The sequence below is a fragment of the Astatotilapia calliptera genome, chromosome 5 (genome assembly GCF_900246225.1).
Source record: "Astatotilapia calliptera chromosome 5, fAstCal1.2, whole genome shotgun sequence".
Lineage (NCBI taxonomy): Eukaryota > Metazoa > Chordata > Actinopteri > Cichliformes > Cichlidae > Astatotilapia > Astatotilapia calliptera.
Window position 1 is genome coordinate 17,806,326 of NC_039306.1, and position 288,358 is coordinate 18,094,683.

Below are 288,358 nucleotides of genomic sequence, written 5' to 3' on the forward strand. Positions count from 1 at the left end.
ATGTTCATCATCAAAGTACTTGTGTATCTTAACAGGGCTCTCCTACGCTGTCGTGATTATTATAAAGTGGAAAAGACTTGTCATTTTTCAGGCTTAGGAGGGGTGCAAGCTGCTCAAAAATCAACGCAGCTTTTAGTGAGGAAATTGAAACCCTCACAGTTAACGTTATGACAGAAGAAATCGGCCAAACTGGCTTGATTTGTCCCTCCATGCTCGTATGTATGGGATGACAAATGAACTAAATGTTTAGATTATAACATTTAATCTCCCATCTCTCCCTCCAGCAGGTTGGGATGAGCACCAAGACAAACAGGATTTGGCTAGTATAGGCTTGCTTGGTGAGTTAGCCGCCCACATAAATGTCCCTTTGAGCAACGTGATGGAGACGTTCCCACAGATCTCTGTTGACTGGTTGCCCCATGGACCAAGAGCCAAAAGCAAAGTGTGTTTCCTCTGTCTTCACTGTGCATACTGTATACATGTTATCAGCGCTGGCAGACTTTGTTGAAGAACTGGTTCTGTTTTTAATTTTAAAAAGAGCGATCTTAATAAATCGTTTATTCTTGACATTACCTTGAAACCCTTTGCGATGTAGATGAAGCATCTGTTTATGTCAGATTTTTTTATGCTGCATACAGTAAACACACTGTCTGCATCTTTACACAACAGAGAGGGGAAAAAAAAGTTCAGTTTCACGCAAAAGTATTGTGGTTTATGTTAAAGGCTAAAGTGGCACATGTAAAAAGGGCCCTTCCGCCACTCGCCTTCTTAAAGCGTGACAAAAGCGTGACATTAAAGGCAGGATATGAAAGAAGAACAGGATGAGGAAAATATGACAAAGAACTTTTTTTTTAAAAGTGTCATTAATATGTGTTTTTACACACGTCTGTATGTATAAGTAATGTTTTTAGAGAAATATTTAGAGATGTTTTAGAGATATTTATATGTAAGGTATTTTTAAAGAGTGTAATAAATAATTATAAAATGCTAATCTTGAGAAATGGCAAGTACACAATTGACAGCACTTCCACATATACACAGTGCCATCTGCTGCCTCACATGAGAAAATTCAACCCAGTACCTCTTAAATAAAACACCACAAGACATCAATAATTCACACTTCGCTCGCTTAAATTTATGTGATGGTGCTGGCAAATGATCATTTTTCTACTTTTAAGTGTTCCTAAAATGTAAATATTGTGCTGCCTGTGTAAGATATAACGCTCTACAATGTTTTGATATACAGTAAGCCTTCTGGCATTGCTAGATTTGTTAGGGAGACTCTGTTGTGGATGTCTTAGTATTTTTCATCTAAAGGAAAATAAATATATATGCTGAGAGCAAAATGACATACCAACAAATTAAACAATGTATCTCAGTAAAGGTTTTGAGTGTGAATATTTCTAAGAGTGTGATGAATGAATGTGGGACCCTGTGCCACGTGTGCTTTTTAAAAAAAAAAAATTATCTGGTAAATTAGGGTGTAGTTCTTCACACTGGGGCAAATCTGTTGAGTTCACAATTCAACAGATGCTTTTAACAGTCATGTGTCTTAAAGCTTAAAGTCCTTTTAATCACTTTAATCAAAGCTTTGTCTTGTGATATGTGGTATGTCTCAAATTTCCTGCTAGACAAGCCATGCCAGTGCATACAGCTCTTCAGACTCTTCAGACGTCCATGTGACACAATCACATGGACGTCGGTGACACCTAAGTCAAAATCTTGTCTTAGCAGTTGCATATTTTGTTTTTAACTTACTCACAGCGGTTTCAATGTTGCAGTATTTTAGGATTGGTGACATGGTAATGGAGACAGCTGATGAGCTGTGGCAATCCTTAAAGGGAGGAAGCGAAAGAAGAAGAAACGTACTTTTTTCAGGTTTGTAGTTTGAAATCAGAAGAAGCAGTGGCTGTGGCGAACTTGGTTTTAGTCTGCTCAACAGCAGCTTTTTAATTAGACTTTCCCTGACTGGTGAATATCCACATCTATCCCAGGCCATATATGCTTACACAGATGCACCACACTTCTTTATGAGTGTGAAATAGATGTGCCCATGTGAAGAAAACACTCAAAGAAAAGACACAGCCACTGGCATGACTCTCAGTGAATCAGTGGGATGATGGAACCACATCTTTATTAACTTTTATCTGTACAGAAAAAAAAACCAGTCACCAGATCATGCAAAGCAGGATTGCATTACAAATAAAAACACAATATAAAACAAACATTTTATACTTTACCATAAATATGGAACCTCAAAAATAAATAAATATATTACAAAAAAATAAATAAACTTCTGACAAATACAATATGTCAAAGTTTACTTGCAACATAGTCATGGAAATGGATAAGCCGACAGGTTGATATGCAGGTCGTAGGATTTGTTTTTACGCGTACGTTCTTGAAATGCAACAACTGAACCAAAAATGACCGGTGAAGGTAGAGGGTTCAATCCAGGCTGCGTAAAATTCATTGCACCTATACATACAAGGCTAAGGACGAAACACCAACAGTTGTGATAGTACTCAGATCAGATGCTGACTGCACGTAAAGAGCAACCTGGAGAGTCACCATGGAAAGAAATCTTAAAGGGAATGTAAGAGTAAGGTATTCAACACATACACAGATCCCGTATGTATGATAATATAATAGGGTGACAGCACTCAACAGTCATGTCGAGGTGTTATTGCACTACTGTCTCAATGTCTTTTCATGAGAATAATCAGCAAAGTACAATACTGTTGATAGATCTACACAGAGGTGAAACAAGAAATCACCAGTCACAACTACAGACATGAGTTACCACGTGAAATGCATTCATTTACTCGCCAGCCGTGCTCCTCCTAAACAGCAGCGGCACGCTGATTCCAATGCTCAAAGCTTCATAGTGAATGAATGCATTTTAATATGCAATTGACCCAGGTCTGCACAGCTAACACACATAGCTGTGAATTGAAAACATGTTCACAATAAGGCTACAACATCTAGAGAGAGAGAGAGAGAGAGAGAGGCAACGGAGGGCAAAGTCTAACACTGATAGAGCTCTCACTTGCTCCAAAAAGTCACACACTTGGAGGAGCCATGCACAACAAGTGAACACAAATGAACATACAGATATCCCCCCCCCCCCCCTAAAACACACGCACACATAAATGAACTTCAAGGCTTATAGACAAAAAGGGGCAGCAATGACGAGCCCAGTAGTCGGTAGCCAAGGACCAGAGAGACACAACGGCTGGATTTACACAGACAGGAACAAATCTTTTAAAGAAGTATCTCTTTTTTTTTCTTCTTCCCTTTTTACTGACTTGCTGACCAACAATGATTCACTGGAAACCATCAAATGTAGGAGAAACCAAATGTCATATCTGAACATTAACATTTGTATAAATCCAGCTACTGAATGAAAGAGTTATGTCACTGACTGCAAAGCTAATCAAAAAGTGCTGCTGATTTCTTTTTTTATTATTATTGGCTTCTCTCCCATTATAGTTGTGTTTATACTGCATTTATATACTGTATATAAACTTATGTACATTCCATCTGTAGTCTTTAATATTATACTTTCATTATACCTTAGACTCTGTTCCTTTGTGTGCGCTGGGAAAAAATAATTTTTTATTCTATTCTTTCTACTATATCATAATATATTCTATATCAATGACTTAACTCCTTCAGACCTATTAGTCTGGGTTCATTCACGGAACATCCTACCCAGCAGGCCTCACTGTTACTCACACAGGAAAGCTAAAAGTGGTGCAGAAGAGGGACCGGGACAGAGGGAATACAGTACAGTTAACACACAAACTTTAATCTCAGACTGGTTCACATTTAATGTCAATCAAGTCATCACTGGCCAATGGTAAATGGAGGGTGTGTCTAGTCAGAGAAAAGGCTGGCGAAAGACTTTCGAAGGTTACGAATGGTCTCGGCCTTTGCCTCCTCCTGGCCTTCGCCTCCGGAGCTTGAGACCCCGCGGAAGAAAGAAGAGTCGCTGAAGGCGTTGAAGGCATTGGTCAGGGACTGGGATTTACTGGGAAGAGAATGGAGAAAAGGAGGGGGAAATCGAGAAAAGACAGATAAAGGAGAATTTGTATTCAAATGAATGAATGAATGTCTTTAAATAAGCGTGTTGATAATTCAGCTCTTACTTCAGAAGAGGGTGAGTCTTTTGCTGCGATTGTTCTTCCACTGTTGCCTCGGCCTCAGCTGGTGCTGCGGCTGCTTCAGCTGGGACTGGCTCAGGGTTCGGGGAAGCAGCAGCTGGCTTAACTTGAACTGGAGCCTTAGCTGGAGACTGGATGTTATGTTGGACCTGACTGGCTTTGGCTGGGGACGGAACCTGTGCTGGGGCAGAGACCGAGGCTGTATCTGAAGACTGAGCTGGTGCTTGGGCAGTGGGCTGGGGTGTGGGCGAAGCTTTCGGAGGAGGTGCGGTTTGTGGCTTAGGCTGGAGCTGTGGTTTGGAATTTCTGCGCATAGGAGGAATGGGTTTTGCAGGTGGTGTGGGTTTGGGGGGAAGATCTTTTGGTTTGCCAGGTGCTGGGGATGGGGAGCCTTGAGGCTGGGGCTTGGGCTGCTCTGTGGTTGGAGGAGAGGCTGGGGGAGAAGCCTGAGCTGCAGCTGAGGCTGCAGCGGGGCCAGAAACTGCGGCTGCTGCTTTGGTTGGTGGAGAGCCTGGAGCTGCAGCTGCCGGTACTTTTGCAGGGGATGATGGTGAAGCTTTGGCTGGGGCTGAAGTGGAAGCAGAATCTGGGGTTGGCTTTGTGACAGACGGGGCTCTCATCATTGGTGGAGGCCTCGGTACTGGTGGTTTTGTGACTGAGGCAGCTTTCTGCACTGGGCTTGGTTTCTGAGCCTGAACTGGTTTCTGAGCTGGACCTGGACCAGGTCTCTGAGCCTGGCTGGGCTTTGGTACTGGTTCAGATGCTCTCTTAGCTGATTCTGATGATGTGTCCACACTCTGCGCTTTCACTGGTGCACCTAAAAGATGAAATATAGTTATATGAACTTGTACTTCCACTGCTATACAACACCCAAATGCAAAAAGGGGGTTAATAATAGAACATACAAGCATCAGTATTTAAACTCTAGAGACTGTTAGTGCAGCGTTAGACAACCAGGCATTTGTAACACTCACCAAAAACCAAAGCAGAACATGATATAGAAAATGAGCTTGAATCTAAACATGCCCATTCACAAAATGATTCCAGACATTCATAGAAATCCTATCTAACTAATCTATCAAGAATAGACTGGGGCAAAGCAGGCTCTGAATGTTTTGGCTGTAATGACCAGCAGGGGGAGGCAGAACAGCAGTTAAAAGAAGGTGCGGTGATTCGCCTATCATGCCAAGTGTTATGCACAGTAAGTCACGTGACCAGCACTAGTGCGCTAATTAAAACAGGCAGTGGCAGGAAAGAATCAGACTGACGGTGAGGAGAAAGACAGTAAACAACAAAAGGTCAGGAGCTAACGGAGAAATACCGGTTTAGAACAAGTGATCCAAACACAAGCAGCAACGTGGCGGGACATGCAACACAAAAGAACCAAGTGATTACACAAGCTGAGCTAGAAGCGGCAGGGCAGGGATGAGTTTCCAGCAGTTCAGAATTCATTTTCTCCAAAACAGAATTACTGAATGTAAATTACATTATAAAGCCTCTTTGAACACAGCTTGAAAAATGTAAACAGAATCCTGTTTATGGACTTGTGAATTTATATATATTTTTTCTCATTACAAAAACTTCATGAAAATTCATCCCATGTGTTCTCAGAGAGTCACTGCTGTCAAGCAGCTAATTGGCCACGAGTCTTACGTTTGATCAGATTGTCATAAAGCATCCCAATGGTTGCTTGGGACTCACGACGCATAAAAACCAAAGAAAATACAATTTGTACAAACATAATTCATAAAGGGAGACACAATAACAATTTGCTTGGCTACAAACCCAGAATTAGGGAACATTGTGTTTAGAGATTTGCTTAATATTTTGTTGACCGCTATTATAATTGATTTTCGCCACATCAGTCAAGCAAGTACAGAAAGTGGCAAACGATTTTAGCTATATTATTAAAAATATTATTTAATCTCTTTATTTAGAAAAGGTTTAAAAATCAAAATCTTCATCAAATCTATAGCCAGATGTTCAAATATTAGCAATTCAATGGTCTGGATCCAAGCAAATGAGGAATGATCATGCAGACAAAGAAAAGTATGCTAATTTTTTTTTTAACTTAATTTAATCAGGTGTTGTAATTGTGAGAGAAAAAAAACATCATATTTTGCACTTTATGAAGCCAGATTGCCTGTTTCAAGTATTATAACACAAAACAGTTGAGGCTTATTTACAACCAAACACAAACTCTAATCAGCTACTCACAAAAAAAGTCAAGATCTTGTTGCTCAGCCAGAAGGAAATCAATTTATTTAGCATAAAAATGCAATTTAAAGATTATAAAAATGATTTAAGCAGAAACCACAGAAACCCAATTGAGCTGGCCAAAATTTAACAAGCAGAGTGATGGTAATCTCTGTAAGTTATTTTTCTTTTCACTAAAGAACACATAAAAATAAAACATTAATCCACCAATAAGTGCACATGTTTTCACAGTGTTAAATTAGTATCACATATGGCATTGTTATTAATGCATAATTCATATATAGTGAAGTCCGATTTGCACATCTTAACACTCAATAGGCACATATTTATCTCTATCAATTCACATAAGACACAAAAAGCTATTTCTACAACATCTTAACCACCACATGGAGTACAGGCATTTGCCACACCCATGCAAAAAATGAGAAACCACAATGAACAAACATGCAAACCCAAATTCACACAAAGACAAACACAACAACTCCAACATTAATGGCTTTGTTAATGTAACACTTTGGGTAGCGTTTTACCACTGCGTTTAGTAGGCACACTTAGTTTTAAAACATCAGCCCTGAGCACAAACACCACCACACACACTCTCTCTCTCACACACACACACACACACACACACGTTTGAAAACTTACATTACATCTGCAATTAAACTTAACATGCTGGCTAAGTGCATTTTAATATACATTTGCTTGTTAATTCAAGTGAATGCCACAAGTTAAAAACAGACAACACTGGCTTGTTAATATAAATGAATGCCGCAAGTTAAAAAGAGGCAAGGCATAGCTTTGACAGATAGAAGAGGCTTCTTGCTGTTCTTGGACCCAGACTAGTGCACCAATCATTTCTGTCAACACCGAAGTGAAGCCATGATGTCAATATACTAGTTTGAGGCAGTAATGAAGGAAACTGTTGAGTTCAAGGAACAAGGATCAGTATGCTTACAAAATACAAGCTGCTTCTACTCTTCTGCACTCCTTCATTTTCTTGCCAAGAGTTAGATGAGAAGATGAATATGCCTCTTGTACCTATACGGTAAACATGAAGCTACACTCAGTAGGTAATTAGGTAGGCTAAAAACAAAGCCTGGAAACAGGGGAAACAGCCAGCATGGCTCTTTCCAAAGAAACCATAGCAGATCAAAGTTTCCCATTTTGACAAGATGTGTGTCATAATTTTGATGAATACAAAACCTGTGAAAGCCACAGAGCAACACATGACGTCAAAGTGCAAATCAGTGAGTTCTAAAGGTGTTTATTGGTGGATCGGGTTGCCAGGTAAGCTGTTTTTCCCAGTTTCCATGCCCAGGCAAAGCTAATGGTAGCTGCATATCTACAGTACAGAGAAGACATTACTGTTGGTCTTCTTGTCTAATTCTTGGCAGAAAAAAACAAACAGGTCTATTAACAGATCGCTGGTAAACTGGATGATCGGGCATCTATGTGTTACAGTATCAAGTCCCAATACAACGATGTGAAAGCACTGAATACTTATTTCCCACCTGTTTACTTTCTGATGGCAGTACTTTGTTTGATAAGGAAGATGTTCAAGTTAACAGCTAGTGGATACTTCATCTCAGAAAGTGATGTTAGCAAGGGGACTGTTCAATGATGAATTTAGTTAGTGTTTTCTAGACATGCTACAGCAGCAGCCCTTTTACATTGGTGAATAGTGTTCAGAAACCTTGAGGTTGAGGACGTTGGCTTGAAGTCCTGTTAGGATCAGCCAGTCCTTCCTTAGGGGCAGCAGTCTAGTAGACAGAGAGGAGACAAGGGATCAATGAAAAAAAAGAGTTGGCAAGGCAATAAAAAACGAGAAAGGGAAATTAAATTATATACAATTAAATTTCACAACAACAGTGGCCTCAAAACAAAACAGCAAGCTTTTTCATTATTTGTCACATTCAGTATCATAAAGAGTACAAGTTGCAGTGAAAACTTTTGTGTCCGTGCTGCAGCCGCACCATTCCAGGGCTTTGTGGTTTTTAGCATGAAGGGTCTAGCCAGGACCCTTCATGCGTGGGACTCGAACTTGCAACTCCCACTCCAAAGGTGAGTTGTGCTACCACTACACTACCTAGCTCCGGTATATACAGCAATAGTACAGCTGCAAGACGCTTTATATTGTAAGATAAAGACCCTAAAATAATACAGAGAAAACCCCAACAATCAGACGACCCCCTATAAGCAAGCACCTGGCAAAGCTGGGAAGGAAAAACTCCCTTTTAACAGGAAGAAACCTCCGTCAGAACCAGGCTCAGTGAGGGGCAACTATCTACCCCAAATGGTTGGGGATAAAGGAAAACGAAGGTAAGGATGCACTAGTGAGTTGTGAAGGACTACAGTAGGTGCTTCCTGTGCACCTTGGAAACACTTGCTACTTTTAGATCACATTGTGGATTTCCTGATTCCGCCATATTTATGATTGCTATGCTTTCAATGTTTGCTCTCTAAGATATAAACATCAGCCATCTCTGTAAAGCTGATCCAGTTTTAATGTTAAAATATTATCGTTGGTAATGAAAATGAATTCTCTAGCTCAAACCCAGAGACCAAATAGCAACCTTTATAGGAGTCCATCAGTTGGGAGCATAACCAGAAGCATCTATGTACTTTTCTAAAGAGGCTTACAGTATCTTTAAACCTGAAGTTATTCATCAGGATCCTTTGTAGATGCACAATTTTAAGTGGTCAGGACATGATTTCCACAGGGAGATTTTAAAACAGCAGCCACACTGGAAGAGGTCTAGCGGTGCAAATTTTTTTGTATTTGTAGAACAAATGCTACACAATGCAACATATTAAAGGCTTCACCTGTTGGGGCTGCACAGTAGCTGGCTTTTGGCTTTGAGGGGAGCGCGTTGGTGAGCGGGAAACGCTAGATGACCTGGAGGCCAGTGCTTGGTTCATCTTAGCCAGCACCACCTCTGAAATGAGCTGGCGGTCCTCTGCCTGGTGATCGCCAATCAGCTGCATAGATGAACCCACAACCTGGATAACAGGAGACAACAATGTGAGAGATGAGAAGATGTATGAACTATGACTGGCTAACAAAGTCAGGACATTGAAGAAAAAAGGAGGTTAAACAGCACAGCGGTCTGAACAGAGTATCTAGGTGATTCTGTTATATTTCTCCAATTGCAGGGAAAGTGTAGTTTGAAATCATAAAAAAAGACAACATAAAAAAATAAAACAGAAACAAAACACACCCACACCATTACAGGATTTTGTCTTTTAATGAGCAAAAACTGCCCTCAGTTTTACATCATTATAAAAAGTGACTCATGGGAACTGTGGAGGTATGTTTTTGTTATTTGTTTCCTATTTTTTCAGTTTCAGTATGAAATCTGCTTTCAGTTTAAATAGTACACAGTTTTATGACTGTCAAGTTTTTTCAAAGCTTAAATGGGATGGATGACAAGCCTTTTGTGTCATGTCGGCTCCAGGATAATTTCCCTGTGCTCTCTCTGATGCATGGTCTCTTTTTTATCATTTTTAGTCATACAGTTATTTCCACAAACACATCTTGTCTGAATCATCACTACATAATCCTGTTATTTTAAAACTGTCACCATATCTCCCCCTCCATCTGTCTAATCTGTTTATCACAAACACACTCTTAGCTGTTAGACTACTTCAGCTTTTGTTCTACTCTTTCTATAAGTTGATTAGCTGCCGTCTAGAAACATCGAGTTGGTTTGTCTGTTCTGGCTTCTTTATTGACTTTCACAAAGCAGGCTGTGTTTTACCATATCTGAAGTGTGCTTACCATATTGTTCCATCTTTTCGTGGCCAGTTATCACAATTTTGATAAGAACTGACCCATAAATGAGCAAGCTGCAATGACCTACATAATTAAGATGCTCTGTACTTACTGCTAAAATTATTCCACGGAGAAGCAGCTCTTTCTAGAGCACTTTAGTTTCTGCCCTACAAACCCAAGCTTGTCAAGCTGCTGGTCACTAAACATTTCATCTTTGGCCTTGTACTCCTGAATTCTACCTTTTTTTCAACAGCTTGGTAGTAGTGTTGCTGCGATAGTCTGAGTCCCTCCAATTATTTGCAGCTCATACTTTTTCTTTTTGTGTCAGTTCTCTGCCTTTGGGTTCAAACATACTCCCATCAGTTTCTGAAGCTTAACCTGCCACACTGAAGTGCCCTAACTACCCAACTTTAAGAGAACCAATACAGCCAGAAAACCAATTTTCAAAGCTCCTCATACTTTATTGTAACCTCTTTCTATGTCAGCTTCTCTTGATCATGGCTCTATCTCAGCCTGAACATTGAGAATCTGGTGCAGTCATCCTGCCAGACGCCTCCAATCTGTCCAATCTGGACTAAATCTAAGCTCTTATACTTTATAGCCTTTAAAAACTTTAAAAAGAGTGTTAATGGTTTTGGTTTATGTAAATGTTTTCTACATAAAAGGTAGCATTAAGCAGAAGAAATTTATACTTCTACTTTGCTGTCATCACGACTAAAGGCTGCAAAACATAAAAACCAGTTTGCGATAAAAAAAAAAAATACTGGAAAGGCAGAGGTGAAAGAGAAATAGAGAGATAGTAAAGTTTTGAAACACAAAGACAGAGCAATCTGGTGTAAAAGATGAACATAAAGTGACACAAATTGTGTAATGTATGCACGTCAGAGTGTCACCAGACATCAGCTATTAAACCCTTAATGTGCATTCAGGTTACCTGAATCAGTTTATTCCCAGCCAGACAATCTCTGCTCCCAGCAATGTAAATTGGGCCAGACATGCTAAATTTAATATGCTTATGCAACACAGCTCCCACAGGCTGATGTCAACGTGGTGAAAGTTTCCAAACAAAACACAAGAGTCAATAAATACAGTGATGCAGGAAAAAGTCTAAAAACCTTTTGAGTTCTTTAGTTTTACTCCTCCCTTCCCTTCCTTTCCTTCTCACCTCTGTAATGTAGTCGTTTCCATCCTTGCCACATATGGCTTTGACAGCACAGATATCCAGTCCTCCAAAGATCTCTGAGCAGGTATCGACCCACAGTTTAAACCTGTCACAAAGAAAAGCGTGACAAATTAGTCCTATTAACAGCTGTCAAAGGTGACTATAGGTGACAATGTGCAACAAGATTAGGTAGTTAACTTGTTTTCTTTGCTGTATCAAAACGAGGTGGGAGATGATGGTGAACCTTTCCTGCCTTATTGTTAATGAAAAGTCTTGCACACTAATTAAGCAGTGGTATTGATTTATCACTTCAGCACAGCGTGTAGCAGAAATGTTGTTTGGGCTTAGATCCCAACGGCAAACCCGTTCTTGAGCCCCTTTAGCTCCAGGCTGTAACCTATGAAGGTGCTGTTTTTTTCCTTGCTTTACTCCTTCCAGTCAATCTAGGGTCAAAACAGACGGATCAATACTCACCTGAAGGATAATGTACTCTAATCCAGTGTTCTAGCCCTGGTAGCTTGCATAAAACTGAGCTAAAAGTTGTTTGACAACTGCAACTCTATAAATAATATTTGAATAATAATGTTTGTTCCAGGGCTGCTGTACACAGATAACGGTGCTGAAAGTGCACTAGATACTGTTTACAGTTTGACTTACTATACCTGTGCTCTCAATACTGTGCTGAAATGCATGCTTCACCCATGAGCAGATGATGTGAAAACAGTTGTGGTACAAAATGTCAACGGCTTTCAGCTGAATTAATCTGAGTACACTGACTAACTGTGGTAAAACACAAGAGAGATGTGTGTGACATCAGGGCAGCCTGAGCATCACTAATGTGGAAGCGGTGCTCACTTGTCAGTCATGGCTACTTGTTCCAACATGGCAGATCCAGTGTTGCTTTTCCAATTACCAGAGATAGATGTTCGCCTGGAAAAGGAGAGGAAATTGTGCATTAAATTATTATGTAAAAGCCTCATTACAGAGTCAGCCCTTCAGTATAGATATTATAAATGCAGGCAATAAAAGACAGAGAGAAGTAAGCATCCTTGCAGCAGGAGGTTTGTGGCTTCAGCTACTAACTGCAGTCAGACAGAGAGCAGAGCTGTAGGTTCTCTGTCTGAATGGCAGTTTCATAACCATATGCTAGCATATGCTCTTTGTTTTTTTCTAAACTAAAGGCACATGAGACATGGAGATGTGGTATGGTAAACTTCAAGATTTATATTTCTGTCTGCTGGTACATGAGCGCGCACGCACAATATATCATCCCTAAATCCAAATGACGCACAAGGACAGCACACTTACATGTAGGCTTTGTAGTCCGTGCCAATTTTCTGGACCCTGATGTCGTACTTGGCGTCTACGAATGGCTCTGTAGTACAGTAAGTCTGAGTGATGGCCACCACACTTGCAATGTCCTGGAAGTCGCTCACATTGTCCACCTTAACCTACAGTGGAGTAAAACATATAAATACTTAATTTATTTATTCAAATAAAGAAAGACTCTCAAAATGCACCCAGTCTTACAATTTGTCACGCAAATGCCACCAATGTACATTTCACCCCCTGCTGGTAAATAGAAAAAGTGCAGGTTAAAGCGCTTCTCCATTGGCTTTACTTTTAAGACCGGAAGGACAGTGATGGTACGTGTGGGTAGAACATTTTCAAGGATGAGTGGTTGTTGAGCTCCTGTAACTCGGTTGTAATACACAAATAATACCTTCTTGTGTCACAATAAATTATATTTAATGAATAAGGGTAACCCAGCACAGAGTGGCACTACATGGATCACAATGTCAGGAGAGTCAGGTCAGGACAGTGCTTTAAGTTGCCGTTTCTCAAATGTAGAACACAAGCTTGTTTAAAAACAAATGCATCATCACTACTGGACATACTCATGAAGTTGACTGGCTGTGTTCAAAGCCGATTGACAATGCAGTTGCTGCAAACTGTCTGGACAATGTTTGACTTGCTTGATTCTAACATTGGTTCAACTGGCCATCAAACATTGGTTAACAGTGTTAAATCGATCAATCAATCTAATGTCCAATCTGACCGGTTAAGACGTTTGCTTTCTCACATAAAGCTTCTCCATTTAATGTGCAGTGCATGTGTGAAAATGGCTTATTGAACCTGAGCAGTTCAGGGGAATGATGTGTGGTGGATCGATCAGGAGCGGTAGAAACGCTCCACTCTGATTTCAGCCAGAAAATATTAACACAGTTGTCAATCAATAACAGCACAATGTTTGGACAAAATGTAAAAGGGAAGAGAGAATAAAAATGATGAACTGATAGGAGGAAAGGGATAAAGAAAGACATCTAAGATGGAAGCAGAGGATGGGAGAAGGCTATTAAGTGCACGCGTATGCCAGCAAAAGCACTAACAAGTATAATAAATGTGATTCTAGATGTAGTGGTGCTTTATGGTTACCATTTAACCATCTAAGCTAACTACTATAATAGCCACATGATTTGTCCTCCATTCACAGAGCCAAAACTATTTCCTGGCTGTAATAGTCGATCCCCACATATCTTTGAATGGCAGCTAAAGTTTAAGTAAAGCAGGTGTGGTTAAATGGTTAATCTAACTGTATATATGTCAGTTGGTAAATAAATAAACCAATTACCTTTCCCATTCCAGAGTGAGCATGTCCAATCTTCACCACCACTGGGAAGCTTGGTGTTGTAATCTGCAAATAAACAGTATAACTGATGGATAAATAATGATGAAGAAGCATAATGACAACTTATGTTAGTTATAATAACAAACTGGAAAATCCTGCAGTGAAAAATAAGAGGCCCCTTTAGCAGTGGTCGTTATTAGTAAGGCAGTAAAACTGCTGCAATAAACAAAAACTCAAATCAAAGTCAGTAAAATTCATCCTCAAATAATGCCAATAAACATCTTATGAAAGTCACATGAACACTGTGCAAAAATAACAAAGAAATGTGTCTTTATTTCAGCAAAATCCTAACATGTGATGCTCATGGTGGTGCTAGAGGACAAGTCAGGGAACCACCAAAATCAGCGGGACTCATCCTCCGGGAATCGTGTATGTACACAGATCCACTGCAGCTCTGTAAACAAAATCCAAAAACCAAACCTAATCTCCCAAGTGGATGTGATTACATGAAACATGAAACTATGACTAAGTGAATGAGGCCTATGCCAGCCTATGGGAGGAGAGTGAGGACATCAAAAGAGGGCAGAAGAAGAGCCAAAGGATGGTAGTTTTTCTTCTTGCGTTAGAGGAGGCTGTCCCTAAATTGTTGAGCACATAAGAGGCTCCCTGTGTGCGACCCTCTCAGCATTCAAGACCAGAGTGTGAGGGGATCCAACTATTGTAAGTTCCTCTGCGTATTGTCTACAGAGAGGGAGAGAGGAGAAGAGAAAAGAGAGCAGTGGCAGCAGCAGCAACAGTAGCAGCAGCCTTCCCTTCCCTTCACTGCAGCTTGAATTCATAGGTTTACTTTAAACTTATGAAAACATTTCTATCCACAGCTGCCTTTCGGCTCAGCAGAGCTCATCTTACCACTTCGACCCCACCGTCTTATCTATCACCCTGCCCTCTTGCTGACTGCCCACCCGACTTTCTTCCAGGGGAACTTAACAGGATCACAAGAGGTTGCCGAGCTTTCATCAAGTGGTGGAGCGGTCAGAGGTAGCCAGAGTCATCATGGCCGTGTCCCAGGAGCGGAGTGTGTGTCTGGGGCTTTGGGTGCTCATTTTGCTTGGTGCAGGCTTGGAGGAAGTTGTGGAGGGATGCAGCTGCCACCCAGCACACCCACAACAGCTCTTTTGCAGTGCTGAGATTGGTAAGTTATTGAAATTTAGAATAACCAAGGTTATATGTGTGAAAATAGGTGCATGCTTTATTTATTTATTTTAATCTGGACAATGTCCTTACATATTGACAAACCAATTAATTATTTGGATTACTGATCAGATTAATTACATGCTTTTAGGGGGAAAAAATCAATCCACAGTGCAAAATTAGTTTTACAAGAACTAATCAATAGAGGTTCATGGCTAAGCTACTGTGGCCTTTTTGATTATTATGATTATTATTCATAGAAAACGTGAGTTATCTGAACATAATTTCATGGTTGATATTTATAGCAGTATTTCAATAAGTTGATTTGGATGCAGTTTTTCTCTTAACATGAACTTTTCCTTGTGTGCTATCTGTTTTAAGAAATTAGCGCCTTCCTTTTGTCACTCACGTAAAAACAACCCCTAAAAAAAAAAAAAAAGTCCTGGCCTACTTTCTGTCCGTCCGTCTGTCTGTGTGCCTGTCTCTCTGCCCGACGCCCCCGTCATCCAGTTCTTTCTTGTCTAAGCACAAGCCAAAACCAACACTCTGCTCTGACTTTGAGTACTTGGCTCCAGAGTGTGGAAAGCTGGAGTATGTGCTTTGGTCAAAGGTTACACTCCAGCAGAGGAGAGAGGGAGACAGAGAGAGAGAAGAGGAAATTGCTTTTATTTTAGTCATGTTTTCTAGTTGGTCTGCAAATCCCTTTAGGTTTAAAGGGTCAACTTCTCTACAGTGCTTTTAAAACAAAGGCCGGGTTAAATGAAAGGCAATACCTGTATTCAAAATCTCCAGGTGAACAGCCAATTTAGATCTTGGTTATCTCAATGCAAGGTTTTTAGGACAGCATTTTACATGTGACACATGCCATTGATGGCTGAGATTACATTTCTGCAAGTATGAATATTTGGCTCTTTGAGCTTTCTTCAAAGCCTGAAACTATAAAGGAAAACTAGTAGAGGACCTGAACTAACCAGAATAACATCTCAAGCTGGAATGTTCTGGTTTTCAGCTGCATGGTGCTGTGCCCTGTTTTTTAATCATTGGTTATAGAGAGCAGGTTTCTTACTGCTAAGTTGTCACACATTTATTTGCTTGTCCAGGTATGCTTATTCAATAAGCCACAGAATGTAAACAGAAGATGGACATCAGCCACTGATTAGCGAAGTCACACTGAGACACCTTGAACCGAGCATTATTGCTGTTGCTATCTTTATATTTTGAACCTGGACTTGTTGAGCATGTTGCAGATCTGACAGAGCAACTGAAGGACACCAATTACTCACATAGTGGAGACTTGTCAGACATAATGTAGGCCTTTTATTAAAAAAACAAAAACAAAATACTCCTGTTGTAGTCGATTAGACATGAAACTATCCAGCAAAACCTTTGAAAAATAGTTCTAAGATGAAAACTGTGACAAAACCTCACCATCTGCAGGGTGTTTAGATTGGACTCTGTAGAAAGGGGCAGTTTGTAGACAAGAATATTTTTACCTTATCCTTTTACTGATTACAACAAAACTGAAACGAACAAAAATCTACTGAGAAAAAAGTACACAGTTTTAAATAAATATACAATTCAGTGAAAGATAATTTGGTTGCTTTGGGGATTTTTTGGTTGTTTTTTTTTTTTGCATTGTTTTGTCATTTAAATGTTTTAGATAATCAAATTTTAATATACACAAAGATAACCCAAATAATGACAAAATCTAGTTTTTACATGGTGATTTTGTTTATTGTGGGGAAAATTGCTATCCAAGCTATTAAAGTCTGGACTTAAATCAGATTGAGATGCGTTGGCATGACCTTTAACAGTGACGGCTGAATTAAATTAGTTCTGCAAGGAAGAGTGGGCCAAAATATTTCCACAGTGATGTGAAAGATTGCCATCATTGTCAGTTATCACAAACACTTTGATGGCACAATCTTGCTATTAAGTTTAGGGGGGCAATTACTTTTTTCACACAGAGCCAGGTAGAATAGCTTTCCCCCCTTGAAATGATCATTTAAAAACTGTATTTTGTATTTACTTGGGTTCACTTTGTCTATTATTAAGACAATGATCTGATCCATTTAAGTGTGACAATTTAAAAAAAAGGGAAAAAAAATCAGGAAAGGTAAAAGTACTTTTTCCCAGCACTGCACCTCGTGAGGGGAGCTTAGCTTTGATCTGGACACTTATTTGACAAAAACATTGGGGCAGAGGTCAAAGGTCATTTTTCCATTGGCTTCTATATAAAAACAAGTTACTTTTGGCTGCTTATTCACAAGGGGTCACCGCAGTGTCACGTGGTTTTCTTTTTTTTTTTTTTTTAAGGCTGATGCCCTTTTTGACTCTGTACCAAAGGGATTTTTGTCTCCTCCAGGATCAAACCAGGAATTTTTCACTTAACTACACTGTGGAGCCACCCAGGCAAAACTCCAACTGTCTCCCCCTGCTGGTAGTTACATCGATTTTTAACATACAGTGAATAATCTAACCATGGGTCAGAACAGAAACAAAACAAAATTGATCAATACAAATTCTAGATTTAGAGCGGTGAAAAAAGGCTAAATGGCATATGTCCCCAAAGAGATCGTCCGCACCTTGGTACCATAGCACCATAGCTATATTTTAAAGTCATGTAATATTTAGTGGCATTGACAATGGGTGTATAATGTAAACAGTAAGTAAAAATAAATGATAAAAATGAGCCCAGATGAAACTCCAACTCAGCACACACTTATTGCGTGAACTCTTACAAAGGTTGTATCACATGAAAAACCTTTTACATAAGTTGTGCATAAATTCAGAAGAATTACTAAAGATAATTGAAAATTCTTTTGAACTGTGGCAAGTTTTTAGTTCCAAAAGTATGTGCCTGTCTCTTAATGGATATGGATACTGGGCCTTTTTCAGATAGGATATAATTTTCTGGACCGATGCATAACAAAAAAGGAGACTCAAAATCGAAATAAAAAAACGTGTTTCACTTGGTGGCACCTGAGGCCATCCTTGGTTGCTTTCTAAGAGTAGGCTGGTGGTGTCCTTTAGCTGACCTGACAGTGCTGTCAGAGTCGATGAGCTCTTTGAATAAAGCTCAACATCTGAGTAATATCCCATCTGGACAAACCTTGGACGGTTCCCTGGCCATGTTTGTGTATTTGACATTGTGTGCATGCGAGTGTCTGTTTGTTGGACAGAGGCCAAGCCATGCCAACTCAGCCTACTCCATCTCTCTCGCTCTCTCTCTTTCCCCAGTCTCTCCCCACTTCATTTCCATGTCTATAGGCTTGGTCTAATGGTCTGCATACTAACAATATCAGTGTGAAAGCCCACTGACAGTCCAGCTTTGTGAGCATGACAAGGGTGCCGATTCATCTTGGAGGGGGAAGTTACTTACTACAGATAGGTTCTCATGGTACAAGTTTGCAATATTTCTCTTTGGTTATGAAACTGTGGGGCAGATGCACAGCTACTTTCACTCAGCAGGCGTGCCTGTCCTTATTCCCGTTCATAACACAGCTGCAGTAACTGAAATTAGCTGGTAACCCAGCGTGTACACTTCAAAGACGGGGTGGGGGTGTGGGGGTAAACATTTCAGATAATCTAGGCCAAGACAACTGTTTTGGAAGGTTTTGCAATTCACTTATTATTATAGACAATTTCTTAAGTATATCTCATGGAATGCACTTTCCAAAAAATGTTATGGCTTCTTGCAAATCCAATAGAATTTTTCTTTTCCTTACCCAACCAATAGTTCCTCAATTAAAGATCAAAATCACCAACCTGGCTGGTTAGCTATAGATTCTATTTTGGCACTGACACACGACCAAAGCCAAGACTGCAAATTCTTTGATCTTTCCACAGAACATATCTATTCCGTGGTATACTGCTGACCATTAATACGGCACACAGAGTGACAGCTAATTTTCCAAAGTACTTTGTCTATCTTGAGACATGTTTCTTTGTGTGTGTGTGTGTGTGTGTGTGTGTGTGTGTGTGTACCACCATGCACACACTTTACATCACAATAGAGCAGGACTGAGAAATCCTTGAAAGATTCTTATGAAAATAAATTCATGCAAGAATATATACATATATACACCGGCTCCTGTGCGGTAACCAGAATTTAAAAAAAATCCTTAATCTATAATGATTTAGCTTCACATACCTAAGCTAAATTATTAACTAAATACATAAAATATTAACTAAATAATACTGTAATCTTGCATACAGATATTTGAGCTGAAATACAAAAATATCAGCTTCAAAATGTATTTTAGTATCAAAAGTAACAGGTCTCCTAATACCCCGTGAGCTCGGTTATAATGTATCCTTTCAGAATGTTAAACACATCAAACTTTTTACATTAACCTTTCGTACAACCTATTATTTTACTAGTGCCATATTCAATGTACTAACTTGATATTATGAAAAAAAAGAACAACTTTGATCAAATATAATAGATAGAAAGTGAAAAGATTCAGTAGTAGCTGTAGATGTAGTCGTCTACAGCTCAAGCTTTGACAGTGCCTACTTAAACAAATACAGCTAATTAATCAAACCAAACTCTGCTGACATTTTTTGAGGTTGCAGCTGCATGTGTGTATACACAGTAGGTGGGTTAATGGGCAGGTGTGTCTTTGTAGGGGTCAGACTGTAAGGTAAGGTACTACAGAGAACGTGGTCACTGTAAAGTTTTGGATAATGCCAAGATGATCAAGTTATCAACTACAGCAGCTATTCCCAAGAAAACTACTGCATGGCTGCAAGTCTAATGCTTTCAAATGTATTACCACACCGAATCTGAGCCTCCGGTTATGAATTATGCAGTGTAACAATGAAGAATATCAAATAGCATAGAGGCATCTACAGTCATGCTCCCTGACATTTTCTATAAGGTAATGTATGAAGGTTCCTTGATCAGCTCTTTTGCTGCAAGCAGTGTAACGATTAAAGCGTTATACGGATTCGCACATATTTGTCTGCCTGCCCATCTTTCCACTTGTGTGTTTGATGAACAAAAAAAAAGTCTTTATTTCTCCTGAGCCAATTTCACAGAACATGCTGAGCTCCTCCTCCTCTTACCAGCACACAAAACCGTGGCACAGTTATGTGTCGAGCGAAAAGAAAAAACAAGCGAGGACGTTTGCTTAGCTGTGTGCGAGAGTGAGGTTCACACTTTCACTCCCTCTCCCTAACACTGTTACTTTTCTCTCTCTTTCATGATTTCACAAAGGTTACTCAATTCACTTCTGGCTCCTTTCCCCCCTCTCTTTCACCATTGCACTACAAGGGACTGTACTCCTGCTTTTACAGAGAATAGATGTGGGCGATGAATTTACAGGGAATTCATTAAAGGATATTTTATATTATATCCTCATTATATAGGATATTATCCATCATGCAGAATATCTTCACAGAGAAAAAGCACAAATGCTTTTAGGACAAGAAATACCCAGTGTATTTGGTCAATATTATTCTGTCTGATAAAACAACACAACTCTTTACATACTGGTGTAGTGGGTACGCCTTTATCACTCATACATTCAGGGCAAGATTGTTATAGTTAATGAAAACTAAACTAAAAACTAAAACGAGAAGTGAAAAATAACAATTTAGTTACCGAAAATAAAATAAAAATACAGAGGAAATATCCTTAGTTTTATCATGTTAGTTTGGTAAAGATTTTTTATTACAAGTTGCTTGATGAGGCATTGATGGACATGTTTATCGAGACTTTGCATGTGTATAAAACTGTGACCCAACTGCTTTCAAAAAGAAGTGTTTTTACTGTAATACCTGCACTGATTTTCCCTCTGATATGGCTATATATACGGCATTTAGCCACACAAGCTACATAGTTCGGCTTATGAAAGGCTTATTCGTGACCAGGGTTAAAATTCACCCTTTTGAAATGTTACAACGCCAAACTTGTTACAGCAAATTAAGTGGATTTTAGTGCTATTACAGAGCACATTTACCTTCAAACATGAAGGGAATTCCAAACAAAAAGTCCATCATACTGCGCTGCATGTTGAAAAAAACCCATTACAATGTGTTGAGGGTGAGAATTAGCTCATATAGACGCCTCATTCTGCTGGAGATTCATTAGTCACTGACAGGCCAGTTTTTAATGTAATGTGAAATGCAACCATAACATATTACAAACTTTAACACTGTGTTACTAATGTAAGCAGTAATCTAGTAATCTGAACGTGGTAGCACTTGTCGATTATGGTAAAAGAAAAGAAACACTCCATGCATGTTTTTAACTCACTTTCTTATAAGTAGCTGTCACATACATTTTTCTGTGATGCCACTGCTTTTCACTTTTCATTAAATTGAACCTCAGATGTATAATAATAAAGTCAGTTCTCTTTGATTGATTGCCTTACCAGTATGTTATCAGTCTGAAAAAGAAACATCTAACAGTGAAATTAATTTGTCAGTCATCATTACAGCCCTTGCCTATGTCTAAAAATGTAGATTCAATGTGCTTGGTGGAAGAGAAAAATAGCTCAGTATACATAAAGCCTCTAATATTCGGGTCAGGTTGCTTAAAGTAATCAGTGTTAATAATGTTTTGATTATGATTAATATTCTCAGAGGTTGTAACATTAAAATGTGCTGTGTGTGTATGCACAGTGAAGTATATACTCATACTTCACATACAGTATGTGCTTGTGGAGAGGACTTGGTAGTTAATGGGAGTGATCAAGCAGAGAGCTACTTGTTATTCCATGTGGGTTTTGATTTCCCTCCCAGAGGAGAGGAGGACACATCCTGTATCACTACTGAGAGGACATGCATCCATCTATCTATCTATCTATCTATCTATCTATCTATCTATCTATCTATCTATCTATCTATCTATCTATCTATCTATCTATCTATCTATCTATCTGCACAGGTTTTTCATTGTTTCTTGTATGCAAACAATGTTCTTATCTTATCTTGGATTTACTTGCAGGATCCTAATCCTTGTTTTTTTCTGTGTTTCCCAAACAGTGATAAGAGCCAAGATATCTGGAGAGAAGATTGTGTCGCCTAGCAACAGCTCCTCACCTTACATGAAGATGATCCAATACGAAATAAAAATGATCAAGGTGAGAGCCCTGGTCATGCACACATATCCATTTCCCCCCCCCTCCCTTTTTAAACTGTGTGGTTTATGTGGAGCTACATATAGCCTGCCCCCTATAAAGTAAAATGTATCATGCATGTTAAATGTCTCAATGGCACACACATAACAGTATAACATCCACCGTTTGATTTCCCACCTTTGTTTGACATCAAACTCCCCTCTGTCTTTAAGTGCTTCCTGTCCCTGTGTTAACTGTCAAATAAAGGCAAAATGTCCAAATATTTTTAGAGCAATGAGAAAAAAAATCAAGCTGAAATGTTCCAAATGTCTATCTCCACATGACCTCATGGTGTTAATAATGACTACTGAACAGGATTAACATTTGCTCTTCATAAAAATGTCTGCTCATTATAAATATGCAACACTTTCATTTGCACATTTGGATTTTAAGCACTAGGATGTTCTCTGCTGCTGTAATTTGGAAACCTAGAGTTCTTTTATTATTCCTCCTGCACGACACTGTTGCTGCACATACTGTACTGCATTAAATTTACATTATGCCAAGCCCATTCTTAAAAAGTACAAAACGTTTCTGCTCTTTTCCTCTCATCTGTATCTAGATGTTCAAAGGTTTTGACAAGGCTAAGGATATCCAGTATGTGTACACTCCAGTTTTCTCATCGCTGTGTGGAGTCAAGCTGGACTCCAACAATAAGGCAGGGTATCTGCTCTCAGGTACAGTATGCAATGAAACTTTTTTATATTGTGCTTTGAAAGAAAAAACAAGTTGGTACATTGGTGCTGTGACCAGTAAAGAGAGAAATTTTCCTAAATGGCTTTTCTTTTGGGAGTGAAACTATTCATTTTCACTGAGACTGATTCCTGTCTGCCGGGGACAGCGCTAAACAAATTCATTAGACCACCACCCAGTGTAAGGTTTATTCCACAAGGTGAGACAATCATCAACCAAAACACTAGGTTAAAGCTGTATACCAATGAAGCTCTTAAAAATTTGGTTTATCATTAGGAGTATTAAGATTCTTATGGAGGCCTTTGGACACAGCAATAGTTATTTAATCTATTCTACTGAATGCAAGGCTAAATGCTGATGTCACCAAACAGGGAGCATGTGGAGTGATGGGAGGATTTCTATTGGCCAGTGTGATCTGGTAGAGTCTTGGGACAACTTATCAGTGTCGCAAAAGAAGAATCTCAACTATAGATACCAGATGGGCTGTGAATGCAGAGTGAGTAAGGACTGTCAATTCTCTATGCATACATATTTATCATTCTCACACTCATCTGTCTGTGTCAGAGACGTCTTCATGAGCTTAGACTAAAGAAACAGTGTAACAGCTGTTACAGCAGAAAGGCCACTCTTCTCATCTGTTCCTGCTGCTTTGCCTCTTTTCAGTCTCTCTATATTCAAAAAAAAATTGTTTGTTTTTATTTTGTCTAAAATGTGTGAACATTGTTTTCTCTTCCAACCTTTGCATAACTGTAATCCATAATACACGGGAGACCTACTTCACTAATAAATGATGAGATGAGAGATGAGATGACGAATCGATTATTCTTCTCTTCTTCTTAGATCAACACCTGTTACACAGTGCCGTGTGCATCTACAGGAGAAAACGAGTGCTTGTGGACTGACTGGCTGCTGGATAACAGCCTAAACGGCGAGCAGGCTCGGCAGTACGCTTGCATCCGCCGCTCTGACACAAGCTGTAGCTGGTACCGGGGTGGGCCTCCATCTGAGAAAGACTTCTTTGACATGACTGACCCTTGACCTGTAATTCTGAGATTCATTTTACTCAATATGTTTCCCAATATGCCTCATGAAAAAAACAAAAAACGAAAAAACAAAACCCTGCTTTGGCTTATGTAGATCAGATCTGGGGTTGAAAACAGCAACTGATTTCATTAAAAAAAATTTGGGCGAATATTAAATCTGAGGGAGCATAATGTAACCGTGAGCTTTGAGTGGTTGTTACAGTAAATCTTGGAAAATCTGTCCAAACTGCAGCACTCCAGTGAATCATCTTCTTTCTCTCACGCCAGATTAGACTCATCATTTGATCTAGACCGTTTTTTTACCTGAAGGCAAATGAATAAAATTATACAAGGCCTTACATTTGTTTATGCATGAAGTATGAAGCATAAAGGTGTTCATTTGCTGCAAAAATAAGACAAAGTTATATCAGGAAACAAAAATGGTAAATAAATAATAGAAGGAAGCTGTCGCAACCTTTTCTGAACCAATTCCAGACCCACTGCAGCAGCTTTCCTTTCCCCTCTTTTTCCTTCACACCTCCTGGGAGTGAATATCTTTAAATAGTATCTGCTAACTGTCAATACAAATAAAAGTACACAGTATATACAAATCTGTGTGGAAGGTTTAGGCACTAAAAAACTGAAAGTCTCTTTCAAAAGTCTACAATAAAAAATTATTTTTATTTTTACATTTTTATGAATTGATCCATATCTGGTGTGGGCAATGTTTCCGCATGTAAATCCAAGGCAAAGGGTGCCTGTATGTTAGTGTACTTTTCAGTGGTAACCTCAGTACAGTTCTAAGCGTTTCTGAGTATTTTTCCAATGTTCTGCTGGATTTAGCCTGTCTCCATTGCTTTTGTCACTTAATGTAAACCCATTCAGACTCCATGATTCAGACTCCAAGGCTCTATGGGGACCATACCATCTGTTGCAGGACTCTTTGTTCTTCTAACGATTGTTCTTTGAGATGCTTCTTTATTTTGTTTCATGCTGCATACTGAATTTGGGCCCCATAAAAATGGCATTGTGTAATGCATAATAAATCAAAGTGCCTAAAACCTTTTCATAGTACGGTATACAGGCCGCAAAGCACCACTGACATTCTCGAATTAATTATATTTTTACTAAATCTGATGCAGGAATTATATATACACTACGAGTCTCGTTCACCTTAATCACAGTTTTTCCCCCTCAAATTTATGAGACTGTAAATATTGTATTTTGTGACAATTAACATTTTAAATGCTAACAATATTTGTTCTTATAGCATATAGATTCTTCTCTTGTGTTTTTGTGTGTTTAGTTTCATTGGTTGTACTATTTCCTGTGCCAAAAAATCTAATCCAGCGCTTTAACAACTGCACTGCCGTCTGTAGAAGCCAAGCCTGCCCCCCTCTGCATAGAGGAAATGATTTAACAAGACAAGGCTCAATTCACCTAAAACAAAAGTAAAAAAGTAAGAGGAAGTGGATTCATCTCAAAATTGACAAAACCAGCAAAAAAGAGAAATAGCTGACAACCTTGAATGAACAATAATTAACAGTTAAAATTACTCAATATAATAACTCAGTAAGAAGTGTGAGTTGACCCCTGTCTTGTTCATGACTAAAGTCATACAGATTAAAATGCATTGTGAACATCAACATCAAGAATGTCTCGACATCGTATTATGGTCACATTTAACAATAACTACTTACATTTAACCTGCACTACGCAGTCATTTGTACATTGGATTCTGTCAATTTGAACATAGTAAAATGATAGTAATGCATCCTAACTGTATGGCTTTAGTGAAGCATTAAGCAGTTTCATGTCTGTTTTATACTGTAAGACCTGTTCGGGTTTGTATTTATGTGTTTCTGTCCGAATAGTCTTTTTTATTTCCATGTACCAAAAAAGATTGTATATAAAATGTCTCAGATGACCTGTGTGTCATGTGCTTTTTTTTTTTTTTTTTTTAGAAATTCTCCTCAGCTACCAAACATCAAAGAAAATAAACCTTGCAGGACTTCAGCAAGAGCTCAGATAGATTAATCGCGACTTTTACTTAATGACACTTTTTAAAAAAGTCAATGTGTCTTAAATCCTACCTCTATATTATACCACATGAATGCTTTACTAAATCTGGTAAGTAAAATGCAAGAGGGAAATAGGCACCATCTCCTTTCTTATACGTATAATAAAAACCCATGGATTTTCACTGTACTGTACAACAGTTTTTAGCCCATCTTTGTTTAAAAAACAAAAATACTTACCTTTCTCATATTGTTATTATGTTCTCATAAGCTCAGATGCATATATACAGCAAGGATTTGTGCAATGGTGTTGTAGTGTTTCTGCTAAAAATACGTCAAAACTGAAAAAAACTTGACAGGCATCCCGAAACTTAATTGATGCGCTACACTGTTTTGTCCTTTCAGAGACTGTCGCTCGCTGAAACAGGCAATTACTGTAAATTAGTAAATACAATATATTATATAATAATCTGCACATCACATTGCCACATGCCAGCTCCAGATCGCAGTGAGGTGTGAGTGTTCTTCAAATTGAAACACAACACAGTTTACAGTGTGCAGTAAGCAGAAAATAGCATTACCATGTCTCTGTAGTTGGGGTAGAAGGTCTGATCAATGAGCGGGAACTTATCTGAACCCAACCTCTTCTGATTGTTGATCAGCTGGGAAAACTAGAAGATAAGAAAAAAAGAGAGAAGCAGCAATATGGTGCATACGTAAGAAATATATGCAGATTAATCATATAGTAATAATGTTATAATGTTTGCACTCTGTTAGGTGTTTATTCTACATGAGTCTCCTAACTGACAACTTAAAAAAAATCGTACAATTATGATGTAGAGTGATTAAAATACTCTTTAGATAATTACAGCTGTAAATTTGTGTTGTTGAAATTGCTTACAGCCCAAGGTTTGTCACAGAGGTTGTAGATGGAGTCCAGAGAGTTGACTGAGGGAATGCCAGCATACTGAAGACCAATGATTAAGTTCCTAAAATCCTCGTTTTGGGCCATGCTGAAGGCATGCTGGCGCACCAACACAAAGTCAGGCCTGAATGACCTGGAATGCAAAAATGAAGGCAGGTGAATAAAGAATAAATGGATACGTTTGGTTTCTTGGCGTTCTGTGCTTATATTCACGAGTTCTTGTGTGATCAAAGCCACAGAAAAGCGACATGAGGGTGTTGCTGTTTTTATTAAAATAAAACTGGAGGGCATAAGGTGCACTTTTGGATGGAAAATGACAAAGATTATGAAAAAGTAAGTAAACTCGCACAGCTACAAAACAAATAAGCTTAGGTTTATCCATGAACAAAAAATGAAGCGCAAAAATACAAATACAAACTTAGATCTCTCCTCAAAGAGTAGATTCTCATCTTTGAAGCACTCTTATGAGAGAATCTTTCTTTGAATAATACATGAAGATAAAATAAGTCTCATGTACTTAATTGAAATTAAATGTATCACATTATGTGTACAGTAAAATGACACAGCCCACTGATAAGCATTACCAGCAACTCAAAACATCACAGTTATCTTCTGTGTCCACACGGAGAGTGAGAAAGGTTTGTTTTGCTTTGTGTGGAGTCTCTACTTGGATGTTTCAAACAGTCAGTTTGGATGAAAACTTGTGGTCGAAATGACCTTTCATGTTTGAATACATTACCTAAAGCATGAGCAGATTATAAAAGGGGGCAGAAGATAGTTAACTAAACACATACCCATTAAATTACTGTATATAAAAGTTTCTCTCAGAAAGGATCTTAGAATTAGTTTAAACACTATAATTAGTCGTTTAATAATAATTCGAGTCTTGTTTTGAGCATTTAATCAATCAACAAAAAAAAATCTGCTTTTACTTCTTTGCCACTGCTAAACAGAGATTAACACGGACACAATTGTATCGATACCTGTGCAATTGTTAGTTCTGCTTAGAGTTCTGATTCTTTATTGATTGTCTGATTGATTTCTGTGTGGAAAAAATGCAAACTGCTTTCTACTGCAGAAACAGAATAGGGAAAAAAGGTCTCCATTTAAAAGCTACACTGCAATAAACCTGACATCTTTGTTTTGCTGTCAGAAAAAAAAGTCCCAGCATTGATAAAGGGAAACATTACGTTTGAAACATTAAACAATATATTTGCCAATAAAAACATATTCAAAAGTAACCAATCAACAATGTAGTAACTCTAAATTATGACATATTTCTCTTATATTCCTCCCCTTCATAAAATTTTGGACAACCCAAATACTTTGCTACTTAAATTAGCTGCTAGAAAACAGTGCGTTTTACTACTTGTATGTCTCACCTTGCTTTTTCTTGGTATAACATTGAAACCTCAAGTTATTTTACTACCCCAAGCCGGAGATAAAACTGGGGTGGGCAAGAAGCTGTTTGAGCCTTGCACACATTCTGTCCTGCTGGGAAATCCCATCATGGCAGGTGAAAATGAAGGTGGTGAAAATACTACTGTCAGAGAGGTGGCTGTGCACAGTTAACATTGATGAGGACTGCAGTGCAGTAAAATCTAACTACTGAGAGGTAATGAGGGATTGTTATGCACAAGTGAAAAGAAATAAATGCTAAATTGCAGAGAGTAATATATTCCCAGTGGGGCTTTTATTGATTTAAAGTCTTTTTTGTTGATTTTCTGTAATATTCTACATTTGAAACTGTGTAGGTCTCCATACAAAAACACCCACAGCACTGAAGCTCAGAGAAGCAATTTATGACCAGAGGGTTAAGGTCAGAAACAATATTCAGTGCAGTTCAACTCACTGAACGGCTGACGCTGACAGGACATGACTCCTGTTATTTTTTCTTTTGTCCCTGCATGCACGTATGACAGCGAGGGAATGTGAGGAAAAGCAGAGAGAGAGGTGTGAGAAAGAATACAGTGAAGAAAGAGATGTAGAGAGGAGTGAAAGAAGACAGACAGAGAGTGAAAACTCTGCCGCAGTGTGACCACCACCAGCTCTTCATGCACTGAGAATACTAATCAGACACTCCAACAAACTAAAAGACTCTGGTGGAGAGGACAGAGCAATTAATGTGACTGTAGCCTCTTCATTACTGGCAGTAAGGCTCATCAGTACTACCCTCATTCGATGTTGCCAAGAAAGCCACAGCCATCCAAACAACCTTTCAGTATGAAATGAAACAAAAGCGATGGTTGTCACATGTATAAACGATGTATTCACATAGATGCAACATGCACAATTTGAAAACGAATCTGCAGACGTTAGGCATACTCTGGCCATGCATGCACTGGGTTTTTGGAGCAAGCCAATCCCACTCAGGTAAAGTGGAGATGAGACAGAGCTTACATTTCTTATTATCTTTTTATTTTTTCTGTCTACAAACCCACCCGCTAGTAATTTATGCATAAATTCCAACTCACATACATCCTTGTAGTGTACTGCTTTGTATTGAGTCAGTCACTTTTACCACTATCCCTAATATTAGTACTGTTCGTATATCTTTATTTATAGATTGTTTTGTCACTGCCAGGATCATTGACCCAAGCCCTTTCAGGTTATCCTTAGTTTCTTTTGTTTGAGATTCCATAAGTGAACCACACCAACCCAAAGTTCATTTTCTGTGCTTTAGAAACTTCTTCCAGGATATTGTCTTGGCAGTTTGTCCAATAATTAAATAGAAGAGCAATTTTGTAAATGACGAAATTAAGGCGTGTGCCCATTTATTTGTGGCTAAATATGGGAGTGGAAATGAGGCTTAAACGACTGAGAACAATGACTGAGATTTATAAAAGAGGGCCTTTTAAATATAGCACTTTTTAGCCTTTGAGCACATTTATTTGTGACTCTAAATATAAATTATTTTAACTCAAAAAGATGATTATTTAGAAATAAATAGTAATTTCTTCAATAAAGCAGACAAAAGTAAGACAAAACACTTCTGGAAGAACCTTCACAGACATAAGACAAAACACAAAACTAAAACATTTTTAATGGCCTCTTGAAGACTTCTCATCAAATAGCATGATTCCTTTAGCGGAGCCTTTTCCTGTTTAGCCTGAAATCCTATGTGTGTGGCTAAGCATATGGATGCTCTCCATGTACGCACCACAACAATTAGCAAAAGAGATTCAGTTTTTCCTGGATAAGCAGACCCAAAATGGTTCAGATCACAAACAATCAATGAGTAAATGCAACAGTGTTGCATTTACTGAAATTGCTGTTATAGACTTTGCCACGTTAGCTGTTTTTCGGGGAGTTTCACATACTGATGCTATGAATACTGACTATGGCCAACGTGCATTAACATACATTAAAAACTAAGCAATTAAATCCAAATTTTGGTTTGTGTGTCTGAGTATGTGGAGGCTAGCTATGCATACATGCACTGAAGAGCTTGCCAAATGCTCTGTGAGTACTGCTAAAATACCACCCAAATGCAAAATGTGCAACGTGTTTCAACGTAAATAATGAGAAAACAAAACTTTTTGTTATTGCTTCATTTTTCATACATAACAATTAAAAACAAAACAAAACAAAAAACAAACCAGAAATTGTTCAGTAAAGACAGTATAGATGTAGATTGTGCAGTGGTAAAGTCTAGACATAAAAGATCTTCGGGGATCGAGGTTACTTAGCAACGCAGTATCTGAGCAGTTAGGAACTCCCCGCTTTGACTTGAAATCAATGAACACGCTGTAATTACAGAATCAATTGTAGGTGCATTCAGGTCGAAAAACTGTGCATCACACGGGCAGACAGCAAGACACACTGAGGTTTATGTTGGAAACTCGTTCATCGCCTCCACACAAAGAATAAGACTTCCGTAGACATGACACAGCTGGGACAGACGAGTGTGAATCATTCTGCCCGCAGTAATTTAAAGTCTGTCTTACTCCACATGATCTTCAGCATTTGGCCCTGGTCATTGTGTGAGCATGTGCAGGCCAGCCCATCATAAAACTAATGCTACACCCTTCATTTCCTGTTGGTTTTTTGCTTGTTTTACACCAGTAGGAGCTACCGTCTTGCTTAATAAGTCCCAGTCTTCAGCCAGGATACTGGTGTCTCTGTCAGTGTGGTTTGTGGTGTGTGAGCATGTCTACAGTATAGGCAAATCTACTGTACCACCCTGCGGGTGATGGTTGTGGTCAAACGCCTCTGCTCTTTTTCCACTGATCAGAGCTTTCAGTAAACAATGTTCATTCTTTCCAAATGCACTCTGAAGCTTTTCTGTCTTACAGAAACGACGCTAACTGATGCATAAATGTGGTAAATCAGGGCTAAAACTGTAAGTTTGCTCTTGCCCTTTCACAAGGATTCAAAGTGGTGGTAATTTTCCAAGGACTTAATTGTGTTAAGTGGCTGTAATTTAAGAGGAGAATCATTTGTGTCACGTGGAGCGTTGTGCCTTGTGCTCCTTTGTGTGCCCTTGCAACAGCAGTAAAACTACAAAGTTTGGTGATTTTGTGAAGATGGTGTAGGTTTGGCTTCATGGCATTACTGTAGGAAAAGTTAGTTAATGGTTACAGCTGCATTGTGTTTGCCATCAAAAGCTCTTGTTGCTTACTGGTGCACTTCATGTGCGTTTACTATTTTCTGAGAGAACCAAAGTGAAATTATCTCACAAAGATCTCACAAATGTCATTTACACTGTTTATGAATTTGTGTTGTTTCTGATGAACACCATACCGCACAATGGCCTTCTACTGTCTCTCTTTATGTTTTGTTTCACTTTCAGCAACATCAGGAAAAGATGAATGACACCGAAAGCTAAAGCGCTGCTGACAGGTGTCTTGCTGGTAAGTTACAGAGTGGGTAGAAGTCAAGTTGGGGTTTTTTCGTATGCACTGTCGTCATTTACACTGTTTGTGAATTTGTGTTGTTTCTCTTTCCAGTTTGGGATTATTCCTGTTCAATTTTACTCATTAGGATAATGATGTTTTAACAATTACTCTATGTGTGTGACAATGTCTGTGTACGTGTGATGCTGACCTGACAACTTTGGTCCCGCCCCTGATGACCTGCATGTCCACATTACAGGTCCCGTTTGAATGTGAGACGAGGTTGATCTCTGAGAACTCAGCCTACGTGGCGAAGGAGAAAAGAAGATAATTTAATCAGTTATGCAATGTTGATACAATCTGATGCTTATGATTGGTTATTTGTGCTTTTAATAAATGACATTGTTTCATTGTTGAAGGTTTTTGTGCAGGAAATTCTGTCCAATGTGCTATTTCTCTCTCTCATAAAGCTACTTTCACAGCATGCACATTATTCATTATTAATCATTTGAATGAATGAGTCACGGGGCAATCAAAACAAACAATTAAACGACACTTTTCAACCTCACAGACTTTTCCTGCTGTTATTTACTTACGCAGTCACGCTGTGTTATGCAGCGTAAATAAACCGTGTGCTTGTGCAGCAAAACAATGTACATGGCTGCTCTTTGGTGTGGTCGAAAAAACAGCGAAGATCTGTCTGTGACTCATAGCTGCCGACTTCTGTCTCCACTGGTGTCTATTTCACATCTGTGGTGAGGCTTGAGGTTGTAATTTAACTGTCAACATCTATTAGGTGTGAAACTGTTTGGTGTGAAACCCCAGAGAATAGTCATCTCAAATGCAGTAACCGAGCACTGCAAAAGGATTTTCTGGTTAGTTGGCTGAACCAATATGAAACCACTGCGACAGTCAAATCCTACATCTGAAACAACGTGAGCAAAAATAACTGTACAGCCTAATACACAGGTCCTGTATAATTTTACTGTATTTTTTTTGTTTTACAAGTCTAGCCAACTGTTCATGCGTGGACACTCACTTTACTGGACAAAGGAGAAGACAGATGAGGACAATAAAATTTTATGATGTTTAAAAAACAAAGTAAATCAATGTAAAGCCAGACGTATACAAAAAAGTTGATTATTTTTCCATTTTTCCGCACCAAAACACCTCAAAAAAGTATTACTGTACGTGAAGGTTACGTAAGAAAATGTGGCCAAATCAAACAGCTTCGTTTACAAGGCCATCAGCAACATTAGATTTCAACATTAAAGAGACGTCATGTCTTGACAGCAGCTGTATGTGTTAATATTAAGGTTTAGTTTGCTATGAGGTGACACTATGAGAATCCTGGGGGTAAATTTTGACACCATCAACCTCATATGTTGTTTGACGATGCTATCACTATGGTGTGAAGCAGGTAACATTTACCAGGTTCACACAATCTTGTGTTTAGCCTGTTAGCATTCTAAAATGTTTATCAGCATAATATGACCTAGTGTCTTAAAATACTACTGATGTTTACAGTAATATTTCTAGTTTTCCAAGAGATTTAAGCTAAACTAAAGAGAAAACTTAAATTCCTCTCAGATCATTACAGCTGCGAAAAGCATCTTCTGTTGTTATTATTAATGATACTCAATAGAATATCAGTTCACTTTGATGACTGGCATCTCTTTTCTGTAGCATCACATATTTATTAAATCCAGCATGATACCTGCTCCACTTTGATGTCATATTCCCCAAGGACCTTCTTTCCTCGAAACACTTTGCCCCTGCAAAAGAAGAGAAGTGTTTTAGTTTGCTATTGCACACACCAAACCTCTCAGTTGTCTATGCTGCCCTCTACTGGACAATATAGCTGCTGTGGCACAAATGGGAGACAGAAAATGGAGGCCTTTGTTTGTGCACTTCTAATGGCCAAACTTTCTCATATTTGTATGATGAAGCATATTTTAATGAGCCTTTGTGAACATATTACAAAAGATACAGTAGATAAGAAGGCCGTGCTGAAACTGCAGTTGGTCTCATCACACATGGTGGTGACGTTAAGTTTTGATCCAAGCTGTAAAACATTTTGCAGTTTGAATGATAAATGCTTCCAATAAGTGTGTTGTTCGATGTTTACGTACTAATATCTCGGCCGCCAATCGCTCAAGAGTGACGTAGAAATAGATTGCAAGTAAACACAAACAGGGAGACAGATGGAGAGCAGGCAGGAAAAGACAGACAGGCACAGAGAATGAGAAGAGCAATAGAGGCACACAGACCGTCAGCCAAAACACAAGCAGGATGTTTTTATTATACACAGGCATCACAAATGGATCGCAGAGTGTTTACTGCACATCCATCATCAAACCGTACACTGACTCTTAAAAAAAAAAAGCAATAACCAAGAACATGAATCAAAAACAGCAGACATGTTTTGGAAGTCGCATCTGATAGCTTTTCTTTATGAGTCTTCACCAAATTTATTATGAAATACTTTGTGAGATGTCTTTTCAGGAAACTCCAGGAGACGAGATGCGTCTAAAAAGATGGAGAAGTGAGTTCTCCAAACACATTTGGATCCCGGGTAAAGCGACTCCCTCTCTAATCTCACTCCTAATTGAACCTCCTTCAATTATTCATTCAAACAGCCATCCTCGGCAAATATTATGCCAGCTCATGTACCACAATTTATCATGACATCAGATTGCACACACACACATGGTTCCTCTCTGTGCTGTCAATTAAAAATATTTGCAGGGTTTTTTTCCACATAACCTCACAGGGACCTCGTGTAATGCGGCACGCAGGCATCTGGCTCGTTAGTGTGGTTCATTAGGATTAGACCATCTGTGAGAGAAACACTTTGAGGATATGATGCCTTAACTTCTGACAATCAATAACCACACCAACAAAATTGGTGACCTTATAACTGCAGCAATATATCTTTATTAGCCCTACTAGAAAGTGATCGTTTTAGTGTGTGTGTGTGTGTGTGTGTGTGTGTGTGTGTGTGTGTGTGTCTCAGCACAGGCAGCTGATTAAACACACTGCACTGGTGACACCCATGAATTCACCACTGAAGCCTTTACTGCATCGTGAAAAATGACCACCCCATGCCACGCATCATACTTATGAATGAAAAATGTCATCACCTCCCACAGCATTGACTCAACAAGTTACACCACAGTGCCTCCAAACAGAGTATTGAGAGTCAAACATAGCTGGTGCCTCTGCTGCTGAATGGGTTTAGGAGCAAATGAGGGTTCAGTATGTGTTCAGTATCTGGTGCATGAAGCAAACAATACACAGAGATATGCAATACCAGGGCAACACACTAATGGACAATTATAGAGCTCTACTGAAAGACAGCTGATGGAGCCTCTTTGTTTAATTCCATTAAAAAGAATAATGCTGCTGTCACATAGCAAAATGCAGGACATGCACATAAATATCCTCAACTGAGCTGTAAGTGAATTTCTGGGAATGAACTTTTACTGGATAGGAACAAAGATGACCTGTACATTCAATGTGTGTGTGATGACAAAATGTTGTTGTATCAGATGTCCACAAAGCTGTATTACTGCGATTTATTCTCAGTAAAAATTGACCACTGACACTGTCACACTTCAGTAGCAAAAGTAAATGCAAACAGGCGACTTTTTACATATCCAGCACACAAGCAGCGACCTTAGCCTGCATCTAGTTATGTGTTCGTGCAACTCGATATATCCTGTATTCACTTGGGCTTTTTGCCACTACTTAAAGGAAATGTCTAATTATTTAGCAGCTAAATCCTCCACAGTGTAATTCAATGGGTAAACTATGTTATAACTACATCTGTACTACATCTTTGCTGCTTGCTATGGCTGAAAATTAGTTTTGCAGGCTAGTAAATATATCTATAACATAGCTTTAAATATTGCACAGTGCAAATGCTTAGCTGGAACATACAGTTCAATGGTTTGCATTATCTGAAGCTAAAACTACTTGGTTCTCAAATAATGCAACAATCATGCATGTTACACAGCTTAGAGTAGCTTAAAACCACGTTGAAAAGAGGTAAGGTTTTTGCCTTACCTAGTGGAAAAAAGGCAGTTTCACTTGCAAGTCAAAGTAAACCACTGTAGGTCAGTAGGAGGAAGTTACCCTTTACACACGACCCAGTTTCCAGCAAACCCAGAATAGTATACAATAAGATAGAAGGTATAAAGGTAGAAACAATGCTTTGCCAGCACAGACTTACAGTGGCTTGCAAAAGTATTCGGCCCCCTTGAACTTTTCCACATTTTGTCACATTACAGCCACAAACATGAATCAATTTTATTCGAATTCCACGTGAAAGACCAATACAAAGTGGTGTACACGTGAGAAGTGGAACGAAAATCATACATGATTCCAAACATTTTTTACAAATAAATAACTGAAAAGTGGGGTGTGTGTAATTATTCAAGAAGTATGGAACAACTGTAAACCTAGCAAGACAAGGCCGTCCATACTTCTTTCATTTCTGAATGATCCCTTGAACAGTGCTCCGTGGGATGTTCAAGGCTTGGGAAATCTTTTTGTAGCCTAAGCCTGCTTTAAATTTCTCAATAACTTTATCCCTGACCTGTCTGGTGTCTAAATCCAATCGAGAATCTTTGGCAAGATCTGAAAACTGCTGTTCACAAACGCTGTCCATCTAATCTGACTGAGCTGGAGCTGTTTTGCAAAGAAGAATGGGCAAGAATTTCAGTCTCTAGATGTGCAAAGCTGGCAGAGACATACCCTAAAAGACTGGCAGCTGTAATTGCAGCAAAAGGTGGTTCTACAAAGTATTCAGGGGGGCTAAATAATAATAATAATAATAATAATAATAATAATAATAATAATAATAATAATAATAATAATAAATTTTATTTATGAGCATCTTTCAAGTCACCCAAGGTCACTTAGTAAAACAATGGCAGAATAAGAACAATAAAACAAAAGCACAAGATAAAATTAACAAACAGTGGATTCACAGTGAATATGCAGATTTGAACAGATGAGTTTTGAGTTGGGATTTAAACTGGGGGAGAGAACCAATGTTTCTTATTTCTGGGGGCAGAGAGTTCCACTCCACAGCCTGGGAGCAGAGCAGCTGAAAGCTCTGCTTCCCATGGTGGTGAGGCGGAAGGAAGGTACAGCAAGCTGGATAGAAGAAGAAGATCGAAGTGAACGGGCAGAACAGGTAGTGGTTAACAGGTCAGAAAGGTAAGGAGGAGCCAGGTTATGAATGGCCTTGAAGGTGAGCAGAAGAAGTTTGAAAATTATCCGGAATTTCACAGGGAGCCAGTGAAGTTCCTGAAGAACAGGGGTGATGTGCTGGTAGGAGGGGGTTCTGGTGATAATGCGAGCAGCAGAGTTCTGAACCAGTTGGAGCTTATGGAGGGATTTTTGGGGGAGACCATGCAGAAGAGAATTGCAGTAGTCAATACAGGTAACAAGACTATGGACAAAAATGGACGTAGACTGGGTGGAAAGAGAAGGAAGCAATCTGTTAATGTTACGTAGATGGAAGTAGGCAGAACGGGTGAGCTTATTGATGTGAGATTTATAGGAAAGTGAACTGTCTAGGATGACACCAAGGCTCTTAACCTGAGGAGAAGGGAAAACTGTGGAGTTATCGATGGTGAGTGAGAAATGGTTTGCCTTCATAAGGTTGGATTTGGTGCCAATAAGGAGGCTCTCAGTTTTATCCTCACTGAGCTTTAGAAAATTAGAGGTAAACCAGGATTTTGACTCGGATAGACATTCTGACAGGGAGGAAGGTGGGAGGGAGGAATCAGGTTTGCAAGAGAGATATAACTGGGTGTCATCAGCAAAACAGTGAAACTGAAGATCAAATTTGTGGAAAATGGTACCTAGAGGGAGGATGTATATTATGAAGAGAAGAGGGCCTAAAACTGAGCCTTGAGGTACACCAGAGGTGACAAGGAATAGACGAGAGCGGAATGATCTTAGTTGAATAAAATGGGAACGGTCGAGGAGATATGATTGAAACCAGGCGAGGGGTGTGTCAGAGATGCCAAGAGAAGAAAGTCTGCTTAGAAGTACAAAGTGAGAGATGATGTCGAAGGCTGAACTCAGATCTAAAAGGAAGAGAATGGTGAGAAGACCAGAGTCAGCTCCGATTAGAAGATCGTTAGTGACTTTAAGTAAAGCAGTTTCTGTACTGTGACATGAGCGAAAACCAGATTGAAATCTCTCGTAGATGTTATTATTAACCAGGTGTAACTGAAGTTGAGCTGCAACCACTTTTTCGAGTATCTTAGAAATGAGGGGTAAATTGGAAATCGGACGGAGGTTGTTAAAGTTGTTAGGATCTAAAGAAGGTTTTTTCAGTATAGGAGTGACTAGAGCAGTCTTGAATAAGGAGGGAACGATACCGGTGGTGAGAGAAAAGTGAATGATAGCAGAGATGAGTGGGAGTAAAGAAGAGAGGCAGGATTTCACAAGCCCTGTGGGCATGGGGTCAAGATGACATGTGGCAGGCTTTGATTTACATATGAACTCGGAAATATCGGATAAATCAGGAAGATGAAAAGTGGAAAACGGCTCAAAAAGGAGAAAGGGTTCTGGAGAGGGCGCAGACACAACATTTGATCTGAGTTGCTGGTGGATGTTATTGATTTTCGTAGTCCAGAACACCATCAAGGAGTTACAGGTTTCAGAGGAATAGAAGTGTGGTGGTAAAGTGTTGGGGGGTTGAATTAGTTTGTTGAGAACTGAAAACAGAGTCCTTGCATTACCCTCATAAGAACCGATAATACCAGAGTAGAAGCTTTGTTTTGCCTTGCTGATGGAGTCTTTATACTGAAGTACGTGGTATTTATAGATTTCTGAATCAACAGTTAAACCAGATTTCTTATATTTACGCTCTAGCTGCCGAGCTTTGGCCTTCAGAGCTCGGAGGTCAGGGGTAAACCAGGGAACAGAGCGAGCGAAGGAAACAGAGTGGGCTTTTACAGGAGCCAGAGGATCAAGGACAGTGCGTAGACAATTATTATAAATTAACAACAAATCATCAGGAGTAGAATAGAAGTCTGGAATCTGAACATTGTCCAAACTGGTAGTGAGAATGTCCATATCAATGTTCTTGATGTTGCGGAACGAGATGAGACGGGTTGGCTTGGTAGAAGAGCAGCAGAGAGTGCGGTTAAATGAAAGGAGGAAGTGGTCAGTTATGGGGATTTCAGTAGCAGAAAGATTTGAGGGAGTAAGACCAGAACAGCAGACCAAGTCCAGGGTGTGTCCTTTAGAGTGAGTGGGATTCAGAGCCTTCGAGACAGGAGGAAAAGTCTCTGGTGAGCGCAAGGTCATTGTTGTCCATGTGAATGTTGAAATCTCCCACCAAGATCACATTTGGGGAGAGAGATGAAAGATGGGTTAGTAGATTAGCAAAGTCACTGAGGAAGACAGGGTTAGGTTTGGGGCTATACAGTAGCTATGATGGTGGGAATGGGTCCAGTCAGCTCACATGCAAGGACCTCTAGAGAACTAAAGGTATCAACATTAACTGGCAGGACTTTCAAGTGCTGGTGAAAAAAGATCGCGAGACCACCCCCACGACCTGAGCAGCGGGGTTTAGAAAAGTAAACAAACCCCAGAGGAGTAGATTCATTTAGCTGAGAAAAGTCATCAGGTTGTTGCCAGGTTTCAGTTAAGCAGAAATAGTCAAACTTACAGTCAGATAGGAGGTCTTGGATGAGAGGTCCCTTTACTTGTCAATGAACGAATGTTTAGAAGACCGAAGTTGAGTGGAGTATTTTCTTTTTTGCTAATCGCGGTGGGTGCCCTGGGCAGGTGGGCTAGAGATCGATGGTTGACAGCCCGATCAGGGTTCCTGCGAGGGTGGCGAGCAGCAGACCAGAATAATTTAGTTCCATTGGAGTTATTGAAAATCCTGAGGGACCCGCGATGGATGTATCTCCGGCGAGGCTGGAAAGTGATGCCCGGGTGGTAGCGGAGCTCCGCCAGCGACAGGAGCGATAGCTGCCCGCGATGGCACAGGAGCTCAGCGGCACCCCACTTTTCAGTTATTTATTTGTAAAAATGTTTGGAATCATGCATGATTTTCGTTCCACTTCTCACATGTACACCACTTTGTATTGGTCTTTCACGTGGAATTCCAATAAAATTGATTCATGTTTGTGGCTGTAATGCGACAAAATGTGGAAAAGTTCAAGGGGGCCGAATACTTTTGCAAGCCACTGTATGCACCCTCAGGCAAAGACTGTTATACTGAAAGCTTTCTCTCTGTTACATCCATTCAAGCCTCTGTTTCCTTCAGCATAATGAGCACTCTCAGGGGGCAGATAGTGTGACTAGTTCTTTTAGGCTAAAGGATGCCATACATCCCAAGGCTGCCAAAAACAAATCATCTCTGACAGGTTATTCCTAAGTTTTCATGTATTTATTACATAGCATCCACTAATGTCTTAAAAAATAAACATATAGTTGAGCAGAGTTTAATAGTGTTGCCCAGAGACACACACCCACTGCTGCTTTGTTATTCTAGAGAAAACCAAAAAGTGTGTTCAATCCATCAGCAGTGACGGACTACACGGCATTAAAGTGCACTGCAGCAGAGATCAACATTATGAGGAAATATGTACAGAGCAATTCCCCAAAAGTCTATTAGCTTGTGTTAAAGCAACAATTCAATGTAAATGAAATTTTACATTGAACTCCAACATCAAACTGTGTAAACAACATTTGTTGTTAATATCGATCTCTCTCTCTCTCTCTAAATATATATATATATATATATATATATATATATATATATATATATATATATATATATATATATATATATATACATATATATATATATATATATATATATATATATATATATATATATATATATATATATATATATATATATAGATAGATAGATAGATAGATAGATATAGATATAGATATATAGATATAGATATATATATAGATCGATATATATATATATATATATCTATATATATATATATAGATATATATATATAGATAGATATATATAGATAGATATGCATTAAGACTGTGGTAGACATTATCAAAATGAGCCTAACAGACAAAAATAGAAGACCAAATTACAAAAAAATGGGTTGTTTTGTAAAATGTAAATAAAAACAGAATGCATTGATTTGCAGATTTGCAGATCTCATAAACCCATATTTTAGTCACAATGTATTAAATGTTTATGGAAAACATGAGCTCATTTTCAATTTTATGGCAGCAACATGTCTCATGGGGGAAGCAAAAGGCTTTAAAGGTAAGTGGCACTGAAAAGAAACAGTTGGAGGAACATTTAGGAACTAATTAGGTTAATTGGTAGCAGGTCAGTGACATGATTGGATATAAAAAGAGTTGTGGCAAGGCAAACGCAGGCTGTATGTGTGTCATGCTGGGGTCTGTAAACACATGCAAGCGTTACAAAGAACTTCTTAGAATGGCAGTTTCTCAGTAGTAAAGATGGGCTGTCACGTTTGGAGAATGAAGATGTTCGGACCCAGATGCAAGGACGAAAGAAAACAGCATTCCAATAACATACAGCTGTTTATTTAGGCTGATTAAATTCCAGGAGAAACAAAAACTGTATAAGGCACACAGATTAAACAGTACAACATGACAAAGAACAGAAGCAAAGTGAGGGTCTGAAGACACAAGAACCAATTGGAAAATTGGAAACATAAGGTAACCAGACACAGCTAAAACTGATCAAGAATGACAAGACAAAGGATGTAAACCCAGGAACAAGCCACAGAAGAAAACAGCTACCAAAATACAACAGGGGAATATCGAACAGCGAGATGGAGACTTAAAAAGACACGGGGGAAGAAAAATGAGGCAGCATATAATTGAAACCCAAGAAATGAGTTTACAGCTCAGAAACTAGATTGCAAAATGTGGCTCAAACTAAGGTGAGATTCAGATACTGAAGCTTTTTACTGCTACATAAAAAGCTCAAAGCACCATAAATGCAAGAATCCAAATGTGACTAGAAATAAAGCAAAACTAACAACGAAAGCCATCAACATTATCGTCATCATTAGACGCTTATGATCTCAGGCAGCACTGCGTTAAAAACCTTCGTGGTTCCATCATGGAAATCATAGCATGGGTTCATGAACACTTGCAGAAATTTGTGAACACAGTTCACTGTGTCATCCATAAATGCGGAGATTGAGGCAAAAGGAAACTATTCTTTGGTCATACAAAATGAAATGTGAAATTATGTTTGGAAACATATATGCTGCCTGCTCCAGTCTAAAGAACAGAGAGACCATGCTGCTTGTTATCAGTACTCAGTTCAAAAGCCTACATCTGTTCCAGCATGCATCAGAGCCTATAGAATTAGCAGCTTGCACATCTGGAAAGGCACCATCATGCCTTTTTCAGGGAAGACCTTTTATATTATAGCACGAAAATGCTAAACTGTTTACTACATCTATCACAACAGCAGGGCTTCGCAGAAGACTCCAGGTGGCCTCACCAATTGAAAACATTTGAAGAATACAATGTCCCAAAATTGCTGAGCAGCTAAAATCCTACGTCGGGCAGAAATGGGACAACATTCCTCTCCCAAAGGTCCAGCAGCTGGTTTCCTCAGTTCCCAGACATTTACTGCTGTTAAAAATTGAATGGATGCGACACATTTGGCACATTTTGTTAGTTTAAACATTTGATATGTTTTCTATATCACAGATAAAATATGAATTTATGAGATCTGCAAATCATTGCATTCTGTTCTTATTTACATTTTACACAGCATCTCCAAATTTGGGGAATTGTCTTTGTAAAAGTAAATGTAAGCTTCAACTCATGAACATCGGCCAAATGCACCTGAAGTAAGTTTCTAATGGATTGAGTTGATAAGAGTTAGGGATAAAAGAAATGTCTGCATGGTTACATAATAGTCAAATGGCTTCAATTTAGTAAAAAGAGAAGCGATACACAGTAGCAATTACTAATGGTTCTGTGTTAAGTGGATGTGTTACTGAAATTGTGAATTTCTGGAACAGATGCAGATATTGCTATGATGTTTTTAACTGTAGAAATTACTCTGTGGGAACCTCATATTCAGCTCAGCACACCATTTGTCACATTTGTCTGTAAAGTTTAGCAATGCAGTCCATTATAAAATGTTACTATCTCAAATGACATAGATGGTTTAGATGCATATTTTGTGAACTACAGCAACAGCAGGCCAAATTATCGAGGACTTCTTACTGGTCTAAATGTAACGGTTGAGCTCATTTTTCTACGATCATTTAATATGATTCCACTTTTGCTATTGATTGGTGGAGTCCATGAGTCTGCGGCAGCCTGTGGAAATTAAGCCTTTCAAATCAATGCATAGTAATGGCAGAGAGACAGCAATAAGGAGAGGAAAAGATGACAAAGACAGATGAGAGCAAAAGGCAAAGAAATGAGTGCCAGCAGTATTGCAGATGGGGATACAACGAGTAGATTTAAAATAAAGATAACATGTAATAGCTCTAGCATCACGCTCTGCATAATTCTGCTAAAAAGTCAGATAGTAGTAGATTTTTCAGTTCTTAAAGTTTTTACTCTGCTCCTAGGCTCCTAGGCACAGAAGAGAGAAACTTCACATCAAAAGCCACACACTTCACGTCTGGCTGCTAAACGGTCATGAAATAGACAGGACCATTTCAACAAATATCTACCCTGAAAGATGTATACATGGCCTAAAGTCCTGTATTATATAATGAAATTTACTTGGCAAGTATACTGTCAATAATCATGGTATAATGACTGTATCTGCTGCCTATTATATCCTATTACACATACATATATAAACATTATGATAGAAAGTGTTCCTTGGCACTCTATTTCTCCACTCTTTTCTCTCCTATTTTAGCTGTTGTTTACCTTTCAGAGGCATTTTTCCACCTCTCACTCAGTAGTTTTGATAATTGATTCAGTGTGTAGGTGCATCCAAAAGATGCAAGAAAACAAAAGAGTTGTGCACAAGTGATCATGCAAGGTACTTTGTGTTAATTGTGGAAATGTTATATTGCTGACATATTTGCCTACCAGTAGAGAAGACAGAGAAAAATGTAAGTTGTCAAGTTATGCAAACACTTTGAAAAGAACAAAGCTGTGATTTTAATAAATGAAAGCTGATCTACTGTAGTTTCATATGATCAAGAATGCTTTAATTTTTACAACATGACTGCTGTCCCTTCTTTTGTTGTGGCAATCTGAGCCAGTATTCGCCTTTGCCTCTACTGGATCTACACTTGAGATTGTGGAAATCAAGATTCTGGCTGCTGGGGTAGAAGGGCATTATAAGTGTCTGCTCAAGTGTAGTGAGAGACAGCTGGTGCAAACAGACAATGTAGGTGCATGAAAATGAAACACAGGGATCGGTGAACTTTGCAGGCTGTACATCAAGAATTCATTTCCAGTCTCTATGCAAACTTTCGGAAGTTATTGTGTCATATGGTGGAAAGATGAATAAATAGCATCATCTGAAATCACTGGCTAAGGTGTTTATGTTGGACTACCAAGGAAAGGTGTGAGAAAACAGAAATCCTTAACAGGATATAAGTGGAGTATGTATTTATACACTCTTGTTCAAAAAGGGATACCTGCTATTTTGTCATGTTAAACTGTAGATTTCATACAGTGGTGTTTACGACTCCTATTACAGAGCAATGCAAACTGGCTCTAACCACAATATAATGAAACCCTGGTGTATAACTGAGCATGAGGACAGTTCCTCTGAGCCAAAAAGACTGTCTTCAAAAAGACACCGCACAGGTCCTCACAGGCAGCCTCATTAAACACCAGTGAACGATAGACTGTGCTCACTATTGATGGGGAGCATTAATTATTGTTGGATGAAATAAAATCCTCAAAGGTACACTATATTTCACGTTAAAAAAAAAAACAGTCTGCTTTCCTTTAAATGCACTAAAATTCAAAACAATATATGACAAACATTGAATGAATACAGACATACAGTTTAGTGAAAAATACTTAATGGAACTCTATGAAGTACTGGGAAAACTGGGAAAAAGTACACGTCTACTTCTTCCATATGAATTAAGAGAGTAAATCACCTGATCATCAGCAAGTGTGACCACACCTATAAAAGCAGAAGTTGTGGTTGTTTGCTGGTCTGGAGCACTCAGGCGTGTGTGTTAACACAGAAAGAAGAGAAAAGAGAAAGCCTTCTCTAAAAACCTAACATGGCAACATGGCTTCGGCCTTCAAAGTTTTGGAACAATTTTCTTTCGACAGATGAGACCAAAGTGGAGATGTGTGCCCATGATACACTGCACCGTGTTTGGTGTAAACCAAACACAGCACAGTAGTGGAGGGATGATGATTTGGGATTGTTTCACAGCCACAGAACCTGAGCATCTTGCAGACATTGAGTCGACAATGACCTCCTCTGTGTATTCTAGAGTTAAATGTAAGGATGTGACAGATAAAGCTTAGTAGAAACTGAGTGATGATACAGGACAAAGATCTTAAGCACAGCAACAATTCTACAAAAAAATAAGTGAAAAAGAAAAGGAGCAAAATTTTGTGATGGCCTAATCATAGTCCAGACCTTAACCTGACTTAAATGCAGTCCCAAGACTTTAAGAGAGCTGTGCATAAACGAATATCCACAAACTCCAGTGAACTGAAGCAACATTGTAAAGTGTGATATTAGAGTCTGATCAAGTCATACAAAAAAGAATTACTTCAAGTTGTTGCTGCTAAAAGTGGCTCTGCAGGGTACAGAATCATGAAATGAACTTGGTTATACAAAAGAGTTCTTAGAGACCTGTGAAAACCTTTTTTTTTACATTACTGTATATGATATTAGGATTTATTTTTCATTTTTTACAAGTATACTTGTCTATTTGATCTTTAATTTTTCTTTGACACTGCTCACACTGATTTATTATAATCCATCAATTTAGTTTCCAAGCTTTGTCTGACCATGTTGTGACAAGCAGCTTTCTGATGACTCATGCTAGTTGAGAAGGCCACAGTAAATCACTAAGAAACTCACAGACACTGACAGATCAAGGCATGAATAGGCAAACATAATTTACTCTCCTGCCTTTCTCTCACTAAGCAGGGTATCAGTCTTTTTTACTGACACTCCGTGCTCTTGCTCAATGTTAAAATTGGTCAGGAGAGCCAGACTTTTGATAGGCTGTGCTGATGGAACAGACACAGCATAGAAACCTTTGAATCAGTGGTATTGACTTGTACATTCTTGCCTTGAGGTGTAGATGTCGCTTGAATTATTTAGCCGCAGACAAGGGGGGCTGTAACTCCTCCTGCTATCATCCTCCTTCAGTGAGCCCTACAGGAAAACAGGTATCCCAGAGACTGAAGCTCATTTGTGTGTCTAGAAACCACTGCATGTTGTGGAAAGCAGGTCATATGATAAATTATGGCTCCTCTGATTTCAATTAAATACAGAATATTGAAAGTATTAGAATTTACAGGAAAATGGTTTAAATATGTTTGCTGTTCAGGTTTTAATTTAAAATGGAGAAATAAATTTTAGATACATTTTTCTTTTGAAGTTTTTTGGGACGGCAGTGAAATAACTGTCAGTGAGTGATAACTGTTTCGCTGCTGATGGAAGCAACAACATGACGAATGTAGAGGCACACGTGAGCTTTCTGTTTGTTCCAACTCTGTGCATTAGAACTAGCTACCATTAACAGCAAATATACAACCAAAGCCAGAGTAATCAAATAGCTTCTTAGGAGTGGATTGCCTGGGCTAGCTGACCCTTAATCTGATTGCGTAGCAGCCCACTTCAAGACCAGGCTGAAGGAGACTCCACGACACTGCATGGAGAGGGCCGATGTGACGTTGATTTCTGTACATAAATTTGATAAAATATATAAGTTTGACTTGACTTGTCCAATTACTTCTGAAGTCCCAAACATTGTATAAACTAAAAATACACTTTATTCAGTTCTAATGCAAACCAACACAAAATAAATCTTATATTTCTTTTTAAAATTGTATGCACTTAAGCACAGAACATGAAAAAATACATATAACCAAATATTTATGGTCCGCTCCACGCTTGTACATTTCCTTCAGCAGTGTGATAAATGGGGCTGGAGATGTGTTTATGTCCATGCAGCAGAAGAGGACTTATCTGTGTGGTTTTGCCTGCGTGGTTGCATTACATTACTGTGACCAACACAGACCTGTGGGGCAGACTGCCCTCTCGTGTAGATGCCGAAGCATGCTTCTAAGTTTGCATGTATGACAGCACCCAAATACAGCACAGTGTGTGTCCTGATGAAAAAGGACTCATCTAGGGAGCATTTTGAAACTAACAGCCTTAGATGATTGCTTTCTTGAGGTTTCGCTTAACCCCACATGCAGATGATTTGTCGTTGGGCTGTGTGTGCCGAGTGTGGCTTTGGTTTTGTGTCTAAGTGTGTGATTATTATGGTTGGTATCCTTGTAAAGAAGGAGGGAGTGACAGCAATTTGTTTTATGTCATTCCTTTAATTTGACGAGTTTGTTTTTATTTTGTTTTGCAGCTTTCTTTGTTTTTCTCTCATAACTTCTCTTGTTTCTTGCCAACCCTCTACCAGCTTACAGTTATTCATCGGGTCTCCTGTGAGGTTTTCTTCACTCAAGTTTTGTAAAGAACAAATCTGCCATTGTTTATATTGTCAACAACTGTATTTCTTCGGGACTATTTTCAGCTACAGATTAACACATATTCAGTGTTTATTTCTTTCATATCAAGTGTTATGAAAGAAATATCAAGTATTTTGTCTAGTGTGAAATTATATCGTCAGTTATATCGTTATCACAAATTTTCAAATGTATATCATGATAGATATTTTTGGTCATATCGCCCAGCTCTAGCAGGCAGTAACCAAAGCAGAGCTACTAACAGCAGACAGGAACAGAGACACAGAGAGGGAAACAGAGGATGCACTTAGAGGGCGTAAGGGCAAAGATGAGGGAAAAAACTACAAAACCAAACACAACATTAAAACCAAAACAATAACAAAACCCCCAAAGCATTACAGCCATAGTGTGACCAATACAGCCAGTCGGGTCTGTTTCCGCTCACATTGAATGCTGTGGTATTTGTACTTCACTAATTAGTGGGATGACAAAGCCAGACAATTATCACAAATATGTGGCAAGACTGCTTCTCCGGGTAGAAGCACACTAACCTCCTCATTACTGCAAATTGGTGGCTGAGTCAGAAAAGCCTCTATGGCTGTGGTAAAACTCTGACTGTTTGAGACTGTTGTATTTATGTTTTCCAATGGACACCAGAGTAAAACTAAACAAAAATAAAAACATATTTAACTTAATAAGTTGTTAGTAAAGCAAAGTTGAATAGGGCAACAGCTAATTGTAGATGAATATATTTCCAGCAATACCAAAGTCAAAAACTCCCAGTTACACACCCGAAGAGTGGCACACATTGCTCTAATTGCCCTGATTTATTCTAGAATGCTTTCTAAAGTCTCTCTCTATACTGCACTGTTCCAAAAAATAGTAATGTCAAATGATTTTACTGTGTATTTTACAGATGTGTACTGTTTTTCTAGAATATCATTACATTTACATAAGTAGACTGTGATCTGACACGTCAAATGTAAAATAACGTAACGTCACTGTAAATGTAATAAAACACAATTTACTTATTTGTTAAATATATTTTGTTGTACATATGCATATTTAGATCGTAAAAAGACATCCAGAAATGTCTCCCATCATGCCTTGGGACATGTGCTGCTGTTTAGATGTTCTTGTTTTATTGTTTATGGTTACGTTACTTTTAACTGTTATCTTGAATGTTGTGCAGCGTCACTGACAGTTGTTGTTTTGTAGAGAGAGTGCTGTACCATGAGTGACTTCTGTTGTGCTGTTGTTGAACCTTGAGGCACATTGTAACACCACAAGTGTTTTATTAAGGAGCTCCCCTACCAGCTTGGGGTTAAATAACAAGCTCAATCTTTCTCTGTGCGCTTCTTTGTTAAGATTTCTCTGCATGCCATAATGTAAAACATTGCACGGGCACGCTGTGCTAATTATATATTTTTGAAAAAGAAATGTAGAGGTAGGAGTTGCAATAAATATAAATAACATGACGCAAAGCATCGGCCAATGAATGTGAACTAACAACAAGGTCGCGGGTATGGCTGCGATCGTAGGAAAAACCCTAATATGAAGGTATTTTACTGTGCATTTTACAGTAATGTTCTGTTCTTCTAGAATATCATTAAAGTTACGTAAATAGACTTTGACTTCACATTTTAAATGTAAATTAACGTTAAATCACTGTAATGTAATACAACATAATTGTCATGATTATTAAATGTATCTGTCTGTAGCTACATATGCATATTTATATTGTTAAAATACATTCACAAATGTATCATGATTTCACAAATATCTGTCCGTTATTTGAAAGATTGAACTGTTGAATTCAAATGTAATGCTATGGAAAAGTATATAACATGATCCCTATAAGTATTGTTATCGTTGTTTGTTAGGGCGTTCGTGGCTCAAGAGTTGGCAGTTCGCCTTGTGATCAGAAGATTGCCGGTTCGCGCCCCGGCTCGGACACTCTCCGTTGTTGTGTCCGTGGTCAAGACTCTTCACCTACCGCCTACTAGTGATGGCCAAAGGGGCTGATGGTGCAATATGGCAGCCTCGCCTCTGTCCCAGGGCATGCAATCAATTATTACTTAAACCAACTGTTAACTGTATATTTCTGTACATTTACGTATTATGATTCATATTTCCACATTCAGTGACCTTGTTTATAAGTAATTTCATTGTTTGATCGCGTAAAAATGTTCCTAATTTGATGTCTAAAAGCACTTGGAAAAGGCAGAATCCCATGTCAAATTAGCGCAACAAACTCTATTTTCATTACTGAAAATAACCGTATTTTTATGGGACAGTTCTGTTATTTTACGGTCGTATTTTTGGCGCCCCAGCTGCCGGAATATTACCGTTTTTTTTAAGATGTTTTTTATTCCTATTTATAGATGGTTTCATTGTTTAATCACATTAACATGTTCCTGATTTAATGTTTAGCGGCACTTGAAAAAGGCGAGATCCCATGTCAAATTAGCGCAACTAATTGTATTTTCATTACTGGAAATAACCATATTTTTATGGGACAGTTATTTTCTGTTCTTTCACGGTCGTATTTTGGCGCCCCAGCTGCCGGAATATTACCGTTGTTTTAGGATGTTTTTTTTAACAGTGTGTGTCTTGGCAGGAAAAGGAGCTGAAATGGTCAAACAGTAGCTAAGACAGCAGGCAATTAATTCCGCATTTAAGTGATCTGTCTGTGCACGGATTATCTGCACACACTCCTTGAAATGGGTTGTGGGTTGCCAGGTTGTTCTGACAGATGGGTTGAAATTGTATTCAGTGCATGGACTGCGTGTGTGTGTGGACTGTCTTTTAATAGACAACTTGAAAACTTGGGTACCATTATGATGGTACTAATGCATCCAGATTATTCAAAATGAAGTTTGTACCACATGCTAACATTAGCATCATAATAAATGTGATAAAAGATGCACTCAACTTTCTGGGGTGGTTTATCTGCAAATGTTTTCTGTCATGCAATTAATCCTCTTGGTTGGGCTTTCTATATATTATCATTTCTGTTTAATTTTTTAAATCCCACTGTTGCATATAGCCAAAATGTGTTCACCCATTAAGGAGCACTTCATCAGTGAGTGCTGTTATTTTTGTTTTTGTTTTTTAGTATGTGTGTAACATCCTGAAATAGTTCTAGCATTGGATTACCAGGATTTTAGCAAATATGTTAATTTCAGCGAGAGCCAATGCCAACACAACAGAATAAAACAGTCCTGACTTAAATAAAACGCCATCAACTTAGTAACTTAGTCAACAGAAAGCTTACAAACCGACACCTCAACCCCTCATCAACCAAGAACAGGGCCCTATTTCAGGAAGCCGGTTTAGAAAACTTAGAGTGAAAAACGATACTCAGGGTTGAGTAACCCCGAACTGTCCAACTCGGAATATTCGGTTTCAGAAAGGCTGATAACAATTAGTTCAATCAACGCGGAGTTGCTTTAACCCCAAGTGAAGCGCGCGCACGAGGATACATAAAGCCCTGATAAGCGGAGCACAGAGTAAGCGAGTCACCATGGAGACGGAGGGAAAGAAGGCGCGGTCAATGTATTTTACAGCACTTGAGGCCGAAATTCTGATGGCAGCATATGCCGATAACATGCATATTTTGCAGAAAAAAAAGTAACACAGCCTCAGCTGCAAAAGAAAGGGAGCATGCATGGCAAAACAAAGCCGACAGAGTCAATGCGTGAGTGTTAATATAAACATTGATCTAGGGATTTCCACCCATTTAACACGTTATTTTATCATATGTTATTTTATTTGTTATTTTATACATTTTATGTTGTGATGTGATGTGAGCGCAGGTGCAACCCAACAGGCCCCAAACGTTCCTGGCAGCAAGTAAAAATGAAATATAAAAATATAGTCCAAACAGGTAAGGTGTAATTGTATTATGAGCCATAGTGCTTGGTCTGTTTGTCCCATGTAAATCAATTGCAGTTAGAGGCTACATTAATTTTCTTTCTGTAAGCACTTATTGAAATTATCTGAGCACATTACAAGTACATATTTGCTTACTCTGTATGCTCAAATGTGGCCCGTTATAGCCAACAGAAAAAAAGCGGAGGCCCGAAAAACAGGTGGGGGTCCACAGAGGCTGAGCAGTTGGCCCTCAGCCAAAACAGTGGGCGCCCTGTGGCTGAAGGCATCTCTGCGGGGACATCCTCTGAGTCAATAACCCCGCAAGACACAAGTGCCTACATAAATTCAAAATAATACATGATGTGCATACATCCTTTCTTCACAGTCACCTTTGCAGTGCTGCTCATTCATTTGATAAACTCTTTACCATAATGGATTATTTTGTAGTGAAGTTATTTTCCTACTGATTTTGCCTTCCCTCAGTCTTGGTTGTCTTTGAGAGCATAATGACAATGAAGTGTAAGCTGAGTGCTATATGTTTGTTAATTGCCATTTGGTCCCTTGTAAGTTATAAGTGACCTGTATAAACCTCATATTCTATCAGTTGATGGTGGTGGTGTACTGCATCTGGTGCAGCCTCCTGTTGAGCCAGACCAACATGCAGTTGTGAGTACTCTTAATACTCCACAGATTATATGAGTTTACAGTAGAACAGCAATGTTGTTTATTTCTTTACTACAGGAAAATAATGAAGAAACATTGACAGCTGTTACAGAGGAGGAAGCAACAGAGACACTTTATGAGGTTTACATCTTTTAATACGTTGTGTACAGGAAACACAGGCGACCAATAAAGCCAGTTGAACAGAAAATCTGTTTATTCGTCTTTCAACATGTTGAGGTGATGGGTCAAAAGAAATGATTGTGACATATGGTGTCTCTGACTGCTCTTCCATCTTGTATGTCCGTGGGAGGGTCAGGATGTTCATGGTTTGGATCACTGCTGATGTTTGGTTCAGAAGGACAGTGTTCTCCTCTAATTGTGGCAATGTTGTGAAGAATCACACATGCCACAATAATGTCACATGCCCTTTCTGGGGTGACCCTGAGTCTTTGCAGGCACTGGAACCGGGCCTTAAGCATTCCGATAGTCATTTCAATTCTGGCTCTTGTCCTGCAATTAGCCAGATTATATCGCTGCTGTGGGCCCGGTTCAGGGTCAGGGTAAGGGGTAAGCAAATAGGGTAAACATGGATACCCCCTATCACCAAGCAAGTAGCCAGTGAACTCTCCTAAGACAGAAGGATACACTTCAGTTCAAATGTCCCTGAAGCAATTGGTCTTTATATATTTTAAAGTATTCTCAACTCACCATGTCCAAATTTTGTGCTCAGTGTACATTCACGGAATATTTGTGAGTCATGGACAGAGCCTGGCCACTTGGCTTCCACATTTGTGATAATGTTGGCAGCATCATATATGATCTTCACAGTGCAGAGAACACAAATTAGCATCCATTACTATAATGAAATAATTTGTTAGTTTGAAATGCTACAGGGAACTATGTACCTGTACATTAATGCTGTGGAAAGACTTCCTGTTCACATAGTCTCCTTCATTTACTGAAGGAGCAATGATTGGAATGTGAGTGCCATCTGTACAGCCAATCACGCCTGGGAACCGTGAAAATAAATGTAAAATTTAAGTAGTAGTCCAAGTATCACCACATCATAAATTAAGTTTTGGTCATCCTGATACCTGCAATTTTGTGGAATCCCTCTTTGATAAATCTTGTGGGTCTATGACCGGGGAACACCACAAACGAGTGCAGGAGACGTTTCAGTGCAACTGTAACATTCCTGACCGACAGACGGTAGCCTTGGAAACGTGCTCAGCGTCACCAATATTATACAGAAAGCTCCCGTTTGCAAAGAAACGGAGTGCGGTACAAAGAATATGTAATGGACTGAGCGCATGTCCGCGATGTGTCACATGCGTAATATATGGCCTGAGGATGTTATTCAAATAACTTATTGATTGTGCTGAGAAACGGTAACGTTCGCACAGGAAATCATCAGGTAATGATAAAATGTCCAAACGCGCTCTGATCACTCTCTCCCGGCGGAGAGCTCTACGGAGTATTTGGGCTTCAAGATCTACTGGCTCTTCAAGGAAGTGGCACGCCATGTCTGACACTTCCTACTGTCAGGTTTCCGACAAAGAGGCGGGGACAGTCAGGGTTAGTTGTAGTAAACCTGCTAGGGGGCAGGTTAGCTTCACGGAGTGTGTCGTCATAGTGACTCACTCAGGCTTCAGCTGAACTCGCTTTGTGAAACCGAAAAACCAGAGTTTTCGTTAACTCAGGGTATACTTAGTCAGACTTTGCACTAAACCGGCTTCCTGAAATAGGGCCCAGGACAAAACAGTGAATAACACAGAAAATTACAGCTCTCCCCTAAAAACATCCCCTGGCCACTGTAATAGAGAGAAACAAAGGCTAATTCTATCAGATCTTAGACGCCATAAAGAAACCTAAGAAAACAAGAAAGCAGCCACCGCCGCCAACAACAACAACAACATCAACCCTGAAGTGTATAGCTTTGGTCAACTTATATAGGCCCTGGAGATTATCCATTGGCTTCAGGGCCCTGTTTCAGGAAGCCGGTTTAGTGGAAAAACTGAGTAAGTATACCCTGAGTTAACGAAAACTCTGGGTTTTCGGTTTCACAAAGCGAGTTCAGCTGAAGCCTGAGTGAGTCACTATGACGACACACGCTGTGAAGCTAACCTGCCCCCTAGCAGGTTTACTACAACTAACCCTGACTGTCTCCGCCCCTTTGTCGGAAACCTGACAGTAGGAAGTGTCAGACATGGCGTGTCCCTTCCTTGAAGAGCCAGTAGATGTTGAAGCCCAAATTCTCTGCAGGGCTCTCCGCCGGGAGAGAGTGATTAGAGCGCGTTTGGACATTTTATCATTTCCTGATGATTTTCTGTGCGAACGTTACCGTTTCTCAGCACAATCTATAAGTTATTTGGATAACATCCTCAGGCCATATATTACGCATGTGACACATCGCGGACATGCTCTCAGTTCATTACATATTATTTGTATTGCACTTCGTTTTTTTGCAAACGGGAGCTTTCTGTATAATATTGGTGACGCTGAGCACGTTTCCAAGGCTACCGTCTGTCGGGCAGTCAGGAATGTTACAGTTGCACTGAAACGTCTCCTGTACTCGTTTGTGGTGTTCCCCGGTCATAGACCCACAAGATTCATCAAAGAGGGATGCCACAAAATTGCAGGTATCAGGATGACCAAAACTTAATTTATGATGTGGTGATACTTGGACTACTACTTAAATTTTACATTTATTTTCACGGTTCCCAGGCGTGATTGGCTGTACAGATGGCACTCACATTCCAATCATTGCTCCTTCAGTAAATGAAGGAGACTATGTGAACAGGAAGTCTTTCCACAGCATTAATGTACAGGTACATAGTTCCCTGTAGCATTTCAAACTAACAAATTATTTCATCATAGTAATGGATGCTAATTTGTGTTCTCTGCACTGTGAAGATCATATATGATGCTGCCAACATTATCACAAATGTGGAAGCCAAGTGGCCAGGCTCTGTCCATGACTCACAAATATTCCGTGAATGTACACTGAGCACAAAATTTGGACATGGTGAGTTGAGAATACTTTAAAATATATAAAGACCAATTGCTTCAGGGACATTTGAACTGAAGTGTATCCTTCTGTCTTAGGAGAGTTCACTGGCTACTTGCTTGGTGATAGGGGGTATCCATGTTTACCCTATTTGCTTACCCCTTACCCTGACCCTGAACCGGGCCCACAGCAGCGATATAATCTGGCTAATTGCAGGACAAGAGCCAGAATTGAAATGACTATCGGAATGCTTAAGGCCCGGTTCCAGTGCCTGCAAAGACTCAGGGTCACCCCAGAAAGGGCATGTGACATTATTGTGGCATGTGTGATTCTTCACAACATTGCCACAATTAGAGGAGAACACTGTCCTTCTGAACCAAACATCAGCAGTGATCCAAACCATGAACATCCTGACCCTCCCACGGACATACAAGATGGAAGCGCAGTCAGAGACACCATATGTCACAATCATTTCTTTTGACCCATCACCTCAACATGTTGAAAGACGAATAAACAGATTTTTTGTTCAACTGGCTTTATTGGTCACCTGTGTTTCCTGTACACAAAGTATTAAAAGATGTAAACCTCATAAGGTGTCTCTGTTGCTTCCTCCTCTGTAACAGCTGTCAATGTTTCTTCATTATTTTCCTGTAGTAAAGAAATAAACAACATTGCTGTTCTACTGTAAACTCATATAATCTGTGGAGTATTACTCACAACTGCATGTTGGTCTGGCTCAACAGGAGGCTGCACCAGATGCAGTACACCACCACCATCAACTGATAGAATATGAGGTTTATACAGGTCACTTATAACTTACAAGGGACCAAATGGCAATTAACAAACATACCAATCACCTTACACTTCATTGTCATTATGCTCTCAAAGACAACCAAGACTGAGGGAAGGCAAAATCAGTAGGAAAATAACTTCACTACAAAATAATCCATTATGGTAAAGAGTTTATCAAATGAATGAGTAGCACTGCAAAGGTGACTGTGAAGAAAGGATGTATGCACATCATGTATTATTTTGGATTTACCCCCTATGTAGGCACTTGTGTCTTGCGGGGTTATTGACTCAGAGGATGTCCCCGCAGAGATGCCTTCGGCCACAGGGCGCCCACTGTTTTGGCTGAGGGCCAACTGCTCAGCCTCTGTGAGTGGTGGTGGTGGAGGACCCCCACCTGTTTTTCGGGCCTCCGCTTTTTTTCTGTTGGCTATAACGGGTCACATTTGAGCATACAGAGTAAGCAAATATGTACTTGTAATGTGCTCAGATAATTTCAATAAGTGCTTACAGAAAGGAAATTAATGTAGCCTCTAACTGCAATTGATTTACATCGGACAAACAGACCAAGCACTATGGCTCATAATACAATTACACCTTACCTGTTTGGACTATATTTTTATATTTCATTTTTACTTGCTGCCAGGAACGTTTGGGGCCTGTTGGGTTGCACCTGCGCTCACATCACATCACAAAATAAAATGTATAAAATAACAAATAAAATAACATATGATAAAATAACGTGTTAAATGGGTGGAAATCCCTGGATCAATGTTTATATTAACACTCACGCATTGACTCTGTCGGCTATGTTTTGCCATGCATGCTCCCTTTCTTTCGCAGCTGTGGCTGTGTTACTTTTTTCCGCGGAATTTGCGTGTTATCGGCATATACTGCCATCAGAATTTCGGCCTCAAGCGCTGTAAAATACATTGACCACGCCTTCTTTCCCTCCGTCTCCATGGTGACTCGCTTAATCTGTGCTCCGCTTATCAGGGCTTTATGTATCCTCGTGCGCGCGCTTCACTTGGGGTTAAAGCAACTCCGCGTTGACTGAACTAATTGTTATCAGCCTTTCTGAAACCGAATATTCCGAGTTGGACAGTTCGGGGTTACTCAACCCTGCGTATCGTTTTTCACTCTGAGTTTTCTAAACCGGCTTCCTGAAACAGGGCCCAGGTCTCAGACTTTAGCCAATGACATGAAAAGCAGGATGATCAGGAGCCAGTATTAGGGAAGTAGGAAAGTAGGGTAGAATCTAAAGGTTTAGGACCAGGAAGCAACATAGTAAACATTAACCTCCTGTATACTCTTTGTGTTCTTTTAAGTGAATGTAACAACTTGCTAAACATCAGCACATTGTTCTGTGGTCACGAAGAGTCTAATTACCAATTTAAGAGGAGCCTTTGTGAGTCTGCAGTGCTATTTTGAGCTAAATGCTAAGATTAGCATGTGAACCTTGTCACAAGGACAATGCCTTGATATTTAGCAGGTACAGATGCACTCACTGACTACTCCATTAGATACACCAGTGTAATCAGCAAATCACATGGCAGCAACTCCATTATGTCATGGTGACATTCTCCAGACAACTTGCTGAAGTTCAAACAGAGCATCAGAATGGGGGAAAAAGTGATCTAAGAGAATCCAAACATTGTATGTTTATTGTTAACAGATGGGCTGATCCCAGTATTTCAGAACAGAACATTACAGTAACTACCAATGACACTTAATACAACCGATGTATGCAGAAGAGCATTTCTAAATGCAAAAACCCCTGAAACCTTGAAGCAGATGGGCTAGAGCAGCAGAAGACCATACTGGTTGCCACTCTTGTCAGCTAAGAACAAGAAACTGAGGCTAGGATTGGACAGTAGAAAATTGGAAAAATGCCACCTGATATTATGAGTATCAGTCTCTACTGCAACAATCAGATGGCAGGGTCAGGATTTGGTGTGTACAACTCAAGTTGATGTAACATGGAGATGTTTTCTTCACACATTTTGGCCCCTTTTACCGTTGTTTTAACACCGCAATCTGAGTATAATTCCTGACAACAGTGTAGCTATCTTCTGATGAATGCTTCCAGCAGGATAATGGACCATGTCAAGGTTCAAATAATCTCAAACTGGTTTCTTGACCATGACATTGAATTCACTGTACTCAAACGACCTCCACACTCCACCATCTTTGGGATGTGTTGGAACAGGAAACTCCAATCATAGATGTACAGCCGACAGATCTGCAGCAACTGTGTGATTCTCTCATCACACCATGGACCAAAATCTCTGAGAAACTTTTCCAGCACCTTGTTGAATCTGTGCCATGGAGCATTAAGGCAGTTCTGAAAGAAAAAAGGATGTCCAACCCGGTACAAGCACAAAGTAACAAAGTGTGATGTTAGTGCATCTATGTTATCTTCAGCATTTTAGTTTCTTCTGTAAGTTTGATAAATCAGTGAATAAACAAATCATTTTGACTCTAGCAGGTGGAGTTTTAGAACAACGAACACACACAGCAGGTTAAATGCAGGTGCCACAACCTTTAGCACTTCATCACCTCTGTGGGGAGGGTTTTCAAATTCATGTGAAAAATTTAACATTTACTTCCCTGGGTGTTGACATTTCTGCCTTTCAGGGCTCAATTTCTGCCTAACACTTACACTGGCTGAGATCTGTTTCTTCTTAATTTGACATTTCTGTTTAATTTCTGCTCCAACTAGTCAGATTTCTCCATTTAATTGTAAGATTACTTCCTGTTACAGCTTGCTGTGACTGTGTTCTGGGTATGTGCTGGGATGAGAACACAGGGGAAAAAATGATTTGACAAGCGTGTTTGTTACTCCCCTCGAGTCGTAATAAAGCTCAACTTGTTCCTTGTGTTTTAACTGACATTTATTTCGGACAGGAGGATTCTTCGACATGCCTTAACTTGTAATGATGTCCAACCACAGCCGATACAATGCCGTCAGAACTAAAAAGAAATACAAACTTAAATGAATATTCTTAATAAAGCCCCTAAGCATTATATATGACGAAACATTCCAACAAAACAATCAATAAAATACACATTACACCTCACACTGCGGTAATTGCACTAGAATATCACGCAACACTAGCATATTTACATACAACGAAAATAAACAAAAGAAAACATTTACCTCATTGGCCTCACTCAAAGGGAATAAAACTTTAATCCTTACATCGTGGGGAGGTCCAAAAAAGGCACTCTTTTATTTATCTTACTATTTACTATCTTACTGTGGACGTGCAAACCTCGTGGCTCGTCTCAATTAGCTTGCTGAGTGTGCCAGCCAAAAATACCCTCTTAGCAACAACAGACGGAACTATAGAAAAGGTTCCTATCTAATTGCACAATTAGTAAAAATAACACATTTAAACATATAAATCCAATGAACAAAACATGAATTACTATTGATTTATTTCTTAATATTTCAACTACTAATTGTTTCAACCTTACATATCTAATAAAATGAACTTAAATGCGAGAGTTGCCTATGACGGCAGCTACACTCCCACCAAATCACTTGTGATTTCCACCTATGAACTTATGAAATGTAAACTAATCTGCTTCTAATAGCGTCACAGTCTTGTGTATAGGTCTGTCAAGTAGAACTGGTTTACTCAGTCTCTTTCCATGGTCATCTAACAATGAGTCACTCATTAACAGTTGTACTTTGCGTATACATCCATCTTCACTCGGGTGTATGGCAACAACTTTGGCCAACTTCCAGTCGTTTCTTGATGCTTGGTCATCTTGTACGATCACTATGTCATTGATCTTTGCATTTCTGTTTGTTTTGTGCCACTTTTGTCTTTGTTGTAGGCTCAACAAGTACTCTTTCTTCCATCTGTGCCAAAAGTCATTGGCCAAGTACTGGACTCTACGCCATCTTTTGCGAAGATACAAATCTTCCTTTACAAAGTCTCCTGGTGGTGGCAGTATTACTGACGACTTCATGGTCAACAGAAGATTAGGTGTAAGTGGCTGAGGTCCAGTAGGATCGTTGAGTAAATGTGGGGTGATAGGTCTGCTGTTAACTATCGCCATCACTTCATAAAGATAGGTTCTTAGAGATGAACTGTCTAATGATCTGGATGACTGATCCAGAATGGTTGTCAATACACTTCGGATCGTACGAATTTGCCTTTCCCAGGCTCCACCCATATGACTGGCAGAGGGAGGATTCATCACAAACTCACAGCCTAGCTGTTTCAAACTTTCCTGATCCATTTCCTTTACTGCTTCCAGAAACTCACGTCTGGCTCCAACAAAATTGGTGCCTTGATCTGATTGCAACTGACGTACATTCCCACGCAAAGCGATGAAAGAACGCAGTGAGTTTAGAAAAGCGTCGGTTGACATATCATCAAGCAGCTCTATGTGCACCGCACGAGAGCATAGACAGGTAAACAGAAGCCCGTAACGCTTCAGTTCTTTTCTTCCTTCTTTAATGTAGAATGGGCCGAAACAATCCATCCCACAATACGTGAAGGGAGGGGTGGTCTCCATTCTCTCACTTGGTAGGTTTGCCATCTTTTGCTCTTCTCCTCGACGTCTGAATTTCCTGCACTTAATACAGTTGTAGATAAAGGATGATACTGCTTGACTGCATCCTAGTATCCATATTCCGTTCGATCTCAGCTCATTTATCGTCATGCCCCGTCCTTGATGTTTCACCCGCTGATGATAGTGATCAATCAGTAACTTTGCGATATGGCAAGTCTTTGGTAAGATGACCGGGTGCTTGACGTGTGGCTGCAATGTAGAACGCTCTAATCTACCTCCCACTCTAAGAACACCCTTCTCATCCAGGAAGGGATCGAGTCGATAGAGTCTATTTGTTCTGTCCTTGGGTAGATCCTTTCGCGTTTGAAGTGCCTTGATTTCCTTGCAGAAGATTGATCTTTGTACAATGGATATGACTTTAAGCTCGGCTTCTGTCCTTTCTTCAAGGTTAGTGGCTTTATTGCTTCTCCTTTCCAAGCCCTTAAACTCTTTCACAAATCTGAGAAGTCTTGCCATAGCTTTGACCAACCTTGACCAACTGGAGAATTTCAGAAAACGTTCTGCCAAAGAATTTGTTTCTGTAGTTGTATGGAGTACAACAACTTTGCGTACTTCTGGATCCTCTGCATCAAGTTTCCCCACCGTGACTTCTTCGTGGGGAAGTTTCTCTTGCCAAAGAAAACTTGGACCACTAAACCAGTTGGAGGTAATGAGGTCTTTGGCCTTCAGTCCACGCGAGGCATGATCTGCTGGATTGAGATCTGATACCACAAACTTCCATTGCATCGGTTGAGTGCTTTCCTTAATACGCTGAATGCGATTTGCAACGAAAACATGGAAACGTCTCGCATCGTTGTTGATATATCCCAAGACAACTTGAGAATCTGTCCAGAAGAATTCTTGAGCATCTTCTAGCTCCAACTCTGCTTTGAGCATGTCACTAATCCGCACTGCTACAACTGCTGCAGACAGCTCCAATCGTGGCACCGTAGTAACCTTCGTGGGTGCTACTCTGGACTTGGCAAAGACAAGAGCGCAGTGGACTTGTCCTGCTTCACTGACAGCTCTCAGGTACGTACAAACACCATACCCTGAAACACTTGCGTCTGAGAAATGGTGAAGCTCGTACTTCTGAACTGTTTGAAAATCTTTTGGCACGTAACATCTGTCAATTTTGACATCTGCTAGATTTTTTAGATCCAACAACCAGGACTCCCACCGTGACTTCAGATCGCTTGTGAGTGGTTCGTCCCAATCTGCTTTCTTTCGACACATTTGCTGTAGTATCTGCTTCCCAAGTAGAACAAAAGGTGCCACAAAGCCAAGTGGATCGTAAATAGAGGCTACTGTGGACAACACTCCTCTTCTGGAAAGTGGCTGCTCGTTCACAACTACTCGAAACTGGAAATAATCCGAGTCGATGCACCATTTGACACCTAGGGCTCTTTCAATTTGTTGCTCGCCCAGTGACAAGTCCTTTCTTACTGTTTCTGCACAATCTTCTTCCGGTAGCGAATTAAGCACTTGCTTACTGTTTGAAACAAACTTGTGAAGTCGCAAGCCTCCTGTGCTGCAAAGTTCCTTTGCTTCCTTCACCAAACGAATTGCCTCTTCTTCTGAGTGGAAACTGATAAGACCATCGTCCACATAAAAATTTCGCTCAATGAATCTTATGGTAGCTTCACTGAACTTGCCTTGACCTTGTGCAGCAATATACTTGAGACCAAAGTTCGCACAGGCAGGGGAAGAAGCAGCTCCAAACAAGTGTACGCGCATGCGATAGACAGATGGAGTAGAGTTGAAGTCTCCATTGTCCCACCACAAGAAGCGAAAGTAATTTTGATCTTCTTCTCTGACTCTGAATTGATGAAACATGCGCTCAATGTCGCACATCACTGCAACTGGACCTTTTCGAAATCGGCACAGGACCCCCACTAGAGAGTTGGTTAACTCTGGCCCTGTAAGCAGGTAGTCGTTCAAGGACACCCCTCCGTACTTTGCTGAACAATCAAACACCACTCTTATTTTGCCAGGCTTTTGAGGATGATACACTCCATGGTGTGGAATGTACCAGGCAGGGCCTTTGTCCAGGTCTACAGAGGGAACTCTTTCTGCATCACCACGCTCTATAGTCTCTCTCATGAACTCTGTGTAGTCTTTGTGGTATTGCTTGTCCTTCTCAAATCTTCTCTTCAAATTTTTGAGTCTGTGTTCTGCACAGCTCCGGTTGTTTGCCAGACTTGGTCTGTCTTCCTTAAATGGCAAAGGTAACTCACAGTGTCCATCTGCTTTCATCTTCACTCCTTCTTCCATTATGGAGATGAACCTTAAATCTTCTTGTGAGAAGTGTGAATCTTCCACCTTTCTTTCATTGAAGTCGGACTCGAGCACTTTAATTACATCTGCAGATGTGACCACCTCTTTGACTTGTGTGCGACAGACGTATTGCACTTCTTTGACCAACTGCTCAGCTGACTGATTGGGTGTCACTTCCTTGACAATGATCTTGTGGCTACATCCTATGGCATCCCCATAGTCAACACATGGATTAGCTCCTCCAACTATTGTCCAGCCAAGGTCTGTTCTTTGGGCAAAAGGTTCATTATCTTTTCCCGCCACAACTTCTCTGGGTACCAACACTTGTGAACAATTGTAACCAATGAGCAGGCCTACGTCACATTCAATCAGTGGAGCGATTTCTTCAGCCAGGTGCTCTAAGTGTGGCCACGCTCTTGCTGTCCTTTGTGTGGGAATATGACTCAAATTCGCAGGAATAAACTCTCTTGTGTATGTCACAGGAAGAGGAATTCTCCTTGAAGAAGAGAAACCTCTGACCTGTAACCCAGACAGCCTTTGACTTGGTACTAAAGTGTCTTTAGAAGACATTGTCGAGAGCTTTAACTGCACACATTCCTTCTCTGCATCCAGAGCATCTGCCTTTTCCTTCAAGACGAATGTCGTGTCACTTTGGCTATCAAGAAGAGCATAGAGAAGAATCTCATGTTCAGGATTGCTTGTTGTGGATAACCAAACTGGAATGATTGTAGATGTGAGATTACTTCTGTCACTTTGAATCACACGGTTTGATATTGCTTCACTTGGTGCTTCCTTGGGTTTGGTTTCTCTACTCTCTTTATTGCCTTCCATCTCTTTCATTTGTGGTTCCTTGTCACTTTCCTTTTCTTTCCTTTTCTTTGAGGTTTTGTCTCGTTCCTCATGCAAACATGTCGGGTGTTTCCCTTTACATGTGTCACACATCTTTCTCCTTTCACATTTCTTTGATTGGTGTCCAAAGCCTAGACATCCAAAGCACAGTCCCTTAGTTTGCACAAATTTGACTCTTTCACTCAAGACCTTGTCCATAAACTTCCTACATGTGTGAATGCTATGATTTGAGTTTTCACAAAACACACATTTTTTTGTGTTGGACGTCTCTTCTGCAGCACTCACTAGCACCTTTGCTCCAACACTTCTTGTCTTGAAAGATTTCATTTTCTCTGAGTCACCTGCTTTGAGTGCATGAAGCGATGTTACTGGATTGCACGCAATCTTGGCTTCTCTCGCAATGAAGTCAACAAAGTGGCTAAATGTTGGAAAGGAACCATCTTGTTCTTCAATTTCAATGACCTTTCGATTCCATCTTGCTGACAACCAATCAGGTAGCTTGCTTAGCATTCTCTGATTCTCATTGCAGTCATTCAAAACTTCAAGACCTTTAACCTGAAGCATGGCCGCTTCACATCCTCTGAGAAAATCTGAAAATTCTCGAAGTTCAATGCTATCCTTGTTCCCAATCCTTGGCCATGATGTCAACTTATCTCTGAAAGCTTTGGTGATTACAAATGAACTTCCATATCTTTCCTCCAAAATGTTCCATGCTGAGTAATAAGCACGCTCTGTTCCCAACAGAAAATAACTCTCAACAGCCTTTCTCGCCGGTCCTCCAACATACTTGTGAAGATAGTAAATCTTTTCATTCACTGGGATGTTCTTTCTGTCTATCAGCATTTGAAACGACATTTTCCAATCCTTGTACTTGAGAGGATCTCCGTTGAAGACTGTAGGTTCTGGTACTGGTAGGCGACTTATGTGAATGGACTCAGCTAGAGCTTGGGCCAATGTTGTGGTACTATCTTCCTGTTTGCTTTCTCTTGGTTGTGACCTTAAGTTGGCTTGTGGCATATCAAACGGCTCTGCATTTGCATTAAGTTGCGAACGTGCAAACTGATTCATCGGTTTAGCTGTGACATTTCTCCGTTTGCTCCTTTCGTGCAGAAGGTCTGATATTTCTTCATCTGAGCTTCCTTCGTCATTGTACACTTTCAAACGTGCTTTAGCAGCATTCATTCTCTTTACTGTTTCTAGCCTTTCAAGCTCTCTTCGCTTTTGCTCTAAGGCCTTCTGTTTCTCAGCATTCTCTGCTTCAAGGATTTCAAGTGCCTTTCTTTCACTTTCCAATTCCTCCATAATCTTCAGAGTTGCTTCAGTAGCCGCAAGCTCTGCAGCTGCTTCTTGCCTCTTTACAGACAACTTACTTGAGCTTCTTGATTGCCTGCTATTCGAACCTTTGGATCTTTGAGAGGCGGCAGAATTGAATGCTGATCCTATATCACTCCAGTGAACCAATCTCTCAGAAAGTTCTTCGTCTTCTTCTGCTGCTAATTTTTCTTGAGCTAGCTTTATCATCTTTTGAGAAACCGCATCACAGGTGTCCACTCTGCGGCGAGTGTCTGCATCAGGAGTTTCATGATTGCGCAGTTCATCATAAACTTGTTTCACTTCTGCCGAGGTATGTTCAACTCGGCCGATAAGCTCTTTAAGTTTTGCACTAACAGGTTCTTCAAGTGCCTTTTTGCCTTGTTTTGCAACAACTTTCCACATTTCATAACTGACTTTGAAGCGAGCTTGAAGCTTGTTCACCTTTTCATCATGTAGTGCTTGGCCCCTTTCAGTGAACTTCTTAACTCTTTGACTTTTCCTCAAACTTCCTTCTTTAGTAGCTTTACTTGTGCATGGTTCTGGCAAACTTTCTTGCTCTTCAAAAGCTTCTTGCTGCTCCACAGCTTCAGTGTCACAGCCTTCTTGCTCCATGTCACAGACAGTCAAAGGTATTGTACTACACTCAAGTCACCTAGGTCAACTTAAATACGTGAATAGTCACCTTATGAAGCACCTAGGACCTTAAATTGCTTTACTTTAAAGAGTCAACTTAAACATATGTCACAAACTCTTAAACCAAAATAGTAAATTGCTCTTCACTTGTAGTAAAACAGAAAATAACCTTCAATGTCAAACAAAATACTATAATGTGACCTTTAAATATCTAATGCAGTCTTAAAATAAGCAAACCCTTATAATCAACTTAAACGTACCTTAATTACAGTTACTTAGCATAAACAACAATAACATGAGCTTAAACTTTTACTCCAAACCACCACACTTCACTTTCATTGCTTGACAGAGTCCCTTTAAGATGAGCTAAAGAAATCTACTCTCCACATTTAACTTGTATAAACGTGTTACTTCTTTGTAGCTTAACCAAGCTGCACCACTGGACTCTGGTTGCTTTATGAGATGTCTGTGTGTGTGTTTGAGCGTCTTTGATGCTTGACAGAGACGCGAGCTTAATCACGTGACCCGGCGCGCTGTCGGCTCGGCTCGGCTCCGCTCCCACTCGGCTCAGCTCCGCTCCCGCTCGGCTCCGCTGCGGCAGACCTCTTTCTCCTTCTCTCTCCTCCAGCACGAAGCAGGCTGAGTTCTGACTGTTACTCCCCTCGAGTCGTAATAAAGCTCAACTTGTTCCTTGTGTTTTAACTGACATTTATTTCGGACAGGAGGATTCTTCGACATGCCTTAACTTGTAATGATGTCCAACCACAGCCGATACAATGCCGTCAGAACTAAAAAGAAATACAAACTTAAATGAATATTCTTAATAAAGCCCCTAAGCATTATATATGACGAAACATTCCAACAAAACAATCAATAAAATACACATTACACCTCACACTGCGGTAATTGCACTAGAATATCACGCAACACTAGCATATTTACATACAACGAAAATAAACAAAAGAAAACATTTACCTCATTGGCCTCACTCAAAGGGAATAAAACTTTAATCCTTACATCGTGGGGAGGTCCAAAAAAGGCACTCTTTTATTTATCTTACTATTTACTATCTTACTGTGGACGTGCAAACCTCGTGGCTCGTCTCAATTAGCTTGCTGAGTGTGCCAGCCAAAAATACCCTCTTAGCAACAACAGACGGAACTATAGAAAAGGTTCCTATCTAATTGCACAATTAGTAAAAATAACACATTTAAACATATAAATCCAATGAACAAAACATGAATTACTATTGATTTATTTCTTAATATTTCAACTACTAATTGTTTCAACCTTACATATCTAATAAAATGAACTTAAATGCGAGAGTTGCCTATGACGGCAGCTACAGTGTTCATTTAGGCTAAGAGCTCAAGAGGAAGCTAAAAATTCACGGTTTATACTTAAATTGAACTTAAAATCTGCCTGTCTTCCATTTTTCCCCTTTTCTCCTCCATGTGCCCGGCCAGGATATACACCATCCACACCTTACTTAAGATTATGAGAATGTTTTCTCAGTTTCAAAGATTGGGTTTTCCACTCCTGTTCAATGCTTTATTTACTGAGTGAAGGCTTAAATTTAGGGATTAGGCAGACACCCACTGATTCATTTCACAGCGTGGTGAAGCTCAGGTGAGTATTCTTCCCGGTTTAATGTTGGGTTGAGACAGAGTGCCTGTCTGATCACATAAATCATCAGAGATGATGCAGCGGCAGCTCGGCACAAATGACACTTTTTATGCCCTTCATCCAGATCTCTGTTTCTGACCTGCTGTGCCGGCACACCTGTGAGCACACATGATGTGAAAGGCGCACACATATGCTCAGATACAAATAGAGAAAAAAGTCATGAGGGCTATTTCAAGGCTGGCTGACGTTTTAATATCAGGTTCATATCTGCTGTAGGCTCTTTGTGGTGAATTTCCTTGTTACTTAAGTAAGAACGGGTTTCAGTCTTGGCACAGGATTCATATTTAATGTTGTTTCTGAAGGTTATGATATGGACAAGTTGACTCTCCCTTCAGACACTGTAGGAGGAGCATTGGCTATGTCTTCATATGTGTAGAGACAAAGAGTTCGCAGTGTTTGCGGCACCATTCAAGAGAAAATGTATTTCTGTTCAGTTGCTAAATTGCTAAATTATCTTTGACTGCATTTAGTTTTTATAATCACCTCTTGCTGTGGTAATTCTTACTGGTCATCAAAAATGTATGTGACTACTAATGTAAACTAAAGACTTCTTACTCCTGCAAATTCAAACTGAAAGCATCAGATGATAAAATACAACAGGTTTTTATTGCTAAGCAGCCATGAGAAATGCAAGGTACCAACAGGGACTGTTGTAAGCTGAGCTGAACTCAGTTTTGCTTAGTTGTATCTCTTTGTAAGTTTCTCATGTGGCCCTGTGGGAAAATGAACTGCCTAACCATGCTGGAGCATCAAAAATAAGACATTTGCAACATATTTTGACTGGAGCAAGAAGGTCGGGCCCTACAGGCACCATGAAATAAAGCACAGGTCATTTTCATCTCTTTTTACCTAGATTTTGGGGAAAGACAGGTTTTGTATTAAAATAGAGGAACCTCATTGTCATTACTGCTCTGATAAGCAAGTGGTCAAGTTTATAGGATAGTGGAATGGAAACCATAGGCTGTTTTCAGCCTTTGATGATGACTAGGCCATCACTTATCACCTCAGCAAATTCATATCACTTAACTGGATGCCTCAACTGCAGCATTAAGCATTAAATAGCAGGTGTCTGTGCACTCATAGAGCTTAGTAACCAATCTCGTTAGCATTAGCCGATAACTTAGCACTTTATATTCCAGCTGCTATGTCTATTTTTTTAAATATTATAAGAATGTAGTATATATGATGAGCTCCTCTTTCCTCTGGGAGGACAATCTCATAGATTTGCAAAATGGACATCTGAGAAATGACTATGTTCAACTGTTCTATCAATCTAACTACAGAATAATGACAGAAAATTGTCATGGTAGATTATACAACAACCGCCAAGTGGGGTGAAGCACCCACACCCCCTTACTCTCACATATATATCGACACTTATAATTTAATACAGCATACACCTACAAAAAGCTCCCCACACACTGTGTCACTGCCACAATGTTCCTGTTTGAAAAGCCATCATTGTTCTGTTTTGTCGAGGGCTATGGTGAGCAGCTTCATGTGTGTGTACATGTGGTTTTTTTTGTTGTTTTTTTTCACCACCCACATTGTCGTGACAATGCTTGGAGCATGGAGTTTAAATTTAGAGAGAGACAGAGAGACACACACACACAGAGAAAGAGGACATTGCCAATTCACCTGCTGGCACTGAACAGGAAGAGTGACAAACAAAAAGTTCCAGGTTATCAAAGCCAGCACACTGGACATTTAGTAAATGATGCAGCAAATACTACGTCACCTGTTAGAGGGGAAATATGGCAATAATGTGTGCCAGAAAAAATGTTGTGTTCAACCAGTTAAAGATGTGTCATCAAGGCTATACTTCGTGCAGATCTGCTCATTATTTCAAAGTGTTGACTTGTGTTGATTAGCGTTATTAGCGTTATGCTCAATCTCACTCCTCACAGCAACTTTGCACAACATGACAAATCCACCTGCCTGCCCAGCAAAAAAAGAAAAACAAGAAAAAAGACAGACATAACAGAATTAGTCTTGTTAAGTAGCTTAACTAGCTCATTAAAGTAGTTAAGCATTTGGCAGCTAAATCGATACTTCCTTCTGGAGCTGGTGGACAGGTAAACAGGGATAAAAGATGATTATTCTACTCATATTCATTGCATTCATCCCCCAAAACAAGACTCCAAATAAAGCCGTTTTGTTTTATGTCTTGCGAGTGTTTGTTAGGAGCCAAACAAACAAAACAATTACAGAAATTTTAATTCTCTCCTTTATGAATGAGTGCGAACTGCTGCTCGGCAGAATTATGGATGTTCTGGTTGCTATGCTTCTGAAATGTTGAGGAAAAAAGTACTTTTGCGGCACAAATTTTGTAATTTTTGCTAAATGTGAATAGAGTGACATAATGGTGGTGCAATATGGTGCAATCTAAAAATTGGCTGGAGGAAGATGATTACGCTATCAGCAGGGGGAACTGGAGCGGCTATTAGCGATGCCTGATGACATCTCTTTAAACGCAGCATACCCTACCCCCGTGGACTGATTGGGGAGGCGGGGTGGCTTTCTTTCAGAGAAATTTGTTAGAGGCGTAGAGTTTTATAGGACTCATACTTCCAAGGACAAATGATGATCCCCTTTAAAGCATAAAATTCCCTATCATCAGTTTTATCTAGGAACTGTCAAGAAAGATAGCAGGTGCAGTAAATCTTTCAGTAGATGTAGATGAAAACTACAAAATAAAGATATATTTATTGTATAAATCATGGATGGAAAGGTGGGGAAACAGGTAGGGAGGGAATATCATCCAGTCCTGAAGGCGATCCTCTCACAGGGAGTATTTGAAATATTTAACAGTTTGTCTTTGCACAACAGATAAGTTGATTTTTGCATTCTTCACACTCCACCAGACTGACCTTCTGGCTTTTGAGCACATACATAGATGCCAGGTAAAGTGATGGCAGGGCAGAGGTCCTGATGTCATCTAATTCTATGCTACAGAAACGAACCAGTGCGATGTATGGCTTTTCGGGACCTGATCAAGTAAGGAGAGGTTGACTAGTTTGTTTAAGCTTTTCCAATGAAAATATAATGTCACAAAAAAAGAAAATAAGACAAACTGTCTTGACTTAAACTCAACTTTGAATTAGTCAGTATTCACACCTCTGCATGCTAACTAAACCCACTAAAATAGCAGAGTTTGTTTTTATGACAAAAAGTGGTTTAAATGGGTGTTTAAAATCCCATAATCACGTTTCACTTCAAAATGAGTATCAAAACAGCCGCACAGCTTGGTCAACACTGAGCTGACTCATTGCACCTGGAACTTCACACAACTGCATTTGTGTGCAGCTACACAAAAACATTAACCAAATGTAAATGGACACCATTCATTAATTTGCACTGCCAGCTTTGCATCTTATTTCACTTTTTGTTGTCCAGAAGCATTTAAAAACAAGCAATCAAGCAAAAATGGTTTTGCTGCTCAGTCAAACAATATACTGTTAAGTAAAAGATACTAATATACACCAGGACCACTGATACTGGTACTAAAAGAAAATATGGTGATTAAAGCCTGGGTAATTTAATGCACTGCTGCACAACAGAGGTACCAATCCTACAGGGGTATTGGCAGTTTTCCAGCCCTTTAACTGGCCTGTTCATTTTCTAGTCAATTTCCCCTTTGTGTTTTCTAGGTATGACACTGAAACCTGTAGAAATGTAAACCATTCCCATGTCAGCAGACCCACCAGAGGGGTCTTCAAATTACTGCTTATTGAGACAGTTAAATATAAACAGCTTCAAAGGCTGAATGTCTTGTAAACAAGTTTTCAAGGCAAGCAAGGTTTGCACAAAATGTGAAATCAAAATGAGGTAACTGAAAAATGTTATTAAAAAAGTGTTTGTTGTGCACTGCACAACCCTGAGGTGCTTTGACGATTCCTCTGTAAGCAAAAGGCTCAACATAACGCTTTGTCTCATATTACTGGTCAGTGAATCTTGTCGTCCCACGTGTTTTTATGTTTCTGTAAGTTACTTTGGTGAGTTGAATCTCAAGTTTTTTGCAGCTAAAGAATTTAAATCTTCACATTAAAAAGCAAAACCAGAGAAAAACACAAGTTAGAATATGTCCTTTCAGAACTTTCAACCCCTGAAAGGGCAGCCATTCCTTTAGAACCTTGGTGGGAGTTCTGCTCCCTGCTTCTCCAGGGTAATTTGAATAAAACATTTAGCAGAGACAGGGAAGAAATGACTTTCATACTGTGCCGTTAAAGACTGGTGTGCCATAAAGAAAAGCAACAGCTGCAGTACTCTTGATTCTAGGATTCTGCCTTCTTTAGCGACGTGATATTCATAATAATTTTAGTGCAATGCCCTTATTTAAGCCATACTGGCTTCAGAGTACTTCCAATGGGAGGAACCCGGGTTGCTTCTATACCGCTGAGCACTGGACAGGACTGAAAATACACCCTTGGGTGTTGTGCTTACTTATTTTGCTATCCTAAAAGTTTTCCCCACAATCTAAGTTTGCAGGAGCTCAGATAGCGTCTTTGTTTTAGTTAATGTGCCAGCTGTCTGTAGAAAGCAATTTGCATGGCTAAGCAGTCTGTCCTCTACGTGCCACAGCTAAGTGAACTGCCTGATTACTCCTTGAGGCTACAGATACATTTCAGGATGGCAAGGCAATGAAGGTGAAACGCTGCAGTGAAAAAACTTTGCCTCTACCTGAAACGAGTCTTCCCTGAGTTTGATTTCTATTTTTGTATTTCTAATGCAAACTTTAAAAAACATACTGCAGGCATAAAGTAGATAAACTGATTACGTTGTATATATATACTGCTCTTTGGTCTTTTGTAATTTACTGTTGATATTAATATATTTTTTCTACTGATCCATGACTAAGCCTGCAATGAAGTATACTGCTGGTTCTAGCTTAACTCCTCCATTTACCTGGGGTTATGATGACTCAGTTGGCAAATAAGCCAAAGGGGTCATTATGACCCTATGACAGAAAAAGTAATATCTCTCCTTTTGTGGCATTTAGATTTTTCTTAATATTATAAAATGTTGTAACTCAAAGACATGTGCAGCAGCTGACTGTAGTAACACTGTGTAGCCCCTTTTTAACTCTCAGGCTGTACAGCAGAGAGTGTAAGTGGAAGCCAAAGATGACAAGAGGCATACGAGAAGGCATTAGCAGTGAAAGGGAAGAGTGAGAAAGAGGATGAAAAGAAACTGAGAAAGGGCCTGTTTCTAGTGGATTAATTAGCTGAACTGGTGAAAGGTGGAAGTAACAAGCATTGGGGTTAATAGAGATTAGGCTGACAGAGGAAGTTACCATTTATCATCACAAGTTAATTGAAATACTACACACTCATGGACACAGCTGCAAAGAGGCACGAGCATTATGACGCTGCTTATATTCAGATGGCATTTGTTTCTATTCAGACTTCAAGGACTTCAGGATTCTTCAGTGATAAAACCAAATTTAGGCTAAAACACAACATAGTCTAAGTTAATCAGCCTCTCCAGCTTGTTTGCAGCAAAAACATAGAATGCTTTTATCAAAAATGAAGCCGTTTTTGTGTTTACAATGCCGAAGACAAATGATTTATCCATTTCTGCAGTTTTCCTTATTTTATTCGATCTGGCAGTGCTTCTGGGTGGGAAGACTGAAGGAGTAAACCCTGCCAGTTTATAAGGTGCCTGTTCAGAGTGGTGTGGGAGTGTAATGATCCGACTACAGGACTGAGGGAGGTTGTGGTTGGAGGCTACGAGTCATATACAACTACATAACTTACTACAGCTTTGTGTCATACTATATTTGCTAAGCCACTTTTTAGTGAGTCAATAAAACACAGAGACAGACTACTAGAGCCAAGCAGAAGACAGGAATACCACCCTCATAGTCATATCACTTAAGCAACACATCTAGTTACTGAAGATGCTCTAAAATCTGTAGATCACAAATAGATCAGTGGACATGAAACCATGGTTTTACTTGTGTGGTTGAAGTCACAAATAGCTGCCGTTACAAAAGGAATTGGTTCCCACGTTCTTGTTTATAGATGACTGTCACTGCACACTGGCTCTGTGTAATTCAAATTATATTCAGGTAAAACAGTGTAGACCAGGTTGTTCCGATCCATTGTGCAAAGACACACAAGACTCTCTTAAATGAATTAACAATGTATAGTGATAGACAGGCAGCATGTCTGTTTGTCATCATTTAAACTAAGGCTCAGAGCCATAGACTTCCAAGGGCTATTCTGCTCTGGATACTGTGCAAGCATACAGTCATTTAATGTGGTTTTCCTCTGTCACTGCTCTGCATAATAACTTGTCACACAATGGAAATATCAAGGACCTCTGCTTCTTTTTGCCTCAGTGCAACTCATTAGTTATAAAGTACCCAGGATTGTAGTGTGTGTGTCTGTGAGTGTGTGTCAAAGACATATGTAGAAAAAGTCATTATCATATTGCTTGTGTCTCTCCTTCCTTCTCCTGGATTTTTAAAAAAACAGATTTAAAACAAAGACATTATTTCTATGTCCAGATTCTAGGCTTGAGCTATAATCAGTCAAGTTTGGGACATGGAATCAGACAGAGTGCACGTACACAGCGATAAAAAAGATTTTTATAAATTCTAAACAACCAAAGTGAAGCTGAATTTAAGCTACTGATATACTGACATGATAGGATCACACAGCAGAATCGTTGGCTGTACCTCCATGATGTAAATCTTCCCTTCCGCCGCATCCCAAAGGTGATCTGTTGAATTACGATCTGGTCATTTGAATACAGTGGATTCACTGTCATCTTAAAGTGAAATTACACTTTGTGACATGTGCATTATTCTATTATCCAATCCCAATCATCATAGATGGGCACACTGTAATCATAAAGGGGTGGACATGGTCAGGAACAACACTCAAATACATGGTGCTGTTTAAATGATTCTCACTTGATCCCCAACCACGTTATACCACCACCACCACCACTGCCCTGAACTGTTCATGTGAGGCAGGATGAATCCATACTTTCATGTTGTTTAAACCAAATTTTGACCGTACCATTTGAATGTAATGTTGTTTTCCAATCTTTTACTGTCCAGCTTTGGTGAGCCTATATGAATTCTAGTCTTATTTTCTTAGTGGACAAGTGTGGCACCTGGTGTGGTCTTCTTCTTCACCCATCTGCTTCAAGTTTCAATCTGTGCCCCATTCAAATTCATTTCAAGCACCTTTTTTTTTATCCCTCATTCTGATGCTCAGTTTAAACTTCAGCAGGTCATCTTGACCATTTCTAGAGGTCTAAATGTATTGAGTTGTTGTGATTGTCTAATTACATATGATCCTTAATGAGCAGCTAAAGAGGTGTACCTAACAAAGTGGGCAGAGTACCTTTCAAGCTCCATGTATTGTGAATATAAATGAAAAAACAAAACAAAACATGAAAACAGTTCAAGCATAAATCTGAAATGGTGCTCAGAGACCTGTTGTTCCAAGGTGGCAGCATAGCAAACGCTTTTTATTACCCGATCATTCACTTTAAACTTGAACTTTAGAAAGCTTAAAATTCACACTGGCAGACCTGGGGGATCTGAATGGCCTTGCAAGGCAAGATTGGTCAGAAGATTGATTATAATCTCCAGACCAGGCAAGGCCTGGTTTCAAATGAATACTAAAAGAGTTTAGCAGGCAGAGCCATGAGGCCAAGACTGTCACGGACCCGGCTCTGGGGACTCGGGGTCCGTGGGCAGTGGGGACTGTGACTATTATTGTTGTTGTTGTTGTTGTTGTTATTGTTATTATTATTATTATTATTTGGTGTGTTGTCTGCACTGCCCCTATGCACATCTGTATGTAGGCAGGTATGTGTGTGTGTGTGTTTTGCCTTTCTGCTGTGGCCAAGTTACAGGCACCTTCAGCCCTGGGGGCGTGGTCTAACTTGAGGGCTGGCCACACCCGAAGTCCTGGCCGCACACCTGCTCCTCATCTGGGCTCGTCGGGGGAGCTATTTAGATGAGCGATGGAGCTTCCACCGACGCTGGATTATTGCGTTTGACTACACGGCAGTCTTCAAACAAGTCAAGTGTGAGTGTATGCCTGCTGGGATAAGTGTTAACGGCTGCCTCTATTGTTTTCCCCTCAGGAGGAGTGTGGGACGAGAAGGAGCAGTGAGCACGGGGAGTGCAGGGACACTGGGGCAGAGAGCACTACACGGGGACTTTTGGGAAGAAGACACTACACGGGAGTCTGGGAAACTGGGGATTTATTGTTGTTTACTTCACCACCTTGTAAATAAACACTGTTGCACTGAAGAGTCCGGCGTTTGGGTCCTATTTCCCCATCTCCCCACGGTCTGCCAGCCAGACCGTGACAAAGACTGATGTGAAAACCATGACTCAGCTCTAATTGTTAGAATATTGTTATGCTAAAGGCCCCAGAAGGATCAAAGATGCAATTGTTTGATAGGTAATAGGGTTAACTGTCTTACATCATACAGTAACCACGTACTAACATTTACAGGGTATTAGTTTATGGATTCAGTTTTCTTAATAGAACAAAAAGAAAAAAAGAAAAAAGAAATAAACAAAAAGTAGAAAACCAATAAAAATAAATAAAAATAAATACTGAGGATCCAGACTACTATCCAGTGTTTTCCAACGACTCTCAGTGCACAGCTCATGTATTCTCATTACTAAAGACTCTCCAGTCACGCTGTGTTAAATGAACTTCAGTTATTCAGATATCTGTGCTCACCTATGCACAAATAACAGCAGACTCAAGGGAATACAGCTGCAACATTTGAACCATACAATATTTTGCTCTCTGATTTTACAGATTCATTTGGAGCTCGGTATCTGAATCTGAAGTTCTCCCACACGAGCCTTATCTTACCACTTAAATCAACATCTCTTCACACCTCAATTTCCATTTCCTTCACCGTCCATCCCGCTCTCTTGTCCTCCTGTCGGTTCTCCTGTTTCGTGTGTCTGTTTCTGTTTGTGCTGAGCTCGTTTAGCCACGACATGGCTGAGTGTAGCAGCCCTAGGGGCAGTCATGTGCCATGGCGCTCACTCGGACGTCGCAGAAACGTGTTGCAGAGATTTCCATTCAGAGACAAACTGTTTCTGTAAACCTCACCCACACGTACATATGATTATTCTTTTTTGTTGCCTTTCCATCATCTTTCTTCCTTCATCTCCTTGTATGTCTGTCTTTCTGTCACAGTTTTCTTTTTTAACGCCTCAGTCCTCTACTCTGATCCTTTGGGAAATAAAAGCATGCACTGGCAATTATTTTGTCCTCCATTCACTTCCAATCATGCTCTACACTCCTGTGTTAACAACACCTAGTGACATCACAGGCTGAGGGTCAAGCCTGATTCTCCTCAGTTCATTCTAGATCTGCCACATTCATCTCTCTTTCCTAAAAGCAGAAATACAATCGTTCTCTTTCCATATTTACCAGCTAGAAGACTAGAAAACACATCAAAATGCTAAATAATCTGTGTTCTCTGTGATTTAGAAGCCAGTGGCCCCAGCAAGTAATTTTCTCCTTCTCGTTTTCTCATCCTAGCATCTGTTTCCTTGGAGCTCACTTATGGAAAATCATCATGTCATAACAAAACCGTGAATTATATTTCTCACACGCTGAAGCAAATTAATTGCACTTTCATTTCTAAAAATACAGATTTGTCAAAAATCACACTTCTGTGTGTTATTACTGAAAATACATGAACATTTGGGGGAAACTGACTCTAGACACCTGCGATGGTTTCATGTCTTTATTTTCCCCCACTAACCGAGGACTGTTCCTGATTTAACATTAATGCTTTACATGGATAAAACAGGGGGAATTATACAAAAACAAGAGTAAAAGGTAGATATGTAGATTTTAACAAGAGACTAAGAAATAAGACTTTAAAGCTCAAAGTTGTTAGAATACAAATATATACTGTGTATATTTATTGGACATTGTTCTGTTCAAATCTTCATTATGTACAATTCTGTGAAAAAGATTTTCCATAGGATTCTGTGCAGTACACCCTTACTGAATTTGCAGTAGGACATGACATGCTGGTCTTTAGAATTCAGGCAACCAGGTAAAGACATTTAGGTAAACACAATACCGAAGCATCGCAGCAAATTCACCCCAAGGTCAAACCAGTCAATGCTCAGAGAAACTACAAAAAAACTCAAGGGCGACATCTCAGACTGTAGCTATTGTGCGTGTCTAATGTTAAAGTTCATGACAGTGCAATTAGAAAAACATGTCCTGTTTAAAAGAGTTACCAGAAGAAAGCCTCTTCATTTGTGTCGTTCTACATACTATCGAGATGATAATATCTTTAAACCAGGAAGAAAGAAATTTATAGCATGCTTTGGGATAATGTGAATTTTTACAAATTAATGGAAGAATGAAAATAATAATCATGCAATCGTTTACTTAACATGACAATTTTGGCCCCTTGAGGTGCCGAGGTAGAATAGCTAATAGTGTAACAGGTTGCAGAGGAGCCTCCAGTATCCTTTGCTGAACTAACACTAATAAACCACAGTTATGTAAAGTGTCTCAGTGGAGCCAAGCAGGATTAATTTTCCATGGCCTTTGCTACTTGTAGCTCTTTTACTTGTCGTGGCAGTCGTCAGTGATTTAAGTCTAATTTGTGGAAGGTGTGTTTATTTGATTGAGCTAATGTTTCCTAGAGTGCCTCATTTTCATGCCAAATTTACCATGTTGAAAAGCGCACTTCAAAAAGGCAGAGTCACACTGAGATATTATTATTGTTGTTGCTGTTGTTATAATAATAATAACAACAGTAATATTCTCACTGTAATGATCGTATTCTGCAATACGGGTGAAACTGACTACCGGTATTTAAAAAATCTAGGGTATCAGGTTTATCAACATTTTTATAGCTTTTGGGAATTGTTTTTATAACATTCAAATCCTTACAAATTATATGCATTAAGAGAGCTGATGTCAAAAGAAACGGCGACATTACACATGCGTTCTTTACATTACATATATGTTTTGTGATTTGGTTTAAATCGATTGGCTGCAGGGATGGATCTTTTATCAGAGAACACAATCCTTACCCTCTGGGCTGCCTCGTGTCTTTTTATATTACAGCTCTTTGTCACAAAAAGATGAATGAGGATAGTAAGCACATAGCCACACATGATGGACGATTAAAAAAAGATCACAGTAGATAGGTTTGTTAGAGAACCAGAAGAGAGAGTTGATATAAGACACGGTATCCACGTTTTGTTTACTGGCCAAAAATGTGTTGAGTGAAATGTGGATGAGGCGGGTTATTGATCTGACCCTAAGGGACCACCTGCTACCAGTCTGATCTATGATAAACTGCTCCCTGTTGCACTACAGGGTTAAAGCAGCAGGGGTTAAAGCCAGCATCCACAGCAGCTGCACCACCTGTGAGAAACAAGCTGAAACTAGATGATGGGTCTGATCAAGCCTCATCACTCCTGGCTTAAGACTTGGTGTTTTGCCAGTTGGAAGTTGATGTTTTAAGGATTCCTGTGGTTTTAGAGGGAGTGAGCTGCTATTTCACTAGAGCTTCTTTTCTGTCCTATACTCCTGTCACATCTAACACTAAGGCAAACAAATGTATACACAGCACAGCATATACTGCAGCTCCACACTGGCAGCAGCAAAACCTCAATGTGGGTGTTTGAGACGAGCTCAGGAGGGAGGATATTTTCTGGTCACGACTCAAAAGCCAGCACGGTCTTCACATGCAGAAACACATGCGCAAATACACACAGAGACACACACAGACGCACATGCTTAGCTCAGTGTTGATGTATTCCTGCCATAATTCCTGGAGCTATTTTAGAAAAGTGCTCGCTTAGAGGAGTCATGTGACTTCCCCTGTGTGTGCATGTGTGAAATCCAAGTGTGTGAATGGCTACAGTAGGGAAGGAAGGCATGACACGACAGCACGCGCCGTCAGTCGCTCTATTTCCACTCACACAAAGCCACACCTAGCGCGCGTGCATAAAAGACACACATGCTTATCTGCAGAGAACAGAAAACAGCCTGCACAATTAGTTTTCCATTAAATAAAAAAAAACGTTGACACGTCAATTTTTCTTTCCTAATCTCTTTAGCGTAGCTTCAATTATTCCTTCAGGAGATTGTTTAGATGTAATGACATCTGCTTCTAGCTGTCGCATACAGTGGTTCAATTACTAACAACGGATTTATAAGGGTAACTATAAAGAATGAATATCTGTCAGCTGCAGGGAGACATGGCCTCAACTGTCAATTACAAAAATTGCAAATAACAAATTGTCTCAGGGAGAGACACTGGAGGGTAAAAAAACGATAAACACTTGATTACATAAAGCAATACAATTTTTGATATTGCCTTTTAACCCTTACGTATTGTTTATATTTCAGGCCTTCACAGTATATTCTAGTTCTCTTTCAGTATTTACATGTAAATGACCACACTTCCAGAAAAGATAAAGCTTGAAAAGGGTAAAGATTCAAAATTCTTATGATTTTTTTCAATATAAGGGGAAAAACTATTTACAGAAGGAATTTGGATTACTGTTTTTAAACTCCATCAACTCAATTTTTTTTTCTTTTTAAAAGCTAAACTCAGATGTAGGATGTTGTTAGGGTACCTGGGTCATTGACCCGTTGTTTTGTGTTTTCGGTTCTTTGATTCTTGTTTATTTCATTATGTTCTCTTTATTTAGTACTTCTAGTTTTGGTTGTCTTAATATTTGGTCCTGTTCATGTTTGGTTTTGGCTGTGTCATGTTGTGTGGGTCTTGCCCCTGTGTGTTTCCTCCCCAGCATTTCCTGCCTTGTCTTCATGTTTATCTAGTTGCCTGTTTTTCCCAGTCATGTCTCTGTGTGTCTGTCTGCGTCTCTGCATGCGTGTTCCCTTTACTTCCTGTTTTACTTTGGTAGTCTCCTGTCTGTTTGTGTTCTTCTCATCTCTCACTGTGTTTTCTGCATGCCCAACCACCTGGTCTATTCTGTATTCCCAGTTTAGCTAGTGTTGGTTTTCCTAGTGTTCAGCAATAAAGCTTTTTTTGAGTTTACTTTTCGCCTCCTGGAGTCTGCATTTCGGGTGCTCCATTTCCTGCCGGCCGCACACAGTACATGACAGATGCAGATTCTTTTGTTTTCAGTTGGTGTCAGTGAGAACGAGGATGAGGGTTTACTCCACTGAGAGAGTTTTCATACTTCAGACAACTACGGTTTTCATCCCTTCATTCAAATAAGGTGCTTTCTATGTTTTGCCTACAGCTCCTCCTTTCAACCTTCATATGCCTGTGAACAATATAAACCAAAGCAAGAGAAAGACCACAAGGCCACCAAGAAAGACGAGCATCACAAAAAGACTTTGAGGATGAAAACTACAGTGAATGTTAAAGTGCATAGTGCCTACCAGTAACAGGAGAGAGGACATACATTCAGGGGAAAAATGAGCAGAAAAAATAAACAAAAAGTCCAGACTGTTAGAAAAATCCAAAGGTGTCAATAAGACAAGTGGGAATACTTGGGAATTGGTGGGAAAACAAAGATAAGGAATTAAGGCACAGGCGATGCACAGAAAATAATATAAATAAAATCAAAAACAACAAATACAAAATGGGACCGAGACACAGAGAACTTAGAATTGGCCCTTTGGGTCACTTCCAACAGAAACCCCTAACCAATCTTCAAAATTCAGAAAACAGTTGTTTTGGATCGGTGACGTTTGCATACTTCATAAAGATATAATTAGTCGAATAACTTTGCATTGCAGTGTAGTTGATAAATGATGTATCTTGCCAGTTTTCATTTGTGCTTCTGTGTTTTAACGGGATCTTACCGTGTGCATTTTGTTTGTGTGCATTTAAAAAAACAAATACAAACTGAGAACAGTCGGCAGTCTCTCACTTGGCCTTTGCAGTTTCTACTGTCTCCATATTGACAGTTTGGCACTTACACCTACTACGGAGCACCGCATCATGGCAGAGCTATGTGATGTGTATGTATATGAGGATCAGGGAGCCAGGGATAAAGACAGAAAATATCAAAGGCATATTTGGTGTGTGTGTGTGTGGTTAAGGCCCAAAGAGTAAGCACATATTGAGAAAGTGACATTTTAATTTCTTCAAAGGGTTGAAATAGTTTGTAAATAAATGATTTTGGTGAAGCAGTGGTCATGTGAGGAAATAAACTGCAGCGTTTGTGAGTCAACTTAGTTGTTTTTTTTACTGTGCAAATTTGCCCAACTGCAGACCATTTTGACAGTGCTTACCTTTGATTGTGCTGAAGTCATCAGTGTGTGTTTATGTGTTATATTTTAAAGTAAAGAGTATCACAAAAATATAAAAAAAAAAAAACCCCTTCACTGAATTAGGGGCAAAAGCAGGAAAAACTATAATTTAAAATAATAATGATAATTATTTATCTATCATTTCAAAACAAATGACACAAACAAATGTGTCAACTTTATCGCATTTATTGTTACATATTTTTTAAACATGTTTTTTTTTCTGATTTCTGATCAGAAAATCACACAATTTGTGTTTCTTTTCCCATTTATTTTAAATGAGTTTTTTTTTTTTATCTTATCTCAGTTTCAGTTACTGGACATCATTCCTTCAGTTCTTGGTAATGTCTGTGTTAAATCAAATTATCCTGAAAAAATAAATCCATTATCATTCCATAAGTTGTCTTCCTGAAAAAAACCCCTCATTTGAATCTCACAGACCACCTGCTGTTGTCTTGGAAGAGCATTTATCTTTGTGCATATTTTGTTCAGACATGTTAAATGGGTAGTTTAAGTCCCTGATTATCCAAAACAGTAGAATTTGCAGCGAGACATGTCGTTTAAAGTCAAGAACAGAAGTACACACACACGTCTCTCTGTGCGTCCTGCCAAAATGCACCACTGCACCTCACACCATATGGCCAGCCGTGCTCTTTAAGACCTTGGAGAATTTTTGCTTGATACTACTCTGCAGCTGTCAAAAAAACCCAATCAGCACCTCATTGAATTTACAGTCACAGCTGCATTCAACTGTGTCCACTCTCCAGTGCCCTGAACATGAATTTAGGCTTTTACATCAGAAGATGCAACATTTTGGCTGAACAAATTAGTAGATGGATGCGGGTGCAGCTGCTGTACTGTATACCAGCACACAAGATGTGTAGGGTCTGCACTTTCCCTGTTATTATGTGGTGATTCTATTGATAGCGTGCAGACACTGCTGCAGCAAGCAATAACAGACCACTAAAGAATCAAAGTCAGAGCTCATCTCATCATCTAAATCGTTCACCAAGTCTCATTAATATAACAAAATATCTGTAAAACCTCACCTTTCAAATATTTTGAATTTTAACATTTCATCCTAGGTTTGACAGATATAAATCTCCATTACAAGACTCAGTCTGCAGAGACTTTTAATGATGACACTGGATTTACTGATTTTTATACTATTATAACTCCATCCACCCATCCATCTAATCCATCCATCAAGTCCTTTAACTGCTTATCCATTTCAGGCTTGCAGGGAATATGGAGCATGTCCCACCTGACTTTAGGTGAAAGGCAGTGTGCACCATGGACAGATTAAAGTCCTGTTTGTGGCACATTAGTATATGAAAGGGGGCAAACTCCTCAACATGGGTGGTTTCAAATATTTTTAATTTAAATTTTGAATGTCTGAAAATTACGGAGCCCCGCAGGGGACATGGGAGAAAAAAAAATTAAGACGGACTTTTGCGAGATCTCGCAAAACTAACTTGGGATCTCGCAAAAGTTTTGCGAGATCTCGCAAAACTAACTCGGGATCTCGCAAAACTTTTGCGAGATCTCGCAAAAGTTTTAGCCGCATTCTTCCCATTAGCTCGAAGCTAACGGGAGGTTGAGACCTACTACAGCCGGGAGGAACACTGCTTTCCCGGCACATCGTGCCTCGACCTCCCGGCTTCGAGCCGGCGTCCGAAGAATGCGGCTAAAAGTTTTGCGAGATCTCGCAAAAGTTTTGCGAGATCCCGGGTTTGTTTTGCGAGATCTCACAAAAGTCCGTCTTAATTTTTTTTCTCCCATGTCCCCTGCGGGGCTCCATAGAAAATGGGGTGCCATGTATAAAATGACCAGATTTCATGAACAGCTGTATTGCAGACTGCATTTGATCAATTAATTTCAAATCCACCGTGGTGGATTGAAAATCTTTGTCCATAAAATGACTCCCTACTCAAAGATAAAGTGTGTTCGCAATAGCAACTTAATGTTTTTTAAAAAAAATTAGGATCTCCTTTTCCCCTTGGGTCCTATTTTAATGAGGGATATGTGAACACTGTAAATTAAATGTGTTTGTATGTGTCAACTAATCTAAGCTGCCATTTTGGCAAGCTCTCTTTATCTACAAGAGATATTATATCTCAGGGGATTGAAAAATACATATTAGCCACATTAAATCGGTTGTTCTGTAATTCCTTTGTTTGCTGTACAACAAAGTCTTACTCAGCAACTTATACGCAGGCAAAACCAAAAGCCTGTAGTGAGCTGAGCACCCAGAGGCTCAGAGTGGCTTTAGGCCTATCTGATGCTTTGATGGATTGGAGCCTCTCATTATATGGTTTCAGGACAGCGAGTGAAAGCAATAAAAGGAAGGAGTAATAGACACTAAGAGAAAGTTAGCAGGGGGAGAAAATCCAAGAGCCCATTTTGATACATTTCCAATACTTCATCAGTATCTGATAGCTATAGCTGGAACATGGGGATTGTCATTTTCTCCCCAATCTTCGCTTGCTTTCATTACTGTCTGTGCTTTCCATTCATCTTTCTCTGTCATGACCGCTGTTATGTTGATTTCTCTTTTTTCTCCACTTCTTTTACTTCCACTGTCTGTCAGATATTCTGACTCCCTATTGACTCCAAAACTAACAGGGCTTCACATGAACCCCATTTTAATGCAGGAAACAAAGGCAGGCTGAACGTAGCTGAGCAGAGCATAGACCACAGGGAATTCACAGAATTAATTTAGAAAGCCCTGAGCCTTTGTTTGATCACAGAGCAGACTTACTGTACAGTATATGATACTTTGGTAGGACTTTCTTTCCTAGAATCTATACAGAGCTTTCAGCCCTTCTAGGAATCACTCAAGGGGGGGGGAGGGGTCCTTGATTCTGGCTGGGTGAGGCTTATTGTGCAGTGCTTATTGTTAAACACATTCTGTATCTGATCAGAACAAGTAGAGTATCCTAAACTGCATAAATTGGTAAACACAGATCATTAGATTTCATGTAGGAGCATCACTTTTTTGTGTGTTTGGTACAAATAAAATTCCTGAGATGTGCAGGCCAATCGTATATGACTAATATTTTTAAAAAGAACAAATAGACTTGATGTTATAATCTCATATTTTAATCTTGATTAATTGTGAGCTTAACCATATGAATTAAACAAGCACTATATTTTGTAAAGGCAAAGCCAAAAGTTATGTATTTTGAATGCACAGTGTTAGTCTAAATTAGACGTCACAGGGCTGACTATGATGCCAAAGCAACCCAACATAAAATACATGACAGAGACAATTATTAAAATAAATGGAAAATAATTATCCTGCTCACCAGATTCTCTTCCTGTCAGGGGCTGGGTCTGTGACCCAGCGTTTTCAGTTTCTTTTGAGTTCTTATGTTATATTTTGAGATAATGTTGATTTATAGGATTATTATTTGTTTGCCTTGAGTTTAGTTTAGGATGTTTCACCCAGGTGGTCTGTGTTAGTCTCATGTATTTGTTGTCTGTGTGTTTCATTTTGTCAAGCCTGTGTTGTCATGTCTACGTCTCTCCATGTTTCCTCTTTTATTTTGAAAGTCTTGTGTACTTTGTTCAGTGTGTTTAGTTTTTTCACTCTTCTCCTGTGATGTCGTTATGTTCATTTGTGTGAGCTGTTTCCCCATGTGTTCCCACTTCCCCTGTTCACCTCCTGTGTGTATTTAAGTCCTCTGTCTTCCTTTGTCTAGTTCCTCGTTCTTCATGATTCAGCTCAGGTCATATTCATTTCTCATGTTCTTGTTTCTTCATAGTTTTCCACATGTTCCTGGTCTGAATCATGTTCATGTCAGTTATCACAGCTTCGTCATAGTTATCATTGTTTAGTGTAGGTTTTAGTTTAGTTTACGCCTTGTATCCATGTTCAACTAGTCTATAATAAACAGCTCGCTTTTTGTTTAAAACTACAGTTCGTCTCTCTAGTGTCTGCTTTGCAGCTGTGACACTTCCTCCTGATAATCTTCTTCACTATACTATACTGTGATACCATCGTATTTACTAAGGCTACGTTCACACTGCAGGTCTTAATGCTCAATTCCGATTTTTTGATCAAATCCGATTTTTTTGTCTGCTTGTTCACACTACAAATAAAATGCGACAGCAAATGCACTCGCTCAAAGCGGCCCGCATGCACAAAAGAAGATGTCACACACAACGCGCTCTGTTTAGACCCAGAGCAAACAATATTGTTTGACTGATGGCCCTTAATGTAAAGACTTCGGACTTTATGTTTCCCAATTTTTGCTTTAAGTTATTTTGTTATTTACATAATAATGTAGATAACCTAATAATGATCCTTATTGCTGTTTTAGAGGAGCGGTTGCAGATTTCTGTCAGAATCTGCAGATTATACAGTACAAATAAAATGTTCATTGTTGTCTTCCCAACAGTTTCACTAACATCTACACTGGATGGCCAGGCAGCGTTCGCGATGTCTTCTCAGGCACTGATAATTGGCGTCTGTCTTGTGTCAGTGACGTAAAAGACGGATTTAATGCGACATGACCGTTCAAACAGCAGTCGCTTTCTAAAACATCGGATATGTATCAGATTCAGTACCACATATGAAAGTGACCCAGATCAGATTTGAAAATATCGGATTCGTGCCTTTCACACTGTCACACCATGATCGTATATGGGTCGCATAGGGTCAAAAAAATCGGATTTGATGCGCTTTCGCCTGCAGTGTGAACGTAGCCTAAATGGTAAAATGGTAAATGGCCTGTATTTGGATAGCGCTTTTACTAGTCCCGCCTAGGGACCCCAAAGCGCTTTACACACCCAGTCATCCACCCATTCACACACACATTCACACACTGGTGGAGGCAAGCTACAGTTGTAGCCACAGCCGTACTCCCAACTCTTGAGCCACGGTCGCCCTAAGAGGGTATATTTCTGTACAACAGCTTCTATGGCTCTCGGTTCCCTGTTAACTTTCTTCGGGTCTTCATATAGGGTACTTTCCACTATCACTCTCTGTCAAATCCGCAATGGCAAACTGACTGCTGGGAGCACTGGTACAAATGTTATTTTGACCAGCTGTGAATATGAACACTAATATTATAAAGAAAAACGAGGAAAATTTCAGTTCACCAAAGTCTCAGAACATCTACATATTACATCTACATCAGACATGACTTTCATGCTTGCTTATAGATTGTTCTCAGCAGATCATCCAAAGCACACAGTAGAACATCCCAAAGACGCACACTGATGCATGCATTCAGGCCGTTTCTCTCTCTCTACCTGTTCCTCTGCATTTCACTTTAGACAAGACACTTGGTGTAATAACTGATTAGGAAAGGTACAGAGAGAATGTTAAATAGTTTTACATGCACTGAAGCTACTGATTTAATTATAGATAGAAAAAAAAGTTTGGGGTGATGGACTCCCTTCATCTACATTATGATGGTTTGGTCCACTGCCTCCTCTAAATGCAAACAAAGGATGTGTGACCAGACTGTATTTTATTAGTTCCATTATTTTACTGCTAAATCTTGTGCTTCATTGTGTCCACTAAATTGTTAGAGGTCAATTATTTTAATCACACAGAGAAATTTGAATAACACAAAAGGCTAACCTAAGGGGCAAGGGATGGAGACAAATTTGAGACAAACCTGAATTGTTTTAGTCTTCTTCACCTGCTTGACAGTGTAATATCACCTATAGGCTATAATATGCTCTTCTTATATCACCAAGACTGTCAAGTCCACTTTTTTCCGCCATTATAATAGAAAGACTTGTTTAGCATCTTTCTTCAAGTCAAAGCATTGCAGTTTCACATGTGTGAGTAGATGTCTTTTTTTTTTAAATGTCAGATGAATCTATCTTCAAATACACAAGCAAGCCTAACAGAAATAAAAGTAGGAGAGTTTTAAGATTAAAAAAAGAAAAACATTTCCGTGCGATACCGTTTGATTTGACTTCTGTGAGCACAGACTGACAAGAACTCCTGTATTAATACATGCACAGAGTGGGAAGTGGTAGGACATTTAAAAAATCAAACTGTTATATTTCTCTGCTAATCCTCTGAGAACAGTCAAGAACTGATTTGGATTCGGGGGGAAATAAGTTGCACCATTAACACTTATAATAGGTGGCAACTTTACACCAGTGACCACAACAGTTCAGCACATATTTTTGTGCCGACCCCCACTATCCAAAACTTTCTAATTAGCATGTTTCCACAGCATGTTTCCACAGCAACTAGGACAGCAGAAGTACACCAACTGTGTCTTTGTGTTTGTTTGAGCCGAGATAAATCATTGATGTAAAGTCACCATCGCATGTTTTGTTTTGTGGGGGTGGAAAAAAACTATCTAGTAGTTGCTATACTGAAAACACAGTCCCTTATGACCTGTGGTCAGTTAGGATTCATTAACATGCCAAATAATAGCATCAAATATTGTGTTTCTTCACTTGGATCAAAATCTACCAAACAATAGGAGAACAAAAACAGCATTTCTGTGACGTCAGTGAGTTAGTGACAAGCCCAATCCTGGGAAAATTAGACAAAACAATGGCATTAATCAGACCATGCCGCCATGTCTTTAAGCCTGGGAAGAGTTATTAAGCAATCATGCATCTTATAATGCAAATCCAGTTATGTAGAAAAAATGATTAAAGCATCAATATTTAAATGGTGCATTACATTGTATCTTGTGTGACAATGGATATGTCAGCTGTAACTGTAAAATCACTCAGGGGGAAATATTCTTCTGGGAAACCTGGGGTCCTGGTATTCATAGGGATGAGAACATAAAGCACCTACCTGAACACTGTTGCAGACAAATCTGCTTCATACTGTCGTAATCACGATACCCATTTAACTGTATACAGTTAGGTTGTTATATATCTGGACACTGACCCAAGTTTTTTTGTTGTTTTTTTACCTGTTTACTGAAACGTATTCCAATTACAGTTATGGACAGGGACATAATGTGTAGACTCTCAGCTTTAATTTGAGGATATCCATATTCAAACTGGATGAAGGGTTTAGTAGTTTCAGCCCCTTAACATGTGCCGCCCTCTTTTTAAAGGAACTAAAAGTAATTGGACAATTGAATCAGAGGCTATTTCATGGGCAGGTGTGGGCATTTCCATTGTCATGTCATGATAAATTAAGCTGATAAAAGTCCTGGAATTGATCTGAGGTGATTTCTGAGAAGATTTTGCTGTGAAAAGACAACATGCGGTCAAAAGAGCTCTGCATGCAGGTAAAACAAGCCACCCTGAAGCTGCAAAAACAGAAGGAAAAAAAACATTTGAGAGATTCGTACAACAGGAGTGGCCATATCTACAGTTTGGTACATCATAAGAGAAAAAATGCAAAGATGAACTCAACAATCCAAAAAGACCCGAACATCCACAGAAGAAAACAGCGGTGGATGATAATTTCTACGGTGAAGAGAAACCCCTTCACAACAGACAACCAAGGTAACAGCACTCTCCAGGAGGTAGGTGTATCACTATCCAAGTCTACCAAAAAGAGAAGACTGCATGAAAGTGAAGACAGAGGGATCACTGCAAGGTGCAAATCACTCATAAGTCTCAAGAACAGAAAGGCTAGATCAGACTTTGCTAAAAAAACAACAACAAAAAAACATCTAAAAAAGCCAGCACAGTTCTTGAACAACATGGACAGATGAAATGAACATCAACCGCTACCAGAATGATGGCAAGAAAAAAGTATGGAGAAGGTGTGGAACAGCTCATGATCCAAAACATACCAGGTATTAAAAAGAAGGAAACACAGAATCTGGTGAATTCTAGACTCCACACTATCATTGCCAGTAAAGTAAAAATGAGTAAATGAAAAAACAAACAAACAAAAAAACAAACGCCATCGGCCCCTCTGGTGTTGGCCAGAGGGGCCGATGGCGCGATATGGCAGCCTCGCTTCTGTCAGTCTGCCCCAGGGCAGCTGTGGCTACAACTGTAGCTGCCTGCACCAGTGTGTGAATGCGAGAGTGAATGAATAGTGGCATTGTAAAGCGCTTTGGGTGCCTTGAAAAGCGCTATATAAATCCAATCCATTATTATTATCATTATTAGTAAAGCGCTATATAAATGCAGGCCATTTACCATTTATTGTTAAAACTTGTTCTGAATGCATTGCTTGGTTGTAATTAGACTCAAAAAAATTGCTAAATATTTGTGGTGACATATTAGCTCCCTTTCCTCTGCTGGTGATATTATCACAGCAAGTGCTAACACTGTTCTCTGACTATCTTTCTCTCAGAAACACACACACACACGCTTAATTGTAACTGTAAAAAAAAAAAAAGTCCCCAAAACACAGCAATACACACACATACACACATTTACTCTGAAGAAACTGTCATGTCAGACTATGACTGCTGAAGTGTTATTGTGAGTTATTATGAATAGAGTCTGTTCTAATTAAAAAATAATATAATATAAATTTTTTTTTTAAAAAGTGTGAATTCAGGATGTGAACTGTAAGTCATTGAGCCTGTTACTTTCTGCAGAGCTGCAGTGACATTTCCAATTGGCTTTAATGTTACATAATCCCAGCACAGCCCCCTGCCTGTATTGAAGAATAGAGCAGGGAGAAATCTTTCATTTTTGGCAACTGAAGGAAAACAGGCACACACAAAAAAAAAGATAAATTGCATATATTTTGCATAATGAGTTGCTTTATTAAACAAAGAGCAATCAAGAGAAATGTCTTCATTCTTACCTCATGGGGATAATTTGAGAAAACAATCCCAGCATGAACAGGGAGCTTGAGTCTTCAGTTGTTACGAGTTATTTGTTGATATGTAATGATCCATACCACCTGAAATAAACTTCTGATAGCATGGAGAACATTTTCTTTCTCTTCGTGTTGAGAAACTGTAGAAAACCCAGAAGAAACCAAACAATAATGCTTCAAAAAATCAGCCTCACAAACAGCGTCTGCTGCACTTCTCCACAGAAAGCTGGTCATTTCACAGCAGGTGCAATCCATCCATTAATAAAAATAGAATCCAGCGTGATGCTGCTTCATTCATTCAAACAACCGGTAATTATTACAAGCGAGTTTGAGTAAAGCTTTAGAAGTAAATTAGTTTTCCAAATATGGGAGGCTTCCACTGGAGCAACATCTGTGCTCTCTAGTTTCAATCAGCAGCGGGATTCAGCACTACGGCAGCGGCTCAACAGCTACCTTTATACCACAGACTGCTACTATACACTCAAAGTATAATCTTATCATGTGGCCAAAGAGCTTAAAATGGAGGCCACAGCAATATACTTTTTATATGTGTCTTCTGGTTGAATCGTAAGTACAAAAATGAATAATAAAATACATGATTCATTAACAGAAGTTGGAATATTCACGCCTTTGTAAGTAAAACATGTCAGGAGAACAACAAATATCCCAAATATCTTAAAATTTGGTCATGTGTGCCACTAATAATGAGCAGAGGCTAAACAATATGGTTTGGAATGCAATGATTTTACGCAAGGCCTCTTAAATAATCCACCCATCCATTATCTATACATGCTTAGGTGGTCGCAGAGCAGAGCTGGAGCTCAGCAAACATTAAGCAGGAGGGCCCTGGGGAGGTTACCTGTAAATAACATAACCAAACAACCACTTGCACTCACTTGCACTCACATCTTCACCTACAGTAAATGAGAAATACAGAGTCCCTCATCAAGCCAATCTTGTCACTGAAAAAAAAATCTATCTTCAGCAACACTGAGGACGTTCAGCATGTAGAAACTATTTTTGTGGCACTTTGGCCCCTGAAGCAGGAGCATACTCTTTAGAATCACCCTTGGCTGAACTCCATGGTTTCCTTCTGACCCCTGCACATATGAATGAGATGAAAATACTTTACTGATGCAATAACTTGACATCCTTTCTTGAACATTTATGAGTTATTTGTTCTCCCAATAAAACTGTGTCTGTATATCACTTTCCTTAACCCCTCTCCATAACATATGTTTGTCGATTAGAGTTTCCATGAATTAACTCATTTCTCACTTACATTTTTGCACTGTTCCTTCCTGACAGGGAGTTAAATTGTGCATTTCCTTCAAATTCAACTGTTTAAAGTGTGCAAATGTTAAAGTGAGATGGAGGGAGACGAGGAACGAACACGAGGAGGAGAAAATGAGATGTCAGATAAGAACTTTTCAACTTGGACTGTCTTAATTGTTCCATTTAATTGTGCAGCTCAAGCAGAACATATAAATGTAAAGGCTAATTGTTTGTTTGATATCAACCCCTCCTTAGAACCACACAGTTTCAAGATTGTTGAGGAGGATTACCTGTTGTCATAGCAACAGTGGGCTATTTCACCAGATGTTGCGATGCCGATTGGTCTCCTTTACGACCCTCCAAGGTATCTGCATGCTTCATAGTAACAGCTTTATCTCTACTGCAGAGGAGAAGCTCTCGACACAAATGCAATCAGCAACGCTAACGACAAAAATCAATACAACTCAGGTCTTTGTGTTTTTGTATAGCAGTTCTCCCTGTATTGTGTTTCATTTGCAAACACAAGATAGTAAAGGTCATTCTGTTGGTCAATCAGTGCAGTGCATCATCCACAGCTATAAGAAAACTCAAAAGGCCATGAGCCAAAGTGCCTCAGTAACTCCACTTTAAGTTAATAAAGCAGAAATGTCATAAAATGACCCAAAGCTACAAAACTCCACTTTGCTTGAGTCAGCTAAAAGTAAACAGTCAAAGTAAATCCATTACAATGGAGTAAAAATAGAGCCTTCTGTAGGAGATACTTCAATGTATCTGAAAGCCAGATATGACACTCTTCTTGATGATGTCGCTCCTTTAAACAGGACCATTATCTGTTTGATAATGCTGGCGCGTCACAGCGCTGACACCAAAGGACACCTTGTTTCTATCTCAGTGCCGCCAGCAGCTTCTGATGAAACAGCAGTGTTTAACTCTCTGGAATGAGAAGCAGTAAAATCCAGCAGCCAAAAGAAAACGATTTCCTCTCTGCTTTATATAACACCACTGAATCCCAAAGATACACAAGGACATAATAAGTAGCGTACTTTGAGTATGGGTGTCATTTTATGCACAGGTGTTTGCCAAGTTAAAACAAATCCTTCACAAGTGTGTCACACAACTTTTTGTCTCCGGTCAACGTCTTCGTTTCTTGTCGTAATAAGGGATCAGCTGGCCTTTGCTTTGGCATCATTCACTTAGCCAATCATTCAGGCTACTGCTGTCTGTGGCTTTTAGCTGAATTCAATTTTTGGAATAAAGCCCCTCAAGCTGTTTGGCTCTTTTAGTTTAACAGTTTGTTGAGGTGTAAATTTATGGAGATAGCACAGGCAGCGAGTGCTGTCCTTATCTAACTGTCTTTGCAGAAATGTCCATCAAAGTTCAGAGTGTGAAAAAGCTGGCAAAGACATGAAAAAGCAAAAAGGAACATGCATGTTAACTAACACAGAGACGGGACATTTGGCCTCCTGTGACATTCAAATTAGCAAAAGGGAAAACTGCTTTCTCCTCTACATGACATGGATTTAGTGGGTGATCTGTGATATTTAATCCCAAATGGCCTTAGAGATGAAAGCTCTTCTTAAAGCCAGTTAATAGTCATCTGCTGTTGACACAGCCAGTGCTTCAAATCTGCATTCACAAGTAGCCGGGTCTCATTGGAGCAGGCACACGATTTCTGTTCGCTTACACATTCTTCACTGAGACAATATGCTATATGTATTCTAATTATTATCTACTGCACAATAAAAACTGTACAAGTTTATTACATTTACTGCAGCAAATGTGTGTTGATCTAAGATGTTCAACATCTGTGATGTACATAAACAAACACAAGAAATCAAAGCGTATGTCTAAACATCTAAATCTTCCAAAATGACTGAAATTGTCAGGATTTGTGTCGTGGATGAGAGAAGGAGGACCCAAACGCTGGACTCACAGGTAGATAGGTGAAGGTTGGTGTTTATTGTCGATGGAGTGAACAAACAGAACAGAGGTAGGAAATGGCTGGCTGGCTGGACGACTGACTGAATGACTGAAGGACTGACTGAAAGACTGAATGGCTGGCAGATTGAACGCAGGCGAAAACGACAACATAACATCACATGTACTTCAATGACACGACAACGATCGGATTGAACTGAGGACTTAAATACACGCTGGGTGATGAATGATTAGAAACCGGTGAGTACGCAGCTGAACGTAGTCTGACTAATGATACATAGAAATAACTGGAACACAATACGCAGGCGGTATGCTGGCACAGAAAACATAGATGTGAAAATAAACTGAACATGACAAAACGGAAAACACTGGGTCAACGACCCAGGAACCCTGACAGAAATAAGCTGCTTCCTCTACTCACTCCATCTCCATCAGGCAGGATAACACCTTTATCTCCCACTATATAATAACATGTAGGTTTTCTGTGGTTTAATAAGAAAAACTAGATCAGGGATCACATTGTGGCCACTAGTCATTGTAAACAAGCTTTTCTGTATCAAGCATTTAAGCAAAAATCTGGTAGTTTGTCACTGCCATTTAACGACACACTAGCTTTAATCGCATAATACTTCAACACTATACCCAGGTTGTTTTAACTTGTAAAGTGACCACTTCCTATTTAAAAAAGGTATGTTACCATTTTACCCTGGAGCTCTTTCTGCCTCCTCCGTGGCACTCAAAAGGCCACCAGTCTAGTATGACAACAGCTAAGACAAGACGAGCAGGGTCAATTCCAGAAGCACCCTGTAAAGTCAACATGACATTGCCACTGGCTGTAATAAGGTCAGTTCTTAGCCTGTCTGCTTGGAAATACGACCTGCAGCCGGGAGCCATAATGCCACATATAATTCCTAATCAGTGCCACAAAGTCAAATCACAACTATCCAAAGAACACAGGCACTCTTTTGCGCTTTATTGTGAATTTTACTGTTTTGGAAGTGGGTGTAATGTGAAAAGGCGTACTTGGGCTGCAAAGGAAGTGTTGTCTTCAACAAGTTTCAACAATAAATGACTTTAATTCCAACCCACTCTTCTTGTGTAAACTCAATCAACAGCAGCAAGAAGGAACATATCATCAAAACGTGCTACATTTCTTTAGGAAAACACTTTTTTCATCATGTTTAATTAGATGGAAAAAAAATAGAAAGAGAATCCAGGTGCTTGTTAGTGTGTCTGCATGTGTATGTGATGCTGATGGATATATACAAGGCTCCACCTCCCCACCTGCTCTCTCTGTGTACTTCTGTCTCCACTAGCAGCAGTGCATTAGTGCAAGTGCCCAGACATGCACATACACTGCAGTTAATGCTAAAAACCAGGTCAACGCTACCACAGCAAAACATAGGAAAAATATAAATCAGCTGTTTAAAAAAAACACACACTTTATGCAACAAAGAAACAAGTAATTGTGATGTTTCATAGTCCCACTGGCGGCCCACTGTTGTGTTGATCCACCACTTTGACCCTAAATGAATATCTCGTTAATGAAAATGGATTGCTACAGAATATAAGAAACATGTCCCCAAAGATAGGAAACTTTGGTGTATTTTTAAAATTGTTCAGTGTATTTCTGCAAGGCCAAATACCATTCCTATGCATGCCTTTGTAAATATGTTAACTTGCACGGGCTGGTGCTGTAGGGCTTTATTATTTATGGAGTTTTAAGCTATAGGATTAAAAAGAAGACCCATCTTCGTTCTTTAACTTTGTTTTTCTTGCTCTTAAATTGCTCCTGCAGGTTAGAGGAAGACACATTGGTGTTCCAACAATAAATAATCTGTTTAAGTTTAAAGGTATAAGACAAATTAATGTTGCAACTACTTGTGTAGCAATGGCCAACAATGTTGGATGATTTATAGAAACAGCATACTAAGAAAAGAATTGCTTTTTCCAAAGTGCTCAGATTCCTCATGGAACACCTAAACTCAATCCCTCCTCCGCTGCTTTGCGGCTTTGATGTCTAACTGCATGATACAACAAACTAGTAGGGCTGTGATCTCGGGATTGTCTATTTGATTGGTTTGCTAGTTTAAAAGTAATGGTATTCCCAACACCCAAATTTGAGTGTTAACACATCAGAAATGGTATATTTAGAAATGTCTGGACTAATAATAGTTCTAACATTAGTGTCTATCTGTTGCAGCAGGCCTACATGACCAATCAGCTGGTAAAGCGTAGGCTTCACCATCAAAACTGATGGTGAACGTGATTTTTTTTTTAAAAAACGTACCTTCTTTTAGCGTTTTGAGCAATTAGCTCGAAGCAGATTTTTATTTTTAGTGTTGCTGTGATCTAGTTTTTGCATTTCCCAGTCACAATAACTGCTTATTCACCTCTTGCTTTCAGTGAAGCAAGTTCAAATGTCATAGCTATTCTTTGAAACACCAACCAGCTACAGCTCAAACTACATCTGCAGGGCAATCAGCATGCAGCCATTCACCATCAACCTGCAGTCAGACCAACAAAAACCATCCACCATGAGTCATTTCAAAAAGTCAACAATCCAAACTAATCTCCTGTGATGGGCACTTATGCAATATAGGTTGTGAATACACTCACTGGCACTCTGGCAGAAACTGCAGAGAACGTATTCAGTAGATAAATGGAGAGATGGAAAAAAGGAGGAAGAAGAGGGAGTGAGAGACATAGACAGATACAGAGAGCAAAGGAAGGAGAGCAGATGTGGCCTTTGGGCTGAAACTGCTGAATCACCACGTCTCCTCTCATTACTTTATTGCATCGTGAACCTGGAGCACTTTCTCTGGAGCAAACACAGAGTGCCTGTTGTGATAAAAGGCAGAGAACGACAGCAAAGAGGGAAGACACAGAGGAAAAACCCACAAAAGAAGAGCAGACAAACAGGAAAGAGCGCAAACATCCAGAGGAAGTGATAAAAGGGAGATCCCCAAATATCCTCCCTCCCCCTTTGTTTATCCTCCCCTCGGTGCTGATATCACCTTGAGAGGCCCTGGAGGACACTGTCTCTTTCGTCATCCATCTCACAGGCTTAGGTCTGTTACATAAAGACTAGAAGAGTCTACTCGAACACAGAGCCAGATCCAGATTTGCCTGAAAATACACTCACTCTTTCACATTGCAGATTTAGTGCTGGACTCCCATTGTGGCTTCTTTTTGAGGCACTGTCAGAGAAACCGATCATTATAGCACAGTCAATATATGAGAACGTGGAGGAAGATGCACAGACAGTCATGATACCCATGGCTGCTTATACACGAGTCAGTCAGCAGTTAAAAGGGCATGCAAATTCTATTTGGAGCTGTAAACCATTTGTATATGCATGTCTGGGATCGATTAGTTTGCAGGGCGAGCCAAATGAATATTTAATCCTAATCTTCAAGCGTTTAAGATGCGAGGTTTGATGCAAAGAATTATAATTTATGGAAATGAATAATCAAAGTACAGAGAACTAAAAGGGGAGAGTAAGAAAAAGCCAAGGCTTCGTTTTTATTGCCATCATCATGACAGGTACAAGTGGCGAGTGCTTATTGCATGCCAATTCCATTCAGGGTTTATGAATGTGTTGATAAAACATTTCCTGTAACTCGTGAATATGGCTGTAAAGTGGGCTTTGTTTCTATTAGACTCTAAGAAGACAAGTAATCTGGCATTCAGTGAGACTTATATAATAAATTCTCCTCAGAGGGAATTTATGTTTGTTGTATTTGCCAAAAATCTAAATTTCTGCCTTAACATTGCATAACACAGTGCAACACAGCATCTCTCTCAGGCCCTTTTTTAAATTGCTGCTTTTACCTTGGCCCAGCAGAAGTGAATAAGCTCTAAATTGATGTTTTTTCAGTGATTTTTTAAATGCATTTTAAATATTCATTTATTAGTTGGTTTTAACCTTCTTCCAGAACCAGGTCATATCTCATATTAAAAGGCAACCTGCTGCCATTTTGAGGTTACAGAACGGACGCATTCAGTGGAGATGCAGTCTAGTTATCCAATGATTAAAATGGATGCTGTTTGCTACTTACTTAAATCCTGTTGTATTCTGGCCTGTAATAGGGACAAAAATAGCTATTGTATTTTAGCTGTCTCTTCCCTATGAAATCCAACTTTGTTTGTTTTGGCTTGAAAGTTTTAGAGCTATTTCTATTTAAATACGGGTTTGTTTTGGGCATGAGAGGCCTAGGACCTGAGGGTTTAAGAACTCTTTAAAGGGTCATAAAATACCTCAAGCCTGAACATGGTTAAGAATATCCACTCGCGTACTTACTGATGCTCCAAGTCTGGTTTTGTAAGCATATATATATATATATATATATATATATATATATATATATATATATATATATATATATATATATATATATATATATATATAATAAAAAATAAACAGCTGCTTTGCCATGGAAATCCATGCTGTGAAGCTTCTGGCATGCAGTATTTACGCTGATGTTAACTCCAGAGGGTTTTTGGAAACTCTACAGTTATCGAGTCAGCAGCATGTTGGTGATTATGCAGTCTCGGCACTCAACAACCCTGCTCTGTAATTTTATGTGATCTGACACATAAAGTGTCAGCCATTTGAGGACCCTAAATTGGATAAGAGAGATGTAGAAAAGAAGAAAGAAAGGAGGGATGGATGGTATGTTTAGCATCCCTAGAGATGCCTGCTGGCTATGTATTTCTCCATACTTCTACGTACATACTCAAATGTATCTACTGTATGTATTGATGTATTCTATTTATCCACATGTGTAAACATACTTTACTCTAAAGATAAAGAGTAAAGTGGTAAAAAAAAAGTTAGTACGAAGTTGTAAAAACTTAAAGAAAATTAAATGTATGGAAGGTTTTATTTAAAATAAGAAGAAAATCTAATAATAAAGGAGATCATAAATTCAGATTCTTGATTCAAAAATGCCCTGATTATTGGCACATACAGAAAGAAAAAACTGTTTCCTCTCATGCATGAGTGATGACTGGCCTTCAGGTTCATTTTAGAGGCAGTAGTTTCAGTTTTTACTTTCTGTTTCTCAGTTTATATCACTAAGAGCCTCAAGCCCGCTCTTTCTTGATGGATAATCAATAATGTCTAGCAGAATGCCTCTTTAGTCCTCATGCCTAAAGGAAAGCTCAGTCTACCCATCGCTCCCAATGAATAAACATTAATATTTAATCTGTGTTCTTCTGAAAGAAAGATTGTGTACAAACAAAATGAAAAGGCCATTGAAATTATGCCAGTGAAATTGCCAATTCATTCCATTATATTGTGTTTGCTGTGAATCATATTTACTTTCTTGGCATCGCCAAAGATGCCTGTGACCTGCGACTAATTTTGTATTACACGATATAAAATCTTTCTTGTGTGAGCCGAGGCAACGACAGTGTCCAATTGCATACTGTAAACCTGCATTTAGAGTTGAGTAACCATAAACCACAAAAGAGTTTTTGCAAATCCAGAGTACATTATTCATAGCTGGAACCAAAATAGCTATAAATGATTATCAAACTGGAGCTTAAATTCCAGCAACAGCACTCGCTCACGCATTCAAACATATGCTAAAACCAGATTTCTTATTACCACGCACAGTCTGATATGATCGATAACAATTCGAGACCACTATAAAAAGAGACATTCTGTTTGGTCTTTGTAAATTTGTAAAAAGGATGGATTATACGAACTAGAGCCACATATTCAAATGTCTTTTATGAATTAAGGCAGTGTCTCACATTCAGATTGCCACATCATGGATGGCAGCCGTCCAATCATAAGCCACCAAAACAGTCCCAGTATGAACTACAGCATTACCATAACATAGAGTCACATTCAGTCGGCACAGAATAGTGGAACCTCAATTTTCATGCCTGATTCCACACATTTGTACCCTGAAGAGATAATCCTGCACTGACTGTGTTGAGAACTATTTATTGTCTTTAATTCACACTTACCAAATCATAAGATAGATAGCAGTCAAAATGCTTTACAGTTCCACTTTAAACAGAATTGGATTCATGCCACTCCTCTCACCTAACAACAAAAAACTCAGGCCATAAATAAGTCTAAATTTCTCGAAATAAGTACTTTTTGGCCTTTATTTTGGCAGGACAGTTGAAATGAAGGTCGCGAGAGAACAGGGGGAAGCACACAGTAAAAGGCCTGAGGCTGCTTTTGGGACCTTAACTGGCCATTGTCTAAACGCCACAGTCTACCTGAATATCGTTGCTGACCATGTCCTTCCCTTCATGACCACAGTGTACCCATCTTCTGATGTCTGCTTTCAGCAGGACAACGTGCCATTTCACAGAGCTGAAATCATTTCAAACTGGTTTCCTGAACGTGAGAATGAGTTTACAGTACTCAAATGGCCTTTACGCCAACGGATGTCAGTCAAAAAAGCACCTTTGAGATGTGGTAAAACACAAGATTGGCTCATGGATGGGGAGCCAACAAACATGCAGCACTTACATGATGCCATCATGCCGATATGGATCAACATCTCTGACAAATGTTTCCAGGACCTTGTTGATCTTATGCCATGAACAATTAAGGCAATGCTGAAGGCAAAAGGCAAAGTGCACCTAACAAAGTGCCCGATGAGTCCAGCGAATGAGGGAGTCCACTTTCATCCAGTGTAAATGTACTGAAAATGTGTCTTCCAAATGACCCACTGACTCACTTGACCCACTAAAAATCACAGTCCACTTATTTCCTTGTTTTGGAGCTTTCAACCATATCAATCTAGCATCATATTCACTTTTATCTGTGCTACTAAGCAGTAATTGCTAAATGGCAACACTGCAGGACATCCAATAAATAGAAAAGGTCACAAGTGTCTCAGGAGGCTGCCATTTTTCAATGAAAGGTTGACAAGATTAAACTACACTTAGATAACGACAGTGCTGAACAGCTGTAAAATCCAACATCAACATCCACTTAAGAAAACATTTATAGCTTAAAGGTGCACAGAGACAGAAAGCAGCAAGTAGACTAGCAACAATACGTAGCCTACGGCTTCCATTTCACTTGCAGAAGACTGTGTTTTATTCAGGGCTACACGCTGTTTTATGACAGTGTAAGATGTATGACTTCATTGCATAAGGATTATCTCCTGTTAACCAACCTGTACTGTCAAGGGATGGCAAGTCATACTCAGACCTCTGTAACACACACACACTAAGACAGCCTCACAGGAACTGAGACAGGTAACACTGCTGGCTGGTGAGACGTTTGAATCCAAACCCAAGAGAAAATCTGACGTGTCTGTTTGGATTAACAGGCCTGTTTCTATTTTGGGAGCAGCTTCAGCAAGGAAGCAAAGTTCATTTTAAAGCTAGATACAAACTACAGGGAAAAAAGGTAGAAGGATTCATTTGAGTGTGTGTAGCAACTTTACTGGAATTTGTAAAGCATTTATTTATATTGATCAGTGCCAGTCAGTATAAAGCCAATACACCCACACTTAACTTGGCTATTTTGTTTTATTTCTTTCTTTCTTTTTTACAGTAAATCATGTTCTTTCTGGCTGATGATGAAGCAAATATTTTTATTTCACCAAACTGAAGAGCCTTCCAAAAGCTCAGACACAGTGTGCCTGTCTCTAACAGGTCACTAAAATTTCAAGTTTCGTTTCAGCAAAAGCACTCAGCTCTACTGCTGATAGCTTCAGCTTCCCCATCAAGCATTTGGAAAACCCTCTGCCAATCAGCCCAGTGAACACTTACCACTCATGCTGTGGCTCATCAATGACCAACAGAATCTTGAACTTCTTGGAGAGGGATGGAGAGGGAGCCGACTGCTCCACAAAGCCAGCAGCAGATGCGGCTGTCTGTTTGACCACATTGGTGATGGAGCTGAAGGAGCTGAAGAAGCCAGAGGAACCACTGGTGGAGGACTGGGCCTGTTGAGGCTGCTGAGCCTGCTGGCTAGGGCGCCGCTCCTGAGCTGCAGGAGAGCTGGCCGGCACCTGGGTCGGTCCTGGAGCTTTGGTTGGGGACGGGGCAGGAGCCGGCGCTGCACCCTGCTGGGAAGGGGAGGAGGCAGTGGGGGGAGGAGGAGCAGGTGGGTCAGGCCTCTGAAGGTCTGTCATGTAGCCATTGGGCAGGTTGGAGATGAACGTGCTGTCTGAGAGACGGCGTCTGAGGAAGTTCATGACTGCGGTCGAAAGGTGGGTCCCTCAGTCGGTCAGTTAGTTTCTCCTCTGATTTTAGGTCTGAACGGGGTGAAAGCAGAGGCAGGCTTGATCAGCGGTCGGATGAGTGACAGAAAGCAAGTCAGTCCAAATGATCGAGGGATGCGTGTCCGAGAGCTGCCTCTGCGGAAGGAAAGGATGGATGAAGCGATGGATACAGCTCTGGTCCAGTCTTCTAGAGACAGCTCTCCAAAGTGCAGCTAAGCCAGCGAAACAGCACGCGTGTATGTGGTGTTCTTCCTGCTGAGCCTCACGCCTCCCCACAAATGTGCGTGTGTGACGTGTGAAAGTGTGTGTCTGAGAGAGAGAGAGAGAGAAGGAGATAGAGGTGTGGTGTCGCCCCCTTTGGTGAGGTGCTGGTGCTCTCCCCCCTCCACTCTGCCTTCCTGCCTGCTGTGCTGCTGCGAGCTGAATGTACTCAAGAGATGCTGCTTTCTCCGCTTATCTCACCCTTTCACTCGCTCATGCTCTACGTGCCCTTTTCCTCTCCCTCACTCACTCTCTCACTCGCTGTGCTCGCTGGCTGCCCCCCCCCCCCCGCCCTCCTCCTCTCTCCTGTCATCATCCTCCTACATCACAGATTACGTTCATGTGTCGTGCTGCAGCCTTGTAACGCTGTGTGCCGTGTGCAATCAGCGGAAGGGGTTTCCTGCAAGCGTGCATAAGGTGGAGTTCACAGATGGAAACGCCATCCATCCTTCTCCGCAAGCCCCACCTTCTTCCCCCACCATCCATCCATCTTTCAGCCGCTTGTGCAGCATGTCTTCCCTGAATCTTTTCCCCCCACCATCTAACGTCAGCTCGCTGATGCATTGCTACAGCAGATAAATTCTAATAGAAAAAACATAACCTCCTCTAGGATGGTATCCTTGCCAGTGCACTACCACTAAAAGCATGCGGCATAACAAATGGCAGGGATGATTTGAAATACAGTGGAGAAGTAGCTCATTGTCTTTCTGCCTTGTGCTTCCATGTTGTCCTTGTCTCTCTCTGTTTTATATGTGTTCCAGTTACAATGGTAAATATGATTTTTGGTTTTTTAGCCAGATCTTTTTTTATGGATCAAAAGTGAAAGGAGGATGTCACGTACATACTGTAAAGCCCCTTAAGGTGAGTTTATGATTTGTGCACAATAAAACTGACCTGAGATGTAGAGAACAAGAGGACAGGAAAAGAAAGGCAAACCAGAGAAGGGCAGAAATGCATCTATATCTTTTAGACTTTATTAACAGATTTTTATATTATTCTTTAATGGTGGTATTGGCTAAACATATCTGCTCTTGGTAGCGATATAGGTATGACATTTAGGTTCACCTTACTTTGATCTTTGTAACAGGATGTGCGATGATATCAGTAAGATTTTCCCAATTTTACTTAACTTGAGGGCAATTCAGCATCAGCATGTTATGCAGCCACTTGAAAGGGTACATTTCTGTGCTGACTACATCTGTTTATACAGCAAATCAGCAGCACATCTCAATTTTTGTTTACAGCATCGATAAAGGGTGTAAACAAATAGATACCACATTCACAAACTCGTACACACAAACAACTGAGTCATACGCTTCTCGTTACTAAACGACTATCTCCAGCCTATGTCTAGCTTCATTGTATATTCACTATTCCAGGCCATGAGAAGAGCACGATTGCTGAAAGCCATCGGCAGCAGGAGCGGAGTGCAATATTTGCTACTCTAAGCTTTGCTCCCAAAAAAAGAAAAAAGAAGGAAAAAAACAGTCCAAAGACGACAGGACAAAGAGGGAGAAAGACGATTATTCATGCGGGAAGAAAATCCCACACATGTCTGAGCCACATTAGCGAGAAGAAAAATGCAGACCTACAGTACACCGCTTTCATCTCATCTTCAGTGGGAAAATATTTCTTAAAGGATGGAAAGCAGTCTTACCAATTTAACCCACTACCATTTATCATGTCCAACCTCTCATTATATGTCAGCAATTGAGATTTCTGGAAGCTTTTGTTTTCAACGATAGACTCTCAAGTGATGGAAATGTATTTTCAAACTGAGAGGCTGTTTTTCAACGGCTGTCTAAGCTCCTCAAATGGATACATATTTTTTTCAGGCGAGTAGTGACTGCTGTTTAGATTAGTGCACGTTATACAACCAATTTCCGTCAGCCACCAGCACCCGTCTTTTACTATCCCCTTATGTTCGGTTGGAGAGAAATACCTCAAGGGTACACTGAAATTTATGTGATGTTCACCGTTCCTGAAAAAGTGCTGATGACAGAAAAAGGTGACCCTGCTTTCAGTTACATAAAGAAAAGAAGAAAAAAAGAAAGAAATGATCAAGGGCAGATTTGACAAGTAACCCAGTGTAGTATGTTGGGGGTATAAAAGACTTAATGGATCTCTGTTCGGCTTCTTTGCATAACATGCAGGATTCACATTTGTAGCAAGTCACGATGAGTCAGGTCTAGTGAGGGAGGCTTTGTTTAGCGAACCAGAAGAGAGCCAGAGTGAGTCACAGAGCTGCAGTGTGAACTGTAGCGACATCCTAAGCTCGTGCTGGCCTACATGTTTCATGACACTTACACACATCACATAACACGTTTCCAGAGAGCCGTTATATAATAAATATGGGGAAAAACTATGCAGGTAACAAAGTCAAAGAAAAGCTCTGCGGTAATTCGTGGAGCTAAAGGTTTCTTGAATTATTACTTTTCTTTAGCACTTAAAAAGAATATTCTGGTATTTGTAGAATAGATTTGTTGCAATCATCATCTTCAACAAACACTTTTAGGGCTTTATTTCAACAGGGCAGGAGAGATAAACAGGAAATGAGGGGAAGAGAACATGAGAATGACATGCAGCAAAGCCAAAGGTCCTGACAGCTGAGAGGCGAAACAGTGATGCCCACGTGAATGCAGCCTAACCTCTCAGCCATTAGGGCATCTTTTTAAAAAAAAATAAGATGTGCTCTATTTACCAAAGAATTTCTCAATCACCCCAGAGCTGACTTGAGTAAGTATTGTTGAGTATAGTATTGCTACAGCTGGAAGGAGACAGTATGATTTGTTCGGCGCTCCTGAAAAACAGTAAGGATGAGCAGACTTAGCAAACCCACTACGCCTGCAGCATTTCTCATCTGTCAAAACAGACACAAGGCTATATACATTACAAGCACTGGCACATGTGCGCACACATCCTCACACGTACACACTGCCGTCTACACAAAACACAGATCCAGAGGAGCACATTGAGCCCTTCTGTGTACGTCACTGTTTCTTGAAAAACATGGCTGTAAAACATCAGGAGAAAAAAAGTGATCCTTCTCCATCTCCATTGGACAACAACAAACAATACAGGGTGGTATTTCTAGCGGAGTGAATGATATTAAGGGTTTTTGTAAATTTGTATATTATCCATGTCAGTGTGTCTGGTTTGCACAAGCATGACTATAAACTGCTTTGCAGATTTGCTGCAGATTTCTGAGTGTGTGTGTGTGTGGGTGATAAAACCTCTTGTGGTTAAATTTAGATAATGCATGAACAATTTGGAATATTTCAGTTCTTTGTGCAGTGATCATGACATGGTATAAATCACTGTACAACTTTAAAAAGCCTTCCATATAATTGCAAACGTTGATATTATAATTAATTGCCCAACTCAATTTTAACTCAACCAGTGTTCTTTTCTGTTGATTCATGCCTTTTAAAATAAATGAGATGCTAATACTGAGGAATAAAACCTTCTAAACTGAAGTTTTTCTTGCAGGGAGTAAATGCAGATGCACTGGCAACTTAATTAAAACACAGGGGGCACAACCCAGGAAGCTATGGTTATTATCTGGCTATGCATTTATAAAGTTACAGACTATTTCTGCTTCTACACAAGGTCCTACAATAGCAGACTGTCACAAAGGTCACCTCATCTCTGCATCTCGTGCATTAGAAGTGAGTGTGTTTCAATGCACTTGAAATGGTTGAAAAACTGGGAAAAAAGCAAATATTAAAAGGGTATTCTAGCCTTGATTCTCCTTCAGGGAATACTGTGGATTTATCCAAGCTATTATAAAAAAAAATCTCTCTGAATGAACTTTAACAGCACTGTGTGGATGGATGGAGCTTCGAGATTAAAACACCCACACACAACTCAGATATCTACTGCAAATCCCCCAAAACACCATTTAACCAGGCTTGTGAGCTACACACACAGAGGCACACGCACACACACAGACACAAAGGATCAAAAATTACTCTTCAGGGCATGCAGCAGTGCTACAGAGATTAATTCTAATGTCAAGCAGTTGTACTGTATGTTTTATACGTTATAAAATGAAGAATTCAAACTTGTCATGGCAACAAGTAGAAGAGATGTTGGCTCAGTAAGCAATAACAATAACAATAAATAATGCAGAGCTATACACAGTGATATATAACCCCCTGTATTTGAAATTTCGAGTGGCAAATTTATTTATCTACAATTACACAGTTATGCAAATACACAATATTTATTTTTGCGTGTTTAGCTATGGTTGCACTTCCCCTATTAATACTCCATGTGCAACACAGCGGGGTATAGCGAGTGACCTTACAACTTTGCCCTTGGGAAACTAAGACTCAGACTTTAGTAAATGGTGGAGAAGAGGTTGGGCTGCAGTAAAGCTTTTATGCCAGCAGTGCAACAGCAGGAGAGGCAAAGAAAGATTTAGCAGAGGAGTGATGGTTAAAATACAAACCATATTGCAAAGAACGCCTAGGATCTTTTCACCACGTCACGATGGCGAAGAGCAGATTTGTCCTGTAGCACAGCTGTAGCTGGGGTCCATTTCCTCTCTGTTGCTGGGGTGGGAGCAGCGCCTCTCACCATGGGGTCCCGAGAGTCTGTGCGTGACATCTCCAGCCTCACTTTTGCACATTTAAACTCCTCTACCAGGCTAGGGATAGGCAATGACAGTATCCCGTCGCTGTAGAGTCCAACACTGCTGAGGCATTTCGGAAGTCTAAGCCACTTCCTTACGTAGGTTTTGGAGTGAATTGATAGAAGAAAATAAATTCTAGAAAACTAAACAGAAGAAAGTTGAAGAGAAATAACAATTTAATATATACCAGTGAGACACTCCGGGGCCTGATCAACCCTGGCAGGGCTTTGCTTGGATGAGGGTGTCTAGTGATAATGGCCAAAACACCCAATGAATCCAAGGTCCACTACTGATGATGCGTCTTTAAAAATGTTGAATACTTTAAATATTATAATCTCGATCAGATTTCTAATCCCTGAACCTAACCAAGGAATTTAAAAAGAAACTGAGAAATAAAATTGGTATAATTTGTGATAAAAAGCCGAAACACCCCTGTGAAGTTAAGGCACACAACTGATGATGTGTCCCACTGGTAAAGCTTCTGGGCTGCCTTTCTTCATAGTAGCCATCCCTCAAGATTTTCTCCATTGGAAGCAATGCATTATCGGGGACTGTAACATCTAGTCCTTTATTGAATCCTTCATATCACAAGTGTGGATTATAAATGAACCTCTAACATTTGGGAAACACTTCTCACAGGACTTTGTGCATAGACCTCTGTAAATATGAAAAACAACCATTACTGACATGACTACACATAGGCTAGCCAGCTAGCAGTGTAGCGGCAAACTTTAAAGTGACCACATTTAAGTTACCAGCTAATGTTAGCAAGCTTGACTGTCAAGCTGCATCCATAAACTGTATGTAAAGACACTAAAATCACTTTTTCTCAAATTCATACTTTTTAAAATAAATGAGAGTGCAAATACTGAGGGAATGAAAAACCTTCTAAATGGAGGTTTTCCTTGCAGGGTGTAATTTCAGATGCATTGGCAAGTTAATTAAAACAAAGGGGGCACAACCCAGGAAAGCTATGATTATTATCTGCCAGCAGTAGGAAGTGGATTCTATACATGATCCACATAATCACTTTTTTTTTAAATAATTGAACTGTTTTGCAAACTGGTATGTTTTTACCTCAAATGTGGGTTCAAGGTTCACTTTCACTTGGTTCTGAGTGAGATATTGGCCCAATCCATGCTTGGTGACAGTGCAACCCCTTTATGGGCTAAGATAAAATCAGAAGCCTCTGTATCGCTCTTCTTCTGCAGGTCTCGGGCAGTTATATGTGTGTTTGTGTGTGCCTGGTTAACGTTGCATTTTCTTTTGATGTTCCACCAGGCATGGGAAGCAATTGTAATCTCCATGGCAACAGTCCTGCGAGCGCTGAAAAAGATCCTCCTGGTTAGTCATTTGTTGGACATGTTTGTGTTTGTGCAGACACGTAGTTTAGCTAGTGTATTAACTGCCTCACAGCCAATCTGCATGATCTGTACTTCTATGATTCAGACTGACAGAAATTTGAAAAACCAAAAAGTTTGCAACAGTTAACAGCAAGATGAACTGTCGTCTGAGTCTTTGCCTAGGCTAATCTTTCAAAGCTGTGGCGTCTGAATAAAGGCTGCCACTTAATCTGCTGCAGAAGTTTCACTGGGAACTTTCACAGTAATTTATAGGACACCACCAAGACCACTTAGTAGGGAAATCAATGTGCAACCACCACAAATATTGATTTGGTTTAATTAGTTCTTAATTAGGTATTTTACAATCAAAAAGACAGATATTTCTTGCTTTAATTCCAGTCACTGCACTTATTTTCAGGCAATCTCCAGAAATACTGTGAAAACACATGAAAGGACTCTCTCTGCAGTGTGGCATCTGAAACTAGTTTACTGTTGTTTTAAAAGATACGATTTTACTTTATTAGGCCAAAAGCTGGAAACCTCCATTCACAGTTTCCCCTAAGAACCAAATAGTGATTATCTGTAACTGAGTGTTTCATGTCCCTGAACTCGATTTTTCATCTCACCCCGTCATACACACCGATTTGTACCCAGGTACACAAAATCAATGTTTTACAGTCACAACCAAGTTTCATGTCAAGGATTTGCAGGAATTAAAAGGAATAATTAAAAAACTGGGATTTATAAAGGTTTTCGTTTGCCTCTACTGTACACACGAATTATACTGCCTACTAAAAAATATTACATACAAATTTGTCTTGACCGATGTCAGAGTTAATGCCCATGAGAGACTGAGACTGGGCTGAAAGAACGTGACTGACTACACAAACCTTTCAGCATCAACTGTTTATTACTAAAAATGAATAAAAGGTTGGAAGAATCTTTTTCCTTTTTCTTTAATTTAATGCAGAGTAAATACTAAAACATGCACAGCATTTTGGGGCCTCTATAGATGACACAGGATGTAAAGTACTCTCATTTAGGTGTGTGTACATTTTAATTACAAAGTCCACGCATCCATCCATTTTTTGCACTTATCCAGATTCGGGGTCAGAGTGGGGTCAGTGCTCGGTTAACCCTGGACACTTTGGCTGTTTGTCAAAAGGCACACACATAGAGAAAGATAACCATTCCCACCTACAGCCAATTAAAGACCAATTAACCAAAACAAGGGTGTTTTTGGACTGCGCAATGAAGCTGAAATACCTGAAGGGAACCCACATAACTGCAGGGGAAACATGCACACTCCCCAAAGAACCTCAACTACCAGATTTGAACCCAGGACCTTCCTCCTGTGAGGCAGCACGTGCTGTACAGCTGTTACACAGTGAGGAGCTATTATTATATGTTTTAATACTGTGGTCTTTGTATCTTTACAATAATCTTGTGTTACAACTTTTCCATATTACAGGCCAGTGCTGTTTAAAATAAAGCAACAAGCAAGCTTACACTAAAACCTATGAAAACTGCTTACAAGCCAGAATATGTAAGGGACATCCATGACCATGCTGGTCGGTCAGTGGGGTAATTTATACTTGGCCAAGGAGACTTGGTTAAGCAAATGTGGTTTGTAATAAAGTAACTAGCTCTGTTTGTTAGATTTAACAGGTTAACTTTACTTGGTTAAATTAAATAGAGCAGCTAAAAATATGCATGATTTCCCTATATGCACTTGTACTCTTTAATAAGGCTAACCAATATCCAGATTTGCTCCCAACACTGACAGTCATAATCCCTACAGCCTAAAGTTACCAAGCAATGCTGGTTATACTGCTGTTGTACAGGACTACTACTTACAGGAATACTATAGTACTCCAGATTCAGACCAAGAGGAATACAATTTTCACCTCCCAGTGGATAAGGCAATGTTTACAGGTAATTTGAACAGTTAATAATATATTTTGTTCTGAAATTTAAATAGCTGAAAAATGAAACACAAAAGCATATCTCGATCTGTCTGCCTCTGTAATCTCCCTGTACTGACCTTTTTCCAATTCTCCTTCATGTGCTCCTGTCTTGACTTAAAACATTTTCATATTTAGGTGATTCTGTTAATTGCTAGTAAATGCCAATATTTTGATTTCAGATATGGAATAAAGAAACAGTTCAGAACGTACACATCAGGAGTGTTAAAGTGAGGGTGGTGAGGCGACGTAATGATGGCCGTGCGAAGATAAGTTACCGCAGTCTTATCTCAGTCTCATTCAAGCAAACAATAGAGCGCTGGGATGACAAGCTTTTAAGGTGTCATTTGAATGTTGGGCATCGATAACTATCCAGTGTGTTGTCGGCATAAACCAAGCAGATTATAGATGCTTGGAGTGCAGCGAGCCCTTTCTAAAGAGGACTCGTAAAAAAATCACTGCAGCTTCCCGAGAAGTGGAATCTAGGAACAAAAGCACACGCATATAAATTTAGAAATAATAGATGATTTCTGGTTCTTTCAAACTGTTTTGGAAATCTGAATGTTAACTGTTGGTATTTTCTTGGATAGTGTGTGTGTGCGTGGATTCTTACATTAGACATCGTATTATCTTTATGAGAAACATAATAAAAAATGTCTGCCTGCTTCATTTTCCAATTTGTACCAGATATTTTAGGGCCTTCTCTTAAAAAAGAGTGCCATTGGAATTCAGGCAACCACTTCGAAGTCTGTCCATTCAGTGGACTGGTATCATTCAATGCGGATGGTCATTTGCTGAATGGACTAATCCTGCTGCTTTTCCTCACAAAGTAATACTAACACAGTTTTAGAAGTTGACATCTGTGTCCAGAATAATTCAGATTAACTGCCGTTAATAAGGATTGTTTAGCTGTGGAAATAGAAAAAAGAATATATTTTATGAATCTTATTTAAATGCAATAATATAATTACAAGGTCATGCAAAAGCATTAAGTAGAATCACTACAGGTCAATAGAAAGCATATACTGCATGTATAGCATTAATATTTAAAAAATAATAATGCAGTAAAATAAAATAAACCCTTTTTTACTCCTTCTAGTGCTTCACTGCTGATTTAACAAGGTGCTTTAATACACTGAGAGAGCTTGTTAGTCAGGATTCACTAATCTTATCAATATTCATTTGGCTGAAAAGATGACTCACAGCAATCACCAAAAAAGATAATATTTGTCCAACTCGTGACACTCCCATAATGAGCTGCAGACACATTGATGTGTCATGTAGCTACATTCAATATTAATTCAGTCAGATAGATGTGAGCATCGGGCCCATACGACTAGCAGCTAATCCAGTGGGTAAGACTGATGGTAGCCACAGCAGTCTTCTGTCTTTTACCACCACCGCTGTATTTGACGTGATTCTCACACTGAAAAACTCGCAGCCCTTTAGCATTATGAGAATTTTCAGGCTGGTAAGTGAAGCCTTTCTTGATGTAGATTTAATTCAATATTTGCTTTTAATTGCTTTTATTGAATTTGTTCTCTGGAGTCACAACACTGTGGTGCACAATCTGAGAGTCTAGGAGCTGATTGGAACAAACCTCATCATCTTGTCAGTATAATTACATTATCTTCTTGTTTTTTTGGTTTTTTTAACAAGATGTGACATTCAATATGAAATTTAAATGCCACACAAAGATCAACCAATTCCATTCTTTCCCTGAAGAGCTTTCATGAGGGTTCAAGTTAGCACTTCACAGATGTATTTAAAAAACAAACAAAAAAACCCTAACAAATCAAATTGACTTCAAATTAAATAAAAAATCCATTACACAGAAAAGAAAACAAGGATGTTCAAAGGTAAATGGATTTAGGCTCCAGCTCATGCAGTCTATTAACTGTTCTGTTACTGTCAATGATATAATGCTCATTTAATCTAGTTCAAGATGTTGTAATTTTATGGTCGTTTTTATGAATTTGTTTTATTACTATTATTCTAATAGGTATAGAGGTGATTATTTTACTATGACTTATATCAACTCTATAATAACTGAATGACTGCTCTAAAACAGGTGTAGCAAAAGCTTGACATTAGAACCTTCATGTTGTCTGTTTTCATTGCACCACAGTCCCATTGATCCAAGTGACACCAACAGACTGGCTAAACTGATCAGGAAGGGTGGCTCTGTGGCTGGCTGCAAGTTGCAAGCTTTTAAAAAAATAAAAAACAGTGTGACCTTATGCTGACTTCATTAAAAAAAATTATTTCATACTGCAAATTATGCAGCAGGTTTTATGCAGCAATTCATACACCTGAATAACTCAGTGTGTGCGTGGATGCATTTGCACATGCCGCTGTGTGTGTGTATGTGTTGCAATGTGTGTGCATCATATTGGATTTTGCTCATTATGTTAAAATTCAAAACAATCACTGGAAATTTCAATCTGCAGAATAAAAATAGTGAAGGTAAGTTCCAGATCTCTACAAAATTCAACAACAACAGCATAGAAAGTCGGTATTTTCTTTTTTGTATACAGTTCTTATATTTAAAGAAACATTGACTTTCTAAATTGAGGTTTTAAAATGTTGAATTTTGAAAGATCTGTATTCAGAAACTTTCAGGCTATGTTGTCGATACCTCTCGAGGACTGAGAAACTGAAAAAGGGAGCTCTATCACTTCTCTTGCTTTATTTTTTTAAGCACAGAATACCCATATTCAGGCCTAATGGTGTACCAGCCTAGGGCAGAGCGCACACCACAGGACCTGACTGCAGAATTTCAGGCAGGGATGGCAAAGTTAATGAGAACGAAGCCTTACACCAGCACCAGTTAGAGGGGCTACAGCCTCAATTCAGTGGTAGAGCAGCCAGGTTCAGGACTGGAACATAATACTGTAGCGCACCAACCGTAGGGACAGCTTTGCTGGCAATCGTTTACCTGTTGTAGCTTTTTTACTGTCACAGAAATTCGGTCTGTGGGCTACTGTGCGGTTTTTACAAGCAGTTTGAAAAGTGGACGTAGCTGATGTGACATCACACAGGGGTTTCTGAAGACCAGTTTTGAAATCCTGAGACATCTGGAACTTTGTAGAGATCGGGAACTTTCCGCTGTCGCCATCTTAGTTGCAAAAAAATGAGGAAAATGGGTCTGACCTGTGCTCATGAGCATGTGGTTTCATACCACAGATCATCCTCCCAATTTAAAACATATGACCACTGATTACAAAATAAACTTATTTTTTTAGTTCAATATGACCCCAAAGTGAGTGTCTGAGCCCATGAACTCAGCAGGAAGATTTTTGCAGAGGTCGAGACAGAGCTTTTTTCCAATTGATTTCTACAGAGGGGCTTTTTGCAACCACAGTTAGCGCCATCTGCTGGCCTTACGATAGAATGCAGACTTAAGGCACTTTGGTTTACACCATGGTTGTTGGTCCTTGCTAGCCATAAAGAAGAGAAAAACTAATGTACAAGAGCTAGCTGAAGTGAAAGCGAGTGTTTAAAAACAATGAAAAATGCTCATTGGTGCTACAATCCCTGCTTATCCTGCTTTTTTGGAAGAACTGGGCACAAACATGTTTGATTTGGTTGCATACTGCTTTGCATAGGTTCTGCTGTTTACATCAGTATTTGCATAGCCTCCGCCTAGGATTTTGTGTAACGGTGCAGTATGAGGAAAAGAATTACTTAGAAATAAGGCACAAAATAACTTGTTCGTTGAGGCTCTGCTGTTTGTGGATTTAGGCAACTAAAAAACTTCACAAGCCAAAAGGCTGATTTTCTAACTCCTAGACAGTGTAAAGGTAGTATAAAAGATCAACATCATCACTTTCAATATGAATTGATGTCTGCTACCTGTGATGTTATCTTAATACAGTGTATTTACTAATGTAAGATATTAGACATAAAAACACACAGAAACATCGGTAATCACTTTTTGGCAGACTGTAATTCTATCAATAATAATAATAATAATATGATAATGATGATGATAATAAATGACATTCCTACCACTACAAAAGAGTTTGGCACAGTTATCTTATATTAACTGGGTAAAGTTTTGGACTACAAATGCGTTCTTACTAAGAAAGCGAAGGAAGTTTAATTGAGAATCATACACAGATATTATTCTAACTCTGTAAGTTTAAGGAAGACATATTTTTTTTAACTCATGTTAACTTATGTGATATGTATCCATAGACATTTGTGCACCAGTTCTAGCCATGTCCATGATTCAGTTATTCATAACAGAAACAACAAAAGAACTACTCCTAAACAACCTTTTAATTATTTTAGAGAAGTAACATACTGAGCCAAATTCATTCTAAAACTTCAGTTATAACTTTTGAAAAAGAAACTACGTATAAAAACTCGCCCTGGTTCAGTTTTTTTTAAAGCGACTCCACATAGGAAATTAGCATGACCTCATTCCCTCCTGCTAAACCTAATGTAAAACTGCCATCTACTGGCTAAATATAAAGCGGTTCAAACGTCTTCAAATTGTTTTCCAAGTAGTAAACTGTAGTAATACGTTGAAATATACAAGTATTTCTGTAAAAAATACAACGCACGTGTATTAAGGGTGATTAAAGGGAATTTAACGGCTCCCGTTGCTTACCTCCCATTACCAACCACATCTCCCGTCAGCCCCCGGTGCGGAGCGGCGTCTGTGACGCATATTTTCGTCGACTATGAAGTGCACAGCTGAGCTAAACTGACACCATGGACGTTTAACGATAAATTGGGTCATTTTAATCCTGTCCACTGGCCGTGATCGTGCTTAGTGCCACTGAGGCCTTCCGTCTGAAATGTCTCTCATACTTCACGGAGTCGAGTTTGTATTTTACGACTTATTTAATAGGTTTTCCCGCCGTTAACCAGCTCGTGTTATTGCAGGACAGGTGTCTCTGCTAGTTCAAAATGACTCTTCCAGCTCTGCACAACACCAGCGTGCTTTACAGACGGATACTGTCACAGTTTCCTCAGGACATCAGCTTAGCGTTTGCCTACGGATCGGGCGTTTTTAAACAGCATGGGACCAGCCAAGGTCAAATGGAGGTAAGACACATAGCTGTTTCTGAGTACTCGTGGCGTTAAATCTGCACTGTAAGTATTGTATACAAAATATTTTACACATTTTTAATCCGCAAGTTAACTGTACAACATTGTATTTGTGGCAGGGAGCCATCTACCCTGCTGTATTGCCTATAATATTACACACATCATTGAAAATGTGTATGTTGGGACATGGACTCAATATTTGTCCATGAATGAGGCTGTTTGTACATAACAGTCCTATCATTATGTAAACACAGATAATTCCTGAGGCATTAGACTGCAATACTTCAAACCATCATACAGTCTTTAAAAAAAAATGAAGGAATCAAATTGTTTTCAGTGATGTAAACACCATATTGTGTATTACATCACAACTTTTTGCACACGTGTAACTATGGATTGTTCTTATATTTCTGACATGCATTTACAATATGTATATATTACCACGAAATCACACAATACACTGCGATACCTATGAAGTTGTTCCTTAACAGTTTGAAGTTGTGATGTAGTGAAATGCCTTCGATCCTCTGTTGTCCTCTGATACACGCAGAAAAACATGCTGGACTTTGTGTTTGCGGTGGACGACCCGGTGACGTGGCACACCATGAATCTGCTGCAGAATCGCAAACACTACTCCATCCTCAAGCTGCTGGGTCCCACGGTGATCAGCTCCATACAAAATGATCACGGAGCTTCGGTGTACTACAACACGCTGGTGCCTGTGGATGGAAGGGTAAATGACTACATTCTCATAAACCTAAACACATCTGTAGGTCTTTTTCTAGTTTTCTCTATGTGTGCACCATCAATGTGCCCTGCTCTAACTACAGACACAAAACTCCTCACATAACCTGTGAATTTGTCACAGGAGTGATGGTGTTTTGTGTTGCTTTGTAGGTTAGTTTATAGGATCACCTCTATACAAAATGCATGTCTGAATCAAAAATCATTCATTTGTTCATGGTGATGCAAGCATGTTCAGATGTACATTTACTTTAAGAGGTTTTTGTGGGTTTAATTTATTAACTGCATATTTCCTCCCCTGTTCTCAGATAATAAAATATGGGGTAATAAGTACAGACTCTCTGATTGACGACCTGATACACTGGAAGACCATGTATGTAGCTGGGCGCCTGCACAAACCGGTTGGTATCCAGATTGGACTGTTATTGAACCCTCAGACAAACTATGCTGATTATTTTACATTTATTAGAATAATTATTGTAATGTGTAATCTGAAATGGGATGCAAGGGTTTAGAACAATGTTTTTGTTGCATTCACGTTTAGTTCTTCTGATAACGTAGTGCATTGGTCTGCACTTGTGTTTAGGTGAGACTGCTGGTCCAGAGTGAGAGCCGAAAGCTCCGCGCTGCCCTGGTCGCCAACCTGAAGAGCGCTGTGACTGCTTCCTTCCTGATGCTCCCAGAGAGCTTCACTGAGGAAGACCTTTTCCTGCAGATAGCTGGTCTTTCTTATGCTGGTAAGCAGATTTATAAAACCGCAGAGAGCTTAAGAAGATTGCATACTTTCATAGTTACTTTCAAGTTGCAGATTTAGATCAGAATAAGACCATGTCTCTTTCTGATCTTTTTCTCCCATGTGCACACATTTACTGCTTACTTGTGTTATTCAGAGTCAACACAGGGATTAATATCCAAGGTGTAGTGCTCCAGCTTTTGTAGTTTAGAAAAACATACTGCTTGTTCAGAAGACTTCAGAATTATTCAACGTCATTTTAATTAAACTTTTTAATTTTCCTGATAATATGCAATGAAATGGCTTGAATTCAACACATGTTATCCTCATCATGAGGCTTTCAGTGTCTTAAAGCAAAGAGTGTGCGTACAATGACAGTGCTGTGTAACACTACAGGTTGTTATGGGAGATGATTATGAGTGTGCTCCTGACTTAGGCAAACTGAAGTGTTATTTTTTTTATTTTTTTTGTTTGCTCCTCTGAAGGGGATTTTAGGATGGTGATTGGAGAGGATAAGTCCAAGGTGGCCAATATCGTCAAAGACAACATTCAACACTTCAGGATTTTGTATAGCAACATCTTAAGAGATTGCCCTCAAGTGGTCTACAAACCTCACCAAGGAAAACTTGAGGTATGATACTGTAAACAGGCACCAGAAGAATACACACTTTCTTTCAGCATCTCTGATATTTGAGCAACGCAGCTCAGTTTGGACATTGGGTACTTTTACAGAGTGTCAGCTGAATAAACTGAAGTGCTGTACCTCAGAAATTATCCTTATTAAGCGTTGAAATGTAATACCATGAAACAACAGCTACCGATATATTTCCAGAAATATAACAAGATGGATAAATTCTTTAAAGTGCCTTTGGACCTTTTATAAACAGTGAAATTATCTAGCTGTCGTGCCTGTTTTGTGAAATGCACAAATAGATTTTCACACTAAAAGTCTACAGTAATTAATGGTATAGTGTGGTAACTGTGTGTCTACTCAATAAATGGCAAATTTCTTTGCAGTCAAATCTGTGTACTTTTTAAATGCTGCAACCACTCCCTGTTTTTCCAACGAAACACTGAATACCTGAGAAATGACTCTGAGCGATTACGAGAAGAAGAGGCAAGAAATGTGTATGTCTTTGTATGTGTGATATCTTTTGCAGTCATCTGTTACAAGATGGGGATTTTTGCAATGTAAACACGAGCCCACTTATAAACAAAACAAAAAAAAAGCATGACACATAGCAACATGCGAGGTGCCACCTTTGCTGCTTTTGTTGGCACGTTTTCAGTGAAGTTACAGTAATATTATGCAACCATTAGCATTAGCAGCTGCCTACGTGTGCACGTGTTGATGTGCAGATCAGATCCTAAAACCATTACCTATTCATCAAAGCTTAATACTTTTTAAAAGCCATATTTTGTATTAAAATAGTTGAGGTTAGTGAATTATATTGACCTATATATGTCATGTTGAGCTTCGCAGCTGTAAATAAATAGTCTGGAGCAATAGGACCAATTTTGTGAAAACAAAATGCCTCTTAGGTTATGTCTGATAACGGCAGATCAGAGATGCATTGGCTGTTTGTTTGTTTTTTTCTTTTTAACTTTTAAAAAATTTACCTGATTTACAGTTCTGCAGAGATCCCCAATGACTCTGATTTCTGAATAAACTTCTACAGAAGCATACTTTAAAAGATGACAAAAAAGTAAAAATGCACTTTCATTCCTAATAGTTACAATGTAAAGCACCTGTAGAGCTATTCTGCCAGCTATCACTGAAAGCTGATTGTGTTCATCTGGACTGCTCAGTGGGAGAAACATTTTGTTTCACCCAGGTGACTTCTTCAGTCAGGTTTTCACATCTTTATAAACGATATATTTTCCATAAAGACTGAAACTAGCACCACTAACAAGCAGTGGGCCGTGAAGTCAGTTTAATGATCATTGGCCAACTATATGTATCTCTGTTCATTTATTTTTGTATGTTTTCCTGAAGGTTGACAAAAGCCCAGAAGGCCAATTTACTCAGCTGATGGCGTTACCTCGGACTCTTCAACAAAGGATCACAAAGCTGGTTGATCCTCCAGGGAAGAACCGGGATGTGGAAGAGATCCTGCTCCAGGTGGCTCAGGATCCTGACTGTGGAACAGTTGTGCAACAAGGTAGAGAAGAAAGATGACGAAGAAATGGGATCGGTTCTCTTTAGAGGAACGTTGGCATAAGCAGAGGCAGTGAGGGAGGAAGAAATGGGTCATGGAAACAGATATTAAGTGTGTTTTAATTACATGTTTGAGCTTGTTTTTATTGCTTCCCAGGTATCTCATCCATTGTGAAATCCTCCAGTATAACACAGAGTATCAAAGGCATTGTTACAGCTGGTAAGAAATCTTATATTATGTACTGTGTATTGTGTCTGTGTGTACGCCACAGCTAGATGAATGGTTTACCTGAAGATAGAGAGGGGGAACTGGTCAAACTGGTGCATTCTAAAGACAACCTGCCTAACAAGACCTCCAAAGCTCAGTATCCATCATATATTGTTTGATTATTCTACACACAATCTAGATTATAAAAAAAATTATTGGGGTGATATAAGAGAACTATGTTATGCATGTTAATGGGTGGTCCGTGTGATCCTTTCCCTCCTCCAGGATTGTGGAAAACTGTATCCTACAGCTCCAAAAAACTGATGAAGATGTGGAAGGGTGGGAGGAGGAAGCCGTCGGTCTCTCAGATGTCTTGACCTTGTCGGTTTACCAGGAACTTGTTCGTCTTTGTTACTGTCAGTCTGACAATCTAATGCTGCCCGTCCTTTTTTAAACCCCATCTAGAACAATCACACCCTAACCTATGGTTGTATCACTTTGTAGTGTCTACGTATGCGACCTATGACCAGGTGTAAGGCCGTGTGTAAAAATTAAGAACCATCTGTGCTTGAGCCCTCATTAAATTTATATAATTCATGAATAAAGGGTGGCATTTTCTAAGTTGGACTGAGTAATGGTTGACATTTGCTGGTAGTACAGATTAGCCTTTCTGGATGATGGACTACAGTGACTGATGACATACTGAAAGGTCTGAATGGACTGAATGGACTACTTTTAAAGGCCATGCAGTAAAATTGGCCCAAAATCAGTGTTAAGAACTTGAAACCTGTACCTCAAGTTTTGTGAAGGAATAAGTTTGGTTGCATGTGTGTCTTCTGAATCAATGTCAGTGTTGTGTTGAGTTTTCTTTGTGAACGGTGCTATCAACAGGTCAGGTGGATGGATCTGTGTGTCAAACACCCATATTTGTGTGGATATTTGTGACATAATGCTTTCCTGAGCCCTCTACCGTGTCCATAACCATCCCATCTGAGTGCCTAACACTTCAACTGTAAAACTAAGTCTTGAGCCTCAACCAGGCCTTTGAATGGATAAGAAGTGAGTATCGGCCAAAACGTCCTCACTCCACTAGTCTAAAACACAAGCTAGTCCTCACGAGGATGGCACACTTATTTCCCTACACATTTCACCAAAGATCTCTAATGTTCAACTCTTTAGTCTGTGTGTCTTTATTCACTGACTTTATTATTTGGTTTAGCTTGTATTGGAAACCTGAACCTTTTAATGGGAAGATGCACTGATTGGTTCCTTACAAACAGGCCTGTAGTGTAATTCAGCTGCAAGAAATTGTTTTAATAAAATTTCTAATATAACATCAATTGAGACTTTTTCTCCTGTGGCATGATTTTATTTAGCCATGTTTAGGAATGTTATTTCTGGCTTCTTGCATCCTATGACCTCGTTTTATTTAAACACTCCTTTTTAAAAAATTGCTGGTCTTTTAAATTGGATTAACTGGCTGAGTGTACCTCCTGTTGCGACCACAGTCCAGACAAGATTTTTCAGTTAATGGTGATTCTAAATTCTCGGTTTGTGTCGATATGTGAGAGAGTGAGTCCCTATCTGTTTGTGTTAGCCCCACGATGGACTAGTCCAGGGTATACCCTACCTCTTCCCCTAGGATGATTTAAGGATTAAGAAAAATGTTATTCTTTGTTTCAATTGAATTTGCATTTTTGTATGATAGATAAGCAAGACAGACACCGAACTAGCTCAAAATGAGTACATATTCCAGGATATAGGTATTTCCCCAAAATAACTGTCCATATAGTTTATGTTTAAATACAATATCTTTGAGCTTCAGTCATAATCATGGATATAAAATTAATCACAAAAGCTTTTCCTAACATATTTGCTTTAATTCTTCTTAAAATCCAAATTACAAAGGGAACTTCTTTAAACTAAAAAGCATAAAGGTCCTTTGTTCCATCACAGTATAGTACAATCATAAAAGAGCAACATCAGTTAGTCATACTGTTGTGTTTTAGTTGCACTTATCATGACTCATACTTCAGTAATCGCTACATATGAATCATCGAGACACTATTTGAACTTTTACTGCATTATTAATGACCTGCGCTTAAACACATTTGTTTGTTTTTGCAGTTCCACAAATCGACCAACACTGCTGTTAGTGTAGGAAAGTAAGTTTCTAGATTTATACAAGTACTGCAGTTAAACACAATTTTCCTGTGCAGTGTTATATTGCTACATTTTCAGAACCCTATGAGAGTAAATATTTTTGGCTTGAAGATTCTTACAAAAATGGTGTCTAAAAAAACAAAACTAACCATACTTCCTCTTTTGTTTGTTTTGTTTCTTTTCTTTTTGCATTGAGTGCAGGGTTTTATGGAGATATTCCATAGTTTTGTTCATTTCATTAACTCAGATTGTAGGGGCAAAGTTTTGGTGTAAACAGCATGAAAGCATGGATCCATCCTGCCCTATATCAAGGGTTCAGGCCAGTGGTGGTTGTGTCATGGTGCTGAGGATATTTTTTAGACACGCTTTAGGCCTCTTATTACCAACCACCCAAGCTCGCCAAGACCAAATCATCTCAAACTGGTTTCAGGAACATAACAATGAGTTCTGTACTCAAACGGCCCTTTTAGATCTAATCGTGCTCCTCCTGGTCACTCCCAGTGTAAACCCTAACATTTCCAACACTGCCTCCTGTCATTTGTTAATGCCACCGTCTCCAAAGCGTACATCATAGCACGTCCGAAAGCCAACTTGTAAACTTCTTAATAAAGCAGAGATGTCAAACACAAACCAACTTTGAGCTTAAGTAGGTCAAACCAGTGAAATTCCCCTTTCTGACAGGGTAATGAAGGTTAACTACACATTTTATCCCTGTGATATCGTACTATAAGACAAAGAAAAAAACAGGAAGGGTTGCTGTAGCTTACTGCCCAGATTGCCCTGTAATTATAGAACAAAGCGCTGTGTTATTTCATAGAATATGCCCCTTTTATGTGCACCCATTGTAAAAAAAAAAAAAAAAAAAAAAAAAAAAAAAAACCCAACAAAGAACCCCTGAAATTTCTAAAGTGCACAGTGAAAAAACAGGAACCTTTTCATCAATTCATTGTTTATCTATTACTTATATACTTTGGTGTAGTATGACCATGGAGAGGGTCTTTATCAGCAGAAAAAAGCTACTAAAGTACATGGAACATTTAAAAAATACTTCCCTTCCTTCATATTTTCCAAAGCCATCCAGTGTACTCATGTACTCTTTGGTATTTTTTATAATGTGCTCTATGAATTAATTGAACAGTACATAGAATTTGTTCCCTCTCGACCAGGTGTTCTGGGAATCCATCCTACCTGACAAACCATCCTACCCGTTGTTTCTACGCATGCGCACAACACGACATTCAGTGGCGAACCATCCTACCTATGTGAATATAAGCTACTAACATACTCTGATGGGTACGATTAAGTGCCAAACCGTCCTACCTTTGTGAATGTGACGTACAAGCATACTTTAACAGCTAAAATTAAGTGGCGAACCATCCTACCTCTGTGAATATGAGCTAGAAGCATAATTTTACAGCTAGAATTCAGTGGCAAACCATCTTACCTTTGTTAATAACAGCTAGACACATACTCTGACGGGTAAAATTATGTGCCAAACCATGCTACCTTTGTGAATGTGACCTACAAGCATTCTTTAACGGCTAAAATGAAGTGGCAAACCGTCTTGACTTTATAATTATGAGCTACAAGCATACTCTGATGGGCAAAGTTAAGTGGCAAACCCTCATACCTACTTACATTTGTGCTGGAATGACTCTGTGACAGCAGAAATGTGCATAAACTACTTACGGTAGGACGTTTTGCCAAAGTAGGACGTTTTGCCAAAGTAGGACGTTTTGTCAGAACACCTGTAATATAAAAAAAGGTGTCAGAAACACAGTTTTGACAGTTAAAATATCCCGTCTCATGTCAGTACGTCTAAATACTTGCCACACCCCATTCTCACTGGTTAACACTCGCACTGTGCGCGGGTGTAAACGTGCCCTTGAGTCACCTAATAACCGTTTCACAATCTCCGAGTCTCAGAGTAAGACCTAATAATGCTGCACACAGTGACAGCAGGGGCTACAAACCTCCAGAGGATGTGATGCAATGCGTCATTATCATAATATATGCTGATATCACTGCTCCCGTCCTTCGCCAATCAGCGCGCTTCACTTTCACCACCTGCTAGGAACTGAATTCCATCATTCCAGGCATTCCTACTCTCTCCCTCCCTTCCCCGCCTCCTCCTCCTCCTCTTCGTTTACAAGCAAGTTTGTCCCGACAGCTCTGCTACTATTGTCTGGCCTCGTACGGGACCGCTCAGTCGCGGCTTGAGTTTTTTTATTTTTCTGGCACTCTCTTTGGGACCATATGTTTTATTTCGGTTAATTTTTGTGTGGACGCTATCATTCTGGAAGATACCAAAGTGGCGCTTGAAGGAGGTATGTGCTGCCAAAAATGAAGTTGTGTGTCACTGACATTGTTTCGTTTTTGTTTTTTCCCCCCAGTAGTGTGAGAGTGCAGTGTTTATCTAAGCTGCGAAGGACAAATATTGGACCCTTTTTTCCCTGTAATATTAAGCTTGTAAATGAAGCCTGTGTATTGGAGCGGTTAAAAATAGGGCTGAAATATTATCGGGCGCCTTCTTACACATTTCATTCACGATATGAAGCAGTGCTGGCGGGTTCCCAAACTTTATAATGCTTTCGGCCACACGCTTTTCCTTTAGAGATTTCACTTGTTTGCAGTGAGTGTGGAGGAAATGAGTGAAAGCTTATCAATATCAAGAGGCTATGCATTTCCTCTCCAGTGCCAGGCAGAGTTCAGTGCAGATCCTTTTGCTCTAATCCTTCCTGGATAGGGTTCATCTTAAGGGACCGCTGTTAAGGAAGCACTGAGTCAGACCGATATAAATACTCTCACCGGTGGGAATAAAAGTGGACGCACTTGCTACCATTATATTCGGCTTTTTTTTTTTCAGCGCAGACCTGTCCCATCAAATGCTTGTCGAGTTTCCTTTACGCTCACCACCGTGTAGTAACGAGGTATCCCCGCGTAACCCTGCTGCGTTTGCGGTTTGATTTGAAGTCGTAGTAAGGGCTACTTTTCAGTAGTAACGATGCTTGATACTCTATTTTCCTTGAGTAACAAGGTATCCTAGGAATGCAGAAAGAGGGAAGAGAAATGCGCTGGAGCATTTTATAAATCCACAAATACCTTTCATAGCTCAGCTAGTCAACACTGTAGGAGAGAACTAAAAAAATAATCTTAAAAAAACAAACTAAGAAAACAAAACTCTGTGTCTGAATAAGAATATGACAACTCTAAAGTGAATAAAAAAGCTCTAAGTGGTAATAATGAAGTGTGATTACATCAGGAATGACAGATGGCTGGTTTATACATACTCCTGCTGATGATAAATGACAGTGTAGGAAGCATAATTATTTTATAGAACGACTACTGAACAAGACAGCAAAAAATGATATATATTGTAGGCCATGCTTTCTTCATGTTGATGAGTGAGGCTCGCAGACCACACAAGTGTTTGAAGGTACTTTCACAATCCATCTGGATTAAGGGCTTGCTGTCAGTGCAGCAAACTCTTAATCCCAAACTTGGCCCAAAAGTGAAAGGCTTATTGACAATCAGCTGGATCCAACAAAGACTCTTAAGGACCAGTCACACATGTGATCTCAAGTCTGATCAGTACAATGAAACAACATTCATACAATTTTGAATTTCAGTGAAAGCACCTGGCTTTTTTAATGATTATGATCTGGTATTACAGGGCCGATTTAAGTTCATGGGCCACAGTCCGGTTTGATCTCATGCGAGTTGGACCAGTAAATCCATTGTATCATAATGTTTTTGAAATTAATAATTAAATTTAGTAGTTACATGTGCATCACAATTTAGAGTGAACCTTCACATATAGAGTTTCACGGAGCTTAAAAACCCAGAAAAACAGATTAGTATTTAATAATTTAAAGAACTCTTGGAGCTCTGGAAGTCTTTCCATACATTTTCTCTGCTGTATAGCAATGCTGCCATCACCACACCAGGAGAAGCAGTGTGTTTTCCCAAAAAATTTAATTATTTTGCAGCTAATTTTATTGTTATTATATATATATTTTTCTAAATCAATCCAGTTTGCCAAACTGAACCCTTTGGCAGCATGTTCTGGCCCACAAGTCATATATTTGACACCCATATGTTGATATAATTTTCACAGTCTAATGACATAAACGATAGAAGTATCAACAAAATAAAAGCTTGTAAAGTTAAAAACAGTCCACTTATAACCACGAAATAGACATAAACTAAACAAAGACATTTTAGCCATTTAAAGAGTGTTTGATTTGTTTAATGTTAATCACATTATTAATTGCACGCTTTACTTTGCCCCAAATTGCATTTAAAGTAGCCTTTTAAGAGAGTTTGTAAACCTTTCACTTCAGGGTTATGGTTATCTTTGAGGAGTTGCACATGAGCACTTGGTAGACCCTCAGCATTCATGCACCAAAGACACTCGTAGTCTAAGCACGCTTACTGGGAATATATCATTTATTGCAAAAGGGAAAGGTCCAGTGTATGTGGCTAAGATTCTCAACACACCTACTTAACCTATAAATAATAAAAAAAAAAAAAACATATTAATATTGATGACAGTATATATTTGGTAAGAAATTTGCATTTTTATTTCTGTTTTGAGTAAAGGCTGGTTTGTTTCATTAGTGCTGAAAGGACACAACTATTAAACACTGGCTTGTAATGTTTGACTACAATGTCTTTGTTATTATATTTTATATTTATACCTAAATCAGGTGAGACTATTCTAGTATAAAGGCAAAGTCTTGGACAGGTGATTGTGCTAAAGGAACACTAAGCACAATCATCTTAGTGATGAGTAGAGAAGCAACATTTTGTAATATAATGAGGAAAAAACGAGAGAATCTTTTATATTTATATTCTGCATCAGTTAAAGCAGTCAGATTTCTTATTTTTACTTTTGTGCACCATGAGACTTTGAAACAGTTTTGGAGCTTTTAAGGAAATTAAATATTAACTCCTTTTTTTTGTTTGCTTAAACTGACAAATAGTGATCCCTAAAGAGTTTTGACACTTTGCCCTCCTCTCTGCCCTGCAGGCATCCAAGCATGGAGACGCCACTGGATGTTCTGTCGAGAGCAGCATCGTTTGTTCACGCGAATGAGGAAGAGAGTAAGTTTTATCAAGCTTCCATTTCTGCTTGTATTTATGAGCCTGCAGAAATCGAGTTCAGATGCATGCCGCTTTTTTGCTTCCTCTCCCTCTCTATTGACTGTTGTACCGTTGAAAGGTGCAGGCAAATGATTTGTATCATTACAGTCATGCTACATATAGATGAAGTGCAACTGTATTTACAGTCTAAACCCCCGGGCCACGTTTTCTTTCATAAGACAATAGGTGTCTTTGTGTTGTACAATTGTGCTTTCTGATTTGCAGGCAAATTAGACCAACGGCCTTCAACTGTCATCACTACTTCTTTTTAACCAGCACCTCGCTGTTAACCTGCTTTTACTGAAATCAGGGTGGGGTTTTATCTTTCCTGCTGCTGACTCTGTGTCTGTGTCACTCTCATTGATTTCTGTCCATCTTCTTCTCCAGTCATTCACTTCATCGCTGTCTTAATTTCTCTTACTTTTTTTGTTCCGGCCTCTTCTGTCATTTCCTTTCTCTTTCCCTAATCATGTCTGAGTGCTTCTGGCAGTGCAGAAAAAAATTCCTTCCGAGATTAACGAGAAATGGCCGGTCCTTCTCAGCAGGCCTCCCTGCAGCCAGCAGGCTCCAGAGCTGAGCGAAAACTACAAGGACACTTAACATTCAGTGGATACCACTGATAATTGACATGCACTGTTTAGAGGAGGCAGCTCAGTTTGTTATTTTTGATATTTTGCACAGAAACACAGTATGTTTGTTTATTTGACTTTTAATAATTGGTCTTTGGTAGAGTGGCATTGGAAATGTTTGTACTTTTGTTGAGAGAAAAATCTAGAAGCTCTGACTTTGTGATTTTTTGTGATTTATATCCATAAATACCATGATTTGAATTCTTAAAAGAAACAGGACATGCAGTGAATTCCACTGAGACAAGTGTTTCTTAGTATTATTATTTTATAGAGATTCAGTCTTCCTATTGTGTCTATTTCACTTTGATAAAACCTGCTAGAAGGTTATTTGAAGATCCCCATTTTGGAGCTGATTAAGTTGACGCACATATAAGCAAGTCATTATACAGTAAGATAATCAGAACTGCTGTGTCACCAGCGTGTTCCTGTAATGTTCTGACTCAAATTAAGTGGAATATCTGCTTCCTTGTACTTCTCAGTAAAAGGCCTTGGGATCTCCCCACCCCTCTTCCTCTGCTCCCTCGCTCCCCTGCAGTGTTTTTGTTTTTTTCTCCTGCGCTGATGCCACTTTTTGTTGTCAGCTGTGTATGGCCTCTTTGTCCAAAGACAATGCACGCAACCTGTTTCCACAATAGTGCGGAGAAAACGGCTTGAATCGGAGAGCCAGCTGAGCTAACTGCTACACTAGTCAGCTAACGAGCGAGTCTGCCAAAACTAGCTTCAAGTTAGTTGAACAACCAGGCCAACAGGCAGTTATGTCAACAACCTCTGTGGGCTCATTTGCATTTATGACGAGCCTTTGCAGAGACCGCGCAGCACTTGACACCAGAGCCTTGTCACAGATCAGGGAGAGGCTCAGGCCTGCCTTTTCAACAACTGATTTAATTCACGTTGAATGAGTGGGGCTCACTTAGGCCAGTGCTTTGGATCAGATCAGCTGTTCCAACTAGGGGTGGGTTTTTATAATCGATTCATCGATTAAAATCGATTCTGGCTTGGATAACGTAAAATCGATTCATTAAAATCCTGAATCGATTTTTTAATATAAATTTATTTTGTCCGAAATGCCAGAATCTCTGGTGACATCTCACAAAATTTCAAGAACCACCAAACAGTAAATGAGAGCAGGTACAGGGATTCTGCACATAGACTTAAACACACAGCGCGACCCGCGGATCAGAATCAGTTAGATGTCGCCTTTCTCACAGTCGGGGCTGAAAGCCGACAGCTCGCTGATCCGGGTCCGCGCTTTGTGTTCACGCCCTTTATGCGCTGATTCTAAAGCTGTTAGTTTGATCTCTCTCCAAACAATATTGACCGAACCAGCAGCAAAAGAAGATCCAAACGCTTCACATAAACATCGTCATGAATTCACTCTTTTACTGTTTTGCTTCCATTGCGATGCGCAGCTCTCTCTCTCTCCCTCTCTCCCTCCCCCCCCTCTCTCGAACAGTTTCGCTTTCTTCATTATTCGCTTGCTTGTTACGCACAAGTCTACTGTTGTTTACAGCGCTGTCGGCTGCTGTTTTTTTCCCTTTTACATTCTTCCGAAAAGAAAACCTCATTTCTGCTGTTCAATACTGAACAAATTTAAACTTTTTAATATTATTCAAAATGCAAAATGCTTAGCCGTGTGTCTAATAAAACCGCTGTAACGTCAGAGGTAATGTTCATTAATTAATGGTTTTCTTTCGTTTTTGATGTACTGCAGAATATTTTTATAAAATCCCAGGCCAGGAAAACCTTCATGTTTTTCTGTGTTTTATCCTCAGCTACTTTGACACAAAGGCATCTGCTGTGATGCTCACACCTTGGATAAAGTCTTGCGAGTGTCAGCTTCCTTTTTATAGATACAAAAATATGTAAATGTTCTGATCTGAATTATACTTCTGACTGTCAAAATTTCCCAGATTTAAATCGAATCGAATCGAATTAAATCGAATCGTGGATCGAATCGATTTGGGACCTTGTGAATCGGAATTGAATCGATTCTAGAAATCAGTGACGATACCCAGCCCTAGTTCCAACCATACCCCTGCATACCCCTGCAGATAAGCCATCACTGTTTGAAATATTTCAGGGAACTATAGAAATGCCGTCTTGAAGGACATAAAATTACTGAACATGAATAATGTATTGACATTACTGCAGTAATGTTTAGAAATAGAATTGCTGGCTCAGGCCCAAATATTAAGGCTAATTGAATATGAAAGCTTATACTGTACAAGCTTAAAAAGAAACTCTACTTCCATTAGTTCTAACAACATGAGGCAACTCTTCAAGGAGAACCCATAGATTGTATAGAAGAGGTGATGCAGTCACTGTGATGTTGCTTAGTTTTGTGAAGACTTGATGTGCTTCTCTCATATGCTTATTACCTGTCAGTCACACTGTAAGGCATTCCTTTCTTTATCCTCCTTTTTGACTCTGATATACAAAGGCACTTCTGTATTGGTTTCACTTTTCAGACCAGGAAGTTTTTGTCGTTTATACAATTCAAACATTTTGTTTTCCTTTTTTTGTACTTGTGATGGGCTGATAGCAGTAACGGCTTTGTTCACGAGAATCTGCCGACAGTTAGAAAAGTATAGAAATATCATAGCCTTGGATCTACGTTTGTATGTCGCCTTGCAGGTTTATGAGTACAGTTAAAAGAAAAACTGGTTTTCCATAGAATGTGATCTGAGTCAAAGACAGTGCTCTTAAACTAATGCAACACAACAAGTTTCCTGATTACAGTACACTTATCATTAAACAAAACCAAACAAACATTTAAATGTTGCTGTTAGCTGCTACAGACCTGAAAGTCAGACTTCTGGGCTTCTCACAGAACTGGTTTAATTCTGCCGTATCGTTTGTGCTAAGCATTGAAGGCTCTCTCACGGTGAGAGATGCATTGCATCTCTGCAGGATTAATGTCCAAGGCTCTGGCTTGGTGCTTAGAACCTCTGCTGAGCTCCAGCTGCACAGCCACCCTGACATTCTGTAAGATACCTGGATCAATTTTGCAGTTCACTTTCTCTTTCACTTTCACTTACTTCATCTATAAGGCGATGTTTGCATGCTGGGACGAAGTGGCTCTTTGCACCATATTTTTTGTATGTTTCTCTAAGCAATTCTAAGCAAAAAACTTCGATGAGAAACTACAACTTTAACCACTATAGGGAAAAAGCCTGCTAAAAAAATTATATAAACGTATATAAATATACTTCAACCTACTCCAAATATGAAACAGCACAATGCTTGCATATACATACCTACAGTACACACACTCTTCAGCAGTACCGGTCTTTGTCAGGGAGCCACCTTCCGGTTTGAGGACAAACTGTCTGCATGCAACACTAATGACAGGTTTTATGCTCCTGAAGCCGAATATATGGTAATTACACACATACTAAAAAAACAGTGAAGTAAACTGTGCCTTGTATTTAATGGTGAATGTGGGTAAATGCTTAATACTTGTCATCACCCTCCATAGCAATTTTGGTGTCTACTTGGAAGATCTCACGGTGTGCTCCACCCTTCCTGGAAGCAGACCTGTATTTGAAAATCAGTCTAGAATGCATTGCAAGCCCAGCTTCAAGGACAGATTAATTATTTTTGTTTGTAGCTTCGCGTTTTCTGCGTCTTATAAAATATGCATGCACATTTCCTGAATAATAAGTTACATAATATGTTTCATAAATTCGGTGAGCGCTCTCAGTGAGCAGGCCCAGATTGCGTGTTGGATCGTGGACGTCAGACTGAAGCCAGTCATTCCAAAGAGAGCCAGCTATTTAGGGCTCTATTGAAAAGATGGAATACGGACCTTTTGTTTTTGACAGGAACCACAACAAAGAAGGAGTTGGTGCCAAGAGAAGGTGGTTGTGGTCTCGTATGGTGCACTCAAATCCTACTTGTTTGTTTATAAAATAAACGTACACGCACGCACGCACGCACGCACGCACGCACGCACACACACACACACACACACACACACTTTCAGAATACACCCTTTATTGTTAGTTTCCATGGTTTGTTGAAGCACTCATTCTTTTTCCAACTATTTCAACTGTCTTCCTCACTTATACGAAATTCTGACTGATTGTGATGAGTGGCATACAGTAGTTGCTTTCTCATATAACAGTAACAAAAATTGGATGGATGGAGAGACAGACGGATTGACAAACATTGTGTTTTCTGGTTCTGCCAGTTTTTATTTTATTTTCCAATCTGTATATTGAAAAAAGTCACTTCATCACTTTGCATTTAGTGCTTATTAGCAAAACTTAAATAAATTGTTCACAATAATCTCACTGTGACACGAGCTCTCATTTTCAAGATCGTCCTGTTTTAAATATCCATAAAAAACTGTTTAAACATAGTATAGTTATTACAATTCTGGATAATAATAACTGGAAAATTACAAGTAAAAATAAAATAAAAGACTGTAGCAATAACACAATAAGAGCAGGAACAGCCATCCAATAATGCTTTCTCCATCATCCTCAGAATCTGTTTAAAACGCTTCAGTCCAGTTAAGCTGCATTATAAGAAAATGCTTTTTTCCCAAGTTCTGTGCATACATTGTTGTAATAAACATTAAACAAATGTTAGCACACTCACATTTTCATTTACGACAGTGAACTCTACAAACATTTTCTTATAAATACTAGCAAAGTAGCGTTATCATTGTTAGCAGGTAAGCGAATTGGTATTAGCTGGTGTTAGCATTAGCTAGAAATGCTAATGTAGGAACAATGGTATTCGGTAATTATTAGTCTTATTTAAATATAAAGATAATATACCATTAAAAAAAATACAGAGCAGATTTATAAAAGGAGAATGAGGGGATTAACAACACCCGAAGGCTAAATTTATATTTTGTTGTTTTTATTTCAGTTCTTCAGCTCATTAAATGTTCATCAAGTGGATTTAACGAAACTGGCTTTGACACTGTGCTTGCAAACGACAGTAAACCTCCTCAGTTTAGTCACACAGCTGATGTTTATTGAGGTGTACCGCAATGGTAGAGGCAAGTTTGGTTAATCTGAACTGGCACTTTTCTAAACTCTTAAAGGGTGGTGTAGAAGTTCTTCGAGCAAATGTATTGTCCGGACTAGTCGTAGCATGTCGATGATGATTTGTATGTACTTGGATCAACACTGAAAGGGAAATCGGAGACCTTGCATCACTGCTCTTTGTCTAAACCCATCCGGAGGGATTCTACGTGGGAGGTAATTTGATTGAGAATTCGTGCCCGTGGGTGGGATGGGTTTGGTTTTGTTTAGGGCTTCCTTAGGAAAGAGTAGGTTTGCCCTCAAACCTGTTTTGGTTTCTGACTTTTCTTCAGTTCAGCCCGTGTAACATGACACAGGTTTTAAGTGAACATGAAATGTAGATAATGAGTAGCACAGCTCCTTCTGTGTAGTGCATCAGGCTTGGTGGGGCATTTTGAAGGAAATGGCTTAGATCTTGATACACACGATCTTGTATGTATGGGTAACCCAGTGGCTCACAAGAAAAACAAGTGGGTCTTTGATTCAACATTGGGAGCCAATGATAACATTTTGCATGATTCACAAAAGGACTGCATACATGCAAAATAGACATTTGTTTAACTGATACCTTTCTGAGTTTCTGATTGTTTGGCAAACTCACACAGAGTAGAGAAATCCAGCAAGTCAGTGCTCTTGAAATGGTCTCATGTACCTCATATAAAGTTGAGACTTGTCATCAAACTAAACAAAAGTATTTAACTTTAAGGCAGAAGGTGACATTTTATTAACTTTTAAACAAAGCCTGCCTGCGAAGCTAAGCTAACTGCCCTCTACTTGTAGAATAAAATTATAATTTTTAAACAGACATTAATACTCAAAAGAAATGAAGGAACTTCTGGCCTCTGTAAAAATGCTAAGTGTTGACACTTTTCACACTTTTTTTTTTAATCTATCCATAACATTAGACTACGATACATTATATATAGCAGCTGGACCTATGACCATTAATAGCCCCATGGCACATCTCTATTATAACACATACAGTGGGGCAAAAAAGTATTTAGTCAGCCACCGATTGTGCAAGTTCCCCCACTTAAAATGATGACAGAGGTCAGTAATTTGCACCAGAGGTACACTTCAACTGTGAGAGACAGAATGTGAAAAAAAAATCCATGAATTCACATGGTAGGATTTTTAAAGAATTTATTCGTAAATCAGGGTGGAAAATAAGTATTTGGTCACCTCAAACAAGGAAAATCTCTGGCTCTCACAGACCTGTAACGTCTTCTGTAAGAAGCTTTTCTGTCCCCCACTCGTTACCTGTATGAATGGCACCTGTTTGAACTCATCATCTGTATAAAAGACACCTGTCCACAGCCTCAAACAGTCAGACTCCAAACTCCGCCATGGCCAAGACCAAAGAGCTTTCGAAGGACACCAGGAAAAGTATTGTAGACCTGCACCAGACTGGGAAGAGTGAATCTACAATAGGCAAGCAGCTTGGTGTGAAAAAATCAACTGTGGGAGCAATCATCAGAAAATGGAAGACATACAAGACCACTGATAATCTCCCACGATCTGGCGCTCCACGCAAGATCTCATCCCGTGGGGTCAAAATGATCATGAGAACGGTGAGCAAAGATCCCAGAACCACACGGGGGGGACCTGGTGAATGACCTGCAGAGAGCTGGGACCAAAGTAACAAAGGTCACCATCAGTAACACACTACAACGGCAGGGAATCAAATCCCGCAGTGCCAGACGTGTTCCGCTGCTGAAGCCAGTGCATGTCCAGGCCCGTCTGAAGTTTGCCAGAGAGCACATGGATGATACAGCAGAGGATTGGGAGAATGTCATGTGGTCAGATGAAACCAAAGTAGAACTTTTTGGTATAAACTCAACTCGTCGTGTTTGGAGGAAGAAGAATACTGAGTTGCATCCCAAGAACACCATACCTACTGTGAAGCATGGGGGTGGAAACATCATGCTATGGGGCTGTTTTTCTGCCAAGGGGACAGGACGACTGATCCGTGTTAAGGACAGAATGAATGGGGCCATGTATCGTGAGATTTTGAGCCAAAACCTCCTTCCATCAGTGAGAACTTTGAAGATGAAACGAGGCTGGGTCTTCCAACATGACAATGATCCAAAACACACCGCCCGGGCAACAAAGGAGTGGCTCCGTAAGAAGCATTTGAAAGTCCTGGAGTGGCCTAGCCAGTCTCCAGACCTCAACCCCATAGAAAATCTGTGGCGGGAGTTGAAAGTCCGTGTTGCTCGGCGACAGCCCCAAAACATCACTGCTCTTGAGAAGATCTGCATGGAGGAATGGGCCAAAATACCAGCTACTGTGTGTGCAAACCTGGTGAAGACCTATAGTAAACGTTTGACCTCTGTTATTGCCAACAAAGGTTATGTTACAAAGTATTGAGTTGTATTTTTGTTATTGACCAAATACTTATTTTCCACCCTGATTTACGAATAAATTCTTTACAAATCCTACCATGTGGATTCATGGATTTTTTTTTCACATTCTGTCTCTCACAGTTGAAGTGTACCTCTGGTGCAAATTACTGACCTCTGTCATCATTTTAGGTGGGGGAACTTGCACAATCGGTGGCTGACTAAATACTTTTTTGCCCCACTGTACATATAGATTCAGTCCATGTTTTTCACTGACAAACTCTGTCTTGTTTTTTAGACAGTGGTTAAATTTACAGTAAAAGCTACCAGCAAGAATCAGCCACAAGCAAAACAATGGAAGACAATGTGGAACATGATGGCAGACAGTGCAGTTATTTTTCATAATACCTTTTATGTGTGTCCTGTATTGTGTCTAGTTCAGTTGTTTTATTGGTCAGCTTTACTATCAGTCCTGTAGCCGGTATCTCTTATGTTTCATTATTTTACAGACTACGTATTACAAGAACTGTTAGGCCTGTCTGGGTCATCGCCCCTATCAGTTGTTCTATAGTTCAAAGAGTCTGCAGTAGAAAAGCCTTGTTTGTCAGAAAGGTCTTTATCAGCTGTAACGACCACAGCGATTTAAGGCAAAGTGATGTAAAAGTTTCTCTCATCCCATTTTATCTCATATTTTATTGGTAAACTTTTTCCATAGTTCTTTCACATCTGTTTGTTATGGTCTTCTTTTTACCATAACAAAAGACATTTATGGTATGTAAAATATTACTGGACCAAAGGCTTTGCAGTGTGTTTGGCTGTTTCTGGGTAGGATGAGTCAAATGATAAAGAGTGACTGGAATTGCACTGGGATTATTTTTTATCATCCTCCAGTTTGATAGAGTTAACTGTTACTATAAGCCTGTTATACTATGATAAAAGCAAAGAGGGAAGCATTATTTGATTCTGATGGCCAATAAAAACAAGGCATAAAGTAATAATGGACTCTTAGGCATTATGAATGTTACTGCTCCAGTAGTAATATTACTACTACTTCTCAGACAAATGATGTGTAGCTCTCCATGTTAAGTCCATATTCACTGTCCAACTTAATTATTATTTAATTTAATTTATTTATTTATGTTGTCTGCAGCAATCAGGATTATTGTCTGAAGGCCAATAAAAATGCCCAACAGATTTTATTTTCCTAAGTGAATCATTACGGCTTTGCCAGGCTGGTCCACTTGACTGATCCTTATTATTTATTTATTTATTTATATTTTTACTTTTAAGTTATTACAATCTGAACACAAAAGACTGGGGGACAAGAGAAGTTAAAGAAAAGGAGAGGAAAAGAAAAACAGAGGGGGAGAGGGACAGAGAGAAAAGACTGAAAATCCGATGGATCACCTGCTGGAAAAAAAAGAAAACAAGCAAAAGAGAACAACACACCAAGGAAACCAGCAGTAATGGCGCAGAAGCCACAGGGGGCTGCAGTGACATGCCTGCAGGCTCTGCCGGCAGCCTGCTATGCCAGAGCGGGCCAAGCCCCTGGGCCCAGAGAGCCGAGATCTGAGGGCCCCACCAAGCAGCCGCTGGGAGTGAGCCAGTACACACTCGAGCGCCCAGCTCTGGACACTGAGAACCACCAATGCACTGACGGGTGAGGGCATCAGCGACTGGCATCAGTGTGGTGGGGGGAGACAGGCCCTCACACTCAGGGTGGCCTGAGATGTTCCCAGAGAGGTGGAGTCTAAGACCCAACCTGACATATAAACATAGACCATGTAGTATGCTAGTAAAAAATTAGCTGAAGTAACGAAAGTAAATAGTAAAACAAAAACAAAAACATAACCAGCTAGCAACAATTCCCAAGTGGCATGTTGCAGGATGAAGGAATATGCTCAATGTGGATGTAGGTGATTACTATTACGGAAGTCCATGTCTAGCCATGAGATAATTAAACTGTGGATATGGTACAGTATATGTGTTCTGCTAATACATCCTGCAAACGTCTTTTTGCACTACCAGTGTAAAAAACTTTGCCCTAGCGCCACTATAGCCCAATAAAATAGTTAATATTAAACTCCTTTCGAGTGTGAAATCTTAGTCTCTTAGTCTATAATACACCTGAGCAATGATTGCAGTGGTTGCTCTTATTGGATTCTCTAGGTTTTGAGCCCAAAGTCAGTGTACTGTGTTTTGATACTGGTTCTACTATCTTTACAGTATAGCAAGGGGAGAAAAAACATATTTTATCTTATGATCTTTATAGAAAACAAAGGGACTTTACATACATCTGTATTTCAAAAAAAAAAACAACAGACAGAAAGAGTGCCAGAGAGTGCCCTGGAGTTCTTTGATGATTGACCTTCCTCAGAATCATACATTCGTACAATTTGAATGACCCTGAGGGTTTGTTCCCCTCCTGTTCCTGTGTACAGAATACTGCCATGGCTGATTTTCCCCAATGCAGCGTAACAAGCAGTAAATGAAAGATGACTTCATCTTTCTTTACCTCTACACTATACACTTCCTTTGACAGTTGTATTTACATAGGGCTTGACCAATGCACACTTACTCAGGTATTGCATCACCGCCGGTTCAGCAGACGGCTATTAAAGCGACAAGTTCTACAGGCTGCCATTGTTGCAGGGTCAAAAGTCAAGTGTCACAAGATCATGGTTCCAAGCCTTTTTTTTTCCTGTTACACACAGTTTTCCCTGTAACACACATATACAAAACCTCAGATTGTTTTGTATATGTGTGTTAAAAATGTCATTTGAGTTTCTTACGTTGACCAATTGCTTTTTTTATAGTTTCTATACAGATATTACACATAAGCAAGTACTTGTCTCTCAAATTCGATATGACATACACTGCAATGTGGTATATTTCACAGCAGACTCCTTTAGGCATGGAAATCAGGCTTTTTGCAATAATATTTTACGGCATCAACAGCATCAAGTATGAAATATGTATTGAGAAAATAGTACAAAGAATTATCATCTTTATTGATTAATTTAAATTATTAGAAAGTTAAGTAACTGCAGAAACACGCAGATCATCCAGCACACTCCTTACTTTTGGGTATCCACCAGGTTTCATGTAAAGCTCCTCTCTTCTTTCTTTACATGAAAGTTTTCTACAATGAGTGAAATAGTCAAGTCACGTTCAGAGAACTCAGCTGACAAGAGGCGGTGGTTGAATTTGGGTCCTAACATTGACATTTAAAATGTAAAAGAAACCGTGTCCTAGATTTGCTTTCAGTAAATGTCACACTTGCTGGTCTTATAGCAGCTCTGTGTCTCAGTGAGGGAACCTTCTCTCAGAGCTGTGCTGACCACACATATTTGACATTCCTCTCTTTTTGATAGCGCTCGCTATAGCTACTGAGAATGAAATAAAATAGGATTGCATTGCCTTTCACAAAAAAAGGTTGACTTTTCTAGTGCAGGAAAAGCATTTTGATGAGTCATTGTTACTTTTCTTTTTTTTTTTGTTACAAAGGTAGTTCATTTGACCTGTCCAAGCATACAAAAAGAAATGCGCACACATCTTATGCAAGGCAGCAGTTTTAAAGAATGCATTGCATTTATTTATTGCATTCTTTTGTGTTCACCTAGATGAATCATTGTCTAGGTTAGATTTCTCTATTTTCTGTACATTTTAACTTTCAAATGGGAATTTCAGGGTTACACTAAGAATATCAACTATTATATTGTGTTAATTGCCACTGCATCCAGCATAGCAAAGCAGGATACAAAACAAAGATTGAGAAAATGAGTGGCAGTGGCACAGACATTCCCCCGGGGTCGGTTTGCTACAAGCTAATTGTTAGCATGGCAAGAATGTTGTCATAGGTTCGAATGGCTGATGGGCGGAGTTATCCTTTTCCATTAATAGAAATAGAATCTGTTTGGTGTGATATATTTGAAGTGCTTAACCATTCTTTAATTAGCAACAAAAGAGACACTGACCACCCTCAACTTTTCTGTGTCAAAGTTGGATGCCATATTTGGAAACTTTTCTCTCTTTTTTTTTGGTGGTTATCAGCATTTTTTTTTTTGAGAGATTTGAATCTCAACTTGCTGTACATAAGATTGGAGATGTGTTTCCAACAGTAGCATAATATTAGTATCCAGCCTCGCATTGCCTGAAGCCAGCGTAGCCAATGCCAGCCAGTTTCTGTCAAGACGGTTTTCTTTATGCCGTAAACAAATATTGGCAGGCACGCTGCAGGGGAGGAGTAGATGAAAACACTTAGAGACAGAGGGAGAAAAAAGATCAGGCAGATAGAAGATGTGCAAATCAAGTTTAGCACTGACAGACAAAAACTCTAAAGATGAGCAAGAGATCACGTGGAGAGAATGAGTGAGGAAGCCTGCTCAAACTGCAAAAAGCCAAACAGGACAGATGGACTATACTGAAGAGAAGGTCACAGATGACTAGGATGTCTCAGCTGTGAGAGAACACTTTGCACAGGACATAGCGGGCTTATGTTGATTTTAAAGATCATATAACACTACTAAGAAACCACCATCATTGTTGATAATAGTTACACTGACTCAAGTACTGCAAAACACGCATTTGTAACAATATTAAGATAAAATTAGGGGAAAGTTATAAACCACAGTAAAATAATTTAGAAAAAGAAATGGAAACCAGACAGAATTAAAGCAATTTGACAATACACCACTATGAATGAGACCTAACCCAGCTAACAGGTAGAGGTGAGTTGAGGACTGTAGGAAGATGACCTGATCTGAAAGGTGAAACTGTCCAGAGTTTCAGAGCTGAAACTAAAACAGCTCAGTCTGCTTTTAGAGCAAATCTGGGAACTACTCGAAATTTCTCATGACCTAAGCGAGGCATATGGGACATAAAGTTTTAACAGATCTGATAGATACTCAAAGGCAAGCACTTAAATGTGAACAAAGGAATCTGGTTGCCATTAGGCAGCACCACCATGAAATGGTCTTTGTTCCTTAAATGAACCTTGGAGTAGCTCAAGCTTGAATCTTCAACCTTAATGGTGTACTGACTCTTATTCAGAGCTGTCAGTGTCCACGTGGCCCAGATTCCAAAAATATTTGTATATAATAATGTATTTGTTGCGATACTTTCCTCTACATATATTTAAACCTTTGTAACATGATAGAAGTTTGCTAAATGTCCTAAAATAATACATTCTGAATTATACAACTTAACCTCCTAAGACCCGAACTCTTCCACGACATGCATTTTTAATTTCTCTTTGATATTCGGGCATATTGGGGCCCGATGAATGTAAAAACAAAGAATTACCAGATTTTTTTTTACTTTATTTTTGTTTTTAAGAAAAATGAGAGCCACAAATGAGGATATTCATTTAAAATTTTGATAGAACAGTAGCAGTATAATGTCCTCGTAAGTGGATATCAGGCCTATGTAGAGCAAAATTTAGTATTTTGGTCTAAATAACCCAAAATGCGATGTCCACATATGTGGACGGCAGGTCCTAGGAGGTTAAGGTATTTTTGCCGTTAAGGTTTAGTAATTGGATATAATGCAAAAAGTAGGGCATATTGTACATAATGGTGATCTCCGTCATTTACCTCTTGTCTCCCATTAAGTTTGTTGTATCTATGATGTCAGTAGTATTATATTACAGAGTTAGTATGTAGGTTTTAATCGAGTTCGAGGTCGGTGTCTCTTATGTGATGACAGGCTAAAAAAAACCCCCAAAATAACAAAAACACAAACTCCAGTGATGTAATGGTTAAACAGTCCCACCAAAAGCGAGCTTGTGTTTAATATTAAACAAGGCCGTGCTTAATAATAAACAAAAGGTTTCAGCTTTTCACCCCACGCCAGACAAAGGCGGGAAATGACTGAACGGCTTCGCTTCCACACAGTCACCTGTTGTTGTCATTGTTTCAGTGCAGCAACCTGATATTTCCTCCTGTGGGAGTGTGTGCTCACAGAAAGCATGTGTAAAGAAGCAGGGAGATTTAAATGTTTAAACTAAAGTTTTGGATTAATTCATAGTGACGTGGAGTTGGTTAAAATCTGTGTTGTGTCATGATGCAAAATATAAGAACATCAGCTGTTTGCAGACATTATAGCTGCGATCAAACCTTTTACAACTTCGAGGTATGTGGAAAAGAGATTGTTCAGTAACCAGCCTCATACAAGAGGCTCAGATGACACATTTCAGCAAGGAAAAACATCTTTGATGCATTATGTCACCGTGTAAACAAAGCCAGTAATGGTTTGGGGAAATTTCAGAGACGCTGTAAAGTCATCAAGGGTTTGACCTTTAGCCGCTGCCACTGTGACAGTTGTTCTTGCTCCACGCCTTAATGAGATTCTGTTTACACAAATGTTATTTTGTGTAAACAAAGAAAGTGATAAACCTCTATTCTTTTCTCACTTTTCAATAAGGCGTGAAGAGGATTCAGAATACGGAGAAGAAATAGGAAGCATGAGCAAATCAAGCGAGCCTTTGTTATAGTCTTTAAAATCAGCATCATCTTTTATGTTCTGTCAGTGTTTGTGTCGCAACATGAGAGTGTGTTGATGAAGCATTAACATGAATTACCACCTTGCCTGTGCAGCGTTGCTATTCCTGACACACCCACTCTCTGGAGAAGCCCAGACCTGATCAGAGACACGTAAACATTGGAGGAGATCAAAAAACTAGGTCTGATAGCACCTCGTCATGGCAGATTACATTAATGAATGGGTACAGAGGAAGCAGGGGGGGGGGGTGATGGCAGGAAAGCTGGAAAAGTTTGGCTTACTAATACTAATGGATCAACTTCTCCTGTTTAGGTTCTAAACTAAGCAAAATTATAACTAAGCATAATTCAAACCTGATCAGCAAAGTCTAAATAGGACAGGTGTTATTGTAAATGTAGTCTATGGTCCGTAGTAGGCAGAGGTAAAGATAAATAATCAGTAGCTGATGGGCCATACTGTGTTTCCTAGAGCTGGCACATATGAGTTGCGCAAAAGAAAGCAGGCTATGGAAACAGTGAGGAGAAAAGGTTTATTTCCTCCTTAGGCTAACTTGTGTGTAACAACTTGCCACTGCGGAAGAAAGAGGTGGATTTTCACCAGCTTGTTGTGTAACCATTAATCTGCTTATTATACTTATTCATCTTACAGCCTGCAAGGCCAGAACAAGGAATGTTGGAGAATGTGTTTTTCTTTGTAAGCAAACTCTGTGTAATGCATTTGTGATAACTGCATGATTGGTATGCACGTTAAAGTAAATGTAGCCACCACAGGAATACTCATGCATTTTATTTTAGCTGCAATCAGACCGCATTATACTCAGAAAAAACAAACATGCCCCAAATGCTGTTGTTGATGATATTGCTGATGTTGTTAATTGTATTTTATTGGAATGCAAAATGTAAAAATTACAGTTTTCTTTTATTTGATGGCTTTCAGTATTTTTTACAAGAGTAAGTATAAATAGTATAACATAGTCTCAAAAGTTGGAATCATCCTTTATCCATTATTATGTTAAAAAAAAAGTCAGGGTTCAGTTTATATAACTGAGGTCCACGATGTTACAATTTAGCTCTCTTTTACTTCTTTCACTTTGGGACTATAAACCTGTGTTCAGAAGGAAGAAACTTGACATCAAACCCTTGTAACTTTCTGGTGTACAGGGATGTGGGGCTAAGCTGTGGCTCACCAGTAAGCTTCTGTTCTTCATTATCATAGTTTTGTCAGAGTGAAAATAAGAAAGTTTCCTTAAATATGACAAATATTGATGCTAATTTTCACACTTATCTTCACAGTTTGCTTCAAATTGAAATTTTCACTCAATTATTGTTTTGCACTATTTCTAATATTGCACACATTCCACCAGCTAACCCTTATTGGACATGAAAGGAGGCTGTTTTCTAAATTCAGTAACCATTTTTAGTAGATTACTATGACAATTTCTCATGTAGTAGTTGCCATGTAATAGATGTTGTCTCGAGGTCTACTAGCTGTGGGGATTCCCAGATATTTCCTCCAATGCCATTATGAGTTTAACATGTTGGTATTTAGTTGTACGTCTCATTAAATATGGTATGTATAATCATGAAAGACCACCAGCATGGTTTGGACTTATCTAGTCAAATGCACACATCTATAAATGTTGATTGATATTTATTATTTGTTGGTCAATGGAAGCCTCTATTGGCCATAAGAGGGCACCAATCTGTTATTATCTGAGAGTTTCTGTACACAGATGGATAGCACCTGTCTCTCCTTATCTCTTCTGTTACAACAGCTCGGTGTATCCTGAAAAGTTGTGGCACTAAACAGACTTAAGCTTCACAAAATATTTGTGCAAGGTTCTCTGTCCGGAGAATAATGTGAAGCACTGAAAGGAGTTAGCCTGAAATCAACCTTTATGTGACTGAAACTGCAAACAATGGCCGTCCGAATAGACACGAACCGTGTTCCTCAGTTCTGAGTCACCACTGGAGGAGGAGGAGGCCAGGAGGAAGGAGAGGAAAGGCTTTTGTGTATCTGTGTCTGCACAACAAAGAAAGGAGAAGGCGTATAGACCAATGTGTTTGTGAAGCAGGATGAAGTGGGTGTGTGTTTACATGGATGCGTACTGCGTTTGTTGCATTTGTATATTTCTGCGAGACAGGAGGTAAAGTTTTTTTTCCTTTTACATTAGTTTGAGCAGTTTTAGATTTTGGGGGTCTTTTATTAAATGACAGAGATAGAGGTCTGTTTGTGCTTTATGAGAAATGTAGACTTTGCATGTAAAGTTAAATCCACACCATCAGATATTTCCCACAAAACAAATCCACTGTGCTCTTTTCCATTACCCTTCCTTGTTCTTATTTGGCCTGTTTGTATGTTGTTACGTAAGGTTACCAAGACCAGAAACAAAAACAAACATGCAACACTAATATATGGTCACATTGGCTAAATAAGTTTTCCTCCCTTTAATTTGGAATCTTTCACTTTTTTGCTTATTTTCTTTCCTCTTGCTGTCTTTCCATTATAAATATTTTATTTTGAGTGTAAAAGTGAATATCCACAGGTATTCTGCATGTATTTGTCACATGAAAAACTCCGACACTAAAGCACAGCCACACCTAGTGAGGTGTGTTGTCATATGCCCTGAGGAAATTGTTCTTTTCTCTTCTCAACAAGCTATGCAGTGTTTTGAGCTTCATGAGTCTATGTACTCTTTTCATTCCCCCTTGCCTGATCAGTGCAATCTATCTATCTATCTATCTATCTATCTATCTATCTATCTATCTATCTATCTATCTATCTATCTATCTATCTATCTATCTATCTATCTATCTATCTATCTATCTATCTATCTATCTTAGCCCATGTCAAACGTCAAACACTAGGGGGCAGAAGAGGACCACTCGGGATGTTAGAGGCCCACCAGGCCCTTTTAAACCTTTTTTTTTTTAAATCAACACACTAAAGTTTGCCTGTGTTTTTCTCCAAATAAACGCCGACAGACAATTTAGAAAATGCATATCCCTGCTCTTTATCCTCATGGCCTCTCCTGAATGAAAAACAATATATTCTGTGCTATAAAGTATGTTGTTGACAGATGAATAAAAACAATATTTTGGTAGGAAAGTATCTTGGCTGTAAACAAAACGCTTTATGAACAGCATCTCCAAAAACTGAAGCACAGTTTCTTTTTTATTTACCCTTTTATTCAAGTTTTTTTCTCCTAATTTCCTGACATCTTGCAGGTCTCCCTGTACTATTACAACACATAGAAACGTTTACAGTAAAGCACCGTCATCAGAGTAAGGCACTCTCCCTCAAATAAGGTTATATCGACCTAAAAATATTTTATGGCAACTGTAATCTTATGACCTCTGTATTCCTAGATGGAGTGTGCCTGGATTGCACGTCTGCATATTTAAAACCTTTTGCAAAAAAAACAACAAAAAAACAACAACAAGCAAACAACAAACTACAGCACTTGGACTTAAAATATTTACTAACTGTAGTATTTATTTCCTAAAGACTTCATGTGGGATTGCTGCAGTTCTTTGGTATCTGTGTGTGTGTGTGTGTCTTTCTCTCTCTCTCCCTCCCGTCGTTCGCTTTCTCTCTGGATGTGTTTGGAGAGGCTGATCTTGTGCGTAAAATATCCCTGATATTTGAGGCGCTCCACGGATTTAGCGAGCATGCCCAGTGCGTCCCTCTCGGCAACAGTGGAAACCGCTGGTGAAGCATAGGAGTCATACCAAGCATAGCCTGCGTGTCAGTGCAGTCGACTTACAGCTGGCTGTGAGGAGAACTGACGCTACTCATATTTTTGTATTATTTTATTTCTTTGCGCTTTGTCACCGCTGCATACTTACCCGTATTTCAAAAAGTAAACTTACTGAGATCACTTTCCACACGGGTTAAATTTTGTTGAGTTTCCACAGAAGTAAAGTTGGAGGCTGGGCCTTTAGCTTTTTTACCGTCGCTTCAGAGGAGAAGGGAGAAAACAAGCTGGTCTTCTTTTTTCCCCCTTTGTTTTTGATTAAAGCCCGATAAATGCTACTAATGAAAATGGACCTGTTGAACTACCAGTACCTGGACAAGATGAACAACAACATTGGCATTCTCTGCTACGAAGGTAAACTAGCGGGTTTGGGCTGTTTGTGGGCGTACGGCTGTTTTTAAACTTCGGAGTGGCGTTACGCTGCGAGCTAACGTTAACGACGTAGCTGGTCGAAGTTTTCTCCTCAGTTTACGCTGCTTCGCTAGTTAGTCGTTTCTTCCCGCAAGCACGGTAGATAAAACGTGCCACTCTGTACACATGAGCATTGATTTAGCTTGTATACGATTTATGAATACAGACTTGAGTAGTGTTTTTCAGCATTTGTTTTTAACCCGATTGTAACGCATTTGACGTAGAGTTGGTGTAAGCGCTCTTTCTATTTTGTCCTTTTCTGAATGGCTGGAAGTGCATTTATTCACTTGTCATATCATTGTTTTTGTCTGTAAGTCGTGTGTCCATTTAATGGTCTCTCATAAGACTGACTCACAGTATTACTAGTTAGCGAGCTCTCTGGTGTTGTCCTATTATTCATGCCGTTTGCATTCAGATGAACGGATGTGTCCAAGATTTTCACATCTTGTTTTGTGGGGTTGACCCCCTACAGCACGCTGTAAGCTGCAGCTGCTAATCTTTGTTTAATTTTACAAGTGCAGAGATTTCTTTCTGTGGGCTGCAAGTCATTTCATGGCATTAAGGTAATTTTTTCATTCAATATTATGTCTTTGTCATGAAATCAGAGAGTAGAAGATTCCAAATCTCTGCAAACTGCCTGACTTTGAAAACGCTCTTGTCTCCTGTCAGGCTTTGTAAGATTATCCTGTCTGTCCGGGGGCTATGTCCAAGTTTTCCCTCTGCCCTGTCGCTGGCCTCTGCTGCAGCAACTAGGGTCTAATCCAAGAGTGGAAAAAAAGCATGTCCTTGTTTAATTTCACCAGCAGGTCCTCAACTGTCAAGCTGAAGTCAGGTCAAAATGTTCAGTTTATGACATGAACATAAAGTAATATGTTTTATAGATAGAAAGTAAATCTTTGAGACTGGTAGATAACGTGGTGACTGATAATTAGTCCTTATCTTATTTTTTACTATTACAAAAGCAGCAGCAACACAAAGACAACGCATTTTCTTAATAAACTGGTTGGCAGGCTTTTCTTCTCCTGTTTTTAGTCACATTGCTTCTTTCCCCTGCTATTGTGCCTTTCAGCTTGCCTCATCATTTAACATATAATTAACTTGTAATGGAGCTCCTTTTAAATATGCTGTGACTGACACCCATTTTGCACATTTGCACAATGGCATATGATTAAAACAGACGTTAGTTTCTGTTTTGTTTGTTGGTGAACCTATGCTACCAGCAGCAGAAGAAAAAATGTTTTTGTTTTTTTTTGCGGTTTGGCATGTGATTAAGGCTTCTGTTGTGTTTTTATCTGTTTCTAATGCTTCTGGGGAAAGGGGGAAAAAAGCCTTGGGTTGCTGTAATTCCTGTTTGGCTGTTGCTTGCATTTAGGCACATGACTCTTCAAACTGTTCTCAGAAGCTTGAGCTCACATGCCATTATTGAGAAATGTTGGTGCCATTTCTGCACAGTGCAGGTGTATTAGATAAGCCTGCCACTGGCCCGGGATTTTTGCTAGTCAGAATATGAGCGTTTGTGTCACCACGAAGCTTCACTCCTCACAGCTGTCATCTAACTCTAAATAAAATGACATAAGTAAAGATGGAGATAAAATCTTTGTAGTGGTATTTTTGTGCTTATATATCTGCTGGTTTGGATACAATTTGTGTCTGGAAGCATATCTCTGCACTATTAAGACAATCAGTTTGGTTTTCTTTGTGTGTGTGTGTGTGTGTGTGTGTGTGTGTGTGTGTGTGTGTGTGTGTGTGTGTGTGTGTGTGTGTGTGTGTGTGTGTGTGTGTGTGTGTGTGTGACACAGAGAGAGAGAGAGTGTATGGTTTTTAGCTGACTGAGCTAAAATCTGAGCTTCATGATAAGAAAACAAAGCTAAAAGGACACGCTTATCAGTGAAGAGGGGAAAAGGAAAGCCCCTCGTGTTCAAACTTGTTGAGCCAAGAAAGGGATAGAAGTGCTTTGTGATATTGTGGGTGTTCTGACTTGTTACTATATGCATGAGCCAAACTACACCATCATTTCCCAACAATCACGCTCCTACTTGTATACTGTCCTGTTGTGAAGCTATTACTGCTCCTGTATTATCACTGACATTTAACAACATTTAATGCAGATGGGACATTTGAATACCCTGCCTATAATGCAACTGAATAGCTGCTAAAAAAAAGTAATAATGGATGAACAGCTTGGATAGTCTGCACTAGTGTGACTTTCTAGGTAATCTCAGGTTGAACATTTTATTTGTTGTGCAGGTAGATATATTGTTTTTACAGACTGTGTAAGTGACAAAGTTTAGTGAATTCTCGCACAAACAAATCAAATCAGCTGTAGTGAATTAGAAAAAAGTTGACATCATTCAGGGTCTTGACTTGGCTCATGGAAAAACAGATTCTGACCTCAAGTTCATTCACCAGGGGTGATTAATGTGCTATGATGGTGACGTGAACCTACAGTGACATTAATTGTCTTCCTTTCTGTCTTTATGACTTAATTCATCTCAGTTGTGAGTTAAAGAAAAATGTGTGTTCACTCCTGGTTGGACAGATGAACATGTGAAATTTGGAAGTTTATGCCATGTCATAAATTGTATGCAACTGTGTGCTTCATAACAAATTCCATATAGTAGTCATTCAAATCTGAAGCCCACCAATACTGTAGTTTTGGGGCTGCCATATTGACAAAAACTACAGAGTGATGTCATTTCTAAACTTCCTCAGATATCTTTCTGCTTTATGTTTGTTTAGAAAAGAAGCCATAAGAGCATATACAGGAGAAAAACAGTAATGATTTATCTGTGATTGGCCAGAGCTGATTGACAGTGGGCCAACAGCATTGAAATTAGATTGGTTAAACAACGTATTGATTGCGACTGACATTGTTCAACACTTTCCTTCTATGCTCTCCAGCCATGTTCGATGTGCTGCATGTTCAAACTAAATGCATACTAAATACATACATGTGACATACTGGCTGAAGTGGGGATAGGACTTGCCAAAAGAAAAACCCCAAAACCTGATCTATCACCATACTTGCTCATTGGCTGTCGCTTTGCTGCCTGTGGTTGGTTGCTTGTGGACATTCTAGGCTAATGTTGCCTGGATAACTTGTTAATATATTTGCCCCCTTTGCCAATCAGCAATACCATTCACTCTAATTGCTAGTTGCTTCAATCAGTTGCCTTAAAGTTGACAAAACTTGGGACCCATTGCATCGTTGCTTGAAGTTGCTGAATGTCATCGACTTTCTATGATGTTCCTACTTCACTGAACACCCCTTTAGTTTTCAGAAACTTGAAGCTCAGTTGATATGAGTTTTAAACAGTTCCTTAAATGTTTATAAGTAGTCCTTCGACAAGCAGTGGTCACAGCTTTGGCAGCTTCCTGGGGCTGTCACCTAATTAATTGTAAAGAGATTTCAGGGCTCAGTGGTTCAAATGGCTCATTTGGATTTAGAGCAAAATATGGATTTTTGTAAACTGTAAAATGCAGTTGGTGGCAGATCTATGAATTAAAAACAAAGTTAAGCCAAAGCAATTATTTTTACCAACAAAAAAATTAATTCATGATTGACATCATACAACATCATTTTTGTCTAACGTACACAGCAGGCAGCAAAGAAGTGACGCCATGGTGAAGCAACACAGGCAAAGTGAAGGAATTATGTTGTAGAGTTAACATTAACCACCATTTACTGTGAAGGCAGTTACAACTTTGGTGGGTTAAAAAGCCAATAAGAGGGTCACTAGGTCCAGGTTGTTTCTCTAAGTTAGTTAATCTGATGAACTAGAGATAACTAGTTTTGTATTGCTGTTACTTGCAACTTAGACTCTTGACCACTGAAGCACAGCACAAAACATCATCTCATCTCTTTATTTTAACCAAAATATGGAGAATAGAATTCAGAGTTTTAATAAGCAGCAGTCTTTGTATTGATATAGTTGTCTAAAATCTCCCTAACACATCATAGCTGACCTTGAAACAATCAGCATTTCTGATGCTCAGTAGTTTTGCTAAGAATTAAAACCATGTTGCCAAATAGGACACTGAATCTTTTTTTTAATGTGAGCCATGTAGGGATTTATTCCGATGTGTCATCAATGTGACATGCGACACCTGATTATGCTAAACCACCTACTTGCGCTGTGTTTTTCCCCCCCTCTCTTCTGTCTCTCTTTGTCTGTCTGTGTGCCTCCATTTTCATATCAGAGGTCAAACAAATCTAACATCGGGTTTAAAAGTTCAGGTCAGTCTCATACAGTCCAGGACTTTTGTGGAAGAGCTTTTTTTGTATTTCCTTTTTAGTATTTAAAGTGTAAAACCTCCATGGACTCGGATAATAAAGGCAGCCAGAGGGCCAAGTTCAATTTACATGCTAGGAACCATCTTTTTTTAAGTATCAGATAGGGGGGAAGGACAGAGCGAGGAAGGGGGAGAGAGACGGAAATGAGAGCGATGGAGAGGGAAGCTCGCCTCAGTTTGTAATCCAATCTCATCCTGATCCAAGCTGTTTGAAGTTCTATCAGGAGAAATAGGCTTTGATCATGTGGACCTAATGAACTCAAAGAGCAGAGAGGGGAAAAGACAGAGTGGAGTTTGGCTTCTGGGTTACGGCTCTATTCCCACTAATTGTCTGCTGGTTTAATGTAAATGAAATGTATTTAGTGAACAAATATTTAAACTAATGTACTATAAATAATCACTTCCTATATGTAGATACATTTCTTGTGTGTAAAAATATATAAAAACTTAATGTGTAAGTACTTCTGCTCTTGTTGTTTCTTTTTGCCTTTTGATTTGAGAATAAATTGCAGAAAATGATTTCATTGCATTGTCCTTCAAATTATCACCAATGCAGGTTAGTTTCAGAAGGAAAACTATGCAACCAGTTTCCAGTTTGTTGTATATCCCTAGTTTAAAAAAACACAAATGACTAATGCAGAATTAGTGTGTATTGAAACTGCATTAGGCTGTGAAATCATCTTCTATAACTCATAAGAAAAAGCGGACATAATAAAATTCTCAAAGGCTGCAGTCGTGTCAGATGGTTACACTTGAATGACAACCTAGTATATATTAGTGTGCAATAGCAGTTGTATTGTCGCGCAGGTCAACAGTGTTTGACCTCATACGGTCGAATGTCTTGCCGCTCGAAGATTCACTCTTTTGTTGAGCACTTTACTCGGTGATAAGCGAGTCCTGGATGCTGATTGGACAGTGTGGTGTCAGTCTCTCTTCCTTTATTGCCATCCCTCTCCCTGCCAAAAAAGATGATGTCACCCTTGTTACCATGGTACACAGTAGCACGAGAAGGAACATGCCAGAGAGAGAGGGTGAGGGGAGGAGCTGCAGCTGTGTTTCATAGGCCATGAAGCTTAACATACATGGAGGAATGGTGGAGGAACAAAGTCTTTTCATAGTCTTTAGGCTGTTTTTGCTGCCGCATTCTGAATGACTCAGTTTTAGTTTAAACTGGCTTTCAACCAGATTTTATGACCTTATTCATCTGAAGAAAAGAAGAATAAATATTTATAAGAATTCAGTTTAATGTCTAATGTCCTGCTACTTAGTACTAATGTGTGTGTGTGTGTGTGTGTGTGTGTGTGTGTGTGTGTGTGTGTGTGTGTGTGTGTGTTTTGGGTTTTTCTTTTGGTTCTACAAATGCAGGAAGAATATTTCTCCAAAATCTAATCAATACTGATTGGTTTGTTATACAAAATAATTTGAAATGAAGGATGAACTAACAGTTAGCAAGTGTTTGTAACTAATTCGTTTTTATGTGAGTTGGACTAGGAGTTTTAGTGTAGGCCTTTCAGTGTTGTTTGGGTAAAGTCAGACAGATACATGAGGCAGAAGCAGTGGAAAGTCCCCATGCTGAGACAGAGCCAGTGGTAGTTTTCCTGATTCTCTTGCTCTAAACTCCCACTCACTGACAACTCTGTAGGCCTTCTGTACGAGGGATAAGGCTGCAGAGGGAGAAATAGTTCCCCCCCCACACACAAACATATGCAGAATCCATCCGCAACTATTTCTTTCAAAACATTCCTCACCAGATACTCCTTCTTTTATGCCAGAGGTTTGTGCCTCTCTCAGCAAACTGTATAAGTCAACAAAACCCCAGACACAGCCTGTAACGTTGTCATGCGGTAGACACCTTGTTTTAAAGTGGCAATACAGCAGTCACCTTCTGCTTTTAAATGCTATAATTTAGGCTAATTACTATAATTGACATTTATTTTACAGTAATCTTAGTAAAGCTAACCACGTGAGGTGACCACAGCTGCACAACTGTCACTCTAGTCTCACTTTTGAAAATGACAAAAGTGCAGGCAGCAGTTCTTTTGCAAACTTTCTAAGACACATTCTCCTAATGTTGTATTGCGTTTCACTTGATGTTTTCGTCTTTCAGAGTTTGTGTAGCAGTGGAGCAATCTCAAACTCATTCAGACTTCTAAATGATCGTGTTTTGGAACACGGTGTCAGCAGCACTAATAACCCTCTGTCTTGTCTTTCTTTCCTCCCTTGATGTCTTTCCTCCTCAGGTGAGGCAGCTTTAAGAGGAGACCCCAGACTCCTGTCCCTGTCGTCTTCCTCCTCGTCTTCATCATCGTCCTCCTCATCTTCCTCCTCCAGCCACAGGACGGGTCCTCCTCCCATCAGCCCCACTAAGAGGAAGCTGAGTGGTGATCAGGGGGACAGCGACATGGATGAAAACGAGCACGTGGCAAAGATGAGTCGACTGTTTGCCGCGCAGCTGTGAGTACATATACACATGCAACTGAACAACACACACATTCTAATAAAAAGCTTTATAAACATCTGGAGTTATAATTTCCAGATGCTCACTTTTTTATGAGTATCTGGAAATGAAAATGAACTTGTAGTTTGCTATCAGTGCACATTTCTCTTTCCTGTCCATCTGTCTCTTTCATATACAAACAAACACTGTAGCCAGTGAATGGCCATGTACACTGAACTGTTTTTCATACATGTCCAGAATGCATATTTAGAACCCTTGGTGCCTTGAGCCTTTAAAAGAAGTCAGTTTTTCCTGTCAATGCACGTGTTTCTGCCATCCATGTGTGAAACGGTGCACAGTGGCGCTATCTTAGAAGTCCTAGTTTGGACTCCAGGGTGCTATGCCAGGTTTAGCTCGCTCAACAGTGTTACAAACTCCTTATAGCTGCAGATCTCTGGAAGCTTGGAAACAGGGACTGCACAACAGAACGATTACTCACGTCGTTCCCGCATTCCCAATACCAGAGATTCCAGAGTCCTGGTTGGTGGTGGTGAAGGACTGCTGGGGCCAGGGGCAGTCGAGTCAGAGTCAGACATGACTGAGTCAGTTATAGGACTCCAGCCATTGCTATTTATTGCAGATGGAGTCAAGGGGTGCTGGGTAGAGCTGTACAGTTTTGCGTGCAGTATGTCAGTATGTCCAGATGCTGGGGGTAGGGGTTGGGGGTGGGGAGCGGAGCAGAAGTCGAACATATTTTTATAACCACAGCGCTGTCTGCCAAATGACTAGACAAGGGCTGTGCTATGACTTTTGGCTATACTTGTATATAAAATGATCAGTTTGAGAAAAGGAAGAGGGGCAGCAAAATTATATTTTTGCTTCTCATATGAATTTAAATTTAACAGCAGGAAACGACATATTCTATAAAATTAGGAAATATCCAAAGAGTGAGATATTCAAGCCCATTTCTGCCTCATGCAAAAATACAATACAAGTAATATGTGGATTGTTTTTATTCTTCTTGAAGTTTTCAACTGACACAATGGGATGCAGTAGATGAATGACTGGATATACTGGAAACTGGAAGAAGAGAGAATGGGTACAAGCATTGTTATTATATAGCTAAACTTATATAGTCACACACTTACATGTAGTACATGGCTGGCCCAAACAGGAATATCCCACAAGTGTCTGAGAATAGATGACTTGGAAACCAACAGATTTTAAAGGCAACCCTACAAAATGTTCACGTGTAGATAGATTCTATGGTTGCCCACCACCTGATTTTCATCATCAGTTAGTTTTAGCACCCGGTAGTTGTGAATACAAGTTACCGGAAAAATAAAAAATTTGTACCTCGTTTAGCTTCGCACTGATGCACTTGCTTTTTCTTTTGTTTTGACTCCAGAGCATCGCTTTCCTTTACAACTGTGGCCCTTTTACCCCTCCCTAAAAAGCTCAAAGTCATTTCTCGCCATGCTGTGGCAGGTTTAATTCACCTCGAGCCAAGATGAAGAAAAGAGCCCTAGGGCAACAAGAGAGGTAAAACCAGTTCAGCTGTTTGGAAACACTTTGCTTCAGGGAGTCCAACAAGGAAGAGCGAATATAACCTTCAACAAATGAGTTTGTATGTCTGAAAAGTCAGTGAGTAAATAATGTTGATTTTAGGATTACATTAAATAGTTATGATATAATCGAGGAACTGGCCAAATAGTTACAATCGAGTTAAACAAGTTAAAATCTCAAAAAACTTTCTGCAGAAGTATCTCAAATTACTGGCACTGTTTTCCAACACTCCACAGTGCAGGTAAATGGAAAAAATTACACACTGGTGTTTGTGTATTTACTGATATTTGTGAAGCAATAATTGTTTGCAGAACCTATAGCAGCATACAGATAATGTCATTTTATTGTCATGATTATTTTTATTTATTTATTTATTTAGACTAGGTTGCATCTGACTTTTGAATTAAGCTGTTCTACTGAGGCCGTGGGTAAGGGTCTTTGTTCTTTAATCTTGTGACACATAACAAAGGATTAGCTTGTGAGATTTGACATTTGTGCAGAATCATCATTTTTCCTGTTATTCTGTGGCAGTTGTGTGGGCATTAGGGTTATAGTCTGCAGTAAATCCAACCACTGCTTGTGGTATTATTCTGTTGTCTCTGTTGTTTTTCACTCCACGTGGGACATTATATATGCACTGTGTGGTTAACTTTTGCATGCATCGATACGTAAGTGCTCCTACTTATGTATCACAAGTTTCGTAAGTCGGTGTTGTGCAGCACAGTAGAACTTATTGTTATATCAGCTTTCAGTTGGTGTCACAGATCCTCGCCACAGCTCCTACGTGCAACCATGTTGTTTGACTAGAATAAGGTTCTGTAAAAATAAAACTGATGCAAATGTCTGTGATGTTTAGGGCTTTTTAGACTGCTCGTTTTACCATGATTATTTCCAAGGCGCAAGCCATAATCCCCGTATTTAATCTCCATTTTAATTATGACCTTGAAGTCATTTGACTCCTGCTGCTGCAGGTTAATCTCTACCTAACAAAAGTCAATTGCTACTTGACTTGCTGCAGCTTGAAGATGGATCCAGGGCCTTTCTAGTTCACAAAGATATATTTTTTTTTATCCTGGAAACCAAGTTCCCCTCGGGTCATCCCAAATGTGTCTTTTTTTAGTCATCTAATTTGAGGTTTCTCTGAGGGCATTCTTCCCCTGGTAACTGCTGTACGACTTGTTGAAACTTGTATCCAGCATCAGCCAGAAACACTTTCCTCCTAGGTGTAGCTCCCCTCCCTTTCCAAAGAACTTGGAGTGAAGTGGAAAATGATGGGATGTTGCTACAGAGAAAATTGAGCTAAAAATGCTCCTTAAACACCCTCCCCACATGAAAAACGACATAGGGCAGCCAGATTTTTAACATACATTCTGTTTTCCTTTCAGCTGTGCCATGTAAGGAGATTAATACTGTAATACAGTGCTTTTTCTACTCTTAATAAGTAAAGTACTTTTACACCGCATCCCTTATTCACCAATTCACCTTCACATTCATACAGCACTTTATTTTTTGCCCTTAATGGGTTTTTTTCAATAGAAAAATGAAACTCCACCCAAACCACACACAGAAGCAGTTCCCACGTCTTCTCTATCTGTTGGATTTTCCTGGCTGCTTCTGTCTGTCTGCTTTCTCTCTGTGTGCGTGTGTGTGCACTGATTGCTCAGCTCACTGTTGAGTGTCCCTACCCATGCAGAAGCTTTTGTGTTCATTCTTTTTTCTGAAAAGTGTGGGTTTTTCTCTCTTTTTGCTCGTATTGCAGCTTTCCTCTGCTTTCCTCTGTGCTGACTTGTCGAGCTCCGTGTATTTGGCTTTCTTTTGTATTTAAGTTCAGTCATATTTTCTGTGAGCCTCAACACACACAGACACCTGACACCTCCGATTAGGGCGGGGCTATGAAGGGGGGGACGCTCAAGTTTCCTCTGTTGGCCAATCACTACGAGCTAAAGTTAGGGGGAGGTGCACAGGCAGTGGTGAGAAAAAGTAAACTCTCTGAACCAGCTGAAGCTTTTATGTTTGTTTTTATGAACATGCATGATAAGTGAATGCATTTTGCTTTTGTCGGCTGCCTGTGTGTTTAAGAATGTGGCCGTAAGTATGTTTTTCTCAGCAGGCTTATTGTTTTAATAATATCTTCCTTTTTTTGTTGTTGTTGCTGTAAGTCCCAATGAAAACAGACTCTTGCAACACAGAAGGGTTTTTGGCATTCAAAATCCTGAATATTGAAGTCTTAATAGAAATAACTGCCAGTGCTTATATGTCGCCCTAGTCTACATGTATCCATCGGTTTGTGCAGGCATGCACATGTGCTGTTGTCTGTGTTGTTTACACATGCATGCGTGCTCTCCTACCTGTGATCATCTGAGTGCTTGTGTGTGTGTGTTTCTGTGTGGGGTGAGGTCAGGCAACAGGGGCTACTTTTTCATTTTCTCTGAGTAGTAGGAGGAGCCTTGAACAAAGAAGCCTTATCCTGTCCACTGGAGCCTGCGGGCTGGAAGCTTGCTCCTGCCTGTGTGCCTGCCTGCCACTCTGTAGTTGTAGACTCGCCAGTATGAGAGTCCTTAACAGTTTCATTGCTCCTTGAGACTAAAAGCCACTGACATAGTTTTTGCATTGACTGTAGTTTGGCGAATTTAACTACAGGAAAGTTTATATTCAGCAGTCAAAATACATTAGACTCATTAGGTACTAGTTTGCTTTTTGTTGTTTTTTTGAAATACCATGAAAATCTGTTGGTTCTGTGAATGCGCCAATAAAACATGAGGACCTTGACTAATGCAAACTATGTCTGGTTAGTCACTGGTTGGAACAGATATTTGCTTTTCATGCACTTGATAATAGTTCTGAATTTCCATTTCTCTTCACTCTGTAGAATTTTAACCACCGATGAAAATCTGAAATGAAAGCCTGAAGATCTGCAGTTGCATTCATGCTACATTATGCTGAAACAGTATACAGTATTACAGTTTACTCCAAATGTACGGCTGTATCTATAGGCACTAAATGCAAAATCCAAGTAAATCACATTGCTGCACAGAATACTGTAGCTTACAGAAACCACAGCTGCTTTCTACTGGGAACTTCATCAGTAAGTTGTTCTCATGGAAGTTTCTCTAGAGGCTATATGGGGAGAAAATAAGAGTGGAAAGAGGCTGTGTGTGTGTGTGTGTGTGTGTGTGTGTGTGTGTGTGTGTGTGTGTGTGTGTGTGTGTGTGTGTGTGTGTGTGTGTGTGTGTGTGTGTGTGTGTGTGTGTGTGTGTGTGTGTGTGTGTGTGTGTGTGTGGCTGGTGAAGTCATTGTTACCCTCTTGTTTTACATGAAACTATTTATGTAGCGAGCATGTGAGGAAAGGAGGGGAGATGTGGGTTTTTGTTTTTAGCTGTGTGTGTCTATGTGTCTGTGTGTGTTCACATGTTGTTTTCTTTGCCTTCTTGTTGTGGTTGTTCCCATATCCGATCTGTCCCAGCTTTGATAACAAAGGATTTTCTTCAGTTCTCTGTCTCTGCAGTCAGTTAACTGTCAAAAATGTGCTGTTTCTATCAGTATTTCTGCATGATTGACAATCTGAAGGCTCCAGCACCAGCGTGTAGAGAGCAGTGAACAAGCTAGTCTTTGGTTTAGAATTGAAGTGTTATATATAATTTGTTTCAGCAGATATTTGATTAAAGGGCATTTCCTCTGGGCTTTGATCCTAAAGGATGCAGATATTTTTGCTAACTTCCGCTCACACCAGCTACTAAAGACTTCAAACAGCAGAGTAAACGGTGTTGAGATGTTTGTATACTATATATACATAGTCTGAATAAGCTCTGTGGCTCACAGTCTGTGAGTGTGTATGTGTATGTATATCTCTTTTTTGTGGTTTTGTGTAGAACTTGTAGAGCTTGGTTCTGGTTATAACCTGTGGTTAGCCCTTCATCCTCTTCCACTTCTTTTTTTTCTTTTTGTTGTCTTCCCTCTACACCCTGATTCTTCCCAGATGTTTCCTGTGTGTATCTCTCCCCCCCTCTCTCGTCTTGCTTTTTTTTAAAAATGCATTTATTAAAGAGTTGGATATGAACCTCTGCCCAACCAAAGATTTGTAGGGAGGTTTTCTCTAAAGACCTTGGAACACAATTGTGAGAAAAAGCCTCGAGCTTTTATAGCTTCTGTCTCGCTGCCTCATAGTCAAATATAGCAAATTCACCAAACTGGCAGTCTCATACAGGATTAACCCTGGCACACTTTGAAAAAGAACCCATATTTTTAAAGTTCTTGGTTCATATGTTTCTATTTGTTTTATGTAGTTTACTGTCGTGATTATTAGGGCATGTTAGCTCAAACAAACTTGCTTTTCTAGCCAGCATGAACTAATTACTTGTCCACCCCCCCCACCCACCCCCCAGATCATTCAAACACATGATCGCAGTATGATCTTTAACTTGAGGTTGACTTGCGGGCCGGATGTCATGTGAGTGGTTACTTAAAAGGCTATGCTTAATGATAGATCTGAGTAGTGTAACATTGTTAAAGATATATGAATATATCATTTATGTATTGAGGGTTGGACTCTCTGGGTTTTAAATTAAGGGATCTTTCAGTAGGTGCCCACCACAGTGACTACCACTAATACCAGGCTGCATATAACCTAGCCTGCAGTAAAATACAGCCAGATAGATATTTTCTCTGTATTTCATTTCTCAAACAGATCATTTTGATGTCCTTTACATCATTCCTATTTACAAAGTAAATCAACTGAAAAAAGGGATCAGAGACGTTAGAAAAAGATATGACTGAATATTCTCACATATTCTGACTGAGCTCTACGTTTAAAAAGCTTTAGTTTGGTTTTTGTAGTTTGGCCAGTTTATCTAGGAAACGTCACTTTAGCAAACATTTTCTGCCAATTAAGAGGAATCCTGTCATCACACTGCTGGTGGTAAGAGCTCACTTGTTGTTTGTAAACTGCTTTCCTTCATGTTTATTTATACGTTATTGGATTTGGGCTTCCTTTACTCTCTGTTTCCAACCTCACCCCCTTCTTTTTAAAAAAATGCTGTTTGTCTCCCAGTGCCCACTGTAGGGGCCAAGTCTCTGTGTTATTTAGTAATCAAAGGCTGCCCCCCCTCTCTCTCTCCCACTTTTAGCTCCCATCTATCCCTCTTGTCCTGGCAGCCTGCTCTCTTTAGCTCTAGCCCTTTTTACCGCTCAGTGGCCATGTTTCATGTGTAGCCCTTGCCATCTACCCTGTCCGTCCTCTCCCTCCTTCCCCAGCTGTGACCTTAATGATAATTAAGAGGTGAGTAAGAGAGACAAAGGCACAGAGTGGGTTTTGAAAGCCTGATCTCTGGCATGAAATGTGGTCCAGGGTTTGGTGGGCAATCAGGCGAGGGGAAGGCGGGGGCGGCGGTGGATTCGACAGCTATTCCATTCATTGGTCAGATTTGTTGATCCCATTCACTGGCTCCTGCAATGGGCCCTCTTGAATGAGGATGTGGGCATGCCTGCTCTTTGGCAGTGATTAAAGTTTGGAACAACTTCCACAACCCAACTCAAGACCCAGCTGCTGGGAAGGGATGAGAGAGCTTTGTTATCTGCTTGGCTCTTAGCTAATCAAGAGATTGTTTATATTTGAAAATAATAGAGAAATTATGCAGGGGGACCTTTCTTTATATTGTCTGATTAAAAGTGGATGTTTCATGTAGTAATAATTTAAACAATTTATTCAGTTGAATAGGCTTTAGTTTTAATTATGACCTGATTTAAAGGGATCAGCTCCAGAATGTATGTTTTTCTTTGTACTGTTTAAAAAAAAAATGAAGATGAAATGGAGAATTGATGCCACTGTGAAAGAACAAAAAAAGCTTGTTGGTGAGCTGTCGGCCAGGGTTTATGCAAGCGCTGCCAAGTCCTTTCCTTCTTTAACCCTCAGGAAGTTTGCTGCTGATTGTGAGAAAAAGGGGAGGAAAAAAAAGAGAGCGGGTCTCCGTGAATGTAAGCTCTCGGCACAAACGAAGGAAACTACTGACCTCACTCTTTCTTAAAGTCGAGGTCCCGACCATTCACATGCAACTCACCCTTCCCCACCTCTTCTCGGCTCTTCCTCTCCCCCTTTATGTATTCTGTGTAGATTGTTTATTTGTGGAGGACTGTGCCATGGACTCCAGATGCTTGACCCAACAGTCAGGTTGCTTAGTCACATGGATCTACAACTGCTTTCTTGAGCTTGTTTTGCAACTTAAAGGGCTCCTGCAGCCTTTTAACTTGTGTGGGTTAGGAAATGCCCCTGCATAGTATTCGGTGGAGAATGAGGAAGTTATATATATTAATCGATGTTCGCTTGAGTTCAGTATTATTTCTTGCAAATTTAATCAAGCCTGCATGGTTTGTGTGTAGCGTATTCTGTGTAGGAATGAGCAAGTCGATGTCTCTATCTGTGAATGGATTATGGAGTTGGGGAGAAAAGGAGAGACAGAGGCGAGTACAGTAAATCTTGCTCCCTGTAGCTGGGCCTCAGTTTGTAAGAGGGGAGTGAACCGCACACACGGACACACACCCACAAACACAAAAAAAAAAAAACACAGAGCAAATCTGATGTAGGGACCAAAACAATTACTAACTTGTTAAACTACAACTCAATGGTCTTTAGTCGCAGACACTTGTTTACATCAGACATATCACAATCATTATTGTCAGAGCTGGAAGAAAGCCTGTTTTCTTAAACTGTTGTTACTTTAATCCCTTATCCTTATCTGTTTTGCAGTGATTAAAATATGAGCTCACTGCTTGGTGATAACAGTGCTGCTAAATAATTCCCTTTCATATGGAAGGTGCATGGCTAACCTCCTTTTACCTCCATTAATCACTTCATTGTTGTAAGTGTGGACAGGGAATAAAACTCAAAGAAAGGATGTTTAGTGACTTTAATTGAATGTTGAGTGACATCAGCCTGCATCTATGCTCCGTTAGTAGTTTTCTTTTCTTTTTTTAAATTATGACTGCAGTAAGTGCAGCTTGCCGAAGAGATGAAGTTGATTTGCTTTGCTGGGGAAACCTCTCAAGAGCTTTGAACTTTGTGCCCATTTGTCCCTCCTGTGTCGAGATAAGTTTGGAGTCTATCCATGTTGGATAAAGTTAGGAGAGTGTTCCTTCCTCCATCTGAGGACAGTGTGTGAGCCTGTGTTGGCACCATATGGTCTTATCAAACCCCACCAGCAATCTGAGAGCTAAGGCTGTGTGTCCATGAGAGTGTGTATTTGTTAGACCAGTATTAATAGCTTTTGCCGTTCCTGCTGACACAGAGCACCATTTACAATTGTCCTTTTATAATCTTTATTTTTTTCCCCCCACGTCACATTCTCCCTGTCTTAGCTGAACTCCTTGTGATCTTTCTGTCTCTTTACTTCTTGGCTTTTTTTTCTTTGCCCATTCCTTACATCGTTTGTCAACACTCTTTGCACGTCATGTTTACTTTTCATCTCATCCCAAACACCAAATATTGTGTTTTTGATAACCTTGGATCGTTATGTTTAAGCTCCAAATGTCTTCTCTTATCATTTTAATTATGATACTGGCTTCAGAGTCAATTTAGTGCTAGCAGACTCAGAATACACATGAATTAAATAACACTATCCAGTGTGCGGGATGAATAACGTGCGTTTGTTTTTTGGCTACTTGGCTGTTCCTCAGGAAACCTAATGGAGATTATCGCAGCTCTCCTGGCTCCAAGGACCGCAGCAGGAGCCCCATCGAACGTGTGGTGGTGCCGGGTGCTCTGGGAGTGCCGAGCAACCACATGTACAGCCACCCCCATCACCTCCACCTGGCCAGCTTAGCTACCATGGACCAGCCACTGGCACTTACCAAAAACAGCATGGTGGAGTCAGCACGCAGCAACACAGCAGCTATGGCTACAGTGCTGCACACAGTCAGCACTGTGGAACGCCAGCAGGTAACATACCCGTCCTGTCTTTGGCTCTAATGCGCACCACATTTTTCTTAAATTGTCGAGTGAAACCTCAACTCTGGTAGGTCCCCCACATGATGTGACTAATATGCTTTCATTAACCTGCCTCCTTGGTTGGTGGAAAGTACACATTTCCTATTTGGCTTGTTTGCAAACCATGTTTTAAAATCCTGGTGGTCACTGGATCATTCCTGCTGCCTCAAACTTAAAACGTCTTTTCATTTTCTCCATCTTTTCTGAAAAGTTGCTGTTCTGTTCATTTTGCATTTACTCTGCTTCTTTTAACACGCTTTAGCAAATTGCTGATCGGCAATCATAAGACTGAATTCGACATTTAACACAGACTCTTTGTGTTTCAGAATCGTCCCTCAGTGATCACATGCGCCCCAGCAAACAACCGCAACTGCAACCTGTCTCACTGTACAGTCTCCCACAACGGCTGCTCCAACTTCACCAATAACTACAGGAGAAGCAACAGTGAGTACACGTTTGCAAATGCATTTGCAACAGCAATGCGCACCCCAGAGAGAAAACAGCTCATACGCTCCACGTTCAGATGTAAATGTATTGTAGTAATGCTAGGGTTCTTCTGTTTTTATAACGAAACCGTTGTTATGATAGCGTTTAAACATACTTAATTACAATCTTATCTGTTATCTCTGTACCCACAGAGTCACTCGAGGCCTTGGCCAATAAAACATTTGTTTTCTTTTTCCTTCATGTTTTCTGTGGGTTTTTATGATCCCAGTGAAATCTCTATGATCTCATTGAGGTTAACAGTGAAGTTTAAAATGTTGATTTAAAAAGAAAACCTGCAATAAAAAAGTAAACTCGCATGCACATTAAAACAAATTGCCTGCTGACCATTTCTTTGTATTTTAGTTTTTTTTGTTGTTTTTTTAACTAAAATTGTAACTAAAACCCTTTTTTTCCTCTTCTTCTTGCATAAGCCAACACAGTGTGCGACCCTGTGATTGAGGAACATTTCCGTCGCAGCCTTGGGAAAAACTACAAGGAGCCCGAGCCCACCGCCACCAACTCGGTGTCCATCACGGGCTCAGTGGATGACCACTTTGCCAAGGCGCTCGGCGAAACCTGGCTGCAGATCAAAAACAAAGGGAGTCCCTCGTCATCTGGCAGCAGCCCAAACTCCTCCCCTGACAGTCGCATGGTCAATCACAACCACTCCCCTTCTGTCGTCTCCTGAAGGGGGTGGATAGACCCCAGTTTTCCCGATCCTTATCCTGGCTCTAACATCCATGCCCCCATCACTTTGGTCTGTCACCAGCATCCCAGAGGGAATGCTTGTCTGCTGGTCTGCTAAAAATATCTAAAACCCTCAAGCCCGCTCTCTCACTGTGCACTCATAGAGGATCAATCGAGCAATAACAACACAGTCATTTTTCCCATCTGTCCTCTGGTATGCTAATGCCAGACAATCAGTAATGAGTGATGAGGGTTTAGCCTGGAGCTTAGGTGGAGCATGAGCTTGCTCCTTCCAGTCATACATCATCCTGCATGTCAAGCTTGGAGCTGAGCAAGTGTCTGTAGTTATATGTAAATACGGAGAGAACGGAAAAGGAGGTGTTTTAATTATTAATTTTTTTCTTTTCTTCTTTGTTGTTATTTTTCTTTAACGGTAGTTTTGTGTACTTGCTTCTGCGTTATGCGATGCCCGACGTTTCAAAGGAAAGATGAGCGAGAAACACTTTGGAGAAAATGAACATAAACCACCTGACTGTTCTACCAAAGAAACCTCAGACGCTGATGTTTATCCATGCCCACCTCGGAAACAAAACAACAAAAAGCCATCTTGCAATCACCTCCCTCTGTTTTTATCTCCTTTCATCCTCTCACCTGCCTTCCCCCCCTCACTTTTCCTCTCTCTCTTCTGTGTATGTGTTCTCGTGGTTTTGTTACTGTATGTGTATACTTTAGTGATCGACTCGGTCTGATTTGCACTACTGCCGTAGAGAGTAAAGGGTGGCATGTCATTTTGCGATCTGGCACTGAACACACTGGGACGGACGAGGCTGACTTTGACACGATGGCATATTATTCCAACTTTTGTTGGAATAGCCATTTTTGCATCCCATTAACTCCTCTCTGAAATCTACCCGTGCACATTTCCACCCCAGCGCTGGTAGAAAAGCGTGAACAAGGTCATTATCCATTATTTATTGAAAGCATTTAGGAAAATGTAAACACGCCTTTATGGCGTTGGGCAGTAGACGCATGACTCACAGCAAGCTTTTGACTTTTGAAACTTCAGTAGTGAAAAACAGCCACCAGCACTTCACTAAGGAGTGGTTATATTGAGAGCTGCAAGTATTAATATAAATAAAGAGAAAAGTTATTGGAGGGACTTAAAAATTTACCATCCACCATTAGTCACCAAACCGCTACATCATATTGTGAGAACAAGGTTATAAGTAGGTTGAATTAAACACTAGAATTGCAGCTTGTAGATTTGGTCTAATGTGGCCATAAGATGTGTAAATATGAATGTTTGTATGTGGTTTATACAGATACCTAAAAAGCAAAAGACCCCTTGGTTTGATCCTGGTCCTCTGGTATCGGCTCTACGCACATCCAGATTCTTATTTAAGCAGCGCTGATTTGTATCGAACAATAAAAACTGTTGGCTTTCAGTTTAAGAGCACAGTCAGGTTAAAAATGAAAAAACCGTCAGCTCCTGTGATGTTCATGGCCATCACAACCGTAATGAGAGGAGATTAGGGTTGAAAACACTGACCGAGTGTGTTGAAGGCTGGGCTTTGCCGAACGACGTGCTTTGATGTGTTTCACGGGCTTAACTGCTGACAGTGATGAGGGGATAGATGACGCTGCACGTCACTTTGTGGTTGAAAGAAAAAAAGTCTGGTTTCTCGACCGGGGGAGAGAAGATTTTTCAGATCTCTTCAAACACACCTTTGTTTTTGTTGTTTTTTTTTGGAGGGGGGGGGTTTGGTCTCTTTGATCGTGGGTGTAGTAATTATATTTGGCATACACCCTGCTGTCCTTCCCTCCCTCTCCTACACACTGTGGTTTGGTAGATTTCTACAAGGTTTTAAGGGTAAATTAATGCATGTTGTTTTGTTTTTTTTGTTTGTTTTTTAATAGCTGGTATCTATTAGTGTTTTTAGCATTTCAAACATAACTTTTATTAGCCTTTTCATTCAGACGTTAGTTGTTACTTCTTTCGTTGTCAGTAACAGACATAGACACTATACACTCACTGCTGGGTCAGTTGTACTCCATATTGTTATTGTTATTATTACAATTTTGTATTTTTTTGTTTTGTTGTTTTCCATTACTAGCAGTATGGTAACAAACATCTATAGTGGGACAGCCTCCGGACAGGCTCTGTTAAATGATGAGAGCAATGTTTCCTAAAATCATCTCAACCCAGCAGGCGATCAGCAGAGTGACGATCGTCTTGGGGTTTAGTTGGGTTTGGGATCCAAAGCTCATTAAGGTTTTCTTAAGATGTTGATCCATCAGTGGTACAGGATGCTACAAACGTCAGCTTGACTGAGCTGAGACACCACACAAACAGCAAAAAGTCAGCGGGGTCTTGTTTTCTCCAAAAGCATCTGAGCATCTAGCCTGTTCAGCTGCCATCTTAAAGTCACCTTGGCAGGCATTGGATGCTTTTGGGAAGCAGGGTTTGTTTACAAGAAGAGTTGGTTCGCGATGGCTCTCAAACATCTTGTTGACGCATAAAAGTGTCTTAAAGTTACGGCACTAAAAAGACGACATTACGGAAATAGCATTGGCAGACCTAGCAGAGAGACGCTAGAGAACAAAACACTTGGCTGATAATTAGTTATCTGAATTTATGGTGTGACGTTTCACCTCGCTCAACCTCCATCAGCTGACTTTTTGTGTTCCGACTTGGTGTCTAGACCTTTTTTATAAATATATATATAAATACATATTTCTCTCTTTCTTTTCTGAACTCAAACTAGAGTGCTGCAGTCTAAGGAAATGAATTTTACTCTGCAAAGCAACCTGCGCCAAGGTGGCATACATTCCTGCTGTAGGCAACTTTGTACAGGCCTCAATGCATTCGCTATCTTTATATCAACAGGCGGAGCTAATAAGTAGTGAGGGCTACTTGTCCCCATCCCCTCCCAACAACATCTCTCGTGTCTTTGCCCGAATTAAAAGGTGCCCCATTTGCCTTTTTTAAGAAATAAATTGGCCATAGTGAAGAATAAAAGATAAAGAGAGTAAAGGAAGAATTGAATTTTAATTTTTGAGGACATTTAGTGGTCTGATTTAGAGAACTTGGGGTCTTACTAGCAGTCAGTGAAAACATTACTCACCCTGCATTAAAACTACAGATTGACTTAAAGTCTCTGAGCTAAGGCAGATAGGTGGTGAGGTTTTGATTCGTTGGCTTTGTGTAATTTGTGTCAAGAATGGCAAGTACGTACATTAGAGTTCTGTACCGTGTTCGAAAGCGTCTACACATTCCAGTCTCAGCTATCAGACCCTAGAACTAGATGATGGAAGTTCTACAATGTTACCCGAGATTCACATTTAACTGGAGTTCTGTCATGTACTTGTGCTTTCTGTGACCAGTTTCGAGTGGATTGGGTTGGTGGTTTTTCGCAGGCAGAGTGTTGGGGCGGGAGGCTGAGCTTTCAGAAGCTGAGCTTTTGTAAGTGCGACCTGTGAGTCAGGACATGTTCACCTGCCATTCAGCGTTGCCTCTCCCCCCACCTCTCAGATTCAGTCAGCCTGTATGCAGTCAGTAACATCGGAACACGAGGGAAATGGACTCGGTGTCCAGAGGATTTTGTTTTTCTGTTATTCTTTATCGTTATCATTTCACTACCACCCTGTAGGTAGGCTCTCTTTATGCTTTGGCACACACTCCCTACGCACTGTAGGAAAATCACTTAATAAAAAAATACTTTTTTATAATAGGTAAACTATAAGACCATCATTACGCTGTGCGTAACGAATGTACAGAGAAAAAAAATCGTAGGTATTTTTTGAGGAACAATGAATTTGTTAATGATATGTAGCTATTTAATTGTTTTTTCCCTGTCCTTATATTGTAATCATTGCATTTTCTTTTTTTTGTGAAAAAGTTGATCTTTTTTGTTTATAGAGTTTGTCTTGTTAGAGTAAAGGTTCAAGTGCAGGAGCACAGAAAACGTGTGAAACCACAGTAAGCCACAGGTGTGTCGGTGACAATCGCTACTTCCATTGGTCCCCATGGTGTTCGATCATGTGACTTCAGAGACATTTGAACAAGACTTACCAGTAAGCCAAAACAAAGTTTGTTTTGCGGGCCTTTTGAGCAATTTGCATGTTTTGTGTTGTTGGAAGATTTTGCCTCTAGCCCATTCTGTCTTGCTTGCCATTTCCAAAAGAGTTCATTTTAAAAATATAAGCAAAGTCCCCATTAGTCACGGGCTAGCAGGCAGGTACAATTTCAAACAGCACGTAAGCAATAGCATTTTTTTTTCATGACTTTTTTCATCTATAGATGGGAAATGAGTGAAGTAAAACTATCAGTCAGCATTTGTTGAATTTGCTGTTGGAACTGATGGAACTGTAGATTTGCGCTGCGGATCATCTGCTTTGGTGCCAGTCAGCGAGGCGTAGATGATCTAAGAAGCAAATTAGTTCTGGGGATGTCACTCCTAAATATGTCACCACAGTTTCCATCTGTTGAAGTCGTTTTGCATTCTTAATCAAGTTAACATGAAAATCGAACAAATAAATCAAAGAGGAGTCGGTCTTTACTCGGACTGCACCACATTTTCCAGGTCTTTTTTTGAAGTGGAAGTAGCATGTACTTAATGGTAGTAATACTCTGAACTGTAATAAAATTTCTATCAAGATTTGTGGCTCTGTGTCTCCTACTTAAAAGGTTTTGGCAGGCCACCTTTTTTGTACGTTAAAGTAGCCTTGATGAACAATAAAGTGCTTTTAAACCACAGTCTGACTGTGTGGGTTTCTGTCTTGTAATTGTTTGGTGTGTTTGTGCTTGTGAAATGGTTACGAGAGCGGCAAACAGCTTTTTGGAAAGACTGAGCTAAAATAAAAAGGACATTGTTGCATAGCGACATAAACCTCACAGATGTTAATAGAGAAATAATGGATTTTATTCCAGTTTTTTTTAATACAGAAGAGAAAAACAGCTCCGAGATTAATCAGAAAACAAACCAGATCCTTTCTCATGATTGAAACTCGAGTCAGTCTCAATCACTTTCATAAATATCCAAGCATTTGTTAAAATGTACATGTGAATACACTGAATACATCACTGCAGATGAGACTTCCAGGACAATGCAGAGGAAGAAATAAACACAAAAAACATAGTTACACAAACATGTACATGCATCAACACCAACAAACCAAGAGCAACAGTTTCCACAGTTCTAATTATATCTCAGTAACATCTGTATGCAAGTCCTCTCTGAGTGAAAGCTTCATAGCAACAAAGCTGGTTTAAGCATCACTTCTACTGTACGTGTCACAGCCTCTAATCAAAAGACCCCAAAAATGGATGAATCTGCAGAACTGTATTTTATTTTCAAAACTTATCCGAAGCTCTTTCTCAAACTGAATAAGTGAACAGATGTTGTAACTGCCTTGCCAAAGATCTCTCCAGTAAAATCATTAAATGTGTTGATGCAGAGACCTTGGGAGGGGATTGAAACTGTGGCACTTCAGAGAGGTTTCTTGGTGTTTTTAGACTCTTTAGTTCCAATATTTTTTGCAGGTTTTGTTGTGTTTTTGTTCAGGGACTTAAAGTGTGTTTAGACAACAGCAGGTGACAGGAACAGGTACATTCTTTAGTAAGTTCAACAGTTTTACATATCAAAAGCAAAAAAAAAAATCAAAACTTGTTCAGGCTTTCAGTTATTGTTTTGTTGTCTTTTTCTTAATTGCTTATTAGATTACTTCCCAGCTCTGAAGATCTGGGCCATCTTGAATCCAAATGAGGACTATTAGGAATTTTAAAGCTTTTTAAAGCCTTTTTAAAGCATTTATTTATTTATTTGCTCATGTGCTTGGTGCTCATTACGTAAACAACCTTGTCTTTGTAAATACAGGATTTACTTTAGAAAAAAGAAAGTATGGATGGATGTGTTTAGTCCTTCTGAGTGCTTGCTCCGCCAGTTGTTCAGATGCTCTCATCGTCGCTCATGTCCCAAATCTGATGAAAGAGACAAAAAACAGGAAAAGAAAAAATCAGCAAAGGCAAAAAGAGACAAAATTAACACATCAGTTATGTTTGTGTTTCCAGAACAGTAAGTGAGCAAAGATATTTTAAAATGTCTCTTGCTGAAGTCCACTTGCTAGCGTGCATTGCCATTTGACCATATTGCAAAGCCTAGCTGCACAACCACCACTGATTGTTGACCAATCGTAATCATGGACACATTTAGAGTTTCTCACAAGAACAACAAGCTATGGTCCAAAACAAATATGAGGAATTGAAAACTAAGAAAAGCTGGAAAAACTGCCAACAATGTGAATGTTTATGCTTCTCATCACTTCAGTCATCTGTGTACCTGACAACAGCGAGTAGCCTACTTATGTCTATGAACGCATTCATTCAGCAAGACATTAACACAGGATGGGTAATTAATTTTCCCAAGCTAAGCTAAACTCGATTCTGCGTGATATCAATTTGATCTCTTTTTAAGACATTGGCGTGGCCCTCCACAACAGTCCTGCTTTTTCATGTACACTAAGCAGATTTATTTCCCCAATAATCTGTTTAAAATATAAATGGAGATAAATGGAGTACCAGGAATTACATGCCCCAAAATTATAGTGCAACTTACACGAAACACAATTATGTCAGAAATGTGATGCAACTCCCACATTTTCCGGAAGTGACGCAATAAAAGACACAAACACACACACACACACACACACACACACACACACACACACACACACACACACACACACACACACACACACACACACACACACACACACACACACACACAGCTGAGCAACTTCTTCTGCATGAATCTGTCAGTAAACAACAGCGGCCTTCACATGGCAGCAGAAGTCTTCACATTCTTCCTCTGTCAGACGTAATTCGCATACCTCTGACACTTTCTGGAATGTTACACACACAACCACAAATACACGCAATTCTGACACACACACACACACAGCGTCCTCTGAAAGCACGGCTTCGCGGCTTTCAGCGCTGAAACGTGAAATTCAGGGAAGAAGCAGAAATCCAACACGTTCAAATGGTTTTTAAGTGAAGCCGAGTCTCTTTGATTATCGCCTTGAACTCTATGAAGGTCATTCAGAACAAGGTCACACAAGAGCAGTTGCAATGAAATTTTATTTGGTTGGTTATTATTATTATTATTATTTTTTAATCATATATAAATTCAATAAATATGTTTTTTATTGTTTCATTTTATGCTTTTATTTTATTTTCGCTGTTGCATGATCAACTATGTTTAAATTAATGGTCAAATTTACATGAATAAAAATTAACAGCAATTATTACACCAACAGTGTAATAATTATTGCACCTGTCCTTTAAGTAGGATTTTCTATGTCAAAGAGAAGAGAGACTATACATACAGACATTATACAGAAGCCCACCCCACAGTAAGGGTGAATGCTCAGCACTGAGGGCCAATGGCTTTGCCACTTCTACTTAAAATATGTCATCAATAGTATACATAACAACTTAGCTACTTACACTATACATTTAGATTTGGCTGGTTTATGTGAAACAATCAATGTCATACACCAATTTACTGCAAGCGTAACCCTCCTGCACATTTTCCTCATTAAAACAGAGACTGACCTATTTTAGATTCTGACAAATGTCCAGAGATTGTGTTCTTAGATGATCCACCGAGGGGAAACATCTCTCACAGAAATGGATGCAAACAAATAAATCATTCCTGATGCCTTGTAGCTTAACAAAGGTGTTGGAGTTGTATCCAAGACAACATCATCCCGGTGTGAACATCAGCAGGTTTATTACTGTGTGAATGCAATGAAATATATTTTCTCGCGGTCGGAACATTCTTGTTTAAATTACGGTTGTTGGAATAGTTAACATTTAGGGAAATGCACTATTATTGTTGTTTTTTGTGTGGTGCCAAGTCCAACAATACTGTGTTACTCCACTGTAAACACAGATAGCTTAGCATCTGCAACTGGAGAAACAGACTGGCTCGGTCACTTGGGGAAAAAAGGCTCCGCTTTAAAACTGTGTTTAATGTGTGTCAAACAGAGACGCAAAAACATGCAGCTTGTGTGTTGTGGCTGATGTTTTTTGCTCTAACTATTGCTTGACCACCAACGGTTTAGCCTTCCACCTAGTAGCCTTTGTGCAATCAGCTTGTGCAACAGCACGTCTCTGTTTGGTACCAAACCTGGCAACGTCACCATTTCGGAGATTTTGACACGGCTAAAAGCGTCAGCTTCATGTCTGAATGAGCACTCGGGGGTCACTTTTTCTAAAAGTCACTGCAACAGTATTTTGAGTAACTTTCAGGAGAAGTCTGAACCGCATGTTCAAGTAACCCCCTCCACCCCTCCCCGAGAGGGACATCAAATCCTGATAGACAGAATCAGAGCAGAGCAGACTGATCAAACCACGAGAGCGTCACCAACCAAAGACCAGGTCTAAAAGTGTTTTCACACTTTGCAAAGAAACAGTTTTCCCTCTCCTCCCTACAAGTTAAGCCAGGCTTAGCACAGCTTGTCTCCAGCTATTAGCAGCCCAGGATTAGTCCTTTTTTTTCACCTTACTACAGACAGAAAGATTAATAACTTGTAGTTAGATTTACTTGTATGTAAATCCCCCCATTTTAAACATCTTAACTGCCAGAGGACACCAGCTTTATTTTAATAAAGAATTTATTGATACCTGAAGGAGAAAGTTCACATTTAAATCATGAGCAGTTATAAATATGGGCCACTGAGTTCTGTTTTGGCGATGCTATACTATAGTCTCTTTGAGCCAGATTCCTCCATTATTTTTCTTTCCTCCTCATCTGACTCTATTTAAACAAGAATATTTCAGTGATGCTTTTACTTTAGCTTTTCCTGACATACCTGCTTTGACAGGAAGTAGCGTAGGTAGTGCTACACACAGTAAGGACCGCAGGTGCTCCTGCGGCTAAAAATCATGTGTGCCAGCAGAAAAAGCTGCCCAACCTGTTCCATAGCAGCTCTGCCACTACTGAATATATGGTCTTTAAAAAAAGACAGAGTGTAGCACCAGAGCAATGCTAAGTTTTCACAAAGCTTTTTTCCCCCCTCATAAACTAAGTGTGGAAAATCAAGGACAAATTTTTATGAAAGCTGGATTTTCTGCACTTCTGCTCCACTGCTGCTGGGTAGCAGCCATCAAAAGGACAGCAAGCAAAGAGCTCTTTGAAAGGGAGTGACACTGGAGCCCCTCTCTGGATGGCTGCCATGCCACACTGATGGCGAGTATGTGGGCCTGTGTGAAATCTTTCCCGCAAAATGGAAAGGGGGGTAGAGGTAGAAGAGTGAGGGAGATTGTGTGTGTGTGTGTGTGTGTGTGTGTGTGTGTGTGTGTGTGTGTGTGTGTGTGTGTGTGTGTGTGTGTGTGAGAGCCTTATGTAACACGAATAGCTCCAGCAAACTGAAGCCTACAACTTACTACACTCTTTCGAGCTCAGCTGAATACTTGGGATGTTTCTCAACCATTGGAAGCCACCTCTGTTGCTGCAACACATAAGCAGATTTCTGTAAAGCCAAGATCAAAATAAATCACTTCTCAGCTCTGTCCAATTAGGAAACTTATTGAAACCCAAACTCCTTCTTGCATCATTCACATGTACAATCACACCTGTTCAACTGCTTGTTAACGCAAATATCTACTCAGCCAATCACCCGGCAGCAACTCAATGCATTTAGGCATTCAGATGTGATCAAGGAGACCTGTCAAATTTCAAACTGAGCTTAAAACTGGGGGAAGAAAGGTGATTTGAGTGACTTTGAACATGGCAAGGTTGTCTGAGTATTTCAGAAATGGCTGATCTAGTGGGATTTTCTCATGTGATCATCTCTTGAGTTTACAGAGAGAGAAAATACCCAGTGTGCTATATGGAACCCAATGAGAATCAACAGGAGAATCGATAAGGAATCAAGTCGATACGTGACAATGATAATGAAATCAGAATCGCTCTATTCTTATTAAATCCCATCCTTAGTAAAGACCCTACAACAGTACAGAGAAAACCCCGACAATCAAAGGACCTCCTTTGATCGGGCACTTCGTGAAAGTGGGACAGAAAAACTACCTTTTAATAGGAAGAAACCTCGAGCAGAACCAGGCTCAGGGAGGGGCGGCCACCAGCCTATTTTTATGTCTTGCTAGACTTGGTGCATGTTCAACTTTTATCACCATAAAAAGCTGCGTGAGAAGGTAAAACTTGACTCTTCTAACAGATGGAAGAAAGCAAGAAGCAGGATTCAGTTTTTCTTTTTTTATTTGAAGGACTACATTAATCCGAAAAATATCAACAATAAAACTAATGACTGCTTGCAGCTCTAGCTTTAATTATATTTGTCTTGGCTGTTTGACCTCTACTTCACACACACACCCTCAAAGGAATTGGCAACAACACAATCGATGAAACATCTTTACCTTTGAAGCCGCCTTATCGCTTCAAGACCTTGAGCCACCGCAGGTTTGAAAACAAAAGGATTGCAGGATGTTTCATAACATCCAACAGTAAGCTGCATGTAATCATTGTGCGAATGTGTTTGTAATCAGTTGGGCTCCGGCTGATATGACAACTCTAATCCAGGCTAGTTGTTGAGACAAGGCCGGGATCTGATCAGATAGTGAAGGCTTTAGCTGGAAGCTGAGGCTGGTAGAATCACAGCCAACTCTCTGCTGCTGATTGTTGCTGCTACCCCGCAAATGGAGCACAAGCCTCAGCATGAAGGGCAACGTTTATCTCGAAAACTAGTGCCCGAGCTACGGTGTTTACTGCCTGAAATCAGTTTATCAGGGAGAAACTTTTCAGATCACTGTCATTTCACTGACAAGGGTTGCTGCTCCTTAGGAGAGCCGATCCAAAATACTGAGCCAACTTACAGGAATAGTTCCTAAGTGCGGGTGGCCCCAGTGGGAATCCAGCCTCTAAAGTCATTCAACTAGCTAGTGCTACACAACCACTGATGGGCTTTGCTATTAAACACCCATCTGTTTTACATATTAGGACTGACACCAAAGCACAAAGTGCAAAGTCGAGCTTTCATCATGGAGACTGGCTCCATCTGATATGTAATTAGAGGACCACACAGACTGATGTGGTTTATGGCTGCTGGATACAACACTGACTGTGCGCGGTTGGTTGAGGAAGAAGACGAGGGATATCCAGTTGGAAGAAAATTTTTGGTTCGTGTAGGTGATCTTGGATAGTTCATAAAAGTATTTACAAACCTCTGTTCATATATCTGTGCATACACAGTGTGGCCTCTCATTGGAGGGCATTTAGGCTGTATGTAAACTATGCTAGTGGGACATTCACTCATCAGATGAAAAAAAAGTAAAAATAACTGAAACACACATAACAAAAACATGGTGGAAGTGGTACTGATACAACATTTTACAACACCTCCATTTCTGTGCGACGTCTCAGCAAATCCTAAAAGCTTAAAGCATAGAAAAAAAAAAAACACATTCAAATTTTTTTAAGGGTGAATTGTTGAACTAGAAATACTGAACTCCAGGTTTTTTGTACCATAAATCCAGACTTAGGATGAGTCCTAAGTCTGGATTTATGGTGTGCTCCTGAATAAGTCGGAAATTCCGGGTTCCTACTGGGAAATTATTTGTGGAACGTCCCCTCAACTCAGATTTCCCACTCGGAAAGTCGGCGCAGACCAACACACCCCAAGGTGTGCAGAGATGCTGCAGGAAGGTTTAATCCAACACAGGAGTACTACTATGTCATTTTACTGTGCAGTGCTGATGCACAAACATCAGGATAAGCTGCAGGTTTTTGGAAACAAGTTCCACAAACATATGAAGGTAAACTTGGCTCTTTTTTTGTCATAGTCACCAAAGATTTGAAGTGCTACATGCAAAAAAAAAGAAAAAAAAAGAAAAGAAAGAAAAAAGAAAGAAAGAAAGAAAGAAAAAAGAAAGAAAAAAATTCCAGCAAACTCAGGAAAAGAGTGAAAGTGAAAAGATCCTGGGTTCTGCAAAAAGGACAATGATCAAAATCAGACCTCGAAATCCATCATGAACTGTTTACAGTCTCCTGACCGCTACCAATCTGCATAAGGTACATAATGGCACCTCCCAAAGAGGTTTTGGCCTTCCCCCAAAGGAAAATCACCAGGACTGAAAATGATTTTTTTTTTTTATAACCGCTGTTTTTTTTAATGGTTTTGAATGAACTCAAGCAGAAAATCGATTTTTATGCATCAAATGACCACAAAAAACAGGAAAACACATGCACTTCTGTTAGCAAAGTAATACAGAGTCTTTAATACAGAGTCCCTCAGGGAGGAGCAGCTATTTGCTGTGACTGGCTGGGGGTGAGGACAGAGGGAGACAGGATAAAAGACACACTGTAGAAGAGAGATGGAGATTAATAATAAATGCATGAAAAGTGTGAAAAGAGGTGAGTGTAAAAAATATAAGCTTTATCTAAAAGGAAAGTTTTCAGCCTAATCTTAAAAGTAGAGAGGGTACATCATATATTTTGATGCACGCTCAAAAATACAGGTAAAGAAACCGTAGGACGGAGCGTTTTCAGTGGGAGAAACATTTCGTCACTCATCTAAGTGGCTTCTTCAGTCTCAGCTGACTCCAGGTTTCTCCAACCTTATAAACAGTTCATTTGCATAATGACTGAAACTAGCACCAAACAATGGACTGTGAGGTCAGTTTCTTGACTGTTAATATGCATACTGTCATGACCACTGATCAGCAACCACCAACCAAATCATGGCAATCCTCACGACACTTAACAGCGTACACTATACTACTCCGTTTGTGCCGGGGGACCCCATCCTTGGGGTGGACCAATTTTGGCACAGCGTGTTGCCTCTCAGCTATTCCAATACTCCTGATACATAAACGATCACTAAGTGATCATAAGTGATCCAAATGAAGCATCGTGCTACATGATATGCATCTACTATGGAATAAAACATCTTTGAACATTAAATGATTTTTAAAATAATTCATAGATTAAGAACTGAAAGACTGGATGATAGAAAACAAAGGGATCAACGGAGTATTTGTGTGTTGCAGAATAAGTTGGCAACAAGTCTGTTGGCAACCAGTAATTATTCAGTTGCTGCTATTTGTGATACATTATGACTCATATGCAATTTATAGGAAAACATTGCTTGAAATAAATCTGGGTTTGTAAACTTAATGTGTCATATTCCAGTAAAAAGGTCAATTAGGATTAAAAGTGTTAAACTCTTTTTGACTGAGTCTCTTCTTTCGCAACACACTTGAAACAGTCACACACACACACACACACACACACACAAAACATAAGTGCATGTGCGTTCCCATTTTCAGGCAAGAAAATGACATCATAGGGTACTATGCAACACCAACTGTTGGTGTATTCCCAACAACATTCCTGAATTCCTCTGTGGTATTTCTTCACCATGTGGGCAGTCTGTCAATTCTGCAAGTCAATTTTGCAGTCTGGGGGTTTTACTGGTTGAGAGACAGTTTAAAGTAGGGTGAAAATGTCAAGACAAATGCAGGAAATAAAAAGTTTTGAAAGAAATGGAATAATAGCAGAACATATCTGTCTGGTTAATCTTTGTTTCTACCTTCCGCTATGGCCACAAACTTTAGGTAGCGACTAAAGGTATAAGATAGCCGAGACAATGGAGATTAGCTTCCTCCAAAGGCTTTGAGAGTTCAGCCTCTGAAACAGGGTGTGGAAATCATGTATTTGGCAGGAGCTCACGGTAAAGGTGCTGCTCCTCCACATCAAAAGGAGCCAATTGGTGTGGTTTGAGCATCTGACTAGGATGCTTCCTAGGTGAGGTGCTTTGGGCACGTCCAACCAGGAAGTGACCCCGGGGCAGACCCAAGACACGCTGGAGAGATTATGTTGGCTGGGGATGGCCTGGCTTGGGGATGCAGTAGAAGGTGGTCTGAGATTCTCTGCTTAGACTGCTAATGAGATTTTAAAAAATGGATGGAGGCAGCGTGTAGTGCGCGCTGACACAATAAGCAGAACTGTCACTGGTATTGCTTGGAAGTAAAAACACTCATTTGATAAAGTAGTTCCAGATGCCTCGGTGGATATAAAATGTCGGGACTAAGAGATACAGATTCAAAGCAGTACATGTGTCAAACCAGGATGTAGATTTGGTTTGGCTAAACGAGAAACAGACCACAAGACTGTTTAAATATACTGAGTGTAAACATCTCACAACTAGCAGCTATTTCCACAGATTTTAAAAACTCTTGACAGTCATACTGGGTCACACAAAAACACTATAATTACAGCAAATTTAATTCCGTGTACCAATACTGAAATTCTGGGAACTTGCATAAACAGCAGCAGACTTCACTTCTGTACAGATTTTTACTATTATGTGATTGGTTCACACAAGGAGCATTTGTGTCTATTTTCTCTGCACGTGCACTTTATAGTCCTCTTCCCACCCAGAAAACACTGTAACCTGAGGAAAAACCTCAGGGCCTTAATAACTATGTAATTCTGCAGCCACATGGCACCGCACTGTATTCCTTAAGTTAACGAAAACTAAAGACATTCCACATCTGAAGGGTTTGTGTACTACAGTACAGCTAGACCGAAATGTAGGTAGTCCCAACCCCCTCGTTTTGAAATGATCACTATGTGTGCTTCCATTTCCTCCAGCAATCCCCTGTGTTCTTTCTGATGTCCTCTTTGTTCCAGGGCTGCAGCTCTCATGGGGGAGCTCGGTGAACATGGCGTGTAATTGGGTGTGCATGGGTACACAATCTGTTCACTGGGACTTGAGACAGGAAAAGGAAAAGGGGATGGGTGGAGACAGGAAAAGGAGGGGAACCTACTAACTTAACCTGCCCTATCGGTGACACATATCCTATGTGCAGATTACGTTCAAAGAAAAAAGAAAAAGACCCACACACCCTCTCTTTGACACTAAAAGGCAATAACTTTTTATTAAATATTTGACTTTTTTTTTTAAGAGTGTTTGTTTTTTCTACAAAAAAATAAACACTCATCACTAAAAATATAATGCGAGGATAATCTGTATATGAAATGACAGCCTTAGGATATGAAAAAGTAAAGCAAATCTATTCTTTCCAGCAGAGTGAGACTTCTCTCACTCCAAAAATAAAGATCATTTTGCTTCCTTGATCTGTAGCCTCAGTAAACACTTTACTGATGAGTTTATGTTCTCAATTCCCAGTTTCATGTCTTTTTGAGTGTAACAAGACGCTCATTTTGTAAATTATGGTCCCCGTCAGAGTTAAAAACAAAGGATAAAACCGGATATTCTTTAGGGTGGGCCTATCACTCTATTCTAAAACTGTGCAGTGTATCTCAGTTTCTCTCTCAGATCCATGTGTTTGTCATGTCCGGTTTCATAACGCCAAGTTCGCAGGAGCCAAAATGCCTCACTTGAGGTTTTCAACACACAATTTTGCAAACCACTGGTTTGTGTCATGGTTACCAGTTCCATCTTTTATATGCAGTCTATGCTTTTATCTCTGTCGTTCTGCTGTCGTGGTTTACTGAGGTACTTACTAGAAATACTACTGGGTGTGACGTTATAGGACACCTCACTGAATAGCAGTGGTGTGACTCCAGCACTCACAAACATCACTGCAGTGCTACAGGAAGCCAGCTCAACTTTCATCATCTTACATCGATGCAGTGACCCTCGCAGGCATCAGTTTGTAGCTTCATACCAATGGAAATGTAACAGAACTCAATCAAGCTGCCATTGCACTTCAGTAACACTGTTGGACTCATTATGAAATCCAATGCTTTTTTTATTCCACGTATGCTTCTTCCCAGTTCAAAGCCCAGCAATCTTACTTATTTATAGTCTCTAGTTGTCAGACCTGAAAGGCTCAAGTGTCGATGTTTGAGGCACTTTTCCCTCACAAAGCTTCCCCCACATCCAGCGTGGATCCAAATTTGGTGGCTCCTCTGTAACTTAGGCAACTTTATGGGGTTAATTTCCTTCTGAACTTGACAAAAATGTTAACAGATACCCAATTATCTTATCTTATATTTATTAGGTATTTAATTCAATCGATAAAGGAATGCTACTTGTATGGCTCACCAGCAGCTGAGGGAAAATGTGGCTGAAAAGGCTGAGTGGGGGGGGGGGGGGGGGGGGGTTAAACCCAGGTCATAATTTTATTAAATGACAGCAGTGTGTTTTACAATAGCTACAAAAAACAGCCCAGTCATTAAAAGTGTAGCAATTACATTTGGAGACAGAGGGAAAATAAGTGACACAAGGAAAAATGGGAACAACAGGACAACACGGATGAAGCTCGAGAGGAGGTTGAAGAAAATCAACGTCAGGCGGAAAGTGAAGGATAACATGGATGGGAGTGAAAGTCGTCTGACGCAAGTTAAAAAAGGGAAAAGAGATGGCTTAGAGGAGCTCTCGTGGGAACGGCGTTAATGTTCAGGTCCCAGCTGAGGTCATGTCCCCTTGGCTGTGTTTTCATAATCTCCCGAGTCTTGGGGTAATCAAACAAAGCAGTGGCATTCTCAATACTCGACCCAGATAACAAACTTTGGACCAAACCCTTTCACGGAGAACTGACAAACCAGAAGCGATGCAGCATCCTCTTTTCATTTCCTTTGCTACTTTTCACTCTCTCTTTTCTTTACTTTAAGTCAGCCGGAGTCTGCTGCCACCACCTCCACCTCCCCCTTTTCCCACTTTTTCTGTCAGCGTCGTGAAGGCCAGCAACAACAACAAATGGAGCCTCTCTCCGCTGGGTGTGGTGGCCTGCAGAGCAACAGCTGGGTTCTGTTGTTTCTCCTGAGACACCAACAGACTATTCGCCCTTCTTTGCAGGAGGACTGTTCTTCCATGTTCTTAACTTTTTTCTTAAATATTTAGGGGCTTAAATTTCCCAAATGTCCTCTTTTTCCAGTGGCAGTGACTTTCTAACTTTCTCTGAAATGTTTCCCTAGATCGAAACCGTTTTTGAAAACAACATTTAGTTCGACAACTGACATATCCTCTTTCCTTTAAAAGTCTCTTGCTCCGTCTGCCTTACTCTACTTTTCTGTCCTTTCTCTCACTGTCAGCCACTGGCTATCGTTCTCCATCTTCCACTTCCCTACGTTTTTCCCCGTTCCCTGTTGACCATTTCCCAGTGACACATTTCCTGTACAGCAGAGGTTATCAACACATTTTAGAGTCATATCAGGGTTTAAATATCTAATTTAGCTACATAGTAAAATATATAACAGTACGCTTGAAAAAAGTCCTTTTACAGATTACGTATGATTTTTAAAAACTGGTTTTCGCTGTTCAGTTACAGCTGTTATGACAGTGACAACTATTATTTGTGTGCCAAAGCTGCAGTAAAATTAAAACCTTTAAAAGTTTGAAGCCTCTGTTTAGATCAGCTGCAGTCGCCTTTGGCGAGGCATTAGCATGTGTGTGTGCTCGCAGTGTAATGAACCATTTTTGAGGGTGCAACTAACCGAATGGCAATAACAGATCAACTTCAGAGGCGGTGTGTGTACGTGTATGTGTGCCCTGCCAGTTCAGACCTGCCCTACGTTTAATTAGAACTATGAGTCAAAGCCCAACTTGTGGTCAGAGCAGCAATCAAACACTAGCAGGGCCCCATGGGCACGTGCACTAAGACACACACGGGCTTGGGTAAGCGTGCGCGCACATTCACAGATCCTCTCACGCACTTCTGCCTAACAAAAACCCTCAACAGAATGCAAATTATGAAACGAGAACTCTTTTTTTCTCTGTTTTAAAATCTGTAAATTGTCAAATTGAGTGCAAATACTATTCAAACCAGTCGTTCTACTGTAGAGCAGCAATCCCTGCACGCAAATACAGACACACACATACACAAACGCATTTAATAGAAGAAAAGAAGACAAAGTGCTTAGTAAACCACAGTTGAAGCAATCTTTTGATCTGATGCTAAGCACACCAGACAGTCACAGTCTTTCATTACAAGGCTTTGCACTTTGCGAATCAGTCACTGCCAACAACTTAAAACTTCATATATGAAGAAAAGAAACAAAGTCAGTCAAACATTAGCCAAAGTCTATCTGTGAGCGTTAGTCGTAGTCTCACTCACAGATAGCAGACAAACACAAATATACTATATGTACAGATACATGCTGTATGCAAATCATGCAGTACTTATCGTGCGTGCACCCGCGTGTATGTATGTGTAATTATCAGAACCCCGGGCTCGATGTTATCACTGCTCTCCATGTGCTCGACAGGACGGCATCGGGAGAAAAGATAAGAACCGGCACTGTGGCCAGATGTCCAATGTGTGCGTGTGTGCAATTCCTTTTCAAATCGGAGCTCCTGGGCAGATTACCTGTGACCAGCAAGGCAGGCCAGAATCAGGCTACAAGATCCTCTCTCTCTCTTACACACACACACACACACACACGTACACACACAGACTCTTATCTCTGTCTTTGATGCAGCTGGAGATTTTTACTGTGTTTGCCAAAACCAGAAAATGAGGACAAAAAGCCCTGAACTGACAGAATCCATGGAAAACACTTTAGACTCCAGGTTATATGTACACACAGCAGCTATCTGTGCTCATGTGAATGTAAAACTGATCGTTTAATTATTCTTGACTTTTTTTTTTCAAATAAATTTCTGTATGTTGTAGTAGTTGTGCGTAACAGAAAAATACAACTCTTAGTGGGTTTGATGTTAGAAACACTCCTGAATGGAGATTTCGTCATGTGCTAATACATCTGTGTATGCCAGGTTTCAGCATATCAAACAATAGAATATGTACTGGGCACAATGTGTGCTTACATTCTGATAACATTCACTTCCTTTGGTTCCAGCTGAGCTGCATTTACTTGGATACAGATGACACATTTGACCTTCACTGGAAAGGTAAACATCCATTAAATTCAGCGCTGGTATCTCCAAACCTTTTGTCCTTAGTGAGGAACAAAACAAAGTATTTGAATTTAATTACTCACCCTGAAAGATGAGATTGGACCCAATATGTAGTGATGTTGTCTAATACCAGTTTCAGTATCAAGGAGGATGAGATTATTGTTTATAATCCAACCTTCAAATGAAAAGTGTAATATCTTTAAATATAAATTAAATATAATATGTCTTTAAATATAATATCATTGTTTTTCTGTTTTGTTTTTTTTACCTTAAAGCAGTTTCAGTAACAATGCAGAGCAGACCCCTTACTTATATCACTGCAACTGTAGTGCCACAGTCTCCAGTTTGAACAGTGAGGGGGAAAATGAACAAAAACAAACAAACAAACAATCACATGACATAAAAGTTGGAACTTTTGCAATTTTTGCTATAACCAGACTTCATCCAGCAAAGATGAAGGCATTCTTCATGGGACTTTATATTAGACACTTAGTAACCTGTCCACAGCATACCCTGCCTTCCGTCCCTCATGACCTGAATTGGTTAAGTAGCAGAAAATGGACAGATGGTAATATAAACGGTTTTATATTCAAAATTATGCATTTATCAAACTGGGCTTCCAGGACTCCATTACACACTTATACCTAAAACAACACTACCTCATCATCCATTAATAGATGGCAGAACATTATTTTTCTAAATGATACATAGCTCGCCAACTTGATTCACTTCATTTGATAGCGCCAAATCACAACAACAGTTGTTGTCTCAACGTATTTTATATTGTAAGGTAAAAAACCTTCAATTACAGAGAGAAAGCCCCAATGATCAGACGACATCCTATGAGCAAGAACCTGGTGACAGTGGGAAGGAAGAACCCCCGTTTAATAGGAAGAAACCTCTGGCTCAGGCTCAGGGAGAGGCAGCCATCTGCTGTGACTAGTTGGGGAGTAACAATAAAATGTGTATCTTTTTGCTTTTCAAAAATTGTGCATTACTTAGCGTTTTCTCCGTAGTTTAACAACAAAAAAAAGGGTATACAAAAAAGAAGACAAAAACCAGTGACGGTGTGTTTTGACACCATGAGAAAAACATAATATAGGTGTTGTCATATTAATAAATCATTCAAGAGTTTTTTGAGTACTAGCAAATAAGTTATTTGTATTGGGACTAAATAATACCAGAAATCAGATAATAAAATCTTAATCTCCAATAACATAATGTCCATGTTAAAACAAAAATTACATTGAATAGTTCAGCTGTGTAGCAAACCGATCCACATGTAAGCAAGTGGTGTTGGGGTGCTTGCACAAGTGACAGTCCACTCCAAAAGTGCAAAGCTGACACAGATACAGAAATAGTTGTTAAGCTACCGAACAGGAAGGAGAGTAGGAGCTAAACAGGGACGACTAGACTACTACTCTGTCTGCTGCCACCCAGTCATCTGTCCATCTGTCTGTCGCTCGCTTCCTGGCTCGAAGAAGACATCACTTTGGACTGACTGGCGCCTGAGAGGAGAGGCCATGTATAGGAACAGGGCCTCTGTAAGTTTTCCCATGTAGTGAAGGAAAATTTGGCTTTATGGATCCTATTTATGACTTATGAAAATACCTCCCTGTGATTGATGATTAGTAATTCTGTATGAGCTTCTTTGGGGTCAAGACACAGGACAGCTGTTCTGGGTGCCATGCTTCTTCTCCACCCCCATCCTACAGTACATCCCTTTGCTGGCTCCAATCCTGTGCATAAGGGTATTAATACAGCCCACCAAGGGAGAAAAGTGGACTTATTTCCGTGCCAAGAAGCTTTACAACATATCACCTGCTGTTCTTCTCACCTCTTCATCTTTATCTCCACATTGAGTGAAAAAGCTCGGAAAAATGCTAATATCAGTAACAACAATAATAAACCTACATAGTGCTAAATCAACAATAACTCGGGTAATCTATTAAAATTGACCAGTCTTTTCTTCCTTTTATAAAACAAAATCTCTGTGTTTGTCTCTTTGTCTGCCAACTCCTCCTACACGATGAGGATTTGAGCAACCATTACAATGCCATCAAATTGTTTGGCAACCACCTAGCAACAGGCTAGGCTGAACAGTATTTTTTGCCTCTATGCACCTACAACACCTTATGAAAGGATCCTATTGTTTTAATTTTATGACAATAACATGTCCATTATAACCACAAAAGCTGAATTATATGTGATAGATGACAATGTTATCACGTTGCCTAGCAATCACCTTGCAATGGGCTAAAAGAGACCATTGTTTGCATTTATACACTTACAGCACCTCATATTTTTTTAATTTCACGGCCAAACAAGAACAGGCAACAAACAATATTGCAATATGAGCATGTACTAATAAGGCAAATGGATCACTGACTGGATATTTCTTCTTTCTTCTTCTTCCTGGGTATTTATATTTTGCTGAACATGGCACCTTGTAATGATGGAAACACTGAGCAGCTCTGCTAGTTCTAAGTGTCATGTTACCTCAGCTAGAGGATCAGAAAGGTGGGACAGGGGCAGTTAAATGACTGATGGCGTACTGTAGCTGCCACACCTGACCCAAGTCCTGAATGACCTGCCCTGGCACAGAACATGTATTATTCAATCCGGTAACTCTATTGAGTAAAGCAGGCTGTGGTTGAATCACTTTGTTATCCCTATTTGTCAAACTTCACTTGTTTGCACTACACTATTTTCCCTTTTGTGGTTGCCAGCACTCACTGCCAGCGTCAGACAACCAAGAGCCAATTTGTGCTGGACAATCTAGAACCTGTGAAGACTAGGGTTAGTTATAAAAACAAACACACAAGAATTACTCACCCCACTTATATGTTAAGGTTAGCATATGTAGGATTAGCAAGTGAGGTTAAAAGTCAAGCCACCGATGACACAAAGCTTCTGAATTTAGCCTGTAAAGGACTGGGATGATTTAGACTATGTATAGGAACAAAGTTTCTGCATGTGTGAGAAACTATGTAAAGAAAGGAAGGATAGAAGATGTGACCTGTCTCTCCCTGCTGGCATGCATCAGAGAAAGAAGAGCACACTTTTATAATTAGCAGTGCAGAAGATGTCAAGCAGGAATAGCTGGCATATGTATGGGACATAAATATGCATGTGCCACATGATGGTATGCACGCTTTACTTTTTACATTAATACACAGAAATACAAAATCACACAAAAAGTCTGTAATGTAGCAATATTTTCATAAATTTTCCTTGAAGGTTTTCTGGAATTAACCAATTGAGATTATTCAAGGAGTAAACTTCAGATCAATTAATTCAAATGATCTGTAACAATAAGTATTTTAGGCAGAGTGAACTTAGAAGCTATCAAATTATAACAAGAAAGAAATGAAGACTAAAGTTTCCAGTAATAAATTTAGAATGATCACATATTTCCTCATGTTAAAACTGAAATTTCTTTTTATGAGATCTGTGAAGAATCTCTTCTTGACTTTCAAACTCTAAACAAATTATGGAACATGGTATCAAATAACTTTCTGAATCCTTCTTCTGTGTTTCAACCACAACTGCTACCTTTCCTCTCCTTTCCTGGAAACTGCTGCATGAAAGCAGCCAGTTAATGTTCTACTGAATTAAATATAAAATGCTTCATCTCTCTGCATCTTAATAGGTGATATTTTAACTTCTTTTGTGGTTTGACATGTTTTTACTGGAAAGAAGATGTTGGGCTGAGATCAAGGGGGAGATATTATACATAATTCAAATGGTGATGTTTTATGCTAGTAATAGATGATATTAAAACATGCATCAGGCATGCTTTTTTGTTTCAACTGATTATAAAATAAGAGTTAGTTGCATAATGTAGTTGTATCCAGACTGGTTTCATGAAAAAGTGTCGCTTTCACCATGCACTTCTGTCTGCCACTGGGCATGAAAACTACCGGGAAAATGAAGTTTCAATCGTGCAGCCAAAACAAAAGGAACATTTCATTTTCCTGGTAGTTTTCCTGAATTAGCTTGTAATGGCAGATGTTGGAATAAGTAAAATAAATAAAGACTGCATGGCCAAAATAAAAAAATCAATAAAAAGCAAGGTGAAGAGGAAGTGTATAATCGAAATCTAAAGTTTAAACAAGAGTAAAGTCAGTTGGCTAGAAACGCAAGAGAGCACTCTAATACTTGGCTTTTGCTGCTAAACTCAATAAGGGCCCAGTCACACAGGCCTAGAGACTTGACGGTGACCTCCTAGCAACCACCAGTAACTAGGACAAAATGTGTATTACTCAAAAGGTCAGGAAGTGCTTGCTTCGGGTCCAATCGATTGCTGAAGCCCCAGCCACAGATCCAGAGACCGGTCAGTAATGCCAGTGACACAGGTTGCAAGGGAATTTTGAAACAATGTGTTACCAACCAATATTTTCCATTTCCAGTTTCACTCAGTGATTAGTTGGCAAGTGTTTGCACACAAATCAGCATCATTCAGGCAAATCACAGGTGACCGTGGGAGAGGTTTTTGGTCCAGAACCTTCTTTGCAACCGATGTCACATAGCGACAGCCATCTTTAATAAAATGATAAGTCTGGCTGCTTTACCAGGTGTAACAATGAATAAATCCTTTTTTTCCATGGATGCCTGGATGTTAAAGTTTAACAGAGTTAGAAGTTAGCAGGGAGTTAGCTTGCTAATTTCCATCTAAACATAATATACCCTGTTCCAACTGAGGGATTTCAGAAAAATTAAAACGTACAGTTCTGCTATCACTTCTGACATAAATGAAGACAGAAAACTAAACAGCAGTGATGTTTGTGGGGTTACTGAAGTTTGGCTAGCTGGTATGTACTGATGTGCTACGTGGTGGCTAGCTATATAAACACATTAGCACAGTAACGTTTCCACTCAATAAAAGTTAGCAATCGCATGGCAGGTTGCTGTAAACGGACCAAACTTCAGTCAGAAGCACAACCGAGATCATTCATCAACAATACGAGGTTAGTCATTAATATACTGTTGCATGGGATGGGCTGTAGTTACACTGTAAGGTTTTTAAAAAACGGTGCTTTAAAACGTGCTGCCGATGAATAGTGGTAATAAAAACTGAGAAACGCAGACAGTGTTCACCGACCTTTTCCCCCCCTTTTTTTAAGGAGCTTGTTCAGATTAAATCGAAAATTAAATAGAAAATAGACAGGGTTTAAAAAAACAACAACAGCCTTAGTAAACACAAAGTAGTTTGGACCCGGAAGCAGGGTTCATACATCATCACTTAACAACTGGATAGGAAGTTGGTGTTTATGAACAGCAACAGCTTGTTAACACACAATTTCCATACTTTCCAAGTCTTACTGAATGGAGTTTCATGGATTTCATCAAGTAAAAAAAACAAAAGGATTGTACTTAGATATAAAGAGTTAAAAAAAAAAAAAAATAGGTGATTTTTTTTTGTTTCAAAGGAACTTAATAGTAAATCGAAATGAAAATAAGCAACTACTCAGGGACAGTAGATTGCAGTCAATTTAAAGACAATTTATACTTTTTTAAAATGTCTCTCTCATTCTCCCTCCTTATTTTTTTTTCCCCACTCAAACTCTCCGTCTCACAGGAGGGTGTGCAGTGCAATAATGAAAAAGCAGACTTAATATGTTTTCCCTGAGTCCATCTGGTAATAATTGCAGCATGTAGCAACTGTAGCTGTGTTTGGATAAAGCTCTGACATACATGGGGCCCTCTGACGCTCATAGAGTAAGCGTGTGTGTGTGCGCGCGTGTGTGTGTCTCCACTGGGAGAGTCTGTTTATGTGGGGACAAAGAGAGAGAGAGGAAGAAGAAAAAAAAGCATGTGACTGGATAATTTGTGTTACTCTGAGTGTGTGTGCGCGTATCCGCACTTGTATGCTTTCCAAGCTGCTGGGTGACGGGCCAACATAACTAAATCAACTTTATCGTCAGCGCACTGTTTTACGTGGATAAGCGCAGAGCAGAGCATGGATGAATGTGTGTGGGTGGTTGGGTAACATCTCCTCCTCAAGGGGATGAGTATGACTCAGGGTGATGACTACTGGCATCTGATGGCACTGAGATTGCTACCAAAAAGCCACAGGCACACTGGACAGATCCAGGTACCTACATCTTATCGAACACAGCTTCTGTGTACTAAAATTAGACCTAAAGAATTTTCAGCAAGACTCGGATCACTTCTTTACTTAGACGACAGGTACGGTTCAATCTTAGGTCACGCAGCAAAACCGAAATAATTTAGATAGCAACTGTCAGAGCAATTATCCAAAGTGTGCCTCACAAACCGATCTTGAGCAAGACACTGACTCACAATATGTAACCTTGGATATTTGGAGTATCAACTTAAAAACAAATGCCTCCCAAATCAGGGGCCCCTGTACCCAAAGGAGGAATACAAGATGGTCCTATATTATTAAAAAGGGATTGAAGTAATTTCACAATGATTTCATTTCAAAATGCAACAATAAGATGATGATGTTACACAAACACAGGTTACACCCTCTAGAGTGTGTTCACATAACCAAACCCATATTAAATGTTGCCTAGTTTTTCACTCAAATCCTTGTGGAGCAAATCACATCAAGTGTTACTTGTGTGATATGAGATTCTTGTACTAAGCATGTTCTAAAGGCCCCTTTGTTAAAAATCAAGCAGCTGTCACGGTATTCAACATGAGACTACGTCCCAAAGAATCAAAACAGAAAAGAGTGTGACAAGTGACACATTCTTCTTCAAGTTCAGCACAGACGTGTCTAACTCGTGACTTGCTGCCAGTGCCAGTTGGAGTAGGTGGAAGGGAGTGGAGCATGGATTCTGCAGAAAGACCCTTTGTGCTAAAAGGGTCACACATCCTCTGTTTGAGCCATTTACAGGCTGACAGATTAACACATACGGGAAACACGCTCGTTCCCATGTTTACTGACAATGATGACAGGGACATACAACATACACAACTGAATATCAATGACCACGTGCTTCCTTGATGTTAATATAAGGAAACTGCACAGCCACAAAATAATATCTAACCTTGATAAAGTCAGATGACTGTATATGAGTGTAACGCATCACTTCCTTTACAAAATCTCCTGCAGTCACATTACTAACCTGACGCATTAGAGCTGCAAATGAGTAAAAAAGCAAAGCCAGCTTGTTATTATGACTTTAACTTTCAATAATGGTATAGCGCTTCTATTTTTTGTTAACATTAAAGTCATAAAATTAACCCATTTTGTCCTTGATCCCTGTAAGTGGCTGTATGAATGAGCGCAGTGACTCATCCTTCCAAGGCAAAGACAATCAGTGGGCATCGTAGGAAAGGTAGAGCATCCCGTACAGACACTCATTTCCTGTCAGCTTCTCTGAGTGTTTGTGTGTCTGACCCTGCCCTCAACAATGAAGCTACAGTGAGGAAGGAAAGGGCAGCCAAAACTCAAAGCAATGTTCCGGTTAAACATGTTTAAATGACAAAATTATTGTGAATTGAAATCGGAGCTTGATTCAGTTCAGGTAATGCATCCCATTCAACTTTTGAACCAACATGGCGACACAGGTTGAACATGTGACCCAATTCAGTCTTATTTGATCTGGTTTGGATAAATCACACGCTGGAAACAGTTAAAATCTTGTGGTAAATGGATATTTTTGTTGGCAACGATAACGTTTAACTACAAATACTCATCTAAAGTTAGGAGAAAATGTGCATCAGTCGAGGCATGAGGCAGTTTTACGGCCTCGGAGGAAGTAAGTACAATGATTTTATAGCCAAGGCTTGTCTGAATGGTTGCCGTAGTCTTTTCCTGGCTGTGTAACATTTTTCCCTCATCTTTTTTGCTTCTACAATGCTATAAATAGTAAAAATAGAGATAGTGGCCCACACTCATTCTTAACTTAAACATAATCATTCATGTGGTTATGAGATAAATAGGGACCAAGAGGGGTAAAAGAGGCCTGAAACACATGACAGCATAAAGGTGGTGTGATTGCTGGAGAGTCTATCTCAGAAAATGAGCCAAAATGTTGCTGTATGACACAATTAGACCATATGAAAATAACTCATACACACAGGAGTGACAGTGGAGGCAACAGTTGCACAACACAAGGAAAACTAACCATGGCAATCTGCAGAGTAAAAAACAAAGAAGTATAGCACAACTACAGATCAGCTCATAAATATTAAAATCAGGTCATGTTTCATTTTCCTTGCCACGAACATGAACGGCCTTAAGAGGCATGCTGCATACAAATGTTTCAAATATAAGTAACTGATTTGCCAGATTTATAATACATTTTCCACTCTGCCATGGTCCCATCACAGGCTGAAATCTCAGCAGGGCTGATCTCACAAAGAAGCCATTCAAAGTGACTTGTGCACGTTAACACCACACACATACACGCACAGGCACAGCTTTCAGGCAGTCTAAACTTTTACCGAACTTGAACTCCCACAAAACCCTGCAGTGACCGCATAAAAAGTAGTTCTCAGGTTACAAACTCACCCAAAATAGGCCTTAAGTACATAGTAGTGATATCTAGTGACGTAGATTATAGTTTAGAATGGTTACACACACTTGAACGGCTGTGATGAATTCAGTGTCATGCTTTAGGGAAAGGCGAGAACATTGAAAAGTATAACTTGTTTCATTGTAATACTATGTTTTTTCATATATGACCAGTACTATTGTATTTCTCATCAGAACCTGCAGTTTAAAAGTCATACTTGTAAAATCTGTCAACAGTTTCTAAAAAAAACCACACCAGATGAGATAGTTAGTCATGAAAATAGCTATTCTTTACAATTCAGGGAAACCTTTTAAAAGCAGTGAGTCACTGAAAAGTCACTGAAAGTGATAATCTTCCCATGAGGACTCATAACTGTACCCAATTCCAATATGTACACATTAAAAAGAATCACATAAGAACCCTTTAAACCCCCTAATTTTGCAGTGAGAATCATCATTATTGCAAACCAGAACTTCTCAAAATATGGGGTCGAGCCCCAAAATGATCCACAAGCCTGTTTCTAGTGGGTTCCCGCATGAAATAAGTAATAATATGCTTTCAAAGTCAAGAAAAAAAAACCACTACTGTCTTTCCTGGAAATGAGGGCTTTTTTTTAAGGGACGTCCTTAAAGCGCAGTAATTTTCAGAAAAAGTAATCTGTGTACAGGAAACAGACGCAAAGACTTCTGGCGCTAGTGGGCTGAGCAATCAAAACAATCTCTCCGTGTTCTGATTGAAGAGAATGGGACCGATGCCAGACTCTTCAACACGCTTCATCGGGGAGAGGGGGTGGACAGAAGGGGGTGGGAACAAATGCAAGAGATGGAGAGAAATGATAGGGATGAGGTGGAGACTGATAGAAGAAGAGGTGAGAAAGGGGGTAGAAGTTGGGGAGAGAGAGAAAAGAGGAGGAAGGCATTTTCTTCTTCACTTGTTGCTTCTCTCATTTCACCTTAAATTGTTTTCTTTTCATCTCCAGTCCTCTTTTGACGTCCATTCTTTCTTCATGCTTGTCTTTTCTACGATCTCCACTGTCTCTTATCTCTTATGTTTCTCAGTATTTTAATCTGGCTCTCATGCTTTTCTTTCACCCCCTCCTCCTCATCGATGTGTTATTAGGGAGAAAGTACATGGGATTTTCCCACAGTTCAACAGGACCAATCCCAACCCCCACCACCCACACGCACTCGTTTTCTGTCTTTCCCCCCGATTCCCTCTGTCTCATGTCAGAGGGGAAAGTCTTGAAGAAAACCACCCATATTCCACCACAAAGTATTCTGGGTGTTTGCTGGAACTTTATGCCGCTCGTTGTTCCGTCAACATTGACTGTGCGCTTCTATGGCAACACAATAATTAGAGGAAGGTTATGGGACGAAAATATCTCTGCTTCGGGATTAAAACGGCATCTTTGCTTAATGATTTAGGTCCTGTTTGGTTTTGCTTTTAGAGAAATCCCAATGATGAAATTAAAATTTCCACAAGAGGATAAAACCATTCTGAAACTGTGTGAAAAAAACATATTGGTACGAATTTCCCAGGGTTGTAAAACTTCCAGGACCAATCTAAGAGCTATGTAGCCATTAATCTCTGCCCCACTGTTTAGGTTTCAGTCATGGTTGGAGTAGGCAAAGCAAGAAGCTCAGAAATCTGTTTGGTCAGCCATGAAGCCGATATGAAACAAGCTGCCCAAACCATTTCAACTACACTCTAGAGAGCCTGAAAAAAAGAGCCAACTGGACTTCTTTAGGTTTGTGAAGATGTTTCACCTCTCATCCAAGAGGCTTCTTCAGTTCTAAAAGCAAACGATAAAGAGCCACAGGTATTTGACCCCAAGTGGCAGCTGTCCCCTTAGACCTGGTCCAATTTTTGTCTAAGACACAAACTCTCAAACCCAAGATGAAAAAAATGTATGCTGTGTATACTCTGCAGTGAGGTGTGGTCGGACCTCTGCATAGGTAAAACTAAACAGCCATTTCACAAATGCACAGTACAACATATAAGAACCACCTAAACAACAGACTTAGCTGTACGTGTGCACCTAAAGGACAAACTACAGATGGTTTAAGAGAGGAGTAAAGGAGGCCATCTTTGTCCACTGTGAGTAACCGTCACTGAAGAAAAGTGATGGCTTACAACATGAGCTGTCAGCCACTTCCAGTGCAGTCTTGATTTCTCTTCCCAGGCAACCCCACTCGCACCTCGTCTCTGGTGACCTCAGTAAGTCACATGATAGGTTGAGGAAAGATCTCACAGGGGTTTCACCTTTAACCACCAGTGATGGTAATGACCCATGACTTCTTTCACCCCATGGCTCATGTCAGTCGTCACATGACCCAAAGTCAATGAGCCTCAGGAATACATTCAAGGGGACAACCCCCATTAAGGGTTAAGTACCTGAGACCCCACCAATTTGTTTTTAAAACTGAAGAAGTCTCTTCAATGGGAGCTGAAACATCTTCACAAATCTAACTAATGCTGTTACCTCAGTCCAGCAGTAACTAGTTTCCACAGGTGAAGGCTAGCGGCTGATTTGATGAATGGCCTCTTTACTATTAATGTCCAACTCCATTGCAACAATCTAATCCAACAATCTGACCAATTAGTATATTTTGGGCTAGGGTTGTGCTAACGGTGATGTCAGGAATTGACAAGTGAAAGTCCGCCCATTTTTAGGTTATTTTCCATATTAAGTTAATCTTATTATTATGACATTAACATTAAACTGAATTTGTCTCAGTGTTGTTTTCATGTTGAATCTCCACATATAAAAGACGCTTATAACACAGATGTGTCTGGACGTGTACGGGCAGGCAAACAAGTTCATGCCCAGACTTCTGACTTTTAAAATTAATGTGGAGCAGCGACACTGATCCAGCACAATGAAATGAGAAAAACAGGGGATATTTCTAACTGGTGGACTGATTTTTTGGGACTCTGCATTTACAGAGAAGCTCATTTATCAATCTCCTTAACTTTTTTAAAAACACATTAATCACTTTTGTTGGTGTAGGGAGGTCACCATAAAGAGCACAGATAAAAGAGATGGGTAAAATATTTCACTCAGAAAAAACAAAAAACAAAACAAAACTAGAACACATGGTTTAACTATCAGTCTGAGGTAAAGATGTAAAAACTTCATGCCATTTTAGCCTTTTCAGTGCTGTGTACAACTTTCCACTAACAACCTTCTGTTGGTGAGCAGCAGTGGTAGCAAAAAAATAGATTTATGATCCTGCAATCATGTCTGTTTTGTAACTTTCCAGTTATGCAGAGAAAAGAATGACTGAAAATCAACCAATCAACAGATTTTTGCTTGCATGCGGTCCTGGAGCTAACTAACAGTCTGTGGCCTGTGCGGATGGATAAGAAAGGGAACTGCTACAGCAAATTTCAATAAAATCAAAGAAGTTTTAAGAAGCACGGAGGAGAGGACTGATAATGACTGCAGTACAAAGCTTTTCATCACTCGTTTTAACGTCATTGCTGAGACAGTTTTATAAAAAATAAATAAATAATAAATTTCTGCAGCATGGGCTAAGGTGAAGTACAAACCAGAGTGCAAACATCAAAAAACACCATATATTTTTGAGGCTACAACCTGCATCATCATAGCTCTTTGGAGCACTTACTCACTATTAATGCACTACCACGCAGAGCTCTTTACTCCCACTTTCAAACCAGACCCCAACAACACTTCACCTGACAGTGGTGGCTAACATTATTTAAAAAAGACAAACAGAACAAACAAACAGAAACAAAACACAAAATTGGTGACAAGTGTGCTTAACTACTTTCAAAGAATACACACACAGCTCTCATTCCAGCTATACAAACATCAGTTTCTTGTCATTATGGCTCAAGGACCAGGTTTGCCACACTTAGCACATTTTGTGATCATGTCTCCACCTATTTGTGTGGGTGGGTGTATGTGTGGACGCAATCTACCTCTGCAGCCTGTGTCTCTTGGTGCAGCAGAGTCAGCCCCGTCAGGTCCTCCAGGAATGAATGGGAAGAATTAAAAACCTTGGACAGGAAGCTGAAACCTTCCCTCTCATAGTGGTCTAAGACCTAGATTAAAAAACAAAAGAAAACATAACAACAGTTAAAGGTTATTTAATCCAAAATGCAACTCTGGGGTATTACACCATTGTTTGAATTATGTGTGCTATGATACTACACTTCTGCTTTCACTGAAAGTAAACAGAAACAGCTGATCAGCATAAACTGATCGTGAACTGGCTAAGTAACTGGGAAAAATACAAAATGACTTAAAAACTTACAAGATAAAATCTCTAAATCTTCTCTTTCTGAAAATGTAGATGTCGCCGTGCGTGCTGACTAAACAGACGAAGCCCTCTTTTAGTTTGCTCAGGTGCAAGAGTTAAAAGGTTGGACTCACACAGGTGAAAAAAAGGTTCCACAACCTAAATGCACTGTTTGACCTTTACTGTGTTTTTTAGTAATATGTTACATCTTGCCAAAGGCGGTTATGAAATGTTTTCCTTCCCCACACATTACGCTTTTGGTGTCCTTATTAAATGTGCCTTGCACTGGAAAAGTAAGCCATGCTAAAGAATCACAACATGAGAAAATGTATCTTCAAAAACATTATTACATAAAAGCAGATCATAATTTTTGCATGGAAGAAACACTTTTTAAAAAAGGAACTTTTAAAACTCTGGCCCTCAGGCTTAACTTCTGTAACACCACAATTCGGCACCTCTACAATCACTCTGCGGTGTTTACCATAATCCCCTACAGTACAGACTTCAAATACCCACACCTTCTTTCCAAAAACCACACATCCACAGATCCTCTGCCCTCTGGACTACCCTGCTAGACTTAGCAAAGCCTTTCATAGATGCCTACAGACCCTCCCCTGCAGGTGTAGAGTTACCTCTGCTTCAGACAGCAACACAATGTGTGCATCACTGTCTGTGTGTGTGAGTTCGCAGACTGGCGTCTAGTCTTGGAGCCAGACACACCGCACACAATACACACTGATGTGTCCCCTCATTCATCTTTTCAACCTCTCTTTTCTTTCCTTCTTTCTCTTTTATTTCTTTGACTCTCCACTTCGATCCATGGGGTGTGTTATGTGAGATGCCAACGGCCATAACCCACTTTGTTGAAATGTAGCTTTTCATGACACAGGAAGCAACCTAATGACCATGACGATCTTGTGATAAAGTTAATAAAGTCACTGCACAAACACAGTACTAAGGGCATCAAACACACACCTTTTGGAAAAACATGTCCACAAAGGCTCTCTGCGTTTAGAGCATTTCCCATAAAAATGTAATTACATTGTTGTAAATACTATAATTGGACACACAAAGAAATGAAAAGACTACAAAAAAAGGAGAAAATTTTGAAGTGTTTCGCGGTGCTGATGGCTTTAATAGTGATCATGTGCTGCTGCTGGATAGCATCAATTAAGCAAAACTACAAATTCACCAACAAACAAACATCTGGATGAGATGGGTTGCTGCATATATGGACATAAACGCTGACATATGGATTCACACGTGCACTTGTAGCAAAGCTTCCTTCCACTCGGGGCCACATAAATGCATCTCTGAGCTTTATTGACAGTTGGCAGGCCTCCTTTTTGAAGCTGGAACCATACAGAAGGCATTAACTGGAAGCATCACACACTACACGTGTGCCTCTAGCAGTTTCTAAAGATATCAAACAGTGGGTGGTCTTGGTGACACAGAGGACTCCTTTACAACCAAATTTTAAAGGACTCAAATTTGCTTGTAAACACTGAAGAATATGAGGGACCGGATGCTTTTCAAAGTACAGCTGCTTTAATGGTGGTTTAAGCTGGTTTCATTTTTAACTTAAGCACATAATTTACCAGGACTTTGTGTTTCCATAATGTGACACCTAATATATTCTGAATACTGTGAGTAAACAGTTCCTGCTGACTCACTTCCTCTGTTAACAAGAACGGCCATCATGCCTATGCAGACACATGCTTTAAAAACTCCATACTGACTCATTATTATAGGTTTGTGGGTGTAACGGTATTGGTGAAAAGGGACACTTTCGAGAAGGTACAGCTAGCAAAGAATGTGTAGCTGGAAGTTTTTTGAGTTTTTTTTCCTGGGCACATCAGCATAATCATCCTTCTTACCATCTTACCTACTCGCTAGAAGTGATGCCCTGCATCTTCATCCTCCTACCCATTATGAATTTCAAGTTAAAGGGTTACTATTTTGGACTACATCCACCGCAAAATGCAGACACACAAGTGCGAGCGGTTTAAACAAGATTTCCACTGAGCGTTCCCAAAATAGAAGCCCTTCTGGCAGCTGTGCAGCTCCGACTAAGGAGACTACCTTGAAGAGGAGATCAGGCAATCTAAAGGACTATTTTTTGTTTTTTCCCCAGGGCGCACTTGTGGTAACTTATGATTGCATCCTATGTTTTATATCTGATTATTTTCTATTAATTTTTTTGGTTGGTGCTTTAAAAACTTAATATCACACATCAGCAAAAGCAATGAAATGGAAATTCACCCCCTGACATAGCACAAAAAATACCCGCAGACTCTCTCTGGCTGTCCACTCCTTATATTCTTTGCTTTTCATCTTTACAATCTGTGGTTTAATAAGGACGATTTACTCTGAAGATAAAACAACACAAGCAAGTACAAGTTTAAAAGAGAGACCACCTTGACAGAGGAACACTGTGAGTTATGTTAGTGACCAGTTACAAATGTCGTCAGAACTTTACAACCCAAACAGAAAAAGTATATGTTTGCTATTAATAGTGGAAGCATATTTGGTGGTGTGTACAAGTAGCTGTAGTAAGAGGTATCTGGCACAGTTTTAGACAAAGCCACGTCAGCTGTGATTTACTCTTTGGCGTATAGTTTTATTGGCTTGTAGCCCCAGAGAGTTAGGAAATACACACACACACACACACACACACACACACACACACACACACACACACACAGAGCGAAAAGCCCCAACTCTACAGGAACTGCTCCAGCCCAGACAGGGGCTGAATTGTTTTGTTTCCATAGAGACCTGGCAGCACACAGCTGACTGCGGCAGAAATACACGCAGAAAGACCTGCACTCGCTGTCTCTCTCTCTCACACACAAAAACCCACACATCCACACACTATTTAATACACCGATAGATGGACTAGAGGAACACACAATGGGAGGAGAGATGTGGGGGAGGAAGAGAAGTAAGGCAGAGAAGGTAAGATGTACGAGAGGAAAGAGGGAGATGTAAAACAGGACTAGACTGAAAAAAGAATAAAAGAAGAGACTGAAAGGATGATAAGCGAATGCAAAACAGATGGAAAAGATGTGTGAGTGGGATTAAACATATTCACCAGCTTCACTACATAACCTTTATCCCTGCCTCAGCAAAGGATCGTCTTTCCAAACTCATGTTGTTCATTGTTCCCAACTACACAGGCTTTACCCAATCTCTGTCAAACCATATGAAACCTCTGTGCAGACCGAATAATCTCATCAGTCACACAGGCAGAAACATGACACCTTAAGATGGGCTGGAACTGCAGACTTTTTTTCTTTTTTTTGTCAGAGCGTAGGTGGAAAAAAAACTTTTAGTGCACAAGCTAGCCAACTCCCTCCCCCTGCTGCCTCTTGGTTTCTCTCCCCTTTCACATGAAAGTGATAGATCTGGGGCTTTATGACCTCTTTATAGACACAAAGAGTGCATTGAGATCAGGGAAGAATGAAAGACTGAACCAGCCCGCCACTCATCACAACACCCTTGCTTTTAACGCTCTACTTCCTCTGCTTATAAACCCTCGATATTATTCCCATTTAAAAAAACAAACAAACAAACAAACAAAAGCCACGAAATGACAAAAAAAACTTTCTCCTTCTTTAATTTGCACTTTTCTATCGCGACTCCCCTGGTTCCCAGTCTTACACCAGTGTAAAAACAATGAGTCACATTGCTACACACTTAGCCACACTGGCCAGTTGGATATCAACCTATTACAAGAAAAAACAAAACAAAACACAAAGGGCAATTTCTCTTACCCCACTTGGCCTTAGTTAGGATATGTGAACCCTTCAACAACCCATCTATGCACATGCACACACACACACACATACACACAGACAAAAAAAGAGAGAGCAGCAGTGGGAGCTAATTACACTCAACGACAGTTACTGACATCAATGAACAACTGCTGCCTGATTGTTACCATATGCTTTTACCAGCTTTTCTGTGTCTCTCTCTGTGTGGATTCAGTATTCCTCAAAGAACTGCATTTCAACACTGACTTCACAATGTGGAAATAGGAGAGATGGGAATCCCCCTATTTCTGTTAAGGCTGCAATTTGTGTTTGGAAACAATGTTGTCACATAATAACAGAATCTAATCTGATACTTCGATACTTTAAGCAGGGGATATATATAGACCTCACAGCCCATTGTTCATTGGTGCTAGTCTCAGAACAGAATCCATTTTTTGGGATTTCCTTACCTGGATGATTGAGGGATGCATCAAGGCACATCTACATTGTATCTACTTTTTTCTGGCAAAGTGCAGTTCAACATTAAAACACAGTCTTGCTGCAAAACTGGATTCAGAAACACATAATTAGAACTATTCAGTTACATTTGGTGCCACTTACAATGGGGGAGCAGGCAGTGCATTTGTCAAAGGCCAGGCTGGCAGGCAGGACATTATCGAACCTTGAAAGAAAGCCTCGAATCTGTGGAGGAGAATAAGACCCTTAAGAAAAGCAGACATTCTAATTATGTGATCAAGGTTTGACAACAGAGGGGACAAGCTGACATTAACAAAAGATAAACAACAAGAAAAACAAGCAGCTTTTGGAAGTCGGTGTGTTCACCAGGAGACTTGCTAGGAAATGGCAAAGGTGATGCTTTTATTCCTTGAAAGCAAAAAGTAATGCTTCCACTGACAATCATGAAAATGCAAAACAAATTTTGCATTTTCATGATGAAAATGCAAAACAAATGACAAATTTTCATATGTAATGAAAATTTGCCAGCAATTTCTGTATGCTGTTTAAACTGAAAGCAGAGAGCGCCCTCTGGTGTTATAAAGGCATGTTTCAATTTGATTCATTTCATCATCTTTAAGTGCTAAATGCCTTCACTCTTAATTAATCCTATACATGCATGTTGCAGTATCACTTTTCACATCACATTCTTGTAATCGCCTTCCTCATCCACCCCCAGCTTCCTGTTTTGTAATAAAAGCTTCAGCCAATAATGGGTTTTTTTTTGTTTTTTGTTTTTTTGATGACACACAAAACATGAGGAGCATGCAACAATTTCCTGGGTATAATTATCTGGTGGTGAGACTGACGAGTATATCAAACATTTGTGGCCAATTACTGCTGATGCCCAGTGACGGAGAAAAGGTGGAAATTCATGGCTTTTGGTGTTTCTAAGATCAAGAGCATCAGTGTTCGTCCTTATATGCACCAAACTCATTTCTTATGCTGTGTGTTAACCTGCAGTGACAGGTGACACACCATGTCCAGAGAGTAAGGTAAACTGTGGGAAGGGGGGGGGTCAGACCAGTGGATGAGCGTGGGCGAGTGAGACAGTCGTGAACAGACTCTATAGCTTTCTGTAGAGAGCATAAACTGACCACATATGACATATGTGTGTCAAGTAATGTGCTCAGTCGACGTCAGGCACAGTTCAACACGCGTTTGGATAACACATGAAGATTAACTGCTGTTTAAGCACGGCTCGTCAGACATGTCATTCAAGACTGTAAGACCACTAATTACTTCATGGAGTTACATCAAAGCAATCAAGGTGCATCATTTCCACTGAGAATCAGTGCTTTTGACTTCAAGGGATGATAATATATGTGCCGCTTTGGATCCCAGTTCAAGTTGCTCAACATTCCTCCCACATTAAGGCCATGCTTAATTTGATCATTTTATCCATTATCTACGTTGCAATTTTGATATTTTGGATTATTTTCTACCTTAGGCCCGGCTGTCCACCCCTTATATTCTTGTTTTTTGGGGACCGTAATTGAGGGACTGAAGATAAAAGGTCTTGGAGTTTGTGAAACTGGACAATATAGCTAAATCCAGTTTAATTCTATATATATCAGAGTAAAGTGCTATTGTAGTAGTTGTTACTTATAGTAACCCTTAATGTTGATTATTTGATTTAGCTTGGGCTTAACACACAGAAGTATCAAAAACATGTTGAGAACATCTCTCAAACACAGCTCTATTCAAGGGCACAAAATTGACAGTGCGCGTGAAAACGAGGGGAAGGCAATGGTATAGCTGCACTTCAGTTACAATGGAGATACAAGTGTGCAATTTTTGCAAATCACCAGAAGCTGTCACTGTGGCACCACAAAAAAAACCCAAACAAACTGCAGAGTGCTGTATAGGCACAGAGTGACGGGGGACTGAGCACCTCAGTCATTTATACATAAATGTGTGCGTCTCAAGCATATTACTTATTTTGCATTTTTCACTCCAATCATTTTTGCACCTTCTCTCTGTACATGAGCACACACATAAAATACCACATTTGAATGCCAATTTTTTTGATGGGTTGTTTGGCTGCCAGCAGATGTGTCAAGCAAAAGGCAGTTTTCATGATGATGAATATTGATGGTGATACGTAAATAGAGGAGATGAAAAACCACCATTTAGCCAGGAGCACAGTTTGTCCTAGGTAATTTGCAAAATCAATAAAAATATTTACACTTTTCTATTACATGAAAAAAAATGAATATATTACTAAACAAAATCCAATTTGAATGTGTCATTAGTCCAATCACGCTCAACACAATCCAAAAAACATTAAACAAAAAAAACCCACACACAAAAAAAAACTTGCAAATTGAGTTTTACTAATGACAAACCAAAGAAAAAGAGCTACACAAAGATGCACTATTCAGATAAGCACACGGACCCTTTCTTTTTCCTTTCTTCTCCATAATAGCTGCTGCAACCAGCTCATTGATTATCACTATGAGCTATGACTTTGCCACAGCTTCCAGCTGAGCCTTGCCTGACCTCAAGTGCCGTGTTTCTCGAGCTATGAAAAAGAATTTATTTTGTTCTATTTGGCAGCACCAAATTCAAGTCTAGTTACTGCCTGTTATGACGAGCCATAGCGCCTTACTCTTGACTCATTTCTACAAAAGGACTGAAAGGCACTAATTCATAAAGCACAAAGACATGCAAATCTGCAGCTAAAGTTTGCATATCAGAAAATCTCTTCCTGTCCCAGAAAATGGGCTTCTGGCGCTCGGAAAGACTAAGATCTCTTAATTATGATGGTTTCCAGGCATGATGAAGTCTCCTCATTAGGAACCTTGAGTCATGTTTGATCTTTCAGTTTGAACATATTTAATGACTATTAAAGTCACCAAAATGGGAAACCTTTGTGTATTGTTACAGAATAAAAAACATCAGATGTAAGAATGTTGTCTCTACATATGTATGTTTGTACTGATGTGGACAAAAACCCAGCAGAATATTAAAAACTGAAAAAAAAGAAATCACTGACTTGCCAAGCTGTTAAGGCAAGGTTGTGTGCAGGGCACTTAGTGAAATACTATAACAGCGAGGCTGCTGAATTACGCAACACTTCCATCATTTCTGCTTGTCCTTCTTTTCACAGAGTATGCATAACAACACAGCAAACTGTGCCCCTTTTCACTTGCTGAATCAAAACATAATCATTTCTTCTTGGGGTGAATGCTGAGATACTCCTTTGCAATTATCTCTCTTCTGCACTGTTGTTCTCTTCGCAGTCCCAAACTGGACTCTCAGTGAAATGCAGCTTTTTCAGAATGTTAAAGCAATACTTCAGCCTCCGCCTTCAGGATCTGCCACTTGTTCCCCTGAGTCACTGAGAGCTTTGTATGTAGGTGTCTGGAAAACTTTAATAGCCTGTAAATATGCTGACCCTGAATTCAACTTCAGCAATTACAGTTTACTGTCTGTTATGCAATTCTTTTTATTATTTTTTTTAACTCTTACATGCATACTTTGGATTTTTAGCAACATTTTGCAAGTTATTAATTTCAGATTTTCATATGAGTGCATCTATATGTCTGACCTGATGTGGCACGAGACCGAGCGAGGTGGGAGGTTCGTTCATTCTGTCATCGCTGCTGCTGGCCACTGCATAGCCTCTGAAGGAGAAGAAAAGGGACATAAGTTTATATTCCTACACACATGCTTGTGCAATTTTGGCAGTTTTTAAGAAATAAGTAATAAATGAATAAATAAATAAGATGAAGAATTAAAACCAGCAAACCTGCTTAAACAACCTTCCACAGAAAATTATAATACACTGCATTCTGATGATTTTTTATTATACACAGCAAATCTAAATGTGCTGCTAAGAAACACTGACTTTGGTTTTCTATACTGAGAACTAATAGATCCTACTTCCTTGAATATTAAAAGGTTTTACATTTTTCATGTGATCTGAGAGCTCCTGCTCCCCAGTAAATGTAATCAGGGTTAAAAGGTTCTACTCTGTGTGGGTAACAATAAGTGAAATATCACATCTCGCGCTGAGCTGACAGTGGTTTTGCAAAGTCAGAAATCTCTGTCAAACTGCAGCAACATTAATCCTGAAGTGCCAATTTTCTAAAGCCAGTGGTTGCTATGGAGTAAGATTTCAAATGAGAGCTGGTGTAAGGGGCTTTTTTGGGATAAAGAGCTGGAAGAATTGGGGTTATACAGAAAGGCACAAACACAGCTACTAAGATAAAAACAAGGACACAGACAGTAGCTGAAGCAAGACACAGAGAGATCTTGGTGTAAAGCAAGGAGCTACATAAACACAGAAGTTCTGGAAAAAGCACATGGAAATTCACCTTCTCCTTTACTTTCTAAGCTTTTTATCCAGGACCGAAAGAACGGCTTTGTAACAGCTTATAACATCTCAAAAACATTCTGAGAGAAAATGGCTGTCTTATCAGGCCCAGCAAGCAGCCACTTTAGTATGATTTTCACCAAAAAGGGCACACACAATTCCATTTTCACAAAGACACACCCGTGCACATGACTACACACTTAATAGGCATGGACACATCCCCATTGGCGTTAAGAAAAAAATACACATTCTAAGAGACGGAAATATCGAGCTAGCACAGACTGCAAAGAGAACTTAAGGGCTGACTGAACCTCTGTGTTAGAGCTTTTGAAGCATGAAAATGAGTAAAAGCTCTTCGGGGGGGGGGGAGGACTGTGCTACAACCAAATTACCAATGCTACCTGCAGCGCAGTGAGACCTCAGCTGCTGTGCTGCTCCATCAAAAAGGTAACATCTCCCTTAGCTTTAAGCCTGGAGTGAAGCACTGATGAGAGTACTTCAGACAGGTACTGGTAATCAGGGCCGTTCACTAAGGGAGGAGAGTGCTAGCCCTCTAGTGTTTGCAAGGATGTTTTATTAAATCCAGATTGGAATGTGGACTGTGTGTGTAAAAGAAGAGGGCAGTATGACATAAAAACTTTTTTTCTACTATGATTCTGAGTATGATTTTTTTTCTAGCACCATGCTGAGAAGCATATATTGTATACCAGAAACACAAAAACCAGAGGTGTGACGCAAGAGTCAAGCAGACTGTGCTGAAAATAAACTCAAGTGTTCATTGGGAAATATCCACTGACACCGGTAAGAGACAAGAATACCTGCTGTCAACCTCTCACACTTTGCCCAACACTTCAACCTATGAATGCATGGCCAGACCATACATTTTAATACATAAAAGATGAAGGTTGCGTACAGGTCTAAAATGTCACGGCAAGGGTCAACCTTCAGTGTCAAAAAATAAAGCCAGTTTGACATTTAGCTAAAAACTCCAGATCGTCTAATGACTACGTGAGGCTGCTCCAAAAGTGACTCTTGTGTTAAAATATCGATCTAATGGCATTAAAAGCAGTCAAACCTTGATGCATAGCTCAGTATACACACGGTTTTTTCCCTTCTAACATATATAGTTTTTTCAAGTGTAAAATGTATCTAAGTGTAAACAGAATTTGTAAAATTTAACTAAAAATTTCACCACCAGGTGACAGTGTTTTACCAGAAAGTGTAAGTGTAGTTACCCTTATAGATGAAAGCAAGTAAATGCAGGTTTGGGGCTTTGACAGTGCAGCGCATTAGCGCTGATGCCTCACAGCAAGAAGGTTCTGGGTTCAAACTTCTTGGTTGGCTAAGGCTTTTCTATGGAGTTGGTATGTTCGCTCATGTTATGTTAAATGACGATGCTAGATTGCTCTCACATCCACACTGGGAGCCAAAGAGTTTTCTGTTTTTCCATTAGTCTTAGACTGGGCTGGATATGATTGGGCTGTACCTTGCCTCTTACACTATGACTGCTGGGATAGGCTGGATCAAAGTGGTCTAAGATCCCCCAGCTAACAGTTTGTTACATAGCCATAGCCATGTCCTGCTGAGCTTAAATGAGCTGCTGTTTTATTTTTAAACAGACATACAGATGACAGAATTGTTAGCTCGTATGAAAATGAAATGTTTTAAAGTATTTTCTAAGTGCAGTTCAACAGAGCAAAGGATTTTTAACACAGTTTTTACAAACATACTAGTTTTATTTTGGATGCTGGCATTTACTTTGCACACAAATACAAAATTATTTTACAAAAACTACCCCTCCCCACCAATGCTAATACTGAGTTATATGTTGTTTTTGCTGGACAACAGCCTGCAGTTGTTTCTTGTAGGGAGCTGGTGAGGAGCTTTGTGGAGTGGTCTGGCAGAAATAACCTGCTTCTGAAGGTCAAGACAAAGAGATGGTGGTTGACCTTCGGAGGAAAGAAAATCTGTGACACGGCCCATTAACAACATGGGCAGCTACGGATACTTCTAAGTCCACCTGAATAGAACAGACTGAACTGGAAGATCAAAAGTGATGCTGCGTAGCAGAAGGTGACGAGCAGACTCCTCTTTCTGATGAAGTCCAGATACAGAACATGTTCGGCAAGATTTGGAGTTCTACCAGTTTGTGACAATTCCCCTATTTATTTTGCTGTTCTCTCCTGGGGGTCAGTGTCAGTGCCAGAGATGCCAACTGATTCGAAAGGCCAGAAGCATCATTGGCCAAAATTTGGAGGCGTCTGAGTCAATGAGGGACAGAAGGTCACTGAACAAACATGGACATCCCATCTCCCCTGCTCAACTCCACACCTGAGGAAGATTGCATTATAGATATTACCTGTGTTATATCTTCTTTATTAATGTATTATTAACATTAATGTGTATTAATGTTCTTACTCTTCCTTTAAAAAAAACTGATAAGTGCCCGCGTCACTTTTACTATAACTATGTTGTTTAGTTATTGTAGACTGAACCATTTTTATTCTTTTCATTCTTTCCTGCTGCCATAACACAATCATTTCCCATGTGGGATCAATAAAGTGTCTATGTATCTATATGCCTATCTACCTGTCTGTCAGTCTTGAGTCAATCCGCAGATTTTCAGGGGAATCCAAGTCAGGGCTTTGTGCAGGCCAGTCAGTACCATTGACATTGTTCTTCACCAGGTGGGATGTATGGTTGTTGTCTTATTGGAAGACAGCTATCCAGTTTTGACGCTGACTGCTTGAGGTTTTCTTTTAAAATCGTTTTTCTTCTTGACGAGATTCCCAGTTCCAGTCACACTCAAGGATCCTCAAAACATAATACTCCCACCACCAAGTTTCACTGTGGGTTGATGTTCTTACGCCTCTCCTTCTTTCTCCAAACATAAGCAGTGTCTCTGTAGCCAAATAGCTCTAGTTTTCAGTTTCTAGTTGTCTAGCTTTATGTGATTAAATGATGCACAATCTTCAGGTTGTTTCAAGTGTACTTGAGTCTGGCTTGAAGGTGTGTCCACGCAGAAATTGAGTTTTTCCTCAGTCTACAGCCTTGCAGTGCATTTCTGTGCAGGGTTTTAGCGACCTTCTTCTATGAATGAGTGAACTCTTTCACTTCCTACCTTTGCCAGGCTTGCTCTGTACTGTGTCGCTCTCTTTGAATTTCTTGATTATACTTCTCATTCCAGCTTTCGACAATTATAAACCTTGTGATAGCTTTGTATATCCATCTCCTGCTTTGAGAGCATCAACGATTCTTTTTCTCCAGTCTAAACTGATTTTCTTTTGTTTCTGGCCTGAAGCCTTCTCAAGTGAATAAATGGGAAAATATCCTTTAGTTTTAACTCAATTTTACATCCGTCGAGCTTTACAAAGTTAAAGGACATCAGGACTGGTTTGTGCTATTGCTCTACAAAAGGGTCGTTTTTCAGGGGGGTAACAATACTGAGCCTGGTATGTTTTTGTTATAATAATTATGTTATTGTGTGAAAATTGAAGTATTTTATGATTTCTAAAGAAAACTAATATGTTTAGAAATGCTATCTTGAAGATCCCTGATTCTGTTAAATTAAAAAAAGCACATGGGCAAATTTGGACAACAACTTAAAATGTCATCAGGGGGCTAATGATTTTGTGTACATCTGTAATCAAGAATTAATGTAAAGCTACTGTTAGACTAGCATCTTTCTAGCCTGCTTTTTCTTTCACTTGCTCTCTTCAGTGGTTGCCACAGCAGATTAGATGGCTCCATCTCACCCTAACCTTTGCAAACTCTTCTGTCAAATGAAGCATTTTAGATGTTCACTCTCACTATATCCATAAGTGTTCTCTTCTTCTTTTCCTTTTGCCAGGCAGCCCAATCATCAACATCCTTTTACCCAATATATCCACTCCCCTCTCTGTCTGCACATGTTACTCTCAACCTTGCCTCTCTTACTTTATCTCCAAACCATCCAACTGTAGCTCTCTCTCTGTAATATACTCAGTCCTTATCCTGTCCACCCTGGTCTCTCCCAGTAAATATTTGAGTATTTTAAACTCTGTGACATCAGGCTCCACTTCCTTCTTAGCCTACAGTTACTGTTCATTACACATAACCACAGTCAAAAATAAGTAAATATATACATAAACAAATTAAACAATAATGAAGGACACATGTTGCAAAGGAGACGTGTCTGTTTAGCAGTCGATGAGAAGATGACTGTACTTCTAACAGCGATTTATTCCCTCAGTCAACATTTTTTTGTGGCTTCAACCATTAGTTTCGGGGTCGCTTCAATACAGTACAAGGCTCATTTCGTAAATAACAGTCCTATTAAGCATAAAATAGGTTGTACAGTTGGGGCATGGCTCGCTTTTACCTACTGGTCATCAATATGATCGCGCTCATGTTCACAGAATCCAGTAATCAAAACAGTAATCTACTTCTAAATAAACCCATGAGTGATGTCCCAGCGACTATTTGCATCAAAATCTACACAAGTATAACGGCCAGTAGTTACACCCTTAATACAACTTCAATTTCTTATTAGTAGCAAACATATATTTTGTCATACTTACCCTTCACTGTGCTGTAGAATGGAGACCATCATCTCAACAGCCAACGCTCCGGCAATCATGGCAAGACCTGGTCTGCTGACTGTGCACTGCTGATCCAGAGTCCGATCCCGGGTTGACTATTTTAGCAAAACAAAACACAGCAAAAATAGTAAGAAGATCAATATAGAGAATCATGTCCTGGAACTCCAAAAAGCCAAAGGTCAATCCAGTAAACCTGAGAGGACTTTCTCCACAATAAGTAGAGAAACGAGAGGTGAGAAACCTTGGCACTGGCTGAAGGACTTCTCCAGGGGAATTCTGACCAAGTTGCTGATCACAAGCTGTTTATGACACACTGATGACTAGCGGATACTTCCAGTTGAGCAGGGTGTTAGTAATGCCATAGTATTTTCATAAATGGACCATTAGTGTCAGTGGCTGCAAACCTCTTGGCCAGTGTCAGTTGGAACAGGCTCCGGCTCACATGTAAAAGGGTAAGAGGGTATTGCTAATGGATGGATGAACGGATCATTAGTGTTTGTGCCAAACCTGCAAATATTCATTTTGGGGATATTACGCTGTGGACCACACATGCTTACCAGGGGAATGGCTACAAAATCTGACATGTAGCCCTTTAGAGTCAAAGGCATTTCATTTTTATTTTCTGGTCATGTTTTATTTTTGCAGCAGTACATTCTCACACTGAATATGTCCCATATGTTTAGACAATCTGTATCATTTTGCTTCAGGCCTGTCTCACTTAAACCTTTAAAACAATATGCAAAACTCTATATTTATTCATTCACTGAACTCAACCTTAGATCAACATTTAGAATATACTGATAGCAGGCTCTGCCTCAAGTTCAAATCTTAGTATTACTTTAATGTTTCACAGAGAGACCGACACATATGGCATTTACAGTAGAAGTCAGAGCTCATTGCAGCAAGTTTCCAACAAATGCCACAGCCTTTAATAGCCTATGAAGAATCTTCGTGCATTACTCCGAAAAGGTCAAGAGAAGGAGAAAATCCAAAATCCCCAAAACAAAGAACATCCAGAGACACAAGCAGAATGTGGGAATGTGGGTGTCGAGGCTACAAAGCTGCAAGTTCTGTTTTATTCTTTCTTGGGGGGGGATTTGCATATTGTTACTCTTACAGAAAAACAATTACAACCATCTTTCTCAAAAATATGAAAACCAAACAATAACTAAACCAAATGCTGCATTTAAAAGCAACAGATTTTTGATGACTACGAAGTGTGCAGGCAACCTTAAACACAACACTGATGTGATGCTCCTAACAGTTAAGCATAAAAACAGGAATCATGTGAGACTTTCACTCAGGAGATTCGAGTTCATATCTCATATGGGACCGTAATTTTTTAATAGCAATCATTTTCACTTCAGCTTCTGTTTGCTTGGGACCATTTCAAAACCTTGTTTGCTTGAAAATAACATCTGAAAAGAGATTTCGCTCATGCGACCATCACTAATTTTAACTCCTGTAAACAACACAGCCGACTTTGCAGCAGCGTCTACCTGGTTTTGAGTGCATTAGGTGAGCTACTTAGTTGAGTGTATACTTGTTATCTGTGTGGTTTCCTTACATCTCCTGGTGCCACAACATCATTGCAGAAGTAGCAGCCAAGCTTGTGCCCTGGGATGTTTGAAAACAGGGACGATCCCGGGACAGCGGGCGCAGCACCGGCCGGTGTGGAGGATGACGAGGAGGCAGAGGAGCAGGAAGGGGAGGAGTCCGGCTCGGTGGAAACGCTCTGAGTGTTGGGAGGTTTCTTCAGGCCGTGGCGCATCACGACAAATGTGTCGAATCCTAGAGCAGCATTCACCACTAGCTGTGAAAATAACAATTATGGTAAATCATGGTCATAAAAGCTTTTTTACAAAGCAACAGAAAAAAAAGAATCAAAATTGCTTTGGCTTGATTACTGATATTTTTGCCATTTGCCCTGAGTACATTTTCAACCAGTTAAATGTGGCTTCTCTTATGCAGACAATAAGGGAACATCATGTTGGATTATTTTAAAAAAAAATCAATCACATAAAACATTACTGGCCTCTACGGAAAGCATCTACATTTTTGGAGCAGCACTTGAAACAAATTTTGATGCCAATTAGCAGTGAAGTCTGAAACAGCTCCATGGCACAAATGGCCAAATAACCTCTCAGTTGAGCCAGCCATCAGAAAAAAACCTCATCAACAGCCCACTTAACAGCACACAGCAACATAAGAGTTGCATTACTGTTCCCACTGGAAGCATTACAAGTTCCTGACACAATGTTCAATAAATCCAATTTTGCATGGCAAATTATAAAATAACATTAATATAAAATGGTAAAGAGAAAAGTTGGACTTGAGTTATCAAGCAATCTTAGTTTCCCGAAGGAGAAGTGAAAGGGCTTCCCAATTTCAGATTCAAGCTTAAAGGTAAATAAAAGAAAAACAAAGTTAAAAAGACATTAATGTCTCCTGCCAGAGTGCTGCACTGTGGCTTGAGGTCCAAAGTAACCTTTGAGCAAACAGATCTGTTTAAATCCATGGTATTGATTTCCTGTGCCACTATCAAAATACTCTCAACAAAGCTCATAAAGCCTGTTCTGTTTATGTACATCTGAGACTAGACTACAATGCGCCAGTAGAGACTAGATAAAGTAATAAAATCCTTTACAATTCATTGTGTAGATTACAAAAAGTCCCTAATAGCAAAGAATAAAACAATTAAAAAGGTGGAGTATAACATGCACTTTTAATCTGCAGTATAAAACAATGAACTATTAAAAACTTTGTTTCTAATTACTTTTCTAGTCATTTAGGTAAAAAGGTTGAATATTTACGTCTATTTTGGTCTTTTTGGTGTTTTATGTTTGACTTTTATTCACAGACTAGTTTGTCTAGTTGCTACACGACGCTGCTCAGTGGATTGATTTAGAGCTTTTTTGCTGAAAACAGCTGTCTCCTCTAAGCGAGTTCATGAGAGCGGCGACAGGGCGAATGTGCAGAACCAAATAATGAGCTGAAAGTAGCTCCGCTAAACTGCAGAGTTTAATAATAATCATGAGTGCACACTTCGTTGCAGGTGTCCACTTTCACATTGCATGTCATCATTTCATTCATTGTTTTTATGTAAAATACTATAAGTGGAGCTATAATCGAACCCCACCCCCGCACACACACACACCCTACCGCACTGCTTTGTGACCGTTCATTCTACATATTGTACCGTTCCTTCCTACCTTCCTCTTGCTGGCAGCGATAACCGTAGGCAGCCAGCGGCTCTCTCTTGTATCCATTAGTAAAAACACCACATCGTGCTCTTCAATTAGCTTTTCCAGCTGCTCGACATCTCTCTGAGCCTGAGACAGAGTGGCCTGAGAGAAATTCACAGGGTGGCCAGGCATGGGGATGCTCATATTGTAACCTTCTGCATTCTGCAATAGAAAGAAATAGAGGTAAGGAACGGCTTACAAATTGAGCAGACATGTGTGGTAACTAGCACGATATGTACAATATGTACAAGTCTTTTGTTTGCACAATCAGCTCTCTTTGACATTATTAAAATGTATTTGATTCATATGCATACATTATTTATGGGGAAACCAACTTTTAATACTCTCAGGAGGTATTCTTTTTCCAGTACATCTGGCTCAAATCTCTATAGTATAAAATATGTAAGGACATAAAAGAATAGTGCCATTCCAAAAGCACCTTAGACATAAAAAGAAGTCAGGTTACAGAAATCTTCTGAGACATGAAAATATGGATTTCCTCAGTCACAGATTGAAAATCTGCTGTCTGGTAACTGACAGACTGGGGAGATCAGAAAAAAAAATGTTCCTGTATAACTCAGCAGTATGAAAATAAAACATAAAAGATCATCTTAAAGTCAACAAAATATCCTTAAAAAAGGCAATGTTCAGTCTTTTGTTGTCCACTGCCAAAATTCTCGTGCCATGTTTATCTCCAGGGAGCGTATACTCGACAACAAGGCAAACGGAAATGTCAAGAGTCATTTCATAGTCAAGAGAAGGACAGAAAGGGCAAAGCAGAAGTGCGAGATTTGAACAAGAAAAAATAAAAATGCCACTTTTACTCAATAAGTGGGTCTTCTGCCTTCACTCCTCACATTGTAAGTGTGGGAGCTTGTCAACCAAGTCTTGAATTTATATTTCACTGACGTAAGTGTTGCTAAGCTGCAGAGGTGGTAATCATATTCCAATTTCCTCTATAAACATCCTTAACCTACAGCCAAGAAAGACATACATCTTTTTGAGTGTGAGAAAAAAAAACTTTCTGGAAAAATAAAACAATCCAAGAAAGCCGCTGTTGATGATCCAGTTTTGATGAGAACAAATTTTAAGCGAGAAAAAGAAGCTCCTGGAAATGTCAGGTGACTTGTGTCAGGTGTTCGCCCACATACAAAATAAGAAATCTGCCTGACATTTTCAACATTGTGACCTTGTTTGAACCATATTCCCCCAGTTCAATTAAAGTACTTCTGCACTTTCAGCTCACCCTCTTCATATTTGTCTTTCCATCTTTCACAGTTGCACCTGACACCCATACGTTTGCAGAAAAACAAGCAGGGAGGGAAGCCAAGCAGGCACACGCTCACACTGTTACAAATAGGAGCAGGTGTGGATGCAGCTAGTTTGATGGTGAAAACACAAAGTGTCACGACACGTCATGACCACACGGGGCCACGTGTCCGTTTTTTCACTTTCTATTTCATTCCCAGAACATTCAGAGAGAAACTGAAAATAAGGGTGGGCCAGGGTGGCGAGAGACCTGGATGTCAAGTTGATGACATGACAGGTGTGTGTGTGTGTGTGTTCAACTTAAAAGGACATCACGTTTCTTTTAATGTGTGACACCATTTTCCCGTCCTAGTGTATCTCGTTTCACCGACACGTTATTACAGAGATGATTGCAAGCTCTGAAAAATCAATACTTTAACAATGAGGCTTGAATCTTACACAGTTTAAGGTAAATTACATCAGACGTTTAAACACTGAGGGAGTCGCTGTGTGAGATGTGACTGATAAAGGCACAGGCACGCTAGGGACACACAAGTTTTGAGACTCCTACACATGGTCAGTTTAGTTAAAACTTACAAGCTGACAAGAAGCAGAAGGTGTGAAAGCATTTTACACGCTGCTTTTCTTAGTCAGTCTTCTTCAAATGCTTTAAAAATGATTTAGAGGCTCCAGAAGTGGATTTCGCTCCAGATTTAAAAGTGAAGATAACGTGTTTGGTTTGTGAGCATTAGATGTGCTGTGAGGCTAATTTTATTATCTGTGCAAAGCAACCTGTCTGGATGCTTTTTCTAAGCTATGCCAAAAATCTCCTGGCAGTAGCTTTGTATTTGCTGTCCATTAGATTGCTATTGATCCAGCTTTGAAGTGTCATGTTTTCAGAAGGAGAAATCATTTTTGGCTTAAATGTTTATAGCTAATGTGAAAACAGTATGATTGGTCATGGAAACACACACACACACACACACACACACACACACACACACACACACACACACACACACACACACACTATAAATGGGTTCTGAGTCAATGAAGCTGTCAGATACCGAGATGATTAAATCTGCCACCAACATATAAAAGGGGAAACTGCCCAATCATTTTTTTAAGCTTCATGATCTTCTGACCCCAACATTGCATAATATTCCAGGACAGACAAGTGAATCACCTCATTTTGAAATGCATACTGCACATGTGACTCACGTTATAAATATGCAGCCAGTCTTTGCACTTTCTAGTCGCTTAATAGGCTGCCCCCTTTCAAACCAATCCACAGCCCTTCTTGAGTGTTTGTTAGGCTGCTTTTTCTTTTTCATTTGCTGAAATATATACCCCCCCCCCCCCAAAAAAAGAAAAAAGAAAACAAAAACCCCACCCACAGAGAACCCACTCATTAATTTGCAAAGTATTGAAACCACCAGCATTAATATGCATAAAAACCAACTCTTATTATTCTCCATGGTGTGTACTTCACATCTAAGTTACAAGAACTCAAACAGGAATACAATTAAAAACCTAAAAATAGTAAAATGGCAATTGCATTCAGTGCAGTTGTACAGTGATTACAAATTCATCTTTTTCAATGTTATTTTAAGATAATTAACCTCCATTTATCACATGAACACTGGCCTCAGCAGCACTTTGTGAGCATCATCAGTGACAGTAACTAGTAGGCACTGTGCCTTGTGTGCATTTCAAATGAGTGCTTGGTGCGATTCCAATATAACGCTGAAATATGCAGAACAGAATCACAGGATTTCTGAAGAAATGAATAACAGGGATTATGACAGACTGTAATCATTGGCTTCCAAGAAGCAGGGCATGCTTTAACTCTAAAATATGAGCAGAAATACAGGCGTCATATTACACAGTTAAGCATTGTTATTCGACGTACCACACCGGGAAAGATTTTGGTAAGTCGGTCAACAGCTGCCATGGCTTTGGACTTTCCACCTCCAAGACAGTCCTCAAACTCATAAAGTGGCTGCCGCACTGGATTGGAGTATGAGATCTTTGCGTTGTCTACAAATGTAATGTGTCGCACTCCCCACCCCTGGAGAAAAATGGAAAAACCATAATCGACCATTTACTGACATGAACACTGACCTAAATGGCGCTTTGTAAACAGTTTCAGTGACAATGAGTGGGAGATGGTGTGCCTTGTGTGCATTTAAAATGAATACTTAGTGCAATTATAATCTAACTCTGAAATAATGGGTGCATTAGTGTGCAGGTTAAACAACTGTATAATTTTAGTTCTATTCTACATTACACCAGGTTCAGTGTGAAAGACAATCAAATAACTGGTGAAAAAAAGCAAGCACCAAGGATGATGATTGTACCTGCAGATCAGAGCTGTTGTTTTTCACACTGAAAAAAATATTAAAAGCTGAGTAAGCCTTTTTAAAAAAGTTTTTTAAGTCACTGATATGGATGGAAAGGATTTTTAAAAATGAAAGAAAATCTATTTTGTCCAGTTGATAATTGGACAAGATTATATCATCACAAATAATGTGACATGTCTATGCTTCTGTTCTGTGAGTGCAAATTAATTAAAACGCTAAAGTTGTTTCAGAATTTCAAGTGGTTAGCAAAAGCAATTCAAGATAACTCATTTGCAGTATACTGTAAACTTTATGGCACACATCATGTTCAGACACCAAAAGTGAAACAAGTGGTGAACAGTGTGTCAGCTGATCAGTTTAAGAGAAGGTTTATTTATAGAGAGGTGCTGCCTACATCCCCAGAATGAAAAATAATTAACATCGAGCATCTTCTAATCTTTGTAAAACCTGGTGAACACATGCCACGTGGTTGGAGTGCAGTGGCGTAGGTTCAACTACAACCCCTGCTTTCCCCTCCTCTCTCTCCCCAATTTCCTGTCTATCTTAAATGCTCAACTATCAAATAAAGACATATAAAAAGAATGTAAAAAATTGAGGTGTGTGACAGTGAAACAGTGAACCTGACAATTGTTGCAAAGCTTATGAGCTTCTGTTAAAGGAACCTTTGATGAAATCCTGACTTCAAGCATGTTCCTGTGAAAGTCAGTGGTTCCAAAAACACTCTGAACAAACAAGCATCATGTATGTGTATGTATACTGTTAACAGTGGAAACAGTAATGCTAGCATATTAGTTAGAAGAATAGTAGTCCTTTTTTTCTCTTTTGTATAAATGTAATCTGAGACACACAGTAATATGATAATAATGTTAAATCTACACTTGTTAGGATAACTGTCTTGATAATGGCACGGGGCTACTGCTTATTATTGTTGTATTAGCAGTATTTGTATGGATTGTCCTGTAAGTTGCAGTAACCTTTATACAGGTTTCGTAACCTGACTTGCGGCTACACCTTAACATAGCATGAAAAAAATAAATACTACCCATCATCAAAACATAACATTTCTCATCTTTACTAACATCAGTGTTTAAAAAATCTTCTGTAACAGTTTCTGGTTAAGCAAGTCATAGACCCTAATGAATTAAGAGCCATAACACTTTCCAAGGAGCACTTATCCAAATTCTAGCATACCTTCATCACCCTGTCTACCCACTGATTTGATTTTCTATCCTTACCATGAGTGTCCGGGCCACATTGCACCCAAGTGTCCCAGCACCTAGAAGGAGACACTTTGTGTTGATCACTTTGTCCAAGTCCAGGGAAGGAACCAGCCTCCATCTCATGAGTTTCAGGTTCAGGTCTACTGAAGACTCTGCAAGCCTATAAAAAATTAAGTAAGACAGGTGAAGACATACACGCACTAGCCACTTCACCAACTGTTTGTTATCGCAAATATCTAATCAGCAATCACTGGACATCAACTCAATGCATTTAGGCATGTAGACGTGGTCGAGACAACCTGCTGAAGTTCAAATACGTGTATTATTTATTTCACCGTTTGGGGTCCATGCATTCACTGAGGTTGACCATCCTGGGTCCCATGGCTCCTTTTGGATTTTTCTCCCAGCCGACACTCTTGGGACAAGCTATCAAAAAAACAAAAAAAAACAAACCAACAACAAAAAACACACTTGCAATGTAAAATAAGCAAAAATCATAAATGCATACATACATACAGAAACACTTTCAGGCTAGAACAACTTTAATGAAACTTCTAATACACCAAAACCTTTATTTAATTGAGATGTGTGGATGTTAATTCACAAACATACAGTCTACTCCCTCTCTATTTTCAGAATTTAGAAGATGGATTAGCTGAACCCGGTGTAAAGTTGGGCCAAGGTTGATTGGTTAATCCTTTTCAAAACAATATCAAATCATCAGAGTAGATGAATCTTTTTTTGCTGCATGAATATATCCTCAGCAAATTAATTATAAGACATTATGAACCACAGAGGTAGATTGAGGAAAACAAAGATTCCTTGTCTGAACTCAACAAAAACCTTTGCAGATCAAAGAGCTACCCGCTTTCCCATCCTGCTATTACCATTTAAATTACTTTCTTCCCTTATTCAGCAGATAAAGGAATAATGGAAACGCTTTGTGAGATTAGTGTGTCCTGAAAAAGAAACAGTGAGTCTCGGTGGAAAGTGAACTAAGAATGCGTGTTCAATTTACTATTAATATCCACAAGTGTATGTATCTGAATGCATGAACACATTCACATGAATACAAATACAAATGCACCGATATAAAAATGCACAGCAGCACAATGCAAACTGCACCAATGCACCCATACATAAAAAGAGAAACACAGAAAGAAATAGAGATTACCAGAGTTGCTGGGAAGCTCAGGTAGTTTGACATGGAAGATGACGCTCTGTTGAATGGAGCGGCTTCCCTGCAGAGTTCTGTCCCTAAAACACAGCACCTCCACTGTGTCCAGCTTAGACTTAGACCCCCTGTAGTGCACACATACACACACAAGATGCTACATGAAATGTTGAAAATATATACACACACATATACACACACACACACACACACACATATATATATATTTTCTTTTTTCTTTTTTTTTTTCTTTTTTTTTTACATGTAGATATCTCACATCCATCATTGTGAAATACACGTTAATGTGCCTGTTGCTCCAAAATAAAACTCTGACACCTTATACAGCCGTACTAAAACACTTCCTCTAATATGGTCCTGAAAAACTGAGTCACGTTACACAATCAAGCTCTGATAAAAGAACTGAATAGGCAAGACATCACAGTCATCGATGCCAGTATCAACAGTTTATGTTTAACAGAGAGAAAAAATGTAGTCAAGCACAGGATCGATGAGGTTTGTTTAAGATAAAAACCTGCAGAGCATGCATGAGTTGATATCACAGAAGACTATTGCTAAACAAGCCTCTGTGGGAGTTCCTTTTTTGTACAATAGAAGAAAAAAAATTTAAATGCCAGAAAAAAAGAGGGAAAACTAAGCTCTGTGACAAAACACTCCTCAATATAGACCTGAAATAAGAGTGTGCAACGCTTCTTAACTGATATAAAAGCCACAATTAGAAACATACAGAGATAATTTCAACGACAGTCTCAGAACATAACAAAACATTATGATCAGTTGTGTGAGATGGGTTGCTTCCTCTTGCTCAAAGTCATCAGGTATGGGGTTATGTTATTTCATTTTGATATCTACTCCTACATCTGAATATTTACATTTTTACTCAAAAACTATTTAGTTTCATTTCTCAGCTCAACTCCTTTATTTACCATCTGAAAATAAAAGTACCGAAAAGCTTTCAGATGATTTGCAGTTTTCACCTGCATCGTTTATACAATATTTTAAAAAAATAAACAAAACAACCTTTTCTTTTTTTTTTAACTTAAGCTGGTTAAAATATATCATTGCCCGTGGGATATGAATCCTTTTATTTTTTAAATTTTCTGATTGTTGAATCAACCACTTCTGAATAAAGCAAATAAAAATCATAATCGAATATTTAAAGATGATAAAGCACAACCACCTGCTTTGGAGACACTGAGCATAAGCACAAAGTGTTCAAAACAAGCAAAAATCACAGCCTACAACACTTAAAGAGGCTGATTGGATGAAAACACACAATATCCTGCTTTAAAAATGCACTCCTGATGATATGTGACATATACTCATGAAGGAGCCTAATTTAACCACAAAAGAAATGGCCCCTTGATGTAGGAGGACGTCCAAGTGTGTTGTTTACAGATAACTATTTTCGAAAACATAAAAAAACGTGTCCTTCATAAATGAATAAATATGTACACTCACTGCCCACTTCATCAGCAACACCTCTTCAACTGCATTTTAACACAAACATTTAATCAGCCAACCACATGGCAGAAACTCAGTTCGTTTATGCATGTAGACGTGGTTAAGATGACTTGGTAAAGTTTATACTGAGCATCAAAACGGGGAAAATAAGGCGTAGTTGTTGGTCGCAGACAGGCTGGTCTGAGTATTTCAGAAACTGATGATCGACTGGGATTTCTCCATACAACTATCACTAGGGTTTACAGAAAATGGTCAAAAAAAGAGAAAATATCCAGTGAGCAGGGGCTCTCTAACCAGAGGAGATTGGCCAAACTGCTTTTAGCTGATAGAAAGGCAAAACTAACTCAAATAACTATTTGCAGGTAGAGCAGCGTGATATCACACCACAACTGTAGAAAGACAAGAGAAAATGCGACAAGATGTTGCCAGGTCTGACGTGTCTCGATTTCTTCTATATTTCTTCAACAAAACACACGGACTTGGAAGAATTGGTTGGATTTGTACAAAATGAAAAGGCCAGTAATGGACAGATGCAATGATACTGATGGTTACACCCTCGTACAATAAAGAGGATGTCCTTTGTATCACAAGACATGATAAGACGGCTGATCAATTTGTTTCACTAACTCATCTAAACGTTAGGGTATAGGAGCTATGGCACTTTGTCTTAAAATAACAGCTGTAATCTTCACATTTCAACTTTTTTTCCTCAAAAGAGTATTTGAAGTTTTTTCTTGAAATAGAATTTCATCTTTGATCTTGATATTTTGACTTTTACCAAATGATTAATAAGAATTTTCTTAATGTGGCCTTGTAACAATGTAACAATACATTCCTTTTACGTGACATACATGAAAGTAACAACCGTTATCGATCTATCCTGCTGTAGAAACCCTCCATCAACTTTGGAATATCCCAAGAGAGCCTGCTAACGCTTTTCAAACCAAAAAGAATAAGAAATATACATATTCCGTTAAAAGTGTTTAATAACAGCACCTTTAATAGATCAAATCTAGTTAAAAATATCTGTCAATATTCTGCAAAGACACCTCATACTGTGTATAAAACAACACCGCCTGTGGTTAGAACAAACAGTAGCTGCTGTGTGTCACAGATAGGTATGGCATGAGTTAAAAAACCAGCTATGGTCTTTTACCCAGACCACGCAACTACTCCCTGCCACAATAAAAAATAAATGAATAAATAAAATGTAAAAAAATATATAAATACAACTGAGAAAAAGAAATATGATTCACATAAAGGCAATAAATCCACACAAAGTAGTTCAAACATGAGCGGCAATGTTTCCTGATGGAATTTGGAGATAATTTTGAAAATCTTTTAGGTGGAAAAAATTAATAAATCAGCAAGCAGTGACATCATTATTCATCCTCTTCAAGCAAGGCAGATTAGATCAATATAAACTGTTTGGACAACCTGATTTACATTTTAAGATTAAAGCTTAGCAAGAGCTTAAATGGAAGAAATAAACCTTGTTTATCTGGAAAATTGATATCCTTATAGACAAATGGGACTAGCTTAAAAGCAACAGTCGTGTTTCTGTAAGCAAGTGCTGTCATCTAGGAGCACATGTAATTGATCAAATTAATCACATCCCCACTAAACTCTTGCAACACCACTGAGACGAAGCAGCAGCTTGATATTTCTTTTTCAGTCCGAGTGGAGCAGAATAACTTTAGTAGAGTTTCAATTGCTTTTGTCCTGATGCAAACATTTTTAAACTGATACATTTCTCTTTTTGAAATTGATAATTTTCTTAAATTACAAAGGTTTGCTTTCCTAACACTGCAGCAGGGTTGGGAAATCAGTCAGGAAGAGGAGCCTTTCATTTATGTGCAACTCATAGTGAAATTCAGCAGGTTTTTCCAAATTACTTAATGACCGACAGCACACATCATTGAGACAACTTCCTCAAAACACAGTCACACATGCACACACACACAGAGAGTTTACCATTGGTTAGCTACAAGCATCAGTAGATTCCTCAGAGGCCAGCCCGGATGTTGGGACAGAGTACACGGATCATAGACACCCACAGTAACCTAGAGAAAACAAACAAGGTATGTTTACATTAGCAAGGCGTGAATGCGTATATGTGTTATTGTGTGAGTGTGTAACAGTAGACAACATTAGTAAAATGTGATGAGCCAATAAAACTACAGTAGAAATCCAGTTTGAAGCCACAACAAAATAAATTTTAAACCTTATTAAAAAAACGAGTCTGTTTGAATCTTTTTTTTATTTTATTTTTTTTATTACAGAATGAACAACAATAGGTTTGGAAACTTTTGGTGTATACTTTAAATCATACTATTATGATATTGATCTAAGTGCAAAAAAAGTAGCAGACACACAGAATAATAAAATATAAGATTAAATTCCTGTTTCTAATAATATAAATATAAAAATCTTCTTGAAACCTTCTTAGTATCACTGAAAAATGTCTCCCAGTCCCCCAGCACGGCCATCTGAACTGACTCATCTGTGTATTTTATTAGGAAGTAAGGAACTGCAGTGGCTCCTGTTTTGATGCACAGGCCATCATAAGCATCCTGCAGGGCTGCAATCTAAGACAGAAATTAGAAGTTAGAAAAATCCGGCAATTCAAACATATCACAAGTGCTGAAGTCAGTGCAGCAATTCTCAACCAAGTGACCTCAAAGGGATGAAAACCGAATTATTCAGTAAAATTCTTTTGGTTTATATAGATGAAGCAGTGGAAGACACTAATAGCACTTTGTATTCATCATATAAAACAGCTAATAGTAATTGTAGAGTTTTAACTTTTTCAGAAAAGGTCATTTAAGGATAACTTCAAAGTGTAATATCTAAAATTATATGGTGATCTTTAAAAATCCAACCTGCTTTGCAGAGAAAACCTGATCTAGGACGGAGGGCGGTCGAACAAGCATTATCGCCTCTTTGAAACAGAGAGCAGGAAAGCAGAACCAGTAGTAGAAATTGTACTTCTTCAAATCCTGTTTAAAAAGAGTAGCCAGAACAAGAGAGAAACATGAAAGGAAACTGGTTACATGAAGTTGTTAAAGTGTAGAAAAAAACAAAAGCAAAAAAGAACAAGCAAACATATATGATCATATTTTTACGCACTGCAAAGGTAAGGAGAATAAATCTACAAAGGATGGACGGGTCCTTCAGTGCAGCTCCAGACTGTATAGCATCCCAAATCTACCCAACAAAGAGAGATAATACAAAAGAAAAAATAATCAATAATTTAATCAGGTAATGTTCTGTTGGGAAATATGACCATTCTAATGCCTACTTTATAGATAATCCACTTTCAACATGTTTTTGATGTCAGAACAAATTGCCACTGGATGTCTCTTACCTCCTTGGCTTCTTTCTCCAACAGAGCCTTCTTATCAGTAGTCTTAAAGGCATCAAGAGTGTTGGTGTTGTACAGCGTTCCCAAAGCTGGGCAGCAACGAGCAGGAGTTGAACCATCACTAACAGCAAAAAACCAACACATTTTTCATTAAACTGTATGTTCACAGTGTAAACATACTGACCACCAGAAACCAGTGGGCTATATAAAAGTTTATTTTTCCCTATATAGAAGTACATACACAAAACATCTCTGTGACAACTGCACAATCGGATGAAGGCCACGTCATTTTTTTTTCTTTAGACACACAGGCTTTTTGTAACTGTTCAGAGCCGATTTAAAAATACTGGCAGCTTTCGGTGCTTCCCCTCTGCCTCACTGTAGCTGGACCTATGGAATAAGTCGAAACATCCTGGGTAACTTCCTTGTTGAGTTATCACATTCACAAGATTTTCAGAAAACTTCTGATCTTCAGGTGGAGGTCACCGAGATTCAACTCATTTAAGATTTTTAGTACCGTAGATGGTATCAATTTAGGTGTCCACGTTGTCCTCCCACCTGCCCAGCAGTGTGACCCCAACAGTCTATGCTATGCTTTTATTTTGGCTTTGTTTACAATGACACTTTGCATCACAAGACTCAATGGCAGCAGAAAAACTTAGCAGAAGTGTAATGCTTCTTTACACAACATAATGCCTTATACTTACACATCAAATGCACTGTACTCCAAAGTTAGACGGGTAGGCAAACCAAGAGGATCACCTATCAGACATGAAAGTCGATCAGCCACATTGGTAATAGAAAATACAGATCTGTCAATCAAGTGGGAAAACTGCATTTGACAGTGAGTGAGTGTGTTGCTTATTCTGTCTTCCTCCCATCACCCTCAACCAGTAATGGCAGATAGCTGTTCCTCCCTGAGCCTGGTCCTGCTGCAGGTTTCTTCCTGTTAAAAGGGAGTTTTTCCTTCCCACTGGCGCCATGTACTTCATCATAGGGGGCAGTTTGATTGTCGGGGTTTCTCTCTATTATTGTAGGGTCTTTATCTTACAATATAAAGTGCCTTGAGGCAACTTGTTATGATTTAGCGCTATATGAATACAATTGAATTGAACTGATCTTTTATTGAAACCATGCCATCAGAATACTCACCATTGTAATAGTATCCTTTGATACATTTGGGACTCTCATCCAATCTGTAGTCATTGAGTTTCTTCTGAGTAAGCTCATGCCAAAAGCCTGCTTCCAGAGCGCTGCTGAAAGGAGCAAACTGCAGCTTAAGTTCTGCAGTGGACGGCGATGCCTCACTGATGTCAGATGCCATTACACTTCACAGAGCGGCACGTTCAACAAACTGTGAAACAAAACAGCAGACGGCTATGAAGCACTTGCAGGCACTATAATAACTTATGACTTAGATACACAAAGAGTAGTAAAAGTAACTCTCGCACTGTTGAAGTAAACAGTCTGAATAAAAGCACAGAATAAAAGCTGCACTTGTATACGGTTTTATGACTTTGGAGTGCCTCAATTACCAGTTCACACTCGCACAACAATTATGGGAAAACTCCCTTGCAAGGAGCTGGCCTGCCCATCAGGAGTAACTTGGGGTTCAATGTCTTGCCCAAAATCACTCACACATGTTGGTGGAGCCCTGTGATTAGTGGATGCCTAAATCAGGAGCTCCTGCTGATCACATAATAATCAGTTCATTATCTGCTGAGCCCTAAATTTCCAATGCTGCTGTTTAATTGACAACCCAGTGAAGAATGTGATTTGAATAAGCTTATTACTCAGCCAGGTTTAAAATTACTCGATGAGTACATCGCCCAAGATATCAGAGATGTAACTATATGTGCTTTTGATATGTGAAAGTATCTGCCACACATGCAAATGAAGGAAAAAAAAAATCACACTATTATCAGTTGTCTTTTTCTTCTTTCAGCTGCTCCCTTTGGGGTCACCACAGCAGATCATCTGCCTCCTTCTCACCCTGCCCCTAGCATTCGACTCAGTCACACCAACCCTTTGTAAATCCTCCTTCACTACTAGGGCTGGACTGGTAATGCATATTAGGCTTTTTCCTGGTGGGTCAATATAATTTTTTTTCTTTGTTGCTATAATCATACAGGCCACCTGCCATGGTGCACTGGCACTACAAACACTGACACTAGTAGTGTAAAGTACTTTGGGGTCCTTAGTGACTAAGTAAAGCGCTATACAAATACAGACCATTTACCATTTTAGTCCAGTGGACAATTTTTATTAGTAATCCTGGATAGACGAATATAATCTTTTAACGCAACCATCCCTCTCCTACAGACACAGATGGAAAAACAAAAGCACAAAAAAAAAGGTGTCAGTGAAAAGCCAAGAGAGAAAAAGAAAAAGAAACTAGGCATATATGCAGCAAAATGTTTATATACATATTAGAAACTGCACTGTCAACAGCAGTACCAGCAACCACTACTATAAAGCTCTCACAGTCACAGTACTGCTCCTGTTTCCAGCACTAGCCATGGAGAAATGATGGAGGAGGGAGAGCAGTTCCAACAAGAGAGCGGGGAAGGTGTAAATAATATGGTAAGGAAATAAATGGAAGGACATGATTATCAAGGGAGACATTCAAGTAAAATAACCCACCATCAATGACCAAAAGCCACTGCTAATAGCTAAAGGGTAGCTTTTAATTGTGCCATGCTGCACTAAAGCACAACAAAGACTTCCTAACCCAACAACAAGTGTACCAACGTGGTTAAACAAAAATAAAGCATAAACATTTATTTATTTATTAACTGATCATAGTCAGCCGCCTGGACCAAATATGCCAGGGCTCATTTGGTGTCCCAGTTGTTCACTTCATCAGTGAATCTTCTCTGAGGTCTTCGTCTTTTCCTCCTCCCTGGCGTCTCTATATTCAACATCCTTTGTCCATCCTCTATTACTATTCTGCACGTCCAAACCACCTCAGCCTTGGCTCTCTAACTTTACCTCCACACCGTTAAACTTCTGATACACTGATTTCTAACCGTGTCCACTTTGGTCAATCCCAACAAGATTTGAACATTTTCAGCTCAACCGTCTTTTTGTCAGCACCACAATCTTCAAACCATACAAGACGCTATGATGTGTGGGTGGTCTCAGTCCCATCTTATAAAAATTCTCTTTAACTCTTGGTACTGTATATCTGTCACAAATAACTCCATATGTGATGGCAAGCTACATGAACAATAAACTGGACATTTAAAAAAGAAAAAAAGAGGATTCGTGTTTCCTTTCCTGTATCCCATCCACGTGCATAATCCATGAAAAGATAAAGGATTTTAAAATATTTTTGACCAGCTCAGCTGCAAAGAGAGCCTAAACTCTGGTTAAATAATGAGCGCCAAACCTTCAAGACTAAGCATTTAATGGCTGTCTGTCTTGGCATGTTAATGATTAAATTCTACGTTTACTTTTTTTCGTGTCTTTAACTGTTTTCTCTTGCTGAGAAGTAAAGTCAGCTTAATAGAGACCACACAATGAAACCCAGCAGCTTTAGCACTTCAAGCGCTTTTTAACGCGACGAAAATTCTCATGGAAATAAATCATAAAATAAGACATCCCTGCATCACAACACAGACAATTTATGTCCGCTTCAGACAGATACATACATGTTTATACGTTAACGTGTAACAGGACTTGTGCACTTACCATAAAACCTTACTTCCTGGTGAAGGAGATCATGTGATCGCGAGTCTTGTAAATAAAGCAGTGCAGTGTGGGTAAGCTTTAGCTTACTTGCTACGGTTTCTTGTCTTTATGGTGCAAGCACCATTGAGTAAAATACAAAGAACCAAAACATAAACAAGAACGCGCAGACGATAAAGCAGGAGAAAACGGACAAAAACCTGTAGGCGCCGTTTCTTTTCATTTCGGAGACTGCTACAGAGGCTGAAGCGTTTGTAATGAACGCCGGTTTTAGCTTGTGAAATTACAAACGCAACATAATAGTGGTGAAACCGGTAAAGCTACTTCTGCTCCTACTTTTGGGCTCAATTATGACTTCAGTTTTCACCAGAAATTAGCTGTATGTGAGCGGCGGACCGTACGGAAACAGGGTTAGGGACCGTCGCAAAACTGTGCTGCTGTACAAAAACGCACGATATAAATTAAAAGATGTCATGTTTTGGCCAGGAGGCTAAAACAAACTGAGAAAATCCATCTAAAATAATATGAAGCCCACAAAGTGTCACCTCTTTGTATTTGTATTTCCCTGGATGACAACCACAATATCCAGTGGTAGCCCCTGCACTGTGAAGGACAGCATGTAATAATAGCACCCCCCTTTTTTAAATAGCTTGTTCTACATGGAACAGCTATTACCACATGTAAAAGCCACTGAGCTCTTGAATCCTTCCTGAAGGAAAACACAGGAACGAAAGTACAAGTGCTCAAGGTTTCCTTGTACCTTATCATTTAAACACAAGAACACTCTGAAGTAGCAGATGAGACTAGCGGTTCAAGGAAAGCATAAAATGCTTTGAAAGTACTCAGTTTGTTAGATGGAGTACATGTTTACAGTGGAAATCTTCAACAGGGTAAGTTCAGGGACATTGTGTGAGCTGTGTTAACTGGTTTAATGAAACAAGGAAACATCTCACAGTGATGCTCATGCAGATGCAGACTGTGTCAAGTTGTGTTGCTCTTAACTAATCTTTAAAAAAAAGCTTGACTGATATAAAACTGCTCCTACTCATACAGGCTGAGTTTTCCCTCTTCAACAGCTCATGGTTTAATTATTGTAAGGTGAGATATATGTGTTAGTATTAATAATTGAATTTCTTTTTTTTTTTTTTTCTGATTTTTCTCGCTTGGATAAGACCGCTCCAGGTTTCAATTTTTGATGAAAGCATGTGTATGTTTTTCTGATTCAGACCTTCAACACAAACTGGTTTATTACAGTAAACTATGAGGTAAAACTGAATTGAGATTTTCAGATCTGTACCATGGAGTCCATTCCAGTTTAAAGATTACAGATTAAATGAAAAACAGTTCTTATTTTAGTACAAGTAACCTGAGAAACACGCCATAGAAACTCATGAATGATGCCCGTGCTGGGTTATTAAGAGAGAGGGGATGAGGGACATTGGCATATTGTTGAAAATGTCCTTGTTATACGTCCCATACAAGAGAGGAAATATAACAGTTTCAGCACACTGAAAAGTTAAATGAAATATTTATGCTGGTAAGTCACAAGCTTTGCAGATTTTGGTGAATATTATTGAAACTGCCACAAAGACAATTAAGTGGCACTATATTATGAGAAATAGAGTTCTTGTCTTTTTTTCTAGAGCTATTTCTCCATTTTGCACAGGAGAAAATATGAATGTATTAATTGACAGTATATGTGCATCATAATTTGCTAAAAAAATGCTAAAATTCCCCAATATGGCTTAAAAAGAAGATGGCTACACTGTGGTCATATAGGGATGGACATGGTCAGCAACATTACTCGGGTAGGCGGTGGCATTTACACAGTGCTCATTTAAAGGATCTTCACTTGGTACTACAGGACCTAAACTGTGCCAAAAAAATATCCCTTCATCATTACATCACCAGCAGGTTGAATCACTCATACAAGGCAGGATGGCTCTATCTATCATCTTGTTTAGGCAAAATTAGGTAAACTATCTCAACATTGCAGGAGAAACTGAGACTCAGCAGAGTAGCCAGTGTTTTTCCAGTCTCCGCTTGTCCATTATAGATGAACCTTTGTGAACTGTAGCTCAGTTTCCTGTTCTTAGCTGGAAGCACTGGCGCCTGTTGTGGTCTTTTACTGCTGTAGCCCATAGAATAGAATAGAATAGAATAGAATTCAACTTTATTGTCATTGCACATGCACAGGTACAGGGCAACGAAATGCAGAAATGCATCTGCTTCAAGATTCAACATGTACAATCAGAGATGCCTTTCTGCATACCTTGGTTGTAACAAATGATTATCTAAGTTACTGCTGCAGTCTGGCTATTCACCCCGATCTGTGAAAACAACCTGGCATTTTCTTCCAGAGAACTGCCTTTTGCTGGATATTTTCTCTTTTTCGAACCGTTCTCTGTAAGCCCTAGAGATGGCTGTGTGGGAAACTCTCAGCAGATCAACAGTTTCTGAAACACTCTGCTTGTCTGTCACCAACAACCATGCCGCATTGAAGGTCACTTAAATAACCTTTCTTCCCCATTCAGATGATTGGTTTGAAAAGCTGTAGTTGAACAGGTGTACTTAATAAAGTGACCAATGGGTACATTTGATGGAATCTTGCTGCAGCATGGGCATTGGGTTTTGTCCCAGGTTAATTAGGTCATGTGTTCAGCATTTCACATAAATGTTCTTGCCAAAGTCAGCACCTCAAACTAATGACAAAATAAAATTAGAAGAACAGTTTGAAGTTAATAGTGTTAATGACGTGAGGCTCGAAGGACTAGCACATTAGAACGTTTTATTTTTAGTTTTAGGTGTACATCATAAACAGGACATTAAATGTCATCAATTTTTTTTCTTTCAGATTGACTTCAATTTTATTTCATTACTGTATCATGCATGAAATAATATGCCAGCCTAAATAGGCTTACAAGACACCGATAACAAAAAACAGAATATAAACCAGAACACACCCACAGGTTTTAATCATACTCTGGTGATCATTATAAGCATTATTCAAAAACTTTGCCCTCAACATGAGACACCCAGCATTAAAAGCGCATAGGCAGCAACTTCACTTTGACATAAAAGTATCCAAACTACTTTTAAAAAAAAAACAACAAAAAACACACACACACAAACAGCAAAACATTCAGTGGGACATAATATTCATTACAAAGAGTTACCTCAGGGGAAGCTCTTTGCAGAACCTTTTCAAGCAACAGAGAAACAGCATATAAAATGAAATTTTCTTCCCCTTTGTCTTGTTTTTAATGAGAAGTGCAGTCACACACATCCGTCTTCCCATCATCACCTCTTCCAGCTCAATTTCAGCCTCCTCTGATTTGTTTGATTTGACTGCACAGTGACTCACAACATTGCCACACTCATTACAACATTATTTCAGACACTATGATTCACATATTAAAATATGAAATTCAGTTCTTTGTCCCTGTCCCCCATAAAATCTGAAGTGACACTGTGCAAAAAGTAACAGTGTAAGGAAATGTCCTTAATTCCATTTATCCTTATTTTCTTTTTACAAGGAAGCTTCTAGCATAGCTAACACGGGAGTTACTGGGAGAAAGAGTTGCACCATGAAGCTCTGTGTATAGCCTGGATGCACTTGAATGCGTTTGTTACAAAATACTGACACAAATCCATTAAAGAAGTCTCAGATTTATAGTGTGCTGCAGCATTTTTGAATCATTTTCGACACTCTTTGGCTAATGACGTGTAGCGACGTGCTACACCTTATAACAGATAAGCAACTTATTCCCATCAAGGAGAGAAACAAAACCTTTCTGCAGTTCGAAAGAAGACTGTGACTGTGACAAATAGTTTGTTCTGGTAGTAGTTTTGTCTTCATAATCAGGTTTTTGCTCATATATTTCCAATTTCGTTATACTATGTATAATGACAATAAAGGCTTTCAATTCAATATATTAACCTATTAGACTTAATGGCAGGAAATAGATGTCAAAGCACGAACAGGTAGAACAAGTTCAGAGGTTTTCTTTAAGGGAGTGTAGGTGACTGAATGTGCTTGTTTAGAGTTGCCATTCTTAATTAAAAAAACATAAAAAATAAAGACAGTAGGTATCATAATTCAGCCCTTCCTCGATCACTAGTACCAAGCACCAAGATGCATCTAAAGTCTCGTACTCTGTTTAAATAATAAGAAGGAGAATGACTCACAATGTGGTTGTCATTTTCAAAGAAAATCTTCTCCTTGTTCTTTTTTTTAAACAATATTAATCATATTTCACATTATGTGTTTTATGGTATATTCCTAGCACAGAAAATCAATTAAAATTTTTTTTTCAAAATACAATTTTTACATAGTTTTTAGCAAAACTTTAAGCTCAAATTCTTCTGTGACACAGTCTATTATTATTATTATAATTACTATTATAATTAGTGTAACATAAACAAAATAAATAACATTAAACTGACATATTACCCTCAGCTTGAGTCTTGAGTCCAAAGAATTGGTGTTTATAAAAATAAAATGCGGAACATAAAAGGAATAGCACACTTTTTTGGTCAACGCTTGATGAGACATTTTTTCCTTTTGCTAATTCTGCTGTTGTCTCAACATTTAGACGCCTGCGATTGTGTTCTGCTCATTTACAGTCACAAAGGAATGTTAAGAATATTTTTAAAGACCCGTTTAAAGTTTCCATTGCAGAGCGGGTATATAAAAGGGTTTAGAGTAGAGTTGATGTAACCCAGCCATATGGTGAACATGTGCAGGTCATGGTGGACGCACTCTCTACAGAAGGCCATGACCATGAAAGCTATGAAGTATGGTATCCAACACAATAAGAAAGCAGCAATTATGAAGCCCAGCTGCTTGGCTGCTTTGTGCTCTTTGTGGATCCTCAGACTGTGGATGCGATGGCGTGATTGGTCAATGAACTTTTGCCACGCCTGTCTCAGAGTAATTTCATTATCCGCGTCTAATTTGGCATCTTCTACTCCTTCCTCGGCCCAAGGTAGAGCTTGGCTGGGGTCGTAGTTGTTGCTGAGCACAGATGTGTATCTCTGCACGTCTGATACCTTGTTGGTATCGCACACTCCGCTCACTGGGTTTGGCACTGTCACATGGCATTCGTTTAAAGACGCTTGAAGTTTGTTCTCATTATTTCCACCTGAGCAAATCACGTCCTGTGGTGCCGATGGCTGGCTCTGGGGAACCTCGCAGTCTGGTTGCTTCTCCTCAGGAGACAAAGAGCACCTTTTAGTCTTTCGTGCCATTCTGAGACCTTTTGTTGTCATGGCAAGCAATGACGTCTGCTGGCACTTTACACCAATTTTTCTGTGTGCTCTCGATAGAGCAGTTTTACTGTTTTTATCAGCGTCTTCAAGGGGATCTGTCTGTTCGAGAGTATTCTGGTCTAGCAGTTTTTCTGTTTTGGATCCTTTCATTAAAACCTCACTTTCCCTCTTAGGTGACTTGGAGTCATTTTTCACAGGGGTTTGAGGATTTTGTCCATTGTCGTTTTCTCCAAATGAATCAGTTGGATGAATGATTCTCTCTCTGTCCCGTAGATGTTGTCTTACTGCCAAATAGATATATGTGTAAAACCACAACATCAAAACAGAGGGTACGTAGAAGTTGAAGACTGCGGTAATGACCTTAAACCACGTGACAAAACGGAAATCTGTGTCACACTTATTTTCCTCTTCAGGTTTGAGGTCCACGTGTGTGAAAGACCTCCATCCTAAAATAGGAATAATCCACATCATGGACAGCAGCCAGGCTCCAGAAATCATCACACTGGCTTTTCCCCGTGTTCGATATTTTAGGTACTTAAGCGGCTGTCTCACTGAGCGGTACCGATCCAAACAGAGGATAAATAAGCTGAAAATTGAAGCTGTGCTTGCCACGTAGTCCATAATCAGCCAAAACTGGCAGACAGCCCGCCCCAGCTTCCATTCATCCTCCAGCAAATATACCAAGTTCAAAGGCATGACCGTGGTCCCTACAATGAGATCTGCCACAGAGAGGCTAACAATATAGAGGTTCCCTACAGTGTGGAGGCTCTTCTCTTTCTTCACAGCATACAGTACGAGCAGGTTCATTATGATCGTGAGAAGGGAAAGAAATCCCAGAAAAACTCCCAGCAGGGCGCTGTTGATGCGATCATGGAAGGTCAGGGTTTGATTGTTCCTCAATGAGTCACCATCACGGAGTCCACTCCAGCTGTTGTTGCTGAAGTTTACATAGCTGCTGGCATTGTGGTGTAGAGGGTCTGCTGAAGGTGACATACTAGATTCCATCATGTTAGGTGAGATGGACACCTCTAGATCCTGTCACATTTTGGAAAGCTTTCATCCAGTGCTTGTTTAACTAAACACCATGGCATGTGTGGAACGGCAGGTTTTAATCAGTGTGTTTACACTCAATGGATAATGGACAAGTTGACTTTCACTCTGGAAAATGTGTATTCCTTCATTAGCCCTGGTCAGTTTATCCACAGTCTACGGTCCATTTTGTTGTAAACCCCAAGTAACAGCATCTGGAAAACACAAAAAATGGCAAGATTAGACATGTAAATGCTGTTAAACAATGTTCTGTATAGAGTTCATGATGTGGATGATTGATTTATAATGGATTACATAATTTCATGAATATAATTTAGGGTTAAAAAATGTCTTCACTTGAAATGTGTAAGAACTAATGTTGCACGAGAACAACCTTAGCGAGAGTATTCAAGACTTTTCATGGACTGCAGGTGAGCAGATGTCTCTCATGAAGTGCTGCTAAGCTAAAGGTTTATTGAAAGCAAAGCAACACAAAGACTTAAAGACCTCTTTTCAGGACAAGCGGTCAACAAGGTTTTTGTCATTTTTTAAAAATGTCTATGTTTAACTTTTGAACTAAATATGTGTACTGGAAAGTTGCTAATGTGTTTGCACTGTTCACTCATATAACCAGTTCTCACGGCGTATTGACGATGGTGTAACTAAGGAGAAGAGAAAGTCCAAGTAATAAACGCCCCTTTCAAAGAACCAACCTGTGTCTGTGTAGTCGTGAAGAGAGCTACAAGACATTTGAAAGCTAACTGTGAGTTTTTAAACACTTTTACTCTTGAAAATAAAAACACAAATCATTATTCAAAGAACATGGCTGAAACATGACCACAGGAAAGCTTGAGAAAACCGCCCGAAGAAAGATAAGGTGAAGAAGATACAGTGATGATGCAATATTTCAATACACAGATAAACGTTTCCTGTAATCTTTCCACCTTTGCAGTTTGGGTTTGAATTATTATTAGTCTAAAACCTCCCTTATTCCATCTCTTTCACTGTCCAGCTGGCTTTCTTTCACACTTACGCAAGGGGAGGGCGGCGAATCCCTTCAACAACACAGTAGACAAACTGTGTCATAGGCGGAAAGGAGCCATGAATATGCTGCCAGCGCTGTATGATGGAACCTTTGGATTGATAAAAGCCTATTCAACACTACACTTGATACTATGTTTGAATGTGAAAAGCACAGCATGACTTATTAAAGCATATCAATATGGTACTGGAAAAGCACTTATCTGAACTGTTTGGGATATTGATTTTTAAGAAAGACTGAAATAAACCTGTTGCTATGGATGAAGGTGACATTTCTGTTTGTCTTTCTGTGATTAATGTGTGAAATAAAAGATGTCATTTTGCATTTTTCAGCGGTCCCTGCACTCCCGTGCTAATAAATGATTTAATCTGTGTAATTTTGGTAATATCATCATGCAATTTCACTTAAATCGAATTGTACTGTACAGAGGAAACAAAACAAAAGCTACATATTAATCTTTTCCTTCTTTCGGCTGGTCCTTCAGGGGTCATCAGCCTCCACCTCATCCTATCCTTAACATCCCTCCTCTGTCACACCAACCCTCATTATATCCTCTTTCACTCTTTCTCTGTGGTCTTCCTCTTTCAGTGCTGGAATCTATCTGTGTATGTGTCTCAAAGATAGGGCTGCCACAAACGATTATTTTGATAGTCGACTAGTCACCGATTATTTTTGCGATTAGTCGACTAATCAGATCATCATCCACTGGACATAAAACTACAGCTTATATAACTATCATTAGCTTACAGCTTTAAGCTTTTAAGGTGCTAACTAAAAATAAAGACAAGATGATAGTTTATTCAATTTTAATGAAATTTGCAGATTGTTTCGGTAAAGTTTAATAAACTCCTTGCTATCTAAAATATAACAGGACACCGGGGTATATTCTCCAGCATCTCACACTTCTGATAATCAGCTGTCTGCTTGACGTTTATTCAGCTGTGTAAAAACTATAACTTTAATCTCAGCCAAACCGATTTACTCAGGAACAAATAAAATACTTAAAAAAAAAAAAAAGCCAATCAACAACATTTTTAATTTATCTAAGTGACTCATATATATTTAACCTGAGTCGCGAAAGACGGCGGTGGGTTTGAAAACAATTTGCCGGGAGTCCGGTGTTCTCACGGAGCTAGTGACCCAGCCCCCGGCTAGCTATCGAGCTAGTGGGTAACAGACGTCTCCGAAAACGTCGGAGCGCTTTTGAAAATATGTGGTGTCCTGATAAACTGAGCCGATATTTGAGGTTTACACAGCTACATTCTCGCCTGAAAATATGTTAAACGTTTATTTTGTGACCCAGAAAGAATAATAAGAGTAATATTAAAACTAACTAGCTACCGCCATTGTTGGAAACTAAGCTGGGCCGCGCTATGAATTCTGGGACACAGCTACTTCTTCTTCGGGGTTTAACGGCAGCTGGAATCCTTGTACATGCAGTGCTGCCATCTTCTGTTTCAGTCCGTTATTACACTCTTAAATCCTGCTATTATTCCTGCGTCTTTTGCGATCTTACAAAGCTTCAAACGACACGTCGACTATTAAATCAGTCGTCGACGATTTTGATAGTCGACGTAATCGTGACTAGTCGACAAATCGTGGCAGCCCTACTCAAAGATGACACACACTCAGGAGAAACACAAAAAAAAACTTTAGTGGGCTACTTATCTTACTGGTTAAATAACAGTAGTCGGGGCTGGAAAGTTTTAGTGATGTTGTCCACTGAAAATTGACTCATACTGATGATTTGATATTAAAATGAGTCAACACTGGAACAATTATTACGACAAAAAATAGAAATCTAGATTCCAAATAAATGAACTGTGGAGCTTTGGTGTGGATGGGTGGATAAAGTGGATTTAATTAAAGTGTTATGCCTTCAGGGTAGGTCTATACATGATTTCCTCAAGCGCAGACACAGACAGGGTAATATCTCAAGAGGAGAAAAAGCAGTTTTAAGACAGAAATTACCAAGAAAACGCACTGACCAATTGCTAGCTATACAGAAAAATGGGGAAAAGCGAGCATGCATATAACTGCATTTACAGCTTATCTGACATATTGTGAGCTTCTTGTTACGTGATTTAATTGAATACATTCGAGTGACTTGAATGATTTCGCAAGCTTTTTTTTTTATTATCTCTGCCTGAGTCTGACTCATTATCTATAACTGCAAATCACGTCTCTCTGTATACAGCCCCTGTTTATACAACAACTGCCCCCACAACACAAATATTTAGGACCTTCATTGCTGACGAAATTCACAGGAGGCATAAATAAACCTGTTGCGCGTTTTCTGCATTTGAGCAACGCACTTCTTGTCACAGAAAAAAGGAAAGGATGATTTATCCGGTACTAATTGCACAATATGATTATCTGTCTAATCTCATAACACCGATGAACCGTGAGACCTAATGAAGCCCGTCTATTAAACTGAAAAATGGCTCTCGTATATAATACTACAAGTCGGCGTCAAAGAACCACCTGTTGAGCCGCAGCAGGAAACGTTTAGGTTTACAGCACCGCCTCAAACATGTATAGTTTCTAAGAATAGTCGTGCTACAAAATGCTTTTCTCGGTTGCCTTAAAACAAGTAAAAAGTTAAACGGTTTAAAAAAATAAGTTAGGCTTAAGTGCGAGAGAAAGTAGACAGTTTCATACTTGCCATTGATGTAGAGGTGCATCTGAAAGAAATTCCTCGTATTCCAGCGTGTATTCCCGGTGAAAATCAGGAAAGGATTGTAGGGGCAGAGGTTGGGATTGCGAAGAAAAACGTCTGCTTCCTTCCCCCCACTCTCTCCTCAGCGCTCTCTTTCTCTCTCCCTCTGATGAACTTTGGAGTTTCTATAATATTCCAGCGGAGAGCCTACTCCTGCAATAAAAAATATCCTGTTGCTTGAACGGGATGAGCTGGCGCACTTTAATTTGCAGCGGCATGAATCAGTGCGTGATTCACTGTACAAGACGCAGTGAGCAACTTCCATTGAGCTATACCACGAAATCTGGAGATAAGAGATTTTAAAAAGACACTGGATGCTAAACACTACGGTTTTCAGACAGAGTGCGGAAACACCTGTTTGTCTTTACATTTCTAACACTCATTTAAGCTACAATTGTGCATATGATTAACATTCAGCATAATGGAGAGATGATGGGACATCAGTAAGGATCACCAGCAGGGATGAGAGACCGCTCGTAAGAGGCAATGATAACGTCAGAAATTCCTCCAATCACAAAACAGAAAAGGAAATGACGAAACTGCGTGATCTGTGTGCCAAGAATGGAAATTTGTGAGAAAAAGCGGGTGTCCTGAACTCTTGAACTCGGGTTGGGTGTCAGACGATCCAGTGAAGACACTTAAAAGTTTAAATGTAACTGTAAAATTGTATTAGTGATTTGGTGTGGGTTGTATTAGTATTATTAAGTACATGTGTGTGTGGTGGGGGGTTGCACAAGCAGTGAGACTACTTGTAGGCAACTTGAGTCATCAGAGCTAATTTTGTGCAGTAGATGAGAAGATAATACCAGGAGAAATACTTTACATAGACCATATTTAGGTCAATTTTTATTACAGCAGTTGAAATGATGACAAATAATGTCTACTGCACAAAATGACGATAATCATAATATTATCCTGCAGATACCTGTCTGCGAGACAGATATATAATGGAGGCTGATGTGGTATGAAACATTTCCTGTATCTGTCCTTGTGGAACTGGAGCTGAATCAGCCTGCTAGAGAAGGTTTTCAGAATCAGAATCAGAAAGGGGTTTATTGCCAAATGTTGAGCAGGTTTACAACATTAGGAAATTGCTGCGGTGCAATTTTCTGCTGACTGTCCAGTAAATGATGCAGAGGGTGGTCAGGATTTTGATGAATAACAATTTATCCTCTCCACAACTTCAGTTTGAAGTTTGAAGCCAGATTCATGGAGCAGTCTTCCTAATCAGACTGCTCTGATGCTGCTCCCCCGTCAGACCACAGCAAAGCACCCTGCACATGCCACAACTGACTGATCAAAAATCATCATTTTGCTGCACACGCTGAAGGATCTCAGCTTTTTCATAAGCAGTAGATCCTACTTTTCCACTTTCTGCAGCAGCCTCTATGTTGGTCTTCCAGTTCAACTTGTTCAGCCTCCTTCATATCAACACACTGCCCCTGGACAGACAAAACAGCTGTCCTCTTCTTTCAAAAGTCACTTTCCACCTCAGTGATTTTTACATTCAGGAGGAGACCACTCCAGACTACTCCACAAAATAATTCCCTAGTGCTCTGTCCTCTCCCTCCTTGCCCATCAATAACAGGTCCAACCACTGCAAAATGTTTGTAGGTGCCATGACCTAGAATTGGGCCATGGTACAAGGTGAACAGGACAGAGACAGGACAGTCCCCCCAGTGGAGCTCCTGTACTGCACATCACCAAATCAGATAGAGTGCTGCCCAATCTCACATACTGCCAACTGTCTGTCAGTAATCCATGAGATGCTGGACATGTATAATGACATTTCCTGTAGTTTCCCTCTCAGTAGCAGTGGCTCAATCGTATTAAATGCACTTGAGAAATCAAAGAAGGTGATCCTCACCCTGTAGTTGTTGCTATCACATATGGGAATGCTCTCTGCAGCAGATGAGCAGCTGATGACTGCTCCTAGATTTGGACTGTAAGGAAACAGCAGAGGGTCAAAAGGTGTTTTCCTCTGCAGGCATGGGCCAAGATTAATAAAAAACAAACAAACCCCAAAACAGTAGCTCTTTTTCAGTGATACCAAAATCCCTGAAATAAGCTTGAAGCTACAGAAACACTGTAGTGATGACCCAGCTTTTGTTTGTGGAACAGCAAACAGCATGCTGTACCACATGCACAGAATATGGAAACCCATTATAGAAAATCTTGCACCTGTTCAGGTCCCTTTTGGCATGCACTTTACAGAGCCTGAGGCTGTGTGTTATTTCTCACATGCTATTACTCACAAGAGGAAATTGCTCACTGGATCGAAATCTTTCATAGGTTACATCCAGAGAGACATATCAACCAGTAATAACAAATAAACAGAAAAATGAGTTCATTACAATAACAAGTGACTGGTGACTGTGCTTACTGCTTTTGGACACACAAAGATGTAACATCTCATTTTGTTGCTGTATAGATACCTGGTGTTGATCTGGATGATACATCTTTTTTCTGCAGAGTGACTTCTACTTTGATTCAGGTCCTGTGCTTTGGTGAGTATTTTTAAGCTCTTTTAACTGGATAATTTATGTGTTTCATGAACATTTCTGGAAATTTAAGTATAATTTTGACAGAAATCTGTGTAATTATAAATAATATTCCAAGGTCTACTGTATAATTAATGTCTTGCATAGGCATGTTTATGTTATTAATTTAAATTCATATGTACTTTGATTATCTGAAATACTACATGGATTTGCTGTCTCATACAAAAAAAAAAACAACAAACCACTTTATTTCTTGCATGCTTCACCAACAGGTTGGATGTCTGTTTTTTTCACAGTTAAGAAAGAAATGTGCTGAATGTTGATCCTCTCTGAGGTGAAATGCATAATGCATAATTGATATTTTACAGGTATCTGATATTTCTCCTGTGAAATACAGTAATCAGTTTTCCCTTCACTCTGAGTGTCTCTGCAAATGCTCTCTAGTACTGATGAGTATTCAAACTGCATTTATTTTAGCTGCGCATATCCCATATCTGTTATTTTCAAAAATGCTCCATGATGTGGCAAATGTATTTATTTTCTCTCTCCCACTCATCTGTAAATGGAGATGAAAATACAGTTAAATGTGAAAATGAAGTGTATACAAAAAGTCTTTAAGCGATTTTTTTTCAATCTTTTAAACAGATCAAAATGTGCAGTTATGTGTCTGCAAACTGTGTAAGAAATCTGCTGTAGGTTGACTCTACACAGATCTCCTGGACTTGTCTCAGAACCAGTGGCGGAGCGGGGGGGTGGCTTACTGGGTTTAAGCCCGGGTTGTTTTTTCAGAAGCCCGGGGTCTTTTGGAGTGTAATTTTTTCATAGTTAGATGCCTGGCTGACACACAATATTCGAAGCACATAGTGCACACTGTGGGAATTTACGACTGTGCGTGAATCCCCCCCTGATATTGGTATGATCCGAGCTCAGGCACTAAGCGACTGAGCGAGGGGGCGGGGCAGCTGCTGCCTGCGAGTGCGCTGTTGGAGAAATGCAGCCAGGCAGACAGAGGAGAACTGAAGTTCGACCAGGTACCAAAGCAAATCATTCGTACTGTACAAATAATGTAAATATGATGGTGTATCACGAAAGATTGAAATCAAACTGATCACTTGACCCATTATTACGTTACTTGCTCTTCAAGTGAATCAACAAATGGCGAAATGAAAAGCCGAACAACAACAATGCTGTTTCTTTAGAGAGTCTTAGCTTACATGTGTGTTTATTTCATATTTTCAGTTGTTACCCTCCACGGCTAAATAAATCGGTTTAAGTAATGTACTGATATACAAGAATGGACATAAGGGGCTTCTTTCAAAAAAACAAAACAAAAACTCTGGTAGTATTTTATATATTATGCTTTGTATGTTGTTCAGTATATTTCTATGCAAAACAAGAGGAATTTCAATACACAGCAGTATATTCACAGTTGAAACCAGATATTTACATACACTTTATGGAAAACACAAGAACATTTTTTTTACTGTACAACATCAATTTAGAGTAAACTTGTTTTGTTTTGGATAAATCAATATTGAAATATCTTTTGAATTAGTTAAATGTCAGAATAAAGAGAGACAGAGCTGTCTATTTATTATCACTTTCATCAAATTTAGGAGTACATATACACTAAGTTTATTGGTAATTAATAAGAAAACTCCAGACGATTTCATTCTGAGCTGAAGAAGCTTCTGATAGGTTAGCAGAGTCCATGTGAGTAAATTGGTGGCACACCTGTGGATGCATATAAGGAAAAACACAGAGCCTGTTTCTTTAACATGGGAAAATCGAGAGATGTCAACCAAAACACCAGGAAAAGAATTGTGGAGCTCCATAAGTGTGGCTCAATTTTGAATGCAATTTGGTGCCATTTACAATTAAGAAATACAGATAGTTTCTCTCTTTACTCTTAAAGTTAACAAATATGTTTTTTTATTTATCAATCTAAAAAAATAAACATTTAGTCTGATTTGATATTACATTTAAAAAAGTGTGTTTTCTGAAGAGTGTGTAAATATCTGGTTTCAACTGTATATTTGATGATTGTCAGCACAAAGAGGGAGAGAGAGGAACAGAGAGGGAGAGAGAGGAGCAGAGAGAGAACAAGAGCAGGTGAGACACACATGTTAGTCACATGGTTGTTTACCCAAAGTATCACCGTATCATAGGTCCTCATGTATCTCGTACCTAGTGTTTCTTTTTAGGTTTGTTATTTTTCAAATTCTACATTTATTAAGTTATGCAGGCTTGTTTGCACAACAAGGCTAAATAATTATATAAACTTTTCTGAATCGAAATAGTGTACTTTGGTAGAATAAAAAAATAAGTGTAGTGCAGGTCTATGGTGATTTTTAGTGCTACTATCATCTAGTTCTGATTCTGGTTCTGTCTTGGTTAAGTCCTAAGTAGTCCTGATTTTGAACTGTTGTAGTCCTGTTTTAATTCTGGATCAGTTCTGGGTCTGGTTGAATTGGGGTTTAGTCCGCGTGTCTTGATGCAGCCCTGTTCTGCCTTGCCTTAATTTAAAAACTAGTTTAAGGTGTCCTGCAGATGTGATATTTATTTTCCCTATATGAAGTCATGCTTTTTTGAACATAACTCAAAACAGAGCCTATTAATCTTTCAGTCATTTCTAAACACCCCCCCCCCCCCCCAAATCCCACATGCATACTACCCTTTAGGACTAAGCCCCGGGTGTCTGCCTCCGCCTCTGCTCAGAACGTGTTAGTCATGTACAAAAACAGTATGGCCTTACCACTATCTTCTGTTTATAGCTGGACCATTTGAAACTACTGCACTGTTCCTGAGTGGGTGAAGTGCAGGACAAAAGGGGCACCTACTTGACTACTTGACCCCTAAGTGTCCTAAAATCGCTTCCATTTCAACTCCTGCTGTTTGCCTTCACTTGCAGTATTATTCTAGTCGGTGTGTTGATACTGATAGACAGAGAAATTCAGCTCATTCAGCTAAATTACATTTTAATCCATCTTATATGTCTTATATATTCCTCCATTTCGATTTGATGCAGGGCTGAAGCTTTTGAAACGCAGCTGTGACATTGTACTTTATTTCACCTTTAAAGACCCATTAAGCAGACCACAGTGAGAATGGTAAGGCCCAGCAGTTTTACTGATTTTATTTTCTGTTGCCATAGGACCTTATCTCACAGTCTGTTTTTTTATTTTTTACATAAATCCACTTTAGGGACACATAATATTGACTGGAAATTTTCAGTTGTGCGTTATGTTTCTTTTTTTAATTGCAATTGCAATTCCAGTTTTTTTTGACTGGTTCATTTAATCTCAAATCAGCCAATTTGAAGATAGTGGAGCAGAAAATGCTCTGAAAATTGCATTATTTGAAATGGGAGTGACCCAGGTCTTAAAAAGGAAAAATATGTCAGAGTTATAATTAGAGCAACATCCAGAAACACCAGAATGTTGTTCTATTTGGACATGACAATCTATTGATATTTCTGTGGTACAACCCATTATATTTGGTGGATAAAACATGAAAGTTGAATGAATATTACATTTTCTTCATTTTGGTGACTAAGAATTTAATATTAGAAAGCATTCTACATGCTCAACTATGTACCATTCAGAAATTGTAATTATTTGTCTTTTGACATATGAAGTTCTTTTATTAGTGTGTGCTCACATATGGAACTTTGCAGCAGTTAGGGCTGTTCGATATAACGATATATATCGGATGACGATATAAAAACGTCTATCGTTTCCTATTATGCTATCGTTTGTTTCGTGGTGTCGTAAAATAAACTGTTTACAGCAATATTTTTTCATCGTTTTGACGGTCACTGTAGTGGCTATATTAATTTCTTAAATTCTCTCTTTCTCTTATATTTAATATAACCACACTATGGAGGGACAAGTGCCTGTTTTTACATGTTGTTGTTAGCAACAATGACGGTAAAACTATCGCGTGGCTCCGCTGTCCGCTTGTTTGTTTTCCACGTAAACCTTTCACAATAAAGCTCAAGATCCTGTTGAGACTTTTCAAAATAAACTGAATCACGTGAAAGAGTATGCAGAGAGTTTACAGATGAGAAGCAAAAAAGAGCCGTCATGTGCTAAAAAATAAACCTTAGACTCAAAAGAAAATGGTGGCCGTTACAACTTATGTCTAAAAATGTATAGTTTCATGCATCGGTTAAAACATTCAAATCCAGGTAAAGGACGCCCAGCTGGAAAAACTAAATGCAAGTCGAGCTGCCCAAGATTCACAGAATTTACAGAAAATACATTTTTGTGATTTATATCGTTGCCAGGATGATAAATGTCTTATATCGGGATATGAGATTTTTGTCATATCGCACAGCCCTAGCAGCAGTGCTATACTTTTTTCTATTAACTATACAATGCTTGGACTTCTTTTTTTCTTTTTTTTTTTTTACATCATAGCTGTCCCAAATGACAGATTCTGACGGTTGAGCTAAAGGCCTGTGCTGATTTGTGATTAAATGACTCAACTGTGCATTCCTGAGAAAACATATACAGTGGGGCAAAAAAGTATTTAGTCAGCCACCGATTGTGCAAGTTCCCCCACTTAAAATGATGACAGAGGTCAGTAATTTGCACCAGAGGTACACTTCAACTGTGAGAGACAGAATGTGAAAAAAAAATCCATGAATTCACATGGTAGGATTTGTAAAGAATTTATTCGTAAATCAGGGTGGAAAATAAGTATTTGGTCAATAACAAAAATACAACTCAATACTTTGTAACATAACCTTTGTTGGCAATAACAGAGGTCAAACGTTTACTATAGGTCTTTACCAGGTTTGCACACACAGTAGCTGGTATTTTGGCCCATTCCTCCATGCAGATCTTCTCGAGAGCAGTGATGTTTTGGGGCTGTCGCCGAGCAACACGGACTTTCAACTCCCGCCACAGATTTTCTATGGGGTTGAGGTCTGGAGACTGGCTAGGCCACTCCAGGACTTTCAAATGCTTCTTACGGAGCCACTCCTTTGTTGCCTGGGCGGTGTGTTTTGGATCATTGTCATGTTGGAAGACCCAGCCTCGTTTCATCTTCAAAGTTCTCACTGATGGAAGGAGGTTTTGGCTCAAAATCTCACGATACATGGCCCCATTCATTCTGTCCTTAACACGGATCAGTCGTCCTGTCCCCTTGGCAGAAAAACAGCCCCATAGCATGATGTTTCCACCCCCATGCTTCACAGTAGGTATGGTGTTCTTGGGATGCAACTCAGTATTCTTCTTCCTCCAAACACGACGACTTGAGTTTATACCAAAAAGTTCTACTTTGGTTTCATCTGACCACATGACATTCTCCCAATCCTCTGCTGTATCATCCATGTGCTCTCTGGCAAACTTCAGACGGGCCTGGACATGCACTGGCTTCAGCAGCGGAACACGTCTGGCACTGTGGGATTTGATTCCCTGCCGTTGTAGTGTGTTACTGATGGTGACCTTTGTTATTGTGGTCCCAGCTCTCTGCAGGTCATTCACCAGGTCCCCCCGTGTGGTTCTGGGATCTTTGCTCACCGTTCTCATGATCATTTTGACCCCACGGGATGAGATCTTGCGTGGAGCCCCAGATCGAGGGAGATTATCAGTGGTCTTGTATGTCTTCCATTTTCTGATGATTGCTCCCACAGTTGATTTTTTCACACCAAGCTGCTTGCCTATTGTAGATTCACTCTTCCCAGTCTGGTGCAGGTCTACAATACTTTTCCTGGTGTCCTTCGAAAGCTCTTTGGTCTTTGCCATGGCGGAGTTTGGAGTCTGACTGTTTGAGGCTGTGGACAGGTGTCTTTTATACAGATGATGAGTTCAAACAGGTGCCATTCATACAGGTAACGAGTGGGGGACAGAAAAGCTTCTTACAGAAGACGTTACAGGTCTGTGAGAGCCAGAGATTTTCCTTGTTTGAGGTGACCAAATACTTATTTTCCACCGTAATTTACGAATAAATTCTTTACAAATCCTACCATGTGGATTCATGGATTTTTTTTTCACATTCTGTCTCTCACAGTTGAAGTGTACCTCTGGTGCAAATTACTGACCTCTGTCATCATTTTAAGTGGGGGAACTTGCACAATCGGTGGCTGACTAAATACTTTTTTGCCCCACTGTACTTGACTTGATCAGTATCCTTTTGTTTATTGCCCAAAAAGTGTTTAGATTTAGTAACGTAGAAGCATTAGTTAAACAAGACTGTAGTTTCTAATAATACTTAAGCAAATTCTGAAAACATGTCACTAAACAGTGGTTTCGTTGATATAATGACAGAATACATAATAGAATTATTAAAATGAAATAATTAGGTTAGCTTAACATAAGGTAAGTACATACACTTCATATAAAAAGTTTAAATATAAGCATGATCATTTCATCTGATATTAACATGACATCACCATAAAGACATGAATCAAATTCACAAAAACAATATTTTACAGTCATGTTAATGTAAAAATAAAAATTCTGCAATTATAACACAGGAAACTGATGCTGATTAAACATAACTTTATTGTACAAAGTCAATTTACATTATGTTAATTTAATAGGTATATTTTTTTTCAGTATACCTTCGTCCATATTGGTCTATATTGGTCCATATTGGTCCATAGTTGTTACGCTCCGATGGTGTCACCCTTCAAGTGCAGGAACTACACAGTTCAAGAACTGTGATGCCATCAGGGCCAGTGGGGTTTAGTGTTTTTCTCCAGCTAACCGGGGCAGAAGTCACAGCCAAGTAGGGGTGTGAGGGTATGTGTTTGTCGGGGCAGGAGAAAGCAGCAGAGGGCTGTGAAATGAACCTGAGGAAGAAACTGCTCAGCTCATTGGCTGCCCACTAGTTGTCTGTCTGTCACGTTGCTTGGGTTGTCTTGCTTCAGAAGCCAGTATTTCTTGAGGAGGAAAACTTGTTTATTGGCTTTTTACTTTTGAAAGTGTTGGTTAGATTACTTAAGAGTGGGCTTACAGGCTGCCCACCCAGTCAGAGGTCAGGAAAACTACTGATACTGTTGTTTTAAGATTTCATTTTTTCTTATTTTATAAATATATATATTTTTTCCAGATTGACAAGAGTTACATATAGGTAGGCTGCTTGTATCTACCGCTGACCTGGTATACACTCACCAGCTGTCTCACATCCACCCACAGCAATGAATGACTCACCACTGCAAGAGTGGGATTTTTACCCAGAACTAACGGATAAATTGTTTAACTGACCAGAGTGGAGTCATATAGTCTTTACACTTGTCAGATCCTGTCCTTAGGAAGTATCCATTCCAGAAATGCGCAATTCCCCCAAAAGCTTCATATCAGGAAGTAGAAGATAAATCCAGGTACTGTCAATACCTTTTTTGGCTCTAGTTCTTCTTGAGTTCAAGTTCCTATATAAAACATTTCTGCTTAAGTTATTTGGGTTGCCTGACGGTTGTTCCTGTTGCTGATGTCTACATTACTAATGTCTATCACAGCTGGGATGGCAGATGAGTTTGCAATATGAACCTAAAAGCAGACAAGGGAGAGATGGAACTGAATCTTAACAAAAAGCGAACCATTTATTAAGCTGAAAAAACATTGTATTGTATTGTATTGTATTGTATTGTATTGTATTGTATTGTATTGTATTGTATCTTTATTTCAGACATATACAGAAAAAACCCCCAATATATACACAACTACAGATACTTGCATTTACAAATACGAATATATATGTAAATACACACACACACGTATGTGCTCAGATAAAACAAAAAATAAAATAAAATAAAACAAAATCTAAATGACATGAAATGACAATTATTAGGTCTGAAATGGAGTAGGAAGAAGTATAACATACTTATTAATCCCTACCCCATGCTCAACATTTTATTGAGATGAACACATGAGCACAAAACATGGCACAGGGAACAGAGGCAAAAACTAAAACCTATACTGGGAATAACTAGGAATGACTCTGACAACTATGACAAGAAAAACATGAACATGAATCCGAGCAGGTGCATGCGAGAAACTGTGACGAAAAAGCATGAAAATGAAACATGGACATGGGGTAACCTGATGTGACGTGGAGGGAGAAAAACAGATGACCCGACACTGAAGAGAGGAAGACAGAGGACTTAAATACACAGAAGGGAAATGTGGGAAATGGAAATACCTGGGGACAGATTGGGGAGACATGGAGCACAAAGAAAGGCAAATGGGAACAGATAAGGAAGATGAAGGCACAGCCATAAGTTAAACGTTCAACGTAGAGCACAAAACAGACTAGACAAAAGACAGGAAAAGACTCATGAATACGGGGACAAGCATAAACTAGAATAACACTCAACTAAACCCTAACTGAACACTAACACAAGAACTTAACATTATTGTAATCTTACATAAGAAGATCAAGAACGTAAACTAAACACTGGGTGGCAGACACAGCCCCTGATAATGTCTACGTTTTGAACAGAACAGCTATGAGTCTGTCTGGAACTCTAACAGAAGGATTATCACGATGATAGAGAGAGCCGTCTAACATCTGTCCAAATCTCCTCATGTGTTCAATTGGACTGAGATCTGTTGACTTTGAAGGCCATATGCCTCCTTCATCAAAGGCAGCAAGTGGATCCAAATCATGCTGGTAAAAATCCAAAAAGCATCACAAACCCAATAGATGCTCTCACTGTGAAGCTTAAACATTCTGGTATTTCCCTTGGTACATCACACCTCCAAAGAGCTCCAGATTATTTCAATTAAAATGCAATAAAAAAAATAAATTCTGATTCTTCCCAGCAAAGGCATGAGGAGCTGAGGTGGTTGTCCATTCTGAGAAGTACTACCTATACGACAGGATGAAGACTTTTTAACACTACATTTAGAGGTTGGAGTGGGTTCATTTGAAAGAATGATTTCATTTTAATGGATTCGATAGACATTTCATCAGAATGAGCTTCTTTCAGCCAATCTTGTACAGATAATTCGCCTTTTCAGATAGATATTTCCTCCCTGACCTCACTATTAGGCACATTTGTAGAAGCAGTGGTCCATTTTTCTATTTTCAAATCACGATCTGTACGCTGACTGTGTTTATAAATCTATGAAAAAATTGTTGCCATAGCGCTATACCAAATAGTGATATCAAAGTCAGCACATTTTTCTCTCTTGAGAGTTTTGCGTCAGTAGTCATAGTTTGTGAACGACATGATGGTTGCAAATGGGCCCTAATTACCAGACCGAGTCTAAGGTTCAGGTCAATTAGTTGTCCTTCCTTTAATAAACAAAATGGTAAAAAAAAATCTCATAGAAACATTTAATGACTCCGAAACTTTAGTGTATCATTGATCATCATTAGTTTGGAAATTTAATGCATTTTGAAATATTTATCTGTTTCCTGTAATCACGCTGTTTATTACTATAACAAGTATACATGCCAGGATAATATGGACACTTTAAGAATAATCTACCCACATCAATCCTTTTTGAAACCCCAGATGCACAATAAACATGCACAGTGTTTGCAAAGCAGATTTGCCATGTAGTAAGAAGGTCAGAACAACTGTAAATCATCATGATTTTGTCATATACCATTAATTTGAGTTAATGGTTAATATTTAAGCATATTTAATTTGAGTACGTATAGAACATCATTTCTATACGTACGCAGAAGTTTACATTTATTCTTGATCAGTCAGACCTGTCCTTGGGGACTGTGTGGGCACATAGTGACGAGTCTCAATCACTCCATCCTCGCTCACTGCTGGGTCACTCTCTTGTCAGGGTGAGACACAATTAGTCCTTTCTATTGTCTGGATTTCGGTGACACTAGCAAACCCCTGTCACGACTCTGCTTAAGTTCAGAAGGGGTCAAAATTAATGAGAAATACACATTTTCCACACACAATAGTTGCAGCCGTGATTGTACCATCAGGATGATACAGGTCTAAACCATTAAAAGAGGCTCAGGATCATTGTTATGTACATTTATGAAGTGTGAACTGTTACACAGCTGGTGAAGCCATCTGCATTTGTTATGTAAAAATGGATTTGTAGCTGTTGTATAATAGAAACCAACGTTACGTCTAATGAAAACAGAGTGAAACGTAAACACCTGCGTGGGTGTGCAGGACCTTTAATTCACAAGCTATACTTTGTGTTACACCTGTGCAAGCAGCAGATGTATAGAAATGAACTAGTAAGTAACTCCAAGCTGGCCTCTTTACACCACTGGATGCACCAACAAAGTCATTTTATTTATTTATTTTTTCAGGAAAGTAAAAGTGACCCTGCTGTCACCCGACATGGTCGGGTTAGAAGGTGGGAAAAAGAAAGAGAGGAAGGAAGCAAGGGTGGGAGAGTGGAGTGAAAGGGTAAAAAACAAGAGTGAGAGGAAAAAGAAAAGTATAGTAAACAAAATCATCAGGTGTGTGTGTGTGTGTGTGTGTGTGTGTGTGGTTTCTGGAGAGGATAAGACATCAAAGTAATGGCAGCCTAAAATAAATGCTAAGAAAGAAGCAACAGTTATGACAGAGCTGTCTCTGCCACCCTATGACTTCCAGATATTGAACTTTTGGACTCCTTTGGGAAAATACCATCATTCAATAAATGCCAAATAAACAGTCAAGTAACTCTGCTCTGCGTTCAGAAAGTGGAGGGATTGAATTTATTCATGAAAAAGGAAGCCTGCCATTGTTTACAGACTGAAAAAACTACTCAGGATACAAAGTAAAAATGAACACAGATAAAGGACAGTGCTGTGATAGCTATGGGGCCAATGAGCTGACAAGTATTTCATATAATTATTTTTAAAATTATGCAGATAATGATGTAGAATGTACATCAATTAAGATTTTCTATTTATAGTGCATAGCTGTGTATGAGCAATCACATTTCTTTCCTCTGTGTGTGTGTGTGTGTGTGTAAGTGTGTGCGTCTAGTGTCAGTACATGCATAGTGAATAGGAGAATGTGTGTGTATCGAGCTGTATGTATGAATGAGTAGAGGCTGCACTTATATATACCCTTCTAAACCACTGTGATTCTACACACACACACACACACACACACACACACACACACACACACACACACACGCACACACACACACACACACACACAGACACACACACACACACACACTGTCCAGCCACTTCGGCATGTGGTGTTGAACCTTCACTCTACTTGCTGTACAACAGCAAGTGGCTTATAATGAGTACGTCACAGGTCTTGCTAATTTCATTAACGTCACTCCGTACTATGGCAACCCATAATGATCCATAATTACAGTGCCAATTACAGTGCATTGTTGTGTGGGGTCATAATATTTGTAAAACGAAGCAGATGGTTCTGATGGAAATCAATCAGAGGCCACAGACATTAGATTTGTTATTAAAGCCACAGTCCTATAAATCATTTCCTTAAATGTAGGTCTTTGTCCCCGTGATAGGGTCTGATCACTGATACTGAGATTATCAACACCCTTTACGTTTAGCTATTTTCTTTAAGGTAAAAGGAATATTGCAAGTGTCTAAGAGCACTATGCTGTGTTTTTTTTAGGTCAACAGTGACATCTTCTGGTTAACTCTGTACCTGCTGAAATAGAAGCAACTCTCATGTAGGGTATGTCATCCATTATATAGCTCTGAAATGCTCATAGTGCAAGAAAACACCCCCAAAAATGTCTTTTCAGTGGCCGGAATCAATACAAGCTTTAGTAAAGCTTTTGTAAATGTGGTAAGTCTCAGAACAGTTAGATAGCATCACTCAGTCACTCACTGTAAACGAACCAACCGATGAGTAAATCTCAGCTACTCACACATGAGTTGCACTCTCTTTTACTCAGAGTTGACTTTGCAACTCCAAGTTGACTTTGTAACCTTTGTTTGGCATAAGGTACACAAAACCATCAGGTGCAAATGTCAACACTCTACGGTAAACAAATAGCTGAACCTAAAAACGCGGTCGAAATGGCATCTGAGCAGCAGAGGATTTAGGAGCTTTTTTTTTTTCCCTTCGTTTTTTTTAAAATTCAGTTCAGTTTTATAGAGATTGAAATGTCAGTGATGAATCATTACACTGAAACAGTGTAATGCAGGAACTGTTGTTGACCTTTATTTACTCCCCACACTACTTCCTTCGTTCCTTCTCTTGAATCCCTCTTTCCAGCCCCACTGAAGCTATTCCTACACTTCTGTCAATTTGTTTGCAAATTATTTTTTGTGCAGTATTTCAACATTTTCTGGAATAGACGGATTGATTGAAAACTTAAACATAGGGTTCACATGAACCCTAGCAGCCTAGCAGCATCACAGCTATTTGTTATCTTTGTAAGAAAGATGAAGCCCATATTACACATACTGTATAATGAAAATGGGCTTTCATTCATGTACTTAACTTATGACTTATGACTACTTATGACAGGGAGTTTTAGCTTTCTATTATCATATTGCAGCAAATGTTACCTTTGAGTAAATGCAATGCGCTGTAATTTAAGGCACTTTCTCAAAAAACAGAACCACCTGACTGTAACTTACACCCTGCACGTGGTGTTGTAAATAATTTCGCAGTATTTTAATGGGGCTGTGACGTATGCAGTGTATTCAAAAATGATCCCAAAGCCAAACGTACATCTTCAAATTATTGGATTTGTTGAACAGGTCCTAAATTATAAATGATTCACTTTACCTTTAATAGGAATAAACTAATAAAAATACAAAACAAAACATCATTTGACCCTGAGAAAATTCTTTCATGAATTTATCATGATTCATAAATGAATTCTGTTGTAAGACACAGACAGAAGTACTGCGTTAACCCTGAACTATACTGTGCAGCTGTAAGGTGGCATGAATTGCAAATTAAGTCAAATAAACATGTTTTAAGCTTGTATGTAGGTACCTGAGTTAGCTGCATTCCACCATTAGAGTGGGTGTATATATATGTATATATATATGGATATATAAAGAAAGAAAAAAAAGCACATGTCCTTCTGAAGTGTCCTTGAGCAAGACACTTAATCCTTAACGGCTTTAGCGATTTGGATTTGTAACAGCTGCAGTGCTGTGTGAACCTAATCTCTTTAAAGAAAACTACTGTACGTTAACTTATTATGTCTGGACTTAACCATGTTTTTCTGATACACATAGATCAAAAATATGCTTCACAACATAAAAGGAGAAAGACGTTTTTTTAATGCCAAACTATTTCATCCCATCATCCAAATAGTTTTTTCTAATTAAAATGTTCAGGGTAACTGCAGCAATTAGAAAAAAAAAAAAGATTACAAAACACATTTTCTGTCATGTTTTGTCAGCCAGGCAATTTAAATAGGGTCATCAATCTGCCTCCCAGTTCACTTGATTTCAACATTTTGTCAGCGTGTCAGCATTTTTCAAGCTGTGCTGCATCTGATAAGTGCCTTTGTCAGGCTGCATATCAGAGCCCTCTTCAGCGGCAGTCTTTTTGCTGTTGTTGAGGCGAGGCGACTGGCATTTACTAGAATGACAGAAGCATACTTCATATGCTCTCTACATCATCTTCACTTTCCTTTTTATAAACCTCTCATCAGCTTCCCTCTCTCTGGCTCACTCATCCTCCCTCGCCGTCACCCCATCCCTCTCTCTCTCTCTCAAATCCCTCCTCTCTTCCACTTAATTTTCTCCAATTTACTCCGCTTCCCCCACCTCCTCTCCTCTCACTGCCTTCCTCCATCCCTCAGTCTCTTGGGCATTTTGCAGTCACATAGTCAGGCATGTGAGGTGAAGGACTTATGTAATCTGTTCTCTCCATACATTCTCTTGTTTCTGTCTTTCTTTGTCTGTCGCTCTCTCTACAGTGGTGCCAATTTGCCAACAATGTGGAGGCTACAGAAGTCAAATACACCTCTTGTCTTTGTGTGAAGGAATTGTAAATGCATGTGCAGACTTAGCAAATGCAGACAACCACTGTAAACTGGATCCATTGTTCACCTGCCAGTCAAAGTAATCTGGTACGTAATACCCTTCAAATTTGGTTCCCAGTTTAAAGTAACACTGTGTGCTCCTTTTAAATGAAACTAGTTATTTTAAATAATACTTTATGTATATTTTTCTACAACAATCAGCTAAAGCCACAGTTATATGAAGTTATGCACAACACTAATGAGTTTTGACATAATGAAAAAAGCCAAACAGAGGCTTTATCCATCCTGAATAAGCACAAAAAAGTGAGACGTTAGCATACTGGATAATTCCATCCAACAAATAGCCAGCAGTGTGGCTGTAGGCAATATTAAGTCAAATCATGCAATTCAATCCATCCTGAAATTCAATTTATATTCCTCTAGTGATACCTCTGAAAACCTGGCCTGCATGAGAAGTGGCTGATGTGACATCTTTAGGGTACATGAGCTTCAGAACGTTTTTAATTAAGATATTCTAAATGTGAGAGTTTTAATCACAGATAAGTTAATATATATTTGTAAAAGTGTATCAATTGCAGTTGTGCTTTATATTTTTGAGGGAGGCTAATTGCCTTTGAGGTTATTCACTACAAAGGCTAATTAAAAGACCAAATGTGGCAAGGATATTAAAGTTACACCTTTGAAAACCTTTCAGCAAAAATCGAAATAACGTTCAAACTTTAATTACTTACAGGACGCCCTATTAAAAGTTATTTAAAAAAACAAAAACTTTTTGCATTTTTTTTACCATTGCAGCACTGGGAATTTCCATTCTGCCAGAGTTGTCTGTTTACTTTCCTCTGTTAAGCATTAGGGTAGACTATGATAAATAACTAGAGCATTTGTTTGCTGTAATACGTTATATATTTATTCATACACAGAACACAAACTGAGCCATGTTGGCTGATGGACAAGACTCATTTCTAATGGTCTCAGACAAACATGGTGAATTTGTATAAGAGCGCATGAGTGAGCGTCTCTGTGTGGGTGTCCGGGTGGTGGATTGATTTGAACCCAGGGGCAGTCCTGGAATAGACAGAGTCACTGATCTGTTTCTAATGAAGAATAATGCACTGCGTTGGACACAGAAAAAAGCCCTGCCTTCACACATCAAACACACTTATACATGACAAACATATCAGGGCACAGAGTCATGCTTTATACACATACACCAACAACAAATGTCCATAAGTGCATTAACAGTATCTAGGCTTTAGCAGCTGAAGCATATTTAGCAAGAGTTTATCTCAGGGGTCAGCAACATATATTTTGTTTGATGATCATACTAAGATATACTAAGCAACTGGAGCCTGAATGATTTAACTGAAAAATCAAAAACATAGTGTTGAATTATGTTAGAGTAAATAAATGTAAAATGTAATAAATGCAAAGCTTAGTGTTTCTGTGTTATTGTTGTCCCTACGATGAACTGACAAAAACCACATTTTATTTAGAATAAAAAATGATTACACCATCCTTACATCCCTTTTATTCACGGTGAAGTTTATCATTGCATACTAACAGATAGTTAAGTTAAGTGGCCAATTCTAGAGCTTAAAAATGAAGCCAGTAACAGAGTACTGAAAGCTCCAAGTGGTTCCTCTAATGTCCACTTGAGCCCGACTCCAACAACAAATCGATTTAAGACTCCTATCTTAAACACTCAACTAAATGACATGGCATTTAGTGGCATGGTACAAAATGCTACAAGAACTCAGTTTGTTAGATGTAACCATGCACGTAATATATATAGTACATATAGTACACTAGAAACACTAGAAGATATTTGCAATTACCATAAGATTTGCTTTATCCCCCCCGAAAAAGAAGTAAACAACACGAAAGTATATTAAAAGTCATTTCAATGACTAATTTTTAAAACTATGAAATCTTAATATTTAGTCAACAAATACACGATCAGTTTTACACCACTAAACAAGCAGAAGCTGAACTAAGAACACAGCGATTTGGAAAAATCTGCTAAATTCAAGTCTTGTAATTCTATATTAAAGCAGCAAATGTTTTACCTTATGGTAATGTTGGCATTTAGAGCTTGTTCTTCATAACATATGACTCAAACAACACGATCATTCATTGGTAACCTCCTGAAGCTACATTTAACCTACTTTGTTTGGAAAACCACCTCATTTATGAGGGGAAACTAAATGGAAAAGGCAAATATACTTTACTTGTGCAACCATGCAGCTCCTCCCTGCAGCTCCATGGTATATGCTGCCGAATTATTACAGTGTGTGTCACTGCTGATTTCATTTAGTGATGAAGCTAATTAGGATGGTCAGGCATGGCAGGACTTAGCAGGAGTTTTAGTCAAATATTAAAACTCTGACCAGAGAAATGAGCTTATGTCATTTACACCAATGAAAAAAAAAGAAAAGTCCTAAAGCAGGATGTAGAGTAATGCCTAATGCTGTTGTACTCAAAAAAAGGCAAAAGGGATTTACTTTTTTCCTTACTTATTGATGTTTTTACATGGTCATGATTATTCCTTTTGCTTTTTTGTGTTTTTTCCCTACAGGGTTATTTAGTCTTTCCTTAGTTTACCTCTCTCTGGCCCCCTTTTTTGTCCCCTCTTGCTCCTTCACTCTCTCCTGCATATAGTTTTGCACAACCTGATATTGCCATAAATAGTTTTGCTAGTTTTAGTTTTAGTTAAGTTGCTGTCATGTCAGGGAAAAGAGATGCTTGCCTTATTAACTTTTGGTTTCAAACAAGACGAACCGCAGTCTCCCTGTTTTTAACCCATGTATCTGCTGAGACCTCATCTCTGTGCACATTTTACTGCACCATAGACTATAATCCTAGACCGCACGTAAAAGATCAGTGTAACATCTGCCATTTCCAAATCTTTTAGCTAAGCATTTTGGCCACTGCTACTGTAGCTTTCCTAAAGTGTGGCTCCATAGTGTAGTGGTTTACACATTTGCTTGCCAAGTGAAAGGTTTGATTCCAGCTGGAGACACAAATCCCTTTTGGAGTGGCACCAGGAAGGGCATCACAAAACTGCCAAATAAAACATGTACAGCCATATGCTGTGGTGACCTCGTGTGACAAGGGAGCAGCTGTTTTAAAACTAGACATCACAAGCGCGGTACCAAGAGACAGAGGGACAATGCATACTCATAAGATAGCGATAAGATAGGCCCATGCTGTAGAGTTCCCTGATTTATCTTTGGCTTTTTAGACATGATAGCTATATTTATCTGTTATTTACTTTCTGTGACTACCCCAATTTAGATGACAAGGCAGGTTTATTTTCCAGCACCCTTTAACAGCAAGGTAATTTGAGGCAAAACAATATATTATATGTACAAAGGACACAACAGGTAATTAAAAGTGTTTGCATCATGCATTTTTTTAAAAAAATATGAAACTCTACCACTCTAGTGGTAAGCTTTTAGTTATACTGATGCTTTATTATTGTTATGGTCTTTTTGCCCGAGTGTTATGATCTTGTAGGGACAACACCAGCACAGCAGCACAGAGTACAGATGCAATGTAGTGAAAACATCTTCACTCAGTAAGACATTCAGCTGTTTAAAATACACATAAAGTGACCTTATGACATTTTCTCTAATGTTTAGCGTGCATTCTGCCCTGGTTATTATCGCATCAGCACTTACAAATCTAGAGCACATAACAAAACAAAAACAGATAGAAATCACCAAATGCATATGATTGCACAGTTCTGAGAAGGGCATGTTTTTCCAGGCTCGCAAATTTACAAAACTCAAGTGTCCTGAGGCTAAGACATCATCGCACACTATACAGTGTATAGTGTGTGTATTTGAGAGAGGGGAAAGAGGGGGGAGAGCAAGAGCGCAAGCCAGAGGGAGGGAGAGAGGGAGAAAGAGCGTGATGGAGAGAGAAAGGAAGACATTATCTGTGCAATTCCAAGCCATGTCCATCATGTGGCAGTGTGCAGTTTCGTAGAAGCCGCTGTCACAATGGAGCAGAGCCAGTCAAAGTCAGCCTAATCCCTTACACACACACACACACACACACACACACACACACACACACACACACACACACACACACACACACACACACACACACACACACACACAGATATGTCTGGTCTTTATCTCTGTGTGCAGCTTGAAGCTTGCAGCCTGCCTCCCCCCCTGTCCCTCCTGCGTTCTCCTGCTCCTCTCTCTTTGATGCCTCTGTGGAAACACAGGACCTGCTAATGGAGACAAGAAAAAGGCTTTTCACTACACTACCTTCTTGTCATTCATGCCAATTCATTACAGTAGTGTTTAAAAAGGAGGGGGGAGGGGAAAATAGATTTGCTGTGTCTGGATCTTTGAAAAAAATAAATAAATAGAAAATGTGTGTCAAATGCTGCAAATTAAAATCAGAATAAATGGCACTGATGCTTAAAGACTTGCTAATAAAGAAGGTAGTGAGAAATGGCTTGTTTTTATTACCTTGGTATATGTAGAAATGTTTTTATATTGTTTTTGCTTTCATTTAAAGAAAATAGTCCTGTTATACCTGTTCTATTTTTTTTTTATTTCCTCATGACCCTGTGAATCAAAGTGAACAACCACCTAAAACAATAAGACAAACTGTGTGCACAAGGATTAAACAGCTATCCTATTTTAATTTGCTTTTGGAATATGACAGCATCAAATTAGCCACATTGCAATTTTTTTTTTATTTACTTTTTACATATTTGCATATTTTTTCCTGGTTCATCATCCCAACACATACACAGTTTATTTAGAAATTAATGAATTTAGTTTTTTTTTTTTTTTAAAGTTACATGAATACATTTTTAACCACTCTAGTCTTACAATTTGTGTACGTAAAAGTCATCTTTCTGTATCTGTCACACTTATGCTTATGAACAAATACCTGCACTCATAATTCTTTTATTATTTAAAATTCTCAATAACACTGATTGAAATGCAGTCACAAACTATGTTTTACAGATGGCTGTAGACACTCACTGTTGTAATTCTCATGATTTGAACAAAAAATTTCAAATTGAGATTTAGATCACTTCATAAGATTTAAAGTCTAGTTCTTGTGTAATTTGGCATACGCCAGCCTTTCCTCCCTGTTACTCTTGGCGTCTTGACAGCCACCCTTCCACTGAGGCCAGTTCTGATGGCACATGGACTCAAGTCAAGGGCCAGATGCATCTCTCAGGTCCTGTGTCAGATCTTTGCTGAATTTTCCCCCTATTCCTTAAAAATATGATTTTCAGATACTGTTCCTCCAGTACAGAGAAATGTTTTTGTTTTTTTAGGCCTACCACTTCTTCATCTGCTGAGTACTTGTGCAGTTTCATCCTGTTGTTTTTTTTTTGCCTTTATTCAATAGTAGCGCAGTGAAGATAGACAGGAAAATGGGATGAGAGAGAAGGAAAAGACACATGTCATGCAATTCTTCCCCTTCTCTTTCTTCAAAGGGCTGTCCGTGGGTCATCCACAAACCCGGGCCACCGCATATTGTTGTCTCACCCACTAAGATAGCTAGCACCCCACTTCATCCCATTTTTAAGGACACATCATGGTGAGCTATGCCACATTTTCAGCTAATACCTCTTTGAGGATCACCTTCTTGGTGTAAAAACACTATTTTGTACCTTTCAAACAGTTTTATTGTTGGAAATTTTAATAGATTTAACAAAATAAATGGGAAGAAACACTGGGTTTTTTAGTAACACTTAAATTGTTTTAAGTAAACAATTTAAAATAGTTATTCATCTTAATGTGCAGACCGACAATATGATTTATCGTGTTTTGTTGCGCACTTTGAGTCCTTATGTAGGCTATGGAAAAGGCAGGAAACATTTCCTTCTTACCTCTCATGTCTCTTGTGTATGTGTACAAGCCGGCATATTACCTTTTGTTGCTTTTATTCCATGTCATGCTTTTCAAGTCTGCACTCAGTATATTTTAGCTCAAACGTTAATCATAACAATGAGGAGGGCGATGGTTCACAATGTTGCCTCTCTATGAAATATTCCAAATGTCAGAAGAATGACATGCACAGTCATGATAGTAATAAAATGTGTGAGCAGAAACCTTATAGTGAAATGGTTTGGAAGAGGATGTAGCCTATTATGACACAGAATGATGGTACATATGGCAGTATATATACAATGATGTCTTTCTTTTAGTGGCTGGATAGCTGACTCGGCTATTATACTACTTATATATTGCTGATTGTTGTTGACTAAATTCACATAGAACCAGCAGCAGCCTAAACACAAGTTAGCTGACCACAGTCTGCCCACAAAGAAAATCCAATGCAGCACATGCCAGAAGTTATTATGCAACTCATTTCAAAGTGAGTTATTTCTCCATACTGCCCTACTACCCACTTTAACCCATATGACCTAACTATTGCTCTAGCCAGTATATGATTATCTTAATTATCTTAAATAAAACCTTTACCCTCTTAAGAAAATGATTTAAACCAGCTGTCTCTTGGTAAAAAAAAAGCATCATTCCATCTGAATCATATTATATTCCAGTCATGAATAATCGCTGTCAGTCTTCTCCTGGAACAGCAGCTGTGAAATAATGACCGTAGGAGCAAACGTATCATTATGTGGGATGTCCTTTAAGTTCTCAGTAAAGAGAAGTACAGTGTCAGACCCTATCTGTTGACCCAACATCCTCTTTTCTTGACTTTGCAGCTGACAATGTCACAGTCAACCCTTACTTGACAGCTGACTGAAAGCACTGATGCTCGCTGTTTTCTTAGGAGGAGTCTCTTTGACCACACGTAGCAATTTTGCTTCCAGATGAATTTTTGGCTTTATGTCCAGGTGATGAGTCAGTCTAATTTCGAACATGCATAACTTGCCCTAATGATGCAATCGGTAAGGACACTGTTTGGATTATATTATTTTTTTCAAAGAGAGGGCAATGATATGCTCTCTGCAGGCACATTTCATTCTAAATAAACATGTCTAGAAGTGACAGCTGTCCTGTAAGTCAGGGAGGATAGGGGTAAAATTGCACCTTGACCTTTATACTTTCAAAATAATTTGTTGGTATTTGTAGCTTTAGGTCAACAAACATGTGAGTCTTGACTGACAGAGGGCAGAGGAGGTAAAAATCATGGGTTATTCTTGAAGTTTCTTTTATGTTTACTTTCTAAGCGAAACATATGCGTTATATATTTACAGAAAATGGAAATGGATTGTTCGACAAAGCATCTAAGACTATAGTTTATAGCATTTAACAACATTTAGCTAATTTATTCATATTGAATACCTAACTTTAATTTTACCTTATCAATGAGTGATTGAACTGCAGTGTTTTGATGTACAACTCCACTCTTCTTTTCATTATTGTTACTACTTTACGACTGTGAGTTGTTGAAGTTACTGAAAATGTCACAGCTTTTACTGAATAAGTTTTGCTATACCCACATAGTGGGAAACACTCAGGCCTGTTAAATGATGGAGGGTTCAGTAATGAAGAAAGTGTTTTATGTTAGATAGCTACAGTACAAAGCCTTGAGTCACCTTTTGTTTCTTCATATTTTGCAAGGAAAAAAAAGAGAAAAGTGAAAAAATGAGTTTGTAGGATTCAAACAAGTATGAAACTCATTATTTGGTGTTACCACTTTTATTCTTCAACACAGCCTGAACTCTCTTTTTCAAGCTTTCTTGTCATTTCTTTAAGTAGTCTTCAGGAATAGTTCTCCAGGCTTCTTGAAGGACATTTTTTTTTTCTCACAAGCGCTTCTTTGGATGTTGGCTGCCTTCTGTTCTGTTCTCTGTCAAGAGGATCCCACACTGCTTCAATAATGTTGAGTTCTGCGAGTTTCAGACTTGCCACTTCTTTTTTTTTTTTATCCTCAACTTATGCAACACAACATCCAGAAGAATAGAATGAACTTTCTGGGACCCCACTAGTTCAGTCTCCAATTTTACAATGACACACTAGAAACCATGCTGAGATATGCCAAGTTTTTGGCTAATTAGCTGTTTGGGAATCACCTTGTTGGTACAACCCCCCCCCCCCCCCCCCACCCCCACCCCCCCCGGAGAACCATTGCTCAAGACCACAGTAAAAATGAGTAAAATATCACTGGCTCCTTGGAAGCCAGATTTTTTAGTAATTACGTTTGTGCAGTGTCGTAAGTATTGGCTCATTTATACTACTTTGACTAAAAACTATTATTTTTTAATAACATGCTACATATAATCTGTCACAACTCAGAATGAGCAACCCAAAAGCATGAAACAAATTAAAAAGGGTAAATAAAGTCAAAGCTAGATTGAATCATTTTAGTATTTTTATTTTTTCATTTTACTATTTTGAGAGAATAAGCCTGATTGGGGACGATAACTGTTAAGTCTGATTGGGGAAGTGGAGGCAGGTGAGCAAAGCGGTGATACTACCGGTAAGAAAACAGAACAGGTGTGAAATGCAGGTCTGAAGTGTCAGACGAGTTCGATTATGGCAACACAGACATCCAGAAGAAATGAATGGCATTATGACAAATGCTGACAGTGACATACAAAAGAGTCTATTGACGTATCTTGTTCCATTGATATACAAGCTGAATATTTTGCCATTTCTCTATTTCTTTTCTCATGTGCATGAAAAAGTGCTAAAGACGGTACACACTGAAAAATCACATGCTCTGTGACTCAGTTTGAAACTGTAATCAGTGAAATCAGCTGCTGCACTGTTCACTGTTGGCTGGAACGGAAACCGGCAGACTCTTGAGCCTCAATAGCACATGATTGAAAACCTCTGGGATTACGTTCACTGTGCCTTTTGTTCATCTTTAATCATGAGGCTGACATTTTTGTAAAGAGCTTCATGCACTGGTTAGCTAACCCAACATAGGACTCAAGATTTTTGACACCTGGACTAGTTTCAATTGTAATATCTTGTTTATATTGTACAAATTATTATTTAAGTTTAGATTATTAAATTTTATATTGCACCTTATTTTAACACACACACACACACACACACACACACACACACACACACACACACACACACACACACACACACACACACACACACACACACACACACACACACACACACACACGTTAAAATAAGGTGTCTATTCAGCAATAAAGATCCATGAGTACATCAGGAAGATGGCCGCTACCAACTGTGTGCTTAGTGAATACCTCAGGCAGCAGAAACCCGATGAAGAAGAGGAGCAAGGTAAGGAACCATCATGGAAGTAAAAGCCTCTCCGTGGTATGAACGATCGGCAGGTAGAAGAAGTGGCTGAAATCCAGAAATCCAACCAGTGGCTGGACAAAGCAGAGGCACTAATCATGGCAGGAGCGGCTGGAGTCTACCACACCAGGCAAGACCCCAGGTGCAGGTTGTGCATAGATGCCGCTGAGACAATCCAGCAGAGTGTAGGATACTAGCAGGCAGGGCATACATGGAACGCCATAAACAAGTGCCCGGCATAGTATACAGAAACATCTCTGCTGAGTATGGCCTGGAAGTCCCGAGGTCAAAATGGGACATGCACCCTAGGGTGGTTGAGAATGATGTCAATGAAGGCTGAGCCAAGATCCTGTGGGACTTCCAGGTCCAGATACACAAGCTGGTGCTGGCTAACCAACCAGACATGGTTGGTGGACAACAACATAAGGAAAACGGAACATGAGAAGCCAAGAAAGGACTGAGAGAAGAGCTCAAGAAGATGTGGAGGGCGATAGCAGTAATGGTCCCAGTGGTAATCGGATCACTTGGTGAAATGACCACCAAGCTTAGCGAGTGGCTCCAGCAGATCCCAGGAACAACATCTGAGATCTCTATCCAGAAGAGTGCAGTCCTAGGAACAGCAAAGATACTGTGCAGGACCCTCAAGTTCCCAGGCCTCTGGACCGAGCTTGAAGGATAAAGATCGCCCTGCAGGGAGAGAGCGTTTACATTTTCTCTTTTACAGATTAATATTTAAATTGAGCATCTGTAACAAAACAATTTACCCCCATGGAATTAATAAGGCATTCTGATTTTGATTTGACCTAAAAACAGACATTGGTCTGGTGTTAGTCCTTCAGGCTTCTCATTCTGCAGCACTGCTGTATTTATATTTATAATGGTATAAAGCTATATTTAAACCATTGAGCTCTGCTCTTTTAAAAAACTGGCATAGATGCAACGGTGTCCTTGAAGCCGGATTCAAGAAATAAGCGCTTAAAGTTTTAAAAACATATTTAGCTGACATCATTGGGTATTAGTTCGCTAACATAAACTAATGTAACCAATCAACCTGATGATATCACGTTGCGTATTGGCACAAGATGGCGCTAAATATGTTTTTACAACTTTAATTTAAAGCACTTATTTCTTAAATCCGGCCTTAAAGACGGTGTTACATCTATGCAGGTTTTTGAAAGCAGAGCTCAATGAGCCATAATGTCTTACAGAAACCCCCCACTTTGCCTTTTTTTGCTTCATAAAATATGTGGTTGCTCTTCAGAGATATACAAGTAATTTTCCTAGAATAAATAATAGCCATCAATTCACATAACATTATAATAGTGCTGTCACTGGTGACCTGCATACCTGGCAGTAAAGCATTAATTGTATGAGGGAGAGGAACAACCTGCTATGAACCAGAGAAGCCATTCAGCCAGTGTACTGGGGGGCCTCTGTCTCACTCTCTGGGGCAGTAACAAACCTTGCTAAATGGGAAGCCTGTTAAAGGGAACTGCAGTGAAGTAGCACAGGAAATTTGTATGTGTGTGGTTTTTGGTCACCTGCTGGCTCCAGCAACACAAAGGATTTGGTTTTGAATGTGACAGATTAATTAATAGTTTCTGTTCTACCCTGAATTCACCAAAGTGGTGCTGAGTTGTGCATGAATGTGCTCAAAAGCACATGATTGTGTTTTCAGTGAATGGTGAACTGAGCGAATGGTACTTACGACTGAAGAATATGACATGAGCATTGCTCATTCTGACAAAAGTGAATGGATGCTGTGAAGTGTTTGTATTGTGACTGACAGACTCTAACTAGTGCAGCTTGTTTGAATCAAACAGCAAAGCAGTGTGCTGTTTTAGCGAGTCCAATATGAACATATCAGTAAATGTTGTGTAGCAATGGATATTTGTTTTGCATATGTGTTGAACCTAAGTTTTTCAGATTGTCAAACAAATTTTTAATATTAGACAAAGACAACTCAATTAAACATAAAATGCAATTTTTAAACTGTGCCTTTGTGTTATTTTTGGTCAACAGTGGATTTCCTTGGAGCTCGCCCACGAATCCCATTTTTGCCCAGTCTCTTACTTATTATGAATCATGACCTCTGACCATAAGTGGGATAAGTGAGAGTTGCAGTTCTTGAGATGCTATTTTTGGTTCTTTTGTGGCATTCTGGATGAGTCATTGATGTGCTCTTGGAGTAATTTTAGTAGGTTGGCCACTCCTGGAAAGATTCACCATTTGTTTGATGATGGCTCTCACTGTGTTTGACTGGAACGCCAAAGCCTTGGAAATGGCTTTGTATCCTTTTCCAGACAGATAGGTGTCAGTGACTTTGTTTCTCAGCTGTTCTGGAGTTTCTTTAGATGATATGTGTTTTATGATGTGTTGGTTTTTGAGATCCTTTAGCCTACCAAATTTGCCACTGCCAGACAGTGCTTGATTCAACAGGTTGGCTTGGGTGGTTTATTTATAATATTAAAATTTGTTTGATGACCTGAGGAAGAGGGCAAATACTTCTTTTCTGCAGTATTGTATGTCTACGTGGTACTACAGCCACATGAAAACATTAACTTACATAAGTTAGTAGCATGCTGATGTTGTCGTTTAGCTCAATGCAGTACAGCTACTCATGAATTTGAACTTGCATAGATGTTAATCATCCTTAAAAAAAGCACAAACAAATAGGACTTTTTCTTATTTTTAACCAGTAGAGATGCAACTGCTCTTACTAAGTTATTTTGCTATGGGATATGTATGCTGTTTATAGTAACAATGGTAAGAAGAATGATATTAATGATAGTATTTTTAATTCATAAAACAATGCTTCCCAATGTTAACAAATGGGCTAGCAGTAGAGGCAGAAGTCCTTATTAGCCATTTCCCTTTAGTCTGTTTTTGTAATTTAAAAAAAAATATATATCCAGAAAGTCAAATGCCTAAAATGTAGAAAGAAAATTTTCTATTATCAAGCACACTGACAACATCATTACAAATTAGTTTCATCCCAGTCTTCCCTGATGGAAGCATATTTTGCAGCACCTCTGGGAGAGAATATTATCAAGTTAATGTAAAACTAACATCATTATGCCAGCCAACTAGAATCACTTAACAGCAGGAAGCCATAACCACTCTCCCACTGTTCCTCGCTACAGATTAATGAACTCAGTGTCAAGCAGCACTTCATTTAATTTTGCCCTCAGTGAATGGATATTTATCATTAATGGATAAACAAACAAGGGAACTTGTCTACTTCATTGCTTGCATGGGCCCGTTGTGTAATACGTACCGGTGTCAATTGCTTAGGAGCTCGTCAGTGTAATGCTGCCACGGCAGTTTTTACCCCCCAAAATTAAACTTTAGACTTTAGAATTGTTTTGTGTAATAGATATTAATAAATGAAAGCGGTGCAGGCTGGTTGATGCCAGTGAAGTGATATTTATATAAATTTGCACAATCTGTTGTTAAGCATGTGAAATAACCATGACCTCAACTCTGCATTCTCAGGTGGAGATGACAGGAATGTGTTGACTGAAAACATACAAGAACAAACTGATCAAAGACACTTGTTGCAATGACAAGCAAAATAACAATGAGTACCAATTTATCTCAGCATTGACGAAAGCTGTTAATTGACATATGGTCACCTGGTTTGTCAGGTAGCGCATATGTTATTAATTTTATTAGTCAAGACTATAGTTAACCAGTTACAAGGTCTCTTCTGAGAAAACTGTGTTGGCTGTCTGTGTGGTTACCAACATGAATGAGTCCTGCTGTACGACATTACAACATATGATTCGGAAAAACACCATACATTTCTATAAATATATATATTTAATATATATATATGTATATATATATATATATATATATATATATATATATATATATATATATATATAACACCCAGCACGCCCCTGCGGGCGGTTTATCCTTCAAGCTCAGGTCCTCTACCAGAGGCCTGGGAGCTTGAGGGTCCTGCGCAGTATCTTAGCTGTTCCCAGGACTGCGCTCTTCTGGACAGAGATCTCCGATGTTATTCCCGGGATCTGCTGGAGCCACTCGCCTAGCTTGGGAGTCACCGCACCTAGTGCTCCGATTACCACGGGGACCACCGTTACCTTCACCCTCCACATCCTCTCGAGCTCTTCTCTGAGCCCTTGGTATTTCTCCAGCTTCTCGTGTTCCTTCTTCCTGATATTGCTGTCATTCGGAACCGCTACATCGATCACTACGGCCGTCTTCTTCTGTTTGTCTACCACCACTATGTCCGGTTGGTTAGCCACCACCACTATATATATATATATATTTAATGCCCTCCAAACAGGCCATTATAGCCCAAAGCTTCCAAAGCCAGACTTCCGTCTGAAGGGAGCTTTGATGTTAATTTGTGTTAAACAGCCAGGTTAGAGTATCCCATTAAGAATGGATGGGTGAATGGTGGTGGGTGGATGGAGGGGAGCCTCGAGGTCATACTCCACTCTTTCTCTGTCTCTCACTCTCCCTTTCTTCATGAGTCAGAGCCAGTCAGGCTACTCTGGATCCTCTGGTCCATTGGAGGCTGAATCTGTTCCAGCTGACTCCATGTAAAAGAAAAAAAAAGTTCACTGACGGACACAGTATATTGGGATCTTTAGATACTGCACCTTTGATGTTGGTTACGTCAGTTGTCCAGTTCTACAATTAATGGTTTTAAAAAATACTAATGACACTAAGAAGCCCTATACTGTTGGTCTATATTTGTCTTTTGGTCTGTGAATCGAAGTATTGGTCAGGTGCCGCTAATCAAATGCACTTAATTAATTGATCATCAGCAAGTTGTCCGCATCTATAAAACCAAAGGTTTTGGCCGTTTGCTTGTCAGGAATATTCAGGTGCGTGTTAATGCAATGCCACAATCTTCTCAGGCATGGATTTCCCTCGATCTGAACAAAACACAGTGTTTCTGACACAATATCCTTTGGACACATGACAGCAAAGAAAAGATGTTTGGCCATAATACATAGCACCACTGTTACAAAGTGTGCACAGTACTGCAAGGTAAGTGAATGTTTATTTGCATTGTTTTCTACTCTTTAGCTTGCACAGCTTTCAATTTGCGTTCTTTCACTCAGCACAACACACACATCTCCCATCAGGTTCCAGAGTCCAACTCAAATAGGGAAGGCATGATTAGATGATGGAGATCTCCTCCTGTGACACTACACCCTGAAATCACTGCTTACTGCAAATGCCAACAAACCTGAATGAAGTGAATCAACATTGTAAAGAAAAGTGGATGAAAATCCCCAACTTTGATGGGAGAGATTGATAAAGTCACATGGAAACAATTACATAAAGTCATTTCAGCTAAAGAGATTTCACAAAGAGATTTCACAGGACTGCAAATATAGTCCTGTGAAAATTTTCTTTTTCACATGACTGTATGTGATTCAAGGGGAAATGCCCTTGCTCTGTGACTTCGGTTGTACATGTAAATTACTTTATGGTCTCAATCAACTGTTTCAAATAACACTGAATATAACAAGAAGTTTATTTTGTAAATTATGGTCCTATGCTCTTTTGCTAATCCCTTGTGACTGACTGCTGATATCTGGATTATCAGTGGAGGAAAAAAGAGCTTGGCTTAAGGCATCACAATGGGAATTCTATTACCAGTGGGTCAATGTAATAGTGGTGCACAATAGACTTTTATATATAGTCTATGGTAAAGACCATGTGAGCTGTTTTACAGAGGTCAATATTACACTGCCTTTGACTTTAAAAAGTGCCATTTTTTAAGTTTGAAGAGATTTTTTTAAAAGGAGCTGCTGGTCTGTCATGAGTCCATAACTGAAACTAAAATAAGATTCAAGCTAATTGCACCTGAGTTCATGCACAGGAACTGGCAAATGAATCATATACAGAAGAAATCACTGTAACTGGCTATAATAATATTCATTACAATGACAGTTTGATGTGTTTACTGCATGACTTGCAAGCTTCACCAATTAGAGTTACACACAGTCGCCATTAGCTCAGTTCTCACACATACAGCTTCTGATCAGCATCATTCATGTGCAGAGGAAAAGCTGTCTGATGCTACAACTCATGACAGTTACCCAGCAAATGTCTCTTAATCTTCGATTTATTGAATTATTTATTCATTGTCCACTTTGTCCTGAGATCCGTTAAAACAATAAGCTCATGCTGAGTACTTCCATTAGTTTATTAAACTACAGTGAAGCATGTTTGCATCTACTATTATGCTTCTTACCACACTGTTTCATATAGATAATGAGCTGAACAAAAAAAATCCTGGCTTGCAGCTAATCTTGCAAATACAAATATGCATTTTAAATCCATGCCTCTGTCAGTCAGGCTGCAAGGCTTTAAAAAACACCCTCCTTAAAAATGTTATGGATGACTTCACTGCGTTATATCTAGTACACTAGATCTGATCCTCACACTATACTTTAAAGATTTTATGGTTCCAAAATATCAAGACAAGGTCCTGATGACACAAATGTGGCAAATTTGGATGCAGCTGGCCTTTTTTTCCCAAAATGCGATGGTTCTGGCAAGCAGGGGTGCTGGGAGTCTTGCCATACACATGGGCAGGGTTAGGACGAGGCACCAAAGCTTTCTCAGCTCCACCTGAGTGTTGATAGAGTGAGAGAGAGAAAGCGGCAGGTCTTAGGGGACAATGACACACAGTGTCCTGTGTGGAACCATATAAATGCTGTTTGTCATTAATTTATTTAGGACTTAATTGTAATTTCTGACACCTACATGCCTGTATACATAACTGATGTTTGAGGACTTGAATTGAGAAAGTATCATGGCACATTGTGTGTGATTTGAAATAGGGAAGTGTATAACACAGAACAGACAAAAACAAATCTTTTCAAATTGAACTGACCAAGACATGATTGCTGATTGGTAATGGATGGTAGATCACAATGTAATGTAATGAAGTGACTGCTGATATGATTTGGTGCTATATAAATAAAACTGAATTGAATTTATAAGATACGATTATTACCTCCACCAGGCAGGATATGTTTTGGCAGTGTTTGCGTGTCATTTTGTGTCTGTAAGCATGTTAGCTCAAAATTTTTTGAATGAATCTTGATAAAACTTTGGGATCGTGTTAACAACCCATTTAAATGAAAGGGCTTTACATAACGATTTATTGGTTGAAAATCGATAAAATGCAGTGTCACTTACAAAATGTAATGTCAATATCGAGAAAGTATCATATAAGATTTAAAGTATGCCACGTTTGACCTCTGACCTCTCAATCAAGGCCAATAGAAGGTCAAAGTGTTAATAATGATATATAGAGCCATTAAAAAGGAAACTTCTTACTACCATCGTTTGTATTGACAACATATGGGAAATGATATATGGGGATTCAAAATCTTACACTACTTTGAACCTCTGACCTCTTCTTCAAGATCAAATACGGTCAAACTCCCTTTAGGTAAAACTTTCATAAAATGTCTTTTATCTTTAAAACTATGCTTAAAATTCTTCTGATTTTATTTGTATTGGCAACATTTAGAAAATTGCTAAAATTGCTATATAAACAAAGCGATCGTGGCTCAAGAGTTGGCAGCTCGTCTTGTAATCAGAAGGTTGCCGGTTCGAGCCCCGGCTCGGACAGTCTTGGTCGTTGTGTCCTTGGGCAAAACACTTCACCTACTGGTGATGGCCAGAGGGGCCGATGGAGCGATATGGCAGCTTCACTTCTGTCAGTCTGCCGCTGGGCAGCTGTGGCTACAACTGTAGCTTGCCTCCACCAGTGTGTGTGAATGAATAGTGGAATTGTAAAGCACTTTGAGGGTCTCAAAAAGCGCTATATAAATGCAATCCATTATTATTATTATTATAAACAGAAGCTATTGGTATATATAAAATCTAAATATGAAATTATAGTTTGCATCCAAATATTGTGTCACATTTGACCTATTTACAAAATCAGTACAATCTGATTTTTACTACACTACATAAATCTTAAAGTAGATGAAAAAAAAAAAAGTATACAAATGAATAATTTAAAAAATACAGTACTATTCCCTTAACAGGAAATATTCTCCGGAGAGTGAGCTGTGTTGAAAACAACATGATCTGCTGTTAGGTCAGTGCCTATTAGACCTTCCATGTGACACATAAGTCGTTTCAGATTTGAATCTCATAGATTTCCAATACTCAACAATATTTTAGGATTTGTAAAGATTTCCCTTACCAGTGAGGATCAATTGGAAAATATGTGCATCACTGTGATAAATCATTGCTCTGAACTACTGTATTTTTTGCACATAGAACTAAAGTAAAGGTCCCATGAGCCTTGAGGATACAACAGCCTGCAAACTATAAGAGTAATGAGTGAAATGCAGCATGAGATCATTAAGATGAACAGCGCTGCTTTGTGACTTGCTGTGCCTCAGGCATTGGGAGGTCACATTTACTGATTTCATGATTATGTTTCTATTGCATATTGAAAAAGTGTAATTGTCAATTTTGATATGTCTTGGTGATAATGGAAAATGTAATGATTATCCAGTAATGTTCACCCTACGGGACCAAAACTACAGACTGTAGGTTACTGGTGCATGTTGTTTGAATATAACAGGCTTTTAATTGATTTCTCCTCCTCCAGTGAGACCAAATTTATTTTACTGCCTCTGCTGTGGTAAATTTTCAATAAATACAGTTTTGCAATAAATGTCTCACATCATCACCTTGTGTTTTCACAGAGTTAACATTCAGACTGGACTGTATTCACAGTAATGTACAGTAACATTAATTTTCATCTGAAGTGATGGTATATATATATATATATATATATATATATATATATATATATATATATATATATATATATATATATATATATATATATATATATATATATATATATATATATATATATATATAAATATAAATAAATGTAAATGTAAATAGCAGCTACTATGACATTCCTTCTCATTCCCACATTTAGGTCATTTGAAGATCTCGGAGCTTTGCAGCCTTTAGAAAGTCTTCGATGTAAAGGAAAGCTAACAGTTCCTCTAAACTCAAATCGTGTTCCAAGGATTAGAAAAGAAGTGCATTCTTCTTGACTGGTATACACACCACAAAGCCTAACACCCCACAAAGAACGCTTATCAAATCTATGATCTTAATCCTACAGTGGGCATGAACAGTGAAAGGATTTTTGTCCCAGTGTATTTCATGACTAAGACAATAACTGAAAGTGCACTGTCCTATGCAAGACTTTGTCTTTCTGTGTCTGAAAGCCTTTCAACTTGTAAAAGGTTGCTGCCCTTGTTGTAGTTTAGCTAACCCAGTGGCTCATTGGGCACTGAGATACCACACGTACATCCACATTAAAAACAATCTGCTGTTCTCAGTTGAATGTTCACCACAAAAATACAAAGACAAACAAATGTACAGAAATAAAGCGAAAGATACGGGTACGGAAAATAGACATAGGAAGCATGAAGGAAACACTGAGAAGTCTTTATGACCAGCACAGTACAAAGGCATCATGGATCATCAGTTCCTATTGCTACTGGGTCTTGTGCTTTTTTGTGCTAGGACCACTCAGGGCATTCAGTAACTTTAAGAAAAGGGGGCCATGGATTAATTTCTCAAGCCCCCTGGTGCCCACTGCACTATGAAATGCTCTAAATGCTAAAGACTGAATACAATTAGAGCTCTCTCTTCAAATACCCATTGATTCAGCTGTTCTTGCGCTATGCCTCAGCTCACTGAGTTCTGAAAGACACTGTGACACCTTTGTGACCTCTGTGTTGAAGAATGTTTTTAGAAAGTAGCAACTAAACAAAAATTGAAATATAGCCGCAAGGAGGTCAAGAGTAAATTTGTTATGCACCTTGCTATTCAAACCATTTAACTAAGTAGTATTAGCTGATAATTATGCTGGGATTTCGAAATGAAAGGAAGACAACATATACGATTGCTGGGCAATGAACAAACTACAAACACAGGCCGGGGTTTGAATGGTTTAGGTCTCTGGATAACCTTCACAAATGAAAGACCGCAGACACAGAAATCTCAGTCATGGCTGCACTGTGGAACTGGTGTCTCTAGAAAATCATGTCCGCCTTACAGCATGACATTTAGATTAATGTCACCATATTTGGAGACCAAAGAAAGACTTTCTTTATTTTATTTGGACAAATGTAATAAATGACATTTTGCAAAACTAGCAAAACTTGAGGTTAAGTCAAGATCTATTAGTATTGACCACAACAATACTAATTGTAGGAACAACTTTTTTAGATATCATCTTTTGAACAATACAAGTACGTAAAATGAAAAAAAAAAGTATTTCAATAACATACATACATACATACATACATACATATTGTAACATTAATGGTGAATTACAGAAAGAGAAGATTTAATGCCCATAGGCTAAAAAATTTGGTGTAGTGACACTTTTCAGTTTTAACTGAAGGGTCTAACTATAAAAATGCCTTTCAGTGTTTCTGAATTACATCAGTTTCAATTCAATAGAGCTGTACAAAATAGCCAGTGTCACTCATGTCTGCATGAGAAATAAGCCATAGGTCATTATGCAGCTGCACCTTCTTGCTGAGCAATTGCTTATTTGGCATGTGACGTTTCTAATAGGAAATGTTTCTGAATCCTTCTGCTCGGTTGTCATGGAACGTCTCGCTGTGTCTCGTAGCCCACGGCTTAGTTCCTCCTCTTTCTGTCTGTCTCGATCACTCTGACTTTCTCTTTCCCTGCCTCCCTTTTCCCTTCACTTTTTTTCCCCTCTCTTTCCTTGGCTGAGATAAATAGGAGGTAGTTAGTGCTGATGTGAGAACATAGTGTTGCCTGCACAGTAAAAACTACATTTGTCAGTGCCACAGTGCTTTTTTGCTCTGGGTAATTGTGTGTCATTGTCTTGCAAGACTGCCTGGAGATATTCCTGCTATGGAAAAGGAAGTGAGGTCGGTGGGAGTGGGGTGTGGGGGTGGGGCGAATTTTGTGCGAAGTGGAAATGAAAAGAATTTGTTGTTCTACTATGTGACACATGCAGTGGCCTATGTGATTAATTAGGCCATTAGCAGATGCAAACAGTTCCATGCTATTCAGGTCATGCTGATCCTTAACAGCTTAATTTCAGTTTTTGTGATTTGTTTTTGTGTTTTTTAACGATTCTTTAAACAGCACACCATTAAAACCACCTGCCTAATCTTGTGTTGTTTTCCCTGGTGCTGCCAAAACAGCTGTCATCCATATGGGCACGGACTCCACACCTCGGGTTGTCTTGAGGTGTTTGGCACAGATGCTGGGAGCAGATGGAATTTCTATGGAGCGTCCAAGGATTTGGCTTATTTTGGTGCATCAGTCCTGTCTCTTGACCTGACCGGAGGTTGCTGCCTATCAGTGAGTGCTGCTGCAGTGGACTTTTAAGTTTTAAGTTAAATGGCATCGCTGTCATGTAGACTCTCATTTCAGTGCACATATCTTCAGCTTCTATCACTGTGGTATTGGTAGAGTGCACAGAAAAAGTCTGACTTTTTATGATAGAGGTGCATGTCTTTAACATTATTAGAACCTGAACTCACAAAGCTTGCTCATGCCATGTTGGCAATTTAGACAAAACATTTTAATGAGCCATATAATATGATATTTGGACTGTATAAATAGCACCCTCATAGGTATCTGTGAAACTGATGTAACGTGCTGTAAAAACAAAGTGAAAAAAAGTGAAGTTCTCTCTGTAATCAGGACTAGCTTGATGGGCTCACCTCACCGATGTCAGGGTTCTTGAAAGCCCCTTTGGGGAAACAAAGCTCTCACAGGCTTAAAAACTTTCTCTATTCCATCACACAACCATCTTACCCCCAGCCAAACACTGCACAGAACAAATAGCAGTCACATATTTTATGTTAGTTATGAGAACAGGGACCCCTTTAATAAAATAAGCAGCTGAACTCAACTTTAAGGAGTGTCAGGGTTTGGATCTTATATAGTTGCAAACCCCCCCCAAAAAAACCAATGCCATTTCACAGAAACTGTCCTTGTCTCTGAAGGTTTAAAGTGAGAACCTCAGTGGTATCGCAAACGTCATGATTACACTAGTTGTCATGGGAAGGTGGCTCCGTACTTATCAGCTTCAGGATGTACAAAGAATACAACAGTATATAACCAGGAATGATTTGTGGACTGATTTCAGGGCACTTATCCTTGTATCCTCGACATGGTTTTGCTTGAACTACAAATGTAGTTCAGGCAATTTATGTAAACCACAACTATAATGATCTTGCACAATGAACAACAGAAAAATAGAAAATGCTTTTGATAGTAGCCATTTAGTAGTTACTATCAAAAACATGGTAAATTGTTGTATCTCCTCAACTAGCCAGACTTTCAGTTGGATTCTGATAGGCGCTCAGTTTCGAGGTTGTCCTTTGATGTGCTTTTAAAATTGTCAATATGTTAAAAGTTGTGATTTTTAAATTGGGTAAATTGGTGCTAATTTATAACATTTGTAACCGAAACTTATCCCAAAAGGTTCACACATAAAAAAAGTTATTGAGATGTTCAAGCAATCAAATTGATATTAGACATGTAAGGACAACAACAACAAAAATACTTTGTGTGTTATTGAACAGTATAATGTCTTTCTACTTATGCAATATATGCTGTGTTGCTGGAAGCAAATATTTAGACATGTAGATGTGAACCCAACTGCATTTTGGCTGTGAAGTATCTCTTTGTGTCCTGAGCTCACCACCTTCCCAAGCCTCCCAGTCATTCAAATGGTAAACCAGCAGAACCGACTCTTAATTCATTGAGCAGCATTAACAGTCCAGTCCAGCTCTGAGCACTCCAGTCTGACTCACTGTTTCCCACTACTTTCTCCAGGCAAAGAAAAGAAAAGTATTTACCATGTGAAAAGAGACAGAAAGAGGAGTTAGAGAGCTGGATGTGGCACGCTTAATCTGTAATCTGTCTCTGCCATTTTTCTTCGAAGCATGTCCTATTTACTTTTGTGTATGAGTGTGTGTGTGTGCCTGTGTGAGTCAGTCCTGTTTTCTTCTCTCTTCTCAAGTTTCAGTCTGAGTTTCACTCAGGTGAGACTTTTAAAGTAATTCTTAGAAAACTAAATGTCACCACTGGCCTTGCATAAACAATAAATCTTTCACTAATTTCAGACACAGAGAATGATCTCCAACAACAAAACTGATGCTTTTCCATTGGTCACAATGTTTGCTAACATGTTAGAGGGAACATGATCATTTTTCCAATCATAATATCTTTGAGAATGATTGTGTTGTACTGGTTGATTGGGAAAGAAATGGTTTTATTAATAGTGGGTTTTTTGTTGTTGTTTGCTTTTTGGTCTGAACCACTTGATGCACATATGAGATGAAAAAAAAAAAACACATCAGAGCTGGCAACTGACGCACTGAAAATTGTTTGTTTTGATGAAGATTTGAATGGTGCAACAAAGCAGGAATGCTTGATTTACTTCGGAAATTAGCCTTTTTAATGACAATTCATGAGGCAGCGGTGTAAAGAAATGCATCACCAATGTAGCAATGTACAGCCAAAGATATTTTATTTCAAGGTAAAAGCAGTTCTGGTGAATTTTACAAACAAAATGATAATTTTTAGAGAACAGTATTGTTTTTCTTTTGCTATGTGTTGCACTCAGAGCACGTGGTTAACCTGGGCAATTAAATAATTGCCAGGAAAGTCCTTTTTTAAAAGAAAAAAAAAATGGACTGTTCATTGAACCTTCTGACAATAAAAAAATAAACAATTAAAAATTAGTTAATTTGCATCATATTTACTATATCTTGGTGGTGTTTTTCCCCCCAATTTATTGCTTAAAAATTTATTGTGCAACAAGTCATATGAGTAAAATTACGTGTGTATATAAGGAAATGTAAGTAGGTTTTCTGGAAATAATGAAATGTTGAGAAATGAATACAATAAAAATGAGTACAATGACCCAATGGCACAATAATATATTCCTGCCCTAGCTTTAAAAGTTGATAGTACAGTGAACATAATCCACACAATAACTGCTTTATGTTTCTTTCAAAATATATCTGCTAAAACTCAGGATAGAGTATAAAAGTGTTTTCTTATTGGCCAGTGTTGAATGTGCATGCCTTGATAGTTTTATCCTGCCTCTCCTGACTGTATGAGAAGTACAATCAGAGCTCCTTTCCTTATGGGGCAGTTGGGCTTTATAGAACATCTGTCTGTAAACATAAAATGTCTGCAGGAGATGCTTGCTTGGCATTCAGCACCACGTGAAACTCATGCTAATATGCAACTGTCTCTTAAACATCCTCCTAATTACATCTAATCTCTCTCAATGCGCCCCTCGGCAATGTTAAAATTGATGCATGAAGCAAGACAAGTGCATGTTCTGCTTGGCTGGCTCAGGTTATGGTGAGAGAGCAAGAGAGCGAACAGCAGGTTTTTGAGATGGCTTTGTGATCTAAATGTGATCATTTTGTGTTCTACACAGATTTGCATTTGTGGCCCTTTAAAGGCCAAACAAATAAACAGTTTCTGTCATTTCTGGTATATTTCTGCGCAGTAACCTTACATTTGAATGATAATGAATATGTTTGATGGGATATTCTAGCTGCTAACTGTTATCATGACCTCGGGATTTTTTATGAATCTTGAATAGATTCATTTAAGAGAGGGGAAAAAAAACAAAGAACAGATCAATGAACACTGTTTTTCCTCTGGATTACACTGGTGATATCACTGGTCACATGTGTGGTTCAGTAATAGAAGTCATAGATTTTTCTCTGTGTATTATAGACTGTTACACGACTCAGTTGTTTGATAATACTCAGTGATGGGCTTGCATCTGAACTGTCATGGAAGTAATTATACTGTAAATAACGTTTGTCTGTGTATGTATGCATGCTTTTGTGTGTGTGTGTGTGTGTGTGTGTGTGTGTGTGTGTGTGTGTGTGTGTGTGTGTGTGTGTGTGTGTGTGTGTGGACTTGACAGCCAAGGGCAGGCAGGCATTACATCAGATTCCTTCCTCTCTGCACAAGCAGCATTAAGGAATGCGAGGAAGAGTGGCTGCGGATGTTGCATAGATGCATGCTTGCTAGGTACTCACTAGCTTTGAGGACATTTGGTGAAGGATAGTATCATATATAGTATATTTCCATCTCAGCAAAAGGATTTATTCTGTGATATAGTGATGTTAATGAGGAGGTTCAAAGGAAGGTGGATGTTGTTATCACCAAAACCTCATCCGGTCAGGATGCGAATAAAACAGCCATCAATCTGTTGCAGTATCTCAGTTTATTGAATTGTAATCAGTGGTAACTCAACTTAAAGGAAGACACATGGTCTGCTAACTCTGAAAAGAAAATAAGGTTTGGATTTTAAGTTACTAATTAACTTAAGAATAACGCTTAAACTCAAGAGACCAAATCAAACTCATCTGAGCTGCCACCCTATGTGGGAGTGAAAAGAGTGAGCTGTAAGTGAGTGCAGTCCTTATATAATGTGTGACAGGTGAGCGCAATTAAGGGCAAACTCCAAAGCCAATCAAAGGTGAGAAAGGGAAACAAGGTAAGTCTGGTGAGGTGAGGGAGAGGGAGGAAAAAAGGGGGTAAGAAAAACAAGAATCCTTATAACAGAGACATTTCAGAAATTTTAAGACCAAGCCATTGAATAAGGTGGTTTTGTTTCTGTTATATAAACACTCACTCTGGGATAGTCTCAGCATTTAATGTGACTTACAGGTACAACACAGCCATGCCAGAAAAGTAGCTCAAATATCAAAAATGGCAGTTCTTATGTCTTGCCCGTCTTGTTGGATTGAGAGGATCTGTGGTGCCCAAAAGAGTGACTCCGCTGAGTCCCTTCTTTTCATCTGACATTATCGGGAGGTTAACATTTGGGTTTTCAAATGAAAATGTTGAATGTCATACATTCGTACAAGTTATTAATTTTGTTTAAAAAAGTGAATTGAATTATCTTAAATTTGGATTTTTCCTGGCCAAAAATTACTTTAATTTAGATTAATGTTGTTACTGATACTGTCTTCCACCTTTTTATTGCCACAAATATGAATACATGGTGAACTGTTAACCAGTTCAGATGTTGCTGTTGTATATAAACTTTGACTGATTGTCTTGAAACATTTTTATTCCTTGAATTATTATTATTATTATTTTTCTTTTACAGAGAATCCTGCATTTGTGCCTCCTAAAGTAAACTGAGGTGTTGCAATAACATTTCACAAAAACAACGGTTCACACTGTTCCCATGGTGACATCCGGTGCCCATTTTCCAAACATTTACTTTTCATTCTTCTGCCTTATTAAAATCTTCATTTCTCTCTTTTTTAAACCTCTTTTTAAAAGGTTGCTATCTTAACTGTAGCTGAACTTTTATGTAAGCTGTATGGGTAACAGTCTGAAAACTGTGTCAAGCACATGATGTTCCTTGAGCGACACAAACACATTAACAATTTGTCTAAGTTAGAGACAGTTAGAGCACTGCGTTGACAAGGAAATGGTTCTTGACAGTAAATGGGACACTAATTAAACCCTCTTCAGTAATAAGGTGATGCTTTCTGACTCAGTGAAGACCTAATCATAAGGTTTTAGCACATAATGTCTTTAAGAATAATCACTTAGCAATAAAAATGAATGAAAATGAATATTCAAATGAGAGAATATGTAAATTATGAATTGCTTGTCCTTTTACCTTTACTCATTTATCTGTATGTCATACTGTCTCACATAAAGAACATGTATTTCTTTCATCTTGTATCTTTTTGTTTACTCCACTATATTAAAGAAAATGCCACAAAGAAAGGAGGCCGCCTCTGAGTTTCAGTGTTGAGCTATCAGTGCTAGTACATTTGGTGATAAATGTGGCATGGCAGAAGGCCTAAGAGGCTAGAAGAGATGGGTTCTCTGGTTGAGGATCTGCTGAGGCAATGATACTCTCTACTGGGGCGCTTCACTTGTTTGTGCCAGCAGAAAGTCACCATCTCTTTTCTTGTTTTGTTCCAACACAGAGAAATTCTTCTGTTTAAACCCCTACCTGCTGGTACTGAATTCTTATCAAATAAAATGTTAGGCTCATAGTAACACTGGTCTCTCACTTCCCACTTGTCACAATTAAATACATATGGATAAGCATTGTTTTTGAACTTTGGGTGTTCCTTTTATGGGTTGCCACAGTAGATCATCTGCCTCCATCTCACTCTATCCCTAGCGTTCTCTGCAGTCACACCAACCCCACTGCATGTACTCCTTCACTACATCCATGAACCTCCTCTGTGGTCTTCCTCTTTTCTTCCTGCCTGGCAGCTCCATCCCCAACATCCTTTGTTCAATATATCTACTATCTCTCTTCTGCACATGTCCATTAAAGCCTTGCCTCTCCAACTCGGTCTCTAAATCACTCAATTTGAGCTGTCCCTCTGATGAACTCATTTTAATCCTTTCCATTCAGTGAAAATCTACTTTGTGCATCTTCAAACCATAATTTTTGAACGTGAATGAGTATAATTTAACACAAATCTGAATCTTTTCTCAAAACTTTTCCTCGAGACATTTCCTGTGATTTTGTCATTTAATACTATTAAAATAACTATGTGAGTACTGATAGGAAATGTATTTCTGATGGTTAGCTGCCAGAAGTGACTACATGCATCTGTGTATCCATCCATTTCTTTCCATCATTGCTTATCCCTTGTGGGATCACTAAATTATCGATCGGTCCTTCTAGCTATCTATCTGGAACAATATTGTTTGGTTATTCATACTTTCAGCCAGTTAAAAGTCATCAGCTTAACATGCCTGTCTTTGGACTGTAGGAGGAAGTTGGAGTACCCAGAGAGAACTCACAAAGGCAACCATAAAGCAAGAGAACATGCAAACAAAGAGGCCTTCCCTGCCTTGCCAGCCAACAGGTTCGAACCAAGAACGTTCTGCCAAGGAATTGAGAAAACATGCAAAATTCAACTATCGTGCTACTGATAAGCCATTTCATGATGCCAGACTGTATTTTGTCATCCAACAATCTGAAATATTTACCTCAAGTTCAGTATTCTTCTCCCACGATTATGCTGAAATCTTGTGTTGATTGCAGTGTGGCATACTTTTAGCCTTCCTCTGTCAGTGCCGTATCAGAGGCATGCTGTGTCTGTTTGGGCTGTGCAGTTAGACCAGCAGTTAATTATTAGCATGACTGGTGAAGTGCAGAAGCTGCTGACCATTTTGGGATGTTTATGTTTGAGCCTCCTAAACTGTTTGACATGAGAAAATGTCTGTAATGAGAAAGGTATTTAACTAATGGGAACAGCTATCACAGTGTTACTGATGAAGGAGGAAAGGGGGAAATTTGGATACCCAAATACATATACTACCTAAGAATAAAATATAATAAAATCACTAAAGCAGCACTATATACAAAAAATAAAATTGCAGAAATGTGTCACTGCAGACATTGCTGATTATATGCCTCATATCCAGAATAGTAGGCAGATGAAATGGCAAAGGTTGGTAAAAAACAGCATTGTCATAGCAACATAAACAGAAGATGTTCACTGCCCTGCTGTAATCAGAGGGGTTTCAGGCGACAGCTGGAAGTCCTGTGACTGCAGAGAAGCTGGACTGTAATATGGCACCAGGAGCTTATCAAAAACATTGATTTCAACATTGATTTCAATTAAGTCTGCATTGCGTGAAGGAGTGAATGGAGGTTAAATTAAATGAATGCCTTCAAACCCATGCTCTGTGGCACATTGTATTCAAACAGATTGGAACAACAGCAGTAATACTGTGACTGTACTTGAGTCATGAATGCAAATTTTCTATCACTTGGACACAATTTCAGATGGGACAAAACACGTCACAACCCTGTGTTGTTATCTGTATGATGTGTGCGTTTGTGTGTAGTTCAGGGTGCTTGGCAGGGAATTCATGCAGGCAATTAAAACTGTTCATTAATGCTTTGTTAACCAACACTCCAGCTAATCCTATCATATGGCAGGCAGCGATAAGGGCATTTGCTCTCTTGCTGCCTGTCTGTCTGTCCCTCTCTGCTGGGAGTTGATATGCTATCAGCACACTGTTTGTTAAGGTGTACAGAAGACTCACTAATATCCTGATTCAGCAGTGGTTCAGGGTAATACAGGAAGGAGATGTTTGGCAGTGTACACTAGATAGCCTTTAAAACCTCAGGTTATGTCTAATAGACGAAAATATTAAACATATCACCCCAAATAAACAACAGAATACTGAAATTGCATTGATGCATTTTCTGATCTGTCACTGCCCCCATCAGTGGGATAACCATCATTTCCTGTTGTTTACAAAATCATAACTGATTAAAAAATGTGACTTGAGGCCTATAAGCAGAATTAAAAGCTTAGTGAGGTAAGTTGAAAGTTAACCTAGCACTTTCAGTTTTACTAAAGTGGTTACGCTCCTAAGGTTTGATGGTAACTTAATGTTACAGAGCAGGTTATGTTCTGATGATCATCTACTTGCTTAACTATTTGTTGAAAGATCCCACTAATTTTGAGGAACAGCTAGTAGGAGGGTCTATAGTCTAAAGCCCTTGTTTTTTCTTCTTCTCAATATGTCCAATTTTTCAAATGTCACCTGCATATATATATTTCATTTTTCTGTAATCTTGAATATAGTGATGTAATAAAACAGAGTACTTAAAACCTTGCAATTTCTGAGCTTTTATGAAATTGGCAAAAGTTTTGCGAGATCCCAAGTTTGCTTTGCAAGATCTCGCAAAAGTCCGTCTTAATTTTTTTTCTCCCATGTCCCTTGCGGGGCTCCGTAATAAATAAGTCATATAATACAAAAACCAGCTATTCACATTTCAGCTTTTAACTATTTAAATTTTCAGCTTTTTTCTTTTAAACAAATTTAAAGTGAAACAACACAAAACACTGCAAACCACAACACAATTAAATATAAATTAAAATATGAAAACAAAAAGAACATGCATATTCTCTGTCATATGTGCCTGCATGAATAAACTTTCTGAATCCTTTATCATCCACAACTATTTCAGGGTCCGGAACAGAACAAAACAAGAGACCCCCAGGAACCCAAACAAAAATGTCCAAAATGCAGGGGAGCAGAGTCCGAAACATAGTTCAGGTGGCCGGCCCGGGGCCTGATATTGTGAAAGCTCACACAGCTCTGGTGGCCGGCCCAGAGGTTGCCAGCCCAGGAGTGCAGAGTGAAACAGTTCAGGGGGTCGGCCACGCAGAAGGCAGTGGCGGCGAGAGAGCAGATCTGGGGGCCGGCCACGCGGAGGGTGTTGTAACTTTATGCAGTGTTGCTCCAACTGCCCGTGTAGCGTGGGTTGTGGTCAACAATAACTTTAGACCAAGCACAGAGGACTGAGACGAGGCTATGGTGGAGGTCCGGACTTTTACTCCATAAGCTCAGAACACATACAATAACACCGTACCACCTACTGGTGGGAGGTAGTAATAGCTGCTGCTTATTACAATATACCACATCCCTCTTTTCCGAGATAAAGATACTACCTCTTAACTCCAATATTTTGTAACATAAATGCACCTTTTAAATCGTAGGAACATTAACAATATTATATTCTTGAGACATTAAGTAAAGCACACCTCAGATTGCTTGTCACTTGAGCAATGCAAATACACATCAGTGTAGTGTTTTGAAACAGATGAACACATGACAGATTAGATAAGACATGTCAAAATGAACATATGAAACATGACATATTTTCTCTCTTTTCCAACAAGACAGTTATCTAGCTTGTACAGAACAACGCAGGTACAGGATAGAGTGACTTTAAGTTTCCCAATCACTTAGTCTCTATACCTGGCAGGGCGTATTATTGCTCGGCCACTGCGTGTGTAACATGTGGGTGTGTTGTCCATACTTGCAGGACTAGAGTTTTGTGGGGTGTCATTTGCTGGTGGCTCCACTGGCTCTTGGGTGTGAACGGACAGTTCATCTGGGTCCATGGGTGTGTCCTTGAACAGACTTGGGTGTATTTTCCTCAGATGTCTCCTGTTCCTCCTGAGCACTTTACTATCTGGTGTTTGCACAGTGTAGGAGCGTGGTTCCTCTCGCCGATGAGTTACAACAGCTGGCTCCCAACCGCGCCTTGTTTGCATGTGCACAGTCTCGCCTGGGGTCAGAACAGGCAATGGTCTTGCGTGCTGATCATAGTGGCGTTTCCGCTTTGATTGCAACCCGCGCACTTTGTCGTGAATGTTCTGTGGGGTTGACTGCCTCAACACAGCACTGGTGCATGGCAGGGTGCTGCGGAGAACCCGTCCCATCAACATTTGTGCAGGTGACACACTAAGTCCTGTGACTGGAGTGTTCCTCAAAGACAACAGCACTAGATGTGGGTCTGTTCCAGTCCATGCGGCTTTCTTAAGTGCATGTTTGACAGTCTTTATGGCTCGCTCCGCCATTCCATTTGAAGAAGGAAAACCGGGACTGGAAAAAGTTAGCTTTATCTCCCAAGATGCTGCAAACGATCTCATCTCGTGGCTGGCGAATGGAACATGATCGCTCACTATCTCTTTGGGAATTCCGTGTCTTGCGAAGACTGATTTCATCTTCTGAATCACAGAGTGTGCCGTTTTGTCAGGTAAGTTAAGAACTTCTGGATATTTCGATAAATAATCCACTAACAAAAGATATGGATGATCGTTCAGTTCGAAGATGTCTGCTCCGATTTTCATCCATGGCAGCTCTGGAATCTGGTGTGGAATAAGCGGTTCAGCCTGGTTCTTTGGCTGCATTTGCTGGCATTGTTCACACTTTTCAAGCATGGTCTCTATGTCGCGTGACATGCCAGGCCAGTACAGCACTCTTCTTGCTTTGGCTTTTGTGCGCTGCACGCCTTGGTGGGCAAGGTGCAGCTTCTCCAGGATCACACGCCTGAAGCTTTGGGGTATTACGATCTTGTCCCCGATCATAATAATGTCATCGTGGAAACTGATATCGTGTCTCATAGGCCAGTAGCTGTGGAGTGTTTTGTCTAAACTCTTCCTTCTGGGCGGCCATCCGTTGAAGTGTCTTTCGCGCACGGCTTGTAGTACGCTGTCTGCTGCCACTGCTTTTTTCAGGTCACACAGTGTTTTCTCGCTCAATGCTGCTGTGGCCTCCAGAGCATACACAACTCTTTCATCATTTGCGTTTTCACTCACGTTTCCGTCGTCACTGGTAATTGTGGCACGTGAGAGTGCGTCGGCTATGAACATGTCTTTGCCGGGGGTGTACGTGACGGTGAGATCATATCTCTGTAGTTGTAGCAGCATTCCTTGTAGCCTCGCTGGTGCCTTGCATAGCGGTTTGCGCACTATCGCCTCCAGGGGTTTATGATCAGATTGCACTGTCACTGGTCTTCCATAGACATACTGGTGGAATCGTTTAGCGGCAAACACAATGGCTAGCAACTCTTTTTCTATTTGTGCATACCTTTTTTCTGTGTCTGTGAGTGCTCGTGACGCGTAACACACAGGTTGCCCTTCTTGTAATAGGCATGCGCCCAGCCCATCTTTTGAAGAATCGGCCTGCAGTGTTAGTGGTTTCTTGTGGTCATAAAATCTCAACACTGGAGCTTGTGTGAGCGTCGACTTGAGCGTCTGTAACGCTACTGTGTGATGTGGCTGCCACTGCCACACTGTGTCCTTCTTGAGTAGCTGTCTCAAAGGTGCTGTGAGCGATGCTTCATTTTGGATGTACTGTGCCAAAAACTTCGTCATTCCCAGCAGACGCTGAAGGCTTTGTTTGTCTTCTGGAGTCGGCATGTCGACAATAGCTTTGATCTTTGAAACATCTGCTTTCTGCCCTGCTGCTGTGATGATATGGCCCATGTATTTCACTGTGTCAACTTTGAACTGAATTTTGTCCTTGTTAAACTTCACGTTAGCTGCTCTTGCTTTCTCCATGACCTTCTGCAGGATTTCATCGTGTTCGTGCTCTGATGTAGCTGCAATTATCATATCATCTGCAATGATAAATACACCAGGAATGTTGCCGAAAGTCTCACAATTCTTTTGTTGAAAGACCTCGCTGGCTGATTTGATCCCGAATGGGAGTCGGAGGAAGCGATATCGGCCCCAAGGTGTATTGAAGGTACAGAGCTTTGATGACGGCTCGTCCAGCTTGATCTGCCAGTATCCATCTTCTTCATCCAATATGGTGAAGATGGATTTTCCTGCTAGCTTGCTGCGAACGTCCTCGTGTGTGGGAATGGAGTAGTGCTGGCGTTTAACTGCTTGGTTCAGATCACAAGGGTCCAAGCACACCCTTAGTGTTCCGTTCTTCTTCTGTGTGGCGACAAGACTGTTGACCCAATCTGTATGCTCATTGACAGGCATTATGACATCTCTGTTTTGTAAGTCCTGTAGCGTCTTCTTCAGCGCATCCATTATGGAGAGTGGCACGTTCCTGCATGCGTGAATCACAGGTGTTGCATTTGGGTCAATATGTATGTGGTGAAGTCCAGGGAACTCACCTAAGCCTGTGAACACATCAGCGTACATCTCCACAAGATCTTCCGAGGTAGAAGGTGGTTTAGCTGATTTCGGTACAGAGGATGTCATGGCAAGGGTCTCAACTCGTTGCACCAGATGGAGCTCTTCACAAGCTTGTCCACCTAGGATCGGTTTATCTGCATGGCTTGATACAAGAAAGTCAAACACAGCCTTGTGCTTCCGTGCTTCACACTCAAGAGACACCACACCATCTGCACGTATGCGGGCTCCACCAAAAGCTATGAGTACAGTCTTTGTGGGCTGTAACCGAGGCATATCTGGTAACTCGTCATAAACTGATCTGGGGAGCACATTTGCGTCCGCACCTGTGTCTAGCTTGAAGGTGAGTGGTACGTCTCCGATTGTCACACTTTCATGCCATTTGCCAGTCTTGTGCTTGTCGCTGGATACCATGCCGATGTATAGTGAATCGCCATCAGTTTCAATGTTGTTAATAGTTTTCGTTTTCTTGAAGTGTCTACTCTTCTCTGCACTAGCTCTGCACACTTTTGAGAAGTGGTTATTTTTCCCACACTTGTGACATGTTGCCCCATAGGCTGGACACTGCGTGTTTGTTGCCGCATTTGTGACAAACTGTTTGTTTGTCGTTGCTCAGTTTGTTTTTACTGTGTCCTGATTTAATGTATCCTGGCATTTTTCTTAATGCGTCCACTGACGTGTCTTGGGCTGCAGTTATTGACTGCATGGCCTGAATCTGTGACTTGGCCACTTCTGCTGATCTGCATATTTCTATCGTCTTGCGCAGTGTGAGGTCGTTGTCACGAAGCAATCTCTCTTTTAGTCTTGCGTCACTTATGCTGAACACCAATTTATCCCTGATCATGTCGTCCTCATTGATCCCAAATTCACAACTTTTACTTCTCTGACGGAGTTCCGTGACATATCTGTCCACTGTTATATCCGCCGACATTGGGTATGACCAGAACTTGTGGCGTTCAAAAACAACGTTCTTTCGTGGACTACAGTATTCCTTAAACGTTTTCAAAATGTCCGCCATTGTCAGTGGATGCTGCTGCTGCAGGCGATGATGAGGATGATGAAGCTGCTGCTGCATGCGATGATGAGGATGATGAAGCTGCTGCTGCAGGCGATGATGAGGATGATGAAGCTGCTGCGGCAGGCGATGATGAGGATGATGAAGCTGCTGCGGCAGGCGAGGAGGAGGATGATGCTGGTGGTGGAGCAGCTGGTGGCTGGACGGGCTCCTCGGGCCCTCCAGTGGGCACCGGGGCCCCTGGCAAACACAGGGCAGAACCAGCAGACACGGGGGCCTCTGGCACACACAGGAAAGAACCAGCAGGCGCGTGGGCTTCTGGCAGGGACAAAACAGAACCAGCAAGCACGGGGGCCTCTGGCACATACAGGGCAGAACCAGCAGGCGCGCAGGCCTCTGGCAGGGACAAAACACTGGGTCAACGACCCAGGACCATGACAGGCACTGCTGAGGTGTTATGGAGGCCCAGGATGCTTCGATAGCGGCCTTGAGCTCATCCAGAGTGTTGGGTCTTGTGTCTCTCAACTTTCTCTTCACAATATCCCACAGATTCTCTATGGGGTTCAGGTCAGGAGAGTTGGCAGGCCAATTGAGCACAGTAATACCATGCTCAGTAAACCATTTACCAGTGGTTTTGGCACTGTGAGCAGGTGCCAGGTCGTGCTGAAAAATGAAATCTTCATCTCCATAAAGCTTTTCAGCAGATGGAAGCATGAAGTGCTCCAAAATCTCCTGATAGCTAGCTGCATGGACCCTGCCCTTGATAAAACACAGTGGACCAACACCAGCAGCTGACATCATCATCATCATCATCATCGTTTATTTGTATAGCACTTTAAGAACACACCAGGCAGACCAAAGTGCTGAACAACACAGATCAAAACAACAACCAAATTAAAAATACCATAAAATCATTACAAACAATAAAATAAATAAGAAGGTGTCAGTTTCCTACAGAGTTAAAAGCCAGGGAATAAAAATAGGTTTTCAATCTGGACTTAAAGACCTGCACTGATGACGCTTGTCTAATTTGGAGGGGAAGGTTATTCCAGAGCATCGGAGACGCAATTGAAAAGGCACGGTCTCCTCTGCATTTCAGCCGCGACTTAGGGACCGACAGCAGCAGCTGCTCAGCTGAACGGAGCGAGCGAGGAGGAACATGTGGCTTCAGCAAGTCAGATAAGTACACAGGAGCCAGACCATTTAAAGATTTAAAAACCAATAAAAGGACCTTAAAACGAACCCTAAAATCAATGGGAAGCCAATGCAAGGAAGCCAGAACCGGAGTGATGTGATCGAATTTCCTACTACCGGTTAAAAATCGCGCCACCGCGTTTTGCACTAACTGCAGGCGTGACAAGGTGCCCGACCCGACCCCTATTAAAAGGGAATTACAATAGTCCAGACGTGAGGTGATAAAAGCATGAATAAGAGTTTCCAAATTGGGTTTGGAAAGGAAAGGCTTAACCTTCGACAGGCGTCTGAGGTGATAAAAAGCTGATTTTACCACCCCACTTACATGACCTTCAAAAGTAAGCGCAGAATCAAGTTTAACACCAAGATTAGTGACTGAACTTTTCAGATGAGAGGTCAAATCACCAAAATCAACATCTGGAGAATCAGTAGAACGATGCGGGCCATATAAAATTGCTTCCGTTTTGCGACCATTAAAATTCAAAAAATTATTTGCCATCCATAATTTAATATCGCTAAGACAGTCAAGCAGTGATTGACATGGGGAGGTATCCAAATGACTAAAAGGTAAGTAAAGCTGACAGTCATCGGCATACAAATGAAATGACACTCCGTGTTTACGAAAAATCGCACCAAGGGGGAGTAAATACAGCGAGAAAAGTAATGGCCCAAGGATAGATCCCTGGGGCACACCCCAAAGCAGAGGGGCCACAGAGGAAGCGGCCAACCCCAGCTTGACACAAAAACTCCTTTCGGAAAGATATGATTTTATCCATGACAATGCCAGATCAGAAATTCCCACACAGTGATGTAAGCGGGAGATCAGCAGGTCGTGGTCCACTGTGTCAAATGCAGCTGTCATATCCAATAAGACAAGCACAGCATATTTACCACGATCAGTAGCAACAAGAATGTCATTCATAACTTTAACAAGAGCTGTCTCCGTACTGTGAAAGGGCTTAAAACCAGATTGGAAAATTTCAGACAATTGCGAGTCGCTCAAATAATCCAACAGTTGGGTATGTACAATCCTCTCCAAGATCTTGCTTAAAAAGGGAAGTTTGGAGATAGGTCTAAAATTTGACATAGTAGAACTATCAAGGCCAGGTTTCTTAAGTAAGGGGTGTATGACTGCATGTTTAAACCCACTAGGAACTTGACCGGTTAACAGACTAGTATTGATAATTTTCAGGATATAAGGTCCAAGGATGGGAAATACTTTTTGGAGAAAGCGGGGAGTAACAACATCATTTGGGGAGCCACAGGGCTTAGCATGTAGCACCAACTCCTCTAAGTCACGCAGAGAAATCGGTGCAAAAGCAGGGAATAAGCTTGAGCAAGGAGCATGCATGGCCGGATCAACAATAGGTGGAATCAGAGGCCTCAGGCTAGCAATCTTGTCCACAAAAAAGGTGATAAACTTATTGCACATAGCCTCAGAGGACGGCAAAAGGTTGTAACCCTCCAAGTTAAGTACAGAATTAATCGTATTGTATAAAACACGAGGGTTATGAGAGTTGGCCGAAATAAGTTGAGAAAAGTAGGAGTGTTTATCGGCCTTAACTGCCCTCTGATAAGTTTTCCAACTAATCTTTAGGGCTTCCAGGGAGACATGCAATCTGTCTTTTTTCCACTGTCTTTCACATTTCCTATTGTCTTCTAATAGCTCGGGTATGATCTGTTAACCAAGGATTAGTCTTAGAGTTACATTTTCTTACTCTCAAAGGGGCAACAACATCAAGCACAGATTTACAAGCAAAGTCAAAATACAAAAGTAGGTCATCTGCAGTGGGCAACTCAGGGGCATAAGACATAAATTTGTCAAACAGTATAGAAAACCGTTCGGCAGAATCAGAGCCAAAGGCATGATAACATCGAGCAGGTGCAGCCTGATTTGCAAAAGCGTTAGAAGGAGCAATATCAAATAAGATAGGCATATGATCAGAAAATACTGCATCTTCAACCCGTACATTGCAAACAGATAAACCATGAGATAAAACTAAGTCCAGTGTGTGACCACGTTCTTGAGTGCCACCACTAACAAATTGGACAAAATTAAAAGAGTTCACTAAGTCCAGAAAGTCCTTGGCCAGGGGCTTCCCCGGACAGCAAACGTGAATATTAAAATCACCAAGCAGGAGGATCTGGTCATATCGTGATGCACAATCAGCAAGAAACTCGGAGAACTCTGATAAGAACACCTTGTTATATTTCGGCGGGCGATAAACAATCGCACATAACAACGAAGGCGAGTGGCCCAGTTTACA

The 288,358-nt window shown here is 39.5% G+C and overlaps 7 protein-coding genes and 1 long non-coding RNA gene across 12 annotated transcripts; 4 read left to right on the forward strand and 4 right to left on the reverse strand.

The window, feature by feature from the left end:
* Window positions 1-2,098: 2,098 nt before the first annotated feature.
* syn2b (synapsin IIb) lies at window positions 2,099-102,031 on the reverse strand. The gene is made up of 13 exons (XM_026167705.1): window positions 101,047-102,031; window positions 33,475-33,532; window positions 31,969-32,060; window positions 26,899-27,055; window positions 26,579-26,668; window positions 13,950-14,012; window positions 12,626-12,768; window positions 12,173-12,247; window positions 11,321-11,423; window positions 9,207-9,383; window positions 8,077-8,143; window positions 4,152-4,983; window positions 2,099-4,033 (listed from the first exon to the last, which is right to left on the reverse strand). The coding sequence occupies exons 1-13, from the start codon at window positions 101,472-101,474 to the stop codon at window positions 3,880-3,882; spliced, it is 2,439 nt and encodes an 812-aa protein (XP_026023490.1). The 5' UTR covers window positions 101,475-102,031; the 3' UTR covers window positions 2,099-3,879.
* Window positions 14,035-25,906, forward strand: LOC113022366 (metalloproteinase inhibitor 4). The gene is made up of 5 exons (XM_026167706.1): window positions 14,035-15,138; window positions 22,131-22,228; window positions 22,827-22,941; window positions 23,329-23,453; window positions 23,798-25,906. Exons 1-5 carry the CDS (start codon window positions 15,000-15,002, stop codon window positions 23,993-23,995), a joined length of 675 nt encoding a protein of 224 aa, XP_026023491.1. The 5' UTR covers window positions 14,035-14,999; the 3' UTR covers window positions 23,996-25,906.
* Window positions 58,088-75,334, reverse strand: LOC113022364 (uncharacterized). Of its 2 annotated transcripts, none has more exons than XR_003272422.1 (2): window positions 58,913-75,334; window positions 58,088-58,725 (listed from the first exon to the last, which is right to left on the reverse strand). XR_003272422.1 is itself a non-coding variant. In XM_026167703.1 (2 exons), exon 2 carries the CDS (start codon window positions 65,371-65,373, stop codon window positions 59,335-59,337), a length of 6,039 nt encoding a protein of 2,012 aa, XP_026023488.1. In that variant the 5' UTR covers window positions 65,374-66,182; window positions 66,370-75,334; the 3' UTR covers window positions 58,088-59,334. The 2 variants fall into 2 exon arrangements, 1 of the variants encoding a protein (XP_026023488.1); XM_026167703.1 differs by having other exon boundaries at window positions 58,088-66,182; window positions 66,370-75,334.
* A 12,296-nt stretch (window positions 102,032-114,327) lies between the features above and the next one.
* Window positions 114,328-119,953, forward strand: tamm41 (TAM41 mitochondrial translocator assembly and maintenance homolog). Of its 2 annotated transcripts, XM_026167709.1 has the most exons (8): window positions 114,328-114,763; window positions 115,317-115,499; window positions 115,819-115,911; window positions 116,097-116,247; window positions 116,729-116,874; window positions 118,240-118,405; window positions 118,559-118,621; window positions 118,895-119,953. In XM_026167709.1, exons 1-8 carry the CDS (start codon window positions 114,626-114,628, stop codon window positions 118,984-118,986), a joined length of 1,032 nt encoding a protein of 343 aa, XP_026023494.1. In that variant the 5' UTR covers window positions 114,328-114,625; the 3' UTR covers window positions 118,987-119,953. The 2 variants fall into 2 exon arrangements, with proteins under 2 accessions (XP_026023494.1, XP_026023495.1); XM_026167710.1 differs by lacking the exons at window positions 118,559-118,621; window positions 118,895-119,953 and adding an exon at window positions 118,674-118,882.
* A 2,891-nt stretch (window positions 119,954-122,844) lies between these two features.
* vgll4b (vestigial-like family member 4b) lies at window positions 122,845-166,796 on the forward strand. 2 transcript variants are annotated; one of them, XM_026167712.1, is made up of 6 exons: window positions 122,845-123,099; window positions 125,805-125,878; window positions 151,130-151,343; window positions 160,558-160,819; window positions 161,194-161,311; window positions 161,785-166,796. In XM_026167712.1, exons 2-6 carry the CDS (start codon window positions 125,815-125,817, stop codon window positions 162,039-162,041), a joined length of 915 nt encoding a protein of 304 aa, XP_026023497.1. In that variant the 5' UTR covers window positions 122,845-123,099; window positions 125,805-125,814; the 3' UTR covers window positions 162,042-166,796. The 2 variants fall into 2 exon arrangements, with proteins under 2 accessions (XP_026023497.1, XP_026023496.1); XM_026167711.1 differs by lacking the exons at window positions 122,845-123,099; window positions 125,805-125,878 and adding an exon at window positions 144,082-144,539.
* Window positions 166,797-166,940: 144 nt separating this feature from the next.
* Window positions 166,941-225,129, reverse strand: atg7 (ATG7 autophagy related 7 homolog (S. cerevisiae)). Of its 2 annotated transcripts, none has more exons than XM_026167707.1 (19): window positions 224,668-225,129; window positions 222,127-222,328; window positions 221,682-221,736; window positions 220,978-221,095; window positions 220,740-220,817; window positions 220,493-220,609; window positions 220,052-220,198; window positions 219,585-219,673; window positions 216,129-216,256; window positions 215,290-215,380; window positions 214,970-215,114; window positions 213,284-213,442; window positions 210,091-210,285; window positions 208,446-208,691; window positions 206,858-206,973; window positions 201,531-201,606; window positions 198,083-198,163; window positions 193,387-193,509; window positions 166,941-168,020 (listed from the first exon to the last, which is right to left on the reverse strand). In XM_026167707.1, exons 2-19 carry the CDS (start codon window positions 222,296-222,298, stop codon window positions 167,988-167,990), a joined length of 2,169 nt encoding a protein of 722 aa, XP_026023492.1. In that variant the 5' UTR covers window positions 222,299-222,328; window positions 224,668-225,129; the 3' UTR covers window positions 166,941-167,987. The 2 variants fall into 2 exon arrangements, with proteins under 2 accessions (XP_026023492.1, XP_026023493.1); XM_026167708.1 differs by lacking the exon at window positions 224,668-225,129 and adding an exon at window positions 223,214-223,284.
* A 3,995-nt stretch (window positions 225,130-229,124) lies between these two features.
* Window positions 229,125-235,104, reverse strand: hrh1 (histamine receptor H1). Its single transcript, XM_026166388.1, has 2 exons — window positions 234,668-235,104; window positions 229,125-231,179 (listed from the first exon to the last, which is right to left on the reverse strand). The coding sequence occupies exon 2, from the start codon at window positions 230,941-230,943 to the stop codon at window positions 229,291-229,293; it is 1,653 nt and encodes a 550-aa protein (XP_026022173.1). The 5' UTR covers window positions 230,944-231,179; window positions 234,668-235,104; the 3' UTR covers window positions 229,125-229,290.
* Window positions 235,105-270,941: 35,837 nt separating this feature from the next.
* Window positions 270,942-280,051, forward strand: LOC113022372 (uncharacterized). The gene is made up of 3 exons (XR_003272423.1): window positions 270,942-271,306; window positions 271,586-271,745; window positions 278,192-280,051. It is a non-coding gene; the product is annotated as an uncharacterized LOC113022372 (long non-coding RNA).
* Window positions 280,052-288,358: the final 8,307 nt, after the last annotated feature.

Coding starts and splice junctions, on each gene's coding strand:
- LOC113022366 (XM_026167706.1), top strand. CDS start 15,000: ATGGCCGTGTCCCAGGAGCGGAGTGTGTGTCTGGGGCTTTGGGTGCTC. Junction 22,229..22,826: donor ACGAAATAAAAATGATCAAG/GTGAGAGCCCTG, acceptor ATCTGTATCTAG/ATGTTCAAAGGTTTTGACAA. Junction 23,454..23,797: donor AGATGGGCTGTGAATGCAGA/GTGAGTAAGGAC, acceptor TCTTCTTCTTAG/ATCAACACCTGTTACACAGT.
- LOC113022364 (XM_026167703.1), bottom strand. CDS start 65,373: ATGGAGCAAGAAGGCTGTGACACTGAAGCTGTGGAGCAGCAAGAAGCT.
- syn2b (XM_026167705.1), bottom strand. CDS start 101,474: ATGAACTTCCTCAGACGCCGTCTCTCAGACAGCACGTTCATCTCCAAC. Junction 14,013..26,578: donor ACCCCAACTACAGAGACATG/GTAATGCTATTT, acceptor GTTTATTTGCAG/ATTACAACACCAAGCTTCCC. Junction 12,769..13,949: donor CTCACTCTGGAATGGGAAAG/GTAATTGGTTTA, acceptor ACTCCACTGTAG/GTTAAGGTGGACAATGTGAG.
- tamm41 (XM_026167709.1), top strand. CDS start 114,626: ATGACTCTTCCAGCTCTGCACAACACCAGCGTGCTTTACAGACGGATA. Junction 114,764..115,316: donor CCAGCCAAGGTCAAATGGAG/GTAAGACACATA, acceptor TGATACACGCAG/AAAAACATGCTGGACTTTGT. Junction 118,406..118,558: donor TGGAACAGTTGTGCAACAAG/GTAGAGAAGAAA, acceptor ATTGCTTCCCAG/GTATCTCATCCATTGTGAAA.
- vgll4b (XM_026167711.1), top strand. CDS start 144,458: ATGCTACTAATGAAAATGGACCTGTTGAACTACCAGTACCTGGACAAG. Junction 144,540..151,129: donor TGGCATTCTCTGCTACGAAG/GTAAACTAGCGG, acceptor TTTCCTCCTCAG/GTGAGGCAGCTTTAAGAGGA. Junction 151,344..160,557: donor CGACTGTTTGCCGCGCAGCT/GTGAGTACATAT, acceptor GCTGTTCCTCAG/GAAACCTAATGGAGATTATC.
- atg7 (XM_026167707.1), bottom strand. CDS start 222,298: ATGGCATCTGACATCAGTGAGGCATCGCCGTCCACTGCAGAACTTAAG. Junction 215,115..215,289: donor GAATGCATGGACCCCAAACG/GTGAAATAAATA, acceptor AATTTTTTATAG/GCTTGCAGAGTCTTCAGTAG. Junction 168,021..193,386: donor AAGAGACACAGGCTGCAGAG/GTAGATTGCGTC, acceptor CTCTTTCATCAG/ATTTGGGACATGAGCGACGA.
- hrh1 (XM_026166388.1), bottom strand. CDS start 230,943: ATGATGGAATCTAGTATGTCACCTTCAGCAGACCCTCTACACCACAAT.